At 37.7% G+C, this 288,358-nt stretch overlaps 16 protein-coding genes and 1 non-coding gene across 51 annotated transcripts in view; 10 read left to right on the top strand and 7 right to left on the bottom strand.

The window, feature by feature from the left end:
* LOC139121278 (receptor-type tyrosine-protein phosphatase S-like) overlaps positions 1 to 6,799 on the bottom strand; it is a 17,892-nt gene extending 11,093 nt beyond the window's left edge. The window contains exon 1 of the mRNA XM_070686052.1: positions 6,293 to 6,799. Within this exon, the coding sequence (XP_070542153.1) occupies positions 6,293 to 6,359 (67 nt within the window). The 5' untranslated portion in view covers positions 6,360 to 6,799. The remainder of the gene's footprint in view (positions 1 to 6,292) is intronic.
* On the bottom strand, positions 2,486 to 2,673 carry LOC139122262 (U2 spliceosomal RNA). The gene has a single exon (XR_011549423.1). It is a non-coding gene; the product is annotated as a U2 spliceosomal RNA (small nuclear RNA).
* An 11,217-nt stretch (positions 6,800 to 18,016) lies between the features above and the next one.
* Positions 18,017 to 26,013, top strand: LOC139121303 (phosphomevalonate kinase-like). The gene is made up of 5 exons (XM_070686079.1): positions 18,017 to 18,156; positions 19,972 to 20,104; positions 20,558 to 20,621; positions 21,465 to 21,753; positions 23,170 to 26,013. The coding sequence occupies exons 2-5, from the start codon at positions 20,010 to 20,012 to the stop codon at positions 23,331 to 23,333; spliced, it is 612 nt and encodes a 203-aa protein (XP_070542180.1). The 5' UTR covers positions 18,017 to 18,156; positions 19,972 to 20,009; the 3' UTR covers positions 23,334 to 26,013.
* Positions 26,014 to 26,294: 281 nt separating this feature from the next.
* Positions 26,295 to 36,289, bottom strand: LOC139121277 (stabilizer of axonemal microtubules 5-like). Its single transcript, XM_070686051.1, has 8 exons — positions 36,148 to 36,289; positions 31,040 to 31,625; positions 30,471 to 30,577; positions 29,993 to 30,215; positions 29,292 to 29,413; positions 28,629 to 28,824; positions 28,303 to 28,394; positions 26,295 to 28,030 (listed from the first exon to the last, which is right to left on the bottom strand). The coding sequence occupies exons 2-8, from the start codon at positions 31,593 to 31,595 to the stop codon at positions 27,869 to 27,871; spliced, it is 1,458 nt and encodes a 485-aa protein (XP_070542152.1). The 5' UTR covers positions 31,596 to 31,625; positions 36,148 to 36,289; the 3' UTR covers positions 26,295 to 27,868.
* A 4,431-nt stretch (positions 36,290 to 40,720) lies between these two features.
* On the top strand, positions 40,721 to 43,058 carry LOC139121276 (tubulin alpha-1A chain). The gene is made up of 3 exons (XM_070686050.1): positions 40,721 to 40,871; positions 41,339 to 41,561; positions 41,708 to 43,058. Exons 1-3 carry the CDS (start codon positions 40,869 to 40,871, stop codon positions 42,835 to 42,837), a joined length of 1,356 nt encoding a protein of 451 aa, XP_070542151.1. The 5' UTR covers positions 40,721 to 40,868; the 3' UTR covers positions 42,838 to 43,058.
* A 5,267-nt stretch (positions 43,059 to 48,325) lies between these two features.
* Positions 48,326 to 48,782, top strand: LOC139122182 (tubulin alpha chain-like). Its single transcript, XM_070687602.1, has 2 exons — positions 48,326 to 48,428; positions 48,544 to 48,782. The coding sequence occupies exons 1-2, from the start codon at positions 48,326 to 48,328 to the stop codon at positions 48,780 to 48,782; spliced, it is 342 nt and encodes a 113-aa protein (XP_070543703.1).
* A 5,857-nt stretch (positions 48,783 to 54,639) lies between these two features.
* On the top strand, positions 54,640 to 64,589 carry LOC139121275 (vesicle transport protein USE1-like). Its single transcript, XM_070686049.1, has 7 exons — positions 54,640 to 54,975; positions 55,386 to 55,435; positions 56,011 to 56,089; positions 56,723 to 56,878; positions 57,265 to 57,299; positions 59,035 to 59,185; positions 59,627 to 64,589. The coding sequence occupies exons 1-7, from the start codon at positions 54,880 to 54,882 to the stop codon at positions 59,807 to 59,809; spliced, it is 750 nt and encodes a 249-aa protein (XP_070542150.1). The 5' UTR covers positions 54,640 to 54,879; the 3' UTR covers positions 59,810 to 64,589.
* A 3,650-nt stretch (positions 64,590 to 68,239) lies between these two features.
* On the bottom strand, positions 68,240 to 135,342 carry LOC139121274 (uncharacterized). Its single transcript, XM_070686048.1, is given in 32 exon segments — positions 68,240 to 69,207; positions 72,382 to 72,397; positions 73,324 to 73,827; positions 74,224 to 74,359; positions 74,678 to 74,814; positions 76,497 to 76,579; positions 77,754 to 77,774; positions 79,627 to 79,720; positions 80,396 to 80,460; positions 81,978 to 82,109; positions 86,116 to 86,277; positions 86,279 to 86,990; positions 91,707 to 91,758; positions 94,344 to 94,535; positions 95,062 to 95,234; positions 95,713 to 95,957; positions 96,397 to 96,598; positions 97,175 to 97,254; positions 97,874 to 98,053; positions 98,643 to 98,804; positions 99,154 to 99,291; positions 99,682 to 99,849; positions 100,168 to 100,293; positions 100,664 to 100,831; positions 101,629 to 101,754; positions 102,284 to 102,397; positions 102,543 to 102,687; positions 104,038 to 104,135; positions 104,627 to 104,710; positions 111,100 to 111,364; positions 113,647 to 113,807; positions 133,992 to 135,342. Coding segments are annotated over 32 exon segments (5,436 nt in total). The 5' UTR covers positions 134,322 to 135,342; the 3' UTR covers positions 68,240 to 69,042.
* LOC139121012 (uncharacterized) lies at positions 129,036 to 131,988 on the bottom strand. Its single transcript, XM_070685586.1, has 3 exons — positions 131,327 to 131,988; positions 130,810 to 131,270; positions 129,036 to 130,581 (listed from the first exon to the last, which is right to left on the bottom strand). Exons 1-3 carry the CDS (start codon positions 131,986 to 131,988, stop codon positions 129,500 to 129,502), a joined length of 2,205 nt encoding a protein of 734 aa, XP_070541687.1. The 3' UTR covers positions 129,036 to 129,499.
* A 440-nt stretch (positions 135,343 to 135,782) lies between the features above and the next one.
* LOC139121273 (DAZ-associated protein 1-like) lies at positions 135,783 to 155,989 on the bottom strand. Of its 30 annotated transcripts, none has more exons than XM_070686036.1 (14): positions 155,824 to 155,989; positions 154,099 to 154,306; positions 153,048 to 153,200; positions 152,390 to 152,438; positions 150,907 to 150,989; positions 148,615 to 148,837; positions 148,359 to 148,388; positions 146,812 to 147,018; positions 146,370 to 146,417; positions 142,587 to 142,793; positions 141,338 to 141,370; positions 139,949 to 140,044; positions 138,933 to 139,008; positions 135,783 to 138,438 (listed from the first exon to the last, which is right to left on the bottom strand). In XM_070686036.1, exons 1-13 carry the CDS (start codon positions 155,844 to 155,846, stop codon positions 138,971 to 138,973), a joined length of 1,398 nt encoding a protein of 465 aa, XP_070542137.1. In that variant the 5' UTR covers positions 155,847 to 155,989; the 3' UTR covers positions 135,783 to 138,438; positions 138,933 to 138,970. The 30 variants fall into 30 exon arrangements, with proteins under 30 accessions (XP_070542137.1, XP_070542138.1, XP_070542116.1 ...); XM_070686037.1 differs by having other exon boundaries at positions 141,338 to 141,367; XM_070686015.1 differs by lacking the exon at positions 138,933 to 139,008.
* A 7,374-nt stretch (positions 155,990 to 163,363) lies between these two features.
* On the top strand, positions 163,364 to 165,490 carry LOC139121272 (uncharacterized). The gene is made up of 2 exons (XM_070686013.1): positions 163,364 to 163,817; positions 164,681 to 165,490. The coding sequence occupies exons 1-2, from the start codon at positions 163,532 to 163,534 to the stop codon at positions 165,232 to 165,234; spliced, it is 840 nt and encodes a 279-aa protein (XP_070542114.1). The 5' UTR covers positions 163,364 to 163,531; the 3' UTR covers positions 165,235 to 165,490.
* Positions 165,491 to 168,770: 3,280 nt separating this feature from the next.
* On the top strand, positions 168,771 to 179,491 carry LOC139121271 (sorting nexin-24-like). The gene is made up of 6 exons (XM_070686012.1): positions 168,771 to 169,006; positions 171,484 to 171,567; positions 173,728 to 173,832; positions 175,558 to 175,643; positions 175,971 to 176,000; positions 176,668 to 179,491. Exons 1-6 carry the CDS (start codon positions 168,944 to 168,946, stop codon positions 176,804 to 176,806), a joined length of 507 nt encoding a protein of 168 aa, XP_070542113.1. The 5' UTR covers positions 168,771 to 168,943; the 3' UTR covers positions 176,807 to 179,491.
* Positions 179,492 to 180,380: 889 nt separating this feature from the next.
* On the bottom strand, positions 180,381 to 204,469 carry LOC139121269 (DNA mismatch repair protein Msh3-like). Of its 2 annotated transcripts, none has more exons than XM_070686009.1 (22): positions 204,107 to 204,469; positions 203,202 to 203,328; positions 202,505 to 203,013; positions 201,652 to 201,886; positions 200,460 to 200,584; positions 199,685 to 199,851; positions 198,562 to 198,686; positions 197,784 to 197,895; positions 197,384 to 197,468; positions 196,877 to 196,986; positions 196,557 to 196,689; positions 195,707 to 195,894; positions 194,688 to 194,856; positions 193,925 to 193,989; positions 193,287 to 193,403; positions 192,403 to 192,510; positions 186,701 to 186,815; positions 184,425 to 184,582; positions 183,056 to 183,242; positions 182,536 to 182,647; positions 181,897 to 182,071; positions 180,381 to 181,458 (listed from the first exon to the last, which is right to left on the bottom strand). In XM_070686009.1, the coding sequence occupies exons 1-22, from the start codon at positions 204,317 to 204,319 to the stop codon at positions 181,356 to 181,358; spliced, it is 3,438 nt and encodes a 1,145-aa protein (XP_070542110.1). In that variant the 5' UTR covers positions 204,320 to 204,469; the 3' UTR covers positions 180,381 to 181,355. The 2 variants fall into 2 exon arrangements, with proteins under 2 accessions (XP_070542110.1, XP_070542111.1); XM_070686010.1 differs by having other exon boundaries at positions 202,505 to 203,010.
* Positions 188,374 to 192,923, top strand: LOC139121270 (uncharacterized). Its single transcript, XM_070686011.1, has 2 exons — positions 188,374 to 188,567; positions 189,936 to 192,923. Exons 1-2 carry the CDS (start codon positions 188,444 to 188,446, stop codon positions 191,462 to 191,464), a joined length of 1,653 nt encoding a protein of 550 aa, XP_070542112.1. The 5' UTR covers positions 188,374 to 188,443; the 3' UTR covers positions 191,465 to 192,923.
* A 14,352-nt stretch (positions 204,470 to 218,821) lies between the features above and the next one.
* Positions 218,822 to 224,378, top strand: LOC139121268 (coiled-coil domain-containing protein 124-like). The gene is made up of 5 exons (XM_070686008.1): positions 218,822 to 218,961; positions 219,928 to 220,111; positions 220,999 to 221,161; positions 221,730 to 221,847; positions 222,296 to 224,378. Exons 2-5 carry the CDS (start codon positions 219,953 to 219,955, stop codon positions 222,501 to 222,503), a joined length of 648 nt encoding a protein of 215 aa, XP_070542109.1. The 5' UTR covers positions 218,822 to 218,961; positions 219,928 to 219,952; the 3' UTR covers positions 222,504 to 224,378.
* Positions 224,379 to 225,698: 1,320 nt separating this feature from the next.
* Positions 225,699 to 247,322, top strand: LOC139121267 (vacuolar protein sorting-associated protein 33B-like). 3 transcript variants are annotated; one of them, XM_070686004.1, is made up of 21 exons: positions 225,699 to 225,849; positions 227,582 to 227,662; positions 228,268 to 228,329; positions 229,126 to 229,175; positions 229,838 to 229,905; positions 230,197 to 230,242; positions 230,659 to 230,753; positions 231,439 to 231,543; positions 232,562 to 232,736; positions 233,170 to 233,243; positions 233,856 to 233,942; positions 234,359 to 234,452; positions 235,071 to 235,145; positions 236,234 to 236,298; positions 236,648 to 236,677; positions 240,604 to 240,658; positions 241,147 to 241,352; positions 243,300 to 243,398; positions 244,679 to 244,772; positions 245,966 to 246,088; positions 246,771 to 247,322. In XM_070686004.1, exons 1-21 carry the CDS (start codon positions 225,739 to 225,741, stop codon positions 246,854 to 246,856), a joined length of 1,881 nt encoding a protein of 626 aa, XP_070542105.1. In that variant the 5' UTR covers positions 225,699 to 225,738; the 3' UTR covers positions 246,857 to 247,322. The 3 variants fall into 3 exon arrangements, with proteins under 3 accessions (XP_070542105.1, XP_070542107.1, XP_070542108.1); XM_070686006.1 differs by lacking the exon at positions 236,648 to 236,677 and having other exon boundaries at positions 225,700 to 225,849; XM_070686007.1 differs by lacking the exons at positions 225,699 to 225,849; positions 228,268 to 228,329.
* A 6,585-nt stretch (positions 247,323 to 253,907) lies between these two features.
* LOC139121266 (small conductance calcium-activated potassium channel protein 1-like) overlaps positions 253,908 to 288,358 on the top strand; it is a 114,388-nt gene continuing 79,937 nt past the window's right edge. The window contains exon 1 of one of the 3 annotated variants that reach the window (XM_070686002.1): positions 253,908 to 254,432. The gene's annotated coding sequence lies outside the window, so the exon portion shown is untranslated. Of the gene's footprint in view, positions 254,433 to 273,670; positions 274,370 to 288,358 lie in introns of those variants that run through there. The other 2 variants (XM_070686001.1, XM_070686003.1) reach the window with 2 other exon arrangements.

The following is a 288,358-nucleotide window of genomic DNA, read 5'->3' as shown; positions in this document are numbered from 1 at the left end:
ACGCCTGGATCCTGCCTCTACCACTCTGCTGGTAAAAGCCATGTTGAGACAAGGTATTTATAAGACTTGCCAAAGCAAGATAATAAGACAATCGTGTTCAGACTATAGTGTACCGAGTTCAGAGAATCAAAACACACGGAGACACCTTATTCCCCCTCCCCCTCAACTCCCAGAATGTTTCTCTGGAAAAGGCTTTTTGACAAGGTGGGCATTTTCTTAAAAATAAGTGATTTCCCCTTTGGTGCTGAAAAACCGTAATCCATTCCCATTTTTAAAATTTCAGACAACTTACTTTTAGCCCTTTCACTACAATGGTATGGCCCAAACGCATTGTTATCTTTGGTGATTGTGTACCTCTTCACAGGGAATAAGGGGTGAACAGGTTAGAGGAATCATCGGTATACAATGCATGTAGAACACTGTGCCTAATCTTAATATGAAAACGGTAAAGTTTTCTCAGGGCCTTTCATAGCGTTTTGGAGCGACTGGTCCTGTGAATTCTGTTGATTTTGTGAAAGATTCTAGTCTTGGTTCAGGCTTCTTCAGTCTTATCGAAACGACAGTATATTTGAGTCGATGAAATTCGACTATGCAATGTGAAAGATTCCAATCAATATAGCTAACTTAATTCTGACAGACTCAATAAATTGTTGGTTTCCTTATCTGCAGTTCTATTCTTTCAAATGATTTAATCATCGGTACATGAGCTCACTGAACGAGTACCTAGGATACGGAGTAAAGAGTAATGATTTTGGCAACAAGAAGAATGTTGGACTTTCAAATCGGACATAGCAACACGTTTCAACTCTAATTTCAAACATGCGCATGCCACATTTTTCGACTTTGAAGAACATCTCTCACAGTCGTTTCAAAGCTTTCGAATGATTCATTGGCAACATCAATAGTTCAGTTTAGCCTCTTTCCATCCTCAATCAGTCAGTTCAGAGGCAATATCGTTCATGCACCGACAATATCCACTAAGGGATTAGAAATGTTGTTTTGGCCGTTGAATTAAAGTATTTTGCCGAGCAAGTCTCAGATTATTAAACGGACTTAGAGGAGTTCATACTATAGTCGGGAGTGGGTTTGCAAAAATCTTCTGGCTCCTCTGTCAAAATTATTGTACATCACTGCCCACTGAAGATGAAAAGTCTGAAATGCAACTTGTTGTGTTGTGATATCTACTGTTATTGTTGACAATTGACTTCAAATCGGGGACTGAATTTGATTATCAACATTAACAATGCGGTGCAAACATACAGTCAATGTTGACAGGTTGATTACTGGGTATTTCAACAAGCTGTGAGAAGTAAACCTAGAAACTATTGCTGATACTGAGAGCCAAGCGCTGAAGTACAGTTATTAGGCTTTTAATTACGCATATGTTTCACTGAGCAATATATATATATATATATATTTAAATCTAAAATTAAAATTCAATTGTTAATGATACATTGCAACCACCTGCAAATATATACACTCTGTATTGAAAAAAAACTTAAATTAGCGTAATATGGACCCACTTATCAGAGAACCTATGTCACCTAGCTTATTATTCCCTAATATCTGTTATAAGGCAGTTGAAAATTGAAATAAACATATCTAAATAAACGTATTATCTGAAATAAATCTTAATTTAAGACAGATTACATCATGGAGTCAAGAGACAATTATCTTATGCTATATGTGTGGGTTATAAAACATAATTCAATGTAAACACCTCAAAATCTTTTGTGAGAAAGCCGTTGATACTGAAACTTTTATAGTGCACGACATGCAAATGTATATCTGAAGCAGATCTTACTTTGATACAAAGCTAAAATTGAGTTAAAATAAAGTGTCAAGTATCGTACGTTTTGCGACATACGAGTCCATGTATCATGTATTGACTGAGCACTGTCTCGTAATTTGCACTGACGTCTGTCGAAGTTGAGTTAAAAGACGCCTGGATCCTGCCTCTACCACTCTGCTGGTAAAAGCTATAATGAGACAAGGTATTTATAGACTTGCCAAAGCAAGTTAATAAGACAATCGTGTTCAGGCTATAGTGTACCGAGTTCAGAGAATCAAAACACACGGAGACACCTTATCCCCCTCCCAGAATGTTACTCTGGAAAAGGCTTTTTGTCATGGTTGGCATTTTCTTAAAAGTCAAGTGATTTCCCTTTTGGTGCTGAAAAACCGTGAGCCAAATTTCAGACAACTCGTAGTTTTTCTTTTACTTTTAGCCCTTTCACTACAATGGTTTGGCCCTCTTCACAGGGAATAAGGGTTGAGCAGGTTAGAGGAATCATTGGTATACATGTAGAACACTGAGTCCAATCTTAATATGAAAACGATAGGGTTTTCTCAGGGCCCTGAATAGCGTTTAGGAGCGACTGGTCCTGTGAATTTTATTGATTTTGTGAAATTTTCAAGTGTGGGTTCAGGCTTCTTCAGTCTTATCGAAACGGCAGTACATGTTAGCAGGTGAAATTAACTTTGTTTTTGGTGGACCGTTCCCGGAGGTACTGCAATACGGTGTCAATCCATGGCCAGGACGAAGCAAGCCCCCATTCCATGGCCCAATTCCAAAAATCAGTTTAATTTCGACCCGCTCGGTGAGCAACGTATCAGATATTAAGCTGATAAGAACAGATACTACACATCTTAGCCAAAAGGCCGAGAAGCGATAGGTTAAATTAACTTTGCTATGTGAAAAATTCCAGTCAATATAGCTAACTTAATTCTGACAGACCCAATAAATTGTTGGTTTCCTTATGTGCAGTTCTATTCCTTCAAATGATTTAATCATCGGTACATGAGCTCACTGAACGAGTACCTAGGATACGGAGTAAAGAATGAGGATTTTGGCAACAAGAAGAATGTTGGACCTTAAAATCGCAGAAATCGGACATAGCAACACGTTTCAACTCCAATTTCAAACATGCGCATGCCATATTTTTCGACTTTGAAGTACAGACGTTTCAAAGGTTTCGAATGATTTATTGGTAACATCAATAGTTCAGTTTAGCCTCTTTCCATCCTCAATCAGTCAGTTCAGAGGCAATATCGTTCACCGACAATATCCACTAAGGGACTAGAAATGTTGTTTTGACCGTTGAAATTTTGCCAAGCAAGTCTCAGATTATTAAACGGACTTAGGGGAGTTCATACTATAGTCGGGAGTGGGTTTGCAAAAATCTTCTGGCTCCTCTGTCAAAAATATTGAACATCACTGCCCACTGAAGATGAAATAGTCTGAAATGCAGCTTGTCGTGTTGTGATATCCAGTGGTATTGTTGACAATTGACTTCAAATCGGGGACTGAAATTTGACTATCGACATTAACAATGCGCATGTGCAAATATACAATCAATGTTGACAGGCTGATAATTGGGTATTTCAACAAGCTGTGGGAAGTACACCTAGAAACTATTGCTGATACAGACAGCCAGGTGTAAATGTAGAATTAAAATCCAATTGTTAATGATACATTGCCACTACCTGCAAATATATACACTCTGTATTGACAAAAAAAACCATAAATTAGCGTATTATGGACCACTTATCAGGGAACCTATGTCACCTAGCTTATTATTCCCTAATATCTGCTATAAGGCAGTTGAAAATTAAAATAAACATATCTAAATAAACGTATTATCTGAAATAAATCTTAATTTAAGACAGATTATATCATGGAGTCAAGAGTCAAATATCTTATACTATATGATATGTGTGGGTTATAAATCATGATTCAATGTAAACACCGCCGTTGATACTGAAACTTTTATAGTGCACTTCATGTAAATGTATATTTGAAACAGATCTTACTTTGATAGGGAGCCAAAATAGAGTGAAAATAAAGAGTCAAGTATCGTACGTTTTGTGACATATGAGTCCACGTATCATATACTGACTAAGCACTGTCTCGTAGTTTGCACTGATGTCTGCCGAAGTTCAGTTAAAAGACGCCTGGATCCTGCCTCTACCACTCTGCTGGTAAAAGCCATGATGAGACAAGGTAGTTATAGACTTGCCAAGACAAGTTAATAAGATTATCGTATTCAGACCATAGTGTAATGAGTTCAGAGAATCAAAACAAACGGAGACACCTTATTATCCCCATAATGTTACACTGGAATGAGCCTTTTTGCAAGGTTGACATTCTAGTAGAAATCAAACGACACCTCCCCCCGGTACTGAAAAACCCGTAACCAATTCCCATTTTTCAAATTTCAGACAATCCGGAGTTTTGCTGGCCTTCCCCGCCTGTAATAATATAACGATCCCCTAAGGTAGCGTTCAACTCGAAAGTGGATGACTTTGCTCAAAGTTTCCTCAATGAAAATTTCAACTTATTCTCTTATCAAATCAATGATAAAAAATACAAGTGGTCGCCGTAATAGTTCTTTATTCTCATTAACCTCTATTTCATTAAACTAAAAATTATGTAAAGTCAATGAGAAAAATATGATTTTCGATTTGCAAGATCCTGAGACGGTGAAAATTTTATCTTCTCCTCATCTAATAAGCCCCCGCCAGCGGTAGACAAGAATAATACACGGGGAAATTTTGAAAGTCAGAATATTTGTCTCCGAGGCGCATTCTACCTGGAATAGACCCGTAACAGACAACTGAAAATGACCGCCATCCCTGTGTTAACCCTATGACTGATCTGAAACTTCTTATAGGAAAAATCTGCCCCTGACCCAAGATCATACATTCACATATTTCCCAAACCGGTGCCATGGAAACTTCAGTGAAACCTCCAAATAATGTGTATGAGCGTCCTTCGACGTGTCATTTGTTGGTAAACCCCGATGAGAGCACGCAACTACTTGAAAAAACACACAGAAGCACCGCAAAGACAACACCTCCAGAACACATAAAATATAATGGGAATGTTTGTCAGCCTCCAAAACAAATATCCAATCTTATACCCAGGTGGTATTTTATATTTGGTCAGGCCTCATGCTTTCAATCTCAATACCAACAGCATTGTTGAAAATATTATTAGGGACGATTAGACCCATGGAGGGGAAAATATCTTTGTTCCACAATTATGGCACAGAGCACGTTTCGTCTTTGTCACAACCTACGGCGGAAACCATTCCAATTGTGTCGAGGACAAACCACAAATATTGACCTGGCAAAACTATAATAAAGTACAATGAAAATAGGTTAAACTTGTTTAGCAACGGAGACAGGCAACAGGCGGAGAAAGCACCCCCATCACGCCGAGTTGGCTGACCTCAAGGGGCCCGGTCTACCTACCAGGCTAACCCATTGATTGATGGAACAAAATGTTGCCCGTCTAATAATATAATCAACTCGTGACCGAATACCACTTCAGCTGATGAAGTTTCCCCGTTAAACTGCATGGCGTTGTTTGGTTGCGGCGGTCCACAGCTTTTAATAATAACCGTGTAATGAGCCATATTTGAAATCCCCGGATCAGAAATAAAGTGACCGTCGTTCATATATTGATGCCGTTTCAAAGTGCGTGGTTTAACCAAGGATCAATGGCATTCGTTAACAGTGTAAAGCATTTGTTTTTAAATCGATCGGAATAAATATCACTGCCGTCGCAAAGGCTTTGTTTTCTTTTGTTTGTAAAACCGGAGGTGTTTTTTCAACGATTTGCCTTAAGTGTTTTGATTCCCTGTCTGTCTGATGTATGTGTATCAATGTTGAACAGAATTATCGGCACTCCAGGAAACTTGACAACGCAAAAAAATAAAATTCTTATGCCTTGTCGAACTCATGGATTTTTTTCCCAACGTGACGCAAACGATAGTTAGGTGGGAACTTGGATTTTGTCATCCCACGTAATCGTGATGTCATGTCTCTACAATTCATCTGATTACATGGTCATTTTCACGACAAAAACACAATTCACACGTTTGAAAACGATCTCTACTGTCATACATGCAACGCTCAATGTCAGCTGGCACTGTTGCGCGATTTTAGCCTTGCTCCGTGAACTCAAAATATTTCACCTGGGACATCGGAATGTCCGTTGCAGATGCACTAGGCTGGTCATAAGTGTTGAAGTTATTTTGGGATGGTAAGTATGTTGCAGTACCTGGTAAATCTAACATTGTTCGAGACAACTGCTTTAATATTGACAGAACACTTTGCTCGCGATCGAACAGAAGAAGAGCGTTAGAAAAAGAAACATAAAATATCAATCCAGTTAACATAACACCGTTTAAAATAAGCTAAAGGATGGCTATCGAATGACTAAAAAGCACTTGTCGCCGTTTCGTCAATTAGTAGTTGGAAAGCTAAAACATTTGTTTTACTTTACCTTGGCCGAGGGAAAAGACGGAAATTCCAGTTAATAGTTGCAGTAGGTGTATGAATGTTACCCTCATCTCCCTGGGTTTTCGGCCTGACGGAACTCTCACTTCAAAAGTCGAGGATGATATTCTCAAATGATTCTTTGATCGAAATCGTCAACGCCAAGCTCCAGGCCCGCCCCAGATCCGAAGGAAAGCTAAAAGCTCGAACGGTTGGTACGCATTACTTATACGCCTAGTCGGCAAAATACCGCTTGGTGTGCGTCGCCAAGTTTGTTTGTTTATCGTTTGTATTCTTGAACAATTATGATGATGTATTTGTCAATCTGGTGTCACTTGCACGACCGTAATCACGTGACCAAAACCTTCCAATCAATTAAAATCTCCGCGTAGCACTAAATCATCCATACATCTTATTTTTCAGTACAGCAGCAATGGTCTGAAAGTCCTCGGCTTCTCTCGATTCCAGCAAACGCGGAAGTCGTGCAATACGTAGAACAACTCTGAGTCTGGCTACGTATGTACGTACATGCATACATACATGCATACATACACAGATACGTAGATACATACAGAGATATAGGCCTATACATAGATATATACTAAAATACATAGATAGATAGATAGGTAGGTAGATATATAGATAGATCGATAGGCAGATAGAGATAGATAGATAGATAGATAGAGAGATACATACATACATACATATATACATACATACATACATACATACATACATACATACATACATACATACATACATACATACATACATACATACATACATACATACATACATACATACATACATACATACATACATACAATGAGTGAGTGAGTGAGTGAGATGTTAGTGTATCGACACCCCCGAAGTTCCACTACTTCTTCTGTGTTTGTCACCTGACTGTAAAATGAGGGGGTTGTTTAAATACCCGCCCCTCGAGGTGGTGGTGCGGGTAGAGGTGTCTTGGTCTCAGCACGTGTTTCTTCTATTGTTAATTTTATTTTAAAAGGTTTGAATATGATATATATTGCCAATAAAGATTTATGCTACCAAGCCTTGGTGTCTTGGTTTTATATTAGCACTGGTTTTGTAAATATTTCTTTTTCTTCTTCACTGTGCCATGTATTTTGCCTTTGGCAATCTTACGCGAAGTTTTATCACCCCCTTAGTTGCTTTGATTTCCTAATGCGCCAAAGCAAGCAAGGGTAAGTTACTAATCTGTGGACGCTGTTACCAGATTATCTCTGATTAACTCTGACAAAGTCAACGACGAACACATCAGCAAGGTGTCTAGTGTGTGCCTATTACTGTACCCTAGCCATCCCAGTAAAGTATTTCAAAGAAAACAGTTTATATCTCTTACGTACCATCCCTAGTCCCCTTCATTAATTTGGTCTGCCAATCACCAACTCGTTAGCAGCTCATAAGGTAAAAGACGGATTTACCTTATGAGCTGCTAACGAGTTATTTATTCAGGGCGATAAGCCCCCGCGTTGGTAATCGGCAGATCAAATTAATGAAGGGGATTAGGGAGGGTAATTAAGAGATGTAAAATGTTTTTTTGGAATACTAGTACTTTACTGAGATAGCGAGGCACTTTTGGCGATCCCAAGGATCGCCTTTGTTCTAGTATGTATGATGATTATAGAGATGTGATAGCCTTTCGTTTTCCAGTGAAATTGTAATCTAATAAGCAAATTTTGTGATGAAACAATCTGGTGCCAACACAGGCCTTTACGTTATAGTCACACATGCGACATAGGTTAGCTGCAATAATTGTAGCCTTGGTTGGCCGTGGGGATTGGGCTTCTGTCGTGCGGCTCAGTCGCGCCATGCATCAGGCGCGAGCCGCACGACAGAAGCCCAATCCCCACGGCCAACCAAGGCTACAATTATTGCAGCTAGACATAGGTAAGAGTTGTATAATGAACAAAGGTTAATACATGGCATTTATTGATCATACTCACCTAACTTGTAGACGAATAATACCTGCAATACCCTGTGGATTATCACCAGATTAACTTTGACAAAGTCAACAACCAACGCATTAGCAAGAGAAAAGTAAATCCGGTGATAATCTGGTGACAGCGTCCACAGATTAGTAATTTATCATTGCTTGCTAAGGCACATTATTAAAATAAAATAAACAATAGCGACAAGAAACCTGTGCTGAGACCAAGACACCTCTACCCACACCCCCGTCCCTGAGGACGGGCATTTAAACAATCCCTTATGGTTTGACCTAGATCTCGAGTAGCGCTTTCAAAGTCTTGAAAGATCATGTAAAACAAATTGAAAATAAAAATAAATGACAAGTTTGTTTAGATATCCTGACCCATTTGATTTCACAATGGTGAAAGATTGCGCGATGTCGCTAAATCTTACACATTTTCGGAATGGCCTGGTTAGAACATGAATCAAATCACAGACAGTATAATTCTTCCTCCTCTATTAATTGTCTATGATAAAACTAACACCCTGTCAAACACTATCGATATAAACTGCTGTAAGATGCTACATTGCTGTAGAATTTAACCTAACTTGTGACTTGTGTCTCGGTTCACGGATCTGGTGACGTACACAGGAAAACATTGTGGACCCAATGTCCACCGTTTGATATATGCCAGAATTCCTATTTCCTATCTGCATTTCCGTATAGTTTAGTGGAAGTTTCAAATATACAATATACTTTCGTTGAGATTTCAAAACTCTGTGTCAGTTTCAGAGCCTAAGACACTATATAGCGAAAAATACACTTAAAAACAAGTTATCTGGTCAATATTAGCTAACTCGCCGATTGAGCTGAATACTTTGGCGATGTAAAATTGTCAATCAGACATTGAAAAGAATGTGATAAATACACGAGTTCTGTCAAACATAAATCTATATTTTATGTAATGCAATTCTTGTCGATATCATGGTCGTATCCAATCAAAATGAGCCAAAGCCTTTTTCTTATGGTGATCGATACAATAATCGAGAATGGAAAATAGTGATACCCGACTGATTCAGGATTTTATCGACAAAAAAAGGCTACACATGAAGGGAATTAGCTTTGTACCGTGCTGTGATGTGAAGCCGAATTGTATAGTGGTATGTTCTCTAAGCGTGCATGATCATACACAATATGGCCGGCGCATGCAATATCAGCCTTACCTTGGAGAACATAGGAACATTTATCTGTATGTATAGTCTCAGAGTACAAGTAGCACTAAATAATGCATAGTATCGAAGTTGGAAATTACTATCTGCCTGGGGCAGGTAAATTTTTGCTACTTGGTATACAGTATGGTAGGAACAATAAGAAGAGTAGAAACAATCTTCTAGGGTTATAATAACTCCCAAATATTACCTGCCCGGATTTCGAAGTTCCTACTCAGTGAAAAGCACCTATTCATCGTTAAACATCGGTCAATCTATCGTAACTTTTCCTTCAGCACAAGACGAATTAAAAAAATAATTCGTTTTACTCTTTAAAATGTATGTCTGGCCCACAAAATATGTTTCTAATACAAAGAGACGTCTTCATGCCATTTTTACATCCCAATTTTCCGACCATTTTCTCGCTAAAACCCTGCTGTAAATCGCTTTCAATTACCTCTGAGTGTTTGGGACTGAAATTGAAGACATTGAAGACAAATATTTGACTGAAGTGACATGAAATGGTCACTGCAGGTATACGGAGATGTCGGAGGCCGATTACATGCTGCTATTATGGACTATCTTAAAGCTAATTCGTATCAGAACCGATTACGATTTTGCAAAACTGGCCTCACAATACAAGTACAGTACAAGTGAAAAATAACCATCAAACCTATCATCCTATGAGGGCGCTATTCTTTTGAACTTCAGTGATATTTCCGGTTAGAAATATTTCGAGTTTCATCGATGTACTGTATATATTCAACACACTGTCAACATGACGCGAGGGATTATTATGGTATGTATCTGGTTTGATTGATTGATGATATCTGGTGTAGTCGCTGATGTGGTAATTTTCGATGAGCTACGTTGTGTTTGTGGGAAGATCAGATGCAGGGTGAACACGGATCAGTGGAAGAGATAGGAATCGGTTGGAAGGTAGTAAGTTTCACTGAAAATCAGACCGAAAATCAGACCGAAAACGACGTATGAATCACGTCTACGTCTCCAAAACTGTATTTTCATCACTCCCTGTCCGTACAGCATTGTGAAGATAACAGAAGTTGTAATACAGAAGATTGTAATTCATACTTCTGAGTAAAGGAGGTGTTTATTTCTGCTGAACAATTTTTATTTGCAAATTTTACATAAAAGTTCCATGACCTAATGGGATGACGGTCTCTCGATATCACAATCTATGCAACTGCTCAGAGACAGAAAAATCTGTTTTAAAGCTTGCTGAAACAAGGATTTCTGCATGCGAGCCACACTTTCCATGAGGCTGCTTTCACAAAAAAGGTGAGGAGTGGGGGTTGGGGGTTGGAGGAATTCAGGGAAGATTCAAAAAATTTTGGGGTAGTAGAGGGAATGACTTGGAAGTTTTGCTCTGCCTATAGGGGTGGCTTGAAAAGTTTTGGATCCCTATGACTTTTACATTTCCCAATTAGGTAATTCAGTGAAAAAATGAATAACATTTTAATGTCATCCAACTGTACTAATGTTAGTAATAATCAAACAAAATCTAGAACCATTTTCATGACATTTATCTCGAAAAAATCTAAACATGTATGATTTGTCGTAAAAAACAAACTTGGGCCTAGTGACGGGGCAGAAGCTGCAACTGTTTTTGTAATATTTCTATGCAATATATCAACTGCAGTTTCTTGCTGTCTCCCTAGATCATGCTGAAACACACCAGTTTGTCGACAATTCGAAAAGCCTGTATATGTGTAAATATGTATTTGGTGACAATTTAATTAGAGTCCAGACTGACAGTAATTATCAATGAAACAAATGCATGATACACATACAAAGGCTGTGTTGGCGAGCTGAATACTGGACATTCGACATGCTGTAGTGAGTAGAACAAGAACACAGTTTTGTAAACAAAAATATTGTCAAAATTATCAAAGTTAATACAGCTACTGCGTGCTCTCGCAATCAGGTACTGTCCTGCTGCTGCAGTGTCACTGTCACTGCATAGCTGAGCAGTGACAGAGATAGCTCTGACTCTGATGTACATGGTAGTTGAAGAAGAGTTTGGGTCAAATGACGCTCGTGACAGTGAAACATACTTGTACACAAGATCAGGCCAGACAAAAACACATAAAAGACCAGGAGACAGAATCAGGAATTTTTGAGATTAATCAAATATTAAAGTAAAAAATGCTTGATTTTCTAAAGTTTCGCATTCTCATCGTCTTGAACAGTAAAAACTAATTTAAATGAAAAAATAAGTGTGACTTAATGGAATTATCTATTTTTAACCGAATTTGCCAATATTACACCCAAAATTTCAGAGATTAAAACGTTTATTTGATGGAATATTTTAACCTTCCAGTATTGTCGATTTTGAGTAGCATCTAAAACAGATGTGTCTTGTACTTTAGAAACTAATTTTTGGTAGGTCACTGTGCTCAGTTTTTTACATTTTTGGCAATTAGCTAGGTATTCACAATTTGCATACTCTCTTATGATCGTCATTTTGTGTGCTCTTCGGCAGGAGCAATTGACCTGGCAAGAGTCGGATAAACTTAAGTCGGCTTAAACTGATAAATCCCAAAAGTTCACTGATGCATTTAAAAATGAATCAATTTGAGAACTTGCCTTAGGAATGTGACTCTACAAACTGCTAATAACAGGTAGTGTTGAACACCTGCAAGCAAAACTGCGCAAAACATGTTCATTTTTTCCTTACAAATATGAGGGCTAGTGATATTTGGGGGAGAGGGACTTGAACAATTTTGATGATACGGGGGGGTTGAAAGTTTTTGAGGGTACTGAGGGGGATCTGAAAAAAAATAACATTTCAATCGCGATTCCTCCAGCCCCCCTCCCCCACCTAATCGTTATTTATGAACGCAGCCTACATAAGAGAGGACATCTGTTCATCAGCTCCGTGGAACAGGTGCGACCCTAACGGGATGCATGTACTATCTGGAAATGAAAATGTTCAGCATGCGGTGTTGGCATTAAATAGTCGTCTGGTGCAGTGAGGAACTGTTCAAAGTACACAAATATGCATGGCGTTTAGCTGATGTTTTACCCAAATACACCCATGGTTCCCACCATAAGCGTAGGAGCCCTGTGATTACAGGGAATGGGCCGAGGAAATTGGGAGGGTCATTCTTTACAGACCTGCCCCTGGGGAGGGTCACATTTGGCAAACATTGCCTTTGGAGAGGGTCACATTACACATCGTCAATTTTGTTATTAATACAAAGTTTCAATGTGTTGTTTTTTCACAATTTACAAGCTTTTCACAATAATCTTTGTAGAGAATCACAGTAGATGTCCTCAGTACATACATTACATCTCTCGGGTTTAATACATAAATGTGTTCATAAATGCGTAATTCTGTCTATGTTTCCATATGATATATGGTATAGTACATATGATATATGCTACTACGCACATACACCGATGTCCGGAGCTTATGCACACGGGCTCTATGACGTTAGCCACCGTGCATAGCTAATTTCAAATATCAATGTACTGGGCTCGATCAGAGAGGGATGATTGAAAGTTCATGTGAGCTAAAATATTTATCGAATTATATCCAAAATGTCAATTTTCCCAAATACAAAATTAGCTAAAGCCGTACATTTATATATTTTTGACAATATATATGAATGTAATTGACTAGATTAGGGTGATTAGAGGTGCACATATGTACGATATATCTTCCTGGTAAGACTTAGACCTATTAGATCTGAAATGTGAAAATCAGGGTCAAATTCCAAAGAGTAGGCAAATGATAGAGGCATAAATGAGGGGTGGGAATATCGGGTAATAATGGAAGTCTATGGGGACGGAGCAGTTCTGGTAAGTTCATACCGGCATTTCAAACTTCAAACTTCCCGGGTCATGTCTATAGATTGGAAAAGGGGGTAGGGTCACATTTAAGATGAGCTATAGGGAAGGGTTTCACTACCACCACATTTACAACTGGCTAAAGTAAAGAAATACTACAAGGAATACTGCTAGCCTTTTTGATCTGAATATCATGATCGCCTTCGGGTGACGTATTGTGAGGTAATGCTCTCATTACTGTTGTAAATGGAGTCACAAATGAATAAATGTATCATTTTTTTCGGGTATTTTTGGTTCAAACATTAAAGCGAAGATTCTTGGTGTAATTCTATATAATACGTTTTAAAATACCGAGTACTTGTATATTTTGGTATTCAATCGTTGGTGTTGATAGCTCGATTCATGTCCGGACCTGAATTTGGTTGTCGACAATAACAATGCATATCAGATACACAAATACACGTTGCATTGACTAGCCAACCGTTGATTATTTCGCAATGCTTTAGGAAGAGACCAATACTCTGTACTTTTCACACGGGATGAATTACTGAAATCAAAATTAGTAAAAAAATTCAAGTCACAATCGAGACAATATCCCATTCAAAGTACATGTTGTCTTTTCTTTCGATTAACGTAAAACCCACTATCACCGTTTCATTCATATTATGATTTTCACGAGTATTTCTATGGCATGTAAAAATATGGTCAATCTCCAAATAAATACATTTACTAAACAAATGTGAAATTGGGTCTGCTACTTAATTGAAACAAGATGTGATCGAAAACGTGACGAAATTTTATAGGGTAAAAAAAAACAATTGAACGGAATAAGCTTGTTTTGTCGGCACATCTACGCTGATCTAAATTTCTCTGCTTTAAGGCTGCGGTCAATAAAAATAGTGAGGCAGGGGCTGGAGGAATCGCCATTGAATCTTCTTTCAGATCCCCCCTCAATACCCTAAAAAATGTTCAAGTCCCCCCAAATTATCATATAGCTACATATTTATTAAGAATGCACGCAGAGTAAAAATAAACATATATTGCGTAGTTCTGACGCACATGTTCGACACTACCTCTTATCAGCAGGTTGTAGAGCCAAATAAATAGGGCAAGTTCTTAAATTGATTTATTTTTAAATGCATTAGTTGACTTTTTGGATTCATCAGTCCAAGCCGACTAGAGTTTATCCAACTCTGGCCAGGTCAGTCCAAGCCAGGTCAGTCCAAGCCGACTTGAGTTTATCTAACTCTGGCCAGGTCAATGGCATCAGCTGAAAAGCACACAAAATGACAATCATGAGAGAGTATAAAAATTGTGAATTTCTGGCTACATTTAGCCAAATTGTGAAAAACCGAGCACAGTGACCTACCGATTTTTTTTCAGAAGTACAGGACATATACAACTTGGATAGTACTTTAATATATGTTTTACAAAATTGGCAATACTGGAAGATTAAAATGTTCCATCAAATAAATGTTTTAATCTCAGAAATTTTAGGTGAGAAAATGATAAATTTGGTAAAAAATAAATGATTTCATTTAGTCACACATTTTTCATTTTAATTAGAGTCTTTACTGCTCAAAGGTTTACTTTTGTGTTATTGTGTGATGAGATGTGAAAATTTCATTCACTGCATCATATACCCTGGAGCGAGACTGTATGAACTTGAAATGAATGGTTTTATATTTAAGTGATTTGAGAAAAGCTGTGACTTTTCATCGTAAATTTGTATAAAATCAAGCACGGTGACCCCATCTTTTTTATCTCATATTTGATTATTCTCATACGCCAGAATTCAAAAATCCATGGTAATTGTTAAGTCTCCTATAGTCTTCTACTTGTTGCTCTCATGCCTGATCTTAAGCTTGTGTCTACAGGTACATGTATGTTTCACTGTCAATTAAGTGTCCTGTGACCTTAACTCTACATCAGAAATCAGAGCTGTCACTGTCACTACGGGTATGCAGTCACAGTGACACTGCCCGTAGGCAGTAGCAGGGCAGTAGCTGTATTACCTTTGTATTTTTACAGTATTTTTGTCAGTTTATACAACTGCGTTCATGTTATATTCCCTACAGCATGTTGCATTGTCCAGTATATAGATTGTCAAGGCAGACTACGTGTACCGTGCATTTGTATCATAACTTTAAGTCTGAACTCTAATTCGATTATCACCAATATTTAGACAAACGGGCTTTGTTGACAAACTGAATATTGTGTTTTTCAGCATGCTGTAGAGAGACACCAAAAACTGTATTTGATACATTGCAACGAAACATTGAAAAAAACATTATTAACAGATGCGGCTCCTGCCCCAATACTAGGCCAACTTGTTGTTTTTACGAAAATTTAATGACATTCATATATTTTTAGATTGTTTTTGAGATTAAAGTCTTAAAATGCGACAAAACGGTTCTAGATTTTGTTTAATTATTACCAACTTTAGAACCATTGAACGACATCAAAATGCTGGAAGCCAAAATATTTTCAGGTCCCCTCTATAGGCACAGCAAAACTTTCAAGTCCTCCCTCGACTATCCCAAGAATTTTCGAATCCCCCTGAATTCTTCCAGCCCCCCTTTTGTGAACGCGGCCTAATTGGTTCAGCTCTGATAATTTGTTCCGGAAAAAACTTGCCTTCCTTTCTTCTTTGGTAGGAATTGTTCTGTGTTTCGCCCTTTCAGGCTGCGCTGTTTTGTTCTTGTCTTGTTTTTTTTTATGTATATATTTCAAAATGGGTTACAAAAATAAGAGGTTGCATGAGTGTATTGTATACAAAATAAGTGAAAAATCATGGTATGTAATATTAAAAAATTAGAATTGTGTAAATCTAAATCTAAACTTAGAAAGTTTAGCCAGAAACGATAATTATCGCTTTCTAAATAGCGTTCTAAATTTAGAAATTAGCTGAAGTTTAGAAAGTCGGGCCTCGGGTGAAAACATTTTTCCAAGGATATATCGGATAAAAACGATAATTATCACTTTCTAAATAGCGTGTATTCCCTATGGGAGCTAAACTAGCTAAAAACGATAAACACAGCAAAACACCCGATAATTATCACTTTCTAAATATCGTTCGAAGTTTAGAAAATAGCTGTAGTTTAGAAAGTCGAGCCTGAGGTTGAAAAATTTCTTCCAAGGATATATCGGATAAAAACGATAATTATCACTTTCTAAATAGCGTTCTAAGTTTTGAAATTAGCTGTAGTTTAGAATGTGATAATTATCGTTTTTATCCGATATATCCTTGGAAGAAATTATTCAACCTAAGGCCTGACTTTCTAAACTACAGCTAATTTCTAAACTTAGAACGCTATTTAGAAAGTGATGATTATCGTTTTTATCCGATATATCCTTGGAAAACTTTTTTCCACTCCAAGCCCGCCTTTCTAAACTACAGCTAATTTCTAAACTTAGAACGCTATTTAGAAAGTGATAATTATCGTTTTTATCCGATATATCCTTGGAAAAAAATTTTCAACCTCAGTCCCGACTTTCTAAACTACAGCTATTTTCTAAACTTAGAACGATATTTAGAAAGTGATAATTATCGGGGTTTTTTGCCGTGTTTATCGTTTTTAGCTAGTTTAGCTCCCATAGTGAAAATGGCTTTCAGGAAAAGACACAATTCTGCACCTAACTCTGTGATGAGGTGTCAGTCACGGTCCCTCTATTGTTCAGTGACAGTGTTTCTGCACGCGTACGCGAAACTTTGGCCGGGCGGGGTATGGATACATTTACGCTTTATTCTGCCGTCATGCAATAAATCGTATTTCTCTTCACTGATCGGCTTTCGTACTACTGGAGTTGTAAAATTGTGAGAAAAAATGTCGCAAACAGCTTAGTTTGTTATTTGAAATACTAAATTCATGACTGAATACAAATGAATGCAGGCAAAAATCAATATATGAAATTTTGTTCAATGCTGTATCATTGATATAGGAAATATACTGATGTATCCAGAAATATCAAGTTTACAAATGTAGTGTAAATAAATTTTGCATTTGCTTGAATATGTAGCGGTGCCTAGATTTAAATATTTGATAAAAATTATTGTTGCTTGGTATGCTTTTCGCAAAAGTGGTGCAGAATGAATGAATAAATGAATACATGAATGTCAAGGTGTGGAAGTATTAATATGATTTCTAGCCATATTTATATGAGCTCCACCCAGTACCCATGACCAAGGACAGATTAGACACCTGAGATGTCATGGAACAAAAATTTAATTTATTTAATCAGTTATTCTTTTTCATTTTAAACAAATAAGCTTAATTAAAGTTTGACGAGGAAGGGAATTGAGAGAAAATTCAAAAATCCCCACCTATTTATTAGAAACAAAATACACTAATCTGTGCACATCAGGGATTTTATGGGTTGGTTAACATTGTGAAAGATACGAAAAGTTACTAAACATTTACATATCTTTCGCAATGTTGATTAACCCATAAAATCCCTGATAAGTCCACGGATTAGCAAAATTAGTTGTGTTGACTAATTAATTACAAGATGTGTACATGAGAGATAAACGTCCTTGTAATGAGGTGTAAAATGAATCAGAGTCAAGAGGCTAGGTTAGGTTACATAATTATTTATTTTATTTACTCCGATCAGTCAGAGCATGAAGAAAAGGATAGGAACTGATAGAGAAAACAGTGAGAAAAACCCAATACGTCTGGGCCTGCTGTGCCTTGACCGAATGATCCGTCGCTCGAGGACGCTCCCTAAAGATAAGCTCCCCTCCTCTTCAAGAGCGTGAAGAGCGGGGAGCGTAGAGAGCGCCCTCGAGCGACGAATCTTCCACTCTAGTCGCGCTGGCCTGAAAATGAAAATGGAGAAAAGAATAAACAAACACACGGCAAAATGGCAGCGTCTATGGGAACGACCGAGAGCTGAAGTAACACTAACGAAGATGTGAGTATTGTCGTTATGTCAGTCACATATGACACACCAAGGGCCAAACATGTGGGGCGAGACTCTGAATTTTTTATTCTGTAGCGTCCCTGGGAGCGCATCAAATGGCATGACACTGGAAACCGAAGTTATCACAATTCTTCGCCCGTTGACTTTTGCAACCCTGGAAGGGGGTCTTACGAGACTTGGCTGCGGTGCAATCCTATCTGAGGGGTCCTATAGTTGCAAAATTGTAGCTCTACGGTGAGACGGTCGGTGAGGTTTGTTTTTTTGCGACCTCGCTTACCAGTTGCGCTACAATGCTTATGGTTTCTAGTCGATTGGACCAAATGCCGACTGGACACAAGTCAATTTGACCTCGTGATTGATCGCGAGGTTTTACCAAATCATGAACTCATGCAATTCATACTGTACAAGAGTTCAAGAGCAGTTCACTAATTCTCAGATGACCGCGGTATATCAGCCTTGGCTTCCTAAGCTCGTCACGCGAACGTACCACACTTAGTGTACTTTAGCTGATTAAAGGTTTAAACAAGACCACATCAAGCCCTGCTGTGTTATTGTTGCAAAAATCACTGATACATGTAGTCCATTAAAACAACACCTTGGTCAATTAAGTTTTGCAGCGAGATCGAATTTGAGTGTAATACAACTCTCCAGTGTCATATTGATGGTAGTTCTGAGACAGAACTCGGACATTTTGAGTAAAACAGACTCTTATTCTGTAGCTTTCTATAAACATTGGTAGTCTTCGGTATTGAGATATGGACTGATTACAGTAATTGGGAGGCTAATTTCCTGATGGACCGTCGACGCAACGACAGGCAGTGACGGGCAGTAATTAGTAGGACCGTGTCCTTTTTGGAGTGTTACCGAAAGTTTTTGTACAGTTCCATCCAGCATCCCGAAGAAAAAAAGATTTGAGGATGGTGGCCTCGATGAATTCCTAATAAACTTATCTTGCAATAAACTTGATATATCTTTACCAACAAGTAATCAATGACACCATGAAGGTAGAAAGAAAGACTACCTCAATGATGAAGCTGACAGCTTATGACGAGCCTATGCAAATAGTAATATTCCTGATCCCATGTTAATGCCACGAAATATGTTTAATGAATTCATGGCGTGGTGTACGAGGAAGTTCTGTTCATGAGCCGCCCATCCATTTTATCGTGAATGTGTTAGTTGTAAAAGTGGCCACCTATTAGTAGTGGTTGTACAAGTAGGAGTTTCAATTGGTTCAGACGATATTTTCGGTGGTCTTGTCCCTGCCCCACCTGGTGTTTGTTTACCGTGATTCTCGTCGGCAAATTTTTTTTTCTTGTAAACTTTTGTCTTTCATTTGATGCAATGAAAACAATGTAATTATGCAGTGCAAGACACATGTTGATTCCCAAAATATTGGCAAAGTTTTCATGAGCAAAGATTTTTGAAGAAAATAACCGAGATCCAGAAATTCCGAATCATTAAACACATGTTAATTAAACAACATCTATTAAAGCATGTAATGGTGCAGTCATTATTATAAATATAAAATCAGTGTACTTGCAACAGTTTAGGTCGTAAGTGGAAGATTGGAGTTCATAAAAAAGTTAAAGAAGGACGTGAAGGTAAAATGTGACCAGGCTGACCAACGAATGTCAGAAAATATTCTTCAAACACAGCGATCTTTATTATAATATTATTGGTAGAAAGAGAGGATATTTTTGAATTTTTATATCGCTCTGTCACTTTTGCAATATTGCTTTACATACACCTGTGATCGAATACTTAACAATTTATATTGCAAACTCATTGATATTTCCCTTTCAGATTTCGTATCTATTGGATCACAGATTATCAAGAAGAAGATGACAGAGGACATTAAAACGCCTGTCATTGTGCTTGTCTGTAGTGGCAAGCGAAAATCAGGCAAGGATTATATAACAGAGATACTGCAACAAAGGTAACTGATTAGCATAAATACAGTGTCCGTTGCAGAGTGAAAACTGAAACTGAATGAATTTCTTTGTCATCGCATATAATATTCAAAGAGTAACAAACAATTCAGGAAGGTGGATGCATAGAGCTTTATAATTTGTGCCATTATTCCAATACCGTAGTTTGATTTGTATCGTGTCCTGTCTGTTTCACCAACAAATAAACGAATAATGTTCTTTCCTTACTTTTACTACATAAGTGAATCTTTTGATTATTTATAAGTTTTTGTTTGTGTATTATTTTAATGAATTAATTTGTTCATTTATGTATTTTGTTTGTGCATTTATTATTTATATGTTCATTTGACTGTCAGTAAGTTTGTTTACTTGTTTGTATGTTTGCTTGTTGAACAGAGTCTACAGCTATCATTGCAAATTGATATATTGTAATTTTTGTAGTTTTTGTTTCGCTTTTCAAGGCTCGGTAAAGACGTCTGTGCAATAATGAGATTATCGAAGCCTTTGAAATCTCAATATGCCAAGGTAAGCATTGCAAGTCGTTCCACTTACTCAACTCCTATTTCCGTCCACAATCAACAAAACTTGCAGTGATGACATGGATTTCAATGCTTCATGATCAATAATGGTAACAGAAAAAGTAGTCTATAGTGATATCATACACGTAGCAATAATACCGGTGTTCTATCTTTGCTGTGATATACAGTTATAGTAAAATTCTTCATTTCTAAACAGTGTACGTACACACTTAGAATCACAAATTCACTACATCAACCTTGATCCCCACATTGCTTGTTCAAGATTCTGACAGTGACCAGACCCCCTTTTGCTTCACTATAAAAGTAATTTAAATACAAAGCCAGCATTCAATGTAAAAGTGGTCTCAATTATGCATGGTAATTGATAGCTTTCAATTTTTCACAAAATGTAAATCTTGCGGGGGGGAAAATGTACCTGTGAAGTCCAAAACGAGTTAATAAATTTGTGTTTTGAAGTTTTGAAATGTGAAAATGTGAGCAAAACTTTGGAAGTCAACAATCATTGGCAACATCAAAAACAACCTTGTGTACTTTTAGATGTACACAATTATGCCATTACTCATTTTAGTAAAAATGCTTTCTTCTGTGCGCCTGAAAGTTCAACCAAAGTATACAATCGGTGTAAATATTAATCAGTTCATCCATTGTTTACCTTTGAATTCTCTTTAGAAGTGAAGCAATAATCTTTACAATTCCTTATATTTACTGTGTTTGACAGATATAATAATCATTGTAGTTATGCAGAAAATTTTACTTCAAATTAATTTGTTTATTTATTTATTTATTTATAAATAAATTTATTTAATTATTTATTTTTCACTGTATATAGGAGAATGGCCTTGATTTGGACAGACTTCTGGATGCTTCGGAATACAAAGAGCAGTACAGAGCGGCCATGATCCGCTGGGGTGAGGAGAGACGAAAACAGGAACCCTACTACTTCTGTAGATTAGCAGTGCAGGGGAATGAATCTGTGAAACCAGTGTGGATCATTAGTGATGCACGCAGAAAGACTGATGTTGAGTTCTTCCGGGAGATTTATCCTAGCGCTGCAGTGACGGTCAGGGTCGAAGCTGAGGTGCATGTGAGGGAGCAGAGAGGATTTCTATTCACAAAAGGTACAGATATCGTCACTCCATGTTCACAAAAATTAAATTTTACAGAATGGTAGACTGAAGATGCGTTGCTCAAGGGCATTCTCTGCGCTCCCACTAAATGGGGGAGTGTATAGAGCGCCCTCAAGTGACGGATCTTTCAGTCAAACAGAATGGTAGAGAAGAGAATTCTTTTACTCTGAGGCAGCAGTTCAAACACTGCTGTGGTCTGTGATTGAATTATGCCTGTAATCTAGGAACAGATATTTCCTGCGTCATTTGCAAAATGAGGAATTACTTCGAAATTTTCATCCTTTCAATGTAATTTTGGATCAAGTACCGGCAGATGCTCTTGTATAATATTCAGCTGCTGTTTTTGAATTCAAACCTGTTAATATAAAGGTTATGTAATGTCATGATACATAGACTTAGATGTGAAAATTCAAGATGATATCAGCACAGCATGTTGGTATATTATGGCAAAGTAGTTCAACTGATGGGATCCCATATGTGAAAAAAATCTTTCTATCAGTATTGTAATGGTCTAGACTGACTTGAAAAAATTTCTGATACTCAGTGAAAATTTCTAGAAAAGTATTTCATTTTAAAGCAACAGCGACCTGCATCGCTCATTTATCTGAACTTGTTTTGTCGTATTGGACTACATGTAATTTGTCAGCTCAGGGAAGCCAGATGTATCACTAAGGATGATTTTGTGAATACAGTTGCAGGGCTTATTGTTTGGTGAGATCATTGTTAGCCATTCAGTTAGCCAAATGCTAAAACTTTTAGCCAGTAAGTTTTAGCTATTAGTCAATTCGTTAAATTAGGTCAAAATTCATCTTAGAGCAATTACATACAGAAATGTGAGGGTATGCAGTATATTACTGTGAGACAGTTTTGTCATAGACCCTCGAGAAAGAGTTTTTCTCGAGGGTCTATGGTTATGTGCAATGTATTATACTCACGAAAATACGCACCATCAAGATTGTGTCTGATTATGGAAGGGGCTTTCCCATAGAAAGAGGTTACTTTGGCGACTGTCTGATGGGGTGAATTGCATAATGGCATCAATAGATTGTCATAACAGTGTCTCTTGTACATAAATGGTGATACACTGTACAGGGCTATGAGTCGTAATCTTGAAAGTACTGATAATGCCTTTGTTTGCTGCCTTGATGGCCAAATTAACCTTGTTGTAGCCATTTAAAATTTTTTGTCTCAATTTGCAAACTGGCAATCAGGTAGCGAGAGCCCTGAGTTGTTGACTCTGTGTGAGTTGCTGTTCACTTGATTCTCATGTTCTTCAGCCATAGAGTGGTCAGTCATGATGTCAAATTGCTGCATCCATGTATAAATCTAATTGAATTTCAGTGTTTTAAAATTTTAATTATGATTTTGTAATAAACATTATTTGTTTCTCCTGCCCCATTTTTGCAGGTATCGACGACGCTGAGTCAGAGTGTGGTTTAGACGAAGGGGTCGGCTGGGACCTCATTGTACACAACAACGGTGACCACTTAGATCTAGATTCAACCCTCGATGACATTTGTCACATGGTCAGACAGAGGCTTAAAGAGGCTAATAATGTACAGGTATCTTGATGTGCACCACGTTATCATTGAAAGAGTAACCCAGGATTAAGCAACTCAAGCTTTCAATTTCAGTTGAAATGAATCGTAGGGTAAAGATTTATATTGATTATATCTTATATTCTTCAACTGTCAGCGGATTGATTTTGTATTTTACAAGTTGTGACAAATGATATATTTTACAGTCATCAAATTTCATTGGATTGGTTTTGTATTTTATTTTTAAGAAATATGCAATGTATATTGGTATTTACATTTTCAATGTTGCAATTACAATATCTATATATCTTTCATCTATAAGTAGTTAGTGCCATGGTAGTTAGTACATACATACTGATGGATGTGATTCCAGTCATTTAGAAATCGCAGGATGCCCAACTTGTCATCTTTAGCTCATATTTGGTTTTATAAATAAATACCAAAAAGAGCTTATATGATGAGTCGGTGGCGTCTGTATGTCTGTATGTATGTATGTGGGTATGTATGTGCGGATGTATGTCCGTCACACACAAAGGCTCCCATACCGCCAAAGCTACCGTCTCAGTATTTGGTGTACAGGTAGATGCAGGGGTTGAGATGTGAATTTGCTCAAATGAACACTTCAGAGTCAAAAATGTGCAAATGAGGTAAGAAAAAGTGAAATCCTGCAAATGTGCAGGAGTGGTTGCAGTAACTGAATCAGCCCACACATCTGAATAAGAGGATTTTGACCTTTGACCTATTTGTATGCAGGGTACCTATTATCTTTGGGAGTGGTAGCAGTAACTGAAACAGCTAATTGGTCATTTCCTGTCATTGTTTATGAACTGTGACATATTAACAGACCTGCTGAAACCATGGATGTCTATTTTTGTACATCCATGGTTGAAAGATTCTCTGCTATGCATGTTGCTAAAGTTGACCTTCAGTACCTAAAGATTCAGACCTTATTTACTTTTGTCATTCTTGTTTTTCTGGTTTAAATATTTCTTGTTGTTTTCTGGTTTTATGCGATGGCGTGATCTCTTATTGTGCGTCATGCATCACATGCATCAGCTGTTGTTGCATTTATGCCATCCTCTGATATATGCATGCTTCAGGTATCCAAATAAAGCTTTTTTAAGTACACTGGCAAGCATGAGCACAACTTGAGACATCCAGGAAAAGAAATCATACACTGCCATATGCGTACCCCTATGTCCTTCCAGCAGCACTGGTGTTACCATAATTGTCGGTATCAACGAGGAAAAAAAAGACGTTAAGTTTGAAAAGAATATAAATATTATCAGCATTATGTATGTCTCACATATCAAATCAAATATCAATGTTTCTTGAAATTTCCACTATCACATTATAACAGTTCTCTTTCACTCTTTGATCTCATTGTGTGATGTTACTTCTTCAGATTTCTGTGTCCCCCTAGCTAGCTTCTGTTAATTTGGCAGAATGTTGTGTGACATGACCTGTTTATTTTAGCAATTAGTACACATCTCGTGTCTGTAATAAGTAAGAAAGGCACACCCAATGCTGAAATTTGGATTTTCACTAATGTAGCAAAAAGTTGGAGCCGTTTTCAAGAAAAAAGAAATGTCCAAAAATGTGATGCAACTTTTTGCTTTTTCAGGTTTTTCTTGAAGTATTAATCTGTTGATTGATTAATCCCTCTTTCTACCAGGCTCCATAGACAAACCATCTGAAATAAATACAACTTGGGAGAAAGAGGATTAAACCTAGCACTTGGAACTGTCTCAGTGCAGCAACAATTCCTGTATACTCTAAAATTTTTGCTTTTCAAATCATCATGTGATAGTCTTTAAAATGAATTATTATTTAGGAAAAACATTTTAAGGCCAAGGAGAATAATTAAATCGTTCCTTTGAATCTCAAAGTGGCCTGGATTTCCTATTAATATCATACAATTGAATGGATAAATGAAACTGAACTGAAATTAATGTCTATTTGACTCTTGCTAAGCAACCATATTGTTTAACATTGTTATCTTAAATGAGGAGGATGTATTGTAAATAGTTCATTATGAAATACTGTGTGACAGGCTAGCTCTACCCTCTCACATTCCCACAAATGTCAGTCTGCTCACACACCCCAGTGGGTGTGATCATAATCATTATCACTGCTTCTGGTGATGAAGTGGAAACTCTGCACAGGTTAATGAAGATGAAATTTCAAAAAAGCAATACAACCAGCATTAGAGTTTGATTTTCTTCAGGTCATGCAATGAAACTGAAATTATTTCACAAATGTTAACTTTGTAAGAGTACTTTGTACATCAGTAAGGACTGGTCTTCCCGGTAAATTCCCAGACAATGTGCACTGTGCAAGTTTCCTATTGTGGATAACACCTGATCAAAAAATATAATACAAGTCTTTCTGCCAGTAAAATGTTGTATAAAGTGCATAATAAATGGTCAGCCAAATTTCTGACATTTACTGAAACTATGCATGTATATGGATTGCTGTAATATATTACAATTAGCAGAATTTTCAGTTGTTATCGGTTCATTTTGAAGACCCAAAAGGTTCATCACTTGAGGGCGCCCTCCGAAATTCCCTTCTCACAGCCAGCGAATCAGCTGGAGTCCACAAGAGTGATTACTAGTAATCTATAGGTCTGGTTATTTTGTTTTATCAGTTGATGTAGATTTTCTGTTTCCTAAATTTTTCTGAATAAAATGTTATATGTGTTGGTATTTTACACGTTGTGTATACCTGTATTCTTTTTAACACAGCAAAACAGTATCATTTACAAACCTGTCACTATTAAACAATATGATCAGTATTTAGGGAACAAAGTTGTTGTGAAGCAATATTTATGTCCATAGCAGACAAATCCGTGTCCCCCTGGTTTTTGGAAGTGACTGGCCATAACCCAGACTATTCATACCTTAGTATGTAACTCATCAGTTAGTTACTAATGTCACTCATGTACCAAGCTGTAGCTGTGGCAGACAATAACACACAAATACCACAAGAAAATTTGTAGAAACCTCATTTATTTAAAAAAAACACTCTGTATATATATGTAGATGTATATACATTTAATTTTCTGAACTTATATCTTTCTACTCTACAGATATATTTATGTCATTCACATACCAAAAGTACATATACATGTAAGCTATCAGTCAATCCAGAAAGCTTATTTTCTTCAGTAAAACAAAAATCCATGTGAAAAAAAAAGAGAGAAACACAAAATTATGTAATGTATGTGATGCTATAAAAATGAAGTTATGGCTACAATCCAACCGTCATAAAACAGAGCAATAGCCTTGGCTTCTTACGCAAAGAACTTGGTAGGTGGACACTGCAATTCCATGAGTTAATACTGCGAGTTGATCTGTTCATGTAGAAAACTATGTATTTTTATTACTGACCTTGTGAAATATTATTATCATAATTTTTTTCGATTTTTTCTCCATCAAGTTTACAGTACAGCTGTTCAATGACCCCAGTAAAAAGAGGATTAGAGTAAAACATGAAGGAAATTCATGCTGGACTAAATACACTCTCACATTTTTTTTTCTTCCTTTGGCGATAAACAGTTTTAAACTTACAGATTAAAGTGTTCAAAATATGAAACAAATCCCATCCAAATTATAAACTTCTCATGAAAGAGTGGTTGTGAATGTCAAAATGATGAAATGTTTGCGAGACTCACAAGTGTGGCCCGGGGCACACAATACGCCTTCCATGCTATTAACTTGCCTATCAAAAACATTCACTTTGCTTTACTTTACTTTACCAGAGTGAGGCCACGATGTTAATTAGTTCCTTTAAATTTCCCCCTTTTTTGACGGAATGAGGGGTCAATTCAACGAGAGAATTTATTCTACATATGAAATACTACCTGTGTGCTGGGTACAAGTATAGCAGCATGTGCTTGACTTTCCAACAGGAAATTTGTCAGATTCCAGTCCATATTACACAAACTTGAGTAAAGCTTGTATTAAAGTTCCACTCATTGCGAAGAAAACATCTGTCGTGATATGAAAAAGCACTGGTACCCCACATATTTAATACCCCGATACAATGATACTGCAAATCGCGACATGGTTTATCGCTAGAGGGCGACCTTCACTGTCACCATACTTGTCAATGGTTGTTCACTGTGAAAGCGACGCAATCCACTGTAACAGTTCATTTCAAATTGGTATTTTTTGCCCGTCTTTCACAGTCAATTCACAGGATATGACAAAAGAATCACTTTGTCTCACTGCATTTAATGAACATTTCAAAACTAATGCTGTTTCCCCGGTAATGATGAGTGGACGGAAGATGATAAAAACTAAAAACTTCCACTATAATCAGCTTAACAAATGTATACACTGTGTTGCCTACGAACCTAAATATATACATGAACACTCTCCCACTATTCTAGAATGCGCGCCAAACGATGATAACTGGCAATGTAACACAGTCTTTTAATACGAGAAAATATGTACAAAGTGCACCTTCACTACTATTTCTTTGCAAAAGAAATAAAATACAAAATGTTCCCAATATTCTGCTAGGATGTTGAAGCCAACGACATCAACGTATACCAATGCAAATCATTCGATGCTTGCGAACGTTCCCAGCGGAACCGAGCTTCTCTGCAGCCGCCCACTGTCGTAGTGGTACCGTGCTGTAGTCTTGGGAGTATACGATGTCAGGTGTGTCGTGTCGAAGAAACGTTCTCCATGCAATGGCGGTGTTAAGTGCGACTCTCGCAGCTGCGTAAAGAGAACGAAGGGAAAAATCATACTAGATCTGGACTTAAAATCGGGCGTCAACAAAATTAGGAATTTCACTTTTACTATCAGTTGTATTGTCAAGTTGACCTGTCAGTAATTTCGGAGCCTGAATTTAGATGTGACTATACAGGTTACAGCAAGAAACGGGATAAATACATCAACATTTACCGCTAAATTGACCTGAACGAAAATGTGGTGATGTTCCCTGGCAATTTAGGGCTGCGTGTAAGATCACTTGTGTTTCAACCTACCGCAATCTGCTCTTCCTTGCTTACAGACAGTGGGGGCGCATTTAGATGGACGGGGAAATCATTCCACGTTGTTGACTGATGCACTTCGCCCTCTACAAATCAAAAAATAAATAAATAAAATTACGACAGATATTTACAAGATCGTATCAAGAAAGATATGTAGTATGGATTTATCGTTATAAAAAGTGTTACAGTAGTTCGACTTAAAATTCATAGACTGTGTTGTCTTGGCAACATAATCAACATCTGAGATCGCAAAGACGGCTAGATCTTAATGTCCTATTGTCGCATTTTAATGAAGTGTGATCTCTGCTCACAGTGCTTACCATAGTAATCCATTGGTACATCGCTAGTGTAATGATGAGAAGTGGCACGTTCCAATGGAACGCTAGTAGGGGGGAAAGCGTCCTTTTCTGTGGTGCTGTAAAAGTCGCCTGAAAGTTTGGGTTCACCAAAAGTCACGTTACTTGCCGTCCGTTTAAACGCCCCGGAGACGATGAGATTTCGGTAGTCTTTCGGCGGCTGCAATGAAATAGATGTTCCGTGATCAGATAAATACGGCCGAAAGTTCTATCGACTCTGAAAGTCGCTCTGCAAGTTTCAGATATTTTGCTGTAGTATCCATAGATAGAATCACTGAATGTACAGAAGAAATGAAGTTATGTATGTATGTATGTATGTATGAATGTATGTATGTATGTATGTATGTATGTATGTATGTATGTATGTATGTATGTATGTGTGTGTGTGTGTGTGTGTGTGTGTGTGTGTGTGTGTGTGTGTATGTATGTATGTATGTATGTATGTATGTATGTATGTATGTATGGTTGTATGGTTCAAGAAAATTTATCATGTAATTGATGCATCTTGTGAGTCAAACAATATATCAGTACGTGCAAAATGTTTCTGTTAGCTCTAGGGCTTGGTGATTCGAAAAAAGGGAGAGATATATCAAAACTTTCATCGTCAAGTGATAGCTTTTTACTTACCTTTTTAAGATACACATTTGATGTAGTAGTGCTTATACGCTGCAGAACTCTCTCCGGATCAAGATCGCCCTCAGGGAAAGAACTCACTCCCATGTTTGGCTTTTCTTTAAGTTCACAGCTTTCTAGAGAAGCAGAAGAAAATATCGTGGTTTAGCTCCTTATTAAATGGAGATATAACCGATATCGTTGGCGACCTCAACAAAAAAGGATATAAAGCCATTTAGGACCAGAAAATTATAGAAGAATTGTTGATAAAGGTTAAGAGACAGCAGGAATCAATTACAAGTGCATTTTCGTTACCAAGCTATTTGAAAGAATCTACATAATGTTGGTTTGAGGGCGCTATTGATGGAAAGACTATTTATCTGTTTATTGTGTGAATCGCCGGAGGCCGTAATGCGTTCTATAGGTTATATTGACAACGGAATTTCAAACGATCGAGCTCTGTTAAATTGCCACTTCAAGAAGTCAGTAAAAATAAGGGAGAGCATTCGATTTATTTGCATTCCCTTTGCGCGTGCGGTGTGGTTAGGGGAACAGGTTAAACTTTATACATTTTGCTCATTACCAAGTTTGTTCGAAAGTCTCTCTCACTGCTTCAAAAGTTTCTCTCTCTCTCTCTCTCTCTCTCTCTCTCTCTCTCTCTCTCTCTCTCTCTCTCTCTCTTGATCTCATTCGATGTAAAGATCACACAAATTTACCTCTGATCTTCGGATCGTAAGATTCCCCGGCTGTAGTGTCGTATCTGTTGTATCTGTTGGCGGCTCCAAGTTTGAAGTTTGTTCCCTGTGTGCGCTGCTGGGCGTCGGTCTTATCGTAATGCTTAGGAGCCGATACGGTTGGTTTTGGATAAGACAGTCGCTGCGTTGTGTTGTGATGGACCACTTTTTCCATGTCACCTTGTGGAATGTTTGATCCTAATGTCTACGAATTTAAATTAAAAAAAATAGTATCATCAGTATTTATACACAGGTCATGTCTACTGTAATCAAGCATTGTATTCATATTTTCGAGGCAGTATCCTTATCATCGGGCAGTTCTTAAATGTTCATTTAATATACACACAGTGTTCTCTCTCTCTCTCTCTCTCTCTCTCTCTCTCTCTCTCTCTCTCTCTCTCTCTCTCTCCACACAGCTGGTCGTTTCACAACCCATTTATCAGTGAGATATAAAACTTACATCCGGGTGGATATACGTCACGGGAAGGTATTTTCCGTAGAATTCGTCAGAACTTGACGTTGTGAATGTGTGAGTCCTGCCATCGCCTTTAATTGTAGCTGGGCCACCTGTTGATATGGAAACGGCATGACGTTCATGTGGAAAATCAATGGCACATTTTATGTTGCTGTTGGTTGATTGAGTGCATAATGATCGTTAAAAAGTCTACCCCATATTACGACGTTCATTGTGTTTCGTTAGACTGGGAGTTCGGTCGTTTCAATTTCATTTCTTAATAAAATAATTCTTAGATCTATACTCGGTATCCTTTGGTATCCATTCATATTGTTGGTAGAATTTCCAGACTTTGGCAATTCTAGCCATGACGAACGTACTTGTCTTTGAAGTGCAGTTTTCGTAGTTGCGCACTGATGGAGGTATGGATCTCAGGTCTACTATGTTTCGATAAATCACGGAAACATAATTATATAATCACACTTTTCTCTTTACAGTTGAGACAATATGTGGAAAATTGTTAGAACCAAGAGAGACTAACTGTTGTAGCAAACTTTAATCGACAACCAACTCACCTGTATGCATGCATGGAGCTCTGTCGACGATGACGACATTCGTATCGTGACCTCGGTATTTGTCCCTGTAATCAGAAACCGGGGCAGCTGCTTTCTCTCGGTCACCGTCGGGGATGTAGCTCTTCATCGGGGAATCTTTCTGCTTGGCCTTGGACATGGGTTTGCGGGTGAAATACAAGGAATGTGTCGTCCTGAAGGAATCAATTCTCTTGTCAGCGTCCATTTTATAGTTCGTCGTCGTCAGCGAGTTACACATGGGTACCTTGCCGTATCCCTTGTCTTGGAAGGAGGTGTGAGTTTCTGAAACATCGTCCATCGTCTTGAACTGGTCTTTGTGCATCACATCGGCAGGAGCAGGGGGCTCCGATGCCGGCGGGCGCCCCGCATTGATCGGAGGAGGGAGGTAGTCCTTCTTAAACGTACTCCGTCTGCGGGCGCTCTTCGCCAGTCTCCGGTCGTGGCCGATCTTAAAGTGTGACGAGGCGAGGAATTCATTGCCCGTCAGGGGTGCCGGGATCTGATTGATGGCCGGCAAAGTGACCGTTTTTGCAGGCATGGTTGGTATGAAGACAAGAGTCGTTTGTACCTGCAAACAAAAAACAAACACGCTCGAAGTTTTAGCACAATATTAAGGCTTGACACGACGAAGCTTTAAAGTTTTACTGTACTCTCGATGAACATCTTGTAGTAATATTTCAACGCAATCCAGCGGATACCCGAATACTTTTCCGGCCATTCTAGTTACTTTGTATTCATTTCACGTAAGGGACGCTCAGACAATGACTGTTTAATACTACACAGAAGATTTAATTTTGACAATCTAAAACTTACGAGCAACTGAGGTAACGGACCAATTAAACTTTAAGGTAGAATGCGCCTCGGGACAGATATTCGGACTCTCAAACTTTTACAATTCTTTTCTGATCTACCACTTGTGGGGTGCATTTTAAAGCTCTTGGTGTAAGAAAACTTTTCAACGTCTACTCGATAGATAACACAGGGATGGCGGCCACTTTGAATTCCAAATATCTGTAAATGTTGGGTAATTTGTTTCTCTAGTACCAAAATATAATTTGCATGGTTACCCCCGATTTTTATTATTGATTTTGAAAGAGAATGGTTGACAGATTCCACGGGGAAAGTTTGAGCGAAAGTTTAAGTCTTTCACTTTCGAGGCGCATACTGCCTTTAAAATGTATTAATTCGTTTATCTGCGTAGCATTTTCCATCCTATGTTGTCTCTATTTTTCCAATTATTATATTTCGATCTTATTAACATAAACGTTAAAAGTTCAGATTACGCAGGTTTTCATGACCTACTTGCCTTTTCTCTGTACATCCAGGCATTTAACTGTTCTACATGCAGTGTCGATACCCTACCCCTGTATGTAGCACAAAATTGCCGCAGTTTGTTCTGTTTTCATTTTTTCTGTTGTGTATTAAATTTCTCGAATAATCTACTGCCACAGTGTCAATAAAAAGAAATCGATCTTGACGGCGCTGAAGAGTGGATTAATGTATGAAATACAGTCAGCTGTCAGCAATGCTACAGCTACGTCTTCCGAATAATTGGTCAGCACTACGTGAGCGATTCTCATGAAAGGCAGTCCACTAAATTTATCATCATGTACACACTTCAAATTAAAGCTTAATCAGTCTAGACAGAAATAAATCATGTGCAAAACAAATCAGAGATTGAAAACAAATTAGATTAAAGCCATTCAACGTCCCATAATAGTGAAAACTTAAACATGATTAATTCAACGCAACTACCAATTCCTGTGTAGCAAAACTGTCGACGAGGCAGCGCGTTAATTCTGCCGCCACAAGAGAAATGCGTAAGCTTTTCAGCAAAAGTGATCTATAGAATTTTATGAAACGATCGTATTTAACTATTGTGGAATTTAAACGATCTCCCTAGCAAATACGTGAATAGGCCTTGAAGTACAATATCAATAGAGACACCTGTCATTAAGCGGGCCATGTGAGGCTTTTAAAATCCATGAGCTAGTTACGAGGTCAAGCTGGCGAATAAATCTTCTTTCAGCAAAATATATATTTTGTTTTGTACTGGTTTAAATTATAATGTTGAGAGGGTCATAGGTCGAACCACTCAGAGTTATATTTAATTAAGTCACCGCGAATGAAGTACTGAACCTTCAAATGTAGACCGGTGCAATTTACGCAACGTTTTCGAGTAGCTGTGTCGCATTCGAAGCGCTCGGTTCGCGTAGGTAATAGAGACTTTCAGCATTTTGGCTTCGACAACTGTGACACACTTTGCCTATCTGTTACAAAATTTGAAAACCGACTTAATATCACGATACACACAATCTGAAATGATATGAACTGCTTGTGTACGATTGTATGATCGTTGTCAACTTTAAAGCCGTCGGTTCCAGACATCAATTGAATTATAACGTTAATATATTGATGCAGAACTGAACAGCCTAACCACAGTCCCTCCACACACTAGGGGACTGTGGCCTTACGGTTTAAGGTGGACGTGTTCAAATGACGTGTTTCGTCACCATAACAACTGCTGCGAGCCCTCACACTGTTTGTTGTTTCGTTGATCTTTTAAGGCACACACTGGACATTCTAAATAGTACAAGTAAATTCTTTCAATATAGTCTTAGACATAAAAATAGCCGGGATTATATACGACGATTCTATCGATTTTTTATTCCACCATGACTATGGGGATTAAGCCCGGATCATACAGTCCAATGAGAGGTGCACGTTGCTTCTTGGTGAGGCAGACAGTAAAATCTGGCAAGTCTTTTTCTGTCTTTGTGCCTCTTTCCCTTTCCTGCCTGCCTGTCTGTCCCTACACTTTCTGTAAGTCTATCACTGTGTCTACACTGCAGTGCTTTCTATAATCCTATTTGTCTGTCCGTCCCTCTCTATATATACCCCCGTCCCTGCGTATACTTGTTTCGCCATGTCTTTCCCTTTACAAAGGTATCCCCATTTCTCCTTTCTTTCACATCTGTCCATCTTTCTATAGCTATGCGTGCTTCTTCTTAGGTTTCCCTTCCTCCCTCCCTTCATCCCCCCCTCTCTCTCTCTCTCTCTCTCTCTCTCTCTCTCTCTCTCTCTCTCTCTCTCTCTCTCTCTCTCTCTCTCTCTCTCTCTCTCTCTCTCTCTCGTAATTCAAGCACACATTGCGTTCATGTGTTCTTGTACTTTCGCAACTCCAAAGAGAAACATATTTGTATGACAATACACATTTTTATAATGTATATGTTTGCTGTGAAATAGTTGAGGATCTTAGTTTCTGTCGTAGGAACTAAAGGCGACCGTCGTTTCCTTAAATATGTGTTGGTGGCGTTTGTTGCTAAGGTGACAACGCCCGCGGTCATTATCGGACCTGGAGAATGACATGAAAATAACCGATGCGACACTATTGTCAAGACATTCAATCAGCACGACCGTTGATTATCATGAGAAAGGGGTCTGTCCAATACACGATAAGAATTCATTCTGAAGGAAATTGGAAGGAATTGTAAAGAAGGAGCACAACAGATTTCCAGCGGACACACAGCTAACATTTCAAATGCACATAAATTGACAAACTTTCTTTGTAAAACCGCGGAGTTTTTCCCCTCTATAGTAAAACCAAACCACTTCATTTTAGACAAATTTAAACATTTTAGAAGTCTATGGGTGGGTATCAGTGCGACTTGTACGGGTGTTGCTCTCAAGTCGGTGAATCAACAGGTGTCTGTTTTTGAACAGGTGGAAACGGACAAAAAGTCGTGCTGACCTTTGCCCCGGCGTTTGTGGAGGCACGTCCCAACTCGACAGTCAATACAATCAATCAATAGGAGAGCATGTTTTAATGCACTCACCCCGTATTGTACTTGTCTGACTCCATGTTAATCAAGTCACAATTATGGTTTACCCGAAGGAGTTGTCGTGGAACGAACAAGATTGGGGACATTTTTCTTGAATTGAGCAGGCGAAATCCAATAAGCTTCTTTGATCCTCGTAAAGTATACGAAACGCGACTTCTGGAAAATAGCCCAGCGTGTGTCCAGTTCCACAGCGCTCGTTTCTAAGGTTACCCCCAAGCACTTCCACGTTTAATAACAAATGAGTGCATAAAGGAGGACAGTAATAAAGCGTTAATGGCGTCAATAACACGGATAAAATACCCACATTTGGGGCCGGTTGAGACCTACGCGAATGACATCGAAATGCGAGTCCAGTTTTTAGTGTGTTGACTCGTCCCCTACACATGGGCGATGTCGGAATCCGATCGTATGTCACCGTGAATCGGACACCCGAACAGAAGGTTGTCATAGAGGTAACTTAAGCCTTTGTTAAGAGAGGGAGAAAAAATCGATACGGGAGCAGACTAAATCCAAACTTTGTTGTGTTGTGTAATGCCAACATCGGCTTCAATATGGCGTACATATACACACTTCACACTGCCTTTTGAGCGTTCTTCCACGTTGCCAAGTCAACTAACGCCAGTACAGCAAACATGGATTATTAACTATTAGCAAACAGAGAACTCCCCGATTGGGTCTTAAAATTAACGCCTTCGAGTTTATCCGAGATCGAAACACAAAAGGTAGATAAACCAACCTTGACAATCAACAGTTTGCACAACAAACTCTCGTCGAAAGTAATTGCACTCGGAACATAATGCAGTCTGTTTACTGTCTATCGACTTTCAAGTCACCGATGTGGACAGAAGGACCTGATCAAAGACATGGTGAAGTACTTCAGTCGTGAAAGACTACTTTGAAAATGAACGTTTGATGTTTATAGGCGGCCAACCGAATAAAATTGAGAGCGACGAAACAAGTGGACAGCATAGTTTGAAAAACTGTATATGTATCCGTTTCAAGATATATCCAATTTCAAAATCTTTACCCAGATCATAGGACAGTTTTGTGTTCATCTCTTCGGAATTTTGTTTAAATGCTGAAGGAATTGCATAATGGAACGATGGAATATTCGTCCATTCGTCCAAATTATGACAAGCAAATACACAGGCGCACTGCTGATCTCTTGGTAAAAACTATCGCAACTACGTCTGTATTTTTGGATTTTTTGAATCGTGGGAGTGTTTCATAAAGTGTACTTTAACTTACCTTCGCAAAGATTGAACAGCGTCAGATTATTCCATGAATATTCCCTGCTTTCCTAGGACTACCGCGCCCGATTACCGCATTCGATGGATACTTTTATTTACAATACCCCGGGTGCATGTACCTTCCTGCTATACTGGCGCGTCGCCTGGGAGACGAGCGTTCTACCGGAGGAGGGCGCTCCATTCAGGAAGCACCTGCGCGTTCGATGTCGGATGTCCATGGTTTCTATGCCTGCAGACCCAAAGGAGTATTTTTTGTATGCGATTGATAAATGCCTGTGATATAAAAGGATGTCAAATTTAAACAACAGCTTATGCAGGGGAAGGAAATTTAGCGACATCACAATGGCAACATAGAAACAGAAAGACAACGGTTGTTCGAACACACCGTCACAATTCCATGAAAGTGAGCATTGCTGGCTTCGTTGCGGTCGAAAATACGCTCGCTCACCCAAAGAAATAACATCGTCGTCCATTTTCCTATTACCGCCCTGAAATTGCCTCCAAAACAAAACACACTTTTGAATTTTCGATTACAGAACACACTAAAACCAGGTTTACCTTTAACAATTGCTTTTAGGTTGCAAGTAACAAGCTTAACATTCAAAAGGCCAGTAAATGCCAGTTTTTGTTTTGTTTGTATGTAAATAACACGTTCTTGTTCTAGTTTGTGTACATAGCGTGTATCCGTGAAATGCACTTGTTCACAGTAACAATGCAATATACGCTGAGTTGACAAGATGAACACTGTGACTCAACATCATGATGCTTTGAGGAGTAGAACAAGAAACTGTAGTTGACATTAAAACAAAAAGAGTGAAAAAACATCCAAAATTACAACTTCTGCCCTTCTAACAGTATCATGTGCGGTAACTCATCTACAGGCAATGTTGCATCTTGTCTGTACAACTTCATGTAATGTAAACATATTATTAACTGATTGAAGTGTATGATTTATACGACTAGAAGATGCTTAACAAGACATGGAAAGAAGTTCGATAAAATATACATAATATCTCCTTAGTTAATGTTCATTTTCGTCCAAACACAAGTTGTTTTTTTTCAATATACTGAATCAATGGAACCTGGTTTCTCAACATATATGTACACTTACGGTGTTTTCATTTTCTTAATGCTGGCCCAAAGACTACTTTACTTGTTGTTGTTGTTGTTGTTGTTGTTGTTGTTGTTGTTGTTGTTGTTGTTGTTTTAATGGTTGATGATGTTTCATTCAATCAAGGAAGCAGTTAGTTCTAATCGATCGGTGTCTACTCGGACATTTCATGCACATGTTTTACTTTTGCAAAGGTGTGACATCGAATGTGGAATGTTACCATACACTCAGCAATCAAAGGAAAGTATGTCGCTAGCCCTGTTTCACGACATAGAGACAATAACTATATTTTACATATGTCCTGTTTTGTTTGGACCAAGAGCAATAAGTCAGTTGTGCGCACGATAGTATTGATTATAATTTCGCTTTTGATCTGTCACAGTCCAATCTTTTCTCATTTTAGACCACAAATTTAAGATTGAAAATGTAAAGAAGTTCATGTTACGACTTTATTTTGTACCAAGGCCAAGCGAAGCCCGTATTTTTCGGAATTTGCACTCTGATTTGATGTTCCCATGTTGCTTCCTTAAACATATCGTCAGGACAGGGCCCCAGGTGTCTCAGATCGCCGAATGAGGGCGTAAACCTTTTAACCACAACTACAATGGCGCCATGTATCTGATTATGAGCACAGAGAGATTTAAACTACTCCAGAAACGAGAAATTGAACCATGTCACCTCGCTCACTGGCTACAGCCGTGATACACTTTGCATCTATTAATGGAACATAGGCTAATATAGCTGACAACATGCTAAGGAAGAAAACTAATTAAGAATGTTGATAATTACATCACGAACATGGAAAACTGTGTAGAATTTGTTATTTTTGCGATTTTATAGCGTCTCTGGAACTGCTTACTCCTTGCGTACATTTTTCTAAGTTCGTTTATCACTTTTATGTTATATGACAACATCACTTTCAGTATTGCCCCTATTATCTACCTCATTTTGCATCGTTCTGAAGTACATGATGAAGTAATAATGTCCCGTCGTAAGATACAGCGATGCGCACTGACATCCATCGCCTATCTATTTGACTGAAATTTGATTTTGAGATTTATGACGTTCAGTAATTGCTCAAGAAAGGGAAGACTTTCGCCTTTTGAAACTTTCTGATGACATGAACAGTCAATGCGCACTCGCGCTCATTGAAAAACGTCATCAATATAATTTAAAACATGCTTGTAACTGCTAAGATACTTATTGCACAGTTACGGGCCAATGAACATTCTTCATTGATTATGACTCATTATCGGTCACGGTTGATTTGCATACCGAAACAATGCTCATTATAAAATTACTGAGGAAATTGAGCATTGCTGAGACCCATCTATCTAGTACAATGGAATAGTCTCCGTTTAAAAAGGTCCATAGGTATATAAAGTGTAGACGGTTTGAAAATATATGCAGTCAGTTAACTTCCAAACGTTTGGGTTACTTAGCACAAAACACCAACACGGTAGAAACAGACTAATACTACCGTGCTTGGGAAACAAGAAAAGTTAAAAACATTAATTTCTAAAGTCTTAAATGCAAAAATGCTAAGTAAAGTTTAAATAATAAAGTATACATAAAAATGTATTTAAAAGGCAAAAGAAAGAAGCAACAAATTGATCTATCTACTCATAGTCATGGAACAAACTTTCACTAAATGTCTTTAATGTTTTTTGTACTGTTCCGTTGATCAATTGCAGTGCACAATGAACGAAAGTGATAAACGATGAACTATTTAAAAACGTGCCAAAGTGGGTATAAAAGCGGGCAGGGGGTCTGATCTTGTACAGTAAAATTCACTAATAAAAATGGAAGAATCTGATCTTAGGTATTTCGCGGCCATTCTTGCTCTACCGTGGTTTGTCTACATGAACATGATTACTTTGGAAGTATGATATCTAGAGGCCGACAGGGAAGCATCCTCTTTCTGTAAAATGAACTAGTTCAATGTAAGCTGGTTAAACTGTTTCGCCTTCCAAAGACAGTTCCTTGCATATTCCGTCTGTGCTTTCCTAGCATACCCCTACTGCAACCCAAGTGAACAAAATAAGACCCAATTATGTTTCCGTTTGGCGCAGTTTATAGTCTTTGACGCGGGCTAGTAATCGGAAGAAACCCAATACAACAAACGCGCAACTTTGGACCTAAATATGAAAGGGAGAAAGTTAGAGAAAAACATTCAAATCAAGAAAACTGACACGTCACCGTCTTTTAATTTGTGTTGCTTTCTTTGCTTGGTTGCTTGGCATTCTAAGTGTTGTCATCCTGACAGTCACGGTGACACATCACGTTGCAAAGACAAAAAGTGCAAACAAATCGTATCCATCAACAGTTGGAGTTTTCAACCGTTGCTGAGTTTTTCTCATGGATAATACATTACCTGTCCATCCTTTCACATGCAAAATGTTTATATCATGATAAATTCATGTAACTTTTTTTAGCCAGCTGGAGACTTAAGAACTATCAAAGTTGTCGCTTAATCTGTATTGGCATGCTCACGGGTTATTTTATAAAGTTTGTTTTGTTGGAGATTAGACTAAACGCACTCCAGATACAGATGATCTCGGCAACTTAAGTTCTCAGTAAATGGCGGTGCCATTTCACTTCATTATTCAAGAAGTTGGAACACTGCAATCCAGCGTTAATCGTGTTCCTCGGCTTTTAAATTATGAGAGTGACTGTGACGTCACAGAGATTTAAAAGGAAAACAAAACAGTTTGCCTTGGTTAGCAAAGCGAGTACCGATGAAAAATTAATTGGGTCGTCATCAACAATAGCAGTTTGAATCATTTGAAAACATAAAACATAGAACTACAGACATTTCAGCTACTATGATAGTTAATGTTTAGCATTACTCTGCGGACAATAATTTCGACTTCGACTCGTCCTTGTCCAGTTCCGTAAATGGCCTGGGCTTACGAACATAAGTGATGTACATGGTGAAAAAATCGAAGATCTCATTGTTAAGTTAGATAAACTCTTTGTCGGGGTACAAACCTTTGTCTTCAACCGAGACGTATCCTAACGCGCCGACAAGAAGTTGAGTAAAACTTTCACAGTTTTCGTCAAAAGTCATGCTTTTGGCATTGTCTTACAAGAGATTATATCGAAATGCAGAAAATAGTTTTTAACACTATTTGCTACCGGGTACATCTTGCGAACTCTCGTTTGTGCCAGGGACTATTTTGAGTCGCACTCAATGAAAATATTTCTACGTGAGTGATAAAGCCAGCGACTAGCTTTTACTGTCAATAGGTCAGGTAGGTGGATTATTTTTTTTCGAAGATTAATAATCCAATATATCATTTTCAATGCTATGCTAAAATTAAAAACTATCATCTCCGTCTGCACAATTGTCGGTATTTGAGTTATTGGAGAATACCACAAAATAATCCAGGTGGTAATTTCTAAAACGACTCCCCTGTAAATAATGGTTTAGCCCGTTTCTACGGGGATCATTTACAGAGGGGCTGGTATAAAAACTGAAGAACCGGATAGTATAGTTCATACTTTGCGTTCTCACGTCCGACTCATCGCTGTCCTGCAGTGAGGCTAACGCCTATTAGAACACGAACTAGCAACCTGGTTTAACAAACCGCTGAATACAACCAAACATGGTGAGTGACTATTCTTGTTGCTTATTCTCTTTGTTGGAGTATGGCGCAATTCGATTATTTTATCCTGATAAGATGTAAAACTTGCATCGGTCAAGAAAGACTTCAAAAGAGAAAAGCTAGTGACATATAGAGACAACGCGAAACAGTGGAATCCTTTTACATTTACGATAGACAGTCGCTCTTTTCTTTTGCAAGATTGGAAGATCGTACAATTTTGTTTGAACACGTATATCAGAATCTTGGCAATCTTAAACTTTGCAAACTCCACAATTTTAACGTCTTACTGCTCTTAGTGTCGGTAGGTTTCTGCGTAACGATCGATTTTATGATTTGTTGCGCGACGCTTACTAACCCACTACATTCAAAACCCAGTGTTCCATTTAATTATTTATTACTAACGTCTTTCGAATGAATAATATACTAGTTAAGATGTGTTTTATTTATCTATATCGATATCCTTTTAATAGCGTGAATGTATCTCAGTCCACATTGGTCAAGCCGGTGTCCAGATCGGTAATGCCTGCTGGGAGTTGTACTGTCTGGAGCACGGTATCCAGCCTGATGGTCAGATGCCAAGCGACAAGACCATTGGAGGTGGTGACGACTCCTTCAACACTTTCTTCAGCGAGACCGGCGCTGGCAAACACGTCCCCCGTGCCGTCTTCGTCGACTTGGAACCAACTGTAATCGGTAAGTCTATTAGTCCATAGACAGTCTGGCTTCTCCTTTCTAAGTTTAAGGAGAAGGACTTTGAAATAAAGTCGCATTCATTTTTCATTCATTTTTCGAGCTTCTTTATATCCCTGTTTAGCTGACCGTGCTTTCTCTTCCAACAGACGAAGTTCGTACCGGAACATACCGTCAGCTTTTCCACCCCGAGCAGTTGATCACTGGCAAGGAAGACGCCGCCAACAACTATGCCCGTGGTCACTACACCATCGGTAAAGAAATCATCGATTTGGTCCTGGACAGAATCCGTAAGCTCGCTGACCAGTGTACCGGTCTACAAGGTTTCCTGATCTTCCACAGCTTCGGTGGTGGCACTGGTTCTGGTTTCACTTCCCTGTTGATGGAACGTCTGTCCGTCGACTACGGTAAGAAGTCCAAACTGGAATTCTCCATCTACCCAGCTCCACAGGTCTCCACCGCGGTTGTCGAGCCATACAATTCCATCCTGACCACCCACACCACCCTGGAGCACTCCGACTGTGCTTTCATGGTTGACAATGAAGCCATCTACGATATCTGTCGTCGTAATCTCGACATCGAGCGCCCAACCTACACCAACCTGAATCGTCTCATTGGTCAGATCGTCTCCTCCATCACCGCATCTCTCCGTTTCGATGGTGCCCTCAACGTCGACTTGACTGAGTTCCAGACCAACTTGGTGCCCTATCCACGTATCCACTTCCCACTTGCTACCTACGCCCCAGTCATCTCTGCTGAGAAGGCCTACCATGAGCAGCTTTCTGTTGCAGAAATCACCAATGCCTGCTTCGAGCCCGCCAACCAGATGGTAAAATGCGACCCTCGTCACGGCAAGTACATGGCCTGCTGTATGTTGTACCGTGGTGATGTTGTACCAAAAGACGTCAATGCAGCCATCGCCACCATCAAGACCAAACGTACCATTCAGTTCGTCGACTGGTGCCCAACTGGTTTCAAAGTCGGTATCAACTACCAACCACCGACCGTTGTACCAGGTGGTGACTTGGCTAAAGTACAGCGTGCTGTCTGCATGTTGAGCAACACCACCGCCATCGCCGAAGCCTGGGCTCGTCTTGACCACAAGTTCGATTTGATGTACGCCAAGCGTGCTTTCGTCCACTGGTATGTCGGTGAAGGTATGGAGGAAGGAGAGTTCTCCGAGGCTCGTGAAGATTTGGCAGCTTTGGAGAAAGACTACGAAGAAGTCGGTGTCGATTCCGTCGAAGGAGAAGGAGAAGAAGAAGGAGAGGAGTACTAAAGCACTGATAAAAAATGCATACCATTGACAATTCTGTTACAAAAATAAGAAATACCTCTGCAAATTAAAGAAATACATACATACACACAGTTTCAAACTGCAGTTTTCTAACATAAAATTATCCGTAAATAAAGCCATGTAATTGTCAAAGTTTCGATGTAAATTTTAGAGATGCATTGTCATGCGGTTGTATTGTAAAATTAAAATTTGCATGAAAATAATCTGAACGAGCTTTCTCATTTTTCTTTCTTTTGATGGCTAACACAAAATCCAAATAGCAAGTTTGACGCTGATTAAATGAGTTGAACAAATAAGACATTGCGCCCATATTCAAAAGTCATTGAATCAAATCAAATCAAATCATGTAAGGTTTGCTTGTAAGTTGCATGTAAGTTTTTTGTTTTTGTCACAAAACGGAGAGAGAGAGAGAGAGAGAGAGAGAGAGAGAGAGAGAGAGAGAGAGAGAGAGAGAGAGAGAGAGAGAGAGAGAGAGAGAGAGAGAGAGAGAGAGAGAGAGAATTGCCATAATTTTCATAATACCCACGGATGTTTCATCTGCTTTATATTAAACTTGATAGAGCAGGATTAAACTGGAAGTTAATTCAATTTTTTTTCCAAAGATAAAAGGTTGATAAGCATGAAGAACACGAAGCTGAAACACTGTATAAAAACCTGATCGGTCCACTCTATGAACGTCACTCATTCCATTTTTCCGGCAGAAGGCAAATGCCATGAAAATACTGAATTTTCAGGTTGAATATGCGTCTTTGGGACAGATATTCGGACTCAAATTTTTGCAACACTTTCCTGGTCTACAGTTTGCGCGGACTCGTTTCAGCTTGTGGAGTAAATAAAGTTTCAACCGTCTTGTTTTGTGAAAATCGAAACTTTATTTTTTTTCCCGTACTGTTAACACAAGGATCGGATTGGGTGCCATTTTGAATTTCGAGCGTTGCGTATGTTAAGTATATTTGGTTTCTCCAGTACCAAAAGTTGCAAGGTATCACCTGATTGTTATTCTTGAATTAGAAAAAGGACGGTTTAAAGTTTCCCTTAGGAAAGTTTAAGCAATAATTTAGGTATTTTTGTTTGGAGGTGCTTATTACCTTAAAAGTGGGCATTATGTGATATTGATGGTCATATTAGAGGAATACGACATGAGAAATAGATATTAATGGCTCAAAAACTGTTACGTTTGACGACTGCTTTTTTTAAAAGCACGTTTTCGTTGCATGTGTCAGAAAAAGTTCTAGGTTCACCCCGATTACCGGTAAACAGGTCCACAATCACCATTGATAACAATGGCTTTGGACGAACCCACGTTGGCAAAAGGGGGTACAGAGCCCGTCGGGAGATTCAGGGAAAATACTTGCAAACATGCATGGTTTTACGTTGGTAGGGATATGACTATCAATGAAAGTTCATTCGGTTCTTGTTGACAGTGCTTTCATGAGAAAAAATGAGTTTGTTCTGTGAGCACAGTACTTTCAGCCGTGGGATCTGATGCATAATTCAGTTTGCACCATAGATAAGTGGAAAGAATGTCAGAGGCATACACTGCTATGTTTTGTGATTTAATGTTTAATAAACACTCCAAATATTAGAGTGTATCGCTCAGTGCATAGCTGTAACAGTGAACGATAAAATAATGAGAAATTGATATAATTTCACAGAAATATATACTGAATTCGAAATTGGTCTTTGACCAAATATTACAGAACAAAGTCGGATGAATACTCGCTATAAATTTTTGGAAGTGCGAAAATAAATTTCGCAGAGATGTCTTCCCACAGATGTAGAGGAAAGAGTCCAGTAACAGACATCTTGCTTGTACAGTATGGCACTTCAGTCTTTGACCTTGGCCTAAAGGATGTGTCACTACTATTAAAATCATCCTTGTTGGAACTTGGACTTAATGCAGATTTCACTTGTTCAGAATGTCCCCTGATATTTTCTGGATGGCATTCAAGTTCACGTTTGCAGGTTGCCCTTGATGGAGAATATATGCGACTGCTTCTTGAGGACAGTCCGTTGCCCTTGAACTCGAGATCTGCCTTGCATTTGGCGGGCCTTTTCTCTCTATTGCGGACGTCGCAACCTACACTGCGCAGGTATCGGAGACGAAGAGATGTGATTACATCGACTGTGTCAAGTCTTCGTCGTCCTGCTTCCCGAGTGCACAGATACTGATGACGTAGAGATTTAATGGCATCAACCACGTCTGGCTTGACATTTACTACTGCTGCACGATTTGCTATGGCATCTACAGAAGACAAGACGGAGAAATATATGATAGAAATCGAAGATTTAAAAATTGACAAAAATTGTGATTTATAAATCAAAGATTTATAAATTGACAGAAATTGTAACTTATACGGAATTGTTTTTGGTACTATTAATATAGTATCGACTTGCGTTCTTGAAGACCTTGTAAAGCCAGGACTTATATTCGTCTTCACTGTGTATGATGCGACAGAAACAGAAACGGAATAACTGCATTTAAAGTGCACCGATGAATATTCGTAATTACTGTAATTTAGTTGGAAAATTTGTTTAGAAATGTCACCTTTGTAACCCTATAGCCCAAGACGATTGTGTTAGGGTTGACTGGACTGTGATTTGTGGTTAATATAACAGGTGAAAATCGAGGGATAGATAATAATGAAAGACATGAAAACAAAGGTTTTATGTGATAAATCTCTTTGCACTTGTTGTTAACGGCGAATGTGCTTCATGAGAACTGAAGGCCTACTGAAGATATAGCTTATCATATTAAGTACTGGTTTGATACTTTTTTAAATGCACAGGTAATATGACTTACTGTTTAACGCCTTTATCTTGGCCTTTACAGTTGCAAGTTCTCTCTCTGTCTCCATGAGTCGCAGCACATTAGATTTCGTGATTTTGTCCTTTGCTTTGACCTTTTTGGCTGGTCTTTCAGAGTGCGAGGAAGCTGGGAAGAAAATTTATCGATCCGCGTTACTTCCGCGTTACTTTGGCTACAGATAGGTTAACATCTAACTTAAAGGTGATTTTTGAGAGAGAGAGAGAGAGAGAGAGAGAGAGAGAGAGAGAGAGAGAGAGAGAGAGAGAGAGAGAGAGAGAGAGACAGACAGACAGACAGACAGACAGACAGACAGAGTCTGTCATACAGACAGGTAGAAGACTATGAAATTGACAGACAGAGACGAATTTACAGAAGAGAGGGGATCTCGACTCAAAAGGAAGAATGCCAGTTTGAGTTTGAAGAACATGCTTCACTACTGCCATGAACAATGATCTCTCCAGATGATTCTGAATCACAACTTCCTGTACCCGCTTAAAATGTTGCATCATTTGATCGGTGTGTTGTTAAGCGAGAGATCTCTGCATCAAGACCAAATCTCAATTTGCATTCGTTAGTACAGCTTCCTTTGTCAAACCGTTTTAAAAGTTTACTATCTTAAACTCTCATAGATTCTAAGGTTCAACAATTAAATCCGAAAAACTTTCGTAGGAAATAAATTTGAATGTTGAATTGTTATACATGGCTGGGCTACACAGCGAACATCATTACAAACTTACCAATAGGGCTGCTTAACCCTAAATTTGGACAAGATGACAAGATATTCTTCAGTGCAAGAGACTCTTCAGCGCTGATAATGCTAGATATAGCTTCACAATCTGTAAATGGAACGGTTATTGCCTAAATTTCCACACCAAAGTCACAATTTCAGGCCCAATCTAGCGATGCAAAGCAACCTGGCATTTGTACTACGTTTGGTAATGCTTGAGATTTTAATTCTATTTCTATTTTCATTGTATATCAAGGGTATGGCATACACAATTTCATATATTATATGCCCCAAATGGTTTAATAGATAGAAGCACATATCATTATTGGTCACCAGAAATGCTGTTAATACCCATCGTACGATGACTATAAACAGCATTTCTGTAAATTTGATGGTTTCATGCGGTACGAACTTGTAAGATGTTTGACAAGGGCTAGATCCCCGAAAGTAACTTTTACCATTCTGGACTCTGATGTTAGCACTGAAAGGCAACCCACGGGAGGGACACCTACCTTTTGGACTACTAGTGGCCATAACTGATCCGTGAAGATTTCACTGTTGTAAGACGTAAAAGCGGGATTTTGCAGAGATAGATCAACGATACTTGAACCACGCTGTGGAGGCGGAAGAAAGTTCTACCGATAAACAAATCGCCGCGTTCGACGACGTGTCCAGGCAACGTGGAAGGCGCATATCGCGTCTGTCATGGAACAGATCGCCTACGACTGTTTCGTAGGGATTTGTCAATGGCGTCGTAGGATAGGTTTTAATTGAATGACAGTTAACTCACACCTTTTCCAACCTGCCCAAAACCAACTCACCCGATTCCAACTCGCCTGATACCAACTTGCCCGTTGTTTGAGATGTACATGTAGTAATATTTGATAATATATCTGGTGATACAGATTCCACGTACCTTGTGTTGTAATTTTTTACGGAGTGTCTACTGACAGACAAAAATTGACTACTGACAAGCTGACGTTTTTTGCCAAAATTCACCACATTTTGGCGAAATAAACTGCTCTTCTTCCACTTTAAATGAAGAACACATTGTTCTGCTGTGTAAAAATTACAACTAAGTTTTAATACGTCACAAATTCAACATTTGTACGCAGTAGCAAAAACCGTCATGCGTTGTACCGTATCACCCGATCAAAAGCAAAATTAGCCTCGGTCGTGTACATGTTCTGCACGTGTATTTGGCCCATTGTCGTTGTCGAGTTCAAGTATCTTGCGTCGTGAATATCGCGTCTGACAGGCGACATGGAGACTGTGGTCAGATGTTATTTGGAGTCGATATTTGTCAGTACGAGCTACTCATAAAAATTACATATTCGTTTCGGGTGAGTTGGTATCGGGCGAGTTGATTGGGGGGGGGGGGTGTTGAAAAAGGGTGGAGTAAACTGGTACCCGTTTTTAATTAATGGGATGATATATATAGATATTATGTGTACCGTTTAGCGTTCAAAACATTCAAAAGACTTAATTTTGATTAATATGAGACAAACCAAATTCAAATTAAGCGCAGCATAAGGTGTCTTCCGTTGAGGATTCTTGTCAACCGGCCGGGGATCTGCATAAACAAACGGTCCCTGGTTCGACTCTTGCACCAGGCACTCTATCAATGATCATCACAACTTCTCGGAAGAGACGGCACATTGACAGTGAAAACTTCAACCTCACTTTGGCTGGTAAAACTATTGACCGCATCTCATCAGAGAGGTTGCTAGGGGTCACTATTTCTAATAACCTAGACTGGCGTGAACACATTTCAACCATTGAAAGCAAAATCAATTCAAAATTGTTTCTTTTGGCACGCATCAAAAATTTTCTTCCTCTTCACTCACGCAAGCTATTTTATTACTGTTTCATCTCACCATACATTAATTACTGTTCTAATGTTTGGAGCTTTACTTCTAATAGCAATGTCTATTATGCATTGGAGCGTCTACAGAGACGTGCAATGCGACCCTGGTGATGTTGTACCAAAAGACATCAATGTAGCCATCGCCACCATCAAGACCAAACGTACCTATCGTACGTATCGTACGTATCGTATCGTATCGTCGACTGATGCCCAACTGGTTTCAAAGTCGGTATTAACTACCAACCACCGACTGTTGTACCAGGTGGTGACTTGGCTAAAGTACAGCGTGCTGTCTGCATGTTGAGCAACACCACGCCATCGCCGAGGCATGGGCACGTCTCGACCACAAGTTCGATTTGATGTACGCCAAGCGTGCTTTCGTCCACTGGTATGTCGGTGAAGGTATGGAGGAAGGAGAGTTCTCCGAGGCTCGTGAAGATTTGGCAGCTTTGGAGAAAGACTACGAAGAAGTCGGTGTCGATTCCGTCGAAGGAGAAGGAGAAGAAGAAGGAGAGGAGTACTAAAGCACTGATAAAAAATGCATACCATTGACAATTCTGTTACAAAAATAAAGTTATTCTGGAAATTAAAGCACAAATTGTATAGTTTCAAACTGCAGTTTTCTAACATAGACGTAGCCGTAAATAGAGCAATGTAATTGTCAAAGTTTCGATGTAAATTTTAGAGATGCATTGTCATGCGGTTATATTGTAAAATTAAAATTTGCATGAAAATAATCTGAACGACCTTTTTCACTTTTGTTTCTTTTGATGACTAACAAATAGCAAGTTTGACGCTGAAAGTGATTAAATGAGTTAAACAAATAAGACATTGCGCCCGTAGTCAAAAGTCATAAAATCAAAGAAATCATGTAAGGTTTGCTTTTAAGTTGCATATAAGCTTTTTGTTTTTGTCACAAAACGGAGAGAGAGAGAGAGAGAGAGAGAGAGAGAGAGAGAGAGAGAGAGAGAGAGAGAGAGAGAGAGAGAGAGAGAGGGGGGGGATATCGCCATAATTTTCATAATACCCACCAATGCTTCATCTGCTTCATATGAAACTTGATAGAGCAGGATTAAACTGAAAGTTAATTCAATTTTTTTTCCAAAGATAAAAGGTTGATATAACATGAAGAACACGAAGCTGAAACACTGTATAAAACCCTGATCAGTCCACTCTATGAACGTCACTCATTCCATTTTTTTCCGGCAGAAGGCAAATGCCATGAAAATACTGAATTTTCAGGTTGAATATGCGTCTTTGGGACAGATATTCGGACTCAAATTTTTGCAACACTTTTCTGGTCTACTGTTTGTGCGGACTCGTTTCAGCTTGTGGAGTAAATAAAGTTTCAACCGTCTTAATTTGTGAAAATCGAAACTTTATTTTTTTTTCCCGTACTGTTAACACAAGGATCGAATGGGTGCCATTTTGAATTTGCGTAATGTTAAGTATATTTGGTTTCTCCAGTACCAAAAGTTGCAAGGTATCACCTGATTGTTATTCTTGAATTAGAAAGAGAACGGTTTAAAGTTTCCCTTAGGAAATTTTGAGCAATGATTTAGGTATTTTTGTTTGGAGGTGCTTATTATCTTAAAAGTGGGCATAATGTGATAATGATGGGCATATTAGAGGAATACGACATGAGAAATAGATATTAATGGCTCAAAAACTGTTATTGACGACTGCTTTTTTTAAAAGCACGTTTTCGTTGCATGTGTCAGAAAAAGTTCTAGGTTCACCCCGATTACCGGTAAACAGGTCCACAATCACCATTGATAACAATGGCTTTTGACGAAACCACGTTGGCAAAAGGGGGTACAGAGCCCGTCGGGAGATTCATGGAAAATACTTGCAAACATGCATGGTTTTACGTTGGTAGGGATATGACTATCAATGAAAGTCCATTCGGTTCTTGTTGACAGTGCTTTCATGAGAAAAAATGAGTTTGTTCTGTGAGCACAGTACTTTCAGCCATGGGATCTGATGCATAATTCAGTTTGCACCATAGATAAGTGGAAAGAATGTCAGAGGCATACACTGTTATGTTTTATGATTTAATATTTAATAAACACTCCAAATATTAGAGTGTATCGCTCATTGCATAGCAGTAACTGTGAACTATAAAATAATGAGAAATTGATATAATTTCACAGAAATATATACTGAATTCGAAATTGGTCTTTGACCAAATATTACAGAACAAAGTCGGATGAATATTCGCTATAAATTTTTGGAAGTGCGAAAATAAATTTCGCAGAGATGTCTTCCCACAGATGTAGAGGGAAAAGTCCAGTAACAGACATCTTGCTTGTACAGTATGGCACTTCAGTCTTTGACCTTAGCCTAAAGGATGTGTCACTACTTATAAAATCATCCTTGTTGGAACTTGGACTTAATGCAGATTTAACTTGTTCAGAATGTCCCCTGATGCTATCTACATGGCATTCAAGTTCACGTTTGCAGGTTGCCCTTGGTGGAGTATACATTCGGCTGCTTCTTAACGACAGTCCGTTTCCCTTGAACTCGAGATCTGCCTTGCACTTGGCAGCCTTTTTCTCTCTATTGCAGACGTCGCCATCTACACAGCGTAGGTATCGAAGACGAAGAGATGTGATTACATCGACTGTGTCAAGTCTTCGTCGTCTTGCTTCCGGAGTGCACAGATACTGATGACGTAGAGATTTAAGGGCATCAACCACGTCTGGCTTGACATTTACTACTGCACGATTTGCTATGGCATCTACAGAAGACAGATGCAGAAATGTATGATAGGAATCGAAGATTTAAAAATTGACAGAAATTGTGATTTATAAATCAAAGATTTATAAATTGACAGAAATTGTGACTTATACGGAATTGTTTTTGGTACTTTTAATATAGTATCGACTTGCGTTCTTGAAGGCCTTGTAAAGCCAGGACTTATATTCGTCTTCACTGTGTATGATGCGACAGAAACAGAAACGGAATAACTGCATTTAAAGTGCACCGATGAATATTCGTAATTACTGTAATTTAGTAGGAAAATGTGTTTAAAAATGTCAACTTTGTAGCCCTATAGCCCAAGACGATTGTGTTAGGGTTGACTGGACTGTGATTGTTGTTAATATTACACGTGAAAATCGAGGGATAGATAATAATGAAAGACATGAAAACAAAGGTTTTATGTGATAAATCTCTTTGCACTTCTTGTTAACAGCGAATGTGCTTCATCGGAACTGCTCGTTTCCTTTCACCTCTCATTACTGAAGATATATCTTATCATATTAAGTACAAGTTTGATACGTCTGTAAATGCACAGGTAATATGACTTACTGTTTAACGCCTTTATCTTGGCCTTTACAGTTGCAAGTTCTCTCTCTGTCTCTATGAGCCGCAGCACATTAGATTTCGTGAACTTGTCCTTTGCTTTGACCTTTCTGGCTGGTCTTTCAGAGTGCGAGGAAGCTGGGAAGAAAATTTATCGATCCGCTTTACTTCCGCGTTACTTTTTGCTACAGAATGGTTAACATCTAATTTAAAGGCGATTTTTAAGAGAAAGTGAGAGAGAGAGAGAGAGAGAGAGAGAGAGAGAGAGAGAGAGAGAGAGAGAGAGAGAGAGAGAGAGAGAGAGAGAGAGAGAGAGAGAGAGAGAGAGAGAGAGAGAGAGAGAGTCACACAGAAAGACAGAGGGAAACAGACAGGGACAGAGGCAGAGACAGGGAGAGACAGACCAAGAGAGTCAGACAGACAGAAGACTATAAGAAATTGACAGACAAGAGACAAATTTACAGAAGAGAGAGAGAGTGAGGATCTCGGTTCAAAAGCAAGAATGCCAGTTTGGAGAACATGCCTCACAACTGCTATGAACAAGTAAGTATCACTCCTGTTGATTCTGAATCACAACTTCCTCGCATCCTCTAAAAATGTTGCATCATTTGATCGGTGTGTGCTAAGCGAGAGAAATCTGCATCAAGACCAAATCTCAACTTGTATTCGTTAGTGCAGCTTCCTTTGTTAAAGCGTTTTAACAATTTACTCTCTTAAAATCTCATCGATTTTAAGATTCGACAAATCGAAAAACTTAGTAGGAAATTAATTTGAATGTTGAATTGTTGTACATGGCTAGGCTACACAGCGAAGTCATTACAAACTTACCAATAGGGCTGCTTAACCCTAAATTTGGACAAGATGACAAGATATTCTTCAGTGCAAGAGACTCTTCAGCGCTGATAATGCTAGATATAGCTTCAAAATCTGTAAATGGAACGATCATTGTCTAAATTTCCAAACCAAAGTCACAGTTTCAGGACCAATCTGGCATCGGTCGCGATGCAAAGCAACCTGGCATTTGTATAACGTTCGGTGCTTGAGATTTTAATTTTGATATTTTCATTGTATATCAATGGTATATATTGCATACACAATTTCATTGTACATTATGCCCCAAATGGTTTAATAGATAGTATCATCATTGGTCACCAGAAATACTGTTAATACCCATCGTACGATGACTATTTACCGCATTTCTGTAAATTCGATGGTTTTATGTGATACAAGTAAGATTTTTGACAAGGGCTAGATCGATCGAGCGCTCCTAGAAAGCAACCTTTTACCATTCTTGACTCTGATGTTAACAATGAAAGGCAAACTACGGGACACCTACCTTTTGGACTACTAGTGGCCATAACTGATCCGTGAAGATTTCACTGTTTTAAGACGTAAAAGCGGGATTTTGCAGAGATAGATCAACGATACTTGAACCACGCTGTGGAGGCGGAAGAAAGTTCTACCGATAAACAAATCGCCGCGTTCGACGTGCCTTGGCAACATGGAACGCGCATATCGCGTCTGTCATGGAACAGATCGGCTACGACTGTTTCGTAGAGATTTGTCAATGGCGTCGTATGATAGGTTTTAATTGAATGACAGTTAACTCACACCTTTTCCAACCTGCCCAAAACCAACTCACCCGATTCCAACTCGCCTGATACCAACTTGCCTGTTGTTTGAGATGCACATGTAGTATATCTGATAATATATCTGGTGATACAGATTCCACGTACCTTGTGCTGTAAATTTTTACGGAGTGCCTATTGACAGACAAAAATTGACTATTGACGCGCGGACGTTTTTTTTTGCCAAAATTCACCACATTTTTGCGAAATAAACTGCTCTTCTTCCACTTTAAATGAAGAAAACACTGTTCTGCTATGTAAAAATTACAAATAAGTTTTAATACGTCACAAAGTCAAAATTTGTACGCAGCAGCGAAAGCCGTCATACGTTGTACCGTATCACCCGATCAAAAGCATTAGCCTCGGTCGTGTACATGTATTAGGCCTATTGTCGTTGTCGAGTTCAAGTATCTTGCGTCGTGAATATCGTGTCTGACAGACGACATGGAGACTGTGGTCAGACGTTATTTGGGTCGATGATTTGTCAGTACGAGCTACTCATAAAAATTACAAATTGGTTTCGGGTGAATTGGTATCAGGCGAGTTGGTATCGGGCGAGTTTGTTCGGGAGGGGGTGGAAAAGGTGCGAGTAAACTGGTACTCGTTTTTAATTAATTTGAGGATGTGTATGGATATGATGTATACCGTTTAGCGTTAGCGTTCAAAACAGTCAAAAGACTATTAATTTTGATTCATATGAGACAAACCAAATCCAAATTAAACACAGCATAAGGTGTCTTCCATTGAGGATTCTTGTCATCCGGGGATCTGCATAAACAAACGGTCCCTGGTTCGACTCTTGCACCGGGCACACTATTGTGTACCTGTTGATTAGTGGGATGCAATGGGAAGCCTTGTTGTTATGACAATGGTTGATTATGATTTCTTTACATTGATGTACATGTATTACCTTTGGATGTTTTCTCTGCTTAATGTTCACTGTGCTTTCGGATTGGTAGGGTTTCTGTCCAATTCAAGTCCCAAGGTTTGACTATACATAATCATTCCTCTCTGGAAACAACGTTCGCTTCGGAACATGACTTCCAGGCTCTCTTCATATACTTGTAAGATCTGTACGCGAAATTGAGAGCATTTGGCAATTGATCAATTAAAGATCGAATGTCACTCGCTCGACATGTGTCTGAAAGTATGGAGAAATACCGGAAAACCATGAATACTTTCGGCAAAAACTTGGAAAAACAAAATATGAGTGATATACTAGCTATTGAGGGCGCACATGTCCATCATGAACCTGCACCTAAGCTTCAGTACTTTGGAGTGCCCACAGGTTATCGTAATGTTGCTTGGATAGTCGTTCGAGGCGGGCGGCCGCAGGTCGCCGTTTACTCGGAAAAGATCTATTTTTTCCAAGTAAACGGCGACCTCCGGCCGCCTGCCTCGAACGACTATCCAAGCAACATTACGATAACCTGTGGGAGTGCCGTGCCGAGACTGCAACTTACGGCGACAAATTGTAGGCGGCCCACCATGAATAATGTCTATGACGGGATGCATGCAGAGATTAATACTGTTTCATTTTAAGGTTTTTTATGTCTCGAGTGAAATACAGTGTCTGCCGGAAGGCTTGACACCAGGTACGTCTTGACGGCAGAGCAAAGGCAAACGGTGATGTCATTATGCGCGAACAAAGTGCGCAGGTGTCAATATCAGCTGGCGAAGTGACAACATGGCGTCCCGAATGGAAACCAACTTACAGCGGCTTCTCGCCCGTTGTGAAGCGATGGCGGCCGAAGGAAGACAGGGCGATTGGAGACTTGAAAAGGTATCATTCCATTTGCAAATCGAATGACACTCGTAATAATTATGACGCTTTCGATCTGTGATTCTGAACCGTACACAATCCGAAGTTAGTGTCCATACTGTAGTGTGTTTGCGTACACTACTGTACCGACTGTAGTCTTTGCATGCACAGGTCTGCATCTCACTTGATAAGATACCTGGTGGGAAGGTTGAAGAATATAAAAATAACAAAGCTCATGAACAGTTCGCTTTAGGAGCTAACTGTTACAACCCACTCCCATGTTAACGCCTTCAAGACAATGAAAATGCATGTATCAAGAAGTGTTATTGCATCATTTTGAGAATGTTGGATCTAGACTTCATGCAAACTGGTCTACAGCTGGACGGCTTTTATCCCACGGCTTTAATCCATAATTTGTTTTTCTTTTGCAGTATATTGGAGCCCTTCAAGAAAAGTTGGGAGAATTGAAGAAATCACCAAGGTACTTATTGGATCATCAGAATGTATCTGAGCACGTTCATTCCTCAGAGAGAAAAGATGCCAGAATTTTCCATACAAATCTTCTCCGATCTGTGATTTACTGGTTTACAGCATAATCAGAAAACAGTACTGCATGCCAAAAGCTGGGGATAGCAAAATCCATTCCATAATCGGTAGTCCTCGATACAACTTTGTCTTTCATAATTTCAATATTCTACAATCGTACAATTTCCATTGGTATTTTTTTAGCTCTGTAAACTATAACAATGAATTGCACGATCACTTGTCCATTCCACAAATTTTTGTCCTGGATTTTTGGACCACTGGATGCTCCCTTCCTTCAAATCCCCCTACCTCTGCCCCCAATATGCAGCCCTGTCATGTCATATATGATATTGGACATGTGTAGAGAAAGTAGGAGAAATACAAAAGTGATCGATGGCACAATCCAGGCATGTAGTTTTAATGTAGAGTCATTATGTAGTTTTGATGTAGAGTCGTTATGTAGTTTTGATGTAGAGTCGTTCATTTTACACCTCGCCTTGATATCCGTTGAATAATTTTTTTGCCTCAAAGCAAACCCAGTCAAGAGGCCTTGCAAGAGTATTCAAGAAAAATTGAATTTCTTCGTGGTCTGATAGAGGCACAGAAATTGGTAAGTTGTATGTTTTCAGCTCTGTTAGTTGGTTATTTTAATTTTGATCCGCAAACATGACATTTTATGTCTATTGGTAACTTGATCTACATATTGTCGTAAACCACATGCCCCTTTACGGCAGCAGATTGGCGCTGATTTTTGCGTAGGTCCGCGGGGCAGAAATTATGCTCTGGCTTGTGAGAATGGATCTACATGACATCTAAAACTTTATCCACACAACATCTAGAATTGTATATTTTTGAGGAGAGAAAAGTGATGAAAAACCTGAATAAATGTAGACTTTTTGTCAAGTACTGTATATTACAATGCCTACAGATAAACATCCTCTTTAGGGGTTTCATGAATTGTCAACAATGGTGTTAAAGGCACCTTTTCTTGATCCCAGAGATCACTGTGGATTACTGAGGATTACTTAGATCTCTTAGTGTGTGTCTTTTCCATTGAAAGAAAGAAGTTTAGCATATAAAATATGATGTAATAAACTAAATAGTCTTCAGAAAGCTACGTATCACTAATAATAATTTTTTTTTGTGATCAAAGATAAATGTTGTGATATCTCATTACAATACTGATTGCAAATGTCTTTTGGGAAGGTACATGTATGTTTATTTCTTTGTTATTTTATTGAAGTCTTCAGCCACTGACAAGGCGATGGCCACTCAACGTCTTGTCCCTGGTAAGACGAGTACACTGCCGGACACCAAGACTTCATCGACTACCAAAGGAATCCATTTACAAGCAACTTCAAGATATACAAATGAGATGAGGGAGGAGCTACTAGGCCAAGTAAGGACGATGTGTTTCAATTGAAATTTCTGCATCATATCACTCCCTTGTTTGTTACTCAAACGTAGAATTGTTGAACCGGTAGCCATGGTGACAGGGTCAAAGGTATTTGATAACATGGGTCTGATAAGCAAAGTAACTCACTCCCCCCTGTTTTTGACCTCGCCTCTATTTTTCAAACTGATTTCATTTATTACTGTACTTCAGTTCTTTCAGCAAGTGAACTCAACTTTGAAAGCAGCTTTCATATACATGTACATGAAAAAATAATATCAATCATATTGAAACTATCTGCAAGTGAAAATCAGAAAATTGTACAACGAAAACAAAATGCTAGCAAAATCTGTAATTTTTATACTGAAATGTTTTTGTTTCCCCCTCACTAGGAAAATTCACAGGAGAATGGTTTGCGGCACAGAAAGTATGTATCATTTATGAGTGCATACGTTGCATGTATATTACATAAGCTGTATTTATCAGCAAAATGAATGTTTTTAGCTACTATAGACTATAGTCTGTAGAAGCTATTGGGATGGGTAACCGTTCGGCGTCCGTCGTCAGTCTGTATGTATGTATGTATTTATGTATGTATGTCCATTTGTGAGGCGTCCGTCCACTCAAATATCTTGAGAACCGCAGTACTTACTGATTTGATATTTGTTGTGTAGATGAAAAATATCATTTTGAGAGACCATTTTTTGTTGTTGATATTCTTGAAAATATGCAAATTAGTGCCAAAAAGGCGTTTTTGGTAAAAAATCTTCTTCTTCATAACCGCTGGTCAGACAGCTTTGTTTTTTGGTATACAGGTCCCTAGGGATAACCCAACTTAGATTTGTTCAAATTGTGATGAAATATGCAAATCTATATTTTTAAGGAATTTTTTTGTCTTTTTTGGTCAAAACTTTATTTCGTCAAAACTATCGTCTGACAGCTTTGATATTTGGTATGCAGGTTCCTACAGATGAACTAAATATGATATATTGAATATATGACGAAATCTGCAATTTTGTATTTTTGGTGCAATTTTTGCTGTTTTTGGTCAAAAAATGTGTTTCTCAAAAACTACGTGTGTGATGCCTTTGATATTTGGTATACAGGTTCCTAGGGGCTGTCTTAGTATGATATATTGAAATTTGATGAAATCTTCAATTTTTGTATTTTTGGGTCAATTTTTGCTATTTTTGGTCAAAATATTTGTTTCTCAAAAGTTACTCATCTGATAGCTTTGATATTTGGTATACAGGTTCCTAAGCTTTATCTTAATGTAATATATTAAAATTATGAAGAAATCATCAATTTTGTATTTTTGCAGCTAATTTTGCCATTTTTGGTCAAAATATTTGTTTCTCAAAAGTTACTCATCTGATAGCTTTGATATTTGGTATACAGGTTCCTAGGCTTTATCTTAATGTAATATATTGAAATCATGATGAAATCATCAATTTTGTATTTTTGCGGCTAATTTTGCCATTTTTGGTCAGGCCATCCTGAAATGAGCTATCAAAGATATCCACCTTCTTCATCAATACATGTGTCACAAAAAGTTATTCTCTGCATAACACAGCAGAGCTCTGTCAACTGTTGGGTCGCTTGTTTTTTCAAAACCGCTGGTCAGACAGCTTTAATATTTGGTTTACAGGTCCCTAGGATGACCTTAGTGAGATAATTTCATACAGTCAGGAAATACTTAATTTTGTATCCTTGTCTATAGTAGCTTCAGGGACTTTGGCCCTATGTTTGTGGTAATGTCAAGTAACAAGCAAATGATTGTGACCTCAATATATTGTAGCACCGGGGCAGTAACAACATACAAGTACTTTATTCTAACTTACAAAGATTACAAATACAGTGAAACCTGTCTAAACCTCACCCTGTCTAAACTGAACCCTTTTCCCAGTCCCATTCCAATAGAACTCTATGTTAAAAGGACCTCTTTAAACTGAACACCTCTACAAACTGAACAATTTCTCACTGTACTGTATGTCAGATTAGCTGAGTATTAGCATGAATTAGTGTATACTTGACCAATATCTGAACCAGATTAGGATTCTCCGTAATCTGGTGATGCAAGTACTTCAGTTACAAAACTAGCAAGACACTGTATGTACAATTACAAATCTGAAAAGTGATTGTGAATCTGTTTCTGTCTTCAGGAAAACAGAAGAATCCGGTGAAGATCTGGACACACTGTTGCAACATCACCAAGACATGCAAGAAAAATTGGCAGAAGACATGATCAAATTAGCGCAAAGTTTAAAACACAATTCAATCGTAGCCAGTAACATAATAAAGGAAGACAATAAGGTGAGAAAATTTGATCCATTTCTGTGAATTTCTGTCAGTAATTATAATCAACATCGTCTTTATGAAATAAAGCTCTTCTACAATTGAGATCATCATGACCTTGAGCCTGATGTGTTTCTTTCTATGACTTTGCAGGTGTTGCTATGAGTTAGAAAAAAGCCACACTTTTTTCACATCCATCTATTCTTATTTCTAAACTTAAATCACACTTTTCAGCAATACTAAATTTGTTAATTTGCTGATTTCATGGTACCGGTGGTAAAACTTAAACAACATTTGCCAAAAGATTATTTGAGAGGAGTTCAAGGGCCATTTTAACCCTACACATCTTGTTTGAAATTCCTCCACATCTGATACAAAGTTAACCAAGAACTGACTTTGTTTGTTTACTGATTGTGTTCAAATTCTGATCATGTTAAATTCTTTGCTTTCATCAACCAGATGCTAGGAGATGCCACAAAACTTGCCGATGTCAACTATGACCGGCTGAAAGTGGAGAGTGACCGGCTTGAAGCACATACCAAGAAATCTTGCAATTGGTGGGTTTGGATCTTGTTGCTGGTCGTCTGTATAACATTTCTGTGGATGATCATGTTCATCAGAATGTTTCCCAAGAAGACGTAGCAGATCCAGCCATTGTTGGAAAATGAGAAAAAAAAAACAACGATGCAATTTCAAGTGTTTCTCCTGAGCAATCAAAGTTGCTCGCTGAACTTTATAAATGCCTTCTGAACTTTGAGCTGAAGACTGTGGTATGTGCAAGAGATAAAACTGACATCAGCCTAGCTTCATTAGAGATCACAAGATTTTGTGATTGTTGTTTCCTCTACACTGTTCATGGCTATACCGGCGACAGCGTTTGTGGCTACACTAGCGACACTGTTCATGGCTATACCGGCGACAGCGTTTGTGGCTACACTAGCGACACTGTTCATGGCTATACTGGCAACAGTGTTTGTGGCTACACTAGCGACACTGTTCATGGCTATACCGATGACAGCGTTTGTGGCTATACCGGCGACAGTGTTCATGGCTATACTGTTGGCAGTGTTGAATACAGAAGCAGCAATTAAAATCAGCAGAATGCAGCCCAGTACTATGTTATTATCGAAGAATTCTCAGTTTAGTCTGAATTCATTCAAGAGATATGGATCTGACAGCTCCAATGCGAATTGTGACAGTTGTTGAGGACAAAATGGACTGATATCCGTGAACACCTAGTGACTTGGAGTGGTTTCAGAAATTAGCAAGACAATGGGTTATTCTTGGTGTATTTTTGTACCGTCAATGTGGAAGTGTCACTGTGCATAAAAGTGACTTCAACATCAACATCCCAGGAACTGATCTGATCAAGGGAAGTGTTCATGGCCTGATGATAAAGTAACAGTCTGGAAAAACCTTAGAGTGAAAGGTCTGTCACTTGAGGGCGCCCTCTTCGCCCCCCTCTACAAGCGTCTTTGAGCGACAGATCTTTTAGTATAGAAAAACCTATACTGTCTGCGCTGCTTCTATGGTTGCAGTCAATAATGGTCTTTGCACTTTTGCCCAGTGGTGGCACTCTCAGGGAAAATAGGTACTGATGCGTGTTCCAAATATCACTGATGAGGAAATCAAGGTCTGTGAAAACCAAGATAAATGGGTACTCTTTTCGGAAAGCTTGTCCATGAAATATCCAATTGAAAGTAGCTGAAAAATTTCTCAGATGTACAGCCATGCCAGGGCTAAATTGAAAATGAGATTGTTTTGGATAATGACGTCATCATAGACACTATTTATCCAAAAGTTATAAGTTAGTACAGATGGCAAATTAGATGACATTGATGTGTTAAAACAACCTCGTTGCTCTATACAACATTGACATGACTTAAGACTGTAACTGTATTTTGAAATTCTCTCTCCCTCTCCTAGACTTTGTAAGGGTGTGTTTTTTGGTGTAAATTTATTAAAATAAGAGTGTCTTTTCATTTAAAATTCCCATATTTGGGGTGCTTTGAAATTTGGTGGAACAAGCATGGGTGCTGAACCATCCTGTGAGTGCCACCACCACCACCACCAGGGGGTGCACTTTTACCTGTGCAGAATGTAACATCTTACCAGGTGGTGTTTTGGCAATTATCACTGTCAAACATGCACAACAGAAAATGTTTCATTCAGTCACTGAACAAATGGATCAGCTGTTAGTGTGATTAGGGTTGAAGTCTTGTGCATACAACGTATTTTTGTGGGACTTAGGAGTTACTCTTCCTGGACACTCTTAAACCTTTCTTCTCAAAAATCATCCCAATTTCTACGAGCACTACTTGACCCAGTATCTTAGGTATAGCATTCAGAGATTCAGAATATCGTTTATCAAGTCAGAAAACAGTTATCAGGGTATGTCACATGCTGCTCATGGGAAGAAGCTGCTGTACTAAGACACAAACCATGGGCCATTTTGTTACTCGATCGTAAATGGTTGTAAAATGGTTCGAGTTTTACAGGTACCCCTAATTGATTGTTCAAATATTTTGCAAACTGCTATTTTGTGGACAAAGATATTAAATAAACACTTGTGGCCTACAAGGAAAATAATTATTTCGCATGTATGTTCCTTGGACAAGTGATAGAATTAATTATCATTCCGCATCCTACAATATCTGTTGTATAGCTGACACATCAAACATACTGTACATAGTGGCCTGAATAGAGGTACCGGGGACTGTCTGTACTGGGTGCTGAGGGCATGTGTTCTGTCAACACAGATGTATAGTCTTTTATTGAAAATAAAATATAAATATTACATGTAACAGCGCCCTCACTGTAATTGGAGTGCCTACTTGTCAGCCATACAAAGCCTTGATCCATGAGCAGGCACAAATTGTAGCATAGAATGGTTACAGTAAAGGTTGATCTTAGGTAGAATGTTCCTCGGGGACAGATATTCGGACTTTCAAACTTTTAAAATATCTTTTGGGTCCATCAGTTATGAGACACATTTTGAAGCAACGTAGATTATTATTGGCTGAATTTTTTTTAATCTTTTAAAATTGAAAATTTCACTTTCCCAAAAGAATTAACACAGGGATGACTGGCATTTTGACTTTCAAGTGTCAGAAAATATTGGGTGTTTAGTTTCTTTAGTACAAAAATTTTGTACAGTGACTCCTGATTTTACTCTTGTTTTTGAAAGGGAATTATTTAAGGTTGCCATGTGGAAAGTGAAAGCAAAAGTTTAAGCCTTTCAATTTTGAGATGCATTCAATTTGAAAATGAATATCATCAGATAAGGAGGAAATTGAACTCAAAAGTAACTTGTGTTGACAGCATTAATTGACAAGTTATGAAAAGACCCAAGAAGCTAAAAAAGAATCAGCCATACGTACCTCTATGGACATTGTTTAAATGGAAACTTTTTTTTTTAAATATTTATTAATGAAGATATTGAGTTAGTTGTGATTTTACAATAATTTTAAGTAATTTTGTTTTATGAAATAAATGATAACATATTTGCTGCCAGAATTTGTTTTGTTGAATCTCAGGACATCCCTCTCAATTTTTCAGTTTATATTGTGAAGTCATTGAAAAAATCCAAGCCAATTGATCATGCATTGAATGATGGCAGGTTGACTTGGGTGTGGTGTACTTTGACTGTGCCAATTATAAATGTACAAATTCATCATAATCATAGGACAAAGAATAGTACTGGAGTACAGTAAATGTTGCAATGCAGTTTACTATTCTTTGCAAAAAGTTACACAAAAGGGATCACCATGGTAACGACACCATGCTTTGAGCGGAGTATGGGAAACAATTTTGTATATCTACATTGTACCTGGCAATTGTCAAAAGACCAGCAGCTGTAAATTTTGATGATTTTCGCTATTTTTGTTTTCTATGTCAACTAGGTTCTTGCTTTACAGTACTCTCCAAAGTATATGAAAATACACTTTTAATATTAAGCTTGTCAACTCAGCCTTTACATGTGTAAACTGAATTGTTATTGTTGACAAGTGAAGTCTGGTCTTGGGTAGAATGCATTTCACACACATATAGATGCTGTGTGGACAAGCTAAGTAGTTGGTGTTTCAACATGCTTTGGGCTGTAGAATAAGAGCTTGTAATTGATATGCTAAACAAAAGTTGCAAAAAAAATCCATCAAAAGTTTTGAGTTTCTGGCACTAGTGAGTATTAAATATCAAGAAAATATTTCTTTCTTGTCTTGTGTGAATGTTCTATCAACTCAATTGTGACATAGTCTGGCTTTGAGGTGATAGAGCACAAACACAGCTGGTATTTCAGCCCAACAGGAGAAAAACAATCTTTCCACAATTGTTATCCTAATGTAGTCATTGAAGGATGACAGCGGTTAGCAAAGATAACAAATGAGCTGGTTCAGACATCTAGATGTTCATTTGAAACACAATGCATGAAATTGTTAAATATTGCCATCTCAAGTGACATTCTCTACAGAAATTATCTTAAAATTTATGCAAAATTGCCAAAAATGTACTTGAAAATGCAGCCAGTCTCAGTGACGTCCAGCTTGTCCAAAACTGGCAAACATAAGAACAAATTTAGCAGGCCTTATATACACACTGTATATCAATTCTCGCTCCCTGAACCCTTTCACCATCATGGATTGACCCAATCCCTATGTTTTCTATGGCAAAGTTGGACCTCTAGACAGGGAAATGGGGATGAAAGGGTGAAAGATGATTTTGCCACCTAAGTGAGTAAAAAAAGTCTCTGCTGGTTGACCAGGATTTCTATAGGTAAAACATGTAAGATTACAGAAACAAAAACTAAAATTTTAGGTTATACTGGAATTTCATGCCAGAAATGGCTAAAAAGTTGAAAAGATGAATGAGTTCAGCTAGTTTCACAACTGAACAAAACTTGTCATGACAGAAATTACATTGTGTTGAGAAGTCAACTGTTTACCCACAATGCATTTCAATATCATGTAGTTTGCTCCAGCCCAAGACAAAAGCTATTTAAGGTAGTGAGAATTGTACACTCACACATCAGAACGAAGGTAGTGTATCAAGAGACTTTCAAAAATTATATCACATATAAACCACCGTTGATATTCAGTGTATGTTGGGTCTGCTGTGAAGGGTTTATTCATGCTTACTGCTAGTCTCTGCCAAGCTGGAAGTTAGCATTAATTGTTACTATTTCAATTAAACTTTCAGCAGTTTAAAGTAAATTTTAAAATGTTCAAGTTGTCTATATGGAAGATTTTACATTTCTTTTTACTCAGTTCCTTGTTCTTTTCTAAGCCATTTCCCACACATTCATTTTATCAGTCAATTTTATACGATATCAGTTTATTTAGTTGTCAGTTTCTTTTGTTCAGTTCCTTATACCAAATCTGTAAATACACAGAAAAGCTATAAAAATAAACACCAGCCTTATACTTTATTTAAATCTTGACGTGTCTTTACTTTGTATGTCATTGATCAAGATTGACAACTGCCATGGCTACTCACCTTGTCAACAGACATTCTTAAACTCACTCTGGAACACAAACTCAACAAATTCAGCGTCTCTTAAATTAGTAATAACTTTATTGAAAAAAGTAGTCCTGTATTTACATGTAATAAGCTAGATTTTAGTATCAATCTTAATATACAAAACATGACCTGATCCAAAAAATTCACAGATCATGCAAATGTTAAAGCTTCCTTTTAATACAAATATACAGAAAGGAAAACAAAACATCTTTACAAATGTACACAATACAAGAATATTAGCTGTACATGGAATGTTAAATCTTAAATGTACAATATCTATTTGATAAATTTTTAATATTGAACAGGTATTTTACATCAAACCTTTTTTTAAAAGATGTACGGTGACAACGCTTTGCAAGGATTAATTCTCGGTAGAAATCAGTACAGTAAGAAAATAAGATAAATAATTAAACTTGTAAACAAAGCATCTTTATAGCTTTTAAAAAGTGAAGCATAATGAATTATATTGATAAATTTGCATACAAAATGTTTTTCATTTAGAATTCATTTCTCAGAATTTCAGAATGTGTAATCAAAATTAACCTGCATAGTAATGTCAATGCTGATTTTTGGATCACAAAGATTAAATCAAATTCCTCCCCTCGTGCAAGAGGCCATGGAATGTTCCACTAATCGCTTCCTGGCATGGGTGATACCAAAATTTTGATCAAACTAGGGTAGGCAAGTACAAAGTGTATTTTGTACCTGTATCTTCTGCAAATAGTTTTGCTATCATTAGCCCCATACAGATTATTGATTATTGCTAACATACGAACTTCTTTATCAAATTTACTTGCTGATATTTTGACAGGTATGCTCCTCGTAAAAATTCAGTTTTAAGTTATATGAAAAGATTTATTTTCATGGCATAGGTAGGAATAATCCTCTCATCTTTTCTTCCCTTAACGAAGTGTTTTTTGCATCTTGCATCTCATTGGTTAATAGTTAAAGTGGTCCATTCCATTAGATAGCCAGGGGTGGTCAGGGTAAAATAGGATGGATGGAAGAGAGGTGAGTTGATGATACAAAACAAATTAGTTGAATTTTCTTTCATCCATAGTACTGAATTTTGGAGCTAACCGGCTGAAACGATTACATAGCACAATTACATCATCATTAAAAATAACTTGCAAGAAGTGAAATCATCACAGTTGCTGAGTTGAGTCGTAAGAAATTAAGGCATGTCAAAACTTGAAGCACAGACACTAGAGCAGTTCTTGCTCCACAGGGCTCTGCCTGAAGACATGCTTGCTAAAGTGTAACAGTGATTTGAACATTACATGCAAAGTACACAATACTTCAAGCACACATTTTAAAGCAAAACGACTGAAAAGTCAACACACTTTTGCAATGGTATTATTCCATTCAAGAGTGTAGGCAAGTTTTGGTTACTTTCATTTTCATTTCATAAAACATACAGCACCAACATTTTTGAATCATCATCACAGCCAGCAATTCATTATTCATTGCAACTTGTTCTTGTCAAATACTTTGGAAGAAAGCTAATATCTACTATAATAAAGAAGTTTTTTAAGGTGCTTTCGTTTTACAGATGCTAAATTTAAGGTAGATAGATGGTAACAACATGCCTGTGAAAAACTTTCAATCACATGGGTAGAAAAACAAAACACTTGTAAACATTGAGGTGATGACTGAAATACAGAAACACAATTGATGGAAGAAGCGTATTTGATATGAGAAAATAAAGTTTCATTGTGACAAAAGAATGCCCAGGAAATTGTAACAATGCTACTCAATAATTTTGTGGTTTCAATTCAATAGTTGTTTCAGCCTACTGTTGATTTTCTCAAACCGATAATTGTGTTGTCAAATGTACTGGAAATCTGGAGCAGCTCCGTTTAGCTCAACAAATCTGTCTCTGGGAGATTTTATGCAATAAGATGATGGCTTTGATGACTTAGAGATGAATGTTATATATATTGTAACCCAAACAAGGGACTGTGTGCCTGAGGGTAGCTGACCATTTGCCCGACGTCAAAAGGCCAAATGGTCTCCTGCCTCAATGGTACATAGTATCTTGTTTGGGCTATAATGCTTTTATTACATGCCTCTCTTACATAGTTTTCACTCCAAATGTTTAGGTTTGTATTAGACAAAAATTTTATTTAAAAAATGGCACAATTTTTATCATTGAATGGCGCAGTGTTATATTTAGATCACTATTATGCAGTTTATCAAATTTTTTTATGGCATAATTTTCTAAAAACCGGATTTCCTGAGTAAACATGTAATTGACCATTTTAAATCCCAAAGTTATTAAGTTGCAAATAGTTCTGTTTCACTTGAGTCAAATGATGACTATGCGGCCTGCGAGGTCATCAATGAGTTACCAATGAATCCTATGGAGCGCAACGTTCAATGTATGGAGGCATGTAATATCTTAGATTGCAGGCTGAAAGTGACTTTAGAAATATGATATAGACAACAAGTCATCGTTGATGACACAGTCCCCACTTGTTAATCGGTACTTTGATTACAGGTCCTCAAAGAGGATAGAGTCCTCTTCATTAGGTCTGTGATAAAAATACTTTTGAATGAATTTGCTTGATACATGTCTGAGTTATGGTTCAGGACATGAAAAAAATCGTAACAAAATGGTCGCACAGCGGCCATATTGGATCGCATCACAAAACAAATTGATGTGCATAGCTATGACATTGGTCGATGTCCTTGTACCAACTTTGAATAAAATTGGTCAAAACATGCGGATATGCCTGAGAAATGGCTCTGTACAGTACATGAAAAAATCGTAATAAAATGGCCGCCTGGCGGCCATATTGGATCGTATCACAAAACAGATTGACGAGCATATGTATGACATAGGTCAATGTCCTTGTACCAACTTTGAATAAAATCGGTTGAGATATGCCTGAGTTATGGCTCTGTACATGAAAAATCGTAATAAAATGGCCGCACAGCGGCCATATTGGATCGTATCACAAAACAAATTGCCGTGCACAGCTATGACATTTGTCAATAAGCTTGTACCAACTTTGAATAAAATCGGTTGAAACGTGCCTGAGTTATGGCTCTGTACATGAAAAAATCGTAATAAAATGGCCACCTGGCGGCCATATTGAATCGTATCACAAAACAAATTGATGTGCATATCTATGACATTGGTCAATGTCCTTGTACCAACTCTGAATAAAATCGGTCAAAACATGCCTGAGTAATGGCTCTGTACATGAAAAAATCGTAATAAAATGGCCGCCTGGCGGCCATATTGGATCGTATCACAAAACAAATTGATGTGCATATCTATGACATTGGTCAATGTCCTTGTACCAACTCTGAATAAAATCCGTCGAAACATGCCTGAGTAATGCTCTGTACATGAAAAAATCGTAATAAAATGGCCGCCTGGCGGCCATATTGGATCGTATCACAAACAAATTGACGTGCATCTGTATGACATTGGTCAATGTCCTTGTACCAACTTTGAATAAAATCGGTTGGAACATGCCTGAGTTATGGCTCTGTACATGAAAAAATCGTAATAAAATGGCCGCCTGGCGGCCATATTGGATCGTATCACAAAACAAATGACGTGCATCTGTATGCCATATGAAGTAATCCTTCTATCAAGTTTGAATGAAATCGCTCCAGGCATCTCAGAGATATCTGCGGTGTGAACGGACGGACGCACACACGGACGGACGGACGCACGCACGCACGGACGCACGCACGGACATGACCAAACCTATAAGTCCCCCCGGACGGTGTCCGTGGGGACTAATAATTACAGATGATTATGATGAAGGTTATATTCTGCCGAGTGTGTAAAGTGTGCATTTGCAGCATGAATAGAAGATATAAAACAATGTTACGGCCCTCTGTTATACTTACATTACATATATTATTATTATTGCATACATTTTATCATATTATGCAGCATTTGGTTATGATATTAACATGGAATGTAGCAAGTTTAGCAAGATATGGCATAGATCACAGTGCAATTTTGGTTTTAAATTAATATTTGACTTGTAAATTTATCATGAGATGTTGCCAAACAGTCAGAGCTTATCTATCTGCCAGATGGTTTTTTTTCACCTCCAATATCCCTGATTCTGTTCTGGTGTGATCCAACAGTGCATTGCAAGTTGGAACAAACCACTTCTGTCAGGATTTTGGGGGTGAAAGGTTCTGCAAAAGTGAATGGACGGATGAATGCAATGCATAAAATAGCATGAATAAAGCGTCCCATTTGTTTGGCTGTTTCTCTGGGGTTTTTTCCCCCTTAAAATTGAGAACTAGCCATTCAAATCAGAATATCTGCTGAACTAAAAGGACCGCTCTAGGGTCTCCAGTCTCTCCTCTTTCTGGCCACTGGAGCGTTAGCTGTGACCGTTTTGTTTTGGGATTTCCTGTACAACGATTCCTGCCTTTGAGACTGTGGTTGGTGATGATGGTGTCGGAGGGGTGTCGGGCCGGACGGGAATGTGGAAGACTTGATTTTGTTCATGGAAGCGGTTGAGGTAGTCTGGGAATGAGATTGATGCCTGTATGACCATGGAAGAGAAGAAGAAAAAAATTACAGGGAAACATGTAAGTGTTTAGTGATTTTAATGAGTGCACAGGATGGTTACAACTAGAACTGTTAACAAATCAGCTGTGCACAAGGATGGGGAAGGGACAGTACATGTTGTAAGTACAGACAAGTATTTCTTTAGAATGTTACAGTATCATGTTTCACTGTAGCACTGCTGTTAGAGTTACACTGTACCTTGTCACTTGTCTCTCTCTGCTGTCAGACCCATGCTTTGGCCACGCACAGTGTCTCATAAAAATGCTTGGTTACTTTCAATCAAAAAAAAAATCTGTGATGACATTTTCAAATGTTACGAACACAGTCAAAACACCAGTTTTTGTCCGCTTTCTTTCAAATTCACCCGTTTCAAAAAACTATGTATTATGAGCACCCTAAATACCTTAACTATCCCTTTAAGCCTGTTTGATAAAGTGTAGACCCCTTTGATATAATATGCATCAGGCTTGCAAGGGAAGGTCTGAGAAGAACACAATAGGATTACTTATACTGTTGACAGCCACTTGTACCATCACCGTCCCTCCACCCACGTGGGTGAGGGATGGTGGTACCATATTGGCCTTTCGACTTTGGGACAGATATTTGGGCCCTCAAACTTTTACATTCTTTTCTGATCTACCACTTGTTTGGGCTCATTTTAGAGCTCTTGGAGTAAGAAAAATTTACACAATCTTAGTTTTTCAAAATCGAAAATTGTATTTTTCCCCATACAGTTAACACAGGGATAATGGCCAATTTGAATTTCAAATATTTGTAGATCTTGGGTAATTTCTTTCTCTAGTCCCAAATATTGAATGGTGAACCCCGACATTTATTCTTGATTTTGAAAGAGAATGGTTAAAAAATTCCTAGAAAGTTTGAGTAGAGGTTTTAGTCGTTCTCTTTCAAGCCACATATACCGCCATTTCATAATGTCACAACCAAACTAGGTCCAAGGGGACTGTCAAGAGCCTGGGTTGCTGCACTTTTGATGCTAAGCAATTTAGGCAGCCAGATGGAAAATTTTGAACATCAACTGAAATTATACACAACAAAAACACAATACAACAAATGCACGTCAAACTTTCAGATGCATGCAGCGTTCAAAGGAATGTATACATGCGTTGGTTGTTAAAATAAACAAAAAAACTTACAATACACAATACAGACATGTCATAAAAGCACATAATACTCCAATTGTAAAACACATATTTCATGTGAAAAAAAATCTTTTAAGTATAAATATGAACAATTATATGTACACTACTTTAAGCGGCACTGTTTTGGTAACACTTGTCATCTTATTTTGATGCTAACAGTCAGTGTTTAAAGCTGACATTATGGGCAGATTGAGTGAAATGGAGAGAAAAAGGATGATTTTTAGAGCAGGGCCTGAAAAAATCTGACATCTCAAATCCACTTCTGATGTTGAAGGTGTGATGTTGAAATGATTGATACAACTCCAAGAAACAAAGCGCATATCGATCTGATTAAAATTAGAGAGGATGAATATCCACTTTTGTACGTTGTTTGATGTTCTCATGAACTTTTGGTTGCCTGGCTACATCTGGCAAACTGTAATTAGTGTCTCGTTCAACTTTTACCCATCAGCCAGAACAGCGAATCACAGTCCCTCCCAACTTCCAGAACAGCCAATCACAATCCCTCTACTGAGTAGAGGGACTGTAAGCCAACCAATTGAAAAGAATCTTACAACCCATACTAGGTATGGTATGAAGTTTTTGCAGCTCCACTCACTGAGTGGTTTGTTTTGTGTAATGGCCAATGACTGTATTGCTCACCATACTACACTTTGCCATTCCATACACTCACTGGTATAAGAACAAGTCTCTACTCCTTACTTTAGACTACAAGAGTACATATGATTTTAGACTATAAGAATACATGTGATAAACATTGGGTCTTTGAAACTCCAAATTCAGTCACAAGGGTTTATCGATTTTGCGAGATCGAAAATTGACCATCGGTATACAAAATGATATGTATAAAGATTATACAAAAAATACAATGTCAAAAGGCAACCATATTTGATAGGTTATGATACTTAAAACTAAAACTTTCTTCAGCCACATGATGCAGAGAGAAGGCGTAAACTTGAAACAAATGTCACTTTAGTAGCGCTTGTAGTATCTTTGTATATGTTTTATATAAAAAGAGAAAAGTTGCTTTTTGTAAATGATAAAATTAGATATAATTTATATATTTTTAATTCTTTATATTACAATATAAAATATTAGCTTTTTCAAAATAATGTAAAATTAATATGATTATAAATGTTAATGGTGCAAAAAAGTGATATTTTGTTTTGACAATGGTTGTGCCTTTAATTCAGTCATACTATAGTGCATTCAAATACACGTATCTACATGACATATCCTACATATGGAGTTGATTATGAAAGATGCTACATACAGTATACTTTTCAAATAATTTCTTTTTCAAAATGGGAAGGAATTGCTGTTCAGGGACTGGGGTGTTTATAACGTGATTTGTTTGTTGGTTTCTTGTTTATTTGCTCATTTACAGGTTCACTTCGTCCTCCATGTATATCTCAACGTGTCGACCTAGACTGCTGCCTCGAAACGACGGAAGACTCAACCTGACGTGACAGAGATTACAGACGACACAAATACATCACTATAAATCTTACAAGATGAAAATAAATCTTAGCAGTAAGAAAAAATCTTCCAAATTCTGATTCTCAAGAGAAATGTTTTTATAATTATGTAAACTAAATGCTACTGGCAAAGAATGAAGTCACGTACAGTCCACAACACATTAAAATGCAAAGTGGCACATATGATTTTCAACTCTGAAAGTATTGAATAACAGAAATGAGGTGTAATTATACTGGAAAATTTAGGGGTTTTAAACAAGCCCCAGTTTTTCAAAACTAGAAGAAGAACGGTTGATGAAAGGAATGTGTCCAAACATTGGGATCCAAACTACAAGCTTTAACACATTTTAATACATTCTTTCCAGTAAAAGTCATGCCAACTTTCATGTTAGATGGTCGGCCATTTGGTCAACTTTGATTACAAATACATCATAGTCAAAATCATCTGTGCCTTTCATGATACAGAGCAGAAACAAAGAGAAAGAAAGATGGGTAGTTTGATGAGCTCACCTTAAATCGACATCTCCTTTTAAGTGGAGAGCAATGAATGATGGGTAAAATGACAGAAACTTAGTAACAAAATGCTGTAGAAAACACTATAGAAGTCTGTCTGGTCTCTGTTGAGCAGTGATCACAAGTCAATGGAAATGCTGTCAAATTATCTCATTATGATAGATCTAAAGTCACACAAGTTCACAAAATCACCACTTTGTACTATATGGTATGTGTGAAGGGCACGCTCCACACTCTGATGGCGAGAATACAGAGGACCAATAATTCAATGTTTGGCAAATACTTGAGATGTCCGATCTGTCAATTAAGAAGCACAGCTATCAATATCACTTCCATTTACAACATCACTGCTCATCGTACCTTGTCTTCAGGCATTGATACATGAAATTGTTGTCATTTTTCAATAAAAAAGAGGATGAAACGTGACATTGAGCAAGCAATATACAATATGATGAAGTCAGTACTGTATTATATGCTATGCACACAGGACTATTCTACATTTACTAAAATGCCATGCAAGAAAATATCACAGTAGAATGTTAATAATAGACTGATAGAATCGCAGTGATGACAAAAATTTGTTATATCATGCTTGACACATTAGGAAATATGACACAGAAGTTAGTTTCACAATTCAAAAACATGCATTTTACGAAGAAATTATTTTCATAATGATGGAAATAAGGCTCTGTATGAATTATTAAAACTTTAAGAAAATTACAGAAAAGTAGAAAAAAGTATGGTAAAAATTAATAGATGGAAGCCACAGAGAAGAGTGATGTAGATGACATATTCACATATAGTGAACTATCTTCATCTTAGTCAATCATTCATATGATATGAACACAAATACAGATTTGTGTTGAAGACTTGACAGAAAACACCAGCATCAGAATATGGCTGCTAGGTTTGATTGTTTGTAAAGCCATCACTTCTTACCTCTGTGGAGAAGATGACCGGGCAGAGTCAGCAGCTGAGCTGGTGTCCGGTTCCGGTGTTGGGCTTGGACTTTCTCTGTCCCCCATTAACACCGGTGGAGAGACTGCGCGACTGAGGCACGGGATGGCAGCCTTGAACTTGGTGGTGGACGGTAGTGTAAATTTCTTGTGACTTGAGGAAGTCGTAGAGGAGGGAAGCGACTGGCGAGTTGATGGCTGCGAGGAGACTTCTCGTTGCTGTTGGTGTTCACGGTATGACGGAAGACTGGATGAGAGTGCCCGAGGGGATGTCAGAGTTGAAGGCAGTTGCCGGGGCGACGACAGGGAGGGCCTCGGGTAAGGAACTGATTTCAAGGAAGCTGGAGTGGTTTTCTGTACAGGGGTAGCATCACTGAGCTCTTGTTGCCGTGGAGATGCCAGCCCCTTAGCATCATCTTTCTTCTCTGACACCTGTCTTGGGGAGGAAGTGGCTTTTCCACCTAGACCAGTCCCTGAAGAGCTTCGACTGTTTTGAAAATAAAAATAAATTAAAGTGATTAAAGTGTGACACATTAAAGTTCATCAAACAAAATGAATAATAATTGAATTAAAGACTAAAATATTAAGCCAAAGGATGAGATGATTTGCAGATGTAATTAATTAGAAAGACGGTTGTATTTATATGCTAAAACTAAGCTTATTTACATACGTTACGCGTAATTTTATGCTATGATGAAAATGAAATTAAATTAGCAATTAAAATGAGAAAAAATTGGCATGCAAAAATTACATGCATTTTAATCTATGGATGCTGAGTCAGCCTCTACAAAGACGGAGAATAGATGGAGACAGAGATTACGCATGCATGTTACTATGGTTACAGAGACTGAGATTACGCATGCATGATAACTTTCATTCAAACCTTTTGCGTTTGTTTTCCAGGAGATTGTGAAGTTTCTCCTTGTCTCTCTCTAAGTCTTCCTTGATTAGCAAAAGCTCTTCCTTTTCCACAATCAGCTGTTCATTATCAATTTCCAGGCGCTCACATCTTTCGGCAGCTTTTGGAAAAATACATTAACTATAAAACTTAATTTTATTAAACTTTAAAACTGATGATTTGTTACCAAAGTTTCCAGAACTTCATTTTTCATTAGCTTGTAAAAAAAAAAACATAAATTTGAAATGTGGAGATCAACAAACTGTAAAATTATTTTTTGCCCAAATTACTTTCTTAAACTTTGGTTGATTGGGCAGTTGGAGGACCTTAAAAAATGTAATGATGCCAACTGACCAATCATACCAAAGCTTACATCTTAAATTTGCCTATGATCACCTTTACCATGAATAAGAAAAATTCGAAAAGTAAACTTATTCACCAGCTCTATATTCTGCAATCTCCTCCTTGAGCCGCTTCTTTTCAACGCATAATTTTTGTTTTTGTCGTTCCAGATCTTTGATGACATCACTCAGTGCTTCTATTTCTTCCTTCTGAGAATTTATCTCATCTTGCAACCTAAAGAGGGGTAAAATTATAAATTCAGATGATGAATGATTCAATGATACAGGATTTCTTCTCTCGTGATCACAGAAAAACATTTTTAGATGAAAAATCAATAGTAAGAAATTATTTCTTCTTCTAGGAATAATGCTTTGAATTTCACCATTCAGTTTTCACCGTATATGAAATCAGCTATTTCTGATTTTGAAACTCAATATCTTTTTCGTTGTGAGTGCAGAATTTTTGACAAAAGAGAGGAATCTTTTCATTGGCGGCGGTGAAGAGAAAGAAAATATTATTTTTGCAGACTTTATGAGCATAGAAGCACATGCTCAGCAAAAAATAATCTACAATCTTTATTGAAAAAAAATCAAGTTTTATGTGCGCGCAGCAACAGTGACTGAAAAAGCAAGGATAACCATAAGGGATTAACCATTAGAACTTAGGAGGGGTGGTTGGTCTTTATAAAATAATCTGCAGAACAAGAATTATTATTTCATAAAACAAACTTTGTAGCCTTTTATTTTATGCAAAAAGTCGCCAAATGACTTGACACTGAAAAATAATGTTGAAGTCAGTTCTGGAAAAAAGCATGAATTCTATGCAAAGTAAAGAAAATATCAAAATTTGGAACATTAACAAATTACATTGTCTCCCCTTTCTGTCTAGTCCCTCCCAAGATCTAAGGTTCCATCCCTAACAAGCTTACACCAAATGAGTAAGGGATGGAGGGTTGGTCAAAAATAGAAAAATTCTGCTGCCAAAAGACTTCTAAAAGTATTTGCAGACTATAAGTCACGTAGATTTTTGAAAAATAATTCACACGAAGGCTAGGCAATAAAAAGGTATGTAAAGTGAGAGTAAATATTATGCATGCTGGGCAAAGTCAAAACAAAATAATAGAATTTTGGAATGTGGAAAAAAGTTGCATATTAGAATCCTGGCCGCCCCCTCCAAAGAACTAATGACACATCCCTTAAATGTGGAAATGCTGAGTATAAAGGCATCATGCATGGTGTTCAATAAAGCAAGCCATGCAATATGATTCAGCTGTATGGCGTCACACAACATCAAAAAAAGCATGCTGAACAAAAGAATTAAGCCACTCCTTGCTGATATTTACCCTTGTTTGTTGTGGTTGAAGAACATGCTAAAGGGACGTCTGTTTCAAAACAGGGTGGTAAACATAACACATATAACTTTTGAATTATACAATGTGACTCTTCAAATGAAATGAATTCAACAATGTAATAGATGAACACTTGCTGCAAACAGTCAATTCCCACATCTGGTTTTGTACCAACTGAAACTGTTGAAATATCTCTGCACTACAATATTGACATACAATCTTGAAATCCATGTTTTCAAACAAAGCAAATATGGCATAAAAATAAACTAAGTGCAAAAGGGAAAACAAATTGTACTAAAAGGTTTTGTTGAAATTGAATTGATTTTTTTCTGACGGTAAAATTTGTTAATTATACTGTAGCAAAATACAAGACAAATGTAACTGCTACAACATGGTGTATGTGTACACACATTGATAATGAAAAACTTGAATACAAAGTCCTTCAAAATACACTGTAAAATATTCACAGAACATTTTCTTCACCAAATATACAATTTCAATCTATGAAATTATGAAGACCACTGAAGATGAAAATTCTGAAACATGGTAAAAACTTAGATGAACTTACCTCTTACTTTCTCTTGTCTGATTTCCGATTGTCTTGCCTTTGTTTTGGCATTCTTTACAATGCACCACATCATCTGCTTTTTTCTGGAAATTTTAATACAAAGAAACAAATGATGAATAATGATTTTATGAGCATGAATCATTGATCTTTTTGTTATAAACTGATATTGCTTAGGACTGGATTGTTTTTTTGTTGTTGTCATCTGATATCTGTGCTTGTTTTAACCCATTGCACCCTGCTTGGATGTAATCTCTGGATGATGTCACAGGTCATCAAGGTGTCAGAGTTCACAGGGTTCATGCACTTGTATGTGTGTTCTTTTCCTGCTTTTCAACTGGGGTAAATTCCTTACTCTTTAGAGCAAATCATATAAGAAAGACAGAGAGGCATTAAATTGGAGAAAATTTTGCTCCTCAAGAGGTGTGTCTCTGCATGTGACTATATATAAATATATGTTTGTGTATGAGCTTGAGTGTGACTGTATATGGTGGGTTGCCTTTTATCACCTCCAGAAGTATTTTTTGAAGAACTTTCACCATAATAAAAGTTGGAACATAATCTGAAGTTCAGAAATGACTGAATTCAAAAGCATTTAGGCCAACTCAAATACAAACATTGATTAATCACAGAAACAAACAGAATTTGCACAATTACACGACTTTATATTACAAAATTACGACAGTGCCTATATTGATCTACGCCTATACATGAACATGCCTACAAGTCAGCAACTATGGGTAGCTGATATGCACGTTACATCACAAAAACCCTTTCACCACCAATATTGAATTTGTTGTCAAAACTGTGAGATATACTGGTACACTCTAAGTGCTCCGGTAAACCTGATGGTTTCCAGCGGAAAGTTCGGACAAGATTTCACAATTGACTGTAAAAGGGTTATAATATGCAAAACCGCAATTTACATACAGCGACTACATTTATTGGACGATTAACATGCACTGTACAATCAAGTTTGATTATCTGCCTGAAGTTTAAAATAATTTATCTAGAGGGAAAAATTAGAGATTACAAATAGACTAAAGACAATTTAAAAGTATGAAATGTGTGGTCATTAATTTGAAAATGATAATTCTGGTGGATGTATAGACTGTTCAGAATGAGTATGATATGATTTAATTTAATAATATGCTGAAGTTGTGATCTGTGAAAGTACGGGTCTGTACTGTAAATGGAGAGAAAAGTGAAAACTAGATGGATGGATGAAATATTCAATGAGAGTAAGGTCACTTCACCTACCCGTAAATAATGAAAGAAAGACTGAAACAAACAAATGAATGGACAGAAAATACACCGTCAAGCCAGTTTAACAAACAACATGCATTGTCAACAAAGAGATTGGATGAGAAAAGCACCAAACCAAACACAGAAATTCATCCAAGACTTAAAAATTACTTTTAAGGTTTGATCAAAATTACATTATGTAAGTAACTTGATGACATATTAATACAGAAATGAAATCTATTTTTGTAAGGTAAGGTTCCCTTTTATCAAAGCAAGTACAGTGCGTGTACATTTAGAAAAGTAAAAAATCTTTCGAATGACATATATAGTAACACTTATTTTATTATTACACTGACAGATGTAAATTCATGTTAAATTTATCAGTATGACCTTATTTAAGGTCTGCAAGCAAAATTTGACAGAAAAAAAATTTGATTTTGGTTTTTCGAACATTTTTTCTTATCACTGACCGGACAAATGCTGAACTCTTTTGTAGATCAACATAATCTTAGGGGGTCTCATTTTATTAACTGTAAGAGGCCCTCTAGAAAACCTAATAATAACTATGATTCTGAAGATTCAGTTGACGCACTGGAGTTATTAATGCTAATAATACAAGCAATTTTGAATATACAACATATGACTATACAAACAAATTAAAAACAACACAGTTTTATGTAAAGCCATAAATTTTTGTGTTACTTTATACAATATGCCCAGTTCCTGATGTTCTGGAGAAAAAATTATGTTCGGTATGAGCAAAATGTATTTGATATGAAACTTTTCTAGCAACAGCAAATTATCACTGTTAATAAACATTATACATGACTTTCAGTGCTTTTCTATCCGTGGTTGCAGAAAATAATGAATTGCATTCTGGACAGGGCACATGTGCAGTTGGCAGAATGCAGTATAAACAGTGACAAAAAGCACCATGAAAAACATCTCCGCGGCTCCAAAATTGCCAAAAAAGAAAAAAATTGGCAGGATGCTCACAGATGGCACAACACACTGATACCTGTAAAAATTTAAGCCTTTCAATAGAGTGGATTTTCTGGTAATGTTTACATGGAAACATTCAAGGCCTCGGTGAAGCAAACACAGAGTTTCATAGACTCGGCAAATTTCAAGTTAAGGTAAGATATTAGACATACAACATTTTCATTCTTTTTAAAATAACTTCAAAAAAATTACATGACATCTAGGTTGACAGGCTTTCTTAAAAGTGAGCACACAGTATGCAAAAAGGACAGGACATTCATTAAACAGCGACAGAGACAACTACGCTAACTTTACACATACAGAAGCAATTTGGCAGGGCATTATCTCACCTTACAAAGGAATGTCCTCTAGAAAAGACTACGAGATAAAAAAGTGATAAAAAAATGCAAATAAAAAGTCACCATACAAAAGCTGTTTTACTGTGATTATAGATTTGTGAATGCAAGGAAACTGAATTCAAACCAAGCAGTCAAAACAACGGGAAGAGATTGTAAACCATCAAAAACAAAAACTCAGTTCAAAATGAACCAATCCACTTTGTCCTCTCAAAAAAAATCACTGTCAGATTTACAGGTTGTAACAGGATGACTGATTGGTTGTCATGTATTCCTTGCTAGAAACACAGGGCACATGAATAAAGATTGCTTGGCATACATAGTGGTGATCAAGAAGCTGTAAAATGCAGAGCAAGGGTAAAGACAATGTTCAGAATGCTTGGAAACAAAATAAAATATACACTACGATGGAAATAAGATTCCATTAAGAATACATGCTTTATATATAATCTTGAACACCATGCAGGATTGTTTGGCCACCTGGCAGACAGCAATGACGTAAGAGGTGTTTCTTTCCCTTCCTGATTCAGGAAGATTATCCCTTGACTTACCTTATCTTCCATGGCTGATGTCATTTCCTGAAGAATAATAGTTTCATTCTTTTGAGCTTCTAACTTCTGCTCCAGTTCCTTCAGCTGATTCTCCCTGTATTAAAAAAAAACAAAGAAGTGATACATCAAGATTGTGCCTAGAATTGAAATTCAATTTGCTCCAAAACTAGACTGAACACTCTACTTGCTCAACAGGCTTCTAAGTGAGTGAACATTAGTTGGAGACCAGCAAAGTATCACAAAAAACCTTAGGGTCAGAATGTCTACCTCTAAGGAATATTCTACCATACAACTAGGAGACGCAGTATGGTAGTTTTTAGCTGAAATTTTAAGAATGCATCAAGTGAAACTTATTTTCTAGATTTGGAATATAATTCTACCCTCATGAATAGCTTCCTGGATCAATTTCAAATGGTGTCTTTTGTAAGTATAGAACACTTCGATAAAATAACATCTGTAGCTGGCACAGAGAAGCTCGAACACATCAAAAAAGTACCATTCCACAATTATGGCTCTATGATCAATTTCACAATAGTTGATGACAAATTTCTGACTCTAGATATATATCACACTGTGTAGTTGATTTACAATGACATTTTACCCAGTCATTTGTGTGTGATTGTTCATGTACATGGTATAAGACTTATTACTGTAATTTTGATGTTCAGCTTCTAGTGTGTAAGGCAATCAAAATATCAAATGCAACTGTTACCAAGAAATGCAAAACTTGTGTTCAAGAACTTGTCACCTTGAAGTAAGATACACTCACTTGACTTGGAGCTGTTCTTTCAAAGCCTTAGTCTCCGTTTCTTTCTCATCGATCGTAGTTTGCACCTATTATGGGATGCAAAGATAACACATATATTAATTAAAACAGTTGAATCTTTGGACTTTCACTCTGGCTAGATGTAAATATCCAGCTCATGGAGTCAGCCAACCAGCACTGCAAGTAAGACGCAAACTCTGTGCAGATGGTAAGGAGTAATGTATGTGATGCAGTTCACACTGACAGTGACAGTTAATTCCTGTGAATTTGAAAACAGCAGCGGATCTGCAGTGCTTCTATTTAGCTGTTCATTCTGACTGAAATGCATGATAAGAAATATGATGTGAATACAGCACTGGCACACACAGCTTCAGGAAAAAGGTTTTAAAGCCCACCACAGTGATCAATGTAAAATACTTCTTTAAACCGATTCAAATCTGTGTGGACAGGATCAAAATTTTGTACCGGATAAAAATATTTCTGCTGTCTTTGACTTGATCTGGAGTGCACACTAATCCTTCTCCACCATGACTTTGCCCAAACCCAAGGTTCTCAATAGTAATTGTTGAACTTTACGGGGAATTGAGGCTGAACAGAATAAAGACATATTTCAATTAATTTTGCTCTATTAGACGCAAAACAACCTTTAAAGGATCAACGCCATGCTGCATTGGAATGAGTTATTTATGATTTTTATAAATATATTATTATGTATCCATATGTCAACAGATGAAAATTTATTGAACTGAATTTTTAATGAAAGAGAGCTCCAAAATTCTGATCTTTCATCCATCCATGCATCGTAATGCCCTTATAGGGTTACAGTCCTACAGCACTTTTGAACATGTAGTGCATGATTTTAAGCTCATCAATATTTTCATTTTGTTGATGAGTAATATTATTTAATTTGCATACTAAAACAATGCCTATATAATACATGTTGCATAACTAAATACATTTGCTTTATATAGGAAAACGATCTTTACAGGCACAAACTCTCGTTGACTCAAATGGCAACTATTTGTATTGGCATTCAATCATTAGACATAAATAGGTTATGGGAAGTGTATGGGAAGAATAATGAACAAGTGGGTGACTTCCAAACATGGCAGTGCATTCAAACTGAAGAGGGTTTCAAGATCAAATAGTTGTTGTGTGAAAGTATAATACTCAGGTGACAGTTGCAAAGTTGCAAAGAATGAAAACATTTCAAGGCAAATGTATCGAACACATCAAGCCTGCAAAAAAAAGAGCTTAGTTCAAGCAAACTTAGAGTGAAATGTGAAATGACAAGAGAACACAAAAACTCAAATACTCTATAGGCACAAGAAAAGTGAAATCAGATGTGAGATAAGAAATATTGCAAACCACTATAAACTGTGATAGCATATGCACAAACTGCAAACTGAAATAAAAAATAAAATCAGTCAAACTAGGTGTAATGCACAAAGCTGATGAGGAAGTTGTAAGTTATTGATGGGAAAAAAGTGTTAAGTATGGGGAACAGAGAAGATGGAGCAAGATCTAGTTTCTATGGAGACCGCATCACATTCTCAAAGGTGTTGTCGTTGCAGAGCTGTTCTACCTGTCTCCGTGCCGCCGTGAGCTCCTGCTCCTGGTATTCCAGTTGGTTCTCTTTGATGCGGATCATATCCCACACTTTTTGCAACTGCCCCTTCACACACACCAATTCCTGGCTCACCTCGTCCATCGATTGCTGAGCAAAAACGAATGGATTAATATTCCGCTGGGGTTAGTTGGAGAGGATAGTAAAGCATGCAGCTGGAACAGTGGTTTTCTTGGGACATGGAAGGATTGTCTATATTTGAGGATATGAAATGACAGCCTTGTTGAATACAGAATGATGTATCACCTTGGCGCCGTACCATGGCATCTTGTTCATTTTGAATTTATGCAACTTTTCACTTTTTTTTAAATAATGGTTGTCGATTCACCACCAAATACATGTCAAAATGATCCAGTCTACTTGTTATTATTAATATTCACTGAGCATTCGTAGAATTATTTTGTAACTTACAGCAAGTTTCATGTACATAAATTTGTCTTTGAGAATAATCTTTGAAAACTGCTCTGGGATGATTTTGATTGGGAAAATATTGAAATGTGTTTCTTTAGCAAATATTGATTGTTAGCAAAATGCCTAAAACAATTCATCACAAATTTTTTTTCTGAATTTGTTTATCTCACAATCTGTTCATGGCATTGTTTGTTAGCAGTATCATGGACAGTTTATAATACCTCATCTACATTTATTGTCTAGACATTCCAAATCCAATTCACAAGTTGGGGCTATGCTTTGGGATAGGAAGAGGGTAAGACATGCCTTGGGTATTAAAATGTCTATGGGGTAACTTCTGTTAGAAACTTTGTTAGTTGATGGAAAGACTTTTAATTGTAAATAGGACTTGTCATGGATGAAGTAAAACATTTATCTTGTCAAGCAATCAAGTGATGATACTGCCTTGTCAACTTCTGATTGGCTATTAAACCCATTTACATGTTTTCTAGTTAGCCAATCAGTGATCACATTGTAATTGTTATGTCATACAGCCTTTAGTTTATTTCAAGAAAGAAATGTTAATTGTGAATAAAATGATATTTTGTTTAATCCAGTAATTAATCTTAATAAGTGGATTGAGCAGGAGCCGTTTTGATTGAAGCTCTGAGGTAAGGGATGCATGCAAATTATCAATCAATCATGCAAGCTGTCAATCAACTAATCACACACTTAGAAAACCTAAACTATAAATCAATATTTTGATCAATCTGTTCATCCATCATGCAGCTGATCGATCAATCAATCAAACCAATAACTCATCAATCAGTTGATCTCTTGATCAATTGATAAATCAGTATGCATACTAATCAGTCAATCAATTAATCAATCAATCAATCAATATGCTCATCAATCAGATATTTGATTGATTGACCTGTGAAGCAAAAATATTCAGTCATTAGAAGTAGTATGTAGCGAAGGATGATTACAGAGAAATGAAATATACTAGATGCAATTAACAACAGACTGCTCTGCTGAAATCTACGGCACCACAACAGATGACAACTGACAAAGGCTATCAGTTGCTGGAAGGCTACAGCATGCACAGCTATCACAGAGTTTTGTAGCTTACCTGATTCTATGAATGATCATCCAAAAAGACAACACAGCAATGAAGGGAAATCAAAAGAATCAGATGATAAAGACGACTACAGATGATTTAGCAAGCTTAGAACTCATTCCTAATTTTAACTTCAGAGCAATGTTCAAGATCAGCTAGATCAATACAACACTAAAGGGCCAGTAATGCTAACTTTTGATAATTGTTCATCGTTTTATTTTGTATCACATGAACTGGCCCGAATTCCCACCTGTGTGACGTAGAACAGGACGGATAAGAAATCCGAATTACCCCTGTTGTACGTCACGACCGTAACTTTTTTCTTTCATGATACCGTTCATACATGCAGGCGTCGCGACATGAACAGATTTGTTGTGATCGATGCCGTGCTAGCTCGCACGTTATTTTTACATAAAGGTGACCCGATAAATCAAGACATGGAAACATAGAAAGCATATTTGTCCAACGAAATTTCAAGTCGCTAAGACAATAGCTTTTCCCGAGAATCGAATGGAGATACCGACGATCGTATGGCTCAGTAACGTCTCGGCTCCAGTCGAGTCGTGTGGACGTCGTACTTGGCGATCCCAGTTTGCGATAAAACCGAAACCTACACCGCAAACTGAATAAATGAGTACAGTATAATCTTCGGGAAAGCGACATAGGAGGCACAAGCCTAAAGTAATTCGACTAACAACGATCAATTTCCTTAATCACACAAAAACTCCATAAAGTCTCGCTCGGAATCAAACTTGCAGCGCGGCATAATGCTGTAGCGCAGACCACAGTCGTTTGGGGAGCTATTCAGCGCTGGGACTATTGGCCCCATAGACGAGTAGCAAGAAATACCCCAAGTCTGGAAACAGAATGGCTATAAAAACCACGCCATGTCACATTCCGTGTCCGATTTCACTGTGAATATTAGCAAGTTCACCTATCATGCAACCGTCGATCGTTCCCTACCATTCTAAAAATTCATATTATATTCATATTTCTTGCTACTCGTCTATGGGGCCAATAGTCCCAGCGCTGAATAGCTCCCCAAACGACTGTGCGCAGACAAGCTGTCGAGCTGTGTGCAGCGCTGTGGAATCCCATGTACTTCGAAAGTTGACTCAGACAACACTCAAAACAGAGTTTCCGTCAACAAAATTAGGATGTATCCATGGACGTGATATGTGCCAATGCAAACATCAAAGTTCGGAAGACGTAAACATTGATGACCTAGATCGGGATTGACGAGTTGACACCGGCAGAGACCGGTGACGGCAACGTTGTGGGCACAGACATGCAATGAGTGTGTCATCGAACGGAATCTTTCGCGCTCGCAAAGGTCGTAAACTTGTGTGATATTTTGAAAGCCACGGCATCTCTGAGAATGAGAATTACTGTTTCGATCGTGTCGTCTCATTTACTTCATAAATCTATTTGTAAATATTCTGAATAACTCTGAATACTATGGCTATCCGTCGCTAGCACGATGAAAGTTATGTCCACCGCGCACCGTACCGATGGCCGACTTGCCTTGGCATCGGTACAGCGCGAGACAATGATTGACAGGTTCACGTGACAGAATCCGTATGTCTGGTTGGTGGAGATACCATTTCATGTAGCAAATTTCAGCTTGATGGGATTTATGAATGAAAGTATCTCCTGGGTGACGGGCCGCTTTACTCTTTAAATGAAAGTAATCCGCGTAAGTAAAACACAAATAGCGACGAAATTCATGCAATTTGTTACGATAATTTTGATCCATTCACATCAAAAGAAAAATAAGAAGACTGTTCATGTGATAAATATATAATCCCATGGTATTTTTCTCTGTTTGACGTCATCGTATACTCGTGTTTTTCGCGGAGCCGCACAACTTCTCGCCTTCGGCTCGAAGTTGTACGGCTCCGCGAAAAACACTCGTATACGATGACGTCAAACAGAGAAAAATACCATGGGATTATATATAAGTATGTGATTTACGAGTTCTTATTCTACTCCCAAAAGCCCCAAAAGCATGTTGAAACACCCACTATTTGGCTTGTTAACGTAGCATCTATATGTGTATAACGCAAAGTTATCGTTTACATTTGAATTCTAGTCTGGACCAGAATTAATTTGTCAACAATAATAACGTAGTTTAAACATGTACAGGCTGAGTTGACAAGCTGATACTCAACATGCTTTGGGGAGTAGAACAAAAATCACGGATGACATTACAAACCAAAACTGAAAAAATCATCAAAATTTAGCATTACTGGCCCTTTAAAACTCAATTTATTAAAAGATATGATAATGACAACACATTTTCATTCTAACCAAATATGAGTACTCAACTATCAGCATAGAAAACCATATCCTAAGTTTATTTTTCATTTTACTTGACACAATCAGATCTTGTGCCATCAGCGTAATTTCATGTCAACTCTGTGCATATGCACAGGAGTGCAAGGTAACCTTTGCAGAGGAAAATTAAGCAGTGTTTTTTGAACATACAATGTATTGGTATGATTAAAGAGATAATTCGAGTGGGAGTACAGGCAGACTGAAAATTACTTTGTCGTGAAAAGACAAAGAGTTTGAAAGCCAACCTACCGTGATATGTTTGCTTCTAGGAGTCAGTATACTGTGTTTCTCATCTTCTAGTTCTTCTTTCAAAGTCGTGATCATGCCATCCTTTTTATCACATTCTTTCTTCACCTCTTTCAGCTGAACTTTCACCGTGGCAACTTCCTCTTCCTTCTTCTCATTCAACTCCTGCCGTAACTTCTGGATCTCGTGCTCCTGTTTCTCCTTCCACCATTTCATCTGGTCGTTCTTCCGGGCGATCTCGTCTCTTCAGGTCGTTGATCTGCGTGTCTTGTCGCTCCTTGAGTTTTTTCAAGTAGTCGATTTTCTGGGTGACCTCTCTCTCCATCCCCTCGGCGTCGAAGACAGGTCTCTTCCTCAGCCTCTCCAGCTCCTCCTCTTTCTGTTCCAGCATCTCCTCCATCTGCTGCACTTCCTGTTGTTTCTCCGTCAGCTGGTCTTGAAGATGCTGGATTTTGTTGTCGTAGCTGTGCTGCGAAGCCTGTGAAGACTCAACGGTTGTGGCGAGTTCTGACTGTAGCTGGTTGATTTTCTCGCTCAGTTTGCGCTGGTTTGCATCCCTCTGCGGTGCCTCTCCCAAAAACTTTTGAATTGTACTATTTTGTTCATCAATCTTCATCCCCAGATCTCTCTTAAGCTTTTCAAGTCTCTTTCTCTCCACCAACAGTGTGTCCTTCTCATTTTTCAGCGCCTCAATCTCGGAATCTTTCTCCGCGATCCTGTTGTCCATTTCGCTGCGCATCGTCTTCAAGAGTTTGTCTTTCTGCTGGAGTTTCTCTTGCATTTCTCTCTGCAGTTTCTCAATTATGAGGTTTTTCTGTTCAATTTCCGATGTCAAGCTGGCGTGAGTCCTGGCATCGGACACCACGGCAAGGGGTTGCCTGAAACGAACATGCCCACTAGAAAGTTAGTAAGATTCTAAGGCTAATTTTGACCCTCTCGAAGCCTGACTTTCCGGTAACATACCTGAATTATCCTTATATGCGGGGTTTAGGTTAGATTTGCCCCAAGTCTGTGGGGTAAAAGTAAGATGAGGTGATTGTGAAATGGAAGCTACATGCTTTGGCAGATCGTAACATGAACGCAATGGTCTTGCCACTAGGGCTAGTCTAGGGTTTAGGCCTGAGAGGGTTAAATAAGTAGTTATCACAAATCACAGAGATCAATTTTGTTCACATATACACATCACTGTTTACTCTTGATAGCATGTTGTTAAATAATGGTAACAGAAAATTATAAATTGTTGATGATCTTTGTTATTAAAAGTAATTTTACTTTTAAATCACTAAAAATATGATTTTGTACCTCATAAAGTAGGTGTTAGTCCTTTTATAGTTGTGGTTTTGGGATGTCAGACAATGATTTTCAAAATGGTTGAACAATGTCCTAGACAAGTAGACACCCCACTCGTACAACCATGGAAACATTAGTATAAATATATATAATATATAAAATCTATATAATATTTTTTGGCAATCAAGTTTTCAAGGTAATTTTACCAAGTGATCAATGGGACTCTGACCACAGATCTATCAATTCAGAACTATGGTGCTGTGCTATGGGATTGCACTAGGGTGATTTTACAGAGTACTCATTTCATCCACTTTTTTCTGTACTGGGTCTGACCTAGACTCTCCACAGTCGCTGTGCCTTGTTTTGTGCGCGCCCACGATGGGCCTGCAGCTGTATGCACGCGCTGCCAGACACAGCGACTGTCCGTTCTTGCAAGTATATGAATATTCATAAGGGTAGTGACCTCAAAAGAAACACCTATCTAACTGGGCGGAGAGAATATATACTAGTAGCCGGTAGACCTATATACGTGTTATGTTTTTATTTTTCATTTTTCATTTTATTTGGCTATGCTACTTGTCATTTTTGTGTTGATTAACGGATGTGTGGAGTTCTATAAAGTACCCGGATCAGGCAGAAATCCGACCGGTCGCTTGCAAGAACGTCCAGACCCTGGGATTCGCGTCGCGTCTCTGAAGGGCGCGCGTGTTCCAACAGGGGAGAACGCGAATCGCAGGGTCTCTGCCAGACTAGGTCTGACCATGCCAGTGTAAAATAGTGGCATTATACAATGTCAGGGTGATGAAGCAGAACAAGGGTAACTGCAAAATTAATAACATGTTTACTATTATGTAATCATCACCAAGGATATAGATTATTGAATGGAAATGTATTACCAAATGAGGCTAAATGTTACAGATCTGTAATAATTTTGGCGTTACTGATAGCAATCATACTGACAACTTTAACCCCTTTAATCAACCCAGTTGTCGAATCCCATTGTTTTTGAATAGGATAGTTCGGTAGTAAACAGGATAATGGGTGTGAAAATGTTGAAGAAAAGCCTGAAGCCCTTCAAGTTACATGTATCTGTCATGGGAAACATATCTGCATTTGCCCAAAAAAGTTTACTTAGCATATTGGAAAAAATATGAATAATGCATGAGGTTATGAATGGGTTCATGAATATTTGTTATGACTTTAATTTAATAACATTTTCTAATGACTACTTCACATCATTGTATACAACAGCTGAAATTACGCCTGACCTTCTATCGCCATCAACATCCTCAGTTGCATCATCATCATCATCAATCATCATCATCATCATCCCAACTATTATTGTCCTCCTCCTCACTGTCATCCACGTCTTTCATCACTGTCTTGAGGATTTCCTCATCATTGATACGTGTACCATCACCACCACCACCACCACTAGCCATGACAACGATGGGGACTTTGCCGGCTTTCAGCCGCTTTTGACTGAATTGTGAAGTGAAGGGAGTCTGTCTGAGATTCTTTCAGTTTGTCAGCTGGCACAGTGCCAACCCCAAGGAAGGGGAATGGGCAACTTCATCCAGCCCATTCACTGCCAGCAACTTTTCATCAGCATAAACTGTCATGACGTGCCAGGTATAGTACTGATCTTTAATATTCATGATCACAATCTAACTTATCCCTGTGTTCACCTCTGAACCTAAGAAGAATTTACAGGTACTCTAAATCTCCCTAAACACTGCCATTGAAAACAAGGAGTATTATTTAGGTATGATTATGAGATGTGAATGAATAAAACTGCTGTAAGCTGACACTTGATGTTCTAATTGAATGCATAAAACACATTTGTACAATGTAGTTCTAATGAGTCATGGGTGCACATGGAATTTTGAAAAATAGAATTTTTGAAATTTTTAAAACCACAGTATGGATATTGTTGTGTACACAACACCGAGCAATTTCAATGTCATGTCAAACTTACTTCTACCTATTTTTGGAGACGTACGTGCTGATAAATTAATAATTTTGAACTGTCAGAGTACTGTTATAAAGACCAATTAATGAAAGACTGTAAAACCAGTGAAAGCACACGCGGTGAAAATTTTGACATATTGATTGCAAAAGTTTCTCTATTTTGATATGAATTTACGACAAATTTTCATGAACGGACTACAAGCTTATATTTGTGAGGACAGGCCTAACTATGACTACCCTAAGTTTGAGAGCAAAACTGTAACGCTGATGAGAAAGTGTTACTGGCAGTGAAATGTGAAATCTGAAGGTACGTCATCTCATTTGAGAGAGCAAGTATTTTGATTTTCGATTTCAAGTATGAGATAATTTATGCTATATACGGATAATATGAGAAGAAGAAAGCTTTGACTTTGTGCACAGCTATGCAGGCAGCGGTGTGAATTATAGCACTGGATAGAATCTACATGGATAGGTACAGTATCTACAATCACATTTACATCCCATTTTAAGCATTACTGCCTTGTGAGTATATACAAACATCCCTTCACATTGACCAGATTTTCTTATTCACTTATCCATTTATACAATATGCCTGTTATGTATAGTCAAGTTTTCAAACCAACAGCATCACGTATTACCCTTAGTGTCAATCCAAATATATCATGCAACAACCCAAGCATCAAGAGCAACCACTTTAGAAGAGATCCCACCGCTGCCACCAAAGTAACAGCCAACACAGTACTGCCACCAATATATCCCAACCAATATTCTACCACAGCAAAGACTATAATCCAATAAACTCATACTATAATTACAGTGGACCTCTAACATCACATTTAATTTGACAAAATATGCGACAGACCTTATTCTTTTCGCTACAACATGCAACAAGCATCCCATTACTCAAACCACAGTATAATTCAACTTAACCATTAGCTTATTCACCAAATGCAAGTAAATTTAGACAGCTTGTCTTGCCCCATAAATCACAGAATATTATGATTCATTTTGTCAGGATGAGATATCATAACTAAACGTGCTCGTACATGCCAAGAACATTTCATTACTCTTACTTTGAAGATAAGAAAATACAGGCTGTGAGAAAAAATCTTTGCAGTAAAGAAATGACAGAAGTGGAGCAAGTTTTGACAAAACATGGACTCCAATATGTACATCTGTAGATATATGATTGTCATCACTTGATTTATTCTACTTGAACACTGTACATCAACATCAAATGAAGGAAGTACATCACAATGCATTACAACGTGAAAATACATGACGATGCACACAAAACAGGAAAGATGGAATTTGTGTTTGGTGATAATGAAAACAAAAGATAGACACATGAACCAACACATTGATATCACAAGCATATAAAGCTAAATTTTATCACAGTGCACATCAGATGGAATAGGACTCAGGCCCACACAGTTATAATAGTAGGTTTTTTCTGTATGTACCTGGTATGGTGAAGTATATCACCAAGACAATTGCATTTCATCAACATCATTTGTCAGAGTGCCTTTTAATTGACAACTTTAATTATGCCTTTATGTTAATGATGGCAAAGGCACAGGATTATTCATTTACAGCAGACACAGCCAAACTATTAGTGAGTAGCTGACAAGCTTTTTTAGATGCTTAAAAGTAATTTTTCTTCCAAATTGAAATGAGGGATGTCAGGGCTTGAACATATAGCAATTGACAGCCATATGTCATCTCTCTGGAACATCTTTACATGCAACTAATAGTTGGCGATATTCAAGAGCATGACTGCCTGACATGGATTTCATAATTATTGGCATATTTTTCATGTCATATGACACATACACTAGTAGGTAATATTGGACATACGTTGTTTATTCATATGATCTTCCTGTTGGCTTTAAATGCCACTTGTTCAAGTTTCTCAGGTTTAAATAAAATGATATGTTATCATGTTCATTTGCTTTTAATAAAAGATGAAATTCGACTGGTGATGTTTATATCTATAAGTGGAAGATTTTTAGTTTTCAAATAAATGATTTGAAATTGTGTAACTATTTTGAAATTCTGCCCAAATTAATAGAACGGTGATGGTAGTCATCCATCCAGATGGGATGACAAGATCTAGAGAATTATTTGTAGTGTAATATTGGTACTAGACAGATAGGTGAGAAAAACACTCTGGTACACAACAAAATGTAAACATTTAATATGTGACGGTTTGCAGCAGCTCTATTGGTTAGTTTTACACACATATCATGCAGAGAGATAGATGACACTGCATAGCAAGTTGTCCTGGCCAACATCAGTCTCAACGTTAGAAGAAGAATTTGACAGAAACTCACTTTGTAGCTGCCAGAGTAGCCTTGAGGTCATGCACTTCAACCTCCAGCTTGCCTGGAGAAAAGAAACAAAAAACATATATACCAACACTCAACAGAGCAGACATGACATGATTGTTAGTTACTATAGCAACAGTGCACAAACAAAATGTTAGTGTGCCCATAAGTTATGGAAAATAAGCTCCGTGAAAACCACTGAAGAAAATAGAATATATTCTGAAAGTTGTCAATTTTATATCTGTTGAAGTCAAATGCATTTGTTTATGTTTACTTTCTGGTTTCTGCGGTGACTTTCACTATTGATCAAATCACTGAACAGAAAACAATGAAAAATAACAACAGACGAAAGAAAAGTTGTTGCAAGACAAAAACGAGAACAAATTAAACAAAACAGTGAGAATACAGACCACACAGAAATAAAACTGAATAAAACTGAGGCGTGGGATGAGATGTTAACAAGGGTTGGATGTTTATTCGGGATAAAATGTACAGGGTGCAAAGGTGAGGCTGGTTGGGAAATGATATAATGCAAGCAAAATGATAAATGATAAAATAATAAATATCAAGGTCAGCAACAGTCTCTTTCAAGAAGCATTTGAACTTTTCTTCCGATGTTTCTGGCAGGATTTGATACTTTGACAAAAAAGTATAAACAAGGATGATGTAAAAATCAAACCTGCATCTGAAATATATATACTAGATGGTTGATTAAAATCTTATTTGGCTTATAATATTCTCTCCATAGATATTGTTGTATAATAAACTTCTTCTGAATTATTCATAAAATTTGTCAAAAATTTGAGAATTATAGTAAGTGATTACCTAAAAAATAACAAAGTATAATGATACTATAACAATTATGGCTATAAGAACTAGATAACTAATTTTTGCAGTTGTAAACAATAGCTAGTAAGCAATCTTGACGTTCTCAAACATAAAATGTTTATTTTGTGGATGGAATTTTGTAAACACTCATCAGGACGGCATTTAAAGGTTGCAAAAGCTGCATGAAATGTTGGAAAAAGTTTTGCTACCACACAGATAGGATATATATTGTTGGGCGTTACAATGAAAGAAGTACTGAATTTTGATATTTACAATATTTCACTTTTCAAAGGTAATGTTGGGCAGGATACTAGTAAAGTGACTCTTTTTACTTGAAAGCGATCAAATGACGTTTTCAGTGCAGCGATAAATACTTTTATTTGGCTGTTGTCTTTGCAACTTGAAAATAACACATTGTTTGGCAACTTTATCTTTGAGACATCATCCTGAGACCATCTGAGAAACTGGTCAAAATACAGTGAATGTGTGAAAATGAATGTATCCACTATTCCATCAATGTTACTAAATGATTGTGTAATTTTGCAAGTATGCTTTGACAATAACCAAATGTGCATTGAGAGCAAGCATTACTGTTCTATGGCATGCTGGGATAGAATGGTGGAGTAAGTGAGATTTGAAATTCAGAATGTTGTACAACAAAATAACTGGCTCAGCATGCTATACGGCAAAACAAACTGGCTCCGCATCACTCCCCTGTGCTGGCAAACATGCTTTGAAAACATTGAAATGAAATTATCCTGGTGTAAGCCATGGATATTATGAATACTGTGATGTTTCTTGATTACTAATCCTCGTGATCATCCAACTGTCTTCTGTATTCATGCAGAGTTATGTGGAAATCACATCAAGCAAAATAGTGCAAAAGCTCTAGTGGAGGTTGACGTTGAAACACAATCTCTGTTTGGAAACCCATTCCCGTTCATCATCCCCCAAACAATTATGGTTCTGTCAGCAGTATTACTAGCAAGAATTTGATATTCTTTGTGGTGTTGTCACCGAATGAACACAAGACATTATTATGTTTGATGCTCTGGAACAGATATTAGAATTTAACCTCAAAATGGTTGGGTATATAAGTATGATTAAAATCACTGCTATATTTGCAGTTTCTATGAATGAATGAAAGAAATGTTATTCCAGGCCAATAAATATGATATGAGTTATTGAGTAAATACAGTGCTTTTTAATTTTAACAATGGTTGCAATATTGGAAGCTCATAATTCATTTACAAATTCTATACATTAGATTTTATTCATTGGTCAAGATTTTGCATGAGTTCTATTCAGATAATCTCATAGCTTATACAAGCAATTTTATCACAAATTTAAACAAAATCAATCATACATAATTTTTGGCAGTTAAATTACTGGAACTACATGAAGATAACTTTTGAAAATTATGGATGTTCCTCACACTGTAATCATAATATACAAAAACAAGACATTTATACATGCTCAATAAAAAATTAAACTCCAATGATTTTTTTATGAAATATGACATCTAAAATAATAATAATACTGATGGCATTTGGTCTTGGAAGACTTGAATTAAAAGCACAAAATGATTTTTTTCCAACTTAAATGAAGTATAATTTGATTAATGTAGCTTCCTTGTTACAAATAATGGGGTTAAACCACAGCAAACAGGATGAATGTGTTATATTACTATGATATTAATCAGTGATATCTAAAGCAGTGCTGTCTTTGTCTTATTCTTTCAGCATGCATATTTGCGACAGCACTGTCATTTTTTTTACAAGTAGTGCACTCTGCGTGTCTTGGTAGATTTGTTACCCTGCTTTGGTGACGGAGATTTGCTTCCTTTGCCAGTGCTAGCAAGCTTAAATCTCAAAGCCTTACGGATTTTCTCCTCAGCCCGTTTCTTGGTGTCATCTGCGATGTTGACCTGGCTCTGAAGGAAGTCAACCCGCCTTCCCATTTCTTCGTTTTCTCTCTTCAGCCTCTCTGTCGTTGCATTCGACTCATCTATTCAAGTACGTGGATACAGAAGAAAAATAGCAAAAACATTATTCATAACCAATTATTACTTGTTGTTGTCTATTTGTAATACCTGACAGCTGTCTTCGTCTTGTTAACAATTTAGTGGGGTCTTCAGACTTGGATCTTTGAAGTATAGATTGTCAATGCTGACAAATTGCATGACCACTGTTATTAAGTTGCCTCTGGGGACTTAAAAAGAAGTTTATGGTGTTCACATTCATCTGTTTAATTCACAGGAGGGTTACTGGAACAACTTTTCTTTTAAAAATCTGTAAGGCAAGCAATTTTCTTATCAGCCATATGGAATGTTCCTATAAATACTCAGTAAAACATGTGGACACTGATGGGACTGTTCAGGTTATCAAGGTGTTCAGACTATTGGAAAATCACTTTACCAAGTAAGAGATTGGATAAGGTACAAGGTTAAAGGCTGCAGTTGATCTCAGTATTTTACGTTTATAACAGCCTTTGTAAAACTGATCATCTTGATTATTTCTCACAATGCCCTTACCTTTTTTCAGGATAGGTTCTGGTGGCGTTGTAACTATGGTAGGTGTTCGTGGACTGTCCAGAGCCCTGGTAATGTGTTCAGCTATGTACCTCCTGTGTCGCGACTCCAGCTCATCATAGTCATGTTTTAAGCTGTCGTAATCTGCACTCAACCTGTCTTTTTCTTTTTCTAACCTATAAGATCAGTCATTACAGATTTATCAGTTCACGTACTGGACACATCACAGAGAGTAAAGGCATCAAAACATATACCAATACATGATAAAGTGATACACGGTTTTAAAATGTTCTGACTCGACACACAGAACGCACATTACAATTTTACTTAGCTAGGGACAAACAACAGATATTTCATAAATGACTGCCTGCACGAATGATATAGCAAAATTAATTTCAAAACACAACAGAAAACTGACCATGCTTGTTAGTGATAGAAAGCTGTACGAAACAAATTGACTGGTGCATTCAGTAAAAGAAAGTTACCATTAACTTCAATATCCCTCTTCCAAACCAAAAATTCAGAATAAAAATAATTCTATAAATAATGTCGGAATCCTACAAGCTTTGCATTCTGTCATCATGATTAGTTTTACATAGTTTCTCCAAGTTTTTTTGAAAAAATATATTTGACCTTTCCCCTCTGACCTCTCACCTGTCATATTCAACCTGGGCTATCACCTCCCCTACAGGAGCAGCATACCGCAATTCATCGTTTTCATTTTCAAGCTTTTCAACTTTGGCATTGAGCAACTTGTTGATGTTGCGTAGTTTGGTGTTCTGGTCGTCAGTGTCAAGGCACTTCTCACACTGACCGTTGTTTGTCATGGCACTACTCAAGGAAGACATACTGGAACGCAATAAGTCCTGCTGTGACCGGGATCTCAAATCTGCATCAGCCTGTCAGAAAAATTTTGTGAATGAAAAAACAATCATAAATTTACACATTTGATGTCTGGCACAAGTGAAGATGACTGGACACAAATCTTTAGATAAAGACTAACAGCATTACCCTGGGGGAGCTGACTTAGTCTCTCTGCACTGTATCCCTGGCCCTAATCTAAATGATTCCCTAGGTTAGTGGTGATGAACACAACATGTCTGTGCACCATAATCTTCGGTCTTGTTTGATGCAAATTTGACTTTTATATTCCTACTACCTTGGGCAAAATAGCAGAGTATGGTTTGCTTTTCATGTTTTACCTTGGACAACAAAATGGTGCGGATTGGAAACTCATTACAAAATATTTATTTAAGCTCCACTGGTTCAGCAGTTGTAGAAACTGCACAGTCAATCTTTCAAGTCAGTCCTTAACTGTAATTTTAACCCTTCCCATACCTTACTGAGTCTATCTGACAACAACTTGTTCATTTCCCTCAGCCTGGCTGTTTCTTCTTCCAGCTGGTTGTATCTGGTGAAAGTATTGCCACCGGCTGACCTGGGTCTGGGCATATCACTGCTGCTGTAGGAATGATCCAGGTCACTCATGGAAGCCCTCCTCACTCGTGTCAACTCATCCCGGAGTTCTGTCACTTTGTCTCTGTGAAGGAGGATCATGGAGATAGGAAAGATGTCACAGAGAGATCCAGACAACATAATTACTTGTACTTGGATATTTCTTGCACATTATATGTACATGTATGCTACACCAATGATGTCCGAATCACTTTACGTCAGTACTATATCATGGTCACACATAGTTAATGTATTTTGGATGAACAATGAACTGACGTGACAGTACAGATGTAGAATTGTCATGTACACTCGTCTACCTGATATCTGACGCCAGCACAGTAAGATACCATATCAAAAGAAACGGTCAAGCACAGAGTTGTCTTGGAACTAACAATTGGCATCATACATAAAGAAAAGTGTGTCATTTGCAAATTGCAGAGCACTCAAGCTGCTGGCCAAACATCACATGACAGCTCATTACAATTCATAACTTTGCAGCACATTTCAGCCAAATCACTGAGTACATCCTAGCTCTACTGTACAGTGCGATGGGTGAACACTGCAGTGTAGTATATACCGGTATGTAATATCATCTCAAAGCAACACATGATCAGACAACAGCTACTGTAGAGCCATTAGGGAGGAGTACAAAATTACTCACTGTGATAGTCCAAGTTCAGCTTTTAGATGGTCAACCTGAGCTTGCAGCTGTTCTTGGGTAAATCTTGGATTCACAGACGGCTGTATGCAAAAAAAACCCGTATAATCATTCAATATAGACACTGAAGGTCTGCAGATACAAGACCAAACTTGAAAACAAATTTGACAGTCCTAGCATGAGCTATCTTATGAACAACATTATGTGTGATTGTGATTGAATAAAAAGTGAAATATCACAATCTCTTTTCAGTGTTAGATACAGGTACAAGTTCTTAATTCAGGCAAAAACACATCTCAGGTACAGATGCCTGTATTTGGACTCTGAAATTATTACGATGCTTATCTAATCTGCTTCTTAATGTGCAGACTTACTTTGAAGCCAAAAAGAGTTAATCAAGTTTTCAATATCTTCTTTTAATACAAAAATCTGAAATTAAGTATTTCCCATTACAGTTAATACAGGGTATCAAAGCCATTTCCAATTTCAGGTATTGATAAATTTGGTTTTATAAGTTCATTGTATCCTAAACTGTGCAGGTGATCCCTGACTTTTATTCTAGATTATGAAAGATGATGGTTCAAGTTGAAAGTTACCTGGTGGAAAGTTTCAGCAAAAGTTAATGACCGAGGCATGTATTAGCTAAGTTAAACTAAGATGAGCTGCATAATCCTGCATTTATGTTATCTACGTCTCACTTACAGCATTTTTGGACAATATATTCTTCTGCATCTCCAGGAGATGAATCACTTGTTGGTCCTCGGCATGTTCCTGGGTCAGTCTTTTGTTCTCCTTCTGAAGGAGTTCCAACTCTTCCTTGACGTCTGCAAACTGTTCCTGGTGTATCTGTGTGGCCTGCAGATCACTCCTCAGCTGGGCATTCTGAAATTTGCAACATGTAATTCATAAAACAGCAATTACTTGACTGATACAGCAGTAGCAAGAAGATATAGCTTTGTGGCTATCTTGGACTATTAAGCCAAATGGCAATGAAATTTCAAATTTTCTATTCAAAGTCTTCTCAAGAAATGGGTTCGTTATTTTTAGAGAAAATTGTCACGATATATAGGGTATGTGATGGAACACTCACACAATACCTCTTTTACGTGTATATACTCCATCCACGAGAGCTATAGGTACACATGCAGGTCCAGAAAGAATATTATTGTGGACAGAAAATCAATTTCGCAACTTTTATGTACATACTTTTATAGGAGTAATCTAATTTTTTTGCAGAGCAAGTGTCAAGCTGTTCTGGAATATTGAATGATTATAGGCTGAGCACTGTGCACAGCAACTAAAGCATAGCCTATCCCTGTTTGGGAAAACACACTGAGGAGAATATGACAACTCAAAAGTGAGGGTGACTTTACTCATACCCTTATGCACAGGAATAATTGATTTACATAATGAATGTATCAATCATATTAACTTTAATTCTCCGTCCATAACGAAAAAATTTTTTACTTACCTTGTCATTAGCCTCTTGTAGTTTATTTGACAGTGCAATAATTTCACTTTCCTTTCTGTTAATGGTGGCAGTCAGCTTCTCACTTGTGTTCTTCCACTCTTCGCTTTCTTCTTGCTGTCTCAAGGCACCACTTTTCACCTCCTCATTGGCTCTTTGTAGTTTCTGAACATATCAAATGCAGAAACACATATTTGGCAAAGACTTACAAGAGAAACAATCATTTCTTATACAGACAACATCAGTCAAATGATTGATACAAATAAGTGGTTTGTGTATTGACATCAGCTAACATGTGAATGCAAGTGTTGTTTTCATTTATATACATTTGCACGTGTATGAGGTATCTTTACTCCTTTCAAACGAGTTTTCAAAACTAAAATTTGCTTCAAAATGTTACATATCTATCCACTCATAGAGTCTAATGAATTGTTCAAAAAAGTCTTCAAAAACAGTGTTTACAACTGAGATTTTTATCTGAACAATTTCATTTATTTTTTTATCATGCACTTACTGTTTCTACTTCTTGACATCTTGTCTGCAACCGATTTTTCTCATTCCGTAACTCCTTGTACATTTCTTTAAGTTTTGAGTTCTGTTCATTGAGAGTTTCTTTGTCCTTTTTGTGTTCTGCTTTCAGAGTCTCCATGGCCTGAAATAAAATAACAAACACAAAAGCTGAATAAAAGTTACCTAACATTTTTTCATTCTTGTGAGCCAAAGTTATTTCAGTTACAAGATGCTATGCAAAAATCAAGTTTTAATGACGATGTAATTCCTCTTGATGTTGCTGCTATGATTGTTCTTGTCTCATTACCCTGGGTAGAAATAGCAGTATTGACACTTAGCTACCACTTAAAAATTCCCATACACACAGTTACTGTCGACACAGCTGAATACCGTACAATGTGAGATTTCCTGAAGCAATTATGGGAAGCCCAAAGAACTGCAAACACCCTACACCTATTCCAAACATTCTACACCCTATCCCAACTTTCCTCTGCTCTACTTGCAAATTCCTCTCAGCATCAAACCAACTTACATGGGTCAGCATTTCTTTCTCGGAATTGAGTCTTTTAATTTCATCCTCCCGGAAAGATTGTTGCTGAGCGGCCAGACGTTTGTCTGACTGCAGTTGCCGGCACTGTTCTTGAGCTTTTTCCATATTCTGCTTGGCGTTAGCCATTTCACTGGACAGTACCTCACCAACCTGTAAACAGTAAAATGGAAAATTATCAAAAAGTCACAAAATAGAAAGACAGAAGTTTGTCATGCAGCAAAGTTGTAGGTCAACCCAACCAACCGAAAATCATTCATTTTTTTAAAGTTTTTAAATTTCTTGGTTGTAAATGACATGTGACTTCTAGATGCAACTGCATAAAAAGATCCGATAGTATTCATCTTGCACTATACATCATTAGTATGGTAACATAACATGATTTCATTTGTCATGAAAACATTTTTAATTTGAAATGAAACTTTTCAATTCAAATGAACATGGCATTCAGTTTATAACACAAATACTGACCTTCTTGACAGCACTGAGTTCCTCCTCAAGTTTCTCAACTTCTTCATTTTTCTTTTCAAGTTCCATCTTCATTTGCGCCATCTCAGCTTGTAGGCTGCCCTGTTGCTGCTCAGCAGCATGTTTAGCCTAGTGACAGAAGTATGAATATCATTATGCAAATTAACAACTTATTATGCACATAAACATACCAAATTGTCACAGCACACAAAACTTCTTTACAAAATTTTGGCCTTGCTCAAAGTCTTCACAACTAATACTCCTTGTACTATGCAAACTTGAAGAATATAAATTCTGCAAACTGATACAGAAAAGTTTGGTACATGTATTGCTTTTGGTATTCAACAATTCTTTTTCTACCTGTAGGAAACCTGAAAGGCTACAGATATAAAAATACAAGCTCAAAACATATCAGTAACTCTTCTTCACTCAAAATTGAACAAAGAATTTTTCCAATGGGGTAAGCCAGAACGGGATGTAATTCAGCTCCCACTCTCACCTTGAATAAGTTATCCCTTTCCATGCTGAAATGTTGTAACCTTTGATGAAGGTCAAGTCTCTCGTGGAAAAGTCTTTCCTTTTCAGCATTGATGCTTGCGAGTTTTGAACTCATATCAGCTGTAGAGTCTTCAAGCTGGCCTGCTCTCAGCTGAAATTGATCTCTTTCCTGTAGGAAAACAACACTCAAAATATTGAAAACACGAAACATTCTGTGATAATATTTATTATTTCAAAACAAGGGTTTTCTGAGAAGAATCCATAATGATGGATAAAATATACATATCTGTAAATGTTATTTGTTAAAGATGGCAAGCTGATGAATTTATGGGCTCCACAGTAGCACCTGAGTTCTCCTTGCTATACACTGGACAATATATGACAGGATAACATATCAGAGTGGACATATCGGAAACATTACCATACATGTACGGTATGCACATAACTCTTTGCCATTCACCACAAGCCAAAACCTTGGCAAAGTAAATATGGGTAATGCATGTCCACACAAACAATAGTAACCTTCAATGATTTTGTGGTGTTCGTCATCTGTGTCATTAACATTATTTTGCTGCCCTTGATTGAACGTACAAAATAGTCTAGCGGCACATCAATTATGAAGTATACGTTATTTTCAGTAAATAAGAGTCTATTAGTTTGGATATCACAGAAGCTCTTTGCTCTAATGCGATAAACAATAATCATGGTTTGAGTAGAACAGACAGTCATTTGGTAGATATCAAATCAAAGACACTGAAATTTAAGTCATATTTGTGAAAACTTTGTATAATATCTTTCCATGTTTGGTCACAAGACAGTTTCTGTATAGGATGTAGTGATTGGTCATTATAAATAGTCATCACAGGCATCCATCAAACTCATCCTCTATCTGATAAGATTGGTGAGTGAATGGATGTCCAACATGAATCAGGTGAAATCAACGACATCTGGTGATTATTTCAATACCTCTTTGGTTCGTTGGTAGTCCCTGTCCAAAATTTCAACCTGCCTCTGGAGATCGTCTTTGGCTTGTCTGGCTTCCGTGACTTCGGCCGACAGCGCTGCATTTTGGGTTATCATTGTCTCCCGTCCCTAAATCAACATGCACAGAACAACTATTGATCAGTTGAATGCTAGCACAGTAAGGGCAAAAATAGTTTATTTTCAGCTCATGTGTCCCAAATACTGGCATGGAACCAGCTACATCACTGACAAAGTCTGGGTAAAACTCAATATGATGAAGGTAAGCAGTGGACATATAAACCTTTGCATTGATTCATGAAATATTTGTGACATGTTTTATACTCTAGTGGGAAAGGCTAACTTAACAAATTATTTTTTAAATGGCACAATGATATTGCTGATTTCACTGTTAGTAATACATTTATCAACAATGACAGTGAACAAGGTATTACTATGATGTTCTCAAGCAGTTTGTGTGCATAAACAAACAACAACATACTAAGATTTGAAATTTTGAACATTTTATAGGCCACAAAAATGACACACTTCACCAATATAGAAATAAACTGCTCACATATGCACATGCCCTGTACTAAATCACATAAAACATTCATAGTCAACACACAAAGACATATCTATTCAATGTTGACATACTCACCTCTCTGATTCTGTCCAACTCCTGATTTTCTCGCTCTAACATTTCACATTTAGCTCTGGCCATTTGCAGTGACTCTCTCAATGCTATGGCTTCTTTTATCATTGTTTCCCTTGTCTGTCATAAAACAAATTATCAACAAATATTTAAAATTTACGGTAAGTGAAATTTCTCAAAATTTCTCAGTCAAAATCATGAGTAAAATTTTAAGACATTTGGAACTATAGTTTGTATGCTGACATGATATTTGACAAGCATATACCTTGAGGGCATTTGCATTTTCATGCTCTAACATCTGTAGAGCTTGGTACGTCTGTTCCACTATTTTATCTCTCTTCTTGTGCTCCGTCTGCAGAGAGTTGTACGCTGATTTCAATATCTTCATTTCATGATCGAGTTCTTCAATCCTGATGAGTGGTAAGAAAAGAAGGTGATGAAACAATAAACAGTCTTTCCATTTTGCCTCGAGTGACTGAATTTTTTTTGTTCATGAAACTGGTGAAATTGTGTATTCGTATGCAATCAAGATCCAAGTAAAAAATGCATAAATTTTTGGAGTGCTACTTTATTAGTCATTTGTTTTGTTTGTAGAATGGATTGTTTTGTTCATCAGTGATTAAATATGAGAACTAATCTGAAAAATGACTAACTTATTAGATTTTTCGGGAGAGAGGATGCTGGTCAAGAAATGACAAAAATATGTATGGGCTGGTTGTATAGGGATGCATGATATACGTGTAATAAGTTGGAACAGAACAATTAGAGCATCGTAAGGTAGAATGTGTATCGGGGACAGATATATTCAGACTCTCAAATTTTTACAATACAAAGCTGATCTACCGCTTGAGGGGGGCTCATTTTGAAGCTCTTGGAGTAAATAAGTTTCAACTGTCTTAGTTGTGTGACAATCAAAAATCTACAAGTCAAGTGAACAAAGGGATGGCCATGGCAGCCATTTTGAATTTCAAATATTGGTAAATTTAAGGTAATTTGTTTCCGTAGTGCCAAAAGTTGCTCGGTGAACCTTGATGTTTATTCTTGATTTGGTAAGAGAATGGTTGAAAGTTTTCTTGAGGAAAGTTTGAGCAAAAGTTTAAGTACTTCAATTTCGAGGAGCACACTACATTATGACGGTACCTTTTTACGTTTCAGATATACAAACGCAATGACACTTGGGATTGTGAGTGACATTGAAGATTGGTAATGAGGTTGCCTCGACTGAATAAACGCTATTACACTCTTGCATTTACACAGAAATGCATCTCATAGTATTGATAACATTCATGCAGCGTATCAAGTGAAAACTCAATTAACATGGACGCGCTGACACTTATGATCTCTTATTGGTTAGTTTACTCAGAAATATGAGTAGAAGAGAGGAGAACAATTAAACGGAAATTGATCACATGAGAAAGTCTTGACCTTTGGTGATTGTATAGGTCATTTAATGTTAATGATGTCATGAGGCAGGGTTGACGGGAGTTTATTCTGTTAACTCATGAAAAAATTGGTGTCATATATAAGTTTTTATTCATGGCTCTGTTACATAGAACCCTAAGTGATACATCAGAGAGCAATGAATATTTTCTGACATTTTTTGAAATCTTTCTTGGTGAACTCTGCTTTCTTTTCATTCTTACATTAACAAACAGGATTTGAACAGATACACCGCTATTGATATCTCAATCACTAGCCGAATGACTGTCCAAAATTTACACCAAAGGTATTTCCGTCCAACATTATCCTGTAAAACTCACCTTTGTTGAAGTCTCTCTCTTTTTCTGATTGTTTCAATTTTTTCTGTGACAGACTCATCTCGATCTCTCTGTAACTCTGCAACCTTTCTCTGCAGGCCCTGATAAATGATAGAAAAAATTGTAAAACCTCTTTCATTCCACAGAATGAGATATAAAAAAAAATAGCAGCATGGGTATACATACTTTAGGGTCATAAATTTTATCAAATTCTAAAAATGCCACATTTGTGTGTCCGAGATGTACATTATATCATATAGAGTTACATCCAGCCAATTGCACTTTAGTTATCAAAGAAAATATGCAAAGAAATATCCAGTGTGGCATCTTCTGTTCAATTTTCATGAGAGTCGTAATGTTATTATATACCATATTGCATATTTCCCAGATGCATTGCATACAGTGTATTACCTATTAAAGATTGAAATTGAATTATGCCTTGAAAAATGCATAAACTACAAACAAATTTGTAACTCTAATCCAGGAATATAATTCATTCAGATATACGATGTGATATTATGCATATAGAAAGATGCTGCTGGTTTTTTGTTGTATTTATATACGCCTTCAAGAAGGAAGATGACAAGCTCACCTCCTGTGTTGTTGAATAATTCTCAATGGCAAATTCTCTTTCTGTCAGCCTGGCCTCCATTTCACACATTCTCTGGGTTTGGGTCTACAAGAGGGAAAAGAAGAATGCATAAAATCTAATTTACATGGTCTGCTTCATTTTTGGACCTACATGTATGGTGAGGGCTTTCCATATTTGTAAAATTCCCCAATAATATTTTTTTCTTCTTTTTTTTCTGTTTTTTCTTAAAAGAATGGGACAGGTTAACTAAGTAATATCATCAAGACCAACACCAGACACAAGTCAAAACTATGATATTTCAGACAAATTTCTGAATAATATTGGAAGATGTACAGGAATAACTGACATGCTATTCTTTTACAATGGTAGAGGAGAGTAGTCATAAATTCCCAAGTCTAGAGTGGTAAATCCATTTTGTACTTGGTGATGCCATGGACCTTGTAAACTTAGTGACTCTGGAACCACAATTGTTTTGTAAATCCTTCACACTTTCATTAATATTCTGGCAGTGGCTGACGGCACATTACTGGTATGAGCAAAAACATTAAAATAAAATGAAAAATAAAGTGAAATAAATAAATAAATAAATAAATGCTTAAACACTGGTTTCCTCAAAGCTGCATGTGTTATGCATATAATGTAGTTTGTGTGGTGTCTTCAGATAAACAGATACATGTATACATTTGTGATAAATATTCACAAAGTATCACCAAATAGAGGATTATTACTCCCTGAAGGTTTGAAGGACTATTTGATGACGTTTCAAATGATGAAAAACAGCTGCTATGATGAACTGATGCAAAAAGAATCAATCCTACTTTCACACATGTATCAGCTGATTAGATTGGTTGCAGGACAAGGATTGGACACTTCCAAATGATGAAATCTCTGCAAAAAACCGAGTTCGTAAACCCCATTGAAGTGCATTTTTTCTGACCGCCTAGATATTGCCAAATGCTATGATCTTTATTTTCCAATTATTGTTTACATGAGGATCATGTGACATTAAATTTGAATAAACCTCTCAAAAGTCTTTTTTTTCCTTCCCCATTGTTTGTAAGTGCACAATGCTTGTCCTTAAACCTAATGTGCTCCTTCATACAATATTTCACCTCAGCTTTGGTTAAATCACTAGTTGGCCATTATGAAATCTCTGCTGATGTGCAGCTGGTTCGGAGGGTTATATCTCATTGGTCGATTGTCACTATTCACAGCAAGTTAAGGAGTCTACTGTGTATAATTCAATGATGATGCTAAGATTCAGCTAACCAATTGGGTAACAGCTTGTGAGATGCTGCATATTTGCCCTTAAATCTTTAAAGAGAGGTCAACTGGGATATGATATTTTATTTCCAAAACATTTTTGTATAGAAACAAAGAAATACATTAATTTGAGTACATGAAAGGGTAAAAGGAGTGCGGAAAATACTTGTCCAGCAACTAATCGAGTCCATATGTTACATAGGAAGAAGGCCAAGACTAGATATTTGATAAGTATTGTATTTTTTGTGTCCAAACACTCCTGATGCCATGATATCAAAAGCTATCACATTTCTCATACAGAGAGAGAAAATGAATTCAAACTTTTGCATACTAGCTGTGCAAATACCAAGGCCAATACAATGATACAGAATACAGAATAAATACGTATTGTTGAATATTTTCTACCCATGGACCATTTATTTACACAAACTGCATTTTTCATAAAATTGGACAATTATCAGCTATTTTGGGACACACTTTTCAAATTGGTTCGCCTGTTTACACAGGTTTCTGGTGAATGTGGTGGTTCGATAACAGACTTTACATTCCATATAGCTCTAGGGCAAGACTTTACTCACCATTTACTTTTAACTGACAGTGGCGGCATTTTCTTGTACTAATGAATGTCTCTCAGCCATTCCTTTTATTTTAATCTAAGTGAAATATTTCCCTCACTTAATAGGCTAACTCAACCCCTTGGACAATTTATAGAAGTTGCATTCTGATAAAGCAGCGATGAAACACAGTAGTCGACAGTGTTGCAATAAATGAAAGGGTGTACGTGGGCAAGTTTAGGCAAAATGCCTTGACTCGATATAAGCATTAAATCTGATTATATGATCTGAATGACTGCAAAATCATTTGTTTTCATTTGCTGCTTTCAATACTAATTACTGTTAATATATTCTTATTAGGTGTAATTCATTTGAGATGGCAAGATCATTGTTCCCATGGGCATACAAAATTCGCTGAGAAAAATTTATGTGTGCAAGTTTTCCTGTTTCTCTGTCGAGTCTTTTTGTATTGACTAACTTCAAGTAAAAAGAATGTTACCAAATTATCAAATCTAACCTGCACTTTTTCTGTTTTTTAAGGCAATGACAACACAAAACACTAATAGCTCATAGGATCATAGTCGTCATCAATAATTATCAATTTTTTTTACATTTCCTCTTTTCTATCGAAGCACATATAGAATTGTAGTCTGCTACTTGAAAGACACTTAGTTCTGAGCCATACAAACACTGAAGAAGACAAAATGCATCCCATGACAGATTGTTCAAACCCTGTTAAATCTTACAATTCCTAGCTAGTCTACCAACTGGTGTGAACAGTGATTGTATTTTGAAGCCTGTCCAAAATAAAGTTTCCCTGTCTGTTTGTTCAAGCAGAAATCAAAACTTAATTTTCTCGCTGACTTATCACAAAGAATGCTGGTCATTTTGAATTTCAGTTATCAGTAATTTAAGAAACAATAAGAAAATGGTTCACACTTTGTTTTGATGGGCAAAGTATGAGCAAAAGTTCACTTTGCAGTGCATATTTTTAAATCTTGATTATAGATTCATGTGTAATGATCTTATGACATGATTTCTGTTCATTCGTTCATTCCTGAGACTTGCTTGGAAAGTTAACAACTGACAACAATTAACTTTTGTAGTAAACAAAATGAATAGATGACAGTGATGTCAAAAACTGGTGACTTTACCCCCTGCAGACCTAACTACTCACACAGGTGTGCATACCCAACATAGAATTCACTTGCTTTGGCCTTATAATACATGAGTTCACATTTTTCAGAGCTACCAGTATTACATATAATTGAAAACTTTACTATTACACTATTATACTCAATTTGCATTTGTACATTGTAATTTAGTTTTTATACAGTGCTGATGATAAATATTACAAAATATCTGATGATAGATGGAAACTGTTTCCATGGCAACATACATGAAAATGACAGGTGATGTGTCACATGATATTGTGTATAGACACAAAGGATGTTGATTCTACAGTGACTATAATAATGTGAAATAATGGGTATTTGAGCTGGTATCTAGCCAATGTGAACTGCCAAATGTCTGTGAAACATCTGTCAGTTGATGAATAGTAAACTGTCACTACATAGACTTAATAATAGTCAATGACCGCATAGACTGGACGTATTTAACCTATTCACCCCCAATTCGCTTTAGCTGGTCCAAATTCATCATTGGTAACAATGGGTTTGGGAAAAACCATTGAGATGAAAGGGTTTAATAGTCTTGCTGTCATGACTAGGTGCCTAACTGATAGTGTTTGAAATTCAATATAAAAAATGTCAATGTATTTACATAGTTTGTTATACATCAAACACTGCAGATTTACTCGCCTACATATTTCTATGAAAGACAAGCAAACTTTCTAGTACAATTTTTTTTTTATTCGCTCCGTATCATGGACAAACAGAGTCTGGCATCCTATGTTGACTTTTAATAACGTGCATGTAAAATTGAAGGATTACTAAACATTTTCACAGTGGCAATATTGGCAAAATGTGTCCATCATGGGGTAACATGAGCAAAATGTTGACATTTTGTTGTGTTATATGATCTGATGATAGAAATGAGAGTTTGGAAAATGACTCAATTCAGTGTGGTATGAAACATCGAGAAATTTCAGGTTTAGGCTATTTTTCTCAAGAAGTAGGTATCATATCTTAGTTTACACCCATGGTAAAACTTTCAGAGCACCAGGAAGGATGTGGAACAGGGGGTGGTGGGTGGGTATAACATAAAACTCTTCCCTTTTCTTTTCATTTCTCCAGCTGAAAGATGTTTCATTACATAAAGAAAGTAATATGAGCATAGTTGAAATTGGTATCACACTCCACTTGTATCCTCACTGAAGTTGAATGCTTGACGCTCATACTTCTCCTTTGCAGGAAGGTTTCTCATTATGGCATTGTTCCAATAATAAGGCAATTACAAACACTCACTGTTTGATATTGACAAAGGCTTCATAAAGCTTTCATAGGGTAAAACAATATCAATTTTGTAGCAATTAAAATTCATCACTCATATAATAACAATTACCAGTAGCTATTAGATGCTTACAGCTATTAACACTATGATATATCATCATAAAACGTCATTAGACCATAAATTGCAATCAATATTGCCAATATCATTATCCAGGTACTTCAAATATCATATCTAAAGAGGATCAAGCCGTACTTTGTAGATTCCTGTTTTTTTTCTCACAAATTTATTCATGATACTAATTGTTGGTATTTTCACTTCCACTTTTACATGACTCTATTGTTTTATTAGTCTGGTTGGGTCTACTTAAAACAAAATGGTGAGAGAGGGTTAGGCCAAAAAAAATTGCTTCTGGTCCTTGACATTCAGCAAAGTGATGTGACGATGTGGTTTTCTTTTTTTTTTTTACTTTCTATTTTTTTAATACCTAACAATGCTGGTTTGGCACTTTTTTTAGCTTTGTTGAACATGCAAATAGGGGTATCAAGGATAGCTGTACTAATGAGTATGTAACCAAACAAAAAGGTTCTGAAATGATGTGCGTGATGACCAGAAACAATCCTTTTTGGGGGGCCTTAAAGAAATGCTGTCATCTGTATTTATTATCTATAGAAGCTAATAATTGAATTTCAATAGGGGTGGGGGTGTCAAAAAAGTGTTCCACCAAAATTATACTGCAGCTGACTGTCAAACATGGCTGACATGCATATTTTACCATATATGGATATATGCAAATTTGCGGTGACTGAGTACATTTAAAGTGGCAACATCATCTATGTGTAACCCTCAAAAATCTTCAGAAAATGACTCATTGCTTTCAAAAAAACAACCACGTTTGCAATAATAACAATCATTTAATAAAGTAATTATTAACATCTTCTTTCCAGTACAGTGACTGATCAAGCGGAATAATGTGTGTTATTAATGCAGATAAAATAGAAACATTTTTTACGATATTTGAATGTCAACGGTCAGTATTTGACCCTGAAATTATACATGGAAAATGACAAAACCAAGAAAAAATGGGTAGGTTTCCAGTTGTAAAACTCTTGGAATCCAACATTTCATGATCATTTCCAATATTAAGAGAATGCATTCCAAAGACTCATGTTATTGCTTTGCCTGACGCTGTTCTAGGGAGTCAACAAAAACCAAGATGATACCATTGGCCAGTGAACTACGGTACCTATCAAACACATCTTGGCTCCCTAACTCCCTCTGTAAAAGTGCCACTGACAAACGTTCATCTGATCTGCAGAACTGAAAATTCACTTTGCTACTGAGTAACAAATTTGTCTGTAAACACAATTGCTTGTTTATCGATTTTTCCCAATTCACACATAATTGCAAGGTTATGTTTTGACCATTAGTACATAAACAACATGTTTAATAGATGTGTCAGAAGGACAGTGCAACTTTTATGCATGACAAATAAAATCCTTGTAGGTAATTTTTGAGCTAAAAACATGGGCTCTTTAGTTAAAGCAATATAATCTTCCATTTTGGTCACATGATTATCACTATGGATACTGAGTAAATAGAATGGATAATGGAATGCATTTTATACAAGTTGCAATTGACATTTGAGAGTTTCCATGGCTACGACTTAAAATCAATAACAATTTTGTATTTGTTAGCCAAGAAAAGATTTTATCTGTCACAGAAAAAATAAGACCAAAAGAAAACAATGATCAAGAGGGTCAGAAGAGTTCTTCCATCTTTCTACTTGTGTTCTTGAGAGTTTCTTGTAATGACTTTCACTAGAGGTAGCATAAAACTGATGGTCTAGACCTTGGACAACTGGCCTTGCTTACTCCCTGTTTAAGTTAGCCACTTTTTGAAGCCTTTCACACAATTTTTCAAGTGAGAATGATACGGTACCAAATATGGAGACTGGGATTACACTGTGAAAGATGCTTTGGCATTTTCACCCTGCACTGTAAAATTTTCATAACATCTCAAAAGTTTTTGACAGCAAAGCTGGTTCCCTGTACAAGCATGGGGCAGGCAATAATTGAAATTTCAATTTTGAACATTACCTATTCCATTATAGTGAACTCTTTCTAATGTAATGTTGTCTCTTGGGATTGAAACGGCTAGTTTATATCCTTTCTAAATGCCATTTGGTTTGCTTTTCCATCAGTTTGGTATTAATGTAATTTTAAAAATTGATATTATAATTCATACCTTCAATGTTGCATGGGCGTCGCGCAGCTTGTCCACAAGAGCCAGCCTTCTCTGTTCGCTCTCTTGCAGGGCATCTTTAAGTCCCTTCACTGACATGACGTTTGAGGACGACGGATTCCAATATTCATTCCCGATAGATGAAGGTGGTGGGGTTCTCAGAGGCATTTGCTGGTAGTCATGGCGACTGCTGTTCAGATGCAGGTTGTCGTCAAGATGCAGTATCGAGGCCATGGGTGACCTTGTTGCCCTTGTTGATGTGCCATTACTGGAGGAAAAAGAAAATTGCTTTATCAAATTGATAAAAATGCCACAGGAAAAATTATTTTTAATCTGTAGATATGACAGATAAGCACTGTAATCTTTCTGCAATCATTATGCCTGATCTCTTACAACAGCAGAGAATTACCTAAGGTTGATAATGCAAGCGTAGACATCTTCTATAATACATCATAATGATGGCTTGGTACAAAATGGATGTACCACCTATTTTGGTCATACATGAGTGTTTTTCTTATAGACAATGTCTTAAAATGCATCACTTGAGAATATCAAACCCACCTAACACAGGCATTGTTCATAATGTTCATCATAATTCGTATGCTCAAAATATGGAAACTAGAAGTTTGTGTCTTTTGTGCTGGGCCATCAAAAGTGTACATATGCTATTTCAAACTGAAACAGTGCATTAGGGAATTTATTCATCTCATGGTATTGAATCTCATGGTATGGATGTTAAAAGTGGATTTATACATGCATTGTAAGCACTGTAATACTTTTTTCCTACAAACTTAGCACAGAAGTGCGGTAATGTCCCTTAGCAATTAATGGGAAACATAGTTGTCAGAACTGCGCCTGTGCGAGTTTCTTGTTCACAGATAATGTATTTCATGCATGATATCTAGATGCACCTCATCATCATAGCTGCAACATTTAAATTACACGACGTAGATTATGACAGACATGTTTTAACTTTCATCAATCACCATTGTACAGTACCTAGGATACAGTGTTTACATTGGTCATATGGGTCCCATACGACCTTTGAGCACAGTTCCAACGACTGTATCCCTTTAAATAAGATGTACATGTAAGCACGGTCAAAGTAATCAATAAGTTGGTTGATACTAGCAATTGAGTACTGCAATCATGCTATCTAAACACAAAAATTAAAAGACGAATTTCGAAGGGTGAAAGTTAAGTCAACTGATCAGAAATGAAAAGTAAAAACATGAGGAATGAATCAAAAGGTAATCAGACCAACTTTCAAATCTTACAGCAAATTAAGCAGAAAATGACATTCAACCACAATGTCAATGTCATCTCGAAAAAAAGTCATTTTCTATCTTTACATATACTGAAATTTCTCTCTACATCATGTACGGTACAATCCAACCTGCTGTGCTGTTATTTGGCATTATGTACAGTTTGGTAATTGATAAAATCATTCACAGACATGTGCCTGGTCTGTCTAGGAATAATGCACTTTTTCGATCTAGGAAACTTTTATTGTGAAAGAAAAATGGAAAGAATTGTTTCTTCTGGTAGATATGATGCGTACGGTGTATCTGTGCTTTGACGCGGAGATTTGCAACTTGTCACCCAAATTTCATAATGCATACTCTCTGTGTGGCAAACTTATGAATTTTATTGCAGATTTAGTTCCAATGACATTGCATTTCGTATTATATGTGGTCTCCCTGATTAATTCAATCAGCAGTACTCAAATGTTTTGTAGGCCGAAGCGCATAAAGTATTGTACTTCCGCGTGGCAATTGATCGTAAAATAAGTACTTAAAGATAAGACAACTTGATTGAGGAGGTGTGGCATAAATATTCAGCTACAAGCAAGCCATCATTTCCTCTGTGGGTGAAGAATTCCCCAGAGTTGCCTGACAAAAAATTTCATTACAGGGATGTAGAAATCTTTTATTCTAAATGTGTTATCTTGTCAAACATGAGAGCTGATTTTATTCTACATGACTGTACTGCAATTAAAGCTCTCACAATGTCTCCTTGGGCAAACTTTACAAAATAAATACTTCACCACAGATATTGATTACTTTCATCGCCACAGCATATCTAATGGATGGTCTTATTTGAAGGAAGGAACCATTAAACGCATATTAAAATCTGACCACATATTTACACATTCAAACTTCAGTTTCCTGTAACTATGACGACATTCTCAAATTTCACCGGACGACTTTTTAAAAACACATTCCATTTTTACCGATGGAGACTTTTTCCGTTTGTATATTTGTAAGATTTCTAGGGTACAAATGTACCTGAGTGCTGGTTAGAAATTGTGCTAAGAAGAGTTAAAGCTTGTTTAAACATGCTTTCATCGTTGTTTTCTGTTTCCATTTGATCAGACAAGGGAGGGTATTCATCCACTTCTCTCCGTGCGTGTCTAATTACCTGATTAGATTTGCATTCATTAAATATTCTTGGCTTCAGTTCAAGTCTGAGTTCCCCTTTGCAGTTTCCATACAATTGCACTGCACAACATTAGTTTTTACTACTTCAGTCCAGTGGCTTCATACTCACCCGATACCACTGTCGGAATCCATTAGAGTGGCAGCATAGTCAAATGTTTTTCCTGAGGATTGTGGTCTTGAGCTACTGGCGCTGGCCGGTCTCTCGCTGCCAAGTGACTGCCGTAACGCCATCAGCTCATCTTCTCTATCCTTCCTCACCCTCTGTTCCCTCTGAAAGTAAAATGGAAAAGTCCACTGTCAATCCCAAGGCCCAATCGGGCAATGTTTGATAACAAAGGAAGACCACAGAGAGTCACTGTGGAAGCCTGTTAGGCATGGATGGACAAGTATAAGCACTCGATGGGGTGAAACCATGACTTGGATATCATATTCTCATCATGAGTTATCACAACATGCAGGAATAATGCACACATCAAAATGATCACTGTAAATTATCCCTTGGGGAATGCCAAGCCATTTATAAGTGAATTGTAAAATGCGGACACGCTACATGATCGACAGCTGACAATTGCTGATACCTAATCATTACTATTCAGTGCTTCATCTGCACCATCTTCCCAAATTGACTTGTCATCAAGTTCCCCAATGGAAGATGATATTCGTTAGAAATTACATTTTCAAAATTTTCTTGATGACATTTAATTTTTCAAATGTCAAAAATTATTCAGAAATAAATAAGAATGGTTAGCGTCTTATGTTACAGTCCCTGATGAACTCACGTACCGTGATACTTTTATGTGTGGCTTTGTTGCTTTGCGTCTTTCATATCATAAAATTGGGCTTTTGAAGCAAATCATAAACCATGTCAAAATACATAATTTGGGAATTTGATATGATGAATATTCTAGACTACTAGGTTGATAAATGTTGAGATGTTCACACAGGTGGGTACCTGGTGTTAAAAGCACACAGCCATGATCCAAATACCAAACCTTCAAGAGGCAATAGCTCGGTTACCGAGGTCAGGCAATGAAAAGGACTGATGGCAATTGTCAACAACTGAAACTGCTCAGGCAAAACCAGATTACGCAGTTGAGTTCTACCACTTTTTTCACACCAGGTAACAAGAAAGTTTTCCCTTTTCATTGACATAACCCACAAGTCTGGAATCTTACTAGAATGGGAAGCTACATGTACCTGATTGGTATATCATGGTTTTACCATTGTATTAATCATGTAGACACAATTTGACTGTGAAATAAATATTAAACCAGTGCAGTACTGAATAATTGGACCAATTAGCCACTCACGGACTGATGTACTGGCTAGGGGAATCAGAATTCTTGAGCCTATTCAAAATTCGTTTTCAATTTGAATGAAACAGGACATAGCTACCTGTAGGATCAATCAATTGTCAAGTTCAACATTTCTTCCCTTGCGTGTGACCCACAGTAACTCCAACAGTGTAGCCGAGGAACTCCTCTCTACAGGTACTCCAAATCAAACTGGAAGTAAAGTGACCTTCAGCAATTCTTACTTGCATACCTTTAAATGACTATGATAGCCACCCTAACAACCTGCCAAGATTTTTATAGTGAGCCCCAGGGCATAACTATTGTACGCCTCTTGAACTCCTGTCCATAAGTGTCAAGTAAGGTGGTATGGTGACCCACTGAAATGCCATGATATCCCAATTGGGGATTTGACAACGATTCTTTCTGATCCTTGAACATTGCAACCCTCTGTAATCATGTTTGACAAGATTTCTAACATTCAGCATATTTACAATAAAAAATATATACGTACGTTATCAAGCTTGCCAGAGAGACTATCTGAAAACTTCACTAGGGAAGTGTTACCCTGACAACCAGCTATGTTGTTAGTTTCACAATGGCATGTCACATATGTGACTGATGCACAAAGCTAATACTCAATGATAAAACCAGGCCAAATTTCCACAGGAAAAGACGCACGATAAAATTGTCACCACGCACAAATACTGTACTTGCTTCAGAAGTAAAAATACCTGTATTTGAATTGAGTGACAGTGGTTGCATGCAATCAGCTCATATTTATGTTCGTAAAGTCATCATTCAAAAGACTTAAATACAAAAAGACGATTATGATGGCAATCTTTTGATGGCACTGACACATTTTATAGGATATTCTAACATCCATGCTTTTGTCATGACAGGCCACTTTCCACAATTCCAGCATTATTACTTGAACAATACACAAATACCAGGATAATGTACCTGTAATATTTGTTTTTAAATACAACTGCATGTCTTTACAGTAACAATCTCTGGCTATATATGCATGTACACAACTGGCATAGTACTGCTTTTGGCAGCAAAGATGGGTGACCCTCAAAAAAGTTACAATGGACTATTAAAGATGGAGACCAGGTTTAAAACAAGCCTGCAGGCAAATTTTAATCCATGTCATGTCTGACTTCTATGAAATATTGACGGGTTGAATGCGCTATTGTCAGCACGCACTCTTAAACAAACTGATTGATATAATTGCTATTACATTCAGTGCCCTACAGAACAGGAAATTGCTGTCACAGACCCATCAAATATAATCTACCAACAGGGAACCCTTTTGTTGGTATGTTCACTGGATTATTACTTGCATCTCAAATAATTAAAGTTATGAAGTAAATTTTCCTCTTTACCTTCTGAATGTTTTTCCGGCCAGAGTACTTGCAACAGTGCTGTATATGAAGGTACATGTACATGTATACTGTGGCTGGTGACTGATACAATTAGTATACATGTATTATTCTTCTCAAGTTTATTGTAATTTCTACTTACAATAAACTCCATGATGTAAACTTAGGCTGAATAAAAAAAATATATGTGGTTTTGGTAACCCGACCGACCCTAGAAAAACCTGCTGACCCCAGACATTTTTTCGCATTTTCAAAAATTTTAAATTCTCTACATTTTACCATATTTTATGGGTTTCAGCCAACCAAAAGAAAAAGTTTTTAAAATTTCCTCCAACCTACATACCCTAAAATTTTCTTATTTGGCCTTACAACTCACCAGTGTCCACCTTGTGGTCAACTACAACTGTATATTTTTATTATGAACAGAGTATACAGAGGTGCACCACAGTCCCTCCACCCACCCATTAAATGTAACCAAATTCACTGTAATTTTTACTGTGGTAGACAGAAGGTATGACTACAGAATCATGTTAACAATCGTTAAAGGGACAAAGTCAGCCATTTTTCATGAATTTTGTTTGATGCAAGATATTAATTATATTGTTTGACATGTTGAAAGATACTGAATAAATGGGTGACCATGCACATATTCGACCCTGGTTTTAGACACGACGCATGAAACCATCGCGAAAATGAATTAATGGTCATGACCATTAATTCATTTTCACAATGGTTTCATTTAATTTGTCTAAAACCGGGGTCGAATATATGCATGGTCATCCATTCATTGAGTATCTTTCAACATGTCAAACAATATAAATAGTATCTCGTATCAAACTAAAATCATGAAAAAATGGGCGACTTTGTCCCTTTAAATCCCAAATCTCATGGTTATTGTTTACATCAGGTGACAGCTTTGACCTTGCATGAACTCTTGTCACTCTTTACAGTCCTGGCGTCCATCAATTCTGATGGATTTCTCATGTTGAACGGTGATTGTGTGGGCTTCATGTCAATTGTTACCTCATTACCACGCATGTTCAGTAGTGTGGCATTTGTTAGTAATACCATACATGTACCATAGGTAATATGAATTCAAGCAGTGAAAGTTAGGTAAAGTTTCTCAAGCACAACATTTGACAAAATTTCACTGAAATTCAAACCATTCAAGTAAAAACAGCTAGGATTTGAGTTGCATCATGATTTGTCTTCTGACAGGCACTTTTAAGTTTGGACTTTAGTACAAAAATCCATTTCCTTTCCCAGAGAACAACACTGAATTTACCACCTGGAGGCATGGATATGCACGGCTGTTTTTGCTACTTCCATCTATCTTGCCGGAATCAGACCATTGCTTCCTCACTCAATCAAAGTGAACAGCGTCATTGGTTACCAGGAAGAGTCACTTGGTTACCGTGGAATAACACCTGTCTCTGCATGCTTTACTGAACACTGTTTTGTCACATGCAAATAGTGTTATCATGATCATCACCACCAAACCAGGAAATCCATACAAAAATAAGAGCGTAGGTACTTAACATAACATGTAATGATGTATTTGAAGAAATTTATAGCATCATATTACATCATTCATCATGAAGCTTGTATATGCACATTGAAAGCCCTGCATTACATATTTATGACATAACAGAATACATTTAGTCAAGATTTTCCTAGCTTAAACAGCAGTTACAGGGAGCCAGACATGGATTTGTAGGTGTATTTGCATCGAAGACCACATGTGACATTTAAAACCAATCACCAGTCAGGACAAGACTCTAGAGTAAGGTGACGCCTGCCATTTTACACAATCTAACTTGAGTCTACGCATAATGAACTAAGTGAGAAAATATAAAAACTTAGTTACATAATGAGTTATGGCAGAATTTCATTGGATCAGGAATCATAGTAAGGGACATATCCTTCCCTACACATCCCTTCCCCATCTCTCCCTGTGGTCAACTTTATGCTAACATCATAATGAAAAAAATTCATTTTTAAACACTTCTAATTATTTATTGATGTATGAATGATATCAAAATTGAGATATCACTGATGGCCACTTTCTACTCATTCTCTGTAAGGAATTTGGTGCGGTTTACAAACAGCTAGTGACAAGTGATGGATGGATAGTTATTTGCAAAAAAATTGAAATAAAATTGGGCAAACTATCATGTGAAAAAAAATAAATAATACCGAAATTTTTATGAAAATTACACTTGACACAAACAACACACATTACACTCGACACAAACAACACACATTGTCTAATTTAGTTTTAATTCTGTCATGGATGGATGGGATTCTTTCATCCAAGCATCTTTTATAGTTCACTTTCTCATCTCTCATCAGGACTAACGAGCAAGTATTTTTTCAATCAATATGAGAAGCATCTATCGGGTACATGAAAAACATCATACTAAATAAACATCAACATCATGCTATTAGCATCATTACTTCCAAGTTTTGAATAGAAAATTATGTGAAAAATACAAATGGTGTACGATTTGTCACAACTCATGATTAAAAGATCTCTGTAGGGCTTTGACTTGGTGATTCAGTGATGTCCCTAGTGGACCCAAACTAACCAAAACTACTGGTATGGTTTGATGAAAGAATCATGAATATCCAATCATACTTGTAAGATGCACTTCGAAAGTGAGTCTTACTCAGGCTTTCCTCAATGAATCTTTCAACCATTCTCTTACCAAATCAAGAATTAAAATCAGGGGTCACCGTGCAAAGTTTGGTACTCAAGAAACAAATTACCTAACATTTACCGAGATTTGAAATTCAAAATGGCCACAATACTTGTGTTAACTCAATGGGGGAAAAAATTAAATTTTCAATTTTCAAAAAGACTGAGATAATGAAAATTTTTTTCTCCAAGAGCTTTAAAATGAGCCCTCACAAGTGGTAGATCAGAAAAGAATTGTAAAAATTTGAGAGTCTGAATATCTGTCTCGCAGGTAGGGAGACTAATGTCTTCAGCAGCATGGACATTTGAGAAATTAATGTTCACGTGACAAATATATGTACATCACCACAAGAATAGTGCCTACTGCCTTTGACTCTCTGTTGACAGAATCTAACAGAACTGTTGTCGACAAGGACTTGAAGTAATTCAGTTCTGAGCTACAGTTACAGAGCTGCCCTACAAACAGTACTTCTGAATATTATACATGAGCTTTGGGAACAACACTGCCCGATATTATTCATTTTAGGAAACTAATAAGTACGACAACGTACATAATATGGTAACAGCTGTAATTTCATTATTGTAAAGCTTCTGTGAATGTAACAGACTCAGTGAAACCTAAAAAAAATTGACATGCGTGCTACGGAACTTGGACACAATCTCTACATTATTGGTGATTGGTTTACGAGAACAGCCAAACTGCAAAATGCCATACAGTGGTATTACTTTTGACTCATTCAACCACAAGTTACAAATTCACATCGGCTGATACCATACCACCGGGAATACAGAGGTATTGAAACCATCGCTATGCAGCATACAAAGTGAAAAACTAACACGACACAAGGATGATCAGTATTCTGTTTGTGCAAGCAGTGTGTTGATTAACACAAAATGCATGTGTCTGCTTGCCTGCCCTCCAAACTCACAGAGCTTCACTGTGCGCCAAAGCACCTACCTGAGGTCTCTAAATTGACGTCAGTAAGTCGGCAGCCGTTCACAGAAAAAAATCGCAGCCGAACGAGACGACACCTAAATTGAACTGTCAGAATTGCTGACACTTAACTTATCAGAGAGTGCAAAGTCGTGTCAGAATATTGAAATTTGTGGATTGTTGGTGCGCTTTGTGACACTAAAGCCATTGACTGAAATGTAAATTTAATAATATAATGTGTATTTTCCATTTCTGTTGAGGAGTTGTCCAAATTATCAATCGCTTTTCTCTGTTGCAGTGCAAGCTGAGACAGTTATAATCAATTTGATTCTGGGAAAACTTAATGGATCACATTCAGCAGCAATTGTTACAGCAAGAAAACTTGAAACTCTGATATTTATCTAAGTTTGATAACCATTCAAACAGGACTGTAATACAATTGCACATTAATTACTTACAAGTAAAAATCAGAAAATAAATACATGTATTTTACATATTTATAACGGATGTCTTCTTGTATGCACATTCAGATTGTTTGAGAGAATGAAAACTTCAATGTTTACTTACTATAAATCAATCTATGACAAGTTGTTACAAAAAAATCAGGAATTTTCTGTGTTAACCATTTGAGTGCTGTAATTTTTCCTATCAAAAGTTTAGCGCAACATTTTACCAATTTTTATGGATTTTTGGAAATTTTTAAATAATTTTGGACCAGATGGATATCACATTTCATCAGCTTCAATTCTTTATCAAAATTTTGGCAAAAATCTGAAAAAAAAATTGACTTTGGTATATTCTATTTATGCAGCAAATATTGACTTTGGCACTCAAAGAGTTAATGTGACTTATAGCATGGATTGATCATACTGGAAGCTAGGTCAAATCATTATCCTCTGAATTTTACAGTAGCCATTTTCTTGAGTATCAGGCTTGCATGACGTACATGTCGTCCCACCTACAATGCAGGCATGGCAATATAGGTTTCATAATTTGTTATATACAAAATTTAGAATCAAACTATTTGAAAATTAGAGTAAAATGTAAAAGACTGCCATGCACTGGTCTTACACCTCCTCTGGACTTTTAGAGGACATTTCATTCACATATGCTTAAACTTGTTGTTTGTTTGTCAAATGTTAAAATGTTGGACACTCCACCCCTTTCTGAGATTTTGTAGGTCGAAAAATCAGATATAAATAGAACAAGTGGTAAACTGTAAAAACTTTCACCTTCATAGACTTTCACCTTTAGTTTGTACTTCAAAGTCTTCTTCCAAATATTTTGGTGAAAGGCCACATTCGATTTGGCTCACATGCGATTTGGCTTATATCTGGCATGTAGCGAATGACTTTTGTCAACAAATGATATAGGATTAATCATCATAGTGACCAGCAGACCGTTGCCATCCCGATAACTATTGTTTGTACAATACCATTGTTCTCCTATTAGCCAAGCCTCCAAAGCACAGGAAAACACAATTAACTCTGGGGCAAAACAGGATGGGGGTTAATCCATAATGATAGGCGCATACTGTAAACAACACCCTTCAGATCATCTGTCAGCCACTGTACAGATCACGCAACAAACACACACACTAAACTTTGAGAAGACCAACATCATCTGAACCCAGTGACCCGGCCGGGTGAATACTACCTGTTGGCTCAATATCACATTTCAGGTCTGTGTACAGATCGGATACTCCACACACATATCAACTTACATTCCGTATGCACACACTGTCCGGTCCATTCAAAGCCACAGTTTGCACAGGCTGAGTAATTCTTCCAAAAGGACATGTAAGAAAGTATCACGTTCTCGTCATCATACTCTACCTCCTCAACATTCTTTACCTGTGAACGAATCCTCTCTCCACCAAGTTAACAGTTGACCACAAAAGTCAGCTGGCAGCTGAGGTAGGCTACTGCACTCATCAGCCTGGAGTACCGTACTAAGTGACATTGAACAAAAGCACACATACCTCTGTCTATTAAAGCATCTTTACAAAATCTTCTAAAACCTTAATACCACCTACTCTAAAGGACTGCCCCTGATCTAAAATACTTAGCTGGATTTCAATGAGTCAGTTTATCAATCAATGAAACAAATTTAAGCCACTCTTCTAAGTCTTACACTTACATTGTGCAGAAATACGAAGGCGACTGATGCATTTATGTCTTTCACAGGGAGCAGAGCTACAGATTTTGATTACTCAGTTTTGTGGTACAATTTATAAATGTACGCATGACTTTAAATCATTAACATGCTACACTGCATGAAGCCATACAACCAAGCTCAGCTGTCTTGAATGACGCAAGGCAAAATATACATAAGGAGCGTTGTTAACTTTTATTAGGGTCTGAAAGAGTGAGGTCTGTGGATTGTACAGACAATGGTATTGTTCACTGCAGACAGTGGCCTGGTATTTCATCAAAGTTTGCCTGGAAATTTTTTCTTTGTCGCCATCATTCTTACTGTTGTGTACAATATTATTGTTGGAAGAGTCCTGCTAATCATGATAAATTAAAACAGAACTCAAAGAACTAATGCAGAATTATGGCCCATTTTACATAGGATGTCAGTTTTCAGAGAATTTTGTACCAAAAGGGAATTAAAGTAGTCACTGCAAGAACAAGATGCTCTGAGAGTGGAAAACTGAAAACTTTTCTGCATAAAAACAAAAGAGCAAATATTAGAAATCAGATAGAAATCATCAACAAACTAGCAAATATGAATACACAGGCTCTACTTGTTGCAAGTTTACACAAAGCTCTGAAGCGTGCGTCCAGAAACAACAAACTTTCCTGATGCACAATACCTTGTGACGCCAAATTTCCTAAGACCAGAAATTAATTAGGATTAAATTCGGATGTTGTAGAGAAACTGATAAGTATCTAATACCTTCACTAATGCGATTTCTGTTGTCGCACACGACTGTTGCCATAGCAACAAACCCACTGTCAAATCCACGATATTAGTGTAATTTTGTTAGGACGCTGTGTTGTCACAGAAGTACTTATTTCCCCAGGCACAATAAATATGTGTGAACGTTAAACAACAACACATGCAACGTTTTCAACATAGCTTGTGAATTTGTCGAAATTTACTACACCTGCATTCTCTGTCAAAAACACCACTCAGACAAGGAGCAGCTAGCTCACCTATTTGCTTTAGGGCACACAGTCACCATCTTTCAAATTTATTTCAGTTCTTATGTATCTTTCATGTGAGAAGTTGTTAAGGTGGTTCTGCTTACTGAAACATGTTGAATTATTACAGTAATCACCTGAGCTCTACTCACACCTTGCGTATACACATCACTAACATGTCAATGCTGAAGTATTTCTATATCTACAAGCAGGGAGTGAGTAGTGACATCAGACAACTAGCAATTCTGATTCAGAATGTTTCAGCGAGCAGAACAACATGATTAGTTGCTCACATAAAAAATTGAAATGTATAAATTATTTGAAAAGATAGCAACTTGTGTCCCTTTACAATTCTTTGAAGTGTGCATAACAAACAACAAAAATCAAAGCCACAAAAAACAGTGGCTGACTTTGATAATATGTGGACGAATGAAGAGGCACAGTGTTCTTGTGGAAGTCATCAAGGAATGGAATGGTTTAAACTGTTTCACTATGTTTTGGAACAAAGGTATTGTTCTAATGGCAAAAGTTGTTCTCAACATCTACAGAGGACACTCAATGTGAGACAGTTAATCATCAGTCTTTCCATCTCAGTCTTTCAGTGTAACTCTGTCCCTCACACATGTCTTACCACTGAGGATTACACTGTAGTAGTACTGTAATCAAGGCAAAGTCCGCTTTTGACTCAATACGGTATTGCCTTAATTTGTCATTACATTAGTTGTCATACAGATCAAATTTGTAAAGAGTCTAGTACCTCAAGTTCCATTGCATGGATTAATCACCAGGTTTACATTTTGTAAATTTAACAAAGATTGTCGCACTGATATGAAGTGGTTGTCACGGATACTTGTCCGCAGTTGGGGGATAAATGTACATCTGTTTGTTTTTCGAACTCTTAAACATATTCAACATCTGGCTACTGCAAGGACTGCTGTCCAATTAGTAGCCCAGCGTGGGGGGCTCTAACTTTGCAAGTTGAAGAGTGAATATCACAAGACATCGCTGAAGAACATGTCGAGACATGCCTCCACATACTGCAGTATCAGACTGTGGGTGAACTACCCAATCTGGCAGTTACTGCCCCAAACTGTCTCTGTCACCACGCCTGTCATAGATACTGACCAATATTGGGACAACTTGCTTATTAAGTATGACCTGATAGGTGAATATTGCTAAGCAATTCATAAAAGATAGCCTCTACTGTCGGAGGGAGTGCCCTGGACACTACCAGTTGGCCGTTTCTCAGGGATTTGAACAATAGCTTGGCGTACTGCCAAAGTATGGTGATTCAAATATCCACAGTAGCCAGGGATTTCTAGAGTTACTAAACTTCTTTTACAGAGCTCAGGAATGCTTCTATAAGCGAACAGTAAATACCAACGGTTATCTTATGACAAGTTACAAAGAAATTTATCATAAGTTTATATTTTGAAACCAGGCCAAAAGTCATTATGAGATCGTTGCCAGGTACGAGTGATCACAAACTATGCAAGTTATTTATTCATGTTTTCAGAGCAGAATTCATTTTAGATGAACCCACCTCCGGACACAACATGTTGTTTCAAATTCATTGCTGTTGATTGGTACACAACATTTTCCAAACCTGTGCGTAAGCTATGAGAATGACAAGCACATTATTAAAAAGAAAATGAAATCTGTACAGTTTTCTGTGAGTATATTGAGTTCTATAAGTGTTCCAATAAACAGGAAAGTGTAATTATCAAACACAGACAGAATAGCAGAAGCTAAAGTCTATGATCAAACTGTCTTAATTTATTGTGTCATCTTGGGTCAGGTCCATGTTACACAAACAATCCTTTTCTTACCCGTATTTGCATTCTTTCTTTGCCTATTGTGGCTTGATTCACATACACAGTGACAACTCTATTTGTTACTAGGTGTATCGGTGCCCATTCTGTGGTAACGTCTCGATTTTGGAATCCCAGAGACTGGAAACTTGCCAACATGTCAAGTCTTTTTTGTTCCATACATCAAATGCTTAAAACCTGTCAACCAGAGTATTATTTTAACAATTTTGGATGCATGCATTTTTGCCATTAAACGTTAAAGCTAACAAATATCCATTTTTTTAGCATTTTGATTTTTGTTGATGAAAGTACTCAAGTTTCAATGAAGTGAAATTAACGTCAGTACGACAGTGGATAAGGCAGACAATGCGTCAAGTTTGGTGATTGATTTTTTTCAATTTTGCACATGCAACGACTTATACATGAAATCAATAAAGGACCTGGGCACATATCTGTTATTGAGCACCAATAGGCTTGTTGTGCTTTCAGCATTGGCAAATTGTCGCTGTCAAGTGAACCATATAACTATCAAAGAGTTACCCATTCACAAAACATTCACGAAATGTCAGCTTCACACTTGACTAGGAGTCGCGTTTTTTAACAAACTGTCTGACAGCAGAAAATTAGATCAGGTTCTAAATTAAAAATTCCTTTTAATCTACCCTCAACATTATCAGCTTTTTAATGACCTCTTGCCAATCACTCTTTCAAACTATACTTTGACATGAATTCTACACATATTCATAGGTTTGGTTGTTGTTGTATAAAATATTACAAAAACTTGCATAATTTCTTCCAGATTTTCATTGTTAGGATAATTCAAATGGGAAATTACAATGTAAAATCACAAGAAACTTTTAGACATTGGTTTTAATGGAGGAAAAAATGTTACATTTGAGAAAATTTATTCTGCAACATACAATTTCATCAGTTTTGTATTTTGTGAAATTCAATCTCACATGACCCACACAGGAATACAAAAGCAAAACTTTTAAAAGTTGTCAGCAATAGACTTAAAGAGTTATTGCAGAAAATTAGATTTTTAGGTTTTCCTACTTGTTTGATTGGTGAACTCGCTGCATTCTATTGAACGATCTTGTTGAGGCTGCACTGTTGTCGGTTGAAACAGATGTATTCAGGAACTTGTACAAACATCATTCACTTGTTTGACAACATTTTCAAATATGACTGTAGTATTAGATCAGCAAACAGTGAAACACCTCTATGGCAATGCTGAGGGTAGGAGACACTCAAGCTGGGTTCTCCACAAGGGAATTTTTAGGGTTGGGCCACCCCTCTCTTTTTGGAGCAACCTTACAAAAGAATAATTTGTATTTCAAAACAAAAGAATCTACAAATTGTGTGTGTTATGTGAATTTGCTACCCCTGTATTTCCAAGCTGTCTCCAGTATAGATGAAATTACCAAAATGATGTCATCAAATTAAAATGATGTAATTTTGAAAGAATGTTTCTTGAAAATATCTTAAATGAGCCTTAAAACATCACATTTATTTACTTGATGAGAATTCATGATTTCATGTGAGCTCAAGCTCAATATCTGTGAATATCTGTATTTTGACAATGAAAAATTAATTTCCAGTGTACTTGGCTACTTAACCTAGAATCATATAAAATCATTTGAAAATCACTGTCAGACTGAAGCCTAAAAATTAATAATCATTTCTGAGCTGAAAAGGGTATGATTTGAAATTCCAATCACCATTGCTAGTCCTTAATGGCAGATTATTTCATGTGCTCTCCGTGAAAACATTTACACTCAAAGAATTATTGATTCAGTGTCTTTTCAGTCAATAATGTAAATAAGTTATTCAAGCCAAAAATTCTCCACAAATATCGGTGATATGGCAGAGGGCACTTTTGAGCCTGAAGTGTTATTCGACAGCAATTGTGAGTCTGTACAATGGATGGGAAAAGACATGATGGAGTGAAGTATTAGGCATACTTGACTCACTTAAAAACCAACAATTGTTACTGTAATTCTCTATTCACGTAAAAGAGGTTGGCAACCAAAACGCATTTCTGATCTCCAAATGAAACCAGTACTTACGTCTAAATTGCCAGTCAACCTGCTTCTTTTGTGCCGATGCAAAATTGAGAAGTTCTGACTTGTATTTCCACGCTGTAACTATCATTATCACGACATTGAATGGCTCACATGAATAGACCAATTTAGCCATGATTCTCCTATATCTGATTTCAGTTCACTTTCACCTAGAGTGTGTTAATATTATTTTTGCCCTTCCAATATGTTTTTCTGGTATTTTGAAAATGTTCTTACAGCGCGCGCACGACTTAACGGAACACCAAATTAGGTAATTACTCAGCAACTTTGCTGGGTACTTTGCAATTTGACCTGGCGTTTACCTAAACAAGAGTCTGTTTTATTGTCTGAAGACTGATAAGAAATCCACCAAACTCAGCAGGCAGCTCCCACTGAGTAAACTGATATGCCTACAGTGGAACAAACCATTTTAAACTGGCAGCTCGTTCATGGGAAAATTGTGAAAGGGGGAATAAATATTATTGTATAAAACTCAATCTATTGTAGTCATTTTGTGTCCTGTTTTGTAGCATCATACAATTATAATTATCTGTAAACAGAAATATTACAATCGTCCAAACGCGGCATGTCGTATGTGTCACAGTATCCCTTTGGAAAAATGGAACTTTCTACCAGCCCAGTGTGTAGTTTAACAGGCGCTGAATTCAAACTTAGTTGCTTTATCGCGTACTCTTCATATTCTCGGAGTCTCAGTAAACAAGTCTTCTAGCGAGCATTGAGTGTCGAGATGCCAAAAATCACCGATATCCAGACCAGAACAAAGATTATACAAGGTCATGTTGAAGGACGAAGTATCCGAAACATCGCCAGCAAAGTACGGGTACAGACGTCGACGGTCAAGCGCATTATAGACCATTTCAACCTCACCGGCACAATTCATCCGAAGAAACTGGGAGGTCAACGACGTTCGAAATGTTTGCCAGAAACTGTGACATTCATCGAGTATTTGGTAATGAAAAAGCCGTCTTTCACAGCGAAAGAAATAAGAACGGAACTCCTTCGTCAGAATATCTGCACAGCGGAAAACCTCCCCGCAACGAGAACAATACACAAAATCATACGCAGGTATTTGAATCACACGTTTAAAATCATCTCCCAGGTTCCCGCAGAACAGTTGACCGAAAGAAATGTTCGACGGATAACTGAGTATATCGACACAATTTCGCAGACTGACCCACTAACAGTTCATTTCTTTGACGAAGCTGGCGTCAAGAAAACAACTCCGAACAGACGTTATGGCCATAGTCTGATGGGAGAACGCGCTGTCGAAGTACAAAGATACACTTCAGACGTGGATTACACTATTAACCTGTTACACAATGCTCGCGGGATTAGCCACTTTAATTTACTGAACGGTCCATCTAGCGGTCTTGAAATGGTACATTTTTTTGGCGAGGCATTACAAATTTTGGATGATGATGGCTACTTCATGCTACGTCGAGGGGACACCGTTGTTATGGACAACTGTGGCTTCCATCACGGGAGAGTTGCAGAAGCGTACCTACGACAACTATTTGGTGAACGTGGCGTGAACTTGATATTTCAGCCACCATACTGCCCTGAATTCAATTCATGCGAGATGTGCTTCAGACATGTAAAGGGATATTTACGACAGAACGATGTGTTTGCCGTACAGTTCTTGGAGACCGCGATTTTGGAAGCTGTAGCTGAAATAACACCGATTATGTCACGCAATTTTTTCAGATTTTGTGGGTTTCCCTTGTTTTAGGCGCGGCAAAGACGCAATATAATACCACTAGTCGATTTATGTATCACATGTCGAGTGCATGGATCTACCATGTTTTGAGGTCAACGTCGCCCGCATATTTTCCTTCAATACAGAATAGTGAAAATCATAGTAGATTGCTCGTGATTTCGTGATTGAATATAAAGTTTGAATTTTTAAAGGCATACTCTGTCATATATGAATTCACACCACTTTCTCTCTCGTATGCAAGTTACAAAGTAATATGTGCCGATGTTGATTGAATAAATCTAAGTTCTTGTGTTTACGTAATTCACCAACTCATGTTGTCTACTGTACATTTATATTTCTCTTCAAAAACACATCCAATTCACGAAAGACGCGTGTATTGATTTAACTATTTTATTTTAGTAACAGTGATAACAATTTGGATTGCACGGTCGCACTCAACCATTTTTGAAAATTACATGGTCGAAAGAGCTAGCTTACATCTCCAATAGCAACACAGAAAATTACACTGGTGAACAAATATCAAAATCAATGTATGCCATGCTAAAATACAATGGCAACCTTATTTGTCAAGTTTGCCTTGATTAGACCAAGGCAAACTTGAAAAACACAACCAAATTTAAAACGTGGTCGTTCTTCATAAACTTTCAAATTAAACACGAACACAGAATGAAATTCAAACAATAAAGTCATAGATTGAAACAAAGTTGAAAGTTATAAGTGTTCTGAGACTTGACATGTAACCACTTCGATTTCAATTTCAACTTACGTTTTCAAGACAACAGCAAAACTTTGGTTTTCCTACTCTCTGGCGGAAGCAGAATTTGACTGAAACTATGTAAATAACACGGGAATATATACTAGTAAGAGTATGATAAATCCTGACTGACGTTTTCTACTGCGATGAGAGAATATTGGCTGCCTCCAGCAAAGCGTTCATGTTTGATTCGATACCGCGGTCAATGATTTCACACCTGTTAACAGACTCTACATCGGACGGTGGAAGAGCTACATGTCTAGCTTCTGGGACATACATAGCGGCTGCATTTCCCTGACCGGAGACGTTAGGCATAGCGGCTGCATTTCCCTGACCGGAGACGTTAGGCATAGCGGCTGCAGTTCCATGACCGGAGACGTTAGGCACAGGGGCTGCATTTCCATGGGTCGATACGGTAGGCATAGCAGCTGCATTTCCATGGGTAGATACGCTAGCGGCTGCATTTCCCTGACAGGATACAGTAGAGGGCATAGCTACTGCATTATCATGGGTAGCGGAAGAAGGCATGGCGGCAACATTTCCCTGAGTAATTTGGCCTGCAACTGCTTGATTATCAATCAAAGGTTGATTTTGTGTTCCCATGTTTTCACTTCGATACAATGCCGCATTCCCAATCCGACCAGCTGGTGCATGGTAAAGTTCACCAATCGATACAGACGATTTTATAGCCTGCGAACCATCGGAAAATGTAGTGCGGCTGACTCCTGGCGCACCATCATCATGTCGGATCGGAGACTGGCGAAATCCGTGTAAGTATGAATCAGGGTGCAATTCATCTGGAATATTTGGAACAGTTAGTCCCGGATATGGTGCATAGGGATTGATGTAACCACGTTGCAGTTGCATGAAGGGATGGCCTTGCTGATACTGACCATGTCTAACTTGAGGTGGAAGGTAGTTTTGCGGAGGTGAAAACATGTAAGGATAAAATGGAAATGTCGCAGGAAAATCGGTATATGGAGCGCCCGCGGCATTCCTTTGTCGACATCGACGATCCACCTCTTTCTTCGGAATTTTATAATTTCCACGGTGAACAACAGTTTCTTCGGTCGAATCGTCTCCATCAGAGCTATCATAGTCGTGACGAGCCGTTTTCATGGTATATTTCTTTTGCATCGTAGGAGCGGTAGCTTCTTCAATTGAAAGGTCGTGACTATGACGAGTAGGCCTAATATTTGTCGGGGTCTTCACCGGGGAGCCTGTTCAAGGGAATGTTAGGACATTAACTAAGCTTCGTGTTTCTCAGAAGAAATGTTATACATTTCAACTTATAATAATACCTGAGACCTAAAGTAATACAAATTTGACTATCGATGTAATTACTTTCGAACCTAAACTTGTTTTAATTGAAAACTCAAAATTCTTGGCGAATTCGAAATTCAGAGGACAAATCACTCGGTTATTGCGATCAAAAATAAAATACTTACACTTGGTTAGGAGATCGTAAATTTTTGCACGACTTTCGGTTGTTTCACAGAAGCTGCTCGTCTTCACAGTTGATTTCAGTTGCTCCTCCATGACACGGCTGAATTCCCGTCGATCATCTCTAGGGCTCATTTCGGTTGGAATTTGCTGAACCTTATTGTTGTAAGCTTTACGTAAGACACTGATGTCACGTTGCAGGGCTATTTTTCCCTGCACTGACCGAAGATTGTACTTCTCGGGAAAGGCTGTCTGCAGCCTTGGCATTATAGCAAGGGTAAATCCGCCCTCCGATCTGCTCTCAAAGTCTCTAATTTGTTGCAGTTCGTTCTCTTTTTCGGTAATGGCTTTGGTCAGTTTGTTTTCTTGCTCTTTTAGTTTCCTAAGTCTAGCAAAATAATCGTTCTTATGCTTGTCTTGCCTTCCGCAAAATATGTAACCTCTACAAGCTTCTCCAACAAACAACCTTCATTGTTTTTATTTCCTGTAGATTTATGGCCTCGACGATGGCAAACATTGCACGTGCTCCTTCTGTTTGTTCCGACTGGTTCGGCCTCAGCAACGGGTCTTTCCATTTCCTTTCTTTGATCACAAGTTGCCATCTTTTCATCTTTAAGACCACGCAATTCAGCAGCAATGTCTCCTTCCTTTTTTTCTTTCCAAACCTTAGCACTTCCAGAATCACTGAAATGCAGTTGTCTTACGCGGGAACTTTTCTCTACTTCGTCGGCAGAACCCCGCTGGTCGCTCTCGCGCCTCGAAGTGTCAACATCTTTCATGGCAACTGCACTGCATGCCTTTACTGGTTGCGCTGGTGAGCAACCTTCATTGACGATGATTTTCAATCTCAGATAATCCGCCTTCGGAACGGGAAGGGCACATCTATACATGTCATCCATGTCATAATCATCGTCGCTTAGGGTAACCAGTGTTCCCTCGTCGTTCACATATTGGAGTTGAAATGAGGAACTATGTAAAGACTGTATCTTCTGCCGAATGAAATCAATAAGTTCCGAGTACGTTGTGTGTTGGTCCTGGGCGTAAACCTGACGGGTTTTGCCTCGGTAGGTTATTTGGAATTGAAACATTGCCGCATCCCGTGTATTGATCCAGACTGTACGAAAACGTTCGTCAAATTTACCGCCTTTCATGAGCAAACCACCGCCGTTGAAGGAACAATCCATTTTTATTATATGATCGGGTGGTTGCTTGACAGTCAATGTTTCTTAGATGTATGTAATCCTGATTCGAAAACTCAACTAACTAGCAATACTACAGATATATACAAAGACAGGACACAAAATGACAACGGCAAATCGTGTTTTACACTTCACAACATTTTATTTCCCCCCGTTCAAAACTCACCCATGAACTATATAGCGCTAGCTTCCAGTCGAAAATGGGTTGTTCTAGAATAGGCATATCAGTTTACTCAGTGGAGAAGCTGCCTGCTGAGTGTGGTGGACTTCTTATCAGTCTTCAGACAATAAAACAGACTAGTGTTTAGGTAAATGCCGGGTCAAATAGCAAAGTGCTCAGCTAAGTTGCTGACTAATTACCTAATTTGGTGTGCCGTTAACTCGTGCGCCGGGTGTAAACTCTTGTAAAAAATAGACTATCATAAAATTTTATTGTCATTAAAATAATACCTTAAATTTAGTTAAGTAAATCGAAATGAAATTTTCATGTGTGGAAAAATGTATCATTTTTTTCCCGAGGGGCAGTAAATCTGGTCAATTTTTTCCAGATGCAGTCACCCTATCACCATGAGGTAAACCAGTCAGGCAAGTCCCCTATGTTGCATTTTGACAAAGACTTGAACATTTGAAGGTCTCTGTGAAAGGATATGTAGTATACTCAAAATATCATTTTACTGAATAGCTGCTACAACATACCATGCCAAGTAGGTGAAATACACAAAATATGTGCCTCAATACTATTTTCTGACTTGGGGGGGGGGGGGGAGTGATAGGCATGGCTGCATAAGGCAGTTCCCCTAGTCCCTAGATGAAGAACTCACACAGTGATGTTACCATAGTTCCTAAAGCATATCTCTAATCTCAAAACTTTCCAAACCGCAGTCCCTCTACACACCTTGCAAAACCACTACTGATTTTCTAAAACAAATCTGCAGACATTTAAATGGAAGCCAATATTATCTACCAAAAAATTTCAAATGATGACATGTGAAGTATGGTATGTTGCCTGATTTATTGCAACTTACGTTTGCCCTCTCCTGGTATTGAATCTTGAATGCAGTTTGACAGTAATACTCATTTTCCAAATAGGAAAACTAATTTTAAACATGCTACAGCTACCAAGCTATCGATATTGCGGCTGTAGTTATTGACTTACCAACGGAAAAACCTCATTAAAAACACACAAGTATGGTATAATTTCTTTGAACATAAGTGTGAACAATTTACTTTTGCACGATGAATACAGTACTACCTAATCCGAGATGGCGGAAAAATGGCAACGAAATTTGTCACCAAAAAATTGTCGTTGTTTGTAAAAATTGTCGAAAATCTACAAAGACTCTCAGGACCACGGAATAAAAAAGGCTGTTGTTGGTATAAAATGGTGGGCGATATCCACCCTACCGATGGTAATTTGTGAATGTTGATGGCTCTATTTGATTTTGTTACATGCGCTATTCTGAATTCACTGAGGGCGAATTTGGTTTCTAAAGGGGCATTTAGTCGCACAGTACGCCAACAACAAAAACCAGCTCTCTCCAGAACCCTGCACAACACAAATTATCCTCAGGAGCAAAGTGCCTCCCGGGAATGTAATAATGGCTGGAATCCAAAATGCTTTCATTTCCGTTAATGGCATTGTGGTAGTAATATAATTAAAGCTGAAAACTTCTCTCGGTCGATGAAATTATAAAATGCATTTTCAGTTAAATTACACCACTCAATGTTAGCTTTCCCTTGTTTAAAATGTAAGCAGTGTGAGTTCAATTCAAACAGCCTACCGTTTGCAATGGTAGAAAATGTTCTGCATAAACGGTCCCTTGAAAATAACCGATATTGCGATGGCATCGTTTCCAATCACCAGGATTTAGATGAAATATTTAGGTCACTCCGAGTGTCAAGTATGTCTAAGTATTGCATGTATTTCTAACGGAAATAGAGTGCGAACGATAAACATTGAATGAGAAAATATCAAAAATTACAATTACCTGCAAATGTTCACGTAACTGAGAAGCACTCATGAGTTCGAAACCATCGTATTCTGAATATCCAACATCTTCCTGTGCGTCGTGAGAAATACGCAAAATCTGTGCTGGTTCCGAGTACCCTCTGCTGGGAGTGGGAGGTCTCGACGACCTACCCTCTCTCGAGTTTGACCTGCTGAAGTTTGCATTGCCCGAGAGAGGCGGGATGTCCATGAAGCTGCCCCGCGAGCTTCTGTTTGTCAAGTCTCCGAAGGAAAGCCTACCGACATCGCTTCTGTAGCTACCGTTGAAATCGTCAGCGTCTGCTCCCGTTGGGAAGTCATTCCCTGCCATTGCCGAAGTGTGTTGCTAAGTCTGGGAAAAGAATATCTGGGTACGCCAGGCCAGGTTAGGGATAGGCGAATGTGTCATCTCTCAAACTCGGATCTTTTCACGTGCCCGCTTTTAAAGAAACCATCGTCGTCTGCTGCAGTATAAACTTTCAAGAAAGAATATTAAAAAATCTTGGAGCACGCTGACAGTCGTTATACACACAGACGGCGGCTGGTTACACACGCCGGGGACAAGTTGTTACAGTTACACCGCAGACGAGTTCACAGGTTGTCTCAGCCAGAAGCTCAAAGACTGCGCTGGCTGTCAACGAACAGGCTACGTGACAACCAGGGAACGGAGCGTCTTTCGTATCTAGCCGCGATGATATGCGGTAACAAAACTTGCTAGCTCGTCGGATGTTTCTGTATTTGTAAAGCCGCTTTAAACCGTTGTTTGCTCTTTTTACACAGTGGTGGAAACACAACGTCAACATACAATGGACGACTTGACAATAGCCTTTTTCATATGCAAATATGTCTACCTCTATAGTACTTGCAAGCATGGTAGTCTGACACTGTCGGTCAGCTTGCAAGTCGACGGGTTCGGTTACTGCTTGCGACGTTGAATAACCGCCGTTTCACCCCAACTCTCACACAAAATCATGTGTGAACTGTGATACATATAATCAAGTTGCATGCTTCTAAAATTGCGAAAGGTGGTCTAAACTACATTTGCTACCAGAAATAAGCGTAAATCATGATACATCGTCCATCTGGAGCTTGTTCTTGTGCTTTTATGAGCGGGTGCATACGTGTCTTCCATACCCCAGAAACTACCGCTGTGAGCACCTATTTGGATGGTGGATCACTTACTTACAGTTATTACACGCAACACCGAGCGAGGACCTACTTTCCTCTGGTCCAATTCTTTGTAGTATGTGTATCCCATACCATTTGAATTTGACACGAATTGACGCACAAGAAGGAAGAAGCCAGACGCTTGAAAAAAGCGCCAAATCCCCCAGATTATTTCCTCTACCTTTGAGGGCGCTATTCTGCAGAGAAAAAAGTTTGCCCTTCTTTATGGATTCGCAGCTGATTTTGGTCCATCCCAGAAGTGAAACCGTTTCCCCTCTACTTTCTATGGTTTGTATAGAGGTTCACAGTTTTATAAGGGGTTAGTTTTCATTCATCAGCATGGCCCTAGATGAAATCAAGAAACGGGATACGTGTCCAGAATCTTTCCTTGAGATCCAATAAAAATACTTATGAAAATTAATTTTTTGTTTATTTTATTTATTCAGAACCAACGGGCCAAAAGCCTACTCACAGGTCTGATAATAAAAGTTAAGAATGCAATTTGAGGTGCTCTACGAGCAGTATGCAAACTTGGCAACCATCGAATAAGTATGATAAGGTATACCTCAGATCCAAGACCAGTCACCCTTTCAACTGCACAAACAAATACCATGACTACGCAGCATTTTATGAAAAGAACTTTATTTTATTCCCCCTTGTTCAATCTGAAACAAAAACTGAATTACAGAAAACAATGTCTTCAACAGATAGTGTCAGAATTTTATATACAGACTCTTTTCAGTCACTTTACATAATTCATATGAGAATGACCCGCATCTCAATGTCTCTGCGTTTTGATTCCAGAGAGAGCGAGATTGTGAAACCTGAAAATTCAGCACAGATGAACACTAAAAGCAGCTAATGACACAGTGGTGCTTGTAATCTTGTAAGGAACATAATTCTGATCCCATTTGCCAGGTATTGCTGATCTATAGGTTGTTATTTACAGAACTGTACAGTGTTGTTGAGCTACATGAAATGTACAAGGCAGTCATAATCCTGTACATACATAATTTCTGAGCTGCAGGGTAAGCTAAGACCAAAAAATTGCCCTCTCAGGCATTGCATGATATTTGAACTGCTATGACCACGGAAGAGTCTCCCCTCTTCTGGCACCAGACATAACTTGCACATCTGCGTATATATCTACGCTAGCAACTGACAAGTAGCTGAGAAGGCATTGCTCTGTGTGTGTGTGGAAGGCATGGAATCTGTTTTTTTACAATGCCAAATGTACAGGTGCCACGGTTGAAAAAACTTTCCTGCACTTAATGGTGTAATTTAATGATGCTGAATAATACAGGCCAGCACTGGAACAGAATTGCCATTTTCTAACAGCCTCAAGAACTGCCTTCTAAACCTTTGACTTGTCACATGATTGTCACAGGTCCTTATACAAGCCGCTGAAGAAGTACACAACAAACAGCCAACAATAAACTAATCTGCTAGATTTCCATTACAACAAAGACTTACTGCTTATGCAGCAATGAAACGACTTTTTTTTCACCAGCAGATCATTGATTTGTTTTTGAACAGCAGAAATCATGAAATGGCATAACTACTATCACGGCATCCTCTACTCTACGCATGACGCATGTCAGTTATTCAGCCATATACAGCATTGCAATGAGCATAATCTTCCAAACTTTTATAGACTTGAAAAGTCTGAATCAAAAGTCTGATTAGTGTCAGAATGGGTGAATATTTATCACAGAATTACTACCTCTACTTTTTTTTGAGATTTTGAAACTAATGCAGGTGCGATGCAAAAAAAAGTGATTCACGTCTGCTTGTGGTTGTTCACAAAATAAGTCTCTTGATCAAAATGCTACTCACTACACGAACAGTTTTAAAAACATCACTCGGATAAAAATAAAAACTCTGCTAGTGTCCATTTCTAGGTTGCTGAGCTAATTCTGTCCTCTGTACAATGTGCATTTCCCCAAAACACCCAGGTTAGTTTTGCAAATTTTGTAACACTATGAAACTACTATCATTGGTCAAAATCCTTGTTTACAGAATTAACAGAACTCTACAAGAAGTAACAAAGTTTAGCTACATTGTTGCATCACCAAGTTCAAGGCTGGTCTCCCTTGTTTTGATAGATATATAACCAGCAGGGACACCAGCCAGTAAACTTGTAAGGCATAAATCAAATCACTGCTGTCAATGTCCGAGTACTGAACACATTGCAAAACTGAAGAAACAGCTTCTGAAGCTACAACACTATCACAGCCTTCTTGACAAAACTCTGTTTACATGAAATCTACTTTTGAAGTGTCAACTAAATATGATGTATCATATGTGAAAGCTTGGTTGATATATATTTTAAGACTCAGCAAAGTGAAAACTTCATCAAAGAAACGTTAAAGAATCTAACGGCGCCAGATGCAAAGCATTTCACATTTTACACATCAAACAATATGTGGGTGGGAATATGTGCAGGACAAAATTATAGCTGTTGAATAAACAGTCTACTGTCTACCTGATAGAGTGTCATTTCAAAATATTGATTTACTAAAACTGGAATATGCAAAATTTTTACAAAAATATCCAGACAAGATGTCTAACAGCATATGGATATGAGCTTCAATGAAATAATGGACTGTCAAATTCAAACCGATTGTCACATTATGTGAAATAAGGTACCTGGCAAGTTTCACGGACTACTTTTGATTGTTTTACACGCACAAACAAAGCTTTCCTCCTTGTCATTGGGGACAATCACATAAAACTCTAATCTGGTTGGCTGGAGGTACAAGCATTAAAGTCCTCGGGATACTCATCTACAGAAAACTTCTGGTTATAATCGGTTGATGATGGAAAATGTTTAACAAGGTGGACAGGGCTGAATTTGAATGAAGTCGTGCTGCAAAACTGATTTTCGGGGGCCCTGGCTAACCTGCAAAGAAACTTTTGATGTACTCTACTTGAACACAATGCCGACACTGAGTGTCTGCGACAAAACGTTTTGATTTTCATGAGTGACAAAACAGATGGGATGGAAAAAGGAGGCAGATCAACTACTCAGCAGACTAGACCAACTGATTTTGGTGGGGAGGAGAAAATCTTTGAACTTTCTTTTTTTTATCTTCATCGTCTATACGGATGATAAGGTTGGGCTACATTCATATGATTGGCGGCTGGGACAGCACTACGTTCAAAGCCAGGTCCGTACGCAGCCGTTGCACTTGCTGTCGGCTGTGGAGTCTCACTCTGGGCAGGGTACGCTTGCTGAGTGGCTGTTGCTGCGTAAGTGCTGGAATCCCCATAACTCCCTCCTAGGAATGAAAGAAAAGCAATGTATCATTAATATTCCACATTGCTATAATGTGACTACAGTACCAAAGTCATTGCAGCTGCCTGTGATATGTACATTGTGATCTTTATCAAGAACAGAATACAAAACACTAATATTGCTAGATTTGCGGCATTCACACGATAAGGATATGTCAGAGGAATATTTCCTACACAGAGAGCAGGTGGCAAAAGTTCATTATTTCTCCTGAAGCTATGAAACCTGAAATATGACAGATTCACACATTGCATGCATTAGTTCTGCTTAAACATAGCTGTTTCTGTTCTAACATCTGTGTCACTTATTTCCAGTAATTTCACAGACTGCAAACGTCACGACAGACCTCAAAAGTCGCTCAATTCTGCTCATTTTGTGACCTTCTTAAGATTGTTATGGTCATTAATTGTTAGTTTTCTGCTAAATGTTTCATTATATTTACTGGATTGCAATTATGGATAGAAAAGGACCGGTTCTTGCCTTCGTAGTGCAAAGTCAGCATGAAAAAGAAACATCCTTCAAAAATGTGTTACCTCTGAAGAAAGGGACAAAAATACTAAACAAAAAACAATATGCACAGCAAAGAAAGAAAGAAAATTCTCATTTAGTATGAACGATTGTTTGGTTGTAAAATTTCAATACAAATGGTTGGGTGGTGGTGTATTTTTATTTCTTTTACCTGATTTTCTAGAAAATATTTGTGAAATTCAACATGTCAAAATGATGATAAAATCTTTTAATGTATTTAGCAGTCACTAGTAAAGTTACTGGTAAAAAACTGACTCAGGCAGAACAAACTTTGTCAGAGGAGGGAAACAGATAATAAGGTGGAAAAGTTACCAAATGAGGAAAATTGCAATTCATTTTGGCAAGCTCAAATTCCGACTTCTGATGCATGCCTGAAGTCCTTTGTGACTGAGACAATTTTCTACTTAATACTTTAATCTTACTTTATTTCATGCAATAGCAAAGTAGCCAAAACAAGCACAATTGTCTTTTAAAAGTCAACTTCTACACAATTTTTTTCACAGGCTGATCATGTTATTGTTACGTTCAAATTTCACGGAAACGTCTTTCATCTGCACAGGCACATGAGCAAATTTACGGGTGATATAAGTTTCATGCTGTGAGTAGGGTGTTCACTTTACAAAATCAAATAATTATGTTCAATATGACACGACTGTCATGTAACAAGCCATATCTCGTCCTTTATGCAAATGCGAGGGTCACAAATACACAACAACAAGCACCACTTTAAAACAAGTTTGCATGCAGGTAGGCATAGAAACGAAACACTGCAAGCACGGAATTCGATTTAGGAGTAAAAGTCATAGCATGCATGGAAAGCACACACTTGTTAAGGACATTCAACCAATTATTTAACCTTTGCATCCCCATTTTCCTTTACACGGTCAAACTTTGCTATGGAGAACAACAGAGACATTCCAAAAAGTGGGGCATATAGAGGGTTTATACAGCAGAGAGATATACTTTACCTTGTGGCACAGCCTGTGCAGAGTAGCCATTAGTGAAAGTCACACGCTGGGGCCCGTATCCAGATGCTTCCTGTGCATAGCTTTGACCCATTGACCCTGTCGGAGAGAGAAAAAATTTATAATACAAACACACACCAATAGGTACCTTCATGAGTGCAGAACTATGGAATGAAATCTGATGACATAAATAATGCCTGCTGCTGATTTCCTTACATGAAGCATACATTAACCCTTGCAAAGATGACATTCCAACCTTGCTGTTGAAGAACCAGGTGGCCGTCTTCAAAACACGTCATTTGCAGTATTTAACCATTGATGTTGTTTATTAGAAAAAAAAATTGTACTGTTTAAATGCAGGAATCAGAATTGCTCACTGAAACCCTGTCTTCCATAAAAATGCTAAATCTTCTGGTATGTTTTGCACACACTAAATGATGTCAAAAGGAATTGGGCTTCTGATTTTCCTACAGAAAATTAGCTACGCATCAAATCTTCAAAGTCGGCTGCTAGATGGCATTTGTAGATGCAATGAGAAAATGGGGCAATTCATGGCATAAGAATACATCTACCGGTACTTCGCTTATGTAATTCATCACAGAAGTATATTTGAACTTGACATATTTCAAAGTGGCAACATGTTGAAAATCAACGTAGTTGGAGATTTGAACTAACTTGCCATGAAAGGCTAAATTTCAAGTAGGCAAAGTGGAACATTATCGACAAAACATGATCAGTTGACTTCACTAGGTTAAGTTCTGCATACTATATGCACTGTGGAAACCAAACTTCAGAGTGACAGCACCAATGTAAATCTGAGTGGAATGTTTGCATACACAGAAACACAGAAACCACAAATAAAACCACAAACACATCCTTCACAATCAAGACATAGATTTCTCAAATGATTGGACAATCGAAACAAAAATAGCTAGCTTGCTACAACTTTAATATTCTTGACTGCCTTCTCCTGTGCCTTCTAGAATTTTCATCTACTTGGTCTGTGGAGAACACTAACCACTGTTGGGAGAAATACCACAGCCTTGCATTTACAGGGGAGTATAACCAAAGCTACTTTCAAAATTAACAAAGGGTGAAAACAATTTGTTTGACAGAAACCCAACTGGAGAAAAGTGTTCACTGCCCCTATCCCCCCTAAACAAATATTTTTTGAGTTAAACAAAACAGCTGCCATAAGCACTTCAGGTTTAACACTGGGTAAGAGGTTAGCATTTCTTATACCACATCAATATGGGGCAAAATTACTTTGGTGGAAAAATAACTCAAAAATGGATTCATTAACTTTCCATGAAAATGAATGAATGAATGAGCAGAAAATTAGGAATAATTTGAATGAGGCACAAGCTAGGCCTTGTAAAATGTTTTCTTTACCTGATGATTCTGAAGGAACACCATTGTAAACTTCTGACAGCAACGAAGAAGGGGCAAAAGTGTTAAATTTTAGGTTAAGATGAGGGAATATATTGTTTACATTACTAATAACGATATGGTAGCCAAATGGAAAAAAAAAATATGTGCAAAATCGTGTAGACTTAAAATATCCTCTATTACTGTTTGAGCTGTGCAACAAATTTATTTTTCATGTTTTGGCGAAAAGATCCAAATGAAGATATATCGCTGTCAGACAAACAAAGCATGTTTACAAAGGGAGGAGCACTACAAATTCTTTGTGTTTGCTCTTTAACCCTTATCCTGCCAAGTTCGTATTTCATCATCAGATCAAGTTGGATAAAACTAGTGAAGCACAAGATGTACCACATGGTGCATTTTTTTTTGAACAAAATATTGAACATTTGAAGGCCCCTGAAAACATAGATACAGAATTGTAAACATGATTTTTTTATAACCAAAGCTGCAATAACAGACCAAGCAAAGTGCATGAAAATCAAAGTTTTGGCTAAATACCACTTTTAACTGACTTGACAGATGGGGAGTGATATTGTCTGGCAGGAAAAGGGTTAACGCTATCAATAAATTGCACTTGAAGAACCTTGTATGACCACAGCAGTTTTTTGAGGATTGATGGGTAGGAGCAAACACGTTACAGTTATTGCTATTAGGTGTACATGCACACAAACAGTTATATCCAGACAAAAGAATGACAGAAAGTGTGAAAACAACTCTAACTGGTGAAAGACAAGTGCTGACTCTGAGTTTTGGTTCATGGCAATAAGTATGCATAGAAGTAAATATATACACCACGTATTTATTATCTGTTTCCAAGAACTTGCAGAAATACCAGAACAACATCTTTGAAACCTTAATAAATCACATGAAGTTTACTCTACAGAGAAGCAAACATACAACACCATCATAAAAAGATGCAATTGTCTTCAGAATACATGATTTGTCAATTTTTTAATATTTGTTACAAAAAATTATGATCATGTTGGCAAGGTATTCTTTGCTGTCTGGTAGTAGGAAGTGAACATTTACTGTCAGGTAAACCAGCTCTTTCCTATTTAACAGACACACGTCTAATTATATGAAAGAAATTCAGTCTTATTTTATCACACTCAGATATAACTTTCCGGGCAAAATAAATACTTTTATACACCTTTTTAGGCTTTTCAAAGGGCATGCACAGGCAAAACAAGCGGAACAAAAAACACCCTCTCACCATATGGCCCACCACCATAATTAGCACCATAGTCACCAGTAGTGCCACTGGCGGCACTGCTATCTTTGCTGGGAGGTGGGTTGCCATAGTTACCAGCTGCTGTTGGTTGGTTGCTATAGCTGCCGGGACCAGGCTGGCTGGCGTACGGGTCGGGTTGCTGTTGTGTGGCAGTGTAGCCAGCGTATCCGCCGTAAGCAGGGGCAGCACCTGTGAGGATGGCAAAGAGATCATGGCAAACTTCATGTGACTTGAGCATCTTGGTTGGGGAGAGTAGGGGCAGGTAGTTGTGGCATTAGCTGAGCAATGATTGGGAGACACAGCTTTGTGACTGTTGACTGCGGACCTGTTTACGTTACAAGGAACTGCAATAAATAGGTAAATTATGACATCCTCATGTTTCGAGTCAAGCCCTGCTCTAAAATTCTACATTGATGAAGCGTCAGAATGTACACTGAGCAAGTCACAGTTTTTTAAAACTAAACCAAAATGTGGGCTTCTTTTGATTGACAATGTAGCCATCTTACGAGAAACAAAAGACATGAGCCCAATCTTTTGTGGTGTCTTCCTGAAAGCTAGGAGTCTTCTTCTATCACACTGGAAATTATGAGATGTGGACAAGAGAGCCACCAAAAACTATCCAAACAGTTTGCGAGTGTTAACTCTATACATTCTTTCAAGAAGTTTATCATCAGTCAAAATACCAGAGGCTGAAAGATTCTCAAATCTACAAAAAACTCTACTGCCTTGACTTTTACAAAAAGAAAAAGTTAGAGAGAAGAACAGAACATTAGAGCTCAAATGAGGATGTGGGTTTTCCACCAGCATGTACATTTTTGAACCAAATAACACTATCTGCACGTTTCTGCAAAAGGATCCACTTTCTATTGATTATACAAAAGCTTGCCAGCTAAGCAAGGCAAGTACTTTAGCTCAATTATTAATGCAGCCTTAAATACAGAATTCTACACAAAAACTGAAATCATACGATAAGACACATTAGGAACATTTTATTTTTAGTCATAAATGTGATTGTAATCTGTTTGATATTATATTAATGATAAACACTAAGTTATTAGCAGAAAATGGATAATATATATAGTCTACATCATAGAAACTGTCACTATGAGGATATTTTGTAAATAATTAGCAAAGAACTACCCTACTCTTCAAACTGTATGTGACCTGTAAGCAACCGCTCTGCCCTGCATCAGCGAAAACATTTTGTTTACTTACAGATTTACAAAACCATTGGCCATAAATTGAACGGGTAGTGGTCTTAAATTACAATATTAACAGCATGTCATATTGTATACTTGCAAAACCCTCACAACGGACTGCATACAACTTGCATCAAGGTCATATACACACACCCGTGGCAGTGACACAAAATGGGATTGATGAAGTAGGTGACAGTTATACACTATACTGTAACCAGTATAGTTGACAACTGTATTGAAATCAAAGTAAGCTATCAGAAAACTGTAATAGAATATCTTAAATATTTTGATACGTGTGAAGGCCTTTTTAATCATCTGTTTTGGCTTTGACTCACGTAATATTATGTGAAATAGCACTGGAAAATTACAAACATGTTTAAACACAATCTTCTTTATACTAAAGGGGAATATATGCAGTTGACAAAACAGAGAATTTCAACTCCTTCAAGTCATATTTACTGTGTGTAGTACGCCCTTGATGCACACACTGTTCGGTGTTCCATTAACCCTTTACCTGCCAAGTTCATATGTCACCATCAGGTCAAGTTGGTTAAAACTAGTGAAGCAAAACATGTCCCATATGGTGCATTTTAACAAAGACTTGAAAAATTTGAAGGTCCCTGAAGACAGATACTGTAAACATGATTTTTACAGACTAAAGCTGCGATAACATACCAAGCCGAGTGGGTGAAAATACATATGATTTTGGCTCAATACCGCTTTTTACTGACTTGGCAGATGGGGGAAGTGATTGTCTGGCAGGTAATGGGTTAAAGTGAAACACATATTGTGGAGTGTATTCCAAAACAGCATAAACAGCCTTAAATACAAAGACCATTCTTTTAAGACTGTGCTTAGAAAAGATTTGATGTATGCCCTTTTAGACACTTGAACTGCCATTAGTTTTAACAGTACAGCAACACAAGGGCAAAGCAAACTTATTAAAGCTCCATAAGCTGTATCTTTTTGCAATTTTTTCAGAACTTTTGTTTTGTGGTTTCCCTACACTTTCTGCATTGTATCCCTAAACTGTAATTTAATGCCATGATGCCAAGTATTTAGCATATCAACACAACCTATATGAGTATAATCTACATTGTTATTGTTGAAAATTGTATTCAAGTCCGGACTAGAATTCATTTGTAAACAATAAACAATGATCACTACACACATACCGGTACATGCTGTGTTGACAAAGAGAATACTCGAAATTTCAGCATGAAAAATTGGATTAGGGTTAGACACGGTAGTTGATATACAGAAGCAGAATACTGAAAAACTTGCCACCAGTTACAGCTTATGTCCCTTTAACCAAACCATGTACACCCTCGTTTCTCACATCTATACATTTCTTACAAGAACGCAAGTCATCAATAGATTCACGCAGAAAACTGGTTAGTCTCTATCAGTATTGAGTGGAGCAGGACGAAGGTAGAGTGAACAGACATCGACACACGTGACAGTCAGTAAATACATAACAAATACTGTAGAATAAACCAGGAGTATCGGTGGTATGAATTCCAGTGGAGCTTTGGGGTTCGGCAGTGGTATGTAAATTTGTCACAAATGAACACATCAAGTTTTAAAGTTTTCTTGTTTGGCAACCCTTTTTTGAATTTTAGGACTTTTGCATCCCTTGAGAGCAAGCACATTAGGAACATGTTTGTAAATTGCTAAGTACACTTCCCTCTTTTGAGGGTACAGTGTTTGTATCAAAAGCAAATGCTGCTGGAGTATACTTTTTCATGTAGCATGCAACAAATTTGGCAACAGGAAAACATTGAACTTCGAGGTCTATTCAGCCTGCAGTGTTTTTGCTAAGGTTTAGGAAAATAGGTATAGGGTGTGGGAACCCAGTAACATTTGTGTTATACTCAAATCCGATCGTTTCGATACGACTGGGGAACCCCTGTGAAATTTGACAAGGTACAAGCCTTCACATAAACACAGAGTTTGACATACAATGCACTGCTATCTAAATACATATCAAAACAGACTACCACTTGGGATTGACACACTGGAGACAGAGAGTTAATGTGGTTGTCCATCTCACACATCAATGAGAGAGAGACTGTACACTTTGTGTAGGTGAACGATACATCACTTACGGAAGGAAGACATTACAAAGCAATGCCTCAGTAACTCTGGACTCACAGAGGTAAACGCTACCAACGAGTTCATTACTTGTTCAGTTAGTGAATGCGTCTTTAGCTGTATGGGTCTGAAAATGTATCTTTTCTTTCTATTTGAGCAAACCATAAGAAATATTGAAAAGTATAGCGACCAATTTTCTGAACTGGTCCATTCAAAGACCATTCAATTGGTAATTAATTAATTCTGTAGTTTTCTCCTTTTTTTATTCGATAATGTAAATGAAAAATAGTGCCGTCAACTGAAAAAGTAAAGTATCTGGGTCACTTGAAAGGCGAGAAATAAATACAGGCAAATGGTTGAAATAATAAGGGAAAGGAAAGAGCTAAGCAAGAAGAATTAACAGAAAAGAAAAACTCAACTCAAGAGCACACCTATAGGAAAGGAATTACCAAAATGTGAAATGCAAGTTTACCTTGCTGGTTTTTCTCGGAATAACCACCACCGGGCTTGTTCTTTTCTCCTAAAATCAGTGCAAAACAGTTCAGTTACACCTAAACTAAACACTACTCTGGAAGGTATGTGGTTGTCAAACTACTTTTTAAATTTAAATAAAAAAAACAAAACGGCACAAAAGGAAATCAAAGGAAACCTTACGAAGGAAAAAACAAACAAAACAACAATACCTCGAAAAGTTTGAGATCCCAAAGGTTATGAGTTTCATTCACTAGAACTATGAAGAGAGAGATGAAGTTCACCCGTAGAAGGAACCTTGTTACCAATGTGGTTGAAAATGGGTGTTGTTAGTGATGTGACGTAACCTTGGTTTTTTTTTTATTTACCAATGTTAGCTTCACACAGACTGATTTTTGTACTATCTACACACATGTACATATTTAAAACCATGTAGAACTCACCATATGTTGGCTGTGGCTGGGGGGTTGGTGGCTGGCCATACCCACTTGGTGGTGCCGAGTAAGTGCCTGGCGGAGGGGGTCCATAGCTGCCTGGAGGGGGGCTAGCATAGCCACCTGCAGCAAAAGAAACAGGTGTACCTGCTGGAGGTGGGTGAGCCCCACCTCGACCTCCGGGAGCAGGGAAGCCACCCTGTTGTCCTCCAAACCCTGTCGAAAGTGCATTACAATCATGATCAATGCCGTTGTAATTATCTTCACCAACCCCATCTCGCGGAGTTCTTTGTGTATACATTGTTTCCTTAAATTAAGCCGTAATGTCTTGCAGGTTTAATTCACTTCACATATGTTAATATACATATACTTTCAGCCATTTGCTTCAGCAGGTATTCTCGCTTTTGTTAAATCTGGTTATAAGGACTAACGCAACTACAGTCAAACATCTATATTTCCTAGGCAATGATGTAAACAAAACATTACTCTTTCGAGTAAAGCTGTTTGCAGAGTCTAGAACATGTAATTTTCACTACGACATATACTGATTATTGAGCTTTTTGTTTCACATCATAGGTGGATTAAATTCTGATGTTGAAAGTGTACGCACACATCCAGTTTGCCTAATGTATGATGTACCTATCCATGGTACAATTGAAGAATTGCCGCATAGGGAGGTGTTGGTAATAGGGGATAATGGGATTCTAGCAACCAATAATGGTGCGTCCCAAAAGTGAATTTTGTGAAATGAGTTGTAGTTTCCCTTTGTTGATATTTTTGGACCTTACTAATTGTCTGTCCATATTTGATTTCAAACAAGACAGAATGTTACTTCAACGATACTATGTCACACCAAGGTTTGGAAATCTGACACAGGATAACAGCTGTAACTGTTGTATGGCTAATTGACAACTATTTTGCACTCTTTTCGGAAAGGTTGCAAAAAGTCTACGGTACTGAATTATGAAAAGAAAGCAAATAAATTACACAGCTCATTGCACGGTGTGTCATTGTTAAAATGAATTCAAATCTAAATATGCACCTGCCGCTGGAACATGTCGATGCATGTTGTCTGGTAAAAGTCTGAGACAGTGCTCCAACAATTTTGCAGATAAACATGTTTTTGAAGGTTAAATGCGTTCTCCAGACATAATGAAAACAAAACGCGTATCAACATTTACAGCTATATTTTTGCCATCAAGTATTCAACTTGCTGGTGCAACACATGCAAATAGACAGCTTCGTTGCAGCAGATGACAAGTCACATGCACTACTGTAAGTGCAATTCTCGTATGGGTTCAGTTCCATGAAATGCATTCAAGTGATTTCAAGGTAGATATATGAGTGACATGGAGCTCATTCTACTGTTGGCATTCTCCAGCCAGGCCCACTGCAACCATGAGAATCACATGCCCCAAACAGTAACTTATGACAGATGCAATGAGGAATCTACATGAAACCTGATGTACAGAAACATGTTAATGCATGGTGCAGTGTGCAACAAAGAGATGAGATCCCATATCTACGGCATGCTATCACTGGGTGATGGGACGTACCTATTGCTTGGTTGGGGGGTTGCCAACTGCCTGTAATTACAACAATGAATAAATGCAAGCATTTCAATGAAACTGATAAATGCCGTAGGTCAGATTCATTTCTGTGATAACTTGTGGGATGAAGTAACCATGAACAAACTAGATACTGAAGTTGTTCGTCTACACTTGACGGTGAAAAAGAATGCAGTCTACATAGAATGATAAACGTAGCAGGCTCACCTTTTCAGGGGTAAATAATATCAAGTTTAGAACTCACCTTGTGGAGGGCCATATCCACTTGGCTGTGGGGGCGCATGCCAACCACCCTGGCCATACCCACCATGAGGCTGTCCATGAGGTGGTCCTCCCCCTCGTCCCATGCCTGGACCCCAGCCTGGACCACCTTGTACAGACATTGGAGGAGGTCCGTGAGGATGCTGGTGATGTGCATTTTGATGGGATGGCCTGGAATCTCGTGGCTCAGCTTTCTTACACTCCACCTGTACAATGCAAATAACGGCAGAAGACAACATGAAAAAAGGCTCTACCATGTTCTTGTTATGACATATCAAACAGATTTCAAGACTCTATGTGTATTTTACAATTTATGAGCCAAATTTTGAAAACTCCCCTGCCTCTCAAATATTATTGGAAATCAAATCGACCACACTGGCTGTTTATAAATGGCATTCTTCATGAACAAATTTTCACAGTTGCTGACAAGCATTACAAACAGAGGTTAGTGCATATGCATTTGTGAAATTTTTCATTTCCTATTTCGGAAATCAAGCATAACATTGTCAAAGTTAAACAACAGTTTTGATCTGATCTATTCAGACTTGGATACATATTTTTCTTTCAACCTGGTGACTCATGTCAACTAAAGTGCAAACTAGTTTACAACATAATAGTGTCTTGAAATCTAGTGGACTACCTTTCTTTGATTACAGAGGATATGTGCAAACCACAATACTTGGCTTAAGCAAAGCTGTTGATGACTAAATCTTCCCCCCCCCCCTCTCAGATGAATCAAATTTTGGTCACTGGTGGTAATCTTCACAGGACATTGCAGTGTCCCATGTTTTTTAAAACAAACTAGCACAAACCACAGTTTTATTTACCAACTTGAGTACTGTGGCTTGCACATCCTCTGTCACTGAAATTCCTACTCCATGAAACCTCACTTGGCATTTTGAGTGAGCCGCTAAATGCTTCAAAATTTATTCTCTCTTTATCTTTTCTTGTTAAATCTTATGCATCAAAGCTAGACCCCTGTTAATCCGCAAACCCAGAACAAATGACATTTCATGAGTAGGAAACTCTTAATGCAGGCAACAGTTCACAGACCTACAAACACTACAGTAGATCTGAGATCACGGCAGTTTTGTGTGCTCTGTATCAAGGGGCAAGGGGCCTCTTTGCCTTTTTCGTTAGTAAAAGCCGAAAACAACCGGAAATGGAGTCTCTCTGCCGACTCACCTTTGGAATTTCAGCAACGTCAGGAATTGAATACGGATAAGATGGGCATATTGATGTCAAAGTTTTTGCCAACACAAATTTAAAACCGATTAAAATATATCTCTAGCACTAAATAAATTAAACTACTTGGAGCCTATATATCTATTGTACCAAATTAAAAAACATCTTACACAGTTCTATAGTGTATGGAAATGAACACACACGTAACTATGGTGATGCCCAAACACAAATCTTACCATCAGCATGCTCTATACGATTAACTATAACTGTATTTAAATGTGTGACGATACGGAAATCACCACTTCAAGGTTCTATCACATTAAAATGCTAGAAATATACATCAGCGGATTGAGATTTTCGACAACCCTGAAGCTTAGAAAGATTTAATTATTAAGGAGAATGCATCACACTTGCTGCTCCTTTAGTCAGCTGTTTGTCTGCTGTGCTGTAATTTGGAATTAAATTAACTTAATTAATTCACATCGACTACCTACAGCTCCAAGTAATTAACTTATTTACAAAGGCCAACTTGTAACAATATTGGTAGAACGGGGTAAAAAAAATCAAACTAAATCATAACCATGAAAAAACATAACAGAAAACACAAAGCAAAAGAAAATTGATGGCGGCTAAACGTTTTTATGTGTTTTATGTGTTGGTAATGTGGAGTTAACGGTATTGTTCCATCAAATGACAGACAATTTGGACGGTTCACTGTAAATGTATGAGACAAATTATGATGGCATAAATAACCCGGTGTGTTCTGATAATTGGACGACGATATGACCTTGGAGAATGTCACTTGTCTGCTGAGTGGATGAAACAACATCATTTCCTCACAGTACGGAAGATCCTTGATCAGAAGTCACAGCAGCACCTGATGACTGGAAACAGCTATGCACTGACAGTGAGATCCTGTGTATGCACCACTTTACATGAACATTGGCAATAATTCCAAATATTTGCATTTAATCACTAAAATAGACTTGGACCCTGGTTTTGCATATTGTCCTTTCCATGTTGCTGTGCACCGCAGGATCTGGGATCTTCCGTGGGGCACTTAGAAATAGAGATAGAACTACAACTACACCGTTTTGCCATTGATGGTGTGGTATCGTATACTGCACACTTTCTCCACGATGTCCTCGTTCTCGAACGACAAAAAGCCAAAGCCTATATACATCAGCACGGCAACCATAGTAACAGGAGATATAAATAAATACCAGAGTACGTAATAGTATTTTGTTAGTCTGTAAAAACCACTGCAGTTATTGTGCAAATGCGCCATAAATGCTTTGTTTGTCTTTTTTAACTTTTTTTTGCAAACCAGAGACCCAAGAACATGAAAGAGGTGATTTTAAAGAGGTGCAATCTCTTGCAAAGATGAGAAGGAAATTTTTTTTTCTAGTGAAGTAATGACTAAAGGTGGCGACATCCAGATGTGACAATGTTTGATCAGTGAATCCGCATCGCTGCCATGCTTTTAGTCTTGCTGTACACCCAACAAAGGAAAAAGAAGCTGCCACTTATTACAACAAAAGGAACAAAACTCAAATACAATTAAGACCGTAATAAAAAAGAAAATCAAACAAAAATTGATGAGATATTGCGTCCGATAATTTTTGTGTGGAAAAAGACTTCTATTATGGTAATGGCAAGAAATGTTGAACACATATTGCAGCAGTTTTTACAGACAGATTCTGTGTTTATCTATGTATAATGAAGGACAGTCTGGATACCTGAACAGTAAAAAATATAACTAGGGAAAAAAATAATATAGATATACAGGGTGATATATTATACACAAAGATAATACGCTTGTGAAATTAGTGACATACATCATACACTATATCAACAGACTAAATTTTTTACTTCACAAGCTTGGAGCATATAGCAATTGGTGGGTGCTGTCTGTTCAAAAGAAGGGAATTTTCGGGTAATATTGCACCTGACAACTGTAGAACTTCATTGCTCAGCATCGATATCAAACTAAGCTTTCCCAAATGTAATGACTGGTCCAGTTACAGTAAATGTGATGGCAATTAAATTTATCAGGGCACTGATGTTGTTCAGTGGCTTTGAAATGAAGAATAGGAATTGCTATATGCTCTCAATATCAGCATGCATCATTAACTTTATGGACTGAACACTCGTATTTTGATATGTCTGAGATACGAAATTAAACAACAAAAGAGCTAACATTAAAATTTACCCTTCCCAGAATTTCCTATTGACCCTCCCATGCATGTTAATGCTAACATATCTATCACAACAACAATGAATTTCTTACGACTATGAGAATACTTAATTTTGTATTTTACTATGGTAACTATGGTTCATCACATGAGACAAATATATATATGTATATATGAACTTCAACATGTACATCACGGTTAATTTGTCCCAGAACTACTTATATTTGGTCATTAAAATTGCCGAAGACCACAGAACTTGATTCAAGCTGTCAAAAGTATTGAGCAAAATAATAAGGCAATTGTCTCGTATGAGGAACAGCTTTTCTGTGGTATAGAAGCTAGTGAGCAGACCTTCAAATGATTAAACGAAAAACTTACCACGCGGCCTTTTCTGCTGTTGATCATACATCATGATGAACTCTGTTACCTGAAAAAATAAGTTTACCATTGTCTCTTTGTTTCCAATCTTTCTAAATTGTTTGCACATTCTATATCCTGAACAGTTGGAGAGCCATTTTTAAAATTTTGAGCACGAACACAGGAACATGTTTTATTATGTTTGCAGGTCGTTTATTGGATAACTTCAGGCTACTGTGTACATGCATTCTGAGGGACGTGAATTTTATGCAATGGCTCGGAATGCTAATTGATGGGACATTGGTGCATTTTTTGTTGGAAATTACTTGTCCTCCTGAAGTCAATTTCTGTACAAATTTTTGGGACACTGCTATTTTTTATTCTTCAAAACAGCAATTTGACTGTACTGTACACATTTCAATGCATGTTCATTGCATGCTGGCACAGAAAACACATAACCTTGTAGACATAATCAACACAACACTGCTATTTGAAGGTAAGGATTGATAGAAATGATATTCATGATATGAAATATTGCCACTGATACTATTGAATAAAACCTTTTCATATGCAAATTTATTTTATCAATAATTCAACTGAAGGACATGTCACAATTATAATATGACAGGACTTGAAAGGGGAGAAATTGGATATCACTTTGGGTGGTACATTGACTTACCTTACCAAACTGTGAAAAGAAATTATTAATGTCGTCCTCATTGCAATTGGGAGGAATGCCGCCTATGAACACCTTTTTTACTCGTCCGGTGAAACTTCCTGTCTGTCGGCTCTTCTGCTGTTGACTTCTTGGTGTGCATGCCTTTGGGTCAATCTGGAAGAAGAGCCATGCATACGTCAAGTGATTTGTTTCCCCGGAGGGCAGTGGAACTAATGGAAATCTATCTTTTGCACACTGCCGTATTACTACAGTAATAGCCCCTGATTGTAAATTCCTTGAGATTTCATGTTGCATAAATTAAAATGTCACATCGCGATGCCTGCTGATATACTACATGGTAATCATCCGGTGCTGATTTTAATCTACAGAATTACACGTACACCTCATCCAAAACCATGAAATAGTACTTCAATATAGGAAACTGGAGTTAACAAGCTTGCATTTGAAAATGTTGACCTTTATAACAAGATGTTCACTTTAACGGTTTACTTTGAAATTGGAAAAAAATCAATTTTCAAATCAACATATGCAAAAAAATCATTTGAAAAGATACAATAGTCTGTGCACAATAAAGTGCCAATATCAATAAATGAGGTATATTTGCATGAAAATGCTGCAAAGATCAATCTTCCACCCATTACAAAGATCTACAGAGGATTTTTTTAAAATCATGACTATAGTTGTAGAGAGATTTTGCACAGACATTTCTCTGTATATATCCAACTTCTAGGACTCTAATATTCTCTGCTTTATGACAAAAGAGATGCCTGCATTAATGGAACAGAAATTTCAATTACAGTTACATCTGTAGCGTTTACTGACATTTGGAAGTAATGCAGTTGACCGCTACAATCAATACTGTAATTTACCTGGATTGGCATGAGGGCTTTAGACACATGTCAAGGTTTAGTATACCAATTTCGTCCCTTTCCAGTAGGAATTCGACCTATTTCTCATGTCCATTTAAAATCTTGTAGATAATTTAAAGAGACGAATTATGACAATTTTATTTAACTGCTGTATGAGGTAATGTTTTAATGGTATATCTTACCGTCCTTCCATCCAAAATGTGTGGGCCACTTGATAGAACAGTCTCTACACATGTTGGATCTTTAAATTTCACAAACCCAAAACCTCTCGATCTCTGTGTGACTGGATCCGTCATGATGACACAGTCTACAACCTCCCCAAACTTTGCAAAGTGTTGTCGTAAACTGTCCTGGGAGCTCTCCCAACTAAGGCCACCTACAAAAACCTTCCTGTGGTAGTGAAAAAGATATGGCAGATGTCACAGTTGGTATTTATTGTGGGAACACACACACACACAAAAAGTGCAGGAAGAAGATGATTCCATGACAAGTTTGTCACATTTTGTCCTTGACGCCTAGGGAACGTGATGCTGAATTTGCTATGATGCTTTTGGCCTTACAACTCATGGTATGTCCTTGTGCATTGGCGATTCTAATTCAAGTTCAAGAATGTGACGATTTTCAGGTCACATCATTTACGTCATTGTGAATTAAGTATGAAATTATCCTTGTTTGCTTTCGTTTACAAGATGTAACAACATCTGCTATGGCGATGATTATCAACTATAATAATCTACATGCAAATCAAATTTGACACCTTGAAATAATCATCATGTTCAATCATCCATGCTAAAACGTGCCCATAAATAAAAGTGCTTGAGTAAAATATATTTATATATTCTGTCCTTCGTCAAGGGGGTCAAGGTTAACTCTTACCAAGACTGTGGAACCTAAGGTCAATAGGAACTAGATTTTTTTTTCAAAAAAAAATTGACTGGAGGTAGATGTATATACGCTGGCGGTAACTATGATACCTCTCTGTGCAAATAATAATTGGCCAAAGAGCCATGATGCCGTACGACTAGAAACAATGGAAAGGCTCCAGTTGCTGGTAGTGGAGTGGTAAAGAATAGAAGCTTCACTGAATAGAATTTGAAAAGGGGACAACTCGAACAAGTCTGAAAGCGTGCATTTAAATTATTAAATAGCGGACAAAACAAGGGGTTGATAGTGGAGGCTCAGTGTCTCCAAGTACACCAACCGTCCAACGGCTGATTTTGATTATTGAGAACGTTTCTTGGTTATGCACGACCCGCAATTTCTTGGGTTTGCGTCGCTTTCTGCTGTTCACTCATTTGTTTTGCCACGGGATCGGGATAGATATTGAGAGTTCGGCTGGCGGAGCAGTAGCTAACTTTCAAACATTCCCTATTCGGTGTTTGGCTATATTTAACTTCCCCTTTTTTAAGCTTGCGGCAGTAAAACTATACTATAACGTTACAAACACATAAAATGGTCCTGCTGAACCCCTCTACCACGCCCAACGTCGCGGGACATCCCAGGACATGGCCTGACGCCATAATTTTAAAACCGGTCTACGTGAACGACGCGAGGACGACTTGGGATACATGCTCGCACCGTGCGCCGCTCTGGATACTAAAAAACACAACGGTGAATGAGATTGCGGTAAGCTTTCTCACAGAAACGCGTGGATCTGTTACAACTCCTAAGGAGACCTGAAATCTTTCACTCAAACAACAATTTCATATGTAAATAGTTCGACAAGATATGTCGGCCGATCGTCAGTATGCTCAACTGAGTGCACATTGGTCATTGCATAGCTGCATGCTATGAAGCTCATAGTTGCAATGTATACCATTACAGATGGCTGAGATGGGATGAAAATTTGTGAAAATAAAATAATGAAAATTTTGCGATGACACTGCGAATTACTTTACTATACTCACCCGATTTCTTCTCCCTGAGCCATCTTTGCGTACAAATTGTAAAACTACTGAATCTGAGGTAGAAAAATGTTAAAATTGGGTACAAATATATACAGGAAGTGCGTATCACTCATCTGCGAGGTGCTTCGGGATCGGGGCAAGATGGCCACCTACACCCAAGCGGGGTTTCCCGGGCTATTTTTCAAGGACCTAGCCAACAGTCAGAGCTGCATATACAGCGCCCACTTCAGGCGTCCTATTAGTCCACTTAGTGCTGCAGAGTGGATGCAAGGGGGCAAAACAAAAAAAAACAATGACCAATTGATAAATGTAAACAATTCTGTATTTTAAAAAGGCGTTGATTTCGTTAAGATAGATTTATAATTCCGAGTTCCGGACTCAAGATTTTCAAAATTTGCCAGGGTGTCAGAAGTAACAGTATAATGTTAAGAAGTATAAAAATCAACGACAACAACAACATCATCATCAAGAAGAAGACTGTTTTTTGATTTTTTTGATACATGTTTAATACTAAAATCTCCTGAACAGAAAAGCACATATCAAGTCAGTTCAGAAAGACGAACAAGCAAATAAGAAGTCAGATCAAACGCTGAAAATATGAGACGAACATGAAAATCTAAGTTTAACTCTTTGAGCGCCAAAATCAATTTTTGTCACCTTTATAAAATATAGTCAATTTTTTCAGATTTTTGCCAAAATTTTGATAATGAACTGAAGCAAATGAAATATGTTGGCTATTTGGTCCAAAAGTATCCAAAAAATTACAGAAAAATTCTCAAAAACTGGGAAAAAATTCTGGCAAAGGGTTAACATTTTGTTCAGTGAAATATTGAAAGTGAGATGTTTTGTTCTTTAATATTTTTGTCAGTGAAATATGGAAAGTTGCTTGATCACAACAATAAGACTATGTACAAGCAAAGTATACATGTTACAATCATATTTTGGTTGAACTTGTTTATTCCTTTGTTTGCTGGTTGAAATTGTGTTGACGGTTAGTATATGTATTTGTGCGCATGTGTACCAATGACCCAAGTTTGGTTGAATTACTGACTCCACGCGCGTATCAGGAACTGGAAGAATGAAGAAACAAATTGAAAATAAGTGTAATATAGTAACCGATGTTCTGGAACTATAACTTGAAACTGGAGAAAATACGATGACCAGCAATAATTAGAATATTCTATTTATCCAAAACTGAGTAAGTACTGGTATGGTATCAGCTGGTCGGGATCTGCGCAGTTACGTTAAATCCGCGCTTTGTTTGTTAGTTTGTTTTATTTTGGCTATTTTTTTGTTATTGAAGGAATACTTGAAATTTGATCCCAAGTCGATCCGTTCACAACGGACGTGAAATGTGTATCGTACCTTCCATGTTGCCGAGAAGTGTCGTCGAAAGAGGTTGGTACGGTCTTTTCCAATCTCCTGGGTGGTTCCAGGAACGTTCACAGCATCTCTGCAAATTCTCGTTTTACTTCCAAAACAGTTAAAACTTCAAGGGCCAGTTATGGCCAGTCGTAGTACAACAGGTAGCGGTGTCCCCTTGGTGTCAATTCAGTGTTAACATCAAAATCTACAAAGGTCCTTCGATTGCTTTATGGGAAGTGTTGATGTAACCTTTGTCAGACATTTTATAAGCTGGTACCACAACCCATCCGGTAAGCTTGTGATAGCTGGTTGACCAGTCAATATGTTTCTAATCATTATCTATCATTACCACGATTTCGTAACCATTTCGCGCATATTCTAAAAATGTCGCCATTAAAATTATTTCTGAAAATGATAAACAATGTAGATGCTTGAATGGTTGTTCACATTACAGATTGTGAAACCATATCTATCGTTAACGGTCTCTTTCACTAAAGAAGGATGTCCCGTTATCTTGTCCAAGTTTTGGGTCACAAACAGTCTTTTTTGATGAGTTAGCCCAATATCACAACGCAGCATCTAAATTTTTCATACGGTTTTTCAGTCCGTTCATCAAACTGTTAAATAAACTGTAAAATACTCTCCCTCCCTCCCTCCCCCCCTCTCTCTCTCTCTCTCTCTCTCTCTCTCTCTCTCTCTCTCTCTCTCTCTCTCTCTCTCTCTCTCTCTCTCTCTCTCTCTCAGACACACACTGTTAACCTGGTCGTAGCCCTGAGTAACGAAGATCGTTAATATTTTCTCCACAGCTTCCCCGTCCTCTTGAAGGACCGTCAAAAGGGTCAAAGCTAAGGACAGGTGTACGAAATCAAATTTGACCTGAGTCAGAGAGACAGCTACCAAAGGTGTTCCAGTATTGATATGGCTTACGAGTGAGAACTTCATATAAAGGCGTTAGACAGTTAGTCAAATTGCCTGTACATTTACAAACGTGTCAAAACTAGCGCTGGATATGATGTGATATATCTTCCATTAAAGAGACAGGCGGAAGGAAACGAGCAGTTCCAATACTAAGCGCATTCGGCATGAAAGACAGGTGCAGAGATAGTTATGCCAGAAAACCTTCGGTTTTTATGTCTTCTGTCCATAATACTATGCATGACGTGTGTGCACAATGTTTCCAACGATCGCATCACAGCCGACACCAACTCAAATGATTGTCTCAACATATCAACCTTCAGCTACAGGCCCTGATATCATTTGCTATATGTTTGGAACAAACTACAAAAAATTCGAATACGCAGCAATGTGCCTCAAATGTGCAATTCCATATTCTGTGGCAAGAATGTAAGTCCTCACTGATATTATAATATACATTACAACTATCAGTATACACGTTACAGAGAAGAACAGAAAAGATGGTCGATGTCATTAACAAGATTAAAAAATTTCTATAACGATTCTGTGTGATCGCAGTTTCTTTGATCGTCTGTTGCATTATTGCTCCGTCTCTCCTGTAGACACTAAACTCGATAAATTGCACAGAAGCAGAAAATGTCAAGTCAGACGTGGTGTACGCCGTCACACCCCTTCGTCAACAGTATTTATGCACCCATGAAACAGGACAGCGACCCTGAAGACACCTTGAACAGCTCAAACTGATGAAAGACAAGAGACAAAACATATATGGGACAGTTGGCAAAGTGTATATCAATTATCAGATGTCTATAAATGTACATATATAGTTAGTTTTATGTTTTATATTGGTAAAAAATTGATCATAGTTCTCTCATAGATTACCATGAAAAGTATATCAACATTTCGGTGAAATTCCAAAATCCGATTTCTTGCACACAAATCCATTTGTAACCCTAATGGAACTAACCGCACATTTTGCACTTGATGGATAAACTAAAAAGGAATAAGCTCGAGCTCTTACTTTGCTTGTTTCACAAGACAGGTATGTGCCAGGCGGTTACTTTGATAGTTTAAACCACTTCGGTATTTCTGGTAATGCGCCATTATTGTTAAATTTAGGACGAAATATAAGAGCGAAATAAATATGCTACTGTGCTGAGCACAAACACTACATTTTCTCGTTTCCTCGAAAATCAACATTTTTGGTCGTAATTTTATGTCTATCTATATTTTCTACCGTGTGATTGCTAAAGGGCAAATACAGAGCTTGAAGCCTGCAGGAGGGGTCACAGATGGGGGTCAACGTTCTAAATTTTACTATGTCTAGTTTGGGACGCACCGCACCACACAGTACTATGGTGTATCGGTCGCGCTCGGGTCAGACCAGGTGCAGCCAACGGAGCTATTCATCGAAAAAGCTATTCCAGGAGCAATTTTTGAGGGCAGGGGACATTTTAATTTTGCTAGGGCAGGGGACATGTTTTTAAGGTGGAAGGGGAGCAAATTTCATTTTTTTTTGGAGGGCAGGGCGGATATCGGTTGATTGTCTTGGGGACAGGGCTTGGCGAAAAATTTTTTGAGGGGAATTGTTTCCAGGGCAGGGCAAATTGGCAAGTTTTTTTCGCCACAGGGCGGAGGAGCTTCAAAAATTCACAGTGGGAGGGGAAACAGGCAAAAATAAGTGGGGAGTGGGTAAAAGTGAATTTGAATGTGGGAGGGTGAGTCGAAAATTGTCTGTGGGAGGGCAAATTATGACAGCTAATTAATTACCCTCTTGACTTAAAATTGGTCAGTTCACATTATTTGTCATGCACAATATATCTTATCATAGTAAGGACCTTTTTAAAAGTGCATTGTTCGTTGGCTGCACCGGTCAGACGTCATCACAACAGAACCACTCTCTCGACTGTAGAAACAGTTTTTGTTCGAGTTGTGAATTTTTGTCTCACTTTATAGCAAAATACTTCAGACGGACGATTTCGGTGTTCTTTTATCATCATAGAAATTATTCTGACGATAATGAATAAAACTACCATGTTACGGTTATTTTCAATTTCAAGGTAGAGACAAAAGTAACTGAGTGGCTGCGACCATAAAAGTTGGCAGATGTACCATGTTTGAGTACGAAAGAAACGATGAACCAGTCCCTCTGCATCTGTATGTATGCATGCATGGATGTATACACAGGCGCACGACGACTTTTAAAATCACTTTTCTGTAATTTTAATGTTAAAACAAACGGAAATCGTGCTGATAGCTCTTGAGACATCTAGTAAACAGCGCCCATCAGTGCACAGTGAGTAGAGCTGAGCGGCCACAGCCGTGCACGGGGCGCGGCGCTGTTCGCTATATGTCTCAAAAGTTGCCCGCACGATTTCTGTTTGCACAGTTGTTAATGCGTCTTTCATCAGTTTGAACTGTTCAAGGTGTCTTCAAGTTATTATATACTCCTAGTATATTGGACGCCCCGGCAGGCCACCCATGTCATACATTAACTCATACACATACAGAGATTTTATCGAGTGAGGCTCTGCAGAAGGAAGTTCAGTCCTGATGAAATACTAACTCGGTAATGTGATATCAATATTTTATAATTACGATTTATTATTTTTAACAAATATGAACAAACATACGTTTATACAGTTTATAAGCACGGAGTTGATACCAATTTTCACTCTCACACTATTCTGTGCAAAAATAGGCAAGCAAGAAAAAACGGACAGTTTAAGCCTGCTGCAGTATTTGTTGTCACTGCATTATTAGATATCGATATATGTGTTTGATTAGACGGCTGTAAAACAGTAAATACACTGGGATGTCAAATAGGGCTCTCCCCTCCTGATGGACAAACTTTTGAAAATTTGGTATTAAAATAACGCCATTTTGGGATACCTACGACACCAACATGTAATATTGTTGCTTTACCCTTTGTTTGTTTATCATTTTATTATCATTTTATCATAGTGTTCACCATTTTTTGAGTGACCCAAATCAACCCACCCAGTGTAAATAATGACGACACCCTAACGGTATGCCTTCCGCCACGTACGGCTGTCTCAGTTTGGCACGGCAATGTGTTGCTTTTGGCCCTGATAGATAAGAGGTGAGTTCGTTTGGGTTAGCTTTTTGCTTTAAAGAGTCGTTCTGGCCCCTTCTGCATGGACTTATATGCTGAATATATTTTCATCCGTCATAGCAAAGTATTAATCTCTCCCTGGTGTCTCATATGACAAACCCTTTCATCCTCCTAGCCTCTTTGTGTTGTATTCTGCACTTTTAGATAGCGATTAATCAATACAAAATGTTAGCAAGATGTCCAGTCCATCAAAATGACTTTCTCCTAATATGATAATCAAGAGTAAACCTATTCTGACTTTCGAACCTGTGATGGAGGTGATGGAGATGAAAGTCTACCCTTTACCAAGATTGTTTGTTCTACAGTCGACGTCACACGTTAAAGGTCCAGTAGTGCCAACTTTTGATGGTTTTTTTCATTATTTTTGTATATAATGTCAGCCGTAATTTTCTGTTCATCTCCCTAAAGTATGTTGAAATACACAGTATTCAGGTCGTCAACTCAGCCCATTTGTGTGTAAACTGCATTGTTATTGTTGAAAAGTGACTTCTGGTCTGGACTTGAATCAAATGTAAACAATAACAATGCATTTTATATAGACGCTAAGTTGACAAGCTAAATAGTTGGTGTTTCAACATTATTTTGGATGTAGTGTAAGAACATGCAATTGACATACAAAATAATAATGAAAAATAATCATCAAAAGTTAGCAGTACTGGCCCTTTAATAGTTACATGGCGATATGAAGCAGGTTACCGTTACGAGATTGGTCTCACCTTCAGTGAACACATCAGCAGTCAAAACCGATCGGCTAAACCTCACTTCCAAAAAAGGTGGTTTAGGAACTAAGATAAGTATATTCTACATTAAAGTTGTTGTAATTTTTCCGACAACGGCCCCCCACACGCTTTAAAGTTAATGAAGCACGCGCACACACATGCTAGCTATTGTACATCCAGCCTTTCTGTCTCTTTCTGTCTCATAGTTGCTGTCGCAAAGTATGAAAACAAACAAAAACAAACAAACAAACAACAAAACACGACTGTCATTTCTTCATTTTGAATCTTTGTTAAGAATCGCATATCCCCCGCGCACTGCCGTGCTGTTTCCAGACCTCGCTACGGCTAAAGCGCGTCAATATCTAAAAGCTGCGCGTCTATCATCATAGAACGCCTACAAGACCGCGTTCCGTTCTGTTTCCACTGAGTTGCCAAGAAACTTCAAAGAACGCGTCGGTTTGTTTAGAGTAACACAGTTCGCTCGATCACCAGTCGTGTTCTCCGTGACTTACTTTTACGTCAGTAATTTAGCTTATTTACAAGAAAAATCTCAGAAACCAGTTATGGGAAAGCGTGATACAGCAGGTAAGTTGCCTGCAGATGACTCTGAGTGTGTACATAAGTTAATGCATGGGTGTTTGTACTCATCAAGCCTAAAAGTAAGAAAATGATCAATTATCTTTAAAAACCACCAGATTTGATTGATATTTGGCCTAATTATTGGAATTATTAAATTCTTTAAAAAATGTCTGCCTAAATCTTGACGAGTTGAGTCACGTGACCAAATCTGATATTTTCCCGCCAAAATTTACGTTTTTATTAATTTTAATATTCCAACCGTAAGCCGTTAAATTTTCTTGATTTTCTTTGCACTTTTGGAAACAACATCTATCATATTCTTTCAAAAATACATGGCACTCATGAAACTCTATCTATACTTCTTTCTGATATTCAAAATATTCATGTAAAACGTCAAAAATATTGTATTTGTTGTTTTTTGTGAAGAAATGTTATTCAAAATTCAATAATTTTGCATCTGCCACTAGTTCTAACACAAGTTCCCATCCCATTTTACATTAATTTGTCATAATATTTTAAATATTTTGATGTTTAGCGGTTGGAATATTCAGTTATTTGCAATATACAATTTTGGCGGGAAAATAACAGATTATGGTCACGTGACCTGACTTAGGTAATATATTATGGTAAATTTCAACTTAATCAAATGCGAAACATATTTTTGGCAATTTTCACAATTTTCTGACCAGGTCTGATTAAAAAGTATGTTCAAACTGATTTTACATGTATGTAAGCCTATGCCCATGCATTAACATACTGAGATGTAGCTGAGCACTGCGAAATATCATGTTTAATTGTAACCGATTTGGAAGAATAAGATGTAGACGGAAGTTTGAGAAATGTAATAATCTCACATCATAGTTTGGAAAATCAAAGTTTTCCGTTCAATTATTGAGCAATTTAATATTCACTTTGCATGTTTGCATCCAATATTATCCTCCTATGCCTAAACAATTCTTTGTAGTCTGTCTTATTGGTTGCTGGTTTTGCCTTGATGGATGGCATGACGACTAATAAAGACACTAGCCTTCACTCTACTTCACCCGCCTTCACTGTTCCTCACCTATTACAACTTTTGGCAAACTTTTGTAAACCTTTGGCAGGTTCTCCTTTCTCCGAATATGTCCGAGTAAAGGACGAATGCAAGAAATCCCGACCGCACACTGAAGTGATTCGAGGTAGCAAGTCATGTCTAAATGATACTGGCGTTGTACCTCCAGCAGTTGCTGGTCAAGGGAGTAGAAATGACACGATGAAAGCAAAGATTAGGGCGTTGAACAGTAAGTTACGATTGTAATGTTTCCTGTCATTCGTACAGTGTTATGTTTTAGTACAAACCTATCGGGCGTACTAGGAAGGGGACGTAGAGTTGCTTTTATTCTGCGTAATCTTTGTTTAGTAAGATTGTGCTTTTGATGACAGTTTTCGGGGAAAACTCAAGTCACTGCTTGTGATCGTTTAGAAGCAAGCAGAGTAACGAAGGTTTCACAGTCTTAGGGTTTTTTGGTTCAAATCGAACATTAATTTTTCCAAAAAAGCTAATGCATGGTACACTAGCCATTCTGAATTTCAGCTATCGGTAAATTTGAGATAATACACGGTGACTCCTGATTTTTAATCTTACATTTTGTAATCAAGTAAAATAATTGTTTCAAGTTTCCTCTACAGGTGCAAAATTCAAAATATTTAGCGCATTAAAGTTCAACAGATACATGTGCATGTTAAGTTGTTCACATTCCATCGTCTGGGGTTTGTATTAGATCCCATGTGCTACTGCTTCGTTTCTATATGTATCCATAGACTGCATAATTGTCTTCTTTCTAGTCTTATCTTACACAAATATGGACTTTAAGTATACAACTTAATACAACAGCATTGAATGAATATTGAAACGTTGTGCTGTCTGCACATAAAGTAGACCATGTGCAAAAAAATCACACTTGCCATAAAAGAATTAAATAATATGCGGGTTTAAATTTAAGTGTCTACACTATAAACGTATATTCTTATCTTGGTGGTCTTGTTAGTTATTCAGGAGCGCAACAAGGATATTACTCGATACTATGTAGAAAATAAAAACACAGAAAAATGTTGTTGTATGCCATGATAGTCCTTTTGACATCGTATGCTCTCTCATCCCTAGGCTCGTCGATAGTCGTTCAGCACGTAGAAACGTTAACACCAGAACAAGACTTGGTTGACGCTGTTGAATTGCTGCGTCAGCAGTATCTGCGATCAGACACGGTCGATGCAATTACGTCCCTACGTCATCAATATCTGTGCAGTAATCCATGCGATGACGTCAAGAGTGATGTCAAAACAGCCGCCAAGTGCAAAGCAGACTTGGAGTTGAAGGGCAGTAGGTTGAAGGACAGTGAAACCTATACCACATCGAGGTTTGAGACCCGGGCAACCTGCAAACGTGACCTTGAGACAGCACTAGACGACAAACCGAGAAACGTCGGACATGTGACGAGATCAGGACCGACAACCTTGAATGTTACCCCATGTAAGCTCGAGTCCAGCAGGGAATATGCCATTGTCAAGTCCGAACCAAGGTCGACGTCATCTGTTCCCTGTTGCAAACCGTCGGTTGCTGGACTTGTTCCTCTAAATCTGTGGAAAGGGGCGACCAGGAAATTCTTCGTTGCTCTTCCAGAACTTTACAACAAATACTCACCATATTATGTACTGTGAACGCTCAAAGGGTGATCTCGAATTATTGTGACCCTTCCATTCAATTTTAACTATTTAATGAATTGTTTATTCAACCAGATAAACGGACAATTACAAGAAAAATATTACAGTCACTGTGAAAGTATGACTTTATCTGGTTTGGACCATAGAAATAGTCCATAAGGACTAGTCGAGTCCATGGCCCACTACTCAGCTAAAAACTGCAAACGATGATGCCATAAAGGGCTCAAGTAAGACAAAAATACATATCGGAGATAAAGAGGAAATACAATACATTAGATACATAAACAACTCAAGAAAAGATACATATTGTTATATGTTCATTAAGTAGTTTCTTAATTCTACTTTGAACCTTTGTCTACACGTTATTTGCTTAAATGAAGAAGGTAGAGAATTCCAATGTTTAATTGCTGCATACTTAATGTTGTGTTGTGTGACTGTAAGCCTTGTTTTAGGAATACAATAATTGCTATGCTCTACTGATCGTGTAGAGTACCCATGGCGAGGAAGTTCAAAACAATTGTTAATAGTGATTGGAAAACCGTCATTTTTGAAATCAAAAACAAAAAGGCAAGAACAGTAATTACTAATTTAAAAATATGAAGGATGTTTAGTTGACGAAAGAGGGGATTTGAGTGGGCATGAAAATCAGAAAAACTAATCAAACGGACAATTTTTTTTGTAGGCGGTAAATAGGTTCAAGGAGAGTAGTGTAAGTATTTCCCCATATTTCTAAGCAGTACGTTAAGTGTGGTAAAATGAAGGCATTGTAGAGTTGAAGTAGGATAAACTTTGGAACGAAATGTCGAAGACGTGAGATGACTCCAACTTTGGGGTTATTTTATTTATCACATTCTTAATGTGTGGTTTCCAGGAAGGGAACTGTCAATTGTTACACCAAGATAACTAGCTGATGAAACTTCCTTAATCTGTTGATTTCCAAGGTATAAATTACCGTGTAAAGTTACACGTTTTTGACGTGTTTTAACTACCATGTAATTAGTTTGTTAATTAACTATTTAATTTTAAAACGTAATGATATATGCAATGATGAATAATCACTTACTGTGAAAGTCACAATTTTATTAAATGTTTACTTCATGAAAAATATCGTTTTTATGGCGTGGTTCTTATAGTTATCATACGATCGATTGTGAAGAATGATTCAATTGGAATTATAACTGATTTTGGCTTTTCGCGATCGGAACTAATTTGGGATAGTTGGATCTTCATATTTTTCAAATTTCTTAAAAGTGTTAGGTGCCCTATAGCTGAATGTTGTGATATTACAAATAACTCATAAAAACAAGTGTATAACGTAAAAAGAAGAGAAAATTAGCTTACATTGGCAGATTAAACTGACATTACTTCACAATCCAATTATCCCAACATAGTTCCAATCGTGTTTAGCTATAAAAGTACTTGACCATCAATAGATAGTGCAGTGCCCGCCAATGCCATTGATTTGCATGTAGAAGTGATGGAACATATCTTTGTAATATCGCCATTCTCCTGAAACTTTCATATAAGACTCGGCCATTTCGAATATATATATATATATATATATATATATATATATATATATATATATATATATATATATATATATATATGTGTGTGTGTTGTGTGTGTGTGTGTGTGTGTGTGTAATATATATATATGTGTGTGTTTGTGTGTGTGTATATATATATATATATATATATATATATATATATATATATATATATATATATATATATATATATATATATACAAAAGTGGCGTCACTGTACTACATTTCAAATAAATAGGCAGAATTATTCGTTCCATTACAGAAGAGCTCTTGAAAAATTGCTGAATCGGCAGATTTTTTTAGCGCCGTTGATAAATATGTAATGCATCACCTTTATTGGTTGGTCTACAGTCCATTCAGATTTGTCTTCATCAGAAAACGATTCATGAATTAATGCTTTGGAAGACTGCCAGACGAGTTGCATATAAAGCTAAGTTCTTGAAAGTATTTCTACAAGAGGAAAAACGGGAACACTGATAATTTCTAATCGATTGTCTACTTACTTTTAACTTACAACATTTATACTTATAAATAAAGAAAATGACAATAGTTTTAATTTTACGCATTGTCACGCCTTAAGATAAAGGAAAAATTACCGAGGAAGAAATTTCACAAACCACAATTGACTCCTGAATAAAGGGAAATAAAACTTAAGTGGCACTCGTCTGCACTGAGTAAAATGCTCTTGGAGATGGTGCCTTTATAATACTAAAAGGGATACAGTCGTCGGAACTGCGCTCAAAGGTCGCGTGGGACCCATACGAGCAATGTAAACACTGTATCCAAGGTACGATGGCGATTAATGAAAGTTAAAACATGTCTGTCAAAATCTACATCATATAAATTACATGTTGCAGCTATGATGATGAGGTGCATCTAGATATCGTGCACGAAATATATGTTTTCCAAACAAGAAACTCGCACAGGTGCAGTTCTGGCGACTGTTTCCCTTTAAGGGTTTCAGACAATATGTTTGGTATAGGCATAGACCCTCGAGAAAAACGTTCTTCTCGAGGGTCTATGGTATAGGTCACTAAATGTCGCTGTTTTGTTATACCTCGGGACTCGGTGCCCATGAGAAAGCAAGATATTTGGGCGTGGGGGAGGTTCTTTAATATCGGACGTCAGAAGACAACTGGACTCGCAAATAGTTAACAATAAACACGTAACTATTTATTGAAAACACTGGAGAGAGGATCCTAAACTCCTCATGTTACATGGAAATTCGAAGAACAACAAAACGTGGAAAACCTCGCTTTCATTTCCCAAAACGGCGGGAAAGACAGCACAGAACTTTGTATCAAAGTTAGAATAAACATGAACGTCATTGGCTAATTTTCCAAGATCATGCGTGGAAACAAATTCTGGTTTTCGATGACGTTCGCACGGTGATGTCAAACAAGTTTAGAATCCTATTTAAACATGAAGCTACAGCATGCAAAATATGCAGCTTACGAAAACAACAAAAACACTCAACAATTTCAAACTTTCACGACAATATTGTGATCTCTGATATATTGTATAATCATATTAAATTTAGTTAATTTTTCGGCCATTGCATGATAATTAATCAATGCATTGATGTGATTTGTAAAGCAATCACGCTTATCTGTACGTGTTAAATTTCGTAGTAAATCACTTATGTACCTCTGACCATTACATCAATATTTCGCTCTCTAGACATGTCCATGTCTGTCTCTCACAGTAAATGCACCTACATGTAGCTGTGGGCCTGTAGTTATGCTGGTGGTCTTCTGACGAGTTTTCTGTGGATGACGGAGCGAAAAGTCGTCGAAGTCAAACCAGCTCGTAAAAGACATAAAACCCATCATAAAACCACTTGCTCAGCTATTGACAGTGTGATAGCTTGCATTGGACCCACGATTCCTCTGTGATACATGATGAGCATACGGAAAAAGTGCGCCGCCCGCGACGGAATATAGAATGGCCGAAGTAAATTTAATCTTAGCCGGTGAGGGCAGTCACTAACCTAAAAATGGTTTCCTTCTGGTAACACTGGTAGTGTAAATATAGGTGTCAAGTGTTTTCTCCATAGATCTACTCCCTCATCGATGACACATTATTCAAGCGACTCAAGCAGGATATATCATATGTAGGCGGTCGTTTTCCTGAGACGCAACATTGCCGTCAACAGCCATGATAAAGGTGTCAATACCTAGCTTCAGACAAGTTGTTGTCGAAGACGAAAGGCCGTATACGGTGAGTACAACTTAACTACAGAGAAGGCCGGTCAATGAATGGATTGAACTGGTCTTCAGAAACACAGATTCAGTTTTAAAATGAAATGCAGTGTTACATGTAAGGAAATGACTAGGGTACACTGTAAGTACACTTCAAAAGTCAATGGTGAGTGTATCTGAAAGTAGCTCTCAGCATGGTAGGGCTTCAAGCCATGGTGTGTACTGAGCAATACAAGGATTCAGGGAATGGGGACCGGACGTACGATCCCAACGCCAATGTCGTTTTGCTTCACTGCCGTCACTGGCTTCCCATGCTCTGGCTTCATCAATGTCCTTGTCATGTCTAGCCGTTGTAATTGATGTAGTTTCCCATTGAACATACATACTGCAATAAAATTATGGCTTTCGCATTAGACCTACAAAATCGAGTATGACTGGGCTTGAAATCAATACAATCAGCAACTCAAATTATTGTGGTTTCGTTTGCCAATCTTGGAGATTAGTAGTAATTGAAACGTGAAATAGTTGCTTCTGGTGTTTATTTTACTAATTTTAAGAGATTGGGCCTACTTGCTAAATGATTTTACGAAATACCATACACCAGTTTATTATAAACATGTTTTTAATAAGTGAAGTAGCCGATCAGGTCAAGGCCATTCTACTAGTACGGCGAATGAATAAACATATTGAAGTTTTGACAGTTCTCTGACCCGACCACAGTGCAAAGTCTGACAGCTTTTCAAATCATATGAATGTCCCATGCCCCATTGTTTGCATTCGTGAGCAACGCGAACAGGATGACAACAAAAAAATACAGAACAGAGATTGTGTGAAAGTTTCAATAGATTTCTGCAATGACAGCCAAAAGGACATCAGACGTCGTGAGTCATGTAGAAAATGTGGGTGGATTATTTTTTTCCTGAAAAATATAGTTTACAACAATGGGAAATCCAACCAAACGGGTATGAACGATTCAGATATGTTCAGTGAAAGGAGACAACATATTAGTCGATTCAATGCCCCAAAACTAAAAATGAAGGAAATATATCTCTCACCAGCAAAGCGGCTGTATTCAATTGCTGTAGATGATTTTATGGGGGTATGTTTAGTTAAGTCCAAGTGCAAAACAAATCTTGTTTTACACATGTAACCCAAGATGTACTGCAAATTATCACATGCCAAGCAGACTCTGACAATATTTAATGTATTAAAGAACAGATAGATATGTACAGCATTGCTACTCTTGAGAAACTTTCACTTTGGTGTGGTCAAACTTACATGTAGTTACAGGACAATAGCTGAAGTACCGGTATTATTTCATCTTTTCTGCAGGAGTGATATCACTAGAACCAACAGCAAGTTCAAAGTACATGATTTCAACACAGGGTTAATTTTTTCAAGGGTACGCCATAGCTTAAGATAATGCAATTTGCATAATCAGACATACACAAATGCTGTTGTACATACCAACATAAACAGATACATGTACATGTCTACAAATTCACTTGGAGAGTAATTATCTTAACATTTCATTTTCCCCGCATATTTTTTTTACCATTGACACTATTTTTCAGCTTCTACAGTGTTCTTTTCTCCTCTCTTCAATAAATAAGAAAGGGCAAAATTCAATCTTCACCGCGATTTTATTGTAATGATGGTGTCAAGCAAAGTACATAAAAAATAAAATGTATATCAAGAGACCATTGAACCATAGACATGAAGTGAAGGTCATATGTATTTCATCCTAAGGTAGAATGTGCCTCGGAGACAGATATTCGGACTCTCAAACTTTTACAATTCTTTTCTGGTCTACCACTTGTGGGGGCTCATTTTAAAGCTCTTGGAGTAAGAAACATTTTCACGATCTTAGTTTTTACGAAAATCAAAAATTTCACTCCATAGAGTTAACACAGGGATGGCAGCCATTTTGAATGTCAAGTATCGGTAAATCTTGGGTAATTTGTTTCTCTCGTACCAAACTTTGCACTGAACCGTGATTTTTATTCTTGATTTGGTAAGAGAATGTTGAAAGTCTCACTGTGGAAAGTTTGAGCAAAAGTTCAGATCTTTCACTTTCAAGTCACACACTACCTCAACTTAGTTAAGGTAGAATGGGTCTTGGTAACAGATAGTTGGACTCAAAAAGTTTTACAACTGCTTTGCTGGTCTGCTGTTTGTATGAACTCATTTTGAATCCTGCAATCCTGCAGAATAAAGTTTTCACCATGTTATTTTTTCAGAAATTCAAAAATTATTTTGTACTCATAGAGTACATAGGGTGTACTGTTGTTGCCATTTTGAATTTAAAATATCTGTAAATTCTAGATGATTTGGTTTTCTAATTCCAAACATTGCACATTGACCCTTGATTTTTTGTTCTTTTTTGTGAAAGACAATGATTAAAGTTCGAGTTGTGAGGCAAGTATTACGATAACAATGTTGAGACCAATAGTGGTAACATTTGAATGTAATTATTGATTCTTTATTTTATGAAAGGCATACAAGACAGTCATAACAATCTCAGGAAGAAGTCACTCAGTGGAGAAGAGATACAGCGAATATCATGCTTTGCACAAACAGGTACAGTTGGTGGTCGTTGACCTTTGAACCTCAATATCCGGGATGGAGGAGAATGATATTGGTGGTGAAGTTCACCAATAACTTCCTCGATTTATGATGTGATATCTGTCATGTGTTTTAAGCTAGAAGATCAACATCATCTGATAAATAGATTTGGAAAGGGACTGTTCAGGGTGTTTTCCTCAATTACGATCCAGCAGTCGGAAATTTTCACCTCATTTTGATAAAAGTGTACCAATGGGTATTATTCCTAGTAACTGAATGCAACTATTGCCTGTGTTTGGTTGCTGACTCTACTAGGCCAGGATCAATGTTTTTGATTCAAGTACACAATCTATTTAATTGCTAGGTACACATTCTGCATTCTTGTATTAAAAGAGATCTTAAAGAGACAGGCAGAGACAAAGTGTAGCAGTTTAGGCCAAAAAAAAAAGAAATGTTTCTGGTCAGGTCTTTCTTTAAAAAATGGTGCGGCGACGCGCATTTTATTTTATTTTTATTTTTATTTTTTTTCCCTCAAGGGAGGGAGGAGGGTCAGTTTTATAGTTTTATCAATATAGTCACATATATACTGTTCATGCAGTCACTGATCATGCCCCCCAAAGAATTTTCTCTTTCTCTTCAGCCATTTTGGTTTGGTGTCAGCCACGGCCGCCGGCCACAAACAGAAAAAAAGTGACGCGCTGTTGTTCAAGTGACGCGCGCGCTGACCAGAAACATTTCTTTTTCTTTTTTTGGCCTTAAATTGCTGTTATTTTTTTCTAAAAACGGCGTGTTGTTTTAATGGTAATAACAAAATGTTTGTCACATTATTCGTTTCAAAGATTTCTCATCGGCTGCAGGGCAAAACACTACTTATTCATAACAATATGCAACGGGAGAAATTGCTTGACAAATATTTACTCACGGCAAATGTCAGGTATACATGGCCATACATCATCTGTTTTTACAGATCGAACTGACAGTTTCATGAGTTCTAGAACAACAATAAAACATTTGAGATTCCTTGGTTGTACATATCAGACCGTCTGAGCCAGAAGTCCAGATATTTATTATTCTTTGGTTGTACATAGCAGGCTGTCTGCCCTAAAACATTTATTCAATAAATTCATAACAATCCATGAGTATAGCCTGTTTGTCCATAGTGTTTGGTCTGATTTTTAACAGGATGTCTGTGAAATGTTCTGTTGTGATTTAAAATATTGAAAAAAAATTCTTAATTTTTGTGTTGTAATTTAGAAATCGACATATTATTGAATTTGAAACCCCTACATATATATCATAATGTGCTTTTCTGAAATAATATCTGGCCTTCATATCATCAGGTTTTATTTTTTTTACAAGTCATCATGAGTGTTGCAGCTCTAGCTCTGGTAACTGTATTCTACCTGAATTAATTTGCAGATTCATTACCGTTGTAATACTATCACTACACGTTTGTAAATAATCATTCTGTAAATATCCAAGACGTATCCCCACACTCAGTACCAGGCCCAAACTTGGTTTCCACTGGCATACTTAGACCCATATAAATTGGTAAACATTGATCGTAAGACAATTTATTTCAATAATTTGCTGTCAGAAATGCAGAGCTTCCCAGTTTCTGCTATTTAAATGAATCTTTATCTTCAAATATTTTTGCAAAAATGGCTCTGTTATTACAGAGAACAGCAAGCAGGCAGTAAAAAATCCTTTTTGTTCCAAAAATTTTCCAATTGCCAAAACATTGTGGTTGCCACTTCTGCTTCTTCATATTTTCCACTCTTGCCAAAATTTTGATATTTTCAAGAAAACTTGGAGCTCTTCCATCTAGTTCCAGTGGTTTATAAACATTTTTATCCAGAATTTTGTCCACGTGTTATTTTAAATTTTCCTTCAATCGTGAGTGTCATAAATAAGCACTAAACGTATTTTTGTAATTTTCCTGTAAAAAACAGGGCTAAGAAATGTCAGCACAAACAGTGAAGTAACAGTACACACACACACACACACACACACACACACACACACACACACACACACACACAAATATCATGTTTCTCGTCAAAGCTGCCCCTCATTGCAAGATGTTACACATGCACCCAAATATATGGATATGAATTCAGCTTAAAAATCTCCCAAAATATACACAAAATTATTCATGTCTATGCTTTATTGCAGCTCAAGAAAACAATACAAACACCAGAATTCCCTCCAAAGAGAGTGAGAAACTGGGGTTCCAAAGTACTTGAACAAAGACGACAGGGTCTAGAAACATATTTACAGGTGTGTTGAACTCAACCTTGAACAATTTTGAAAAGCTGTTCTCTTTTCTTATGATCCTTTAGAAATTTGTATTTTATCTGCTCATTCTGTTTATCTGTAGTTAATGTTCATGCGCATACTTGTATCTGTATAGGAATTCCACAGCTTTCCAAAGCATTACAGATTTAGATAGTTTGCTAGGGAGTGTTTGAAAAATGTTATATTAGTGAGTTTCAGACAAAAATGTTCAATACACTTGCGTTTAGTTTTTATGTGTGAATTTTTTAGCTTTCATATCACTCTATATATATGGAAGTTATTCATATAGGCTAGAAAAATGTCTGTCGTCTGTATGTATGTATGTATGTATGTATGTATGTCTGTATGTGTGTATGTATGTCTGTCCATATCATAACTTCAGAACCATGACACCTTCCATCTTAGTATTTGTTGTGCAGATGCATCATAGGGTGGAGATGTGAATTGTTCAAATTGAACATGTTCATGTAAACAATATGTAAATTAGATGAAAGGTGAAAATGGTAAAGAACTTAGCACTCACAAAGTACCAGTCAAAATTCCTCTGATTTTTAATTCTTAGCTGTCCATGGTAGGGTTATGTAAATTTCTAAATTTTCAAAGCAATATCTTCAATATTGTTTTTTTTGTAAATTTTTTCTTCTTTAGTCAATTTCTAGGTGAAAATATTTTCTCAAAAATAGTTTGCCCAATTGATTTGAAATTTAGTTTGCAGGTCCCAACAGATGTTCTTATACATATATTTTCAAATAATAATAAAATGAACATTGAAAAGATTTTTAGAATATTTTTGGCATTTTTGTTAAAAAATCTTTTTACAAATGATTTTTTCTTTCCTCTGAAATTTGGCATGAAGATTCCATGGAATGGTAATACTATTACTTTTTCAGATTATGTTGAAAGGAGCAAAAATAGATCCTTTCACAAGTTTTTCTTATTTTTGGTGATATTATTTCAACTGCATGAAGTTTGAGTTCATAATAACACAGTGATTTAATGAGTATTTGATATGGCAACTTGTATTGGTGTAAAACTCTGGTAAAGAATTCATTTGAAAACAATTCAAAGGCGATTTTTTGACAGCTGTTGTCTCCAATCAAATTATGTTCCATAATGTTATCAATGTTAAGCTCTTGCAGTATTAAGTTTGTGAAATAATTCACATGTTAAACAGACAGTTCCTGCCATCTGGACTTTATAATAGTAATAGTAATAGTATACAAATGTCTTTGTTGCAAAATGAATTTTTACTTTTCCCAATAGGGTTTCTAAGTTTATGGTTGTATATTGACATCTCACCATGTATCTGGCGTCTAGGCAAAATGTAAACATTGGATAAGTGTTGTGCATATCAGTCAGTGATATCTAATTAATTTTATGAAAAATCAACTAATTTACAGTCTGCCTAAAAATGACATACATGTGAACACAGAAAGTACAGTATAAGGCAGGATGACTGTATCATATATTAATCAGAAAAGACAAGCAACTCATCAAATTGATGTAGCCCACAGTTATCATTCTGAGTGCCTGTGTACTTGACTGCTGTAAAACACGTCAATGGATATTATCCAGGTTTTGTTCAAAATACTGACCAATATGATACTGAGTTGGACTCAGTTCATATTAATATCATTAGACTGTCATCAAAATGGAAACACAGAGTCACTGCATTGCGTTAACGCTATTCTTCTTGATGATCTACAGTCTCTAATGGAACAAGACATCCTTCCCAAGTCACTGCTGTTGTTTCTTCAAATTAGCAACCTACCCTCCAGATCACTCAGTTATGAGTAAGTATAATCTCTTTATCTTTCTTCTGTCGTCTTGCCAGGAAGTGCTGGTGTGTGTATGTTTGATGTTTTGTTTTAAGATATAGTTTGTACTGTAGAGAAGATTTTGTGAAAAAAAATTGCATTTACATTTTATGCAAATACAGTGCAAGAATTTCGTTGAAATGATAAAGTCTTCAACATTCAGTATAGTTTTCCATGATGCATTGATCTGTGATACTAAAGTAATGCAGACTTCTACCGAGATTGTGATCTGCAATTGAACTTGAACTGAAGCCTACTGGTCTCCAGGGATGCACATTGAATTCATATTTTTATCTCTTCCAGCTCGTTGAATGACTTGGATGGAGAAAATGGGTAAGTGACGAATCATTATACAGCAGTGCCACACTTTGAGTTGAATTCAGTTTTTTCAATGGACAAATATTGTCGGCCAGATTGATTTCGTCAGAAATTGACGCCGAATTTTTACCCTTATTGAAATCAAATGGAGTATCTACATATTTCTTATCTCATAATGATAATCCAGTATGTGTGATTTATTTCACCAGTTGTAAAGAAATGTATGTTTCTGATAATAATAATTTGAAGACTCTCCGTACTTTTCCTCACACGAATGGCCTTGGCAGAAGAGAACATATTTTATGCTAGTGTCTGGCGAGAAGGGATTTCTTTCCTTCAGGGGATAGGTGAAGGTGATATAGCAATGAAATGCAATGTATAAATAAAGATGTCACCTTATACGCATTCCTCTGACCTCGAAAACCAATTTTAATCTCAAGTATTGGTGTCTGGCATTTGGCGGAACATACAATAACTCAAATTAACAGCAGCAGAATTATGAAATTTTTTCAGCCAACAAAATTAGGTAATTACTCAAATCTGCTTCCCAGGGAGCTAGCTCAGAGGGTAAGAGGTCAAAATGCTATTTTCTGCATCCAGTGAAGACATTTTTCACTAGTAACGATGCCAGGCATGTGGGTTTTGTTGAACTTTGACCCTTTCTATTAACTTTCCTTGGCAGTGTTACGCACCAGCCAATGTTGACGTACGAAGAGGATCCGTATCTCACAACCAGCACGGAAGACGGATTGCCTGACATCATATCGGAAGGGGTCAAACAGGGACTCTACCATGACACAGTGGAAGCAAACCCGCATTGACCTCCTATTGACCCACCAGAGAGTTATTTTTAATCTTGTCTGAAGACTTTCCAAGTGACCTCAGATGACCACCACGTCCTCAGATGGCCTCTGAGTGACCTCAACACACATAACTTGTGTCATAAAAGATTCAGGAATGACATTTTACACATAGACCAATAATTTTTCTACCATCTTTTGTAGAAACATCAAGATTTAAAAAAAATATGTATACTTTTATGAGATTCATATTTAATAGGACCAGGCTTTCTAAACACCTGAACTTGTGATGTCATCTTGCCTGTCAATGTTATCCTTTTTTGCATAAATTAGCATACATTTATAATTTAGTCATTTGACTTTGTTTTAAAGAATTTACAGAATGACATACGTTTAGTTCGAACCATTGTACAGCACGGTGCTGCCTGTGGTCGATAATATGCTTCCTTGACGTGAAGAACCCAGAGATGTGTCTGCCTGAATTTTGAGGATAATTGAGTTTACGGCATATTTGGTTGTTTTTAGCAAAAAAAAATGTTCTTGAAGTCATGACGGTTAGTGCTATGGTTGTATCATTACTGAACACAGAGTAACACTGTGAATCGAGGTATTGGGAGAGATTTGATGGATATCAACACACACACTGCGTGTACTCACCCCTTCATATCATTTTGGAACAACCCAATTACTTTATGTCAGCAAAGTTGGAACTCTGTAGATACCAATGGGGGGGTGGGGGAGGGGAGGGAGTGGGATAAGATGATTATACCATCGACCATTACTCAAAGTCATCTTGAAATTTGTACCTGAAAATGTTGAAACAGTATAGTTTAATTTGGTATGAGCAAGTTGAATTTTCAGCCGTCTTTGTTATTGCGTCTTAGTTTTTATATTGATAACTTCATGAAGTCTATGGCTTCCCTTTGAAAAAAATTTTAATACATGCTCAGTAATTCTGAATTTGTGTATTTTGTACAATTTTATACTTCACTTGAATTTTGTTTGTTAAATTTTGTTAAATTATTCATAGAGGTGGCAAACGTCTCACCATGCACTGACTGGATCCCTAAAATCAGCTTGTTGTTGTAGAGAAGTTTCATCCTCAAAGTCTTGTACTGTGTGTGTACCGCCAAATTTTCAAAAGCCGTGTCAATGCAATGTTAATAAGACTGTGTGAAGAATGTACTAGCGAATTATTTGGAATGTAATTTCTTGCAATTTCTCAAAAGTACACACCTTAAAGTGGTGTAACGGAGCAATTCTTGTTGTAAGTTTTATCAGAAAAAATGTGTAAATTTCATCGTATCATTTTCATTTAGCATGATACTTTGCATGTGCGTCACGTTTCATTTCAGTCAAAATTTGCAAAAGTTTCATTTCCTGTAAAATTCACGTTACCTTCCGGTTTTTTTTTTTCGCAATCTTCATTGTGCACCCAGTGGACCATTTACGAACACTGTTGTAGATTTTATAGTTTTTATGAGAAAATTTATTGAGTGTTATATTACTTGACTGCCATTGTTTCGCTGTACATAAAACGTATTCTGATATCTGCATGATCTGGTACGGCAACGCTTTGATTCTTCTGCAAAAACCTGGAGTTGAAGCCAGCAATCTTGCTTTGCTATGTTACACGGCCTGACATCTTACACCGTTTCAGCCCTCTCTTTCTTTTAGAGTCCTACACATTTGATCCATGTTGACCAATGGGCTAACGTCATGGAGGGTGTTGGGCACTGTAGACATTGTGAAGAAGTATTCTTATAATCTTAAAAGTTTCACTGCAGTTTCAATAATGGAAGCTTTGCAATACTACGCTCTTTCTTACCATCTTCTTTTTGGATATTCATCATTTTGAAAACAAAAATTTTGAGAGAAAATCTTGATTTTTGAACAAGAGACAGAACATTCATTGTAGACTTACAATAATGAATACTATAAGCATATGCAGATGTTCCTTGACTGTGACGTAAAAACGTTGATTTGATCACCTTTCATTGAAAAATTCTGATAATGACCAAACATATCACCAAAATCATTTGTTATTTATTGAGATTTGTTGCCCTTGATATTATGCAATTTTTATGTCAACAACTCCACTATTTATGGTAAACAGTTTGCAGTTTTTGGTTTCCTAAATATTTGAAGCCAGTTTCAGATTCGACAGCAGTGCATGGCATTGGCAGTTACTTCACCGGATCTTCATTTGAGCCGAGAAACTCAGCGTAACACTGTGATGAGAAAACCTGAAACTGGCCACTGCCAGTAACGGATGTGTCTCACGGTGTAAGTGAAATGTCATGCTCAGAAAATATTTTGTATCTGCTTTTTTCGGTAGACCAGGAAAGACCGGGCGAAAGCAAGCAGAGTCACAGTGGAAAAGCAGTACACTGTCAAGTAATGCCATTGCACAGATCTACTTTGCACCCAAATACTTATCAATCAAGCCTCATTCTGGTGCAGCCAATCACAATCTTTGATACATTTTGCAAGATCATTTCAGGATCTATTTTGAAAAGTATTTGTGGAATTTCTGATGATACTCACAGTAAGCCTATAATAGGCCAATCAATACTTATGTTACACTGTTCCCCAAAATAAAGTAACCACAGCAAAGTCTTTCATTTGAATTGTCTAGGATGTGTTTCTTGTAAATGCCCTGATTCTATTTTGTAGCATCAATAAAGTTATTTATTCACAAGTCTCCATACCTCTTGGATGTGTCTTTTTTTGAAATCCCTGTCAGTGTTTTGATGCATAATCTACTTATGAAGAAAAAATGGAACTGGTTGTAATTTCTGTGGACTACACAAACTACCTGCACACCTGAACAAAAGTGGGCCCACACTTCAATGTGAAAAAAATTTGGTTTTCTTGGGAGCCCTCCCATAGCTTTATGAAGCAGCCTGACCCCCTAGGATTATGTTGATTTGTAAAATTATTCATAGTGTCCCTGTAGTCTTCAGTCTTGCCTCAAGGGCTTCAATGCAATCTATTCTTTGAATTTCAAACATAATTTCCAATGCTAGTCTTGCTATGGTTTTGTAGATTTGTGACCATTTTGTTGGAATTTTTGTGTGATGATTGAAGCGGAGTACTGCAACAGTACAAAAATAGAGAAAGTGATAATTTTGACACAGAATTCTTGAAAGAAGGGGAAGGGAGGAAGAAGTATGCACATCCTGACTTGTCAAAAAAATTGTATCCTTTTTTTAAAGTGATGGAAATGACATTTCTATTGACAACTTCCAGTATTTTGCATAGTTTGTAGTTTCTGTTCCCCTGGAAGGCAGTGACTCTAAACATTGCTTGCTTATGATTTATTTCAACGACAAAACCTGTAGAAATGGCGGCAACACAGGAAATGTCATTTATGCAAGATTTGGTCAATAGACACAGGATATTTTAGTTGAAGGTTTACAAATTTGCATTGATATGTAGAAATTAACGAGCCAAATTATAACTATCTTCTGGCATTTTTGTTCGGCTATTAAAATAAAAATAAAATATCAGGTGACAGAACCTAATCTTCTAGGAGCTGAGGTTTGAGTTGAAATATTTGATATATACCACAAACTCAAGTAAACACAAACTCTACGTTATGAAAGGTTTATTACCAAATGTAGAATCACATGAGCAAAAGTAGATTCTGATGTGAAAAATTTGGACCAACTTCGTCCTTTTTGTGTTTTTGTGCACTGCTACAGCCACAGTCCTGCAGCTTATAGTCACATTCCTTGATGCGTGATTGTAGTTTCAATCTTCACATAGATGGCAACAAAGTGTCAATGTCGCCATTCCTGTTTGCGCAATTTCAAAATGTCTCTTCGAAATGTTAGACAGATATTTATTTTCGCATATTAATGATAGAACTATCATATCATTAGGGATCTGCCAAATTATGTTTTCAATCTAATAATTCATTACTTTTTAAATAAAAGTACGGCTTTCATACCCCCCCCCCCCATGTCATTTGGCAGCGATGGTAAAAAAAGAATACCATGTAATGGAAAAAGATTTTTACTGTAACTTAACCAGTCAACGACACCTCAAAAATCAAAGATGGAAATAACTACAATAGGTATATCTTGACTTTTTCACAAGAAAATAAGACAGTATTATGCAAATTTCATAAAAATTTGCACAAAACACAAAGTGGACATGCCTAGGAACCTGTAAACTAAGTTGAAAGGTGCATGACGAACATTTTATGCAAAATAAGATGTCCCGACACAAGAAAGAGAAAACTGCTCTAAAATTTGCATGTGCAAATGTCACAATACTTTTCAAAGATCAACAGTACATCACTCTTATGAACCTATCCATACCTTTGAAAGCTATTATTCAAGCAGTTCTGAAAAATATGATGTTTGACAAAAAATGACAAAATCAGGCCAAATGTTTGCATATTCAAATTACTTGATTCTTCTTCAAGCCAAAATCACATTGCTAAAAGAGTATATTTTCCTCCTTGAGCTGACCAACACTTTCATAGGGTGTGTCTTCATCACGGCGTACTGGATGATCTTCTGACTAGACAGTGATGGTGAAATCTTTACTGTCATGGCGACTAATCCTTATCTCCATCCTCTATGATGTCTCTCTTTGATAGAAGTGATTTCACAGTATCTTCATTGCTCTTCCAGACTTCAAAGAATTTACTCAGGTCGTCTCTAGTGTGAATAAAAGTTAAGACTTTCTTTTGAAACCTCATGATTACATAGAGTAATTTTACACGTCATACAGCTTTATTGTATATCAGCATTCCACCGCTGTAAACAATTGGCATCTGAGCAGCAACAGCACGCCTTACCACATGAGGTTTTGCACAGCAACGTCAGCAAGAAATATGGCTCTGGCTCACAAGAATGCAACCCATTCACATTGTCAAGCTAGTGGTGTGATTGGTTCATCTGTGGTCACATGATTGATATTCAGAACTGGGCACTCGTCAGTAAGGCAAGAATGTGTCTTTATAATCATTCACTGATAATAAAATTATCATGAGAGTTACCATGACAAACAAAGACTTAAGACATAAGAAATGTACATGCTTGGACACATTTAGTTGGTGTCTGAGTGTCTACTGAAAGAAAGATTATTTTTCATACCTTTTTGCCATCACTGCCTTTTCAAATTCCCGGGACTTTTCAGCAGCTACCTGGACAATGCCTGTGGGAATGTCTGCAAGTTTGGCAACATTTAAGCCATAGCTACGCGCCGCAACACCAGGGACCAGTTGATACAGGAATGTGATCACATCCACATCCTCAGCTTCCTCATCATCTGCAGTGAAAGAAATGTCAAAATAATCTTGAAATAATATTGCAACAAATCTAAATTAATGCTACAGTACACATTACTCCCTAATGATTGCATATTACCAGGAAAGCAATTATTTCACGATTCTTTCAGCAATAGAGATTTGTGTAAAGAATGAACCCATAAGTTGACGGTTCTGTTTCGTTTCATGAGAAAGGAGAAGATATTTTTTTTTTTCAAAATAACTTTTGGGAAAGTGATCTTGAACAAATGCTTTGGCATATAGTTGACATATATTTTGCCACTACATCTTTTAGTGTATGCAAACAAAAGAGATGGTATTCTAAATGAAAATAACTGTCTTAAAGAGACAAAGTTACTGGCCATATTTCTCTGATTTGGTCATCTCTTTACATTTCCTTGGTTCTACCTGTTCAAAATGAAGATTGCATATGAGGACTGTAGAGGGCGCTAGATATTGCACTTACCTTGGTCATGCACAAGAAACGACATATGATAGTTTCCAACACTCGATGGAAAAGTCTTCTCCAGCTCGGCTAACATGGGATAGTGAGTCACAAACAATGTCAGGCACTTCAACTATCAAGACAAAATATGACAATAAGAATGAGAATAAAATCTTGTAAAGTGTCATGGCTCTGAAGAGAAATTGCTGAAATACTAGGTACTGTAGTACGTAATTTTTCACAACAATGAAAAAAATACACACGAGAAAATAGCAGCAATGTCTGCATTTGCCATCTAAATAAGTGATACTATTTACAAAATTTCTTTAAATGAGCAATTTACAAGTCATTTTTGAAGAATTGGAACAAAAATTAAGCTGAAACCAAAAATGTGCAAGGTATGAATTAGACAAGTACACATGCAGAAAACATGTATTTTGTCAAAGCATAAAATATCTGTTGCTACGTTTTTTACAATGTTATTTTAAAATATCTGGCATCACTTCACATTTCAGTATGTACAGTGAAATCTTTAGCTCACCTCTTGTACAATGTAATGTAGTGTAGCATAGGCAATGGCCATGCCATCATAGGTACTGGTGCCACGTCCAAGTTCATCCAGTATCACAAGGGACTTATCCGTTGCACGGTTGAGGATCTCCGAGGCTTCTTGGAGTTCAACCATGAATGTACTGTCTCCATGGCAGATGTTATCAGAAGCACCCATTCTAGAAGGAAGGAAGGACAAATACCTGAGTAGTCCCTCCAGGAATGAGGTGCTTGTGTCTGTATAAACATTCATGTTTACCCCATTTGCTTAACCCTTTGAGTTCCATAATTTTCCCTCCAAAATTTTAGTGCAACATTTTACCGATTTTTATGAATTTTTTTTGTAACTATTGTGATAATTTTGGACCAAATGGACATAAATTTTCATTGGCTACAGTTTTTGATCAAAATATTGGGTAAAATCTAAAAAAAATTGTCTGCACTATATTTTTAAAGGCAACAAAAATTGACTTTGGCACTTAAAGGGTTAACCTGTTCATCCCAGATTCTCAGTACACAGATCCACACTCACCATTAAAAGCAATAGGGTTGGGCCAAACCATAGAGGTGAAAGGGTTTGAGATTAAATTACACCGAGACAGTCGCAAGCAGCTTCTGAGCCTTTGTGTTTGCGAAAATCACATGTGAAATTAATCTCATCCACAAAATAAGACCATGTTTTGTTTGAGAAACTTTTTTTTATTGTATTACTCATCCAACAGTCGAACCCAATTACAGGATGAGGTACCCGTAACCCACTACCCAATGGAGCACTGAGGAGTAAAGTGCCTTGCTCAGGGGCACAACAACGGTGCTGGAGTCTCGAACTCACAATCCTCCGATAGTGAGTCCGGTATCCTAACCACTGCCCTACAGTGCCTCCAGAATCAGAAGCAGTCCCGCAAGTTAATCTGAATGCCAACTTATAAACTATGAGACGTACAGGCATTCTCATTAATTTTGTCAGCACATCTGGAAGTCCAACTTCACATCAACAATGCACATGACAATGTACTGAGATATGTAACAGTGTTTATTCCCATAAGAATTCAACAGCAATGTAGCAATGTATGTCCAACATATGCCGTTGCTGACAGAAATTTGGCAAATTCATCTATTCTGCGTTTAGCTTGATCATCACTGATCTTCCTCCATCATGACATTCTCACGATTTTCATCACATCACGGTACATGTACATTAAGCTCATGAATCTCATTTTGTCATCTTGTAATTTTTGCAGACAGGGATTTATTTGTGTAAACTAAAAAGTGAACTGTAACATCATTCAGAATCCATGAAAGAAGAGGTCTGAGTCAATTGTTTGGTTTTGACCTATCATTGACCTTATAGACACACTGACCTTGTGTAGATGGCATCAAAGACACCCAGGGTGGCAGTCTTGGCTGGTACATAGCTACCTATCTGTGCCATGAGTGCTATCATGGCAACCTGCTTGATGTAAGAACTTTTACCTCCCATGTTAGGACCTGTTATGATCATGCACTGTTTGCCTTGGATCTGTCGATGAATTGAGACAGCATCAGAGAGCTAGGCCAGTAGTTGGTAAAAATGCACGTTTCACATTGTTGAAGCTATCGTGCTATGGGGAGTTGTATGCCATTGTACATTATAGAACCCAAACGTGTAAGGCAAACGTGCATGACTAAACACTGTAAAAGTCTGCACGTTAGACATTTTAGACACGTTAGGTCCGTACACGTTGGGTTTGCACGATACACGATAGGTTTGCACGATTGGCATGATAGAAATTGAGTCATGTGGAGAACCTAAAATGACATACACGTTAGACGTTTTAGACACGTTAGGTCCGTACACGTTAGGTTTGCACGATACACGATAGGTTTGCACGATTGGCATGATAGAAATTGAGTCATGTATTGAACCTAAAATGACATACACGTTAGACATTTTAGACACGTTAGGTCCGTACACGTTAGGTTTGCACGATACACGATAGGTTTGCACGATTGGCATGATAGATTTTGACTCATGTGGAGAACCTAAAATGACATGCACGTTAGACATTTTAGACACGTTAGGTCCGTACACGTTAGGTTTGCACGATACACGATAGGTTTGCACGATTGGCATGATAGAAATTGACTCATGTTGAGAACCTAAAATGACATACACGTTAGACATTTTAGACACGTTAGGTCCGTACACGTTAGGTTTGCACGATACACGATAGGTTTGCACGATTGGAATGATAGATTTTGACTCATGATGAAAACCTAAAATGACATGCACGTTAGGCATTTTAGACACGTTAGGTCCGTACACGTTAGGTCTGCACGATACAAGATAGGTTTGCACGATTGGCATGATAGAGTTAGACCTTACCGTGTTTGTAGGCCATCACGTGAATCTTGAGACATATCGTATAACGTGCCGACCTAAGATTTACGGAGCTAACGTGTCTAAAATGTCTAACGTGTATGTCATTTTAGGTTGTCCACGAGTCAAAGTCATCATGCCAATCGTGCAAACTTATCGTGTATCGTACATATACCTAATGAGTACGTATCTAACGTGTCCAAAATGTCTAACATGTATGTCATTTTAGGGTCTCCAGATAAGTTGAATGGTACAGTCATGATATACACGTTAGACATTTTAGACACGTTAGGTCCTGCACGATACACGATAGGTTTGCACGATTGGCATGATAGATTTTGACTCATGATGAAAACCTAAAATGACATGCACGTTAGACATTTTAGACACGTTAGGTCCGTACACGTTAGGTTTGCACGATACACGATAGGTTTGCACGATTGGCATAATAGATTTTGACTCATGATGAAAACCTAAAATGACATACACGTTAGACATTTTAGACACGTTAGGTCCGTACAGGTTAGGTCTGCACGATACAAGATAGATTTGCACGATTGGCATGATAGAGTTAGAGACATATCGTATAACGTGCCGACCTAAGATTTACGGAGCTAACGTGTCTAAAATGTCTAACGTGTATGTCATTTTAGGTTGTCCACGAGTCAAAGTCTATCATGCCAATCGTGCAAACTTATCGTGTATCGTACATATACCTAACGAGTACGGATCTAACGTGTCTAAAATGTCTAACGTGTATGTCATTTTAGGGTCTCCAGATAAGTTGAATGGTACAGTCATGATATACACGTTAGACATTTTAGACACGTTAGGTCCGTACACGTTAGGTTTGCACCATACACGATAGGTTTGCACGATTGGCATGATAGATTTTGACTCATGATGAAAACCTAAAATGACATGCACGTTAGACATTTTAGACACGTTAGGTCCGTACACGTTAGGCGTGCACGATACACGATAGGTTTGCACGATTGGCTTTTTTGGTCACGTTAGTTCCGACCTAACATGTCAAACATGCACTACTAAAATGTAAAAATGTCTAAAATGAAAAAATCCCGACTTCTGGCCATGGATGGCATCAGACGGCAGTCTACACATGTACAGGCCGAGTTGAAAAACTGAATACTGTGTATTTTGAGGAGTAGAACAAGAAACTCCAGTGGACATCAAAGACAAAAATAGTGAGAAAAAATTATCAAAATTTACAGCTACTAGTCCTTTAAAGAGAAAAAAATCTGGATGACTTGAACCAACCTCCATGTGTGTACTGTTTGGAACGTATTGCTTTTGTTCCCCCAGCAACAGATCAACGACAGGATGCCGGCCATCTTCTATCAGCAGTGTGCCACTTTGGTCAACCACTGTAGGTCTGCAAGAATGGAAAGTCATCTATCAATATACATAGTCTGAATAAGGGTGTTTGAAATTGTTCATGAACACAGTAAGGCCAATATTGAATGACGCAGTCATCTAGTTTCATTGCACATTTAAGTTCCACACCAAATTTCTCAGAGGAGCAGCTAAAACTGTTAAGAAATGGATCTGAGGAGGTAAAAATTGACCTCTGCCATTTCCCATTTCAATATATTGAACTCAAAACTGCTGCTGAAAAAAAAGAAGTAACATGTTCTATGCCACCAAGTCATTATTTTTTTGAAGGAAGATGGAGATAAATGAAATTCTAGGTGGTGCTCTTGTACTAGGGCAGCTAAATTTAACTTCTACCTCAGTAATAAAGTCATATGTGATGCAACACGCTTTTCACACCTGTTTGCATTTCAGTTGTGTTTTTGATTATTTTAATGCAGCACACTCCCATATGTCCATGGTATTCTTCAACTAAGCCTCATCAAAATTCCATTAATCACTGTAGGATGCAATTTTTCACTTACCAGTTGTTCATGCATCAAAATTCATCAAACTATTCACTATCAGAATCAAGAATAAAAATCAGGGGTCAGAGTGCAAAATTTAGCACCACAGAAATAAATTACCTAATATTTACTGACACTTGAAATTCAAAATGGCCGCCGTCCCTGTGTTAACTCTACGGGGGAAAACTGAAATTTTCCATTTTCCACAAAAATAAGCCAGTGAAAACTTGATTAACTCCATGTCCTTTAAAATGAGACCCTACCTACCGGTGATAGTCTAAAATTGTCTTGTAAAAGTTTTGAGAAAGTCTGAATATCTGTCACCAAGACATTCTACCTTTATATCCACCTCTCCCAAACAGGACAAATTAGGTAACATACATGGATAGTGTAACTGTTTATGATAGCAGTGGTTACCCGGTGATTACAGTTTAGTTCAGCAAGATAAGCTTACTATCATTTCTGCTTTGTTTGATCACTCAAAAGATTAGATGGTGATCACTCAAGGCAAAACATTTAGATCTTTTGTTTCATAGTTTTGTCTTCTGTCTCATTGTTAATTCTAATTTTCTTTCTGACCAGTGATACAAACAGGAGCTGCAACCCTGTGTATACTATTTTATCCCCCTGCCTTGTCCACTTTGAGGTAAACGCAGTTTTGCATTGTAAATGAATCAATCAATAAATAAATACTATGTAAATGTCTAAATCTGTGTATCAGGTGGTCCACTGCATGCTGGCCACACCAGTTTTTCTTTCGTTACTCTGTTATGTCATGAGGCAAAATTACAAACAGAGCATTACAGTATGTACACTGCATCACATATGGTGCAGATAAATTGAGTAAGAGCAAAATTGGGGCTGCGAATGACAACTCCTAAATATTATTCCAAAATACGCTTTATTAAAAGGACAGATTCAAATTCTTCAATCTCATTTGCCTTAAAATAGACAACCTACAAGCCAACAGGTTGTATGCAAGTAATTATCTATGGTGTAGCTCCATTAAACAATTTTTTCGAGTTGACTGGCCACAGCTGTTGTCAACTTTTGTCAAACATAAAAATGTGCCACTGTGCAGAATGGCTTGAACGGTGGCTAGATATTGTGGTTGAAATTTCCGATGACACTTGAAGTCCATTTCTGCACTGACAGCTACTACCGAACCATGACTGGGCCGATGAAACTGAAATCAATGGTCAGGATGACAGGCATCGAGCACATGACAACGGCTCGTCAGGCTGCAGGTAAGGTCCAACTGATAAACAAAACACCGGACACTTCCCGTGATTTTTCACGTCCATAACACGTCACAAAGCTGAAATCCAACACATGTGACATCTAACTGTATTTATACGGTGTGGATGTGCAATTGACATCCACTGTTGATGATGTCATCACGTTGTTGCTCGCTCCTCCCATCTCTCCGGATGAACTCATTACTGTAAACTTGATTCTGTGCACTTGATTCCATGATATGACAGTTGTTGGTTTATGTATGATGATAACAGATCTATCTTTGACATACAGATACGTACTCTGCTACTTTTACTTGTAAATATTACACAACACATGTGTACTTCGTCTTTTTAATCCTTATTCTTCCATTATTCAAGAAGTCTACTGAGGTTTTCACACTGTTACAAATTCTGTCCATTTCCATCCTGGTAAACGAATTGAACAATTTCCTTCAGGAACTCAAGATAGACACAATATGTGTGAACCGCAATGAGGGTATACAGTCAAAGTGTCCCACTAGCAAAGCTTGACTTTAAATATGTATCAAGTTACAATACTTGTATCCTGATCACTATACTTAGGCCAGGACATTTGCCTTTCTGTACACTTGGCTGTATTTTGGAGGACTTCACGCGGTCAGTATTGCACTTCTTGTGATTTTGATGCACGGGCAATGACCCCTCCCCTTTAATGTAGGAATTCATTTCACATGGGTCAGTATTTTAAAACTGACAGACAATCATATGGTAGACAGTATACATGAAAGATGAAGAGGGGTCAAGTTGGTGAGGATTGCAGCTACATGTACCTTATTGCCATCAACAAAACTATGATACATATATATTACCACCCCATTTGTGGTATATTTATGCATTTTTTTCAATAAGATGGTTTGAAATCAAAAGAAATTTATGTAAAATGTCTACTTAATAAGTGTTGCTACAGAACCTTTCTCAAACATTGGTGGCGTACATACAACTTAGATTTTGACAATTAAATAAATTTGACTTTCAAGTCATATATGGCATTCGTGAGCGATTACAAAAAAAGCGTGAACAATCAAAAGTCAATATGCTTTAAAACGGGAGTCAAAACCATTTCTCCGAAGATTGGATGGTATTTTGTAGGTAAGTAAATTGTAAAAAGATACAGCTTACAGGATTTAAGCAAGCAGATGAGAACACATAAGGGTTTTATCAATGGGATGGGAGAGACATTTGGAATTCTAAATTTTAATCCAAAGGGTGTGGAAAACTGTTTTCTGCCAATGGTGATATCATTGTCAAATCTGCTGATTGTAAAACTTTTACACTTATTGTACCAGTATTTCTGGTGAGTCGGACGGTAACACCCTTGTCCTTTCTTTCTGCGTACAGGATCAGTTGCACTAGCCAACATGAAAAGCAGGATAGTTGAGAAACTGCTCAGAAAGTACACATGGGTGACGGTCTCTTTTATTGCAATGGTGATAGTGTTTCCAATGTTGGTGATGAACAGGGCTGTCAGCGAAACGGGGACCGACATCAAGGCTGAGACAGTGAGGGAGGAGTCGCGTGTACCGGATCAATCAAAGGTGCAGACGACGGAGGACCCGGATGACGGGACGCTGAACTACTGGCTTTCTTCTATCATGGAAAGAATACACCAGGAAAGAGGCACCATGCAACGTTTGTTGAGGGATATGAACATCGGCCGCAATCACACGCTAACATCTGCGGTGCGGAATGTTGGGAATATAACTCGTCTTGAAGAAGTTTTGACCAATGTCGTACAGACCAGGAGGACGATGAGGATTGGCGTGGTCGGCGGATCAATTTCTGCTGGCGGCGGAATTTCCTGCAAGGAATGTGTGTTTTCTTACATTCTCGGGGAATCTTTGCAGAGAGTGCTCGGAAGCCCCGTTGAGACGCACAATGCTGCTGTCGGAGCCACAGACAGTCGGTATTACACATATTGCTTGGAGACGCACTTAGACGCCAGAGACATGGATTTGATTCTGTGGGAGCTATCTGCCAATGACTACAACAAGGGACTCCCGCCCTCAGCGCAGGAGGAGCTCACGAGGGCGATTCTGGAATTGCCTAATCAGCCACAGCTGGTGTACGCCAACTTTATATTCGGGAAACAAATGCGACAGAGAACTTGCATCAACAGTGAAGACAACGGTGGACATGAACTGAGCGTCTACTACGATGTCCCTTCACTCAGTCTCAAAGGTGTGCTGTGTCATCGAATTATGAAAGGTCAGACTGACGAACTTGTCGCAAATGACGAAAATCATCCGAGCAGTACCGTCCACACTCTCATGGCAATGGTGCTGAAGAGTTTCATCATGGACAGTCTGGAAAAAGTCATCATGCGACTGATGGACAATGGGAATGTTTCGCAACATTTCAGTGAAATAGATAGAACTCAAATACCTGATGATATGCCGACGGCCAAAGCGGGCAGAATTCTTCATAGGCCGCTGTTCAATGATACGTTTATTTCACACGCCCAGTGTTGGTCGTCACTGCTGCCTCAGTTTGGCACGGGGACCTACCTCATGCCGACTGCCTCACAGGGCTGGCGATCAGTCGCCCTAACTGGAGCGGTAAACATGAACCGCACCGACTCCAAAAAATGCTGGATCACCTCAAAACAGGGCATGGTGATCGTGTTCCCGTTATACATCAAACCCTATCGCAACCTCTCGTGCACCGTCGCACTAACCACACTGACGTGCGACGACTGCGGTGCGGTCAAAGTTCACATGGACAACGAGGTGAACCAGACTGTCATCGTGGACAGTAAATACACAGCAAAAGTCACACACACTCACAATGTGGCCATGATGTCTCCCCAGGAAGACACAACATCACGGTGGAGACAATCAACAGCAAATTTTTCCAACTGGCTGCAATAATGACAGCCTATAACACAAGCAGGACTGAAGTGAAACATCTGAAGCAAACACCATACAGACAAAGAAACTGATAGTTCTTACTCGAGGGTCATTTTACTGCCAACAGATGACAACATGTTGAACCTGGATGTTGAACTTGACAACACCAACACTCAACAGATGACTGTGTTACAAAGTCATTCTTAACTCTTTCAAATGTGTTGTGGACCAAACCTTCAACCCTTTCACCACCATGGTTTGGCCCAAACCCATTGTTATCTATGGTAATAGTGGACCTGTTTACCTGTAATGAGGGTGGACAGGTGAAAATGCCTTCATTTCTAGAGAGTTTTATTCAGAGGACTTGTTGAGGGAATATGTCACAAAAGCAACCGTTGGAAGCATTCAGTCATCAACAGAAATGACAGAATGTAAAAAAGACAATCTGGCGGTATTTTCTGATAAAATGCCACATCTAACATTTTCTTGAAAAGTAAGAAATAAAAAGACCTAAGCTTCACTCTACCTTGTTATACTTTTAAGGGACAGCTGCCACTCACATTATCTAACAGACAGATTTTTTACATTCACCCGAGTTTCTTGTAAATGTATTCATCCATATGACTATTCACAATGGGAATATACCATGTAGCAGTGTTGAAGGGGGATGAAGTTGAAACTGTTTCTGAAATATCCATTCACTGGAAGAACATCTTCATTCACAAATTTGAAATAATTTATCATCGTTTACGTGAATATTTTTTCAACTGCTTTACCTGTAATAGCCATCTTGCTTAGCAACAGTTGTCCAGGAATATTTTACCAACAAACTTCCTTACCTACAGTAACCATACTTAGCAATAGTTGTCAAGGAATATTTTATCAACTACACTGCCTCATCTGCAGTAACCATCTCGCTTAGCAACAGTTGCTGAGGAATATTTTATCAACTGCCTTACCTGCAATAACCATCTTGCTTAGCTACGGTTGCCAAAGAATACAAACAATCTATAGTTGCTAGGAGCTGTATTGCATTCCGGTAACTATGGTAATGCTCCCCAAATGATCTGTAAACAAAACAAAAAAACATCACTATGATAAAGTCGTCGGTCCAGCTTCTCAGGATTTCTAGAGAGACTTTTTTAATTTGATCCAAATACAGATTGCAGTGTAGTATCAAATTTGCAAAATTTGAAAACACTGTATCAGTTTAAAATAGGAATCTGAAAAGCAGATATAAGTTGCTTTCAAATCTGTAAAAGAATAGATAATTATGAAGATATTAAAATGTTTTGATAAGGATTATTACAGTGATGGAAAAGATGTATCTTCAAATCTATTTGGAAGTATTTAGGATTATGGCTGAATGTGCCTCAGTGACAAGTACTTGAACTCTCTCAAATTTTTATGATAGCTTTTGGATTTACAGCTTGTGTGGATTTGTCTTGACGCTTCTGGAGTAAATAACGTTTTAACCATCTTAATTTTGTGAAAATTGAAAATGTAATTTTGCCCAATAGAGTCACCATGACGATGGGATATATATATATAATATATATATATATATATATATATATATATATATATATATATATATATATATATATATATATATATATATATATATATATATATATATATATATATATATATATATATATATATGAATTATGATAAATCTCAAAGTTTCCGTGCAAGTTGAATGGGCCTATACCTACGGAGGGCGCCCCCTACAGCCAACAGTAAATTCCCACCTCAATGTCCCTTGAGGAGGAAGCAAGTACTTCTGCTGATTTTTTGTGTGGCACATTAGACATTCAAGAACTCTCTGGTTTGTACTTACTCTAGGAAGTCCATCCAAGCATTGTTACAATCTATCTGTAACTGTTCCCTGAGCTGACAAAGTGTCTTGTATGACGCCATGATGAACGGACTGTGGTACCTGGATACTGCTTTTGTGCTGTAATATAAATGCATCAGAGCTAACTTTGACTCTGTAAAGAATGTTGCTTAGGGATTGGCCAATGGTTCATTGCTGATGAAAACATTGAGGTCAAAGGTAATGGAGTCAAAGGTGCGCAACAAAGTCAAGTTAAAGGGACATGGGTGATGAGAACAACAAATATCAGTGTGATCATCTTGGAAAGTATGGCCAAATCTGCAGTTGTTGGAACTGCGCTCAAAGGTCATCTGGGACCCATACAACCAATGTAAACACTGTATCCAAGGTATAATGGTGATTGATGAAAGTTAAAACATGTCTGTCATAATCTACGTCGTGTTATTTAAATGTTGCAGCTATGATGATGAGGTGCATCTAGACATCGTGCATGAAATACATTGTTTGTAAACAAGAAACTCGCACAGGCGCAGTTTTGACGACTGTTTACCTTGAAAACCATGTTTGTGCGGCAGTGCCACACATTTCTAAAGTTTGCCTGATTCTAAACTTTGACATCAGATTCTTGAGATGTAACTTACTAACTGATCTTCATCCAATCGTCAGGCACCAGTCTGAGATGTGCATTTTTTACTTCTATCAGATACTGCAAATGGTAGATACATCACAGAAAAAGTGTCTCAGTAAGACTTCATATATACAAAGTGGAGTTGGTTTGTTGATAAAGTCAGAAAAAGCAAAAACACTCTGTAAAAGTGGATAAAGTTGAAATTAACTCTTTTTTTGGAAATGCTATCCAAGCTTCAATTGATAATCTTTTTTTTTTCTGATGGAAAGACGGAGGCTCATGGAAGTCTGTCACGTATAACCCATATTACAATGCAGTTTGCTATCTCATTATATTCCTACTGACACGATCACTACAACACTCCATCTCAAATCAATTAATTGTGGCTAGAGACTTGGAAGTATGTGAGATACGATCACTCATATACGATGCAAATGTTCATCCCCATCTCACTTACAATTATACTTGTTTGCGCAATCAACAGTACAAAATTTCATGAAACACCTTTCCCCTCAAAAATATAAAGTACCTTGAGAAACTGACACAGGAAATGGAATAACTTGATGATGTTCAGAGGTTGTTGAGTACAGCTCATCAAATACTGTACTATTGAAAATGATTCTTTTTCTGTGAGGTTAACAGGGTCAGGTCAATGAGCTTGACCCATCTGACAAACCAGCAAACGATTATCTTGAAGGCTAAAACTCCTTGGGAGCTAGAATCTCACTGACGGCATCGTGTGAAAACACTGGGGCTGGAACATTGACAAGTCTTACCTCTTGGCCTGACACAGTAACATAATCAAGAGATGGGTTTTTCAGTGTGAGTCGTACTTCCCTTCTGTGAGTCACGATATCCTCCTTCACTTTCTCAATCTCTGCTTTCCTCTCGCAGATGGCGGGATAATCACTCTCATTCACAAATAAATTTGTTTTATCACCATCTCTACAAAGAAGACAGAGACGGAACATATAAGTAGCGAGCTTGAAATAAAAATGTTCTATTGGAAATAATAAATTCATTTATATGTAGTTCAACCTTTTAGGCCATTATGATATTGGAGGTAACAGGTTTGCCTTGAGCAGACTACTTCAACACAATATTGATGATTTGAAGATGGTGCACGAGAAGTTTCTTGCAATTAAATGTTTTCAATTAGACAAAACTTTTCCTTGTGATGGGGCTGTACATATAAGTTCCATAATAAAAAAACACTGTTCTAAAATTAACCAAAGATGCATTATAATATTTCTCCACATTAACACCCAGGGTCCGGACCATTTCATTTTCTTTAAACATTTGGCAGGGAGTTTATCCGTACCAAACCCTGACCTATTCAAAAGCGACTTGCAGCTAGCCCACTACCATTATGAAATGTGACCAGTGGCTTTGGCCTATCAACTTTCTTTTCTTTATCTTTCTTATGGTAAAAATATACAAAATGTAATTCATTGTAAAATGAAGAATCTTCAAGTATAAATATGTTACCTAATAGTATGCGAATGCCTTGCACGGCTGATGGAAGTGAAATGAAGCCAAAACAAGCCGCTTTCCAAAGCAAAAAAGAAAGCATAGAATGACGATGTCAAGACTCAAACTCAATAATTTAGGCATTTTTTATTTGCCATTCCAAGTCAAAAACATGTACAAAATTGGGGTTTGTGCTTGACCAAATATAGCCTTGATTTGAAACTTTAATTGGAAGTTGGGGTGGGCACTTACCCAAGCATGGGTGCTAATGTGGACAGAGATATGGTATTGTTAAATGTGATATAGAGAAAACCAGATTTCATACTTGGCTGCCTTTTCACTGATAGCATTGGTAAATGTTTGTACGTCATCGAGTAAAGCCGGTATCTCTTCAAGTGAAGTCTTCAACAGCGTGGACGTGATGCCTTGCTCAACCAATCCATGCATGTTCTGTAACTCCATAGCAAGTCTGTTTAGAGTTTTGCAGACTGATGAAAATTCCGTAGTTGAGCTCTGAGCAATTAAAAACAGATGTTACGTTGAATAATTTCTGTTGATAGGTGTCAGCAATGTTTATACTAACTGTGCCTTGTAGAAGCATAGACAGCACAGGGAACCCCCTACTGTCTATGGTAGAAGTTACAATATTGAGTGTCTACTGAGATTATGCAAAGCTTAGTGTAAGGTTATCAAAGGAAAAATACATGAACAGTGAAGAAGTAAAAGAAATCTTTACAAAACCAGTGCTAAGATGAGACCAAGGCACCAAAGGTTGGAAATATAAATCCTTATTGGCAATATATCATAGTCCAGCATTTAAAATGAAATAAACAACACCGACAAGGAACCTGTGCTGGGACCAAGACACCCTACCCTTGCCCCCATGCCTGGGGATTGGCATTTGCACTAGCCCCTTTGCCTAAACCAAAGTCCCTCCACCACAGGTCCAGAAACACCCAATGTTTAATGTGTGAATTACCCTGCGTCAAGGATAAGGCTTGACATACGTGTAAATTCAATCTAGCAACAGAACTGTATCACTACATAAAGACCACCTACACAATTAATAAAAAACCTCACAACTTTCTATAAATTTCTTTTTCTTCAAAGAGAACTCATTCACATTACTGGTGTGTCTCTACGGCTGAAGGATGAAAAGTAAATGTTGAAGTTACCTTTTTATGATAAATGCTACACAATCCTTTCTCAATGTCTGGCATCTTGGATAATAAAGCTTTGATTTGATTGATCACAGGACTTGATGACTCTATGATTTCTCCGACAGCTTCCTGTCTCTTTTCAATTTCACTGCATTGGAGAACAAAAGACAGATATCTCAAATATGTACATTCTCCAAGATTAGACACTGCTAGTCATTGAAAGCTTTAATTTCATTCAGTAAATCACGCTGCATGCATGCACAAGCCAAGAAAGACTACATGCACACGCCAAGAAAGACTACGGTTTTTGAAGATTGAAAACTGTCCTTACTGACCTGCTATTCATTAACGGCTGGGATATCCACTTCTTGAGAAGTCGTTGGCCGAATCTTGTACTTGTATGATCCAACACTGAGAACAGCGTACCCTTACTGCCACCATCAGTCTGTGACAATGACATAGGAAGTGTTGTAAAGTATCATTGTAAACAAATATATCATTGATGTGAATGAGCAGACGATGCTATGTTTACTAGATGGCACTACTGCATCATAATTTTACATAGTCCAGTCAATTTATTCAAACAGAGTGGATTCCAATTAATGTCACTTACAGTTTTTCTTGGGTACTATTGTTTTCCAGAGACTAAGCTGGTATTTGCGACATAAAACTTGAGAAAGTTCCTCTAAAAAGTCACAAATATTTTTGCTTTCCCCTGACATTTGTAGAATTGGAAAAAAATTTATACTGTCATGGTGTCTTGAGCGACTATATGTAGCGCCCTCTATTGGCAAGGAACTTGCTTTGTCTCGTTTTTACTCAGTTTACGTGTACATACTCACCTCATTCCTGAAAATTTCTAGATTTTTCAGTGTGCAAGCATTGAGTTTCATATGTCTAGCGTGAGCAGAAAATGGTTGAACATTACTGCAATAAAAACAAGACACAGAGTAAGATATGAATATGTGCTAATGTACTGAACTGTTTTGAAAATGTTGTGTCATGAGCCTTGCTCCTCTGGGAACGGACACCAACAACACAAAAGAATGATGTGTTCTGAAACTTATCTTTCATCAATTTTATTGACCCAAAACACCAAAGTATCAGTACGTTTGTCTGAGAACCTTTCCAAATATTCTTGAGAGTTGCTGTGAAAGCCATGTCATGTCTATGGACAATATTTTGAAATTTGTAGTGATGTCTATATTATTTTGCCCTACACACTCAAACCATTGGCCCTACCTTGTCAGCTTTAAAACTTTGTCGAGGCCAAATTCTTGTAAATACTTAATTAGGGCAGCCAAACAGCATATCGCAGCCTTGGGAAGATTGACCATTTCTTGCAGTTTGCAACCTACATCACAAAAGAAAATCAAGAAGAGTTATTATTGCTCTGATTCCTCTTGTAAAGGTACAAGATTATGTGAAACACTTTTTTCCAATTTTTTTGACATGACTTATTTATTTAGTAGTGGCATGATAACCAAGATTACAGAATGAAGACATTTTAACCTATTCACCCCTACATTATTGTAAAGAGGTTTACGCTCACCAATGATAACAATGGGTTTGGGCCAAACTATTGTGGCAAAAGGGTTAAAAAGCTGCAGTAGAAGTTGAGACAAGCTTGCTCTTGTTGCTGAGGATATGATAATTATAACAATTACACTTTCACTATTCATGAGAGCAAAATAAAAACCAAAATTTTGTGAAATTAACAAAAAATGCTTTTGAAATAATTTTTCCGATGTTTTGGTTGAGGAAAATGTGTATGAACTGTTGGTGTAGTTTCTGACTGTCATGTTGACTTAACAAAATTATCCTATAGTTCACAGAGCTCAATGAAACATTAGACTATTAGTGTACACAATTTTACGATTGCAGTTTTGTAAGCTTATCAATCTCAACTATATATGTATCATTCAGGTTCATTGAAAGACCTTTACAAAGTTTTGTTGAATGTAAAATATATATCGAGCGCTAGAAAATGATCATTGATAAATTTACCAACGTTTCTCACCTTCCTTGCTACTCATCTGCTGAGAAGCACTGTTGTAGAAATCTGAAACAAGCTTGAAAGCAGAGATATACTGGAATACCTGATCTTCCATCCTCTCAACTCGAATTCTGTCTTCTTTCCTGAAACTGCGATAGAGCATTGATCCATTACTTCCATATTTTAGTTTCATTTGTTTACATTGCTGAAGAAAACACCGTCAAGTCACAAGTGTAAAAAGTGTAATAATGTTTTATAAAAATACCATACAGTATACACTTGGACCACAGGGCCTCATAAGTGGCTATTTAAGTCAATATTACAGAGTTTTTCTATCTTTTTCAATGTTACAAATAAACCAGCTGAAGAGCACAACACTTGTGTCGTTGTCTTTTGTGTAGCTTGTATTGGCATGTATAGTGCGCCCTCAATGGGGAATGTGATCATATTAAATGCGACCTTAAGTTCCGTGACCTCTGGCCATGCCTACTTCCTCACCATATGGCCGGCCATGCGTACAGACGTCGCTGTGTTCACTGTACTAAAATTAGTACAGTAAGCGCAGCATAGCGAGGGCAGGAAGTAGGCATGGCTAGAGGTCACGGAACTAAAGGTCACATTTACGAGGACGCACTATACATGCCAATACAAGCTACACAAAAGACAGCTACACAAGTGTTGTGCTCTTCAGCTGGTTTATTTGTAACATTGAAAAAGAAAGAAAAACGCTGTAATATTGACTTAAATAGCCACTTATGAGGCCCTGTGCTTGGACCTTAGAGCTGCTCACTACTCTCCGCTTTGTTGGGGATACACTGCGCATATGTCCTTATGCATACTTTGTCATATTTTCTTAATAACCTCAAATTAATCTTGCTAACATAATGTGTTGCATACATCACGCAATCTAATCATTGACAAATGAATTTGAAGCCAGACTGCACATTCATTTGTGAAAGCAATGTTGGATATTTACATGCGTACAGGTTATGCTGATAAGTAGAATCAGAGGCATTTTAAGAGAATTTGGGAATGGGACAACATAATGTATTTTCTAAAACAAAATAAAATAATGTTACAACTGGTGCAGTCCTTCTCAGAGTGTGGAAAGGGATCCGCTCACACTTGACCTTTGACATTCACTAACCTGCTGGCAGTGATAGACTTGACAATCCTCTCCGTTTTCTCTGACAGTTCACTCGGCAGGAGTAATTCCACTGGTTGGATGTGACCTATGCGAGTTTCTAACTCACTCCGAGTTCCTGAGTCTATAAATTCATCGTAGATGATGTCACCAGTAGCTGGTTGGACCGCCTGAATTATAGTTTTGGGAAGCAAATGACAATTATTGAGCAATTTCATTAACTGGGTACATTTTTACCTCATGTTAGCATCACTGAAGTCCCATTAGGTTTTAGGGCATGATGGGAGATACACGAAAGTGAAAACTTAAAGGCATGTTTTTCACTCCCAGGGTAAATATACTAATTAAGACAGAAAAGCTCCATTCCATTTCATGGATGAACTGAACAAAAATAGATAAAAATACACATATCTGAATTTGTTGAGTCCCTTCTTGTTTCATTAAATCACTTCAGACAGCAATTTTGAATATGCATGACATGCATTCACATTAGCAGATGATGTCTAGAACAACATATATTTCCACATAAAAGCCTGATTCCTATTCATTTGAAGCTGTGCACTGATTTAACAAGTGTTATTTCCTCAAGCTGGCATGGCGTATTATGGCAAGTTTAAATTATTCAGGTAAGAGACTCATTACGGACTTAAGATAGTAACAGCAGGTGTGTTATGGCTGTTCACAGCGCTTCATAGGACTTGACCTTCAACCAGTAATTTTATGGTAGTTACTGTACAGGATGCATTGATAAAAGTCAATGTTATCAGTGAAAACTCACCACCAGGCCAAGTTGAACTTCATCTGGTTTTGTTGCTGTGGCGACTGTCTCCATCACACACATCAAATAGTTACTGTCTGTGCTAGTGTCTGATACTTCCATATCACTGGACGATGGGTCAACATGTAATTTCAAGAGTTAAGGTATTGTTTGCACCAGCAAATCCTGAGTCTATGATGAATCGATTGACAAGTTTTGCATTGAATAAGCTTTCACATGACCAATTTTTGGATCCGTTTGTGAGATCTTTGCCAAGTTATACATACAGAGGGGACTCTGCCCTTTCAGTCTGCAATGCAAAAACAAAAGTCAAGGAAATACTGATACTCACACCTCACACCTCACAAGGATGTTACAGATTACAAACCAAGGCTTGACAAAAACTGCCCACAATACTTTGATATTTTCAAATTCATAATTCAACATTATTCTGGGGAGAATTTTTTGCTTCTGTTTACATATGCTTGTTATAAAGGCACCCTAAAATTTGCAAATTACAATGATATGGCCCTATTCTTCTGTTGCACCAGAACCAGGCTATGGACTGTGAACACACCTGTCAAATCAGCTACAATGCATGTACTTCCATAGGATTCAAAAGGACGATCATGTCACTTAAGGTAGAACGCACCTCGGGGACAGATATTCGGGCCTTCAAATTTTATCAATTTTCTTCTGACCTACCACTTGTGGGGGCTCATTTTGAAGCTCTTGGTGAAAGAAAAGTTTTCACCGTCTTAGTTTTTCGAAAATCGAAAATTTTATTTTTTCCCATAGAGTTAACACAGGGATGGAGGCCATTTTGAATTTCAGATATCGAGAAATCGCAAGTTATTTGTCTCTCTAGTACCAAAGTTTGCACGGTGACCCCTGATTTTTATTCTTGCTTCGGTAAGAGAATGGTTTAAAGTTTCACTGAGGAAAGTTTGAGCAACAGTTTAAGTCTTTCACTTTCGAGGTGCATATTACCTTAACACCATGGTTTGGCCCAAACCCATTGTTTTCAATGGTGAGTGTGGACCTGTTTACAGGGAATTGGGGGTGAACAGATTAAATATATGTCAATTTGCTTGAAAAGCCTATCTGATTCCACTTGCATTTCGCAATGCCACTGCATTTTTACATGGCTATATGCGCATTAAGCATGACATAAAGTAAGCTACATCATTGGCCCTTGCAAATAAAAGGATATCTTCACCAATCAACGTTGACTTGGTGTACAATGCTGACAGCTTTCGTGAAAACGGGGCACTGCGGTTATCCCCGGCAGCTTTCAAGGCGGCAGTCTCTGTCTGTTTAACGACTCCAACTTTATAACCAGCACTGACCAGTCTTCTAACATGTACAAACAGCCTGTGTACTGGTATACTGGCTGTCATGAAATTATGGTCCAGATGACAGTAAATGTTTAGCTCTTTAGAAGCAATCTGAAATGACCAAATAACAGATTTTAATTATACGAATATTAATTGGATAATTCATATCTTTAGATAGGCTGTGGTATTTTTTTGAACCAATACAGTGTTACATTTGTAAGGTACGAAAATTTACTGGGTCAAAGTGCTATATCACGGATAAGTTGACTGTCAATTCTGCAAGTCTTGGAAAGCAGTCATTATTACCAAAACTGTACAGGGACAATCAGACAGACTTCAGCACCACCGGATATACCTATCCTGGTGACCATCCAAAATACAGCAGATTTACCCATACTGACATCATCAAGAGCTACAATCACAAGCATTAATAATCAAACCATTCAAATTCTACAGACTAAACTGAAACCTCAAAAAATTGATGATTGAAATGGAACAGATTTCATGCGTCAACACAGAAGCCCAATGTTAATTATCATGCAACAGCCACTATCAGCATGATTTCTCACTTGATAAGCAATGTAAAAATATTTAGTTACAACAATGAGAAAAAAAATCTATGGAACATAGGCCTGTGTTACACAGACGATTGGAAGGGTATCAGAAACAGCAGCCACTCATATGATATCATACTGGTTGATAGAATCTGTCACCATGACAGGTCTTTACCTCTGCATCTTCTCCAAAGAACCTGTACTTATACCCACACTCCACAAGTAATACAGCATTCGGATACTGTTCCTTGATTTCCATGAACTGCTGTTCCAGTGGAGTGTATTTTGACTTGCTCCGAGAGGCCTTAGCCCCTGTTCTCTCATTCTCTGCTTTCGTTTTTCCTCTGTCCTTTGCTTCAAAGCCAAATAGTCCATGAAATTTTGACTTGGCAGCTTTGTCCTCAGACGTCTTCAGTTCTTTTTGATCGCATATCATTACTTCATCATCTCCATTTCTGGTGTGATCAACTTCAGGGGATGAATTTCCACATGCTGCACTCGGACTTGGTTGCTTGTTTCCATGGTGATGACTTGATTTCTGAATGTCTCTCTGATCTGCCAACTCTGATGTGGCAGTTGCCTCGACATCTTTGCCAGGTCTTTTATTATTTGCTGAAAAATTACTGAGTCTGGAAAGGGTTGTATTTGATATGTTGACTTTATTTGAAGTTGACTGTGTTGCTGCTGAAATACAAAGAATGCAAAGATGTTTGATTTTCCTACAGGATCGGAAAGATTTGTTGACAACAAACATTATGATGTTTATGTTTTCAAAAGTCAGACATGCTTTGACAAGCAAAGCAAGGATCCATTCTCAAGCTTGGAAACCTACATTAAAAGCCATATTGAAATACACTGAATATTTTCAATACCTTCTAATTCAGGATCACTCTTATTTTCTGTCTCAACTTTGGCTCTTTTACCCAGGGGGCTTTGCAGATCATCATCACCCCTCGCTTCATTGATGCTTCTTTTCCTGAATGGGGATTGAACTTTGACCTGGAAAAATTTCCAAGATGTAAACTGAATCATGATTTTGATGGCTTGGACTACACATTGACTGTGCTGTGCATGATGAGTGATGTTGGCTATGTTTGACAAGATGTGCATCTATCTCAACATCATCGTGGTCATGACCATCATTCAACGACCATATACACAGAGAAGAAAAGAAGTATAACCATGATCACACCCTGTTACCTATGGCTATGGGATTTAAAGAGCACACGCAGTGACACCAAACAGTCTTAAGTTGCTTTGGTAGTGACAGTATGAAAACATACCAGAAGCATATTTTATGACTGTCATAAGCCATCTATAATTCTCAGTAACCTATATACTATTTGACTACCTACGTCAGACAGACTAGCTTCACCTTACTTGGTGAATCTAGTCTGTTTCATGGAAGGCTCAAAATTGATCCGTTAGTCGTTTGTTTGTTTGCTTGTTTACTTGCTTGTTTTTGTTTATTTGTTTGTTTTTGTTTATTCTGTCTTGGTTTTATATACCTTTTTTCTATTTTTTTATTTGTCTATTTTTTATTTACTTGTTTACTGTTATTCAGTCAGAGCATGGAGGTAGCTAGCTACCTTCATGGTCAGAGTTCCCTGTGGCTACACTTGGCTACATAGTACCATGGACGTAAACAATACATCCATGATAGTACCATCTATTTTTGTACATCCATGATTGTACAAATTTGGCTAGCTCAGTTCCACGGTGTGGGCAATAAATAATGGCACTGACAGCACTCCATGTACCATAGTCTACGACATACCGTTTTAATGGGTCCTTTGGTGGCACTTTTTGCATTTGCTGGTGAATCTGAGTCATTGTTGGAACCTCTCTTCGGATCGCTCCCTTTCTTCTGGCCTGCTGACGGACTGAAGAACCTTGACAGAGTGACTTGTGTCATGTTTGCCTGACCCTGTTTGCCCTTTCCATCTCCACCAGAGGCTGTACGAAGCTTTCCAAGATTTGGTTTTGGCATAGTTTCTCCGATATCTACTCAACGTTAACCAACGACATGACATTCGCGTCTTTGCAAATCAAAAGTCAACTATTCCACGAAACTCACAGAAAACACTTTTCCGAGTTTCTATTTTGCCGCCATCTTTAATCAGTTGTTTTACGAAAGGCTAGGCAGACTCACACTATGCCAACTGAGTTAGAGGGTCTCTTTGTGACGCGAAGCGCGAGTGACTTGGGATTAAATTTCCTTGTTACCGATATCCATATGCTATGTGCAAACGAACAAAAAAACCACTATTCGGGAAAGACAATCCTAATTACTAGTGTAATTATGCACTCAAAAAACGGGTACATTTACAGTAAACTTCTGCACATTTTTTCGTATTACACATATTACAGAGCATAGGCTCACCATCGATTTTCGGAATTTTTATATTCTTGAATCGTAGGGCAAACATCACGACCTTTGCATCCTCTTTTTTCTTCTGAAAAGTTCTTACTCTACCATATAATGCGCCAGTCAATGTAACCCCCCCCCCCCACCTCGGGGTTTAGTGGGGGATTTGGAAATTAGTCCTGTGAAATCTGCCAAATGCCCCACCCCCTGGGGCAAGACAACCTGGAAAATCCCCACCTAAACCAAGTAAATCCCCCACATACGGGGGTGGGGAATTTGTAAATTCCTACACACAACCACTCTTTGGAATTTTCATGTCGTAAACAACCTGCATCAATATAAAAAGTTCATGTTCAACTTCAGAACAATTTTAATCATTTAAAACAGGGTTTTGTGACATTTATGCTGTTCACAAATGTCTATCACAATCAACACAAATAGATCCAGGATAATGACATACTTTTCGCATTTGTTTTTCAGCCACTTATACTGTGACTTTAAGTGTTGAGGTGTCACTGTCACGTCACCTATTTTGGAGCAAAAATTTACAATATTTTTCAGTCTTGTTTGCTTGTATGTTGTCAGGCATAAACATATTTCAGGCTAGAACAATTAGATCAAAACACCAGATGTATCATACAAGACCTGTCGCCTCAATAAACTAATTAAAGCTGATAATTAAACAAGATACATGATGTCCAATCTCACAAGTGCAGCTTTTTTGTCTTCTCGCTCTCATGCTACAAGCACAATGACACATTCTACATCAGTCATGCACTGATTTAAAACAAGCAGAGGAATGAAAATTCACAATGGTCCGTGTTTATTCATCACAAAACACACCACAAAGATACTGTGTAAAACTCAACAGAACAGATGATCAGAATGATCACACTGATGAAACAGAACTGTTTCCCTAGCTATATGGGTCATCATGAATAAATTTGATAATACATTTAGCGGACATAAAAGGAATCCCGTCGTGACCGAACATGTTTTCCAAATACACAAGCAATTTAAAGGGCCATTTTTCATGAATTTTGTTTGATGTGAGATACTACTTATATTGTTTGACATGTCGAAAGATACTGAATGAATGGGTGACCCTGCTATATTCGACCCCGGTTTTAGACACGATACATGCAATCCATCACGAAATGATGAATTAATGGTCATGACCATTAATTCGTTTTCGCGATGGTTTTACTTAATTTGTATAAAACTAGGGTCGAATATATGTATGGTCACTCATTCATTTAGTATCTTTCAACATGTCAAACAAAATAAGTAGTATATCGCATCAAACAAAATTCATGAAAAATGGCTGACTTTGTCCCTTTAAGCTTTATCAAAAATAGAGTTGACCCGGAGGTCTTTTTAGTGCTGGACCATGTCGATGAGGCATCGTGAACATCCGAAATGTCACGCTCACGTGGGAAAATGTGGGAAATTTTGCGTATGGTATGTTCAGTTTTCCAAAAAATAAGAATACACGGCGGATGAAAATCATTTATTTAGTTATCGATATTTAAGCCATCAATCACAAATATACTTTCATGCACACCTCTGAATATTGCTGCATCGCGTTCATCAATAGCCAGTTGAAAAGCTGCTTACCGGCCCACATGGCCTTGACATACGATGCTGAAGTTATTTTCGTATTCGTTTTCGTATTCGTTTTCGTATTCGTATTCGTATTCGTATTGGAGTCACTGACAAAATCTTTTATTTTTAGTCCAAATTTCGTACGTATTATATGAAAGTTCTGTCTTTACAGAACTTAAAGTGCTTTTATATGACAATATATCAATACTTCAATATTTGAGAATGTAAGTTGAAAAAGATCCAATTTTTTAGGCCCTAGATTGAAAGATATCGTTGCTATAATTAGAGGAGAGATTTTAAAAACAAACGGCCAGTACACAGGCATCCTTAGCTGGGTAGTCTGTTGAATAGATCGATTTTCGATTCGATCTATCGATCCCGTTGTCGATATGCGCGCGCATTGTAACCAAAATACTCACTAGGTTACAGTGGCGGGCATACTGACCACGGGATCGATAGATCGAGCCGAAAATCGATCTATTTAGCAGACTACCAAGCTATTAGCGCCTGTGGGCCAGTAGTAGTCTTTGGAGGAAAGATTTTTTAAACAAACATCATTTTCGTATTCGTATTCGTATTCGTTTTCGTATTAACTTTATCACAACAACCATCATTAGTATCGATAATGGAAATTTAGCTGACCCGCCCAATTTGACGAGTTGTAAACTTAAAAGGTAATTTTCTTGTTTTAAACTGATATCTCTGAGAAAGTGATCGTCATAACGACAGTGAATGCAGGGCTCAACGTTATCGCATGCCCCTAAGTCGATGACATGTTATATTTAGACTGCTGTCGCAAAGAAAATATCATCTCATATGATGTGGGAAAGCGTCATAAAAGAAAACGAGATGAATAAAATGGTATCATAGGCCTACGTCCCGATCGGTACATTTGTTTCCCTAATAAAGATTAAATTAATGTGTGAGCTGTTGTCAGAATCCTTTAATATTTCAGTACGGCCCATCTCTTTTTCTTTCCTTGCGTTTGCGTCAACTGTCATTGCCAGAACATGTTGATCAACTTGCGTTATGATAAGATACACCAGAATACATGGAAATTAATTGTATCGCGAAATATCGAGAAATACCTGTATTCTATGATAAATAGACTTCAGCTAGTCTAGTAGCTGTCGCAACTGGCTCAATCGGTTTCCGTCATTTGTTACTTTGCGATCCAGTTTTAGTGTTACGCAGTTTGCCCCGCTCTACAACTCCGTTCTGCAGGTCACTCCAAAAACTTTCAGCAGTACCTATTTTGGGGGACCAATTAAGCCGCTAGCCGTAGATAGCTACTTTTTTCAACAAAAACTCTGAATAGAAATGCAGCAACTATCAACTTTCGATAGATATTTTGTAGGCAAGAGAACAAAACTCAAACGTATATGCGCATTTAATCCAGCTGTGATATCGCAGCGGTACTTGTGGCGTGTATCGAACTCGCTCGGGTCATTGAGGTCATCGCCACAGTCCCATCCATGCATGGTCTGTTCTCTACTACCTCCATCATGTCCATGGTTCTACATAATTACAGTCGCTACCTGGCAGATTTGCCATGATATTTCAACAAAGTTGCTTGCTATTTAGATCTAGCTGAAAACAAAAACCTTTATGAAACAGGATAATCCAGTCCAAGCTTGATGAAATCGGTGCTTTGATCTGCTTTCCAAAGGACGATTTCCGGAAATGGTCTAGCCGGTCACATGCCACTATTACGCAAATATTCATTACGCACGTGAACGCATGAAACATGTTGCAGTCACTGGTTGCTTGTTTCCCTTGTCAGCTATATTTGATGACATTTTATGCTGGGATTATGATTGGTTCATTTGAAATGATGTGACAGCACTAAAACTGCTTCTGATACTTGATTGGATTGTAGTAAAATTTATCATTAAATTCATGGGATATTTTGACAGATCATTCAAGATAACATCAGCAGACACATTGGTAGCGCTGTGCAGTGGAGAGAACGCGCTCAAACCTTTGAGTAACTCCGCTCAACGGCTATGCTTATTCAATGCGTATTTTGGGGTCGTGGCCTTTCAGGACAATGCTCCGTGAACACTGAGCGAATATATGTTGTATTTGATCACGTATACGGTATGGAGAAATGTCTTGAAAAAAATTCAGTCGCAATCTCATAAAATTTGGTCGCCTATGCTACTGAAAATGGTCGCTACTTTGAGCCCTGATTGAATGTAGGGCCTAATACATGAATTATCGGTCGGTCCGGTTTTATGTATAATATTGCTCACATCTTTACTCTGAAAGATAAATTGTCATTGATTTCTGTCACTTTCTCCCCTGTAGCAGCACGTACAACTTAGTCGTAACTTGCAATTTTGTAATTTTTGCCTTACCGCACTCCCTGAGTTTTGTAAAGTATTGTATTGTATTGTTATTATAATTTATTTCAGGTCTAGCCATATCAAAATCAAGTAAAATACTTGAAATACAAATTGTAAAGGGATATGATCATTCTAAAGTGAGTCCAAAAGGATGACCGGATATAACAATTTTCACATTTTTTATTCAGATGGTTGTCCTAGACAAGTCCCCCGTTCATCATAGCTTTCAACAGTCACCCGTTTTGCAGCGCCTCACAAAAATCTGCCCTCCCCGCAAAACAATGGTACAGTCCAGGGCAGCTCCTTTGCATCCGCTCTCACGAGTCCCATTACTTGGCATTGACCACCTGATTTCGGGGTGCATCCAGCTGCCGGTCAAGAGACATTGGCAAGCGAAGATGCTGCCTTACCAGATCCCAACCGATTTTAAGTATTTTTTTTCAAATAAAATGAAGGAAACAAAATCTTTAAAATCTACAAATGCAATTTATGTAAATTTAACCAAATTTGGTAGATGAAATTACGAATCAAATTATCACAACATTTAAACCTCAGTAAATATCGTATATTGCACGTTTCATACCTGAAACCTGGACTAAAAATAACAATTTCTGTCAGTGACTCCAATACGAATACGAATACGAAACGAAAACGAATACGAAAACGAATACGAAAATAACTTCAGCATCGTCCTTGACATCCACCTTTCGCCATGCTACCGCTCTGAACAACAACATACCATTACCAGGGCCTGAACATTTCTGTTTTTTCCCACTGGTCCCAGGACCAGTGACCTGGTTTTTTTTCACTGGTCAAAGGTAAAATCCACTGTCCTCAAAAATTTGCATAACAATACAAGAATGATTCATTTCTCATACTCATGTTATATATGCATTTCTATCAGATTTGCTTGGGATTTACATACAGCATAAACTGCCAATCTTTTTATATAGACACACTGCATAAACATTTACTTGTAATTTTCTCAAGTTCTTGCACCACATACTTAACATGTTTTTATACTATTGCTATAAATTTCACTTCATTTTTATAATTGCCCAGCGGTTGATTCTTTTCCATTTAAATTGTAAAAAATAGGTTGAAAACACCAAATATCTGAGAGGAACTTCTTTTTCCTTTGATAGCAATAGCAAATTGCCATAACGCTGTTTTGACAAGCTAGGTGGTTCTTGTTAAGATCAGCTACAATCGAGCTAGGGGGTCTTGACTATATAAGGAGTTCAGCACGATGCTGAAGTTATTTTCGTATTCGTTTTCGTATTCGTTTTCGTATTCGTATTCGCATTGGAGTCACTGACAGAAATTGTTATTTTTAGTCCAGGTTTCAGGTATGAAACGTGCAATATACGATATTTACTGAGGTTTAAATATTGTGATAATTTGATTCGTAATTTCATCTGCCAAATTTGGTTAAATTTACATAAATTTGCATTTGTAGATTTCAAAGAACTTTGTTCACTTCATTTTATTTGAAAAAAAAATACTTAAAATCGGTTTGGATCTGGTAAGGCAGCATCTTCGCTTGCCAATGTCTCTTGACCGGGCAGCTGGATGCACCCGAAATCAGGTGGTCAGTGCCAAGTAATGGGACTCGTGAGAGCGGATGCAAAGGAGCTGCCCTGGACTGTACCATTGTTTTGCGGGGAGGGCAGATTTTTGTGAGGCGCTGCAAAACGGGTGACTGTTGAAAGCTATGATGAACGGGGGAAGTTGTCCAGGACAACCATCTGAATAAAAAAATGTGAAAATTGTTATATCCGGTCATCCTTTAGGACTCACTTTAGAATGATCATATCCATTTACAATTTGTATTTCAAGTATTTTACTTGATTTTGATATGGCTCTACGTAGACCTGAAATAAATTATAATAACAATACAATACAATACTTTACAAAACTCAGGGAGTACGGTAAGGCAAAAACTACAAAATCGCAAGTTACGACAAAGTTGTACGTGCTGCTACAGGGGAGAAAGTAACAGAAATCAATGACAATAGGTAGTTTATCTTTCAGAGTAAAGATGTGAGCAATAATAACATAAAACCGGACCGACCGATAATTCATGTATTACATTCAATCAGGGCTCAAAGTAGCGACCATTTTCAGTCGCATAGGCGACCAAATTTTATGAGATTGCGACTGAATTTTTTTCAAGACATTACTCCATACCGTATACGTTATCAAATACAACATATATTCGCTCAGTGTTCACGGAGCATTGTCCTGAAAGGCCGCGACCCCAAAATACGCATTGAATAAGCATAGCCGTTGAGCGGAGTTACTCAAAGGTTTGAGCGCGTTCTCTCCACTGCACAGCCCTGCCAATGTGTCTGCTGATGTTATCTTGAATGATCTGTCAAAATATCCCATGAATTTAATGATAAATTTTACTACAATCCAATCAAGTATCAGAAGCAGTTTTAGTGCTGTCACATCATTTCAATTGAACCAATCATAATCCCAGCATAAAATGTCATCAAAATATAGCTGACAAGGGAAAACAAGCAACCAGTAACTGCAACATGTTTCATGCGTTCACGTGCGTAATGAATATTTGCGTTAGTGGCATGTGACCGGCTAGACCATTTCCGGAAATCGTCCTTTGGAAAGCAGATCAAAGCATCGATTTCATCAAGCTTGGACTGGATTATCCTGTTTCATAAAGGTTTTTGTTTTCAGCTAGATCTAAATATCAAGCAACTTTAAATTTGTTGAAATATCATGGCAAATCTGCCGGGTAGCGACTGCAATTATGTAGAACCATGGAGGTAGTAGAGAACAGACCATGGATGGGACTGTGGCGATGACCTCAATGACCCGAGCGAGTTCGATACACGCCACAAGTACCGCTGCGATATCACAGCTAGGATTAAATGCGCATATACGTTTGAGTTTTGTTCTCTTGCCTACAAAATATCTATCGAAAGTTGATAGTTGCTGCATTTCTATTCAGAGTTTTTGTTGAAAAAAGTAGCTATCTACGGCTAGCGGCTTAATTGGTCCCCCAAAATAGTACTGCTGAAAGTTTTTGGAGTGACCTGCAGAACGGAGTTGTAGAGCGGGGCAAACTGCGTAACACTAAAACTGGATCGCACAGTAACAAATGACGGAAACCGATCGAGTCAGTTGCGACAGCTACTAGACTAGCTGAAGTCTATTTATCATAGAATACAGGTATTTCTCGATATTTCGCGATACAAATTAATTTCCATGCATTCTGGTGTATCTTATCATAACGTATTAGTTGATCAACATGTTCTGGCAATGACAGTTGACGCAAACGCAAGGAAAGAAAAAGAGATGGGCCGTACTGACATAAAGACTCTGACAACAGCTCACACATTAATTAATCTTTATTAGGGAAACAAATGTACCGATCGGAACATAGGCCTATGATACCATTTTATTCATCTCGTTTTCTTTTATGACGCTTTCCCACATCATATGAGATGATATTTTCTTTGCGACAGCAGTCTAAATATAGCATGTCATCGACTTAGGGGCATGCGATAACGTTGAGCCCTGCATTCACTGTCCTTATGACGATCACTTTCTCAGAGATATCAGTTTAAAACAAGAAAATTACCTTTAAGTTTACAACTCGTCAAATTGGGCGGGTCAGCTAAATTTCCATTATCGATACTAATGATGTCAACAGAATGTTTAAGTTGGTTGTTGTGATAGAAGTTAATACGAAAACGAATACGAATACGAATACGAAAAGATGTTTGTTTAAAATATCTTTCCTCCAAAGACTACTACTGGCCCACAGGCGCTAATAGCTTGGTAGTCTGCTAAATAGATCGATTTTCGGCTCGATCTTTCGATCCCGTGGTCAGTATGCCCGCCACTGTAACCTAGTGAGTATTTTGGTTACAATGGCGCGCATATCGACTACGGGATCGATAGATCGAACCGAAAATCGATCTATTCAACAGACTACCCAGCTAAGGAGTGCCTGTGTACTGGCCGTTTGTTTTTAAAATCTCTCCTCTAATTATAGCAACGATATCTTTCAATCTAGGGCCTAAAAAGATTGATCTTTTTTCAACTTACATTCTCAAATATTGAAGTATTGATATATTGTCATATAAAAAGCATTTTATACGTACGAAATTGAACTAAAAATAAAAAATTTTGTCAGTGACTCCAATACGAATACGAATACGAATACGAAAACGAATACGAAAACGAATACGAAAATAACTTCAGCATCGTGAATTAAGCATGGTGACCTTCTAAATTCAGAAGCTTGCTTGCTACGGACGATCGGGAAGTTGTAATGAGACTCCTTCCAGAGAATTTTACTGCAAAATACTCCTTTGATAGACAGAGATAAAATATTTTCACACAATTTTGGGGTTGCTGATATTTTTAGCGGAGGCTATGGTCAGATTTTTACCACATGAAATTTTACATGTAAAATGAGTACGTGGCCCGTCATTTGATTTTTGCAGTGCAGTGGCTAGTGGACGCACATCGCCTGGCTCATATCATGAATCGCAAACTGTAATAGAGTAACTGATCTTCCTTTAGAGTTTACGTTGTGATGAGAGAAAAAGACTAAATTTTAAATGTTTGATTGACTTAAAGACGCGATAATTATTGTAATTTTGTAGCTAAAAGACGTAGTCTCTCAATGGAATGGGCCTCTTGGTTTTAGTGTAGGCCTAACTGGCTTTAGTGCGTCTCTGCTACCTCCTTGGTTTCAGTAAGTTCGGTATTTTGGGGGGACGTAGTTTCTAATTTTTCGTCAAAAGACACTAGAACACAATCTTGGAAAAGCACTGGACATTCCCTTGCAAAATAAATTGGCTCCTTTTTTGTATTGGTCTGCGGACTTTTTAGGGGTAATTAGTACTGGTTCGGGATAAAAATCACTGGTCCGGGACTTCGGGTAATTTTCAGGCCCTGCATACGTGCGCATGCGTAGTTATTTACGAACATCTGGGCCTGTCCGTCAAAGGAATAGGGGATCAAAACGAGGCAATTGCCCCACCCCCTCGGGCACAGTTTCATGACACACACGGTCTAATCCCCACATTTTTCCCGTATCGCCCGAGGTGGGGGGGGGGGGGTTTACATTGACTGGCGCATAAAGCAATGAGATGTTACAAAAGTCAAACGTTAGAAAGTTACGCCGTAACTGCAGTACATCAGCATACCGCGACTTCAACCAGAAATTAAAGGACCAGGCATTTCATAGAAACACAGATTATAGATGATGCATTCATGCATATCACGGCCTGATGGGGGTCTTAACAAATTTAGGGAATGTGAAGGTTTTCCTAAAGCATCGATTCATGGCTTGGGGTTCTTTTCTTTGAACCAGTACACCTAACATCTTTCTATTGCAGTACCCCAACCGAGCTTTGGTTGCTACCAACGACGCGCATCGAACTCTCTACACCTGGCCACAGGTGGGAAACCTTCCATCCACTGTCTATACTCTAACGATTCAACTCAGAGTTACGGTCACCTACCATAACAAGACGGATATTATGTATTATCAGCTTCTCCTTTGTACCGTTTCTTCAAATAAAATTGTTCCTTTCACTTATACGTTTCAACATTTTAAGAATGGCACATTCGCTTGCACTCAAGAAAGAGAATATGATTATCAGTTGAATTACGCCACATTAGGACTAAGAATACGATACATAACATATGTAAAGCATCCATCACACAAGTACCTTTACGAAACTTTACCGAAAGAAAAAAATTATCTATCTATCTATCTATCTATCTATCTATCTATCTATCTAATCTAAATATTATATAGCGCCTAATATCAAAAGTGAAACTATGATCAGTGGCGCTTTAAGTGATATTTAAAATGCTTTCTGAAAGATGTTCGTTTTACGCGTATTTTGAAAGTCTTGACATTGGGAGATGTCTCTTTGTCCAAGCTTAGAGAGGGTAGAGAGTTCCAAAAGACAGGGGCTACTGATGAGAAAGAGCGGCGACCGTAGGAAGTCAGATTCCATCTGGGTACGTGTAAAAATGCATTCATTCGATTAACGAAGATTATGTGATGAAGATCGTGGTGCAATTAAGATCCTGCAATTGTGTGGAGAGAGTCAAAATAATTTTAAAAAATAAAAAGAAATTTAAAATAATAATTATGTATCCGATGAAGGAATACTACTAAATGGGAAATTCTTGATCCTGCAAATACAAAACATATTTTTTAAAAAGTTACAATACGGTTGAAGAGTTTAGTAGGACCAGATTCACAAAAAGGGCTTTGCAAAATAAACGTTCATTCCTACCCTGAAGCGACGGCAGTACCACTACTCCCTAGGAGTAGTGGTACTGCCGTCGCATGTTGATTGCTGCATGAGCTGTTAATTCTATATGCCACTGTCTCTTACACTCACACACACATACATGTATGTGTGTGTGTGTTGTGTGTGTGTGTATATATATATATATTATATATATATATATATATATATATATATATAATATATATTATATATATATATATATATATATATATATGTATATATATATATATATAGATATATATATATATATATATTATATATATATACACGCGGTTGTATAAATTTTTTTGTTAATTTATTTGTGTTTGTTATTTATTCAATGTTCTATGATATTGTTTGGTTGTTTGTTTGTTTATTTGTTTCTGTTTGTCTGTATTTTTTATTTATTCATGTATATGTATGCTTATTTATATGTTTATTAATATGTTTGTTTTCTTTTTGTTTATTTATTTGTTTGTTTGTTTGTTTGTTTGCTCGTTTGTTTGTCTTTCCCTGGCTCCCCTGTGCTAACATCGGCAGGAAATTTCTTCAACCATGTCGACAAACAGTTTCAAAAGGGGTCTAAACTTCACAAGATCTTCAACAGAAACACAATTAAAGTGAGTTATAGCTGTATGAAGAATATGGCATGTATATTCAAATCGCATAATAAGAGGGTAATCACCGGAGATCAGCGTAAGGACCAATCAGCTGATTGTAATTGCAGGGTTAAGTCGGCATGCCTCTTAAATAACTGTCAAGTCAAAGGCGTGGTTTACAAGACCAATGCAGATAAGAGATGACAATGCAGAGAGGGTTTACATCGGCCTCACTGAACACCTTCCAGAAGCGCTACACTAACCATATGAAATCCGTAACGAGAGATACAAAAACGACACCGAGTTGTCAAAATTTGTATAGAATTTAAGAAATAAGGGCCAAGTCTTTGACATTTCATGGTCAATCATTGATAAAGCATTGAGTTACTCTAACATAAGCAAGCGATGTAATCTTTGTATATCAGAAAAGCTGCACATTATCAATGCTAACAAATCTACACTATTAAACAAACGCTCTGAGTTGGTTTCAAAATGTCGCCACCAAAACAAATACTATTTATCGTTAACACCACCTACAGATAGAATGGTTCGTCTCAATCATATATGTATGAGTGTCGAGCTAGTAATCCTTTCACTTCTATCTGAAGATTGGAGAATGCATGAAACTTAAGTAATAGATTTCATTTCTTTGTACTTGAAGTAATCTGTTTATGTGTATATCTATATATATCTATATATATATATATATATATATATATATATATATATATATATATATATATATATATATATATATATATATATATATGACATTTGTATAATACCCCATTGCTGTTATTATTAACGACTGAATTTCAGTCCGGACAAAACGTCGACTTTGTCAACAATAACATCGCATGACATAATTTTTTCGATTCTGTCCTATGTACTCTGAGCTGGAGTCGAACTCGATTAGCGAGAAGCTATTTTTTTGACTCCTTTTGCCAATTTTATTTTCTACTTTCCACTCACTGTACCATTTACGCTTATATTGGCAATAAATGAATGAATGAATGAATCGAATGACATAATTAACGAGTTGTGTTTACAAGGATGCTTTGTCTTTTGAAATACACGAGGAAGAGGAAGAAAATGTATGAATTATACAATTGTTCAGATATCAAAATTGTTTTGGTTGTTTTATCACAAGTTCATTTTACTACCGGTCCTGGTACCAAAGGGAAAACCTCTATAAATTCCAGCTATCGTGTAATTGATCAAATTAGTATATGCGCAGTAGCAGCATCGGTCGGTTAACATGTTTTCATGATGTACACATAATGTCCAACTCTCCTTTACGGACCCAAAACTTTAACTTTCTCACTTCTTTCAACTTTTGTGGAGGAGTACTTCCCGAATATGGGCACGGTGTGGCGTGTCAATACTGAGCCTGTTCATATTATCGTCTGTACGAAGACATATTTGTTTCATTAATGTTTTCGGAGGCAGACATCCGAAAAAAAAATTAGTTTGGCTAAGTTACCAGGCAGATATTTAACAAAGAAAACACTGAGCCTGTTCATATTATCGTCCGTAAAATGACTGGTTTGTTTTATTCTTGTTTTCAGAAGCAGGCATAGGACTGAATGGAACTGATATGATCACGAAAATATGAAGTTCGAGGTCTTCCTTATAGCTATAAATTGTCATTAAACATACACAACAATTTAAAGTCTCTGTAAGAGTCTATATAATGTTCGGTTAGTACCTCCTCCTGTACACTTCCAATCACACAGGGTTGTATGAAATGTTCGCATATTCATAGCCTCCCAAAAATGTCTCAGAGTCACAGATTAGTCAAATGTACAACTCTCTTCGTGCTCCTGGAGTTTTCTTCTTCACTGTTTATTGTCATCAGGAAACTAAGAATTACTTATTTTCTTATATAGGCTTATGTTGACTAATGCGGTCACGTTTTATAGTTTTACAGGCGATCATTTATATAACTCTTAACAGCGTCGATCATAATTTTGAACTTAAAGTTTCACAAACCTGGGAACAGAATGCCAAACAATGTGATACAAATGTTCCCTTTTTCACTCACAGAATGTATTTTGTGTCCCTAGAAACGCATGTGAACTTTACAGCCGAATGTTGCATGCTGTTCCATGATTGACTACCAGTATATGTTGACGTTCATTGCCTCTCTCGGTGGATTGCTAATAAAAACATAAACAATTCTCCTATTCTAGTCATTGTACAGACACGTTTTATCTACTGCCTATGTATATTTGTATAAAATCAAAATCTTCTCCAACCTCCCTGATTTGAGCGGATCCCCTCCCCAAAAAACAAAACAAAAACGGGGTGAGCAATGTCTTATTCAGACTGTCCACTTTGTGATATTTCCCGTTCTGGAGGACATCCTTCAAATCATGATGTTAATTTTTTTGTCGTTGGGTTGTGATTCGCAATTTAAATCTTTCGTCCCGTCTCCCACTCTTGTCGACACTTGCCACAATCTATGGTCTTGCGAAGTACAAGCATGGAACCTACAACACGCAAGTTGTGGTAGGTTCATGGTACAAGTAAAGTTAAAGTTCCATGTAATTTCTCACACGATTTCGGAGGACGACAGGGTTCAAAGCGGAAGTTCAGGCTTTCATGAGTAGTCAACACGACCGATACTTCCGGTTTCTTTGAAGAGTACAAAGCGTGTAAAGACTACGGCATTCAAGCGTCGGAACTATCTTAAAAAATTCGCTGCTGATTATTTGGAGAAAATCATAGACGACAATCTTTCAAAATTCCCCGTCACCCTCTTCTTCAATCAGACGATTGTCGCCAACAGTGTGATCCGACGTTCCACATTCGTTCATTCGTTCCACTTCCGGGAACTGCCCTCCCTGATTTAAGCGATCCAAAAACGACGTTAGCAACTTCTTATTCAGATGGTCAGTTTGTGTTATTTCCCGTTCTGGAGGACTTTCTTCCATCGCCACATCGTTCGGTTGTGAGCTTTCCTCGCAAGTTTGTACTGTAATTTCCTTTTCGGAGGTCAGTGCATCTGCGGTGATTTTGTCGGCCATGTTGATTGAGGTTTTAACTATTATTTAGCAGGGGTGGTTTTGTAGTTTGGGCTATTTTGAGGGTTTATTATATACACCGAATATGTTTACTCTGGAGATTCATCTCCATTTCCTGATTTTCATTTAACACATTGCAAATATCAATATTATTTTTCCACGCACTTATAGTGGTTTAATGAAAGTCATAATAGCATGAACAGTAGGTATCCATCTGTAAGAACTTATCGCCTTGTACCCATCAACAGAATCGTTTAGCCCATTAGTGGAGAATACAAATGCCAACGAACATAGTGCATCCGAGCGAGTTTCGTGCTGAAGTAACAACATTGTGCAACCAACCTCACCAAATCCGGTAATGAAGAGCTGTACATGTACACATTTTCTTCTGATAAGGTAAGGTTAAATTTTATTGTTAGCTGCAACGTGTAAAATTGTACGCCCATTACCGTGTTAGTGTACGAGTTCCTAAACGTTTACATAAACATTTTCACTTGTGTTGGGTTCTCATGATGAGTTAATGAATATGATGACAGCCAATATAACCGTACTGCATGATGACCTGGCTACTTCTTGAAAGGCCAGCTAGCCTAAAATACACCGGGAAGACTGTTCCTCCTCGACCTCCTCCCGTTTTGGTTGGAAAATCAGTTTTTGATGAAAAACAACCTCTAACCGTAACTCAAAACAAGGTTGGATCAGTTGAAGTCGGTCGTTGTAAGAATATCCCTAGACACCTTAGACACTGTACTTTATGCAAAAGTGATATTGGAGATGAATTTCGTTGTACTATAATTTGTCAAAGTGCACCAGCACAAGGTTTAAGAGATACTGACCGTAATTCTATTTTTGATATTCAGGCTCAGCTGAAACATTTTGACAAGATGTCCTTCTTCAAATACATATAATGTCTTCTTCTTCTGATTCCTTTGTGCACATAACTGCAAAGTTCTTTAATGAGCTGATGAAAGCTGATAACATGTAATTTTGAGATGACTTTTGTCATCTCTTTCTTGCAAAGTTTTCCAATCCTGTAATTCTTTTGTTTTGTATTTTATTTTATGCCAATGTCACATATGTGGACATGGCTAAATAAATAAATAAATAAATAAATAAATATGTTTCCTCTACAGAAGAATCAATTTCAAAGGTGGGGGGCGGGTGCTCTTGAGGTAGCAACACATGTTGCCTTGATACTCTCAATCTCACCACCCATTAGCGTCACCTGTTCAATGATAGGTGATGAGTTGATGACAAAGGCTTTGCAAAAGCAGCAATAATCATGAGGTGACATGTCCTTCACAAATAGTAATCAGCACTAGCAAATGATTACGAGTAACAAATATCATTTGTCATTGGCAGGTGATATCCAATCAAGTGCATCCAGATGCCTAAAAAATTCAAAGGGGAGAATACCAAGGCTACGGCCGCCAGAGCTCGCAAAGCTGAAGCCAGGGCACAGGAGGAGTCTAGGAAACAGAAAGAGCTTGAAGATGAGTACTGGAGAGATGATGATAAATCTGCTGCTAAGAAACAGGAAAGAAAAGTATGTCAGTTATTATTATTATACATTTTTTTGCACTTTTTCATCATTCTATTATGTTTTTGTACAAAGTGGTTTAATCAATGATCAACTTCAGAAACAGCAGAAAAGTACATGTATTTGCATGCTAAGTACGGTGGTTTGTGTTGAACTGTTGACAATACAGGAACTAGGCGTAATGTCTAAATAGAGGAGTTGCCAAAACCGTCAGGTGTAACTGTGGTCTAGCGGTAATTATATCAGTAAACAACAAAAAAAACAACTCTGTGAAAGTTGAAATATTGTCTGGAAGAAGGAAAAGCTTAGTCATAATAACACCACGCATCCACACACATCCCGCTAACTGTCCAGACTGCATCATTTGCAAGTGTCATTTGTGCTGATCTGGTGCTGTTGCTCTGACTACTGATATGTTTATTTCCCGTATTGCCAACAGTTCAATGCAAACCACTGTATACAATCATTTCCTGTAGGTGAAAAGCTATCAGATTCAAATGCCGATAAAATTTCTACTATCAGATTCAAATGCCGATAAAATTTCTACACATTTGTGTTCCAAATTACTGAAATATTGTTAAGATTCCTTATGATTCAACTGAAAAGATGAGAACAAATCATAGTCTTTATATGTACATGGAAGTTAGCATTCAACAATTGACCATATAGGAACTGTGTGATGAAATTTGAAAATGCTCAGACCTTGTGTAGTTGCAAAATCACAGGCAAAGAATCTAACAATAGTTTTAGACTGAAGACATCAATTTGATGTCTCTGTCTGTGTACTGTACAGCATAGCATTGTGTCTATCATAACAGAAATTCTTCTCCCTGTAGCCAGTCTGTTCATGTTCCGCATAATTAGTATGCAATTTTGGTGCATTTTTTCCTCAGGCAGGAAAGGAGAGAAAGAAGCAGGAAGAATTAGAAAGAAAGGCAGCTGCAAGGAAAGCCCTTGAAGAAGAGGAAGCAGCTCTTGCCAAAACATCAGCCAAGCAGACACCAAACAAACTAACCAGAGCTCAAATACAACAACAGATTGAAAGCCAGCCAAAAGGTGAGTACTTTTATTGTGGGTGGCATTTCAGAGAGGAGCAAATGTATTTTGCAGGGTGAGTAGTTATTGGAAATCAGAATGAAATATGACATCTTTTTCCACTTAAACATGTACTTATACCAATGTCATGTGCTGTATGAAGGTGTGTTAGACTGTTACTCGTGTATGTGTGTTGGCCTGATATTGGTGTCAAGCTTGATTAATTAATGCATGTATTGGTATCTGTTGAAAAGTTTCCAAGAGTTACTGTGGCTTTTTAATGATCATCCTAAACTATCTGTGATGATCATTTACCAAATCATAGAAATTGGAAAACTGTGCCCAGGATTGCTGCCTTTGGTTTGTCTCATTTTGAAATTGTTTTCAAGAATGCCACAAAGTCAGTGGCAAATTGTGCATTGCAAGTCGTTTTTGTATTAAATTAGTGCCCCTGTAGTCTTTTGATTTTATGACACAGTGAATGCATTCATCTCAAATAATAATTTTGTGTTTGTACTTTTCATTTGAGATATATATACTTTTTAATTAATTTAAAGATATGATAACCAAACTGTTTATTAATTTATAGCAACTCCCACACGAGCATTAAGTCATGATGAAACTCCCTTGGAGGAAAATCCAAACCGATTATTGGAAGAAGGTGCTGTGGAGGCCAGATCTGTTGAAGATGCCATTGCTGTATTGAGGTGGGTACTGATCAATCTTCAATTGACCACTGGCTTGCTTTAATTGTAACACTTGGTAAACATGTACTCTATCTTTTAGTGTGTTTTCAGTCCTTAATGTCAGGTCAGAATTGTATTTCCTCTCTTTCATTGCTGAATTGTATGTGACCATTAAAAGGGAAGTTAGTATTTAAGTTAGTGTCTGACAAACAAAAAATGAGTGAACAGCATCCAGCCAAGGTGTGCTCAGTGACAACACACAGGCACATGCTAAAATTGTATTGGAAGATCTGAATCACAACACGTACGCTTATGAGTATTCAAAATTTGCATATTCTTTGTTTTGAAAATGTATTCTTTTGTATAGTCACTAACATACGAATTGACTGCTACAAAAAAATAGGGTGGTCCATCCCTAAAAATTTTCTCATGGAGAACCCTGAAACATGTTGTCGTTCTGTGTCCACAGTGTAAAAGAAGCAGAAAAAGATCGTCATCCAGAAAAGAGGATGAAAGCAGCATATGCAGCCTACGAACAGGAAAATCTTCCCAGACTGAAAGCTGAGAATCCGAACATGAGGCTGTCCCAGGTCAAACAGATGCTGAAGAAGGACTGGATGAAAGCGCCAGAAAATCCCATGAATCAGAGATACCAAGAATACAATGCCGGGAGATGAGAGTGGTGTGAGGTTGTCTGTTACTGGCCATAGAGGGCGCTAGATGATGACAACACTTCCTATCATTCTATAATTGCATCTATTTCTTACTGTCTGTAAAAGAGACTTATTACCGCTATTTTTATGGAAAGAAAAGTCAAATGTATTGTGTAGGTGCATTTCAAATGTATTAAAACGCTGCACACACATGCGAAAGGCAGGTGTTGAGTGATCTCAGAAATTGAAATGTATATGAATTGTCATGGCTTGCAAAGTATTATTCATGGTTGAAAACCAAATATTCAATCAGATGTGTTTAACTTCTTAAGTATTTGTTATTATCATGATGGCTGGTTGACAGTTGATTGGATGGTGCTGGCTTTCATATACACAATAACAAATGAGAGTTGAACGAGCTCTTAAGGTAGAATGAAATTGAAAAGCTATATTTTTTTTTTTGAATATGTGTCCCATAAAATGACAACTAGAAAGACTAACCCTGATCAGCATAATTTATTGAACCTGTGTGTCTCCCACTACTTTGGTTTAACCTATGTACATAGAATTGTGTATGGATCTTGGCAGTATAGTGCATATCTATAGAGGTCAGACATAGCTGAACCATTTCACTACCGTGATATGGCCCAAGCCAATGTCATCCATGGTGATTTTGGATTTGTTTACATGAAATTAGGGTGAACAGATGAACCCTAACCTTTGACCCCAAGTAACCTTTGACATCATGAGAAGAATCTCTTCCTGACTGTTTGCATCGTGTTGACATCCCTGCTGTATTATAGATCACGGTTCAAATCAAATAGAGCACACAAATTTCAAACAAGCTCTTTCCAGTACCAAAAACAGGAAGAAAAAATATACTTCAGGTTTTAGAAAACTTATGTATGTATGCTTGGTGTCAGACTGTTTGGTATAGATACGACTAAATCAAATAACTGATATACATTTCATAGGCCATGGTGGGATGCTACAGGACTCGTAAATCAGCTTAATGTCGTACAATTATTGAATTGTAAGTTTATTCTTCCAGTAAGAAGTGCTGATCTCTGCTCTTATCCTGCTGCTTTTCAATGATGTGGTTTGTATCTTTGCTGTACAACCAGTAAGGATCTGAGGGACAATCTCAGATTGTCGCATAGGTTCATGAAACGAAATTCCTTCATGTACATCAAAACCCCCCTCCCCCATCCCCTAAACGAAAGTTCAAAAGTGCGAAATTTTGATGCCTGCCTGAGAGTACAATGTAAGATTTTGCTATACAATGTAGCTACTGACGAATATGTTTTCCCTGACCACATTACATCGTCAAGTAATGGATCAAATTTGAATACTAACCGCTGTCAGTATGACGCGAACGAGTTGGAAATAGTTACAGCAAAATTTGTTCGTACGAGTGTGCAGTTTTGGTTAATTTTTACGCACAATGTAAAGAGAACTTGTAATCAAAAAATAAAAGTGCTGAAAGTGAAGTTCACTAATTGAATGAAGGTCAAACCCCCTCCCCCTCCTAAACGAATAAATTTCGCTTTTTGAACTTATGCGACAATCTGAGACGGGTCCCTAAGTTCCTAGGTATCAGACGTAGTGATGTACAATTATATCATGTCAGAAATGGTGGTAGCCTGTGTTTATTCTAGCCTGATACCTTAAGTGATATTTGCTTCTCACAATGGCCATGCTGCTAACAAACCATGTATTTAACAGCCTTATTGATTAAAAAACTCAGTGTTGTTCAAACAGGAATAAAAAACAAACATGTATGCTGTTGACACTGTGAATGTCATTACTCCAGATTAAGTGTCAGCTGCACAGCTAAGCTGCTAGTGACATGTAATTACAGATGCTGTGATCTAATCAAGCACAACAATTACAGACAAATTGTTGAAATGTGACTCAGTGTGTAAAATGTTGCCCATTTGGGAGATGAAGTGCATGGGTCTCATCTCTGGCAGGCTTCAGTCATTGTGGTATCACGCCAATTGTGTGAGGTCAGAAAAAAAAGTCAGTACAAAGGGCCTGACTGACCCAGATTTGGCTCATTTCAAGATTTCTTTTTTTTTTTTTTTCTCAAAATCTTCATATATGCAATACTGCCCACATAAATCACTGCAGGCAACAATAGCAGGGCGTTACAAAAGGCCCCACACGCCACATCTAGGTTTATTAATATTAATCAGTCTCAGGCCATACTTCAGTTGTGCTTGCTTTGATGAATTTTGAAAATTGATATAGTGTGTCGGTTCCCCATAAAAGTGAACCTTACATCAGTATGATGTATTTGAGAAAGGTGTTTGGACTTTACAAGATTCTGAAAAGTTAAAGAAAGTTTGATGGCAGTGATGAATTATGCAAATCTCTGTACAGTGCAGCGTGCTTGGCTGAGAATGTATTTGTGTTTGATGAATGCTCAAAGTAAGAGAACTTCACTTGAAGAAGTGCACTCTCTCTATGTTTTTGAACACCAGTTGCCGTCCAGTTACAAGGGCTGGATTGTTTGACATTTTCATCTAAAAGGAGACAAGATAGTTTTGATTTTGCAGAGTTCGAAACTCAATGACTCAGAGCAGGTACTGTTCAGTGATGGCAAGTGGGTATAGTCACTGTTTGTGATCAGGAAATACAGACATGCACAACAGATGATCTATACTCTAATGTTCTATGATGTGGACATGCAGGCAGAGGACGTTATTAGCTCTGAGTGGTTTAATTGTCTCGGATGTCAGACCAGTTAACCGGTCTGGTTATCTCTCTCGTAAATTCATAGCACTCTTTGTATTATTGACTCTGGCAGCTACCTGTTGATGCAGCAAGATGACAGAGGAGATTCTGCTGGAATACAAAAAGTCAGTGAATTCATGATCAATGTTTCAGTATTTATTAATAAAGGAAAACAACTTACTGTCAATACAAGTACTTTCCTTACACTTAAATATGTTACAAAACAACTGCACCCTACCACCTAAGGAAACTCCCCAAAACTAATCACAATATAAATCAAATAGGTGACGTATTCCGTTTTTATTCGCAAATGGAACATATTTTACAATTTTGATTAAACGCGTGTAACAGACAGAGGCCCATCTGCATTTGGTGTGAGTGCTGGGTGCACACTCCAAACAGTGGCGGCGCTCTCACTTCCGTTTCACGGGAGCAGAAGTCAGCCCATTGGACTCTCCAGCTTACTAGATAATCAGAATAGTGTTCATTAAACACCAACCTAGAGGGTTTAGAAGACAAGATGGCGGTGTCGGGAGGTGTCAACCCCGCCATCCTAAATATGCCGAGCTATCCCGACCTACAGATGCTGCGATCACTCGCGAGGGATCAGTTGGTACATTTGCTTGAATCTGTAAGTGTTTTAGGAGATATTCATATTGCAACTTGATCCAGTATGTCAGATAATGCTGTCGAAGTACCGATAGTGTGACATGTTATGTTGTGATTATAAATTAACCAACTTACACAGGTACATAGGTTCCGCTTGCTGCGGATCCGTAGCCCTGCCACTCCCAGACTGTTTGTATGGGGGGGGGGGGGGGGATTGAACAGTCAGGGAGTGGCAGGGCTACGGATCTGCAGCAAAGGTTCCGCCACAGGCATTCGACTCAAATCAAGCAAACCGTCAATGATGCAACCAGTAAGAATTATCCTTACTGGGTGCATGGGCCAGGGCAGGGCCGAATCTATAATGACAATGTTATGTTTTAGGTCTCTGTGATGTTATCACAGTCCCCCACCTTTTGATGGACGGACTGTAGAGTGATTTACCATGCTCCATCATGTCACAGGGATCTCTCTCTCTCTCTCTCTCTCTCTCTCTCTCTCTCTCTCTCTCTCTCTCTCTCTCTCTCTCTCTCTCTCCTTCCCTCCCCCCCAATTCACCACATAAACATCGTTGAACATGTTATATTTCCATCGGATGGCAATCTCCACCCAAACAGTGCCCTGTATTCACAGTGTACATTGTACTGCAAAGAGGTATACAGGACCCTCATATAATTTGTCAAAGTGTGGAACAGAAAAAGAAAAAAATATGTTTGTCAACATCTGGGTGATACCTTTCATCACAGTCCCTCCACACACCGGTTTGGAAATGCCTGGGTCCCTATTGTTACGATGCACCTTATGGTTTGATAAGATGTTAATTTGATTTTCTGCACCAGCCCGTCCTCGAAACTCTATGGCTGGAAATGAACACCACATTTCATATGATACATGGCGTAAAAGTTTATTATCAGGCACAATTTAGACTTAGACCACGCATAGAACAGATTCCATACTTCTAAACAAGAAGAATCACAATGGCAATCGAGTGCAAGAAATGTATTTTCAAAGTGTATAAATTTGACACATCGCCACTGCATAATGACATAGCCGATAAGGTAACAAATCAAGCTCCACTTGCGTTGAAACAAGGATGCAACACTACGATGATCACATGACCATCACCTGACCATAATGTGCATACAATTCCTAATCCGATACTTCACACGTTAAAACAATAGACGTTTCCCAACTGGTGTGTGGAGGGACTGTGCTTTCATGATTGTAAAAGACTGGGTTTTTTTTAGTCTCTGAGATTCTTTGTGACGGTGATCTGTAGCAATAATGGTGGAAAAGTTAAGAGATGCATTGAATAGAAGGAAGAAGGAAGCTATGGGTATTCAGACATAATTGAAGCTTGTTTTATAATAATGTTTGAAAATGAAAATATATAACATTTACTTATCATAATAAATTGATATAGTGCTTGCTTTACCTGGAGGGTCTACGGCAGTCTGCATTAGGCACAGTGACAGTGTAAAAAAACTTTGAATTAAAAGATGAAATATGGTTGCAAATCTCTGATTTGTCAAAATGCCACCGCATTGAAAAAAGACCTTCAAGTGAAAGACAGCACCTCAGCAGTTTACTCTAATTCTCATACATTATTTAACAGTACAGTACGGTGGTTTATCAATGGCACAAAATATAGTTTTGAAAAAACCACGCACAATCCAGGTTCCGAATTATTGAGTTGAAAATGTTTTTGAAAAATGTGACATGAAGGTAACATGATTTTTATTGATATTGATTGACAGTTACCTGGTAAGAAAGATTTAGTGATTGACCCAGAACTGATGAGGCCTCTCGACAGGATTGCCGGAGCAATCTTACTTAAGGTAGCTGTTGGACCAAGATGTTGGTTCTTTTGTATTTCTTGACATACATGCTCTGTACATCTGCCTTACTAAGATGTCCATGATACCATGTGAGCTATTTGTTATGTCATCAACTTTGTGTAAGCCATCAAGAATTACAATAAACTTCTTTGGAATTTCATTGTAGATGCGTTTTCAAGAAAATCATCATCATTAACAGCAGAGAAAAAACACCAATATTAGTCATATAATATCTCAATCATTTGGTGTGCAGATAATAAATATATGCTCTAGGGATAGCATGATACAATCGCTACTGGAAGCATGATCTGTTTTATGATTAATGAGTTAAACCTTTGGAAAGATCCCAGGGTCTGGGAATGGCTATAAATAATGTATGTTAAGTAATCTTTAACATCGGGTAGAAGATGTTATAAACTAAGATAAAACCTACTCCTTCAGGAAATCCTAATCAAAAGAGTAGTATTTGAACAGATATACTGTAGTAGACCAGAAACTCTACAAAACAGTCTGCAGCAAACACAGTAAAGATGCCCTCAATGTCAAATAAATATAAGATCACCTTCAAGTTTACTCTTTCTCTCGGTACATTATTTTCTTTCCAGCAACACGGAGTAGATAGAATTTTTAAGCTAGAGCAAGGCAAACTTCAAGTCGGTGCCCAGCAGTAAGTAAATCTATCGCTCCTCTTTGCGTAATAATACATGTAGATCTTCTTTCCCAGTTCATCTCATCTTTGCTTACAGGATATGTGCTTCAGATAACTCAGGTTAACAATGTTGTGTACATACAGGGGTAGCTCTGGTAAGTTATCAGAAAGTCAGGCCTGAAACGGTTAAGGTAGTCCGTCCCTCAAAAATGAAAGAATTAAACTTTTGCTCCAACTTTCCTCAGGCAAACTTTCAACCACTCTCTTTTGAAAATCAAGAATAAAAATCGGGTGGTCACCGTGCAAATTTTGGTGCAAAAGAAACAAATTATCCAATATTTACTGATATTTGAAATTCGGAGTGACCGCCATCCCTGTGTTATCTCTATAGGTAAATAAAATTCCCGATTCACAAAACTAAGCCAGTGAAAACTTTATTTACTCCATAAGCTTCAAAATAAACCCCACACAAGTGGTAGGCCAAAGTGATATTATAAAAGTTTGAGAGTCCGAATATCTGTTCCCTGGGCTCATTCTACCTTAAGCATTATATTTGGTGTATTTTGACTCTTTATTTATAGCAATAAAACTCTGTTCGATCTCAATCATGTTGTGAAATTACTTTCCCTTATAAATGTACCATGGGAAAAGGGAAATGGTGGATTGTCTATATATCCAACAGTCAATCAATTTTCCAGTGTAGAAAAGTAATTTGTCAGAAACACTTGTACAAGTAACTACATCATTGTAGACATCACTGAATAAATAGATACAGGATCAGATGCTTATGGTGACCGTATGTTTATTTCAACAGGAGGATATATTTAGTGCGTCCTCGGATGACCACAATGAAGTTCATAGCAGGTAATGTGATGAATTAATTTAATTATTTGTGTTTGTCAGTCACTTGTTTACCAGGCAGTAAGAGAACATTTCATGTTTCAGTTCAGTCTTCTAACAGACAACTTGAATTGGGGATATCATTTCAAATCAAACATACAACATCAAGTGAAAGGCTATGTGATTACATTTCAAAAAAAACTGTAGAGGGCGCTGTTTTTAATGATGTTGTTTGAGTTAAGGATGAAATTTAAACGACAGGACTTGATGGCATCTTGGCCATTGCAGTGAACAATTGAGTGTCAATTTCTCAAAGGTCAAGGTGAAGTGATTAGGTACTTTTAGTTTCTAGTCAGAATTTTTTTTAAGAGATTGATTTATAGTTTGTTACCAGTAGTTGAAATTTCTTTTGTAACTCTGCCTGCTGACATACATGTAGTCAGCAATTCTAAGTCTAGGTGATACAAGTGCTGGTAATTGAGTATGTGTTCCACATGAGGTGTGTGGGGAGATGTTATGGCCAGTAACCAAGCACTGTGTAGTAAATAGAAAAACATACGTTCTAACAAAATGTAAAAGGCGAAATAATGCCAACAGCAATTCTGAAATAGCCTCTTATTCTTTTATTGGTTAATTTGCCATGGCTATTATTTCATATTGATGGTATTCTGCTATATTTATTTCAGATCATGTCAATTTCGACAAACAAGAATCAAGAGCCAGAAAATATAAAATAATTTTTGTACCAAGAAAGGTAATTTTTTATTCACTAAAACATTAAAGCTTTTCACATCAAGAGCATTTTGTTTTGTCTGTATTGAAAAACTTGAAAGATTTGCATCATGCAGTATTGCTTGATACTTTCAAAGATTCAGTTTTGAGAATTTTGATCCTGACATCCTCTATAGATCATGTTTTTCATCATTGAATAAGGATGCAAAGTCAAGGTTATACATATAGAAATGTGACTCAATAAGTGGAAAAGAGATAGCCTATTGAGATGTCCAGGTAAAAATTAAAACTTTCTCTCTGATTTCTGTTTCAGTTACATGTTTGTGAAATGATTTTAGAAAAGGAAGGTGTTTATGGTGGTAAGTCAATTTCCTTGATGAGTGTGGTAAGTTCTTTTAAGCCCAAATATCTCTGTTGAGCAAGAGCATTTCCAAGTCAAAGGTGTAAACTTTATGTCAATTTTATGACAGTGAAATCTGGTATTCGCTGTACCTCTACATCACAAACATCTTTTTGATTCAACTAAAGGTGCAGTCCTCTCTAGACTCCATTGCTTGAGGGCGCTCTCTACACTCCCCCTCCAGTGACGGATCTTTCAGTCGAAGTCCTCTCAGGAGAATGACAATTCTGCATGAGTATTTTCACTCAAAAGTATCATTTTCTTGTCTGAAAATGGACAATTTGTAAGACATCTCTACTTTTCCTATGCGTTAGATAACTTAGGTCAAAATAGTTTTCATTGTACACTATAGTGTGTTTTGCTTTTGATCTGTAGACGTCACCTTAGAAGAGTTTCACTTAGATCTCATTCCATTGGATGTAGATATCCTGTCCCTGGAATTACCAGGATTTTTCCCAGCCTATTTCATGGTAGGTTTCAACCTTGCTCATCATTTTTAAACCTTTCACCCCTGTTTCCACGTACTTAGGTCCAATTATATCATGATATGCTTTACAGCAATGTGTAGCCAGGGATGGTCAGGGTGGAATACATTTCATTCCACCAAAAGAAATTAAAAAATCACTCAATCTCAACGTTGGTTCTTTAGGTAAAGGTTTGTGTCATTTTGCATCTAATAAATACGAACAACTACTACAATTGTAGATCATAAAACCAAGATGTTGATAATTCACGATATGCCTAGCTAGATATCTGGTCACTGATGTGTAAATTTTAGATCCTTTTCAACCTTTTTGAGCGGGAGTGAAGAATTCTGGGCTCAACGCATATTTTAAGGCCCATGTTTGGAATATGCCCATGTTTGGATTGACTGGAATATTTCCCAGCGCAGAGTGGATTTACTCACCAAAAAAGCCTCAAATTTTTTGCAAATCTTTTGACCATCTGGAGAGATTTTGAAAAAGGAATGGTATGGTATTGATGATATATGGTTGTCAAAAAGATGTCACCACAATAAGTGCTTCCAACCAAATTTACACAAGTCCAGACAGTTTCTTTGAATCTCAAATATCTTGTCAAGTCTGAGAACTTGAGTTTTATGGCTGTTAACTTTCATTGTAAACTGTACAATTGTGTTTGTGACCTGTTTTGTAGGATGGGGACCTAACATGGGTTCACACTGTAGCCAAATCTTTAGTCAACCTTCAGAATCTGTTCGGGGCGATACCCAACATCTACGGACAGGGACGCTGTGCCAAGGTAAGTTGTGGTACCAGAAAGCGTTGATCACAATGGCTTTGACCATGCCTATCCTTTGGGATACACTGGCAGCTAGGGTTGGGGATTGAAGGGGGTTACAATGTATACCCCAGGCAGGGGTACGGCTAAATGGGTAACAAAATGCCTGGTCATACAACGAGATTGGAAGTAATTTAGCGGTTCATTTCACTGAGAATGCAGCTCCTGTAAATACATGTACCAGAAAACAGATGATCGCCTTGCCTAATATTGAAAGTTAGACAATAGACAGTAAAGGGGGTTCCCCCTCTACTGTCTATGATTAGACCCTAGTGTTTGTCTGTTTCCCCAAGAGTCTTTTGTTGGAATTTGATTTGACGGTACTGCAAGAAGCATATGCATACACTCACAACTGAACGGATATGGGTTGCACATTTGTGTTGTTTGTACAAATGGCACATAATGTCCATATTTTGGTGCATCAAGGATACGGCATTAGATGTGCTCTGTGACATTTATGACACAATACCATACACTGATCAGTTGATAAAAGCTCATGAGATTATTTATGTATCACTGTTACGATATTTCAACTATATTAGATTTAGGTGATTGCCGACTGTCAGCTGCTTGCCATGTAATTCATTGTTCTCACAAGCTAATTCAACTTGCCCTTTGTCATTGTTATACACATGTAGGGAGTTTGAGAGCTGATAAACCCAGTGTAATAGATTCATTGTTGGAGGATGGAGAGTGTGATTATACAACAGTGGCACTTTACTCATAGTAGTGGGTACCTGTAAATGTGCATTTGTCTGTTGGAGGAGGGATTGAATAAAAAAACTATAAGGATCACCAATCCACATTCAATTCCTATACTCCCCAACCTTTACAAAACAATGAAGGGAAAATTTGAATTCTATTTGTTGCTTTGTGTTGTGTGCTGTCTTATTTTATTATTTATGAATTAAAAATGAAAGAAAAACTATCTTAATAGATGTCTGTATTTATATATGTTGTTTTTCTTTCGTGTCACCAGATGGTAGAGGAATTAATGAAAACACTACAGGAACAGCAAGGAGGTACCAAATCCACAGTAAAGAGTGAAATAGGAAATTTAATTCTGCTGGACAGAGATGTGGATTATGTCACAACACTGTGTTCACCTGTCACGTATGAAGGACTTTTAGATGAAATATTTGGCATCAGGAGTGGTAAGTGAAAACAGTTTTACTCCAAAACAGTGATGAATGCCTCATACTTTATCAGTCATTATTGTTTGACTAGAACAAAAAAATTTCACCATTTTTGCCATTTTTTGAACTGCCAGACTTCATTGACCGGGAGATACTTATGTAAAGTTTCAGTCCATAGAAGATTGTGCAAAATCTAGTTCTATTCCACTTCTAGATGTGAAAACCAATGTATATCAATGGGTTAAAGTGAACTCAACTCTTTTACAATGTGTTATAGTTACCCTGTCGTTGGCTTTTCCGGCTCATCATTCACAGTTATTCACAACTTGGTAGAATGTCAATACTTTGAAAGTCGACCACAGTACACACAATGTTTTGATATGCATTTCTGAGAAACATTGCTAATCTTTTTGAATCTTTTTTTTTTTCTGATTTTCAATTTTCCTTGAAGGTTTCTGTGAATTTGACAAGGAGGTAACTGGAAGTGACAAACCGACACGACTTTTATTGAATTATGAAGATAAAGTGAGTACTTCGTAATCTGTTAGGATTTTATACAGACTTTTCTCGAAGGGTTGTAATCAGTTACAGTTTATGAACAGACTTTATGGCAAAGGTTATAATCTGTGACAGATTTTAAACTGACTTTGTGGCTTAGGTTATTTGACTGTTTGAATTTTGGTTTTGTTCGGTTAATATCTGTTTAATATCTGCTTATACTGAAATAGACTCGCTGCCTAGAAAATCCTATGGACATGCATGTATGTAACTCTCTTTAAAAATCTAACAGTGTGTATACTAGGCATGTCATGTGGAGTAATTGGTAAACTATTAATGGTTGATCAAATTATTTGAAGGAGCTCTCAGAAAATTCAAGTCAGTATGATATGTGTGAACCTTTATTGTATTACTGATGATCTGATGATGGTGTGTGTTTGTCAAATGTAAAGTTTGAAATTTTTCTAAAGCCAGGATATTAGTAGTTGATTCCAAACAATCGTGTCGTAGTAGAGGTAGGAGATGCTGTAAGCACAGAGCTTGCAGTAAGGATTAACCCCAGGGGAAGACATTTATAGAGTTACAGTGTGTGCCTACTCCGCTTGATCACAGTTGTACCCACTTTTCATTCTCTTTCAGATATATGAAGAAATTAGAAACAGACATTTTTCACATGTGTTCTCGTACCTGAGTTCCAAAGCCAGAGAACTGCAAGCAGGTTATGATGTAAGTATTATGCATGTATTAATCTGTATCAGATCACAGGGCTTGTTGCTCGTCACATTGCGACTCTGTTTTCCATACCAGGAAACACTCGATGACCATGTGACCAATGACATCCAGTTTGTTGTTTTGTGTAAAGCATAGTCAGATAGGAAAGTTATCATTAACTCAATGTAAATATATCAATGGGAGTCACACTTTAGCATCAAGAATGGAATACCAATCTTAGATACTCAATGGCATCTCCTTCCATGACCATCACCAAAGAAACTCTGCACTACTTCACAGTTTTGGCAAAACTATGAGCTCCGTGTTTCATTTACCCTCCTCAATGCCTGCTTTTGAATTCCAACTTTAGTTGAAATGTGTGTCAACTTTTGCATTGAACAACTTTTTTTTTGCTGTTTCTTGATTTTCAGAAACGACACAACTTAGATTCAGTTGGTGCTATGAAGAGCTTTGTTGCCAATGACTTGAAAGGCCTGAAGCAGCAACACAAGTCACTGACCATCCGTGAGTACCATGGCAATTGTTATTTCACAGTGTGTAGGGTCTTGATGTGTAGCATAGTGTTTATACAGTATGTCACCCAGCTGTCTATTTCAGTTGAGTGGTGTTTATATAAATTCAAATATTACATATTTCCAAGTGAGTTCCAAGGACCGATGGTCATGTCAACCGTTCTCCTCCAACCTGTTCACCCCTAATTCCCTGTAAACAGGTCCACACTGATCATTGTTAACCAATTGGTTAGAGCCAAACCATTATGGTGAAAAGATTAAGCTTGTGGTTTTAACCAAATATTTCCTTTCATTCCCTACCGGTAATTCTTTCCATTGCCATGTATGGTGTCACAACAACAACTTAAATGATGACAGCGTTGAATGGTAAAGCTGTGAATCTGATCTTGATGTGCTTAGTTTTTCCAGCAAGGATGTCTGCACAAGACAGACAGGAATAGCAACCAAAGATAATATGTATACTTCACCATGTTGAATACTCAGAAGTCAATTTGACGCTAGGTTTTTTCTGTGATACAACCAATTACTAGTCTGAAGAATCAACAATGGTACAGAGTTCTCAGAAGTGATTATAAGTGCTTTGACCAGTTTCTGCTGGTTTTTTTTCTAGACATCGGTGCCAGTGAGACAATCATGAAGAAAAAGATCGCCATGGATTTTGAAAAACAGATGAAGACTGAACATAGTACGTGATAGTTACTGAACCATACTTTCCACAAAGTAGCATTTCTGTCTCTCTTACTGCAGAAAATCAACTTTCTATTTCAAAAACAGCACCTTTTTTTTACCAGTGGTGACACTGATCTCTCGAGGCAGACAGATGGTAGCTTATATTTAAGTAGTTCCCAGTAATACCCTCAAAGAATTCATTGTCGAATTCTGCTGAACAAGATTATTTTATGTAAGTCACGGTAGTGTGAGATGCCTTTGAATTGGTCTGTCCCAAACATTTCCCACAAATTCACAAGACTGAAAGATGTCACAAACAAAATGCATAAAATTATACCCATCATCATTATCAAAACAAATGTAGACAGTGCTAGGATATGTATAACTTCAGCTTTGAATAATGGAGGTGACAAATACAATCACTTCAAGACTTGAACAATCTCAAGTCTTGAACAATCTCAAGTCTTGTTTTCCGGTCCACAAACAAAACACTGTCTGCATACATGCACTGTAGTTGTACCCAGACTACATGATTGGTCATGTGTAATTGTCTCATAATTTACCGTTCTTTCTTGAATGATGGCGAGACACAGACTGATAAAATAAGTTGTCTTCTCCATTTACTGCCTGTAACAAACCTGAAATTGCAATCAGCGCTATTGTGGCAGTATGATAATGTTTGTAAATACCATATATTCCCATTCCTATCTGCTTTATTTATTTATTTATTTATTTATTTATTTATTTATTTATTTATTTATTTATTCATTTGAATTATGACTTTCAAACCATGGCTATTTGCGGAAGGCTGTTAGTTCAATTTGTAGTCAAGATTGCTGGAATTGAAGGTACTTCTGTTTGCATATATCAGTGCCAAAATGATACATATCATTTGACAATAGAATGAGAAATAACAACAGGGAGGTCCATTACCATAGCATTTGTTATTATTATTACAGGATTTTTTTTATTATCAATGGGAGACTTAAATATATGTGGGACAATGGCAGTGCAGTTTGTTAAGCTTTGCAGTGAACGTCTGCTTGTTTGAAATTCATTCAAAGCAAATGAAAACATGTTTCAATATTTGTATTCTTTATTCAGATTTATTGGAGGGAGTGGATCTTAAAGACAGTTACAATTACATTGAGGAACTCATCTGTCGACAGGTGAGTGAAGCACACTACAGGAGATATGATATTTGTATTTCAGTGTTCAAGATTACATCATAATGAAAATATCCATTGCAAGTTATTTATTAGTCACTGTGTAAATATATGCAAGAATTTCTGATGCACTATCATTGCATGGTTGTAGCACAATGAATGAATTGAGTCAGGCTGAGTTTCAAACATCTCACGTATCATGATTCTCTAATCTCGGCATTGACTGGTTGAACTTTCTAGCATTGTTTTTCTGTCCATCACATCACTGACTGATCTTGGTGATCTCTGTATCATTAATTCTCTTGTCTTGTCATTGTATACTGACACACTAAAGTGAAATCTCTTTCATCAGTCTCAACTGCATCTTAAGGGAATCAATCCTGTAAGTCTGCTCTATATAATAATCAGATCTTGATTTTCACTTTATAACTCTGGTAATGGGATACACACAGACAGTCATTGATACACTGACAGACAGACAGACAGACAGACAGACAGACATGAAGACAGATAATATAAGCAGGCAGTGATAGACCTCGTGATTTTTCATACATTTATTCATTGAAGTACTGAAAATTATAAAGTCAATGAGGGGCATATTGAAACAGCCACAGTCCCCTGATCAAGGGAGGAACTGTGCAACAATATACCATCCCCATACACTAATGCAGGCAAACTTATGACTAACACATGTAAACTTATGCACACTGACATTTGTAGAACGACCAAGCCATATATGTGCACTGACATTGTCTTACTTTTAAAATTAAAAGTGCACCCAGGACAAAACCCCTTTACAAACATGATTACATACTTTATCAAAAGGGTGGGTGAGGGGTGAGGGTGTTGAAGAGGGTCGGAACATATTCATATTGAACTGCATGCAACACTGTATTGTCTCCAAACAGACATGTACACTCAACTCACACACACTGCATATAAAAACTCCCTTTCTCTACAATAAACGTCCATTGAACCCTCCTGCATACATAGAAAGTTACACTTTAAGACTTCTGTCACACTTAAAGGACTGGCAACTGTATATTTTTGATGATTTTTTTCCACTGATTTTGTTTATGTCACCAACAGTTTTCTTGTCTAACTCCCCGATAACAGTGAAAAAAATCATAAAAGTTACAGTTTCTGTCCGTTTAAATCCATACAGAGACTTAACATGTGATTAATTCACCCACTATGCATGCTATAAAGGCTAATTTTGACTGGCTCTGGTTTTGCTGTGAAAAATAATGGATCGTTGGTGTTGTGTGTTGCGTTTGTCTGGGCTGATTATGGCTGCCTCTGGTTTTGCAGTGGAATATAATGGATTGTTGTGTTGTGTATCCTGTTTGTCTGCATGCATGGCTGTTTTGCTTGTCTTCTTATGTAATGTACTGTAAAACAGGTCTTTTTATTTAGCATCCTATTTTCGCTAATTTTAATAGCTCAGTGTATAAATTCGCTAATTTAAGATGCCGCTAATGTAAACTTTTCCCCATATTAACTATGGTCAAGATGTCCTTTCAGCTAAATTGAAACCTTCTGATTGCAATGAAAATCCAAAATTGCTAAAATAGCATGCAGCTAATTCAAAGTGTTTTACAGTAGTTCTGAGTAATGCAGTATTGCATAGCAACACTTGGCTTGATTGATGTGTACGAGCCATCTCCACTGGTCACAATAGGTTAACGTCATATCTAATTTTGTCTTCAAAACTTTGTTCCTCATCATATTATTCTATCGTCTCTTTTCTAACATTAAAACAAGCAAGGTTGTCTTTTCAAGTTCAATAACAGATAACAGATTTTATAGAGCTTGTGAAATGCTGCAAAGGGTTATATCATTCTTTTTCTGCTTGATGTAAAACAATATACAATGTTTGGAGATGACAGGGGTGTCACTTTCAATTTCATACACCAAAATTTGATTTCACTACCAGCAGTTCTCAGTTTGGAATCATATCACTATCAAGTGCCCTATGAAGCGCCCTCTCTAGGTTCATTTTTGATATGACAGTGGTCAATAATGAAGAGCATAATTTTTAAATTTCTCAAAAAAAATGTATAACTGAAAAGATGGTAATTTCCTGGCCAGTCGTTGGGAATTTCTTTTAAAGATTCCAGAAGGATGTTAATAGCTTGCGTGTATACAGAATTCTGATTTTCATGGTTTTCTTACAATTTCCAAAATGTCACACAATTATGTTCACTGTGTTCTTCTGCACTAACTCTGTACATCGTGTTTTCATGCCAAAAATTTGTCGTTTTTCCTAAACGGCCTTTATTTAACAAGACAGTCTTCAAGTACCAAATTTTCATCACTGATAATGTTGCTGGTGAGATGAAATGGAAATTAAAATTGGAATGCGAGATGATATATCAATGATATTATGTAATCATACACTGTGTGTGGAATGGTGTCAAAATTACCGCCACTCAATGTAATAGGGTCCTAATTTTGCAGTATTTGTATTAGCAAGAATGTTTTGTAGTGTGTCATTGAAATTAAATTTCTGATTCTTCCGTCTTTGTTACTGAGCCGATGGTGGTTATGTATTCCCCAGCTTTGAATTTTAATCCTATTGAGAACCATTACAACTACTCTGTTGGCATGCATACCCGAAATAGATCTCAGTAATTTGAGATGCAAATCAAAAACGCCTGGTAATGATTTCCGGCATCTATTGTGTGCTTCTTCTAAGGATGAACTGAAAAGTCATTTTTTATTTTTTCATCGTGACTTTATTTCATCATGTCAAAAAGCAACTCTGAAACAGAAATTAAAGACGATTACATTACAAAATCATTGAAATTGTTCTTTCTCAAATGAAGTTCCTGGCAACTCTGCTTGACTGGCAGTTCTGCATAATTTGCTATCATACAACTCTGTACTGCAGCATCTGACCAGTGAAATGGCAAATCAGCTGTTAAAGGCTCATAAAAATGTGCATGTTGCAAAGACTTTGACCCTCTAATTCTTTATCTTCTCAAGAGCGCTCATCGTGACTTCAGGTTTATTTCTAAATATAGCCGCACGTGCACGACATCGGACACTACCACTTGAAATTCGAAAAATTGTTATTGTTGCATGCATGGCTGTTGTTGCAGCTTGTAGTCTGAGCCATAAATTTGTGTGACTTTTAGTATCCATCCTGACACTAGCAGGTTTTATTTTCATCGTTTCTGCTGAAAATGTGCACAACAATTTTTTTTTGCATATTAATCATAGAAAAATGATGTCATTTGTGCTATTGTGACCCTCAGTGTAATTTTTGTCGTCAGTAGTATTTAGAACAGCATAAATTGCAATGCAGTTTAATGTGTCTACTTTAGGCTCATAAGCACAGTAGCCTAGGAAGGGGGTGGGGAGTAGTTGTCAAATGTTGTGAAATGATCAGAGGTCCATGTCAGATTTACCATTACAACCCCAACCAGCCACTTTAAAAACACTGAGTCCAATTTTACTGATGAAAACAATCTGGTTTTCTTAGGGGATCTTTTTCACATTTAAGGTAGAATGTGCCTTGGGCACAGGTATTTGGACTCTCAAACTTTTACAATATTTTTCTGGCCAACTGCTTGTGGGGACTTATTTTGAAGCTTTTAGAGTAAATAGTTTTCACTGGCTTAGTTTTTTGGAAATCAGAAATTTTGTTTTTCTCTCATAGGGATAACACAGGGATGGCTGGTATTTTGAATTGTATCTAAATTGAATTTTTGTAGCCATTGTAAATATTGGGTAATTTGTTTCTCTTGTAGGAAAATTCACTTGATGACCCCTGATTTTTATTCTTGATTTTGAAATCGAGAATGGTTGAGTTTGATCAAACTTTTAAGTCTTTCATTTTTGAGGCGCAGATAACCTTAATAAAAAGTAGACCCGCAATACTATGTTCATTTGTAAAAAGTACTAATTGTTGGCCAAGTATTCTTCAATATCTTCCCGCCCTCAGTGTTGCAACCTAATCCTGACATGGACCCCTTAGGTAACCCTTTGAGTGCTGCGATTTTTCCCCAAAAAATTTTAATCTGACATTTTATCAATTTTTAAGAATTTGTTTTTGATTATTGTTGACCTAACGGACAGCACTTCCCATAGGCCACAGTTTTTGATGAAATTTTTTGGAAAATCTTTAAAAATATTTGCACCCGAAAAAATTGTTTGGGTGGTATCTTATAAAGGTGACAAATACTGACTTGGCACTCAAAGGGTTAACAATGTTTGATGACTGCTCCATACTGAGTCTTCTCTTCCCAGTGCCTCACATTGTACCTCCAGAGCTAAGACAAGTCTGTTTTTTTGTGTCAACAGTACCTGATCAACATACCTCTGAAGCTGCTGTGCTTGCTTTCTCTAACACAAAGTGGTAAGTTGTCAATTCTCAGAATGCCTTAACCAAATAGCATGATCATTTGATCAGATTCCTACAAATCACTAGAACTCAATGAACTGTTGCACAGTCTTTAACTAATCTGTGTGACAGTCTCACAAATCCTCATCTTCGCTTGCCAAGGTCTCGTAGAGAGACAGCTTGATGCTCCTGAAAATCAGAGTGGGAGATTGTAGTCAAACTAACAACATGTGTGAGCAGACAATGACAAGACCCAAATCAACCAATCAGCATGACTGTTGCATGACATTGCAACAAGCCGTGGTGACTATTTCAACTTATTTTTGAAACACTTTTTGATTAACTGATAATTTTTAAGCAATTTTCTGGTGTTCAAATGAAAACTTAGTGTTTCATAAATTTTCCTCGCATCAGGATCAGAACCTGTGTAATATTGATATGTAACTAACGTCCAACTATCTGTAACATGTAAACTCTACATGTGCTGTGTGATGTGTCACCAGGTCTGCCACCAAAGGACTACAAATTCTTTAAGACCATGTTCCTTCAAAGCCATGGCTACGAACACATGCTCAACTTCTTCAAGTTGAAGAAACTTGGCCTGTACGTGGAACAGCAGGCAATCAGCGAGTCTAACATCATTGTCGACAAGATGGCATCACTGCAGAAGAAGAGTGCATTCAAAGTTGTCAGCAAGAAACTCGCGCTGGTGAGTTGTGATGCCAAGCAGAGATCCATTCTATATCAATAGCAGTGTGTCCCTTTGTGCAAAGGTAACAATAGTGGACCCGGTTAGGACAATTGTCAAATGTCAGTAACTTAGGGTGTCTGCTTCTGAAGTACCATTACAATCCTAACTTTATTCCAAAATGGATACTCTGAGTTGAGGTTTAATATGCAGTGTTTTGGAAGCTTTCAGCTGATTGGTTAGCTGAGACTAATTTCATTGAATTATTTCCAAACAGCCAATTAGGTAGAGCATTGCCTAGGCTAGTTTCAGATTCATTAAGTTGCAGTAAATAATGACAACATACCAATCAGATATAACCTCCCGAGCAGCTGCACATTGTGAATGAGTTGATGACATTGGATGATCACGTCCTAATTAGTCCACCATTCGCTATGCTTGCTGTGTCTGCGTACAGGCGGTATATCTGAACTCTGTGAATCAATATAAGCATTTCTAATAATTCCCTTGTATAAGCTTTATCCCAATACATTTGATGTGCAAAACATTTCTGTGCAATGAGGAGAACTTTTGTACATCAGAGATACAGTAAAACCTGTCTAAACTGAACCGTTCAGGGACTGAGTTAATTGTTTTGTTTGGAGAGGTGTTTGGTTTATAGAGGTCCCTTTAACATAGAGTTCTAATGGGACAAGGAAAAGGGTTCAGTTTAGACAGGTTTCACTGTACAGGTTATCATATTGTCTCAGCATTTATAGTGGTCAGTACTGTAGGATTCGTTTTGCTTTTGAGTTTTTGGCTGATCAAGGATTTCTTGTCAATAATTTTTTTCTGTATTCAGAGTGAAATTTTGTCTTATTCTGTTGTATTGTCAGTGGTTCACCCTTTCATTATGTGAGCCGAGCCATTTGCCAACAATATATCATGATTTTATGAGTTTACAGTCAGCTAAGGCCTCCTGGCCAGGTTTGTCACCAAATGTGGATTCATCCGCTTTTGTTTCCAGTCTGCTCACGATTCATTTTGTGTTTTGAGTGTCATGTCAGCCGTGCATTGCACAATGCCATCATTAAAGAGTTTCTGGCTAAATGATACACGGTACATTTGAGACTTTTTCAAAAGCGGGAATTGTCAATTTTGCATGAAGTCGCAGAGTCTTTTCAGCGTGTGTTTTGAGTTTGCTGACGGCGTAGAGAGAAAATGATTAGTTTATATGTAGGTGTATCCTCCTAGCTGGCATTACATAAAAATCTTAGACAGAAATTTTTTTCTGATGCCAGAAAGCATAATCAGATTAAATGCAATAGATCTGCACTGATTCAAAGAATTTTCAAAGACTTTAAATTGACTCAAAGGGTTCAGAAATCTTGTGTATTTGTAAAGATACCCTGGTGTGGATTTTGCCAGTAGCTCAGTGTTCATACTGTACTGGTTTCCATGGATAAAACATGTTTGAGGAAGTTTGCCTGCAGCAAGCAGTGATTCAGCTTGTACCAGCAAGTTTTGCTTTTCACAAAACGTCATGGCTTGTTTGTGTAAGCTACAGATATTATTTTCTGTTGCAGTTGGATGATTGTTAGAGTGTACACACAGTATAGCACTCTAAAGTGTTTTATTGTACTTAACAAGGTATATTCATTGCGTGCAGTGCTTTGAATTCAATGCTTCTGACTTACCGTGGTTTGTGTTGACCAGTTGGCATAGGACGAACTAGACATGTTGTCGAAATCGAGGTGTTGTCAACACTGTCTGGCGTAACTATCAGCTAGATGGTATTATCAGTCAATTCAAGAAATCAACTCTGCATAAGTTGAAACATTGTCTAGCAATTGGTCAGACATAGTCTCAGATCTGTACCCTGACCACAGTGTACTTGACCAAACTGGTGATGTTGTTAGGCAAATAATTAGATAATTCTGGCTGGACCTACACATTCCTTGACCTTATGACCGCTTGATCTCTCTGCAGATTCCCAGAATAGAGGAATACGACCTGAAGGTTCCCAGGGACATGGGTTATGTGTTCAGTGGTGCCTACATACCGCTGTCATGCAGACTTGTGGAAGAGGTACGTGTAATGTAAAACTATCAATGAAATGAAATGAGGAGAACAAAGTTTTTATGAGATGGTGGAATGCTGTCAGTATATTGAAGTTATCAACTGTAATGGGATTTGCGAATAGTTTTGCAATGTAGGTGATGATAAGCAGTTGCCATGGTTACTGCTTGATAATCTCTTCAGTGGCTGACTGTCAACACTTTTACAGGTATTATTGAACAAAAAGGCATAAGAAGAAAGTTCTTCATTCGACGTGACAACTCCAGTAGTTGCACTGCTCCAACAAGGAACTGCACTTTCATCAAATTTCAGTGTCCTGTCCCCTCCCCCCACTCTTGTAATTATGGTGGTGTTGCACATAACACGGCATATTTTGCTCAAAATCACTTTTTTCTGCAAAGATTCATTCAGTTTTCATTAATTTTTAATCCAAGATTAAAATATTATTTGGATTCACCTTTTAGAATGACAAGCTTCGAAAAAATGTGTGGTGGTTCTAAGTGCAATGCCGCCTTAAGGCAATACATGCCTCAAAATTGAAAGACTTAAAATGATACTTTAAACCACTCCCCTTTTGAAATTGAGGGTTTAAAAAATCAGAGGTCACCGTGCAAAATTTGGTACCAGAGAAACAAATCGCTCAATTTTACCAACATTTGAAATGCAAAATGGCTGCCATCCCTGTGTTAACTCTATGGGGAAAAATTAAATTTTTGATTTTGACAAAAATAAGTAAACACTTCATTTATAATATGAGTTTCAAAGTAAGTTCTTGTAAGTGGTAAACCAAGAAAGTATTGTAAAAGTTTGAGTGTCCAAATATCTGTCCCCGAGGCACATACTACCTTAAGAAGTTTAATTTAAAACATCGCATTTACAGTTGTAGAATTCTTTCCACTTTGCAGATGACCTTTGACTGTCCCAGCACAGTATAATTGATTTATTAATCCCTGTTAACACGCCCCTCTGCAATTTATCTGAGACAGCTATGTTGCACGTGTTATGTGACTGGTAACCGTGGCAACCAATGGATATTGCAGTCAGCAGGAACACTCCCCTGATGCATAAACTTTGACAACATGGAGATGAAAAAATTTAATCCAAATGTGGCTCTCAGCCATTTTGCTCACCTTCCATTTTCTCAATTGCATCTGCTAACAGTATTCAGACTACCTTTTAGTGGAATGTCTCTGTGTGTCTCGGCTTTTACTTCCAAAGAGAGAAATACCCCCTCAAGAAAGAGGTCAGACCGTGCTCTAACATTTCGCTGTGCATTCACATGTCAACAGGTCTTGTCTCGAGGAGGCTGGCAAGGGTTAGAAGACATCACCAAAGTGTTACCGGGGTCAAATTTTGTCAGCTTGAAAGCAAAATCTGCAAAAGGTGAGATAGTGTCGAGTGTGAAAAGAATTCAAGAAAGGGTCAAGGGTCATGAGAGCTATTAAGTTGTCAGGAAAGTGATCCTTACAAAGAAGATGAATCACTGTTTTTCTGCAAACTATTCTCAAAGAACACACTCTCTTTCTTGTGAAATATTTCTGATACGTTATACAGTCTTTTAAGGTGACAATGTCTACAGCGACTGTGTGGTAATCTGTTTTTTAGGATGAGACAAATCTTGTCACAAAATGTTAACTTTTCTTTTTGAAGATTTAGAATGTCATCCAAATGGAAAAGAAGCCTTCTTTACAACCTCTAGAAAACATTAATTTTTTTGTCACATCATTGTTGGGTTGCTGTAACTACTTGGGACTTGTTGTTTTGAGCTACTACAAAAAGATTGAAAAATTCTTTTTAGCCGTTCAAAGTAGGCGCACAGTTACTAATACATAGCAGTTTGATTTGTGAGTGGATGTGTTAGTTTTTGAAACACCAGCTGTCTGGAAACAAGATTAGTCAAATGACAAAAACAAATGATCTGTTTTTCTATAAAATTTGATTGGGCAAAATTACAGTCAATATTGGTATTGCAGGTCATCTCAACCAATCAGATCTGTTTCACACATGTCAACCAATCATGAGAGATGTTTCACACATATCTCAACCAATCATGAGAGATGTTTCACAATTGAGAGAGAATGACAAAAAATGACAAATTTCCATTAAGTGGTGCAGTACACTGGTTAAAGTTTAACAAATTGCATAAATGCTATCTGACACACAGAAACATAGGTAACCCTTTGAGTGCCAAAGTCAATTGTTGTTGCCTTTATAAAATATACCCCAGTCAATGTTTTTCAGATATTATCGAAATTTTGATAAAAAACTTTAGCGAATGAAATACGATGTCCATTTTGTCCAAAATTCTTAAAAGACACAGAAAAATTCATAAAAATTGGTAAAATATTGCAGTAAATTTTGGTGGGAAAAATTACAGCACTCAAAGGGTTAATTACAGTTCATTACAATCAATAAAAGGCAAGGTGAATAGTCTCTTGGAACGCAAACTTCTGGGAAAGGATATTGTAATAGATTCAAAGATTGAAATGGGTTTCAAATCGGAGGTGGTCTTTAATGTATTGAAAGTGTCACCGACATCACAGTAATACTGACACATGTTTTTTTTAACTTTTCAGGCAAAGCGGGAAGTGGGAGCTCAGGTCAGGACTCATCTTCAGCCAAGGTTGTTCTGGTTTACTTCCTCGGTGGCTGTACATTCGCTGAGATTGCAGCCCTGAGGCTTCTGGGTCTTTTAAAAGGTGAGTTGCCATGGAAACCTGTCCATGTCATGGTGAGTTGAGAAGAATAGCGCGTGTATATCTGTAAATAGATTGATGCTTCTGGTTACATGAATGGTATGCTGCTATTTAAACCCAAGTGTTTACAGGACGTTCTGGGCACCTGGATGTTTTATGAAGTACCCTAGTGTACAATGCTGTGTTTTGAGTATGTGTGTCTTGTGCGTGTGTGTGTTTAGTGTTTATGTGTGGATGTAAAATTTTGTCACATTTGACTAGAAAAGTACTTATGTTTTTGCCACAAAATTTCATACACAGGCATTGGTCTATTATAGGTCTTCTTAAGTTATTTAATATGATCATTTGACAATTATGGAATTACGAACGATTTCATTTTTGCATAACATTCTGGGTTTTTCATGTCATTTTGACTGACAAGGTATGGATATTGGTGGAAAGTTTAGTGTTTTAACCATTTGGAAGAGTAAAATGCAAGGTCAAATACAAAAAAGTAAAAAATATACTAATAAGTAACTGAAGGTTTAGAGTGAGCAGTGCTGGTGACACAAGGAAAAACTGGAAAGATTTGTCAGTATAGTTTGTGGACATTACTGATGTGATGCACAGTTCTATAAGGCCTATTTTTCTTCCTGCTTCATTTGAATTATTTTCTGATGCTCCTCGATTCTCTATTTCCTTGCAGGCTACAGGTTTCTCATCGCCACCACTGCCATTATCAATGGAAATTCATTGATAGAATCAATCGTGTCAAACGTCGATAAATTCTGAAATTTTTGAAATCACCTGATATTTGCTGACAACTCAAGATTTGAGAGATATTCCACCCAGTGGATTATGTAAATCAAGAACCCACCAGTCATTTTTGATTGGCTCATTCAAATGCAACAGACCACTTTCAGCCAATCATTCATTGTTATTTTGTCCAATTGAATAGCATACACTGTGTATCGCTCTTGTCATTTCTCAGAAAAAGTCCAAACTGCTGCGCTTTATATGTGACTAATTCGTATTGTACAAAATGCAAAATATTTTATGCTTTATTTATGAACGACTTCATCCAGCTATTCAGTGATCCCACAAACGGAAATATGAATACCTAATTCTCTGGAATGCACAGACTTTCATCGTAGGAGCATTTACACACACTAAACAGACCGTAAATTACAACGAAGAAGTCAGTATATGTATACAATTTTGTAAATAACGATATTAATAAAAGTGTACATTTCACTCACTTACCAGTGTTTTGTGACAATCATAACTTTTCTGATTTTATTGAACAAAGTGAATGGGTTTTAAAAGTCTCTTTGACAACATAAAGGCCAAACACCAAATTTTGCATTTTGTATCATAGCTCTAACATGATAATATTGAATAGATGTGTTGTTGGAAATTTTCGTGTAAACCTTTCAAAAGTGTCATGATTTTCAAAGTATTTGGTGCTGACATGATGCATTGTACAATATCGCTTGGTGTTATTGTCCAATGAATTCTAGTCAATTCTGAATTCTAGCTTCTCTGTTACACTGGCTGAGATTAAGAGGTGCCAGATGAGCAGATATGTACAAGACAGACGATAGCCCTCCATTTGAATTTGTATCAAATTTTAGCATATCAAACATGACGCAGTGTGTTGCAACTTGTCCTTTTTGTGGTAAAAAGCATTTCATCTATTAAGGTCGCATATGCTTTTGATTGAATGAAATGAAATTAAATGAAACTTTTGCTCGAACTTTACATAAGGTTACCTCTACTTTTCGAAATCAAAAGTGAAAATCTTGGGTCACCATGCAAAATTTAGAACGAGAAAAACAAACTACCTAATATTTAATGGCACTTGAAATTTAAAATGGCCGCCATCCCTGTATTGACTCTATAGGAAAAAATTAAATCATCCATTATCTAAAATAGCTTGTAAATGAGACCCCCTCAAGCAGGAGACTAAAGTTTTTGTAAAAGTTTTTAGAGTTCAAAATCTCAGTGTCGTCGAGGTGCATTCAACCTTAATATTTTTTTGACCAAACATGTCCTTTGAATTGTATTTTTCGTCAAAAGTTGAAAATAATTGCTCTTCCACTGTTCACCCCTTAAGCTACCCCTTCCCAGAGATGCGTCCGTCTTGAATTTTTACTCGCATGATTGCTTACCTAAACATTCGATGCTTGTAGACGTGACACTTGGATTCAATTAGCACCGCATGGTGTACACGTAATCCGTACCGGGTGTATAGTTCCATGTGCATTCATTCCGTCCACCAAGATATTATATCTCAGATAACGTCATTATTTTCTTCCCGTCGGATGCGTTCAGCCAGTGTCTGGTTTCCAACAAGCGTGTGCTAGGCTTCACGGTTCAAAGTTCCATTGACCTTTGACCCAGATTCCTTCGCAATAGGAAAAAAATTGATAACAACATGAGGAGAACAGTCATGGCTGATATGGCTGATTACATTACAAAGTTTTCTTCATTAAAATATTTCCATCGAACACATCTCAGTAAACATAATATCACTCAAACGTGTGTTATTTTGGTATTTCGATTTGCTCCTGGTAACCAGGCTATTGCCATGATGAAAATGTAATCTCGAACTCGCAGAGCCGAGTGGAACGGAATAAATCGGGCAGTCAAGCAAAGAAACCATAAAACACACACGTGTAATCTATAATTACACGGGTGGTCGTGTTATTTATGATTTAAGGCATAATAATGTGTGATATCGTTTGTCAATTCTTTACGTCGTTTGCGTGATGCATGTTACACATGTTCTACAAGTTAACATGATAAAGGTGTCCCCTGCGCACACGCATGGTGTAAACGCAGAAGAAATTTATGATGCAAATGAAGACGATGTCAGAACCAAACTATCTATTTTATACTCAGCCAGCAGCTTGCACTATATTCAAGTGTGTTGCTTTATTATAAAATCATAAATATAAACGAGTGATGTCTATAAATCGTGAAGAGATCTGCCTTGGTAGTCACAAGCAGCGTATTTAAGATAGAACTAATGTAAGATTTAGGTAACAAGCGATCTCCGACAATAGCGAACAATCCAGCATGCTTTAAAATATAATGCGCAATATCTCTGATCATAGTATTCTCATCACTAAACGTGGTTCCTCCTCTTCAAATACCACTTTCTCCCGATGTCGAGGCGTCGACGCATCATCACATTCAACGAGTCACCCTATTCTGTTATGGAGCGAGATTCTGTAATCTTTGTATCACAGCAGATGTTGGTTATGTGTGAAGAAGCTTTCAACATTTCAATCATTTTCTCTGGTATTCATGATTTCTACTGCACACAACCGTTCATCTTACATAAAATTTGTCAGCATTATCCTCATAAAATATTCATGTATGGATGTCATGCCGCATTTATTCAAACTTGTTGATCGGAAGTGAAACCATAGCCCTTGTGAGCTATGGGGAAACTAAAAAGGGTTTGAAAAGTTAATATTACAACCATCAAATAATGATCAAATGATGCGTACTATCACTAACTCATGGACACACATGTTTACAAAGACAAAAACATGTATACTAACTCATAGTTTGTTTCTTCTCTTTAAGTATTGCGTCTTCTAAAATTACACATGATTCGTCTGTGCCTATAGCGTGTCTGATGACCATGATTTAGTTCAACTGTCCAGTCTGTGAAAAAAAGCACGTGACATGTAAAACATTAGAAGATAACTTAGATGGATTGAAAGAAAACCCGAAAAGGGGACAGAAAATCTCAGAGGATGACATTTTTTGTCTCAATTCGAATTCGTATCCGTGCAGCAACAGCTTCGTTCTCGCCGAGACTTCCTCAATCCTTGGATAGTTACTAAGACCATTGATCGTCAACATGACGTTTAACCCACATCTTTGCTTTTCTTGAGACGGTAAAATATACAAAGACTTTTCAGACACAAAGCCCCGACACCGTGTCGTAGGCATACATTTCCATGGCGACCGCTGAATCACAGTACGCTATTATCGATAGCAGCAGCAATTTTGTTATTATCAGTTGCAGTCGCTGACAATACCCTTCATTTTCCCTTGGGCTGTTTCCATGCTAGGGAGTCACAGAGCATGTACTGTTTTGAAGTAATTTCGCCGAAACAAGAAGGACGCACATAATACATTTCAATAACAATCATTAGATGATTGTGCTATGCGGCTGTTCTCACACAACACACTGGCATGTGACTTGTTTCAAGGTATATTTTATCTTCTAACGGGAGAAGTCTTTCACACCGATTGTCCATTGAATGATGTCAGTGACCTTTCCTGACAGTTGTTTTCTTCCTTTGTGTTCAGAAGCATTGCCCATCTAATCTGGCGATGGAATATATATACTTCTAAATTCACGCGCTTACAAATCGTCGAAATATGTTTACGCTTGAATGTGCATACAGGATTTAATATATGTGGTTATCTTTGTCCATCGTGACAATGACTCAGGACAACGTAAGAGGTACAAAGGACAACGAAAGAGGTCGTTGTCTTCCAAGAACGTTTTCTAGGTTTCTATTTAAGCATAAAGTAGATTGTTGCAGCTTAACGGGAGGCTGTCGTAGGAATTGCGCGTGTGCGACTTTCTTGTTTACAAATGAATTTTATGATATTCATTGTTAACAAGCATGTTTTAACTTTTCATCATATCTAAGATACTGTGTAGGGGTCTCTGGCAACCTTTGAGCAGAGTTCTGAAGACATTCTCTCTTTAGGAAGTGGTGTAACGATTACACGAACACTGAAAATAACGCAAAGTTGTAAAGGACATTCACGTGGGAGCGTATCATTAAAAAAGAATCGTAAAATAAAATGACAATTTTTAAGTCTAGTTCAACATTTTAGGAATCAGGTGCAAAGTCCAGCCTGAATTTCCGTCTCTATGGCAGTGCCGATAGCCCGAAAAATTGCTCTTTTTGCGTTAAGATACAACGTATTTACAATTCCTAAGAACGGGTTTGGTGTCCCGAGGCAAAACGAGAGACTGTGAGAGATTATGGTAAAAATCGTGCTCAAATGTGATTACGTCACAGAAGTTGTGGTAAAGATATTCGACACTCACTTGATTCGTGAGAAAATTCTGAAAGAATATATTAGGGCATCTCAAATGTCTACTACAATACTTCAACCAAAGCATTTATTTACTTATTTATTTATTTATACTGTGAAGAGCAAAAATCTGCAAAGCAAAATGAAACTATATTTATTTCTCTTATATACCTCCATGATGGTAAGAATAAGTGACGTTACTGTTCAGCGACAAAGGAACATTTTTCTCTTTTATAAACCTCTCTTAAGGTAGAACGCACCTCGGGGACAGACATTCAGACTCTCAAACTTTTACAATTCTCTTCTGATATACCACATGTAGGGGTTCATTTTAAAGCTCTTGGTGAAAGAAAACTTTCCACCGGCTTAGTTTTTCGAAATTCGAAAATTTTTATTTTTCTCCATAGAGTTAACACAGGGATGGCGGCCATTTTGAATTTCTAATATCGGTAAATCTTTGGTAATTTGTTTCTCTAGTAGGCCTACCAAAATTTGCACGGTGACCCCCTATTTTTATTCTTGATTTTAAAAGAGAATGATTGAAAGATTCCTTGAGGAAAGTTAGAGCAAAAGTTTAAGTCTTTCACTTTCGAGGAAAATTTTAAACTTTTTCTTTCATTATATGCCCATTTCACAGGCTAGATGGTAAACTATTAGGCCTATGGTTCTCTCGCTCTGCTCAGTGGTGCAGAAGTGACCGTCCTTTGCAAGTGTGTGCACTGCCAGCCTTTGGCTCAAATTCCGACGTACACCGTCTTTGTTTATCATTGCAGTCAGTCGTTGGAACTTGGCTAATACCGTTACCTCTCACACTCTTGGAGAAGACGGTGTCGGTTATATATGCATGCTGCTTTAGCTTCTGTCGCAGGTCTTTCTGGAATGGAGATAAATATTTCGTCAAGACCATACTTCTGCACCGTCTCAGTATGGAAGCTTACACTGTGTATTATCATCTCGGCCTTGAGATTGCTGACAAATCATCGAAATATTTTTACGCTCGAATAGAAGAAGAGTTAAATCATCTGAGGTATCCAAAAATAAACGAGCTAACTTTTTTTGGTAAAATGTAATCTGAATGATCTTTGACTGGTTGCGCATCGTAGGTCACCATAAAAGAAATTGGCGGCGTCAGTATCGTCACTTCACACACGGTCCCTCCGTGCTTCACGCCACTCTCTTGCCATTTGTCTGTAGAAAGTGACAGCAACGGTTGGTATACTACAACGCATGGAGATGAAACCACTGCTTTCCTTGGTACGGTCAAATCTAGAGATACCGTGAAGAATTTACTCGATAAAATGTCAAATTTCCGTTTGGAGTAGTTCAACTCAGAAGGAGGTCAAGGGTTGTGACGTTCGCATAATATTATGATATTTTATCCCTGTCCAACATACCATGGGGCGCAATACCTCGGCTCATGCTATGACAAAGCATGCTCATAACGGATTATGACATAATCAACTGGCGCTGCTTTAGTTACTTGGCAGAAATTTGCTGCTCATTCCAGTGAATGCTGTATTTTGGCCAAGACACAAAGTGAAGTCTGTTTCTAAAATCTGTACCCTATCATAGTAAAATACGGCATGGCCCGTCAGCCCTGCCTCCATAAATATTGTCATGGTTAAAGGGCCAGTAATGCTAACTTTCGATAATTTTTTTCACCATTTTTGTTTTGAATGTCAACCATAATTCCTTGTTCTGCCCCCAAGGCATGTTGATATACACAGTGTTCAACTTGTCAACTCAGTCCATACATGTGCAAACTGCGTTATTGTTGTTAAAAAGTGAATTCTGGTCCGGACTAGAATTAAAATGTAAACAATAACAATGCATTTTACACATATAGAGACGCTATGTTGACGAATCAAATAGTGGGTGTTTCAATATTTTTAGGGAGTAGATGAGTAGTTGCAGATGACATCCAAAATAAAAATAATGACAAAATTATCAAAAGTTATCATTATTGGCCCTTTGAACTCGTGCACCCTGCCTACCATCATTGTGTCTCTATCTCATACCATCTTACATTACCAGACTTAGCTGGATTGGTCAATTCGTTGACCCTTACATGACAAGCCAGGAAGACAACATATTGATCTGAAATAAAATCGCACGACGATCAAAATTAACTACTTACAATAAAAACACAGTGACGAGACAGAGCTTCGAGACAGGGGATGACGCAAAAATAAAATCAAACCACGGTCCCTCTATAGAGGGACCGTAAACATCCTCAAAATGCAAGATTAAACCCAACAAGAGAAGTAAAGGGTTTTGCATATCATAGCTGGGCAAGCTACACAGATAAACTAATGACTTTTATCACATCAAAATGAGGTTAGGTGCCGAAAATTACTGAGTTTTGAATTAGATAGAGAGGCAGTTATCAATTGACAGCAAATTTATTCCCAGGAGGCGTAAGTTACTCATTAAATCTCATCCTTAGTCTCCAGTTTCTTAACCTTGGTAGGAACCAGTAACATGCGTACTGCTGTATCGCGGACAATACCATTCTGTCTTCAGGGGGCTCCGGCTTGTTAGTAGTGTAGAAATATGATGTGGTCAGGGAGAATGCCAAACATGAAAGGGGTTATCGGTTTCAAGAGACGGTTTAAATATAGACAATCATTACATCGAGATGCTGAAATCAAATATATACAATATGCCTTCCCTTCTCACATGCACGCAAGTCCCGTGTAAATCATTGCTGTAATATTTGACACGGTTGGAATTTAATAATCTGAGAGCTCGACTTCTATAACGTCAGACTCTAAGGGGAATTGGCATTGTAAGCTGTTGAAGTTGTCCGTCCAACAATCGATGACGCTTGATGACTTCAAATCCTGGACGTTACCACTGACCAGCGTTTCTCTCTAATATAATATCGCTACTCGAGGTTAGACGTGTGCTTAGATTTCTTTAATATAGCCTGAGAGCGGTGTGATGCCTAGTCCCACGGGCTAGGCAACCGGGGTCTGTGTGCATATAGTGTTTTCTCAAATTTACACTGAACACTCCGAGGGCCTGCATTTCGTCCTGAGACTGTCTTCGGCTCATTCAGTGACAGTTGCTGCTTCATTCTCAAGCAACGAGAGTATTGTGCGACGCAATAACACCCTCCAACTCAGATGTATGTCTCTATGTTATTGCCACCTACTCGCTGTTTTGCATCGCCATGGAACGATACTGTCACACGTTAACCCCCAGCCTGGACTCGAAAAAAATCAGCATTCAGACAAGATAAGGCATTGCATTGCTTTCACTACTCAGGCAATCAGCCATCGAGAACAAGGTAAGGCTACTTTCCAGTTTCTTTTCCCTTACAAAGACCTCTCACATGTAAGGTGGAAATTTATCGTTATTGATTTTAATTAATGCATTTTAGTTATACTGTGTTGTCCTTTGAGAACTGATTATTCCCTGTGTGCGATGTGGATAAGCCGATGAACGCATAAGCATTAACCGTTGTTTTATTCAAACCGACATGTTTGTGACGTCTTGCTTTAATGAAGAAGGCCTGATTATCTCAGAGGCTCATCCGTAATACTAAACCGTATACCCTCGACGGCTTGGAGAATTCTTGTAAGAATATATGCCTGTCTCGAGCTTCTTTCAGAATTCCAAATTCACTGGAGTATATCATACCTCGGAGCTGATATAAATACGCGTTACAGCGCTGTAAATACGCGTTCAGTATATTGAATATGCGTCACTTTGTCTGACCTTCAACGGGATGAGAAATTTCCAGGTTGGGATTTAAGACGGACGCTGATATTACATGAAGAAATCGTGGAGTGAGTATTTGGTAATTTGGAGAGCGGTAATTCAACAATTATTTATTCAGCGTATTTATTTAAAATATTTGAAGACGCACCAATAAAACTCACTCAAGACATGTACATTTACGTAGACTGGTCAGGCTCGTGCATGTTCCAGTTAACACGATTTGAACTGAACTAATTTGGGATAATTGGAAGGTGAAGTAATGTCGGTTTAATCTGCAAATGTAAGCTCATCTGCTTTTCTTTTTAAGTTACACACTTGTTTTTATGAGTAATTTGTAATATTACAACATTCAGCTATACGGCATCTAACACTTTTGAGAAATTTGAAAAATATGAAGATCCAATAATCCAAAATTAGTTCCAATTCGTGTTAAATTTCTAAATTAGTACAGGCATGTAAGATTTTCTTTTTAATGAATTCGTTTGCCTGGTTTTCTTGTTTTGGTGATTTCCCCAAGAAATGGACTGATTATTGTCCGAACTATTTTCAAGATTGGTTTATCATAAATCGAAAACAGAGGAGCATGATGGATACACATTAAAAATTGTCTTGAGGGAATTTTGAATTATATAGTGTTAGCCTGGAGTGTACACCGCGCAGAGAAAGATTTCATCGTCGACCACTCTATAGTGCAGAGTGAGGCTTTTTAAATATCATAATAATTATCTAACGAATATTTCACTGTATTTTCTTGACGAGTAATGCTCCTTTCATTCAGAGCGAATAACCATTTTTCTCTGCAAATCACGTAAACTTAGTTTTTTCTGCACTATGTGCTGCAGCGCTGGTCTGTTCACATTGTACGTCCACCCTTGTGGTATCGGTGGGGGTCACCAAGCCCCCCTCCATTGGATTCCTACTTTACTTTTTCTGATTGGGGAGGTCACATGACTACTACTGCCCACGTTGACCAAAGTTTTCAGGGTGCCCCCTTGAGTCAGAAACAATCGATAGCATAATTGACCCCACGGTCACTTCTGATTGCGGCCAGCTCGTAAGCTGATGTAAGTTGTACATCAGATGATGTTCAAATTCCGGACAGACATGTTTGACTGTAGTCTGCGTTCAATTCAAAGAACAGCAATTTTCTACATCGACCATTTTTAAAGTTATATTTGATCAACAAAAACCATACTGCGATAACATGCCTTGAGATTTGCAGTTCAAAGAATGAAGCGATTTAGTTTTCTCGGTGATGAAACAGTTTGTGATCGGACAAAGCATAGACAGTCGAGAAACCTCTTTCTCGACTGTCTGTGGACAAAGGGAAAGTGTGTGACGTCTGAAGAACACCTGTGATAACTCCTTCACGATTCCATGATGAAAAGACCACTTTGTTGTTGTGGCGTCCTTTCAAATAGTGGCAAAACAGGGAATTTATCGCAGATTCGACTCGCTGTTTAAGAAATTCTGAATGCGTCCTCGACTAGTTCACCGATGGCAGACCTTGTGTCGTGACCTTTTGACCTTCAGCAGCCAAACCTATTAAATCAGCAATGTATGAGCGCTAAATGTCGATAATTAGGTATTAACAGAGTATAATAAAACATTGTAAAGACTCTCTTTTCACTTTTTAACCTTAGATTGTGGTCATTAAGGCCTTTATATCAGCAAATTTCACAAAATTCAACGAGTTTTTCCCAAACAAATGCCATGTCTCGTTGTTGCTTTTTATCAAATTTGCGTCCGCTAGGCAATGCACTTGTAAAAGTAATTTAAGGAAAAACTTCAATGCACAAAATAATTTCTTCATGTACACTAGAATATTGCCGCCAGTAAAAAACTTGATATAAAATGTGGACATTGAATTCTACTCAGTGAAATTAAAACAAATATGATATTCTGATCCCAATCTATATTCACTGACGACAACCCCAATACAATTTTGTTTTGTTTTTGTTTAGCAGAAACGTAAGTGCAAAAAGAGCTAGGGGAAAACAACGAACCAACTTTTAACCACATAATCCTATACACATTTTAGTTATATCCGAAATTAGATTGACGTCACAAAGTATACGTATTTGATCCCATGAGGTAAAATTATGTGAAAGTATGTTTATGTTCTAAATTGTTTTCAAATGCGCTCCCTATATTAAATGACACCTAAAAATTTGACTGCGTACGCACGTAACAAACTCCATTAAATACAGGCCTGTGGGGCTACATTAATAATAGAAAATATGTCACAGTCTTTGAAAACACTGAAAGAGTGTTTTACCGAATCAGTGACAGAATGCTCTATTGCTGCGAAATAGTATGTCATACAGTTTCAATAGGGGATAGAAGAAATGTATCTCAGTTTTGTTTAAAAAATAGACCGTTGTCTTATCTCCACCATCGTCTTGTCTCGTTCTCGTCTCGCATCTCTATCTCTCCCTCTCAGTCCCTTTCCGCCTTCCTGTCTCTCTTCAACTATACGCTATGTCTCTCTTACATTGCATTTCTCAGTACAATATATATTTTATTCTTAAGGTAGAATGCACCTCGAGGACAGAAATTCGGATTCTCAAACTTTTACAACACGTTTGGTCTACCACTCACGGGGCTCTAGTTTTGAAGCTCTTTGTGTAAGTAAGGGCTTATTATTTTTCAAAAAATAGAGTATTCATTTTTCCTACAGAGTTAACACACGGATGGCGGCCATTTTGAACTTCAAATATCGATGAATGCTAGGTAATTTGTTTCTCTGGTACTAAATTTTGTTGGGGGAACCCTGATTTTTATTCTTAATTTCGAAAAGTTATGGTTGAAAGTTTTTCATAGGAAAGTTTGAGCAAAAGATAAGTCTTTCACTTTTCGAGGTGCGCACTATCTTAAATTGGAAAGATTGATGCGTCTTGCAATGTTTTCTGTAACTTAAAAAGTGAATTACCCACACCCATGGAGTTATGTTACCGTATCCTGGATTGGACTTCCTCCTATACGGAAAAGGGAAGAATATAAAATACGATTTCAAACAGAAGAACATCAATATATCTTCCATACAGTCACCATGGCGTTGAGGAGGTATTCCATCGTGAATAGCGTTATCTGATCAGGGACAGTGGCCAGATTGGTTTGAAGGATTAAAAGTGGGAATAGATGAGAGAAATCAAAATTCAATGATAGTTTTCAGTCCAATTATAAAGATGTTCTGTCACTGTCATTTTCCGGATGCTGTAGAGAACGACAACACAGTGATGATGATGATGATGATGATGATGATGATGATGATGATGATGTTGATGATGATGATGATAAAATAACAACAACACAAACAACAACAACAACAACAACAACAAAAACAACTTCTAACCTTTGACTAAACAGCAAACAAACCCTCCCATAAAACTGAGGTCTCTTATGTTGTGTATTTTGACTTCCAAATATTGTTGAAGAATGAGTGTTAGTCAGGTAACGTATTGACAAAAAATGCTCGGTTACATCAAGGTGGTTACATCATTGGACAAACAGTACAGCACAGACCGGAAAAAGGATTTCAAAACGGCGCTTGCCTTAAACCAGATTAATACTATCACATCAAAGATAATGGCTGGGACATTCTTAATATTTCGTATTCTGCTGATATTTTCCTTACAGGGAATTATGGGAAAAGAGGAAGATTTTTCAGTGTCACGACAGTGTGACATTTGATATACATAAATAAATTATTGGAGACGGCACAGGGAAGCCGTACTCTCCAGCGCACACAGATGCTATTTTGCGTCTATCCAAAATATGGCTGCAAATGTACAGCGGCTTCAGAAACATATTTGACCGTGCATGACGTTGCAAAAAATAAAATGATAAACAAATTTTTCTGTAGGCCCATGCATCGACCTAACTGCAGCAGAGGTCCATCACTTCGAGATGTTACTAAGGTATTATGCGCCTCGAAAGAAAAAGACTTGAACTTTTGGTCAAACATTTCTTGAGACAACTTTCAACAATTCTCTTACAAAATAAAGAATAAAAATCAAGGGTGCAAAATGTGGTACTGGAGAAACAAATTACCTAACATTTTAATACTGAAATTTGAAATTAAAAATGGCCGCCATCCCTGTGTTCAAAAAACTAAGTGAATTTCCTTCTCACACATAAAGCTTTAAAATGAGCCCCCTCTCCCGAAGCGGTAGATAAGAAAATAATTGTAAAATTTGAGAATCCGAAAATCTATCCCCGAGGCGCATTCTAACGTAACAGCGTGCGGCTCGATGACGCTTTCATTTAAAATACAGATTTGTCCTACCTTGGTTACCAAGGATACGTTGACGTGTAAATACTAGCATCGCTCACATTTCTTACATGATATGATGTAAACGAAGGGAGATTGAAACTGAATGATGAGCTTATTTGTGAAAAATAAAGCAAAAAGGTACAAACATCCGCCAATGGTGTCGTTTTAGAATCATCTTCAAGGACGGACCATTCTAAATTTGCTCAATTTTTGACAACGCGGACTGCAGGAAACACGCTGCTGAGCAACAAAGTGTTAAACACACAAACAGAGTCTAATGATGAATTATTCTGGTATTTTTAACTCTCATGTACAAGTGTCGCTTCAAGTCTAACGGTTAACCATACACCTAATTTTGTCACAGCTATCTCTATATGAGATATCCTGTCGCTATTTGGTGTACGAAAGAAAATTAAGAAAATACCTTGGTAATTACTTAAAAATGTTTAAAAATGATGATGATGGCCTTAAATTCGACCAGTTGACAATTTGATTGCATGATAAAGGCAGTGTTATTTGTATAGGTTTTGCGCCCCACAAGTCGTTCAAAAAGTGTACATTCATGCATCGAACACAAGTGTTTGGCGGTTTCTGCTCATCCTGTGGCTTACAAGGCTAGAATGTTAGTAATTGAGATCAATCGATATCAATCCAGGTTTTCATAGCTTACCCATAACCTGTTTACGAGCTGTGCTCACTCCAAACGGCGTGTGCTTTGTTTTCAAGGGATAGGAAACGGGACATCGGGAAAAATGAGCCGTTGACTCGGAAGGTAGAATGCACCTCTGGTACAGATATTCGGACTCTCAAATTTTTACAATTCTATTCTGTTCTACCCCCCCCTCCCCCTCCGAGGGACTCATTTTAAAGCCCTTGGAGTAAGCAAAGTTTTCACCTTCTTAGTTCTGTAAAAATAGCGTTGATGGATGGTAGCCAGTTAGAATTTCAAATATCAGTAAATATTCCGTAATTTGTTTTCTCTGTACCAAATTTTGCATGTAACTCTTGATTTCCATTCTTGCTTTTTTCAAGAGAATGTTTTAGATTTTCGTTGAGGAAGTTTGAACAAAAATGTATAAAGTCTTTCAAGGCGTTATACCGAAAGGAGAAATTGTTTGCGCATGCGCAGGTTATAACAGTCAGCATGTGGCAGCTGGAGACGGCGCACTGCATAGTTTAGCATCGATTCGCAATGTTACTGAACTTCAAGTTGGATTGTAAGTATTTGAAAATCTATCTTTTGCAATTTTATCATGCGTTAAATCAGCGTAATTTAGAAAAGAAGTCGAGAAAAATTTCTGACTGTAGGAGACTCACTGTAGGAGAACAGCCCTAATAGAAAACCTGCGAGTGGAAACTTCCACACGACATAAATAAGACATTGTATTTCCATCATTGTTTATTTATATTTTCATTACATTTTCATTTCGCTAAGTAAAACATGGCTCGCATTTCGACTTTTCGATGCCATCACGTTTTAGCCACCGGTGCTGTTGTCGACATAATCGGCGATATCTTATTTCACGTGACTTTCATGCATGTATATTCGAGCATAGACCCTCGAGGAAAACGGTGTTTTTCTCGAGGGTCTATAATTCGAAATTGTGATTTAGCTCTTGAAACAAGAAGTAAAATGGGCAAAATATTACTGTTTGAAATGTGAAATCACAATGCTGGAATTACATTAGAATCTCACCCTGTTTACGAAAACAATCTGCACAATATGTATGTCCCGCCTTGCTGAAAAAATGTATACCTTCAGTATTACTTCACAATATCTTAAACACCATTCCTCTCCCCAGATCTATCTTTGAGTCTATATTGATACGGCCGTCCACAATCCTGTACTGCATTGACATCGACAACAATATCGTTCCACGATGTCTTTGCAGACGTGTTTCTGTACTCTTTCTGCATGAGGGTTATGTTGCAATACTCGCACATTTCAGTATTACTCCCAGAGGATGGCGAATAAATCGGAGTTCTATCACTCAGAAGTGTCCAACATCTCATATTCTGAATCTTAGAAATTTGAAGGTTAAATCACTCACATTGGCAAGTATTCCCGATTATTGTATCGCATTTTGGTTCCCTGTCGTGAGTGACGTATATCACTTTTACGCGATGCCGCTGTCTTTATTTCCTTCTCCCCGGTAACAGAAAGAGACTCACCAAAAGGCATAAACATTTAGGAAAATATGTAACCCGCAGCATACTACGGCTTAAGTTTTGTTCGCGGATTGGCGGTATACACTTGTAGCGTACGACGTTTAGTCATCAAGATTGAGTATTCCAAGAGTACCTCACAAAACGTAGGAAAAAAAAGAGAATGAAGAGACGCAGCTGTCCTGGAGCGCCGGACTGGTATATCAAAGAAGTTATTTGCACACATCGAATGAATATCTGCTTCTAGACACAAATGACACGCAACAAACGATGCGAGGAATCAACGATGGCGTTTGTTTGTTTGTTCAGATTAGCCGCATGGTGTTCAAGTATGCCGACTGTTGTTGTAACAACTTTGTCAAAATGTATTTTTGGATCTACGATGTCGCATGTTCACTTTAACTGGTTCATGCTCATGGCTGTTAGAGGAACAACAAAACGTACCGAATTGCACATATATAACAAGGGATTAAGCCCCAAGTAAACCTGGCACAATAAAAAAGGTATATGGCCTTTACCTGGGGGCCAGCCGAAATAAAAGAACTGTTTCTCGGACTTATCACGGTGATTTCTATTTCTTTTGCAATTTTAATATTTTTCGAATATGTCTAAACATCAATTGAAAATAATCCCGCAGTCTTATCCTGACTGTTTTACCTAGTATCATGTTCTTACCACTCCAGTATACAGTCATTGGTGGGAGCAACATTTATCGTTTGTTTCTATCATGTAAAATACCTGCGGTGATTCAGCATTCAATGTCAAAAAAGTAAGGGGTAAAATTTGCTGAAGGGAAAACTAAAACATATAAAAAAATAGTTCATCCTTCTATATTCTTCTAGAGAAAATCTGAGCAGCAGATCTTTTTTGTTTTTCTCGTCCGAAGAGCGTAACGAGGAAGTGCTATGCGATGATTTGAAAGGAGTGAGCACATCCTGTTCCATATATAGAATAAAATATACCATATATGGTCTTGTTCCATGTGGCATTCACGCTTTTCCTCGATATCTAAGAGACCATAGGCTGTCTCTGGGAGAAAACCATCATTTGTAATTGTTCGACACCTTTTTTCCCCGAATGATCTTGGCCAGTTCCTGCTATCTTCTAAACAACAACAAAAACTGCAGCAACAAAACAACAACAACAACAACAATTGTGATACAACTACTACCACCATTGATGATGATTATGATTATGATGACAACGATGACGACAACAACAACAATAACAACAAAAAACAAACAAACAAACTAACATATATATAAATGAATAAACAAAAATTGGAATCGAACATTTGGCAGGTAGAGAAAAAGTTTTCCTTGGCGTAACTTTGATCTTTCTGGAACATTTATTCAGGACTGCTGTTAAGAGTACATTGTTCTTTAACAGGCAATAATCATACTAAATTGTATGTAAATTAGGCATCTCATTTGCATACATAGATACCCCATTTACATACTCAGTCATTGTTCAAGCATCGATCAAACCCGATAATAACATCAAGATTCGAGAGAAGCAAATATTTTGATGGTATGGCACACACTTTAATGATTCATTTGTGTTTTAATCAAGTTTTGCTACCAGGTCATGTCAAGATTTGGAAACAATTAGTCAATTCCATGTAACGAGTCAACTGTATGTTTCATGTTCGCATACGAACCGGTTTAATGTTACAATAATGTTATCGAAACTATAACGGGTGAAATCAATTTATCTACCTTCTTACTTTTCATCCATCTAATTATATACCAATATTTCATTAAAGGAATAATGTAAAATATTTTTTGAAATTGAAATTCAGATATATGATATGCAAGATCTTATTTGACCCGGTATAATAGGAAAGAGTACCAGCAAGCAATACAGTCATGTGCCTAATAAAATTTACATAATTGATTTAAGTGATGCATCAATGATGAGTTGAGGATATTTTCACACTTGTGGCCCTATCCATAACAATTAATCAGTTTCCACCAAACTTCCAGGTAAGGATAATTTATCTCCAAAGAAAATAGAGCTGAGATTAATACTGCTTTCAATTTGACGAATCGCACTTAATGGGAAACCTAACTTGATAGACTATTCTGTTTTCATCTTGATATATCAATTTTCACATTTTAAGAGGATTTGTATTTGCTTCAGAATCTAATCACGACCGCAGCGTGCTTTACCATGCAAACCGCGCCGCTGGAATATGTGAGACAGGGATTTGTTTCTTACGTGTACAAGACTCGATTACCTTCAAATCGCTTAAGCTTATCGCCGTTTGCCCGAAACCATTGGCTAAACGTGAATGGCGAATTCACAGAAATTTTTCTATAAAAAAAACAGCCAAACTTTCAAATCTGCCGGCTATAAATAATTCTAAAGAAGTTGAGACCGTCTATATCTCCGGTGTATCATCCCTTTGTATATTTAAGGCGAAAAATTAATCTTCAGGAGACTCAAGTTACATTGAAGATTCTTTAGACGAGTCATGATGTGGACCCTGGCTTCTCCCATGCGCTGGAAATTGATGAAGCTGACGGCGAGTGATGCAGAGCGATTTCTATACGCTTTACGTGAGATGACGTAGGTATCGTGTTAATGTGTGTTTTTACTCTAAACTTACTGATTCATTTCCCATCTCGAAAAGCAAATTCATTTTTGGTCGCACAGCACAGCGGCGATGTTTGTTGCCGATTTTCTTTTGACATGACTGTTTTCTTATTAAAAAGAAGTCGATGAAATGCACTCCCTGTAAGCCACTGTGTGTGCACGGATTCTCCCGCCGGCTTCTGAGTCTGGGGACTTCTTTCGGGAATCAGATTTTCCAGTCTTGTATATTTCATTACGTTACTCAAAGATGGCTCTATTCAGCGCGCCGCGCCATCCAATCTAGGCTCCATGCGTGTGGTTTTGCTATTCAGAGAAATCTGACGTAGTCTCCGAGTGTCCCCGAAATCATGATACCAACGGGTCGTGTGCATCTTCGGAAATGGAAAACGGGTTATATTCAATCAAGGTAAAATAGACAGGGTAGGCGAAAATGGCCAAAAATAAAGTAAAAAGTAGAAGACGCCATTAATATGTTCTAATTTAAAATAATGTTAAAATGAAGGCTACACAATTTTTGGGTGAAGTTTTCACACGCATGAATTTAAGGTAGACAGGGCCTGATCAAGTCCCTCAAACTTTTACAATATTCTTTTGACCTACCACTTGTGAGGGCTCATTTTGAAGCTTACGGAGTTAATGAAGTTTTCACCGGCTTGGTTTTGTGAATATTGAAAATTTTATTTCCCCATAGAGATAACACAGGGATTGCAGCCATTTTGCATTTCACACATCGGTAAATATTTGTTTCTCTAGTGCCAAATTTTTCAAGGTGACCCTTGAGTTTTTATTCTTGATTTTGAAAGAGCATGGTTGAAAGTTTGCTTGGGGAAGTTTGAGCAAACGTTTAAGTCTTTCATTTTCGAGGTACGAACAACCTTGAGTTTGATTGGTGGCTAGATTCTCTGTATACTTAATGGTGACTTGTTTGCGACAAATGTCCGAACACATTTATCAAAGTGTCGTCTCCTTTACTGTATGTCTCCAGATTAATATCTGGAAGATATCGTTTATGGATCACAACACCGAAGGATTCGTGCTGTCATAAAAAGAGCCATTTGAATAACTTTTCTTCACAGCACCGGTCAGCTGTCAAACAAAGGAAGGAAGTTTGGGGAAATCGCGTTTCCGTATGACATATTTAGCACAAAAGAGCAAGATGTAATGATGTTGAAACATCCACTTTTGCTATTTCCTTAATTGGATGACACAGATGGGAAAAACAGAAAACACTGGATATATCTTATTCTATAAATTTCCGATTTCCTTCACACCGCCTGATTTGATGTGTTACCTACTCAAGAGCAGGAAACCCAAAGCGGAGGTGCCCTTAAAAATAATTTGAATATCCAGAAAACACGCAAACCAGGTACAGAGATTGGATAGACATGTCTTAATCCGTGGATCTTCACGCAGTCATACTCCTTGTTGGAAGCATTTACAGAATCTATCCTCTCAACATGGTCCCTCCACAAACCGTGCTCTTCATCGTCGCTTCAACTTTTGCAATTTTATACACTTGTTTTTCTTAATGCAGAACATGGGCCGCAAATACTTCCACATTGTGATTTCACTGTCCTTGCATCAATGTGTTTCCCTTGTCTCGTTTACATAATCAAATCATTAATATGAAGCAATATTGTTCGTTTCAATCTCCGTGATAAGTTCTGGCAGGGTCTGCTATCCATGTGATTTCGTAAATGTTCGGGAATGTTCAGATCTGGCAAGGAAATGAAAAACTCGATCCCCAAGTACATGTGAATTTGGCCAGGGTTATCCCTGAAGAATCTGGACAATATTAGCCTTGCATATTTGAATTGAAAAGGCGATAAAAAGACAGGTGATGCCTTTTCACTAGCCTAGGGCGGATATTCGGCAGGGATCTCTCCTCAAAATTTGGTTTTGGACACAATACTACGCCTACCTCATCAAGCCATGCGGATTTGACGATGACGTGTACATATGACGCTAATCAGTTAAACTATACAAGTATAATTCTTCCAGTGATCGCTAGAAAGAAAGAAAGAACCGAGTAAACAACATAAAAATCTTCAAGTCACAATTTAGTTTTTCAATGACTAAAAATTGCGATTTGAAATTGCAAAACGTTTACGGTACCAGGTTGCTGTCACAATGCATTCTGGGAACACACGGTTTAATTTGTCCACAAGCTATGACACATGTTTTCGAGATCTGAAACGTGATTTATTTGAGATGATTGTAATAGTTTAGGCTGTCCACATCATATATGTCGAACGTGCGTAGGTACGTTATCAAACTGAAAAAGCTTGCACCCCATAGAAGTCGATTAAAAAGCACAAACAAGGCCGACATGGACCGCTCGAAAACTCTGGGTAATTTGGCACGTCGATACGCAGGGTTTTCGAGTCTTACTTCAATTCATCATGAAGTACTGCAGCGTGCCGTGAATTAATCAATGGGTATACCTTTTTACGTGTTTTGACATAACTGCTGAATACTAAAGCCAGTTAGGGATGTGCCATTGGGTCTCCGGAGGGAAGTTCATAAGGTTATTGTGCATACTGTAACATCAAACATCTGACAATGATAACTTTTTTCTATGATTCTTTCGATTTTCACACTCTAGTTCTGTAAATATTTGAGCAAAAAGAGCCAGCGTGTAGTGTGTATCAATTTTTCCTCCACAGATTCCTTCTCCAGATTTCTTCTCACTTAAACAATCCTCTTCCAAGACCCAATGCAGCATCCCTGAATCGAATCGAGTGTAAAACTCTAGAATACACAACGAGAAACTTGACTGCTCCCTTATGATGGCACATGCAATGGCAACTGTACAACATCATCACAATTGTTTAAGCGAACTCATTCCTTCAGGTACAATGCATCTGGAATCTCATGCGATAAAACATAGATGCAAGCATAGAGGTAGGAAGGGACAAAGGCCCTCAATTTGCAAATTAGTGGTGAGCATAGGCAGCAAAATTCCTAAATGACTATGCATCTTGTCTGAGCTCAGACTTCTACAAGCAAGGCTCCTTCACCCTCGAAATGTCCACCTGAATTCACCCGGTTCAAATGAGCTGTATGGATTGTGCGCGATTTCCGATAGATTCTTCAGTTTGCTGGCGTAGAGGGCAGGCTCGAGAACGGACATACCACAAAAACAAATGATTTCTCAGTGTTGACTCTTGGAACACGGAGCATATCCCACGTTGGCATTCGATGTATGAATTTAGAAAAAGTTTCATTCAATGGACAAAAACAGGCATAACCCCTGGGGAGGCTTCAATTGTTCAAGCCAAAGTTTACTGCAAGCTTTAACAGAGTGTTTGGGGTTTAAACTGCCATTATGGCAGTTCGAGCCTCGAAGTTGGTACAAGAGAAACAAATTAAAATGGCCGTCAACCCTGTATTAACTCTATTGGGGGAAAATTGAATCTTCGATTTCCACAAAATTAAACGGATGAAAACCCTAGTTACTACAAGAGCTTCAAACTGAATCCCCTCAAATGATAGACCAGAATGGTATTGTAACATTTTGAGAGTCCGAATATCTGTCCCCGAGGCGAATTCTACCTTAACGACTTTCTTTTGGTTACTGTGCTACATATCGGTTTAGTATAATATAATTGGTGCATATTAGTCCGGCAGCCAAATCCACTTTTGTGCTGAACCTTGTGTTAGGGTCTTAAGTTTTTTTTAAACCGGATTTTGCTAGTCAAGATAACCAAAGTGAAAAAAATAGTTACTGGATCTCTGTCAGTATTGAGCAATTTTAGATAATTAGCATAAACAAAATGGCCGCCAAATTATCACAAATTACCATTGGAAGCAGTAGAAGCAGGCTTTATATTGTGAAAGTCTGCTAGTAAAAGCACATTTCTATTATTGCCTCAACTAAAAAAAAGGTTAGTAATCACAGATGAATAAATTTAATACTAATTTGCATAAATTACACAAAATTATCACAAATTACCATTGGAAACAGTAGAAATAGGCTTTATATTGTTATAGTCTGCTAGTAAAAGCACATTTCTATTAGTGGTTCAACTAAATGAGGTTAGTAATCATAGATGAATTAAATTTAAATACTAATTTGCATAAATTAACACAAAATTATCACAAATTACCATCGGAAGCAGTAGATGTAGGGTTTATGTTGTTAAAGTCTTCTAGTAAAAGCACATTTGTGTCTATGTTTACAACTATTGTCTTACAAATTCTGACCTACTGTCATTGGATTATAGATTGATATGATTGCGATTATTCTATTAGTGCTTCGATTAAAAAAAGGTTAGTAATTATAGCTGTATAAATTTAAATACTAATTTGCATAAATTAATACAATATTATCACAAATTACCATTGGAAGCAGTAGAAGTAGGCTTTATATTGTTAAAGTCTGCTAGTAAAAGCACATTTCTATTAGTGCTTAAACTAAAAAAAGGTTAGTAATCATAGATGAATAAATTTAAATACTAATTTACATAAATTAACACATAAACCATATTTTATAGGAAAGCTTGAACTGTACTAAAGTAGATTATAAACAATGCTACGATAATTGGTGCGGCAAAGGGGAAGGCAGCTCCACACACCATACTATTTTTGCGGATATTCTTTGTTTTCCTATGTAACTCGTAATATGTTTAATATGTTCGTCTTCTATAATTTTGGACACAGTGTTGGGATACTATGGCGAAACAAAAAGTCTACAACGAGGTAAAAGTAGGCTCCGTGTTTCATACAGCTCTCTCAACATTATACACATGCCTGAACATAAATATAACCGGTCCAATAACTGGCAAACGAAATACCACAACAGTCTTACAAGGAATACAATCTCTAACAGAAAGAGACCAAATGCAACAAGCAGAGAAGCTCCTCGGACGTTTCGAAGAAGAAGTCAAATAACAACTTACACATTAACTCAAAATATAAGTTGTTACGTGCAAAAAAATACTTCCCCAAACAGAACCAAAGGGCTTTTTTTCAGGGCCACCAAATTTTTCAGCCAAAGAACTATCATTGAAATACGATGGCCAGGCCATCATATTCAAAATACACACAGAGAAAATTTAACAGATTGAGGAAAGCTTCTCTGATAATGGAAGCAAAAGAAAAGAATTAATTAAAGAAACAAACAAAAAATAAGACGCAAACAGGCATACCAAATACAAATCCCTAAGAACTCTAAATGTATTAAAATATCTCTCGGAATATGAACAGTACGATTGGAACTAATTTGGGATAATTGGATTTTCATATTTTGCGAATTTCTGAAAAGTGTTCGATGCCATATAGCTGAATGTTGCAGTATCGCAAATTACTCATAAAAACAAGTGTGTAATATAAAAGAAAAGCAGATTAGATTACATTTGAAGATTAAATCGACATTACGTCACCATCCAATTATCCCAGATTAGTTCCAATTCTGTTGAACTATTAACTCCTGAAATAACATTGAATATAGGCTTAAAATTTATCACTGGAAAATTCCGAAATGCATTTCAATACAACCAAATCTAACATAACATAGGCAGAAAAAATGCCATCAAAACACTATCAAATTGAACCATAACATTAGCATTAAACCATTAGATAAAGACAGGGGAAATGGAATAGCAATATCAAGTTAAACAGATTACTTTGAAGAAAGTCACAGACTTTTGAGCCAAAATAGATTACGATACAAAAGTGCATGTAAATGACAGCAACAACACAACCAGAAACTACACGGACATGTACTAAAATAAACAAATAGACAAATGATACGTTCAAATATCATGATCGCTTGAATACACATAATATGCACACCAACGCAGTATCCAAATTCAAAAAGTCAACAGCATCAGCAAATTCATTTGTCGTCACGGTCCAAATTATTTATGGCTGCTCTAGCCCAACACACAAAATATCGGAATACATAATATAGACTATTTCTTAAAACTGATTGTACAAAACCAGCCAATGTACATTAAAGACACAACGGACTTTACCAACAAACTAAGCAAGATAACAATACAATATAATGCATTACTAGTCACTCTGGATGTAATCTCGATGTACACAAATACTCCACAAACTGAAGCAAGCTGTCACAAACGCACTTGATTCAGTATCAACTATCAATTACAGCTGTAAAATATAAAGAAAAGATCGAAGCGTTCCACTAAAGAATTACCAACAATAATTCTGCAACATAACACGGTTGAATTTAACAGAAAGTCTACCAACAGATTTGTGGCTGTAGCCTGGGTTCACCAGTTTCGCCGGAAATCGCTGATACAACATTCTACAACCTTGAAACTGAGGTCATTAAACTACACAGAAGCAGACTTTCCTTTTGGAAACGATTCAGAGATGATGTTTTCGTGATCTATATGGGAACAGAAACTGAGCTAATGTGAATTTATGGCTAACATCAATAAGTTACACTGAACTTTCAAATTTACAATAGAGTATTCTCCTCAAAGTGTCATTAATGATTTACAAAGTCAATGATACAATAAAGGGAGAATTCTCGACACATAAACTCACACCAAAATAACGGACCATTTCAATATCTAGCCAGAAACTTGTGCGACCCAAAAAAGTATTTTTACTGGTTTAATTAAGGTAAATTGCTGAGATATGTCCGTGTAACAACATATAATAATAACCAAGACTTTGACAAGAAAGTTGAATTTTCAACAAAAAAAACAAAAACAAAAAAACAAGGTTATAAGACCACAGAAATCGCACAATCAGAAAAAGGAAGTTGGACACACAAAGTGCGAATCGTACCTCAAACTAGGGAAAATCAAGAATAATAAAACTAATATACATACGCAACCAAATACAAATTAGAACAAACGATATAAAAGCACTAACAATGAAATGGAAAGTAATTGAAAGCGATGAACGTCTTCAGTTTTTGCTCTCTGAAAAACCAATAATAGCATACAAGGGAAACAAAACTTAAAAGATGAATTACTTGTAGTAATAGCCAAAATCAACGCAAAGGATCAACGAAAAAGAGAAAAAAAAACAAACAAATTAACACAAAAATAAAGAACAAGAGAGATCAACAACGTCAGGCCATACACAGACAATACAAATATACCATCTCACACTTAATTGGATTCAGATCCAAATATATCAATAATAGTTTCGTTACTAAATGAACAAATGTAATTCTAGAGGTCATACACGAACAAAATAAGGATAACAACATTAAAAGACTGAAGAAGAACTCACATTTAAGAGTTTCGAAATGCACGTTAAAATGGATCACAAATGATTTTGACACTACAGACCGAACGACGAATCGTCATAGTACATCCAAAATAAATTAACCCCCCCCCCCAAAATACACATATTAAGAGTAACATACGAAAAAACTGAACATCCTCAAAAATAGTATGGTGTGTTGAGCCGCCTTCCCCTTTTTACCTTTAGAGAACCCAAGTAACTTTGGAAATATCTTCTATAAGTCATTGTACTCCAAACCCATAGTCTTTTTCTGATACACAAAGTGTGACTAATCATGGATTCAATGTGACGTCAGCAAAATCCATATCAACCTCGAAAGTAGTGTAAATCACAACGTTTTTTTTCTTAAATGTACATAAAATTCATTGATAGTCGAGCTAGGAAAAAGTTTCCACCTTACTTAATCATTGTTTCGGTTAGAAAATCACAACTCAGGTTGGTTTTAGCCAAGGCATAAAGATCACTAACTTACTTAGAAACATAACAGAGGCTCTTGGCAGAGTGAAACACAATTACGAGAACACTGTCGGCATCAGTTTATATCTTTTTACAAGTAAACAGACTAGTACTCGACAATGGACGAAGGCTAAACTAGTCGGCTGCTTACATGTCTGATTATCAACATTAAATTTGCAACAGAAAAAGAAGTTTATGTACGTGCAACTATTAAAACATGACGTAAAAGCTACTGTGTTAAAATAACTGCACAAAGTACAGTTAATGATAATAATGTAGAGTTACGCTTAACAAAGAATTGTTTACAGCTAGCTGCCATCTTGAAATTATGCAAATTAGCATGTCATTCAAATAATATATGCCAGCATTTATGTTCCAGTTTGCCGTTAGCAACTGCTTGGTGATTAAACGAGAAAAAACAAAGTTACAGTATGTATAAAGCCATTTGAGTCTTCTTTCTCATACAAAGTGCAATAAGCTGGCAGCCATTTTGATTATGCTAATTTTCTCAAATTGCTTAATGCTGACAGAGGGCCAGTAGTTATACTTCTTTTTGTGGTGGTCTTGGCAAACGAAATCCACCAAGAAAAAAACTTACGACCACAAAGCAAGGTTTACCCCACTGGCAGCTGGCTGCCGGACATGTTTACAGCTAGCCGCCATCTTGAAATTATGCAAATTAGCATGCCATTCAAATTATATATGCCAATATTTATGTTCCTGTTTGCCGTCAGCAACTGCTTGGTGATTAAACGAGAAAATAAAGTTACAGTATGTATAAAGCCATTTGAGTCTTCTTTCTCATACAAAAAGCAATAAACTGGCGGCCATTTTGATTATGCTAATTTTCTCAAATTGCTCAATGCTGACAGAGGGCCAGTAATTATATTTCTTTTTGTGGTGGTCTTGGCAAACGAAATCCACCAAGAAAAAACTTACGACCACAAAGCAAGGTTTACCCCACTGGCAGCTGGCTGCCGGACATGTTTACAGCTAGCCGCCATCTTGAAATTATGCAAATTAGCATGCCATTCAAATTATATATGCCAATATTTTGTTCCTGTTTGCCGTCAGCAACTGCTTGGTGATTAAACGAGAAAAATAAAGTTACAGTATGTATAAAGCAATTTGAGTCTTCTTTCTCATACAAAAAGCAATAAACTGGCGGCCATTTTGATTATGCTAATTTTCTCAAATTGCTCAATGCTGACAGAGGGCCAGTAATTATATTTCTTTTTGTGGTGGTCTTGACAAACGAAATCCACCAAGAAAAAAACTTAAGACCACAAAGCAAGGTTTACCCCACTGGCTGCCGGACTATATTTGGGTAGTGCATGTGAAACCCGGTACTGGGCTTATCAGCACAGCCTTTATACATGAGATATACATAGTCGAATAAATTCGTGTCCGGACAGAAATTCGATTTTCTAAGCTAACAAACTGATTCATTCACTCATATACAGGCTGTGTTGACTAGTCTATACATTGGACTTTAAAGGCCCAGTAATGCTAACTTTTAATGATTTTTTTCACTATTTTTCTGTAACTCGATTGCAACTTCTTATTCTACTCCCAAAAGAATGCTGAAACACCCACTATTTATCCTGTCAACTTAGCATCTGTATGTGTAAAATCCGGACCAGAATGCAGTTTATACACATACGGGCTGAGTTGACAAGTTAAATTATGTGTATCTCAACATGTTTTGGGTAGTAGAAGAAGGAATTAAGGCTTACATTCAAAAAAAAATGGTGAAAAAATTATCAAAATTTGCATTTTACTGGCCGTTTTACTTGTTGCAGGGTACAGACCACAGAAGTGTAATTACTACAGAGGGGGAAATTTGTAGACAATGTAAAGAAATATTATCACTGGGGCTCCATTACTTAAACTTTGAAGTGAAGACAGAGAGCGTACAAACAAAGTGATATACGCCTCGTGTTGGATTTCCTCTGAATGTGGAAAAACGATCACAAGAATTGCCTTGCCAACATTCATAGATTCACGGCCTTAAGCGGTTATTTATAGGTCTTTCAGACCTTGGATTGCAGAGCTGAATTTTTTGGTGCTCGAGTAGACGCGTTGTTGCCGCTATCATTTGCAACAGATGGAAACTGATCGTTGCGTTAGATTTCTCGGCCAGCCCGGGGCATTTGAAATTAATGAATGTCTTTTGTTGCGGTTCCATTTAAGCGAACATGTGTATCATAGGTCGTGTATAGTTACCGAACAATAGCAGATTTACCAAACTAACTACTGTCTCTTCGGCGGGACTTAAACTGAATGCTGTGAATGCCTCCACCGGCTAACTCTGCGAGTCAAAACTAATTCTTCGGTTTATAGCTAGTTGGCTTTGGTGTAGATTGCCTCCAAACTCGTCATCGCTGACTGCTTATGTGATTGAAGAGCTGTTTTTGAAGCACGGCTGGGATTTGATAAGGCCCTGTTTAATATTTCACACCGTCGAAGAATTGGGATTTAGTCGTGTGTGACCGAAGCCTTGCCGTTTTCGGACGATGGCACGGCCGTGACATGTGCATATACTTCACGTACTCCCGTGGTTTGGCAGAGCTTTAGGTCATATCAAACACTGCGAGCGGAATATTCGATGGGCGGATTTCAGCATCAATGAACACTGCGGTATAGCGTCTACATTGTGGACACAGTAGTGAGTGCTTTTAGTGCAGGATCTTGTTTACATCTGAAAAAAGGAACTGCTTGGTTATTCTCAGCTCTCAATCTCTGCGGAAAGAAGATCCAGTGCATTTTAAACGGTATGTGAAAATATTATCTCTGGCCATTTTTTTTCGTGTATGGCGTCATCCAAATTCTGGATGGATCTTTCCTCTTTACGGTGATAGATTGACCCCGTGGCTTTTGTTACACTATTGTTAAAAAATGGTCGTAAACAACGAAGAGCATTGGAAAGCAGCCGTTCAGAAATTGGACAGATTAACAATGGCTACATAAAGATTTAAGTGGTTCTTTTGTAGTTTATAGGCATCCCAGTTTAGATGAATTTGTCTCCTTTACTACTACGTCCTTTCACAAATAACAAGTCATCGCACTTTTATTCAGTTCTTCTTGTGCAACTGTTAGGTTATTGTCTCGGTGCAAAAAGATTTATAGGTGGTTGTAGGGGCTCCAGTCAAATCTCATACCTAAGTCCAAAGGGCAACCCTCTATTATTAGTAATGCTATCGCTTTTCTTGGTGGAATGTTTTCTAATGGATTGTAAGATTTTCTAAGGGAGAGAGAGAGAGAGAGAGAGAGAGAGAGAGAGAGAGAGAGAGAGAGAGAGAGAGAGAGAGAGAGAGAGAGAGAGAGGAGAGAGAGAGAGAGAGAGAGAGAGAGAGAGATGTACCATAGCGGCTGAAATTAACCACAATTGATTTGACGCCATTCCTATTCTCAGCATTCGATTACTTTCCCTTTCATATACTCTTCTTGTCAAGCTTTTGCATGTATCTGATAGCGCTAAATCGGAACAACTTCGCCATTGGTTCTCTTTCTGAATCAAATGTTGTCGAAAGTGTGTATCGGTTCCCTAGTCTAGCCTTGGAGGAGTTGATTTGAATTGGTGTAAGGTTACAAATGTATCATCCTATCAAAACTAGAGGCTGCACGCTTGAGTCGTAATCGGCAAAAGTATTTGAAATTTGTGATGTGTGCGTAGCGTGACATTTAACAAACCCGTGTTCGCATTTAAAGCTAACATAAAAAGGCGAGTAATCGTCATGATTTGGAAATGAAAAAAATTGAAAACAGGGTTGCTCTGTCCGGGATAATGTGGATACTTCGCAGCTACTGTTTCCTTTATTCACAATATCTTGTGGAATGGTCGACGTGTTTAAACAATTTGTCGTCGTCGAGGAATTTGTTTGTGAAAACAAACATAGTTTATGGTTTTAATTCTGAGGTCCGCTAAGGTCATTCTTGTTTAAATTACGCCAAATGCACCCCGTGCGATTACGCCCTGCCTTTTGTTTGTCAAGTCAACCATGAAAATATGCAGATATGGAAGACGTGGTCCGTGTCAGCGAGTCATACATTTCAGAAATATTAAAATGAATCCAGTGAAAGGCCACACAAGCACATGATGAAAATGACATCTTTCAAAGCTGAGCTGGGTTGAAACATTCAACATTGACGTGGATGGTTGTGAAAGACAGCGAGAAGAAGTGAATAGATGTCTGAAGTTACCTACAGTCAAATGATTTTGTGCATAATTCACACCGACGTGAGTTCTAGTGTGTCCGCACATAGATGGAGCGATGAGAAATATTCACCAATATTCCAATAATAATAACAATACACAAACGCCAGGAGAATTGTTTTAAGTAACCCCGTGGTGTTTTTAAGCACTCAACAATCGACGGAGACGAATCCAAGCATTATGGTGGTCACCTGATTACAGATAGAAATCTCTTGAGCCCGCGGTTCAAAACTGGTCACGTCATTTCGGATCAGCATATGTATATTTCAGATGTTGTTTTTAAATAAGACTGACATGGGATACAGGCGAAAGCCATGTTGAACTTCCGACCGTTGGCTTATACATTGCACACTTACGTTTTACCGTTTGACAAATACCAATGAATAAACGGCACAAAATAGAGACCGGTTAAGATACTCGCACGGCAATTTCATTTGCTTCGTCTAGAAGGATGGCATGATGGATGTGGTACTTTGGGCGGTCGAAGATCCCAAATTCTTGGCTGTACATTGAGGGCGCCGTAATCGGTCATCGTATGGAGTAATCGGCGCTGTTTTGCGGCCTGGATAGTTGTGCTAATTTGAAACTATAGCAAATCAACCTATCCAGTATTCCACGATTTGAGGAAAAGTTATGTATCTTTCGGTTGTGTACTCATGATACGTCTTATGCATGGTGGAATGACAAAATTGTGTTACGTGAACGATAGAGTGGGCTTCACAGCACTTATCAAAGTGGATGGACTGTGCAAAACACTGCACATCCTTCATACACACTCAGGCCACTCATATTTTCGTTAAATGAAGATGGGATTTCTTTCAAAAAAGGTTGGAAATTTTGTAATTTTGTAACAGTTAAAATGTTAGCTTTGCCTATGCATATTTAACATGCAGATTATGCGTGAACTTAGTAATGTTTTCGAATGGTGTTTTCTTTCGTTTCGTTTTCGTTTGGTGCAGCTATGAAAGTCAATGGCGACTCTCTCGCTACCAGACGAACTATTTTGAACATGCATTTGTGAATATAAGTACCAGGCATGGCACGTAGAATCAAAGCAACTTTTCATTCTCTTAATTAATCGCTACACACTTAATTTCTTAACTTGAGAACCGTTCCAAAGTCTAACCAGCGAGGTTTTCAAAACATTGTTACACTAGAAATGAATAGACCGAGAGACGCATCGCAAACTATTTATTATGCTTGCCTTTCTACAACTGTAAGACAGAGACGATAATTATGACCCACCGATATCGTTATTGAACGCAGAAAAGTGTTTTTCTTCGAGATACAATGCCGGTTATTGACATGATCATCATTATCGTCGTCGGTGTCGTGAGTCTCCGTATACACGATCGCGCATCGCCGCCAGGCAACGTAATTTGAGATTGAAGAGGAGAAGGAAAGTTGCAAAGTGACGATCAAATGTCGGATAAGCGTTGTTGTGAGATCAATACAAGCCCCCTGGTGTCGTCGTGACATCCTGTTTGCCGTTGAAACTTGGAGTCTGGGCGTGGGAAAATCTTTATAATACCGAAAAGCAAAGTTCGTGTATCTTTTGAAAGGCCCGAGTAACGTTATCTCGAATACAAGGAACAGTCCTGCGTTACTCTTAGCATAATACCTGCACGATAATTTAATTTTCTTTTGTCTAGCAGGGTGACATGAGGATGTGGTAGTCATAGTGATATACTGAGCGTATGCCTGTGTATACTCCTTCAATCTCCTGAACGCTGCTTGAAGTCGATGAGCGTGAGAATGGACCTTTCTGCATTGAATATAGGTCACTCCTTGATTTGAAGAGTCAATGCTCACATTAAACAGAATATATTAAAAAGGGCCGGTAGTTATAATTTTGCATCATTTTTCATTATTTTCGCTTTTAATGTCAACTTCAATTCCTTGTTGATGAGATTGCTGATGACAAAGACGACAAAAACGTCATCACCTCCACCACCTTCAACAACAAAAAACGCATCCGCTAGCGCCAATGATGACACTTGTCTTTTCCTTTTTATTTTCATTTTTAAGGGTGGATCTTTTCCCTGCGGTAAACTTAAACGTATAGCGCCACTCCAGGCAATGGTTTTATTTATTTCGTTTAAGAAAGCGATGCGGCAGCTAAAATATAAATCCCGTTGCAGTATAAAGGTGGCCACATCAAGTGGTCATCTGGTCAGGATCATAATTATTTATAGTCCAATAGTCGCTTTTCCAGTCTCTATAACCGCATGCTCATTAAATGTTAGTGCTACTATAGACGATAAAGAATTTAAAAAACGCTATACTAGGTTGCACGACCATAAGAATCACTCCCCATGTTTTTCTAAGGTGGTATCAATGAACTGGTAATTGACTCACATTAGAGTAGCTAAAGGGCATTGTCGTGTGTATGTTGAAAAGGTATAACAGGTTCGCGGACGAATGTTACGAAAATAACATCCAAAGAACCAAATATAACTATTGGAATGACCATTGGAGTGATCATAAACGAACCAAACAGTTTTTAAATAATCTCATCTGCACATGAACAAAGTATCTGAATCGGCTTTCATCGACCAATCAACCAGCAGACGATGTTTCGAATTTTTCTGCAGTCCTTTACGTCCTCTCAAAAATATAAGAGTTCTTTAAATCCCTCATATGCCTCCGAGGACAATCTATCTGTTTCCCAGGACATGCTGGACTCGCCTATTTACCCGGTCCGACAGAGACAGGGGTCTAGGAGATCAGAGGAAAGTACTTACGAGTGGACCATTGGAGGATATTTGGAGGTTTGAATGCCGACGTGAAATCACTTTATTTGTCGTTCCGATTTTTTTCAATTTACGGAGGGTTTTTCATGGCATGTATACTTCCCCCAAAGTTCAAAACACTTTGTCGGTCGATCGAATATTGATAATTTATTTTCAAAGGCAGCATGAGCAAACAAACATTACAGTTTTTATTTTGTAGATTTTTCTTCAAATTTTGACCAACCCTTCCAAATTATAATAGTCGATCCCTTTGGATTGAGGCTTTTTTGGAATTTTTAAAATCTGTCACCGAAGCCTGCCGTCACATTCGGCTGGTCTAACTGCTGTTGTGTGAACCATACTTTATTGATGCTATTAAACGGAATGTTCACAAACGCTGGTACTAGAATGTGAAGTACCACCAAGAGATTTAAAATCACGTCTACGAGATGCAATAAGGATTTTTCAGCCACGGAGAATCACAGACTTTTAGTAATAGGAACTTTTAGTTTCTTCGAGCATTCTAGAGGGCATTGGACTTCGGGTTCGCCACGCGATCTTACAGGCTCTCGGCATCACGTGGTAGCTTCTTAATCTTGTCTCTGTTCTACTTTTCCTGTCACCGATGAAACCTTCAGTGCTTTCTTTCCTGCTGTAACTACAATAAATTACTTTGACCGGATTGCTTGCTACAGTTGCTTCCGTTTATTATACCCTAATCTCTTCTTACGTTACTCGTGCATCGGTCGAATAACTTCACGTAAAAGAAATATGATGTGATCAGAGAGAGAGAACATCTCTTAGTGGTTTTCAGACTGCAGGTTTCAATTATCCCCAATTATACCCAGCAATTAGCAACTGTCTGCAAGACGAGTGGATGTTTCTTCAGGCATTTTTATTTTCTCAACAAACAGAATCAATGTTTGATAGGAGTCGCTTAGTGTTGTATAATGAAGTGCGTAGCAACGTACCATCGCGCCAAAGGCAAACTATATGTAAAAGAGCGCGTTACGTAGGATTTTAATGACGGACCTATTTTCCAATAACCTGATAAGCTTTACGATCATGTGCTCGGGCATTTGTCAACGGCGGGGGTCGGACGGGGCTACAAGTTGACATTAAACCCAGTGTTCAGTAAACTTGACTATCTTATCAGAGTACCATAGATTTTGCTTAGCACTGTCAGTCAAAGCTTCTCGATTAATTTGGCGAACGGACGAACTTTCTACACTTCGTTTCGACCATTGTACGTATAGCAAGGTGTATTTGTTCGTTTTTGACTCACAGGTTAAGCCTTGCAACCTCCTATTCCATGCTATGGGGCGTCAAACGTGTTCTAAGTCAGACTTTTGTGCTCATAATGACGATATAATATAAAACAAGTTTTACCCATATTGTCAGCAAGTCATTTTCAAACTAGAAATGACACTTACTTTTTGACGGAAGCGTAGCATAAACTTATTCACCATAGTTTTTACAATAGCTACAATCAGTTCATTGTTTGGGACTTTCCTTCATAAAACTACTGCCGGACAAAGTTTATTATTATGAACGAAGGCAGCAATCCATCTGAAATTAATTTCGCGCTGAGCCGAGTGTTTTACAAATTCTGCCGGGTATATCCCATTACGACGTTGATTCACTTATTAAGTGATATTAACTGCCAAGATGTTGATGGAGAGACCGGGTGAAAGGGATGAAGACTGCTAGAAACTTAATCCCCATGATTCCATGGGAAACTTAAAATATGAATTCAGCTAGTCACGATTTAGGATCGACATAGTTCGTTAAGAAGAGCGGCGTGGTTGTCACAGCTGTACACGACAGGGTCCCGGAGTCGTGAAAGTGGGGGACTGTGGGCAAGGCCGAAGTTTGTCCTTGGGTAGGGGTGGAGAAGGGAGTAGCGCAGCACCCACACATGGTTTCTTTTCTCAGGCCTTTGTCGAATATAAGATCGGCAAATCTCCTCATTTGATTAAGTTTCTTCCCTGCGGGCAATCAGGGTGGAACACCGCGTTATACGACCCACGATCCCTTTGAAAATAACACATGAAGGACGCCATCTACGTGATAACGCCGAGGTTTACATCATGAATGTGACAAGCAGCAAGACACAACTACAACCGTTTACTTCTTTCAGATGTTTTTTTGTTTTTATCGACACAAATACACCGAAACTTAATGAGCCGAAATCCTACTCTGACCGATATCAACTTATGCTGGGTACCTCATAGAAAGATAAAAATACTCTTTTCGAATTCACTCTCATTTTTTGTCAAAAGACCGAAGTTCACGTGTTTTGATTAAAGAGCCCATAGCCGCTATAATATTTGATCCTTTTTTCCCTTTTTTGGTTTTACTTGTCAACAACAAGTTCTTCTTATACTCCCAAAAGCCCGATGAAACAACCACCATATAGCTTGTCAGTACTGCACGTATACGACAGTGCATTGCTATTGTTTCCCTTTGAATTGTAATCCGGACAAGAACTCACTTGTCAACGATTACAAAGTTGTTTACACATGTACAGGCTGAGTGGACAAGCTAAATACTGCTTTGGGGAAAAGAAAAAGAAACTGTAGTAGACATAAAAAACAAAATCCGTGAAAATACAATGTGCACTGACTTCGCCATATTTTCCTGGTGTATGCACTTCTCGATGATGTGACCCTACATGCAGTGTTGCTACCACGATATCATGGCGGTAATTTTTAGAAGAGATTATTATACGATTACAATTTCATTAACATTCTGGCAGGCTAGTCTAACCACCAGGGGTTAGATGTAGCCTTGAGTATGTAAATTAAGTGCGTCTGTCACCGATGACAAATGCCATTGTTCAGTCCCTCGGCTTGTTGAACTCACTTTTCAAATGTAAACATCCTATACGTAACTAAGCTGCAACGCTAGAACATTGGCAGGGAAGAAATCAAAATAGACTGACGTGCATGATTAATATCTGTACTTGAAAAGGTTATTAGGAGCCGCCAACCTTCAACTATTGTAAGGGTTGTATTTTAAATACAGCCAGACTTGGCTACTGTTTAATATGTACAGTGATTAAGGTTTCTGTGACCTTAGCATAGGGCTCCAACGCAGTATAATAAACTCGTAAAAAGTAATAAATAAATGACACGTTACACAATTGCGGAGAGGTAAACAAGTACAGTGTGTTTTCTTTGTCGCGTTTAGCTCGTGTGTGTGGGTGAGTTGTCTTTGGTCACATGACCCCATTCGTTTTTCCAAACCCAACGTCCAGCCAGAGTCAGCCAGAACATAAAAACAACAAAAACGAATCGAGAGATGACGGTACGTGAACAATTGAAACAGCATCCACAGATACGATAATTTTGCCATGACTAGCTGCGCTCAACGCCACGACGTTGTCGCACGAATTCGCTTAGTATCCAACGTTGAATATATTTGAGCCTAGTTTCTGAATTTAACGCCGCGCCGCATTGCGGCTCCGAATACAGTTTAAATATTCATGACATTTGCAAGGTTGCCTTCACTGTTCTCCCCGGAATTATGATCAGGGCGTGATGGAATCGTTCGATTTACACGTTGAAGTCAGCATCAACTCACTCATTGGGTTATTAGCGAATTCAACCCACAATGGGTCGTTTGCAAGGACCCCCAGTAGAAATGAAGTATTGCTCTCGTGTTGTTTTAAATATTCCACGAGTGGAGGGACCCGGAATATCTCAAATTGATCATTCATCAAACTTAAACATAATCAAGCGCTCAATGGCCAGTCAACGTGAGGTCATGTGTCACGACTATCAGAAGTAGGGCGGCCACAGAACCGCGGGCATTGTCATGAAGTTACGTCGTTTGGCATTTCATATGCGCAATATCAATACCTTCTGGGAAAATATCCCTTAATATTGCACAAATGCATTTCCCTTCTCTCCCGGACACTCTTTAAATATTATTGCATTGACCTCACCAAACAACTAACTTTTCTTGTTGACAAATGGATTCAAGTCAGGACTTAACTCCAGCTGTCAACAATAACATTTGACATCACAGGCTGCGTTGACACTATGACGAGATTTATTTCGATACAACGTTGAGAGGAACACCGGGCAAATGGCATAATATTTTTGCTGGAATAATAAAAAAGTACAACTGAATGAGTGATTGAGAGAGAGAGAGAGAGAGAGAGAGAGAGAGAGAGAGAGAGAGAGAGAGAGAGAGAGAGAGAGAGAGAGAGAGAGAGAGAGAGAGAGAGAGAGAGAGAGAGATACAGAGAGGGAAAGTGGTTTTGAGGAGGGGATGTGCAAAGAAACAAAGTAAATATTAGAGACATGAGACTCCTACTCTTGCCTTCCAATCCGCAAAGTACCCAATAGACTGGATATCAAACTTGAATATCTAAATTATTGGAAAAATAAAGCACGGCCGGCCAGTATGTTTGGTGCACGGGTTGTTAAGGAACGACACCCGTTAGCAGACGAGGAGGGATATGCCCAGACAAGCATTTCAAGCAAACAAACATAAACAAAAAGACAAGCAGACAACAAAGAAAGTGAATGGAGCAAAAATTAAAAACGAAGCCGTACACCGTGATATCTTAAAGCAAGAACGACTGTTTATGGACAGCACCACAACAAAAGTTGAAAGCAGGGTCATTCGAGCTTCCAGGTGGAATATTGCGAAAAAGGCTCGGGGAGAGAAAGCAAATCACGTGACAATACGCACTGCATACTACGCAAACAATTTCATGTAACAATAGGATACGATCAGAGAATCAAAGACCTCATTAAGTCAGGCTAAGGGCAAAAACAACAACATGCATAATTTCTTGACGAGTAACAATGACTCCTAGACGATGTGAAATGACAAAAACACCTGAAGATTAATGGCAAGAAAGCAGATCAAAGTACGGATTGAACGGGTGATCAAAGATAAAAAACGAACAAAAAGCTCTATGTAAGGCTTCGGGTCGACACATCGGAAGAGAGAAAAACAAATGCAAAAAATGAGAACAAATAAATAACACGAGCAGAACAGAGAAAAATATTGACATATTAGCGTCAGTAGACCATTTTTAGATTGCCAAACATCACACGGGAATCTCGATGAAACCCTTTACTATCAATGAACGGAAGATTGGATAACATAAACTACATCTGACGAGGGTCCGCGACCTCTTTGTGCTTCAGAATCAGAAGAGATTGGGGATAGGGGCATGAAACTGTTGTGTGATGCAATCTAAGAGATTGTGAAAAGCTGAGAGAAAATACTATGCCATGAAGATCTTTTATTAGAGTGAACATAAGAAACTTTAATACAATGTAGTAGACAACAGAGCAAATATTAAAACGAGACTGGATCCACGTGACGAAAGACTATTTCTATACTAAGCGGTGAATATTGGACAGATAGAAAAACGAGACACAGAGGAGAAGAATGAAGAACTTCGCGACCAGTTCATAAGGCTAACACAAGTCTAAGGCCGGGGAATGAAGATAATTCTGAATCTCGGTCGAAAGGTTGAGATGTGTATCCCCTCCTTTCAAATCCAATCGGAGCAAGCTCTCCCCTAGTCCAACCGCATTGCGGCCGAAAATGATGTGTGTGAGCGGTTGACGGGTTTTTACCGAGGTTTTCGAATTGCCACGTTTAAATTTTGTCACCCTTTTCCCAGTAAGACTTTGGCTGATCTCAGTTGCTCAGCTTTGGAATGAATAAATCAATGTTGAATTGAATTTGCACATGTCCTCTAGTTCGCAATTTACACACTCAATTGAACGATGCCAGCTACATGATTCCAGGTATAATGGAGTTGACATACGCGGCCTCAAGACGACACTCAAAGCATTGAGCTCTGCGGCCGTAGCTTCTTGCCTGAGAATTATCACGGAATCTCAGTACCGTGTCGAACGTTAACATTTTCTCATCATGTTGTGGCGTTTGTCTTAATAAACATACATCCTCTTAGATCATGTTCACACATACTTAACTTTCTTCCGCAGAAACTGTACGGGATAAAACCAGTCATCATGACAAGATCCATAAAACACGGTTCATTATAAAGGTAGAATGCGCCTCAGGGACTGACATTTTTTCAATACTTTTGTAGTTTACCGCTCATAGGGGCTCATTTTAAAGCTCTAGATGTAAGAAACAACTTCAACGTCTCATTTTTTTCGAAAATCGAAAATTTCATTTTTCGCCATAGAGTTAACACAGGGATGGCCGCCATTTTGAATTTCAACCGAACCGAACTTTGCACAGTGTGACCTCTGATTTTTGTTCTTGATTTGGTAAGAGAATGGCTGAACGTTTCATTTAGGAAAGTCTGAGCAAATATTTTCAGTCTTTCATTTTCTAGTTGCATATTAGTTAAGTGGAAGAATAAAGACACTGATTTTCAGACTGAGAGTGGTCGATTCCACAGACAGGCAATATCAGGGTCATCAGTAAGTTTGTGTTTGTGGCCATGCTTTCTAGGAAACTTGTTCGCCAAACGTAGTTGTCCTCGGTTTTTATCATCGTTTCCTCTAAGACGAACCATGAAGCACGAGCATTTTTCAAGTGCCTTAGATTCTACACACGAAATAGACCGCTAAAAAGGAGGCTGTGATTTTACATCGTGATACGTTCAGAATTTATATGCAACTATTTCGCTTCATCAGCAAATTTGATAAATCTTCGCCTTTGAGTGTCGAGGCCTATAACCTTTTCACTACATCTTTCGATGCAAATAGGCAATTCCAGTTTACCAAGGCGAAAAATCTGCAAATGACAGTTCCTAACTTCGTTACCGAAACTGAATAGGCGCCGGAGCGTACCGGTGTGATTATGTTAGCGGCAGTATGGAGAGGTGCTCGATTGATGGCGACTGTTTTTTGTGAAGAGATTTGCTGGCCCTTAGCATCTGCTTATGGGTAACAGTGATGCCTTTTCTGCGTATTCCATTTTGTAACACACCTCGTCCCAAACGTCTGTCGCGATGTATTACTTTATAGTCAGTAATGCATGATACAGTAGCGCTGATACAGTGCATATGCAAATAGCCTGTTACCGTTTAACAGTTTTTGAAACTGTTAACCGGTAAACAGTCTACACATTTTAGAACTCATAAAAGCTAGAGGAGGGGTCATCTGAAACCGAGTCGAGACGAGTGAGGGTAGAGGGACATCTTGATTTTAACTGAGAAAGCTGGATGAATTGTATTACTAAACAGATATTGATTGGCCATATTCGGTTGGCAGTATACGTTTGTTTTCCTTCGGGCTTGAGTCGCAAAAAACGGTATGTTTCCCTCGGCCTACGTATAAAAACTTTCGTATAAATGTATGGGCAATTAGAACAGCGGTATTTGTACGACTGGCTGAGCACACTAGGAACATGCAATTCATAATCATCGTCTTCACCACGATGGAATAATTGTCGCCGAGCATGCAAAGTTTACTCTTATTGCTCCCTTCAAGGAAAAAATGTGGAAATCATGCATGATTAATACGATCGACGCCTCAATGTGGCATGTTTGACTTGCTTGTCAAGCTCCGACGCTCTCATCTTCTTAGCTATGCACATTGTCAGTGTTCATCACGGCGATGGTCATGGTCCGTTACCATGGTTTGTCAGCGACTGTCCCAGCTCTTCCGCATCATCTGCTTCCCGATGAATATTTAAACTCATTCGTGACTCCAGCATCTTCGATATGAAAATCCCCCCAGCAGGGAGCACGACACAATCTTTTTTACAAAATTCGTAATGTCTTGGGAGGAGCCATAAAAAGACTGATTATTATGTGATGCATGCATACCTACCTTGCCACCTACCTACCTACCTACTTACCTGCCTACCTACCTACCTACCTACCTACCTACCTACCTACCTACCTACCTACCTACCTACTTACCTACCTACCTAGATAGATAGATACACACACACACATATATATATATATATAGATAGATAGATAGATAGATAGATAGATAGATAGATAGATAGATAGATAGGTAGATAGATACAAACATACAAACATACATACATACATACATACATACATACATACATACATACATACATACATACATACATACATACATACATACATACATACATACATACATACATACATACATACATACATACATACATACATACATACATACATAAAATGGCTGATTCCAATGTCTTTGCATGTTACTCTGAATTCACTCCCACAGACGTGTACTTGTCCTTGCACTTCTCACTCTGCAATCAATAAATAACGATTTGTCGGTGCACGTTCATAACAGGACAAGATTCATCGAGCACCGGTGATTGACGTAAAATTAGATTAAAGAATTTTCAGTAATTGCCGACTAATCAAGCTGAAATTCAAGTCTGTGCCTCTGCATGCATGACGACGCGTAGTCGCCCTCCGACCCGAGCGCTATGCGGCAAACGTTAACGTAAGTAGCATATCGTATGCACTTAGGGTATCTCTAAAAGTTGAGCAAACAGTTTATAATGTTGTCTGTTTATATTTTTGGGTGACGGTTTTGCGTCATTTTTTGAACTCTCCAAAAGAAGTCATTGAAGTATTCGAAAAGTACTTGTAAATCGGACATGTCTCCATGATCTGTACACCTTTTGATCACCAAAGCTAGTCAACTATCTAGTATGATTTCCTCATGGAACTCTCCATTTGGCGCTTGTATAATAAATCAAAAGGTTCTCCAATGATAATTATATGTTAATAAATTATGAAAGTTGCCGAAAAACTGAGTTGGGGATGAATGCATGCGATTAGGAGTTAGGCTTGTTCATTTGCTTGACGCATGTAAGAACACAAAACCTCGTATTTCATTAGATTGAGCATATGTACAACTAGGAGTAAAGATGGCATGTCAAAGAAGCGAAATAAGCGCGCTTAGCTTAGCAAAGTGCATCTATTTGCGGAGAAAGCAGTACATCTCAATATGCTAAACACGCTGCAGGTGCCTTTAAAAGCCTGCGGAGGTAATGTATGTACTTTTGCGACAATTGCTCAGCAGTTGCTGGCAGAACTGAGCGGCGTGCATGCCTTACATTTGATTGGGTATTGAAAGAAAGTGGCCTCTCCCTGCGGTCAGCCATATTGGTTTCCCATTGAAAGTGAATTGTACGATTTGTGTTTCCGTGTGTAGATTGTTAATGAAATCAAGCAGAGCATGCCATAAACAGGCCACAATATAGCAGGATATATGTAATCCAGCAACTTACTGTTCTAATATCTAGGTTATTCAATTCAATTCAATTCAATTCAATTCAATTCAATTCAAATCAATTCAATTCAATTCAATTCAATTCAATTCAATTCAATTCAATTCAATTCAATTCAATTCAATAGGACTTTATTCATCCCAAAACATAGGCAGTTAAAAAGTGTGGCTCGAATACAATACACCAAAATAATGAAAATGTTTGAAAAGTACATAGACACAGACCGATGACAAAAAACAAACCCACAAAACAGTTTACGAATCATTTAAAAACCGCAAAGTGGTGGCGGGAATGAATAACAGCTTGCGCCGGTTTGGCCCGCAAGCCGGGTGTCTATAACGCCCATCGGAGAAAAAGTATGTCGAACTCTGTCCGTAAAATATGATTACTAGATAAAAAATTGATGGGACTTTTCTAAGTACTTACTAGTTATAAGACGATGACAGACTTCTCTGGGGTATTTCAATTAATGAATTAATTAATTTTAATTCAATTGAAGGTTATATAGGCAATAAATTAGATATGCTGGCTACTATATGCAATATGGCGTCAGATGTAGCAACTGTCACGGGTACATATATAATGTCAAAGTTGATGGTCATTTTGCT

The sequence above is a fragment of the Ptychodera flava genome, chromosome 21, assembly GCF_041260155.1.
Source record: "Ptychodera flava strain L36383 chromosome 21, AS_Pfla_20210202, whole genome shotgun sequence".
Taxonomy (NCBI): Eukaryota; Metazoa; Hemichordata; class Enteropneusta; family Ptychoderidae; genus Ptychodera; species Ptychodera flava.
The sequence above is the reverse complement of the archived record's forward strand: the minus strand, read 5'-3'. Positions and strand labels throughout refer to the sequence as shown.

Excerpts from the sequence above, each read along its gene's own strand:
- LOC139121277 (XM_070686051.1), bottom strand. The coding sequence starts at position 31,595 with ATGCCTGCAAAAACGGTCACTTTGCCGGCCATCAATCAGATCCCGGCA. Across the intron at positions 28,395-28,628 it reads TGTACCAATGGATTACTATG|AGGGCGAAGTGCATCAGTCA; the intron begins GTAAGCACTGTG and ends TTTGATTTGTAG. Across the intron at positions 28,031-28,302 it reads GCAAGGAAGAGCAGATTGCG|CTGCGAGAGTCGCACTTAAC; the intron begins GTAGGTTGAAAC and ends CTCTTTACGCAG.
- LOC139121276 (XM_070686050.1), top strand. Across the intron at positions 41,562-41,707 it reads CTTGGAACCAACTGTAATCG|ACGAAGTTCGTACCGGAACA; the intron begins GTAAGTCTATTA and ends CTCTTCCAACAG.
- LOC139121275 (XM_070686049.1), top strand. The coding sequence starts at position 54,880 with ATGGCGTCCCGAATGGAAACCAACTTACAGCGGCTTCTCGCCCGTTGT. Across the intron at positions 54,976-55,385 it reads GCGATTGGAGACTTGAAAAG|TATATTGGAGCCCTTCAAGA; the intron begins GTATCATTCCAT and ends TTTCTTTTGCAG. Across the intron at positions 57,300-59,034 it reads AATGGTTTGCGGCACAGAAA|GAAAACAGAAGAATCCGGTG; the intron begins GTATGTATCATT and ends TTCTGTCTTCAG.
- LOC139122182 (XM_070687602.1), top strand. The coding sequence starts at position 48,326 with ATGCATTGGAGCGTCTACAGAGACGTGCAATGCGACCCTGGTGATGTT. Across the intron at positions 48,429-48,543 it reads CAAGACCAAACGTACCTATC|CGTGCTGTCTGCATGTTGAG; the intron begins GTACGTATCGTA and ends GCTAAAGTACAG.
- LOC139121271 (XM_070686012.1), top strand. The coding sequence starts at position 168,944 with ATGATAAAGGTGTCAATACCTAGCTTCAGACAAGTTGTTGTCGAAGAC. Across the intron at positions 169,007-171,483 it reads AAGACGAAAGGCCGTATACG|GCATACAAGACAGTCATAAC; the intron begins GTGAGTACAACT and ends ATTTTATGAAAG. Across the intron at positions 176,001-176,667 it reads GACTTGGATGGAGAAAATGG|TGTTACGCACCAGCCAATGT; the intron begins GTAAGTGACGAA and ends TTTCCTTGGCAG.
- LOC139121303 (XM_070686079.1), top strand. The coding sequence starts at position 20,010 with ATGACAGAGGACATTAAAACGCCTGTCATTGTGCTTGTCTGTAGTGGC. Across the intron at positions 20,105-20,557 it reads ACAGAGATACTGCAACAAAG|GCTCGGTAAAGACGTCTGTG; the intron begins GTAACTGATTAG and ends TCGCTTTTCAAG. Across the intron at positions 20,622-21,464 it reads TGAAATCTCAATATGCCAAG|GAGAATGGCCTTGATTTGGA; the intron begins GTAAGCATTGCA and ends CACTGTATATAG.
- LOC139121268 (XM_070686008.1), top strand. The coding sequence starts at position 219,953 with ATGCCTAAAAAATTCAAAGGGGAGAATACCAAGGCTACGGCCGCCAGA. Across the intron at positions 220,112-220,998 it reads CTAAGAAACAGGAAAGAAAA|GCAGGAAAGGAGAGAAAGAA; the intron begins GTATGTCAGTTA and ends TTTTTTCCTCAG. Across the intron at positions 221,848-222,295 it reads GATGCCATTGCTGTATTGAG|TGTAAAAGAAGCAGAAAAAG; the intron begins GTGGGTACTGAT and ends CTGTGTCCACAG.
- LOC139121272 (XM_070686013.1), top strand. The coding sequence starts at position 163,532 with ATGGATGGCATGACGACTAATAAAGACACTAGCCTTCACTCTACTTCA. Across the intron at positions 163,818-164,680 it reads AAAGATTAGGGCGTTGAACA|GCTCGTCGATAGTCGTTCAG; the intron begins GTAAGTTACGAT and ends TCTCATCCCTAG.
- LOC139121270 (XM_070686011.1), top strand. The coding sequence starts at position 188,444 with ATGACACTTGAAGTCCATTTCTGCACTGACAGCTACTACCGAACCATG. Across the intron at positions 188,568-189,935 it reads AACGGCTCGTCAGGCTGCAG|GATCAGTTGCACTAGCCAAC; the intron begins GTAAGGTCCAAC and ends TTCTGCGTACAG.
- LOC139121269 (XM_070686009.1), bottom strand. The coding sequence starts at position 204,319 with ATGCCAAAACCAAATCTTGGAAAGCTTCGTACAGCCTCTGGTGGAGAT. Across the intron at positions 199,852-200,459 it reads AAGTTCAACTTGGCCTGGTG|GCGGTCCAACCAGCTACTGG; the intron begins GTGAGTTTTCAC and ends ACTATAATTCAG. Across the intron at positions 195,895-196,556 it reads GTAGCATTTATCATAAAAAG|AGCTCAACTACGGAATTTTC; the intron begins GTAACTTCAACA and ends TTAATTGCTCAG.
- LOC139121267 (XM_070686004.1), top strand. The coding sequence starts at position 225,739 with ATGGCGGTGTCGGGAGGTGTCAACCCCGCCATCCTAAATATGCCGAGC. Across the intron at positions 229,906-230,196 it reads TAATTTTTGTACCAAGAAAG|TTACATGTTTGTGAAATGAT; the intron begins GTAATTTTTTAT and ends TTTCTGTTTCAG. Across the intron at positions 244,773-245,965 it reads GAAAGCAAAATCTGCAAAAG|GCAAAGCGGGAAGTGGGAGC; the intron begins GTGAGATAGTGT and ends TTAACTTTTCAG.
- LOC139121012 (XM_070685586.1), bottom strand. The coding sequence starts at position 131,988 with ATGGATTGTTCCTTCAACGGCGGTGGTTTGCTCATGAAAGGCGGTAAA. Across the intron at positions 131,271-131,326 it reads GGAACAAACAGAAGGAGCAC|GTTGTTTGTTGGAGAAGCTT; the intron begins GTGCAATGTTTG and ends AAAACAATGAAG. Across the intron at positions 130,582-130,809 it reads TTACGATCTCCTAACCAAGT|GCTCCCCGGTGAAGACCCCG; the intron begins GTAAGTATTTTA and ends TCCCTTGAACAG.
- LOC139121273 (XM_070686015.1), bottom strand. The coding sequence starts at position 155,846 with ATGGCTCAGGGAGAAGAAATCGG. Across the intron at positions 148,838-150,906 it reads ACACCATCAATGGCAAAACG|GTGGAGTGTAAGAAAGCTGA; the intron begins GTGTAGTTGTAG and ends TGCATTGTACAG. Across the intron at positions 140,045-141,337 it reads TGTTCCTTCAGAATCATCAG|GGTCAATGGGTCAAAGCTAT; the intron begins GTAAAGAAAACA and ends TCTCTCCGACAG.